This window comes from Cucumis sativus, chromosome 3 (genome assembly GCF_000004075.3).
Source record: "Cucumis sativus cultivar 9930 chromosome 3, Cucumber_9930_V3, whole genome shotgun sequence".
Classification (NCBI taxonomy): domain Eukaryota; kingdom Viridiplantae; phylum Streptophyta; class Magnoliopsida; order Cucurbitales; family Cucurbitaceae; genus Cucumis; species Cucumis sativus.
The window spans coordinates 39,301,860-39,568,918 of NC_026657.2; the positions used below are offsets into that span (position 1 = coordinate 39,301,860).

At 31.5% G+C, this 267,059-nt stretch overlaps 27 protein-coding genes, 1 long non-coding RNA gene and 1 other non-coding gene across 47 annotated transcripts; 13 read left to right on the top strand and 16 right to left on the bottom strand.

The window, feature by feature from the left end:
* Positions 1-9,663: 9,663 nt before the first annotated feature.
* LOC101203545 (MADS-box transcription factor 23) lies at positions 9,664-25,993 on the top strand. Of its 6 annotated transcripts, none has more exons than XM_004136368.3 (9): positions 9,664-9,817; positions 10,108-10,313; positions 23,025-23,103; positions 24,349-24,410; positions 24,779-24,878; positions 24,946-24,987; positions 25,060-25,143; positions 25,276-25,427; positions 25,518-25,993. In XM_004136368.3, exons 2-9 carry the CDS (start codon positions 10,132-10,134, stop codon positions 25,534-25,536), a joined length of 720 nt encoding a protein of 239 aa, XP_004136416.2. In that variant the 5' UTR covers positions 9,664-9,817; positions 10,108-10,131; the 3' UTR covers positions 25,537-25,993. The 6 variants fall into 6 exon arrangements, with proteins under 6 accessions (XP_004136416.2, XP_031738208.1, XP_011652594.1 ...); XM_031882348.1 differs by having other exon boundaries at positions 25,521-25,993; XM_011654292.2 differs by having other exon boundaries at positions 25,060-25,101.
* LOC105435035 lies at positions 17,202-32,624 on the bottom strand. The gene is made up of 5 exons (XR_969152.2): positions 32,475-32,624; positions 32,063-32,268; positions 25,986-26,028; positions 24,229-24,283; positions 17,202-23,588 (listed from the first exon to the last, which is right to left on the bottom strand). It is a non-coding gene; the product is annotated as an uncharacterized LOC105435035 (long non-coding RNA).
* A 4,102-nt stretch (positions 32,625-36,726) lies between these two features.
* On the bottom strand, positions 36,727-42,832 carry LOC101203300 (oligopeptide transporter 2). The gene is made up of 6 exons (XM_004136367.3): positions 42,217-42,832; positions 42,006-42,103; positions 39,787-40,350; positions 39,205-39,457; positions 38,159-38,341; positions 36,727-37,533 (listed from the first exon to the last, which is right to left on the bottom strand). Exons 1-6 carry the CDS (start codon positions 42,730-42,732, stop codon positions 36,919-36,921), a joined length of 2,229 nt encoding a protein of 742 aa, XP_004136415.1. The 5' UTR covers positions 42,733-42,832; the 3' UTR covers positions 36,727-36,918.
* A 1,891-nt stretch (positions 42,833-44,723) lies between these two features.
* On the bottom strand, positions 44,724-50,156 carry LOC101203063 (oligopeptide transporter 4). Its single transcript, XM_004136366.3, has 6 exons — positions 49,653-50,156; positions 49,452-49,549; positions 47,916-48,488; positions 46,428-46,680; positions 45,959-46,141; positions 44,724-45,547 (listed from the first exon to the last, which is right to left on the bottom strand). The coding sequence occupies exons 1-6, from the start codon at positions 50,154-50,156 to the stop codon at positions 44,927-44,929; spliced, it is 2,232 nt and encodes a 743-aa protein (XP_004136414.1). The 3' UTR covers positions 44,724-44,926.
* A 5,589-nt stretch (positions 50,157-55,745) lies between these two features.
* LOC101223098 (protein odr-4 homolog) lies at positions 55,746-60,693 on the top strand. The gene is made up of 11 exons (XM_004136196.3): positions 55,746-55,947; positions 56,024-56,239; positions 56,321-56,416; positions 56,900-56,982; positions 57,075-57,203; positions 57,988-58,102; positions 58,500-58,584; positions 58,670-58,779; positions 59,422-59,570; positions 59,967-60,063; positions 60,277-60,693. The coding sequence occupies exons 1-11, from the start codon at positions 55,867-55,869 to the stop codon at positions 60,574-60,576; spliced, it is 1,461 nt and encodes a 486-aa protein (XP_004136244.1). The 5' UTR covers positions 55,746-55,866; the 3' UTR covers positions 60,577-60,693.
* A 309-nt stretch (positions 60,694-61,002) lies between these two features.
* On the bottom strand, positions 61,003-65,866 carry LOC101203061 (phosphoglycerate mutase-like protein). 3 transcript variants are annotated; one of them, XM_011654296.2, is made up of 10 exons: positions 65,663-65,866; positions 65,307-65,370; positions 65,050-65,157; positions 64,728-64,807; positions 63,520-63,682; positions 62,893-62,967; positions 62,701-62,789; positions 61,803-61,922; positions 61,505-61,549; positions 61,003-61,392 (listed from the first exon to the last, which is right to left on the bottom strand). In XM_011654296.2, exons 2-10 carry the CDS (start codon positions 65,364-65,366, stop codon positions 61,263-61,265), a joined length of 870 nt encoding a protein of 289 aa, XP_011652598.1. In that variant the 5' UTR covers positions 65,367-65,370; positions 65,663-65,866; the 3' UTR covers positions 61,003-61,262. The 3 variants fall into 3 exon arrangements, with proteins under 3 accessions (XP_011652598.1, XP_031738749.1, XP_031738748.1); XM_031882889.1 differs by having other exon boundaries at positions 65,659-65,866; XM_031882888.1 differs by having other exon boundaries at positions 65,445-65,866.
* Positions 65,867-68,833: 2,967 nt separating this feature from the next.
* LOC101202826 (phosphoglycerate mutase-like protein 1) lies at positions 68,834-73,679 on the bottom strand. 2 transcript variants are annotated; one of them, XM_004136197.3, is made up of 10 exons: positions 73,287-73,679; positions 72,964-73,025; positions 72,585-72,692; positions 72,231-72,310; positions 71,420-71,582; positions 70,623-70,697; positions 70,418-70,506; positions 69,821-69,940; positions 69,667-69,711; positions 68,834-69,338 (listed from the first exon to the last, which is right to left on the bottom strand). In XM_004136197.3, exons 1-10 carry the CDS (start codon positions 73,456-73,458, stop codon positions 69,209-69,211), a joined length of 1,044 nt encoding a protein of 347 aa, XP_004136245.2. In that variant the 5' UTR covers positions 73,459-73,679; the 3' UTR covers positions 68,834-69,208. The 2 variants fall into 2 exon arrangements, with proteins under 2 accessions (XP_004136245.2, XP_031737631.1); XM_031881771.1 differs by having other exon boundaries at positions 73,453-73,666.
* Positions 73,680-75,037: 1,358 nt separating this feature from the next.
* Positions 75,038-79,379, bottom strand: LOC101203298 (phosphoglycerate mutase-like protein 1). Of its 4 annotated transcripts, none has more exons than XM_011654298.2 (10): positions 79,147-79,379; positions 78,732-78,793; positions 78,505-78,612; positions 78,352-78,431; positions 77,754-77,916; positions 76,971-77,045; positions 76,759-76,838; positions 76,078-76,197; positions 75,652-75,699; positions 75,038-75,560 (listed from the first exon to the last, which is right to left on the bottom strand). In XM_011654298.2, the coding sequence occupies exons 2-10, from the start codon at positions 78,789-78,791 to the stop codon at positions 75,335-75,337; spliced, it is 960 nt and encodes a 319-aa protein (XP_011652600.1). In that variant the 5' UTR covers positions 78,792-78,793; positions 79,147-79,379; the 3' UTR covers positions 75,038-75,334. The 4 variants fall into 4 exon arrangements, with proteins under 4 accessions (XP_011652600.1, XP_011652599.1, XP_004136247.1 ...); XM_011654297.2 differs by having other exon boundaries at positions 76,759-76,847; positions 79,147-79,376; XM_004136199.3 differs by having other exon boundaries at positions 75,652-75,696; positions 76,759-76,847; positions 79,147-79,370.
* Positions 79,380-92,695: 13,316 nt separating this feature from the next.
* On the top strand, positions 92,696-95,427 carry LOC101222621 (transcription factor bHLH93). The gene is made up of 4 exons (XM_004136194.3): positions 92,696-93,342; positions 93,910-94,074; positions 94,178-94,345; positions 95,041-95,427. The coding sequence occupies exons 1-4, from the start codon at positions 92,785-92,787 to the stop codon at positions 95,125-95,127; spliced, it is 978 nt and encodes a 325-aa protein (XP_004136242.1). The 5' UTR covers positions 92,696-92,784; the 3' UTR covers positions 95,128-95,427.
* A 4,942-nt stretch (positions 95,428-100,369) lies between these two features.
* LOC101222862 lies at positions 100,370-101,143 on the top strand. The gene is made up of 2 exons (XR_004215011.1): positions 100,370-100,718; positions 100,836-101,143. It is a non-coding gene; the product is annotated as an uncharacterized LOC101222862 (transcript).
* A 7,934-nt stretch (positions 101,144-109,077) lies between these two features.
* On the top strand, positions 109,078-114,970 carry LOC101222382 (phosphoenolpyruvate carboxykinase [ATP]). The gene is given in 13 exon segments (NM_001305788.1): positions 109,078-109,100; positions 109,219-109,520; positions 110,269-110,450; positions 110,566-110,719; positions 110,832-110,916; positions 112,626-112,726; positions 112,813-113,111; positions 113,204-113,377; positions 113,518-113,583; positions 113,675-113,853; positions 113,942-114,111; positions 114,215-114,383; positions 114,467-114,970. Coding segments are annotated over 12 exon segments (2,013 nt in total). The 5' UTR covers positions 109,078-109,100; positions 109,219-109,230; the 3' UTR covers positions 114,611-114,970.
* A 233-nt stretch (positions 114,971-115,203) lies between these two features.
* LOC101222144 (ubiquitin-fold modifier-conjugating enzyme 1) lies at positions 115,204-117,118 on the bottom strand. The gene is made up of 3 exons (XM_004136192.3): positions 116,658-117,118; positions 116,507-116,568; positions 115,204-115,667 (listed from the first exon to the last, which is right to left on the bottom strand). The coding sequence occupies exons 1-3, from the start codon at positions 116,988-116,990 to the stop codon at positions 115,538-115,540; spliced, it is 525 nt and encodes a 174-aa protein (XP_004136240.1). The 5' UTR covers positions 116,991-117,118; the 3' UTR covers positions 115,204-115,537.
* A 1,336-nt stretch (positions 117,119-118,454) lies between these two features.
* LOC101202828 lies at positions 118,455-143,757 on the top strand. 2 transcript variants are annotated; one of them, XM_011654303.2, is made up of 27 exons: positions 118,455-118,903; positions 120,337-120,496; positions 120,776-120,868; positions 121,268-121,370; positions 121,666-121,825; positions 129,976-130,150; positions 130,674-130,814; positions 130,902-131,486; positions 131,587-132,201; positions 133,805-133,873; positions 134,771-134,878; positions 134,975-135,220; positions 136,341-136,388; positions 136,521-136,670; positions 137,055-137,219; positions 137,306-137,368; positions 138,733-138,843; positions 138,930-139,013; positions 139,091-139,138; positions 139,810-139,884; positions 140,130-140,225; positions 141,157-141,237; positions 141,321-141,392; positions 141,759-141,803; positions 142,354-142,437; positions 142,528-142,631; positions 143,013-143,757. In XM_011654303.2, the coding sequence occupies exons 1-27, from the start codon at positions 118,701-118,703 to the stop codon at positions 143,056-143,058; spliced, it is 3,930 nt and encodes a 1,309-aa protein (XP_011652605.1). In that variant the 5' UTR covers positions 118,455-118,700; the 3' UTR covers positions 143,059-143,757. The 2 variants fall into 2 exon arrangements, with proteins under 2 accessions (XP_011652605.1, XP_011652606.1); XM_011654304.2 differs by having other exon boundaries at positions 130,686-130,814.
* Positions 143,758-144,480: 723 nt separating this feature from the next.
* On the bottom strand, positions 144,481-148,144 carry LOC101221677 (probable beta-1,4-xylosyltransferase IRX9H). Its single transcript, XM_004136190.3, has 4 exons — positions 147,072-148,144; positions 145,790-146,039; positions 145,467-145,680; positions 144,481-144,874 (listed from the first exon to the last, which is right to left on the bottom strand). The coding sequence occupies exons 1-3, from the start codon at positions 147,872-147,874 to the stop codon at positions 145,510-145,512; spliced, it is 1,224 nt and encodes a 407-aa protein (XP_004136238.2). The 5' UTR covers positions 147,875-148,144; the 3' UTR covers positions 144,481-144,874; positions 145,467-145,509.
* A 13,801-nt stretch (positions 148,145-161,945) lies between these two features.
* On the top strand, positions 161,946-165,339 carry LOC101223100 (receptor-like protein kinase 7). Its single transcript, XM_004136364.3, has 2 exons — positions 161,946-164,623; positions 164,720-165,339. The coding sequence occupies exons 1-2, from the start codon at positions 162,064-162,066 to the stop codon at positions 165,103-165,105; spliced, it is 2,946 nt and encodes a 981-aa protein (XP_004136412.1). The 5' UTR covers positions 161,946-162,063; the 3' UTR covers positions 165,106-165,339.
* A 5,688-nt stretch (positions 165,340-171,027) lies between these two features.
* LOC101222864 (receptor protein-tyrosine kinase CEPR1) lies at positions 171,028-174,828 on the top strand. Its single transcript, XM_004136363.3, has 2 exons — positions 171,028-173,770; positions 174,256-174,828. The coding sequence occupies exons 1-2, from the start codon at positions 171,310-171,312 to the stop codon at positions 174,636-174,638; spliced, it is 2,844 nt and encodes a 947-aa protein (XP_004136411.1). The 5' UTR covers positions 171,028-171,309; the 3' UTR covers positions 174,639-174,828.
* Positions 174,829-196,680: 21,852 nt separating this feature from the next.
* LOC101221436 (amino acid permease 6) lies at positions 196,681-202,084 on the top strand. Its single transcript, XM_004136189.3, has 7 exons — positions 196,681-196,854; positions 196,954-197,187; positions 197,273-197,366; positions 198,009-198,223; positions 198,343-198,485; positions 200,927-201,154; positions 201,479-202,084. Exons 1-7 carry the CDS (start codon positions 196,755-196,757, stop codon positions 201,896-201,898), a joined length of 1,434 nt encoding a protein of 477 aa, XP_004136237.1. The 5' UTR covers positions 196,681-196,754; the 3' UTR covers positions 201,899-202,084.
* Positions 202,067-207,299, bottom strand: LOC101221201 (KH domain-containing protein HEN4). Of its 3 annotated transcripts, none has more exons than XM_004136188.3 (9): positions 207,154-207,299; positions 206,027-206,760; positions 204,735-205,196; positions 204,362-204,616; positions 203,841-204,164; positions 203,490-203,563; positions 203,300-203,411; positions 202,549-202,706; positions 202,067-202,441 (listed from the first exon to the last, which is right to left on the bottom strand). In XM_004136188.3, exons 2-8 carry the CDS (start codon positions 206,735-206,737, stop codon positions 202,563-202,565), a joined length of 2,082 nt encoding a protein of 693 aa, XP_004136236.1. In that variant the 5' UTR covers positions 206,738-206,760; positions 207,154-207,299; the 3' UTR covers positions 202,067-202,441; positions 202,549-202,562. The 3 variants fall into 3 exon arrangements, with proteins under 3 accessions (XP_004136236.1, XP_011652608.1, XP_031737869.1); XM_011654306.2 differs by having other exon boundaries at positions 206,027-206,800; positions 207,154-207,279; XM_031882009.1 differs by having other exon boundaries at positions 206,027-206,745; positions 207,154-207,268.
* Positions 207,300-208,515: 1,216 nt separating this feature from the next.
* On the bottom strand, positions 208,516-208,836 carry LOC105435144 (50S ribosomal protein 6, chloroplastic). Its single transcript, XM_011654584.1, has one exon. The coding sequence runs from the start codon at positions 208,834-208,836 to the stop codon at positions 208,516-208,518; it is 321 nt and encodes a 106-aa protein (XP_011652886.1).
* Positions 208,837-212,118: 3,282 nt separating this feature from the next.
* On the top strand, positions 212,119-214,559 carry LOC101220969. Its single transcript, XM_004136187.3, has 2 exons — positions 212,119-213,110; positions 213,465-214,559. The coding sequence occupies exons 1-2, from the start codon at positions 212,491-212,493 to the stop codon at positions 214,177-214,179; spliced, it is 1,335 nt and encodes a 444-aa protein (XP_004136235.1). The 5' UTR covers positions 212,119-212,490; the 3' UTR covers positions 214,180-214,559.
* Positions 214,560-215,941: 1,382 nt separating this feature from the next.
* Positions 215,942-218,753, top strand: LOC101220572 (ergosterol biosynthetic protein 28). Its single transcript, XM_004136186.3, has 3 exons — positions 215,942-216,163; positions 217,537-217,743; positions 218,130-218,753. Exons 1-3 carry the CDS (start codon positions 216,049-216,051, stop codon positions 218,195-218,197), a joined length of 390 nt encoding a protein of 129 aa, XP_004136234.2. The 5' UTR covers positions 215,942-216,048; the 3' UTR covers positions 218,198-218,753.
* Positions 218,754-219,249: 496 nt separating this feature from the next.
* Positions 219,250-223,761, bottom strand: LOC101220342. Of its 2 annotated transcripts, none has more exons than XM_031883455.1 (10): positions 222,963-223,761; positions 222,368-222,435; positions 222,135-222,205; positions 221,561-221,821; positions 220,761-220,921; positions 220,558-220,667; positions 220,424-220,476; positions 220,217-220,346; positions 219,960-220,057; positions 219,250-219,876 (listed from the first exon to the last, which is right to left on the bottom strand). In XM_031883455.1, the coding sequence occupies exons 1-10, from the start codon at positions 223,250-223,252 to the stop codon at positions 219,805-219,807; spliced, it is 1,314 nt and encodes a 437-aa protein (XP_031739315.1). In that variant the 5' UTR covers positions 223,253-223,761; the 3' UTR covers positions 219,250-219,804. The 2 variants fall into 2 exon arrangements, with proteins under 2 accessions (XP_031739315.1, XP_004136232.1); XM_004136184.3 differs by having other exon boundaries at positions 220,612-220,667; positions 222,963-223,755.
* Positions 223,762-226,162: 2,401 nt separating this feature from the next.
* On the bottom strand, positions 226,163-229,920 carry LOC101220103 (glutamyl-tRNA(Gln) amidotransferase subunit C, chloroplastic/mitochondrial). The gene is made up of 6 exons (XM_004136183.3): positions 229,796-229,920; positions 229,328-229,651; positions 229,199-229,239; positions 227,178-227,233; positions 226,515-226,566; positions 226,163-226,420 (listed from the first exon to the last, which is right to left on the bottom strand). The coding sequence occupies exons 2-6, from the start codon at positions 229,538-229,540 to the stop codon at positions 226,345-226,347; spliced, it is 438 nt and encodes a 145-aa protein (XP_004136231.1). The 5' UTR covers positions 229,541-229,651; positions 229,796-229,920; the 3' UTR covers positions 226,163-226,344.
* Positions 229,921-230,731: 811 nt separating this feature from the next.
* Positions 230,732-242,730, bottom strand: LOC101222622 (calcineurin-binding protein 1). 2 transcript variants are annotated; one of them, XM_011654308.2, is made up of 19 exons: positions 242,519-242,730; positions 242,349-242,423; positions 241,842-241,961; positions 241,723-241,763; positions 240,973-241,184; positions 239,026-240,896; positions 237,530-237,730; positions 236,717-237,391; positions 236,243-236,478; positions 235,638-235,848; positions 235,356-235,511; positions 234,656-234,813; positions 234,355-234,547; positions 233,786-234,174; positions 232,957-233,137; positions 232,360-232,589; positions 231,549-232,209; positions 231,399-231,477; positions 230,732-231,187 (listed from the first exon to the last, which is right to left on the bottom strand). In XM_011654308.2, the coding sequence occupies exons 1-19, from the start codon at positions 242,519-242,521 to the stop codon at positions 230,946-230,948; spliced, it is 5,934 nt and encodes a 1,977-aa protein (XP_011652610.2). In that variant the 5' UTR covers positions 242,522-242,730; the 3' UTR covers positions 230,732-230,945. The 2 variants fall into 2 exon arrangements, with proteins under 2 accessions (XP_011652610.2, XP_031738352.1); XM_031882492.1 differs by lacking the exon at positions 242,519-242,730 and adding an exon at positions 241,505-241,598 and having other exon boundaries at positions 242,349-242,368.
* Positions 242,731-243,745: 1,015 nt separating this feature from the next.
* Positions 243,746-246,217, top strand: LOC101222383. Of its 2 annotated transcripts, XM_011654310.2 has the most exons (6): positions 243,746-243,860; positions 243,974-244,098; positions 244,198-244,336; positions 244,412-244,540; positions 244,631-244,721; positions 245,724-246,217. In XM_011654310.2, exons 2-6 carry the CDS (start codon positions 244,010-244,012, stop codon positions 245,891-245,893), a joined length of 618 nt encoding a protein of 205 aa, XP_011652612.1. In that variant the 5' UTR covers positions 243,746-243,860; positions 243,974-244,009; the 3' UTR covers positions 245,894-246,217. The 2 variants fall into 2 exon arrangements, with proteins under 2 accessions (XP_011652612.1, XP_031737616.1); XM_031881756.1 differs by lacking the exons at positions 243,746-243,860; positions 243,974-244,098 and having other exon boundaries at positions 244,192-244,305; positions 244,401-244,540.
* Positions 246,218-247,497: 1,280 nt separating this feature from the next.
* LOC101219866 (serine/threonine-protein kinase Aurora-1) lies at positions 247,498-250,067 on the top strand. The gene is made up of 9 exons (XM_004136182.3): positions 247,498-247,658; positions 248,077-248,196; positions 248,582-248,728; positions 248,835-248,930; positions 249,023-249,118; positions 249,214-249,310; positions 249,420-249,537; positions 249,632-249,704; positions 249,808-250,067. Exons 1-9 carry the CDS (start codon positions 247,623-247,625, stop codon positions 249,907-249,909), a joined length of 885 nt encoding a protein of 294 aa, XP_004136230.1. The 5' UTR covers positions 247,498-247,622; the 3' UTR covers positions 249,910-250,067.
* Positions 250,068-250,438: 371 nt separating this feature from the next.
* LOC101222145 (pentatricopeptide repeat-containing protein At3g62890) lies at positions 250,439-252,762 on the bottom strand. The gene has a single exon (XM_011654585.2). The coding sequence runs from the start codon at positions 252,711-252,713 to the stop codon at positions 250,722-250,724; it is 1,992 nt and encodes a 663-aa protein (XP_011652887.1). The 5' UTR covers positions 252,714-252,762; the 3' UTR covers positions 250,439-250,721.
* An 807-nt stretch (positions 252,763-253,569) lies between these two features.
* On the bottom strand, positions 253,570-261,196 carry LOC101219624 (endoribonuclease YBEY, chloroplastic). Its single transcript, XM_004136181.3, has 12 exons — positions 260,723-261,196; positions 259,167-259,418; positions 258,993-259,088; positions 258,107-258,284; positions 257,753-257,821; positions 257,580-257,680; positions 257,297-257,389; positions 256,395-256,466; positions 255,955-256,074; positions 255,002-255,052; positions 254,661-254,849; positions 253,570-254,009 (listed from the first exon to the last, which is right to left on the bottom strand). The coding sequence occupies exons 1-12, from the start codon at positions 261,107-261,109 to the stop codon at positions 253,842-253,844; spliced, it is 1,776 nt and encodes a 591-aa protein (XP_004136229.1). The 5' UTR covers positions 261,110-261,196; the 3' UTR covers positions 253,570-253,841.
* An 805-nt stretch (positions 261,197-262,001) lies between these two features.
* Positions 262,002-265,049, bottom strand: LOC101219386 (auxin-responsive protein IAA26). 2 transcript variants are annotated; one of them, XM_031882563.1, is made up of 5 exons: positions 264,389-265,049; positions 264,144-264,268; positions 262,950-263,227; positions 262,607-262,754; positions 262,002-262,400 (listed from the first exon to the last, which is right to left on the bottom strand). In XM_031882563.1, the coding sequence occupies exons 1-5, from the start codon at positions 264,722-264,724 to the stop codon at positions 262,331-262,333; spliced, it is 957 nt and encodes a 318-aa protein (XP_031738423.1). In that variant the 5' UTR covers positions 264,725-265,049; the 3' UTR covers positions 262,002-262,330. The 2 variants fall into 2 exon arrangements, with proteins under 2 accessions (XP_031738423.1, XP_004136228.1); XM_004136180.3 differs by having other exon boundaries at positions 264,144-265,049.
* Positions 265,050-267,059: the final 2,010 nt, after the last annotated feature.

Here is a 267,059-nt window from a genome sequence, read left to right on the forward strand (position 1 = left end):
ATTTTCGGTTTGTATTTTTTTTTCATATTGATACTAACCAAATGCATTCTTATCTACCATTGACTATGAATCCAATCATTTATGTTCCCCTACATTCATACTATTTATAGTTATATCAATTTAAATTATAAACTAATAACTATCTATTTTAACATATATATATAGAATTGAAATCTATAATTCTATCTTTTTGTTTTTTGGAAAAGACGTATAATTTAAACAATATATGACTCTCAAATCTATAGTATGATTTTACTTTTAAGTTATCTAGCACAAATTTTAATGGTCGATTTTATTGATCTAACATCTCGAGAAGTCTATACACATACATATAAGAATTGAGTACTAGTTTAAATCGATACAATTATTACTTCGAAATTTAAACCGAAACAATCTTAGAGATGTAGGATTGTGAATTGTTTAGTTTCAATTTTATGAGAAGCTACATGAAGCAACTAACTTTCTTTTTATTCCTAGGATGGAGTTACATATGTAGATTCATTAAAGATAAGTGAAAATAAAATTTTAATATCAATTAAAACGTGTGAGAAAATGAGCTAACTCAACTGATATAAAACACATATGATCAAAATTAGATGTAGTATGAAAAAAATATTGCTTAAAATAATGAAAAAATGTATAAACGTACGTACATAAAAAAAACGATGGTAGAGATTTTGCCTAATTATATAGTTTGAGATAAAATAGATATATATTAAAACACAAATGCTTGAATTGAGTTAAAATCAAATTGGGTTAAATCGAGTGTATAAGTATGAGAACTCTAGTTTTCTTTTTAAAATGTTTTTGTGTAAAATAAAGTTTGTTATATACTAAAAGTATTTTATGAATTTCAAGTTACTGTAAAACAATAATTTTCTCATAGAGATGATCGATGGTCATACAAAGATGGTAGTTGGAGGCGATTGACAAAGATGGTGCAACAAGAGTTGCACAACTGCAATCGTTGGAAGTGATGGTGAGAGTTAACCGACGACAATTGTTAAAGGTAGTGATAAAAGTTTCTCATGCAAATCAAATAGAGATCGATTAACTATTAAATACCTAAAAACCATTTTTCTAAAATTTGGTTTCTTATTTTATACTCTTTCTTTCAGTATTCATGCATTTTGAATGGTTGTCATATATATGGTTTTTTTTTCAAAATAATTTATCTGGTAATATGATCATTTGAAAAGGCATTCTAAATCAATTCAAAGATATTTACATTTTTTTTAGTACAATGAAAGTAGGAAGAGATTATTCCAACCACAAAAACTAGATATTATTAAAGCACTTTGTAATTCAATTGTGTAATGATTGATTTAGCATGTGTGCATTTTGTTAATGTCATCTCGAATAGATGGATCATGTGACAAAGTCATCATATTTATCATTTTGATCCATCCATGGTCAAAATAAGAATTGATAGTCCAAATTTTGGTTTTATATGTATTTTTCGCATCCACTTAAGAGAAGCAGTTAATAAAACTTTAAATACAAGGAAACTCTAGGATTAGGATAAAGAGTAAAAGAATAATAATTTTGAATTGAGATGTCAACCTATAATCAGAGTCGGTTCTTCAAAAAACCGATTCTAAGTCGACTATAGTCGATTTAGTAAATTGTATGCCAACTGACTTTGACATCAATGGGTAAGAGTCGGTCAATAGATTTTTTTCAGGTCAGTTTAATACTTAAAAATATTTTTTAAAAGTTCTCAATTTGAAACTTTTCGAAATTGATCCCTCATATTTCGACCAACCAACTTTGGTTTGATTAATCAACTCGGTTTTTCAATCTATCCATGCTCACCTCTAATACCAATTAACTCGAGAAAGAGTATAGTGTACACTTATCTCAACAAAATAACAAAGCTAAATAGAAAAAAAAAACTATCCCACTAAAAATAAAATTAAAACACATTTATTACCCATAGAGCTAGTTCCTCTCCACTGGATTTAAGAACGTATATGTAAAAAAACTAGACCTTGTAATATATTCCAAAAAAAGATATCGACTAACCAAAGTTAGCATATTCTTCTTCTGGTTCAACAACCATTGCATGACTATCCAATCCAACATACCAAACCAAAATAATTTCCAAATATAATTCATATATATATTTTATATTTAACAATGTGAAACGTAAGTATGTATATTTTTTTATTATTCGGAGTTGAATGAATTAAATAATAATAATAATAATAACAAGAATAAAATAGGGAAAGTAAACAGAGTAACAACAATAATAAACATTAGTGATTTTTTTAAAAAGAAATTTTATATCCTTCTTTTGTTGTTGTACTGAAAAAGAAATCCAATAATTAAAAAAGTAGTAGTCGGTGACCGGGGGATCCGGGGATGAGGAGCTGTAGAAATTGTTTGATGAGGTGACACGTGGGATTTTCCCAATTTAGAAACCTTAAAATGCCCAAATAGAAACCGGCTGTTTCCATTATTCTCCCTTTCCCATCCGCACAACACACATATAAAAAAATCAAGAAGTGGGGTGGTGACGTGGCCCACGTGACGTGACTGTCTTCATTCCGCACTTCCCAATTTCAATAATTTATATTTACTTAAGATAATTGAGGGAAGATTACCATTATGTCCCTTTGTTATTACGAGTCTTCTTTATATTTGCTTTCTCGTATTTGTTTAAATTAAATTAAGAAAAAAATATTTTTAAATGCAGTAATCTTACGAAATATTTACAACATATAACAAGTTATATTTCGATAGTCATTGATATCTTATAATGATAGAAAACTATTTATGATAAAATTTAAATTTTGTTATAGCTTATTTACAAAATATAGCAAATCTTATCATTAATAATCATTGATATGTTATACTGGTATAAAACTATTAATGATAAAATCTAAAATTTTGTTATAATTTGTAAATATTTTAATATATTTTGTTATTTTTAAAAATACTCATTCTAAAAAACTCATTTTTGTTTTAACTTTTAATAAGTTAAACACTTAAAAATGTAATCCAAACACATAATTTATTTAGTGTTTAAGGCAACGTTTGGAGCATTTAGTGAGTTATTATAGTATTTGATTATTGTAATAGAGCTATAATAGTATGTGTTTAATATGTAAACTATTTTAGTTTGAAAAAGAAATCGTAAACTCTGTAACAAATAATAGAAAGTGAGGAATATGAAATAGTTGTAACAAATATAAGGTTTTAAAGTAGTGTTTAGTTAGTTAATTAAGAATTTTTATATGATATTTACTTACTATATGTATTAGAATTTTAGACAATTATTGCTCCAAACGTCTCTAAAGAGGTGTTTGAGACACGTTGGTATAGAAGACTATTATAGGTTTTAAATAAAATAGTTAGTATTTTCAATTATATATCACATACGACTAACTATGACATCGTTATTTCAAATCTTTCTTTGCTAATTTACACTTATTTGTGATTGTATATACTATTTCTGACTAACAATTTTAATTAAGTTTTCCTAGTGATTGAGAAATTAGTTAAACTTTAAATTGTATTTTTTATTTTTTAAAAAGTTATTAATGTATATTAACACTAAATTATGAAAGTTAGTATTTGATTAAGAATGGAGGATAAGAGTAAAATTTTTAACCAAATCGAACCAAAAATTCAGATATCAGCAATAAAGTTATAGCATTAAAAAACTTAGAGAATAAATTAAGCTATAGCTCAAAATTTAAAATATTTTTTTCAATAATATAAGTTAAAGAACATTTTAAGTTCTATAATTCGAGTGGTAACTATAGTTTGTAGTCAATTTGGCTTAGTAATATTGACATAATTTGCATTTTTATAGGCCAAATAGTCAATTTCGTAATCATATATAGTTTATGTATTTTCAACAAACCTTAACTTTTTTTAGTACAATTTGGGGTGGGAGAATTTGAATCTGAAATCTTTCGTCCTTAAATACATACAGAGTAAATCTGAGTGATTAGAGTAATTTATAGAAATAGTAAAATAAATTAAAATATTTATAAATTATAGTAAAATTTTGAATTCAATCAATAATAAAAATAGATTTTTATCACTATCTATCAATGAAAAAGCATATCAACAATATCTATTATTAATAGAATATAAATATTTTGTTAATTTTGATAATTTTCCAATATGCTATTTTGATATTTTTTTATATAAAAATCTACACTCAGTTGACATTTTTTAAATAAATTATGAGACAATAATTACATTTGCATGATGTGTTTTTACATAAAAATATTTTTTATTTAACTAAATTGGATAAAAAAATGAATTTATTAAAAGTAGCCTTCTTCAAATTTCGTAATTAAATCAAAAAGTACATAAATTAAAATGACGTTTAGACCAATAATATATAATACTTATACGCGTTGGCATTGGCGTTGCCGTTGGCGGTCCCCCAACCTATGAAAGAAAGAAAGCCATTATAATTGTCTCGGTCTCTTCGCTTAAAGAAACCTACTTGGCTACTTCGTTGGACAAACCAGTGGTCCAACTCTACCAATACCATTAGTTTTTTTATAATCCATTTAATTAGACATATACACATACATACATATATATATTTATTTATTTATTTGGTCCTCCAATATTCTATATATATTTGGTTGTCAACCGTTATTAGAATGAACTAAAATATTTATAAAATATACTAAAATATCATCTTATATTTATTAGAGATTGTGACAGACCAATATATACTATTATTTATGTCTACTACATTTTTGTGATATGTTATAGATAAATGGTGAAAAATATAGTGTTAATATGAATGAATTAAGTTAGAATCAAAATGATTGACAAAGTAAGCAACGCTAGTTAACACAAGAAAATAAAGGACACAAACACGCTAGTAATCTAGTTCAATACATTCACACCTACTTCGGACCATATTCAATTTTTTTTAGCTTCCATACTTCAAATGTACTTTAGAAAATACTCTCGAACTTTGAAATTAATTTTATTCTTATATTTTTAATAATTATTCTAAATGTATGAAAAAAATAAATGATAAGATTAAGTTGATGTGAGAACTAATGTTTTAAACTATAAAGATTATTAATTGATATTAAAGATAATCTTCATTACCATTCATTTTATCTTAATAATCTATAGTTTAAATCACTTATATGATTCATTTTAGTTTATACATATTAGATATCACTGTGCCAATGTGTTTGAATAATTTTGTAAATGATGTCATATATCTCTTCTAATTCTTAAAATATAGGTTGTTTGTCTTGATTCTAATTATTTTATTTATATTTTTACATGGGTGTAAATTCAAAGACTAAATGAAACTAAAAAAGTAAAGGTATAATTAAACTCACCCAAAAGTTGGAGGGTGTTTCTTATAGTTAGTCAAGCAAGAGTGCATGGTTAATAGAATGTGTGACATAACTTTTATAAAATTAGTGATTAAAACAAAGTTGATTTATTAAGACGAGAGACATTAAAATTATATATTTTCATACAAGCATTTTAATATATAGTAAATTCTATGATTTTGAAAATCATTTGATTTTCAATGACTTAAGAGTATGTTTGGCTAAATTACTTCTTATAATGAGTTTGGTAAAAGTTCTCTAAGCCATGCTAATGTTTGTTTTTAATACTATTTGTACAAATTTAAATTTAATTAAAAGTATTTAAATGATTAATGTTTGTTTTAAAATGAGGTCTTAATTAAACATCAAATTACTAGACAAATATTTTACATTATTTGAGATGGCAAGAAAAAGTTAAGAGAGTGGTAAAAAAATTATATAAAATGGAATAAAATTTTAAGAGAGAAATTAAAGAAATAGAGAGACGGAAGAGTTGGAGAAAATCTTCCTAAAGAAAAAAAAAAAGAAATTTACTCCTAGAGGTTCAGAGAAAGAAATTGAAAAAAACGGTTGTTTTTAAAAATGAAACAAAATTACGAAATTATTATAGTTAATTTTTGTGAATGGTAAATATTTTATCAAAAATTAGTTCATTTCGCTATAATTTAAAAACTAGTAACAAAAAAAGGTTTTGTGGATATATTAATGGGATCTATTAAAAAAAATATAACAAACACTAAAATATTTTATAGTGTACAGAACAATTTTGAAGGGAGAAAATATACATATCCACAATGAAAAATACCAAAAATGCCTTATAATTATTTGATACCCAACATACTCAATATATTTGGTAAACCACTTTAAGGTTGACTATTCTTTCCTGATCAAATCTACGGTTTTTTTCACTACAAAATAAATATTTTATATTTGGTACACGATTTTAAACCAAATAATAATTTTAAAAAAATAAAAGAAAAATTACAAAGAAGAGAAAAAGATTATGAAAATTAAGACAACTCTGAAATATTTATAAAAAATGATCAGTTTAACAAGCTTTTTCATTTTGTTAGATGAATATAATTTCGTCCGTTAGTTATAATTATGAAAACTAACCTACATTTATTTATATTTTTATAATCTATATACAATTAATATAAATTGGATGGAGAATTTTTGCATTTCGTACCTTTATTCTATATTTTCTTTTGAGGGTCGTCTTTGGAATAACTTACCATTAAGGCAATGACTTTAGTTGTTTGTGAAATATTCTGATAGATAGCTATGCCGTAAATGGTGTTTTTTAATAAACAATTTATTAAAAAACTGTCTTTGTAACACTTCCTTTTTCCTATAAGTCGTTTCATATGTTTAGAAACTATAAAGCATAGAATAAAGTTTCTTAACTAATTTAATTCTGTTTAATTAAAAAGTAGTCTTTTTTCATTCTTAAGCAAAGAATTAGTTAATACAATAATAAATTAAATAGTACTAATTAAATTTAATTGATTTTTGCATTTAATTGAGTAGTTGTTTAATTTTGGTTTCTAGAAAAACATGAACACACATATTTATCTTCTATGGTCGTAAATTATTTGTCAATTCTTATATTTTTAAAAAATAAAATTATATTGAATGACAACAAAGTTTAGAAAAAAACAGTTCACAACATTTTTTTTTTCATATTGCAAATTTGATGAATATGACAGTAATCTATTTTTAAATTTGTTATTTTTACAATTTTGAAAATGTAAGTGATATGACCTCTATTAACATAATTTTTTTTTTTGTTATTTTTGCATAAATTCCTTTTTTTAAAAACTCCTCTATATTAATTATCTCATATATTTAATAAGACAAATATCAACTTAAATTTTAAACTTTAGAGTTTGCATCAATTTAAACCAAACTAATAGTTTTGTCAAATTAGTCCTTGAACTATCACGAGTATATCAATTTGAACCTTAAACTTTCACAAATGTATCTTTTTAAACTCTTTTAACTTTTACAAGTATATCTAAACAAAGCATAATGAAGAGTTTATTTAATATTTTTTCTATTTCATATATACATATTAGTGAAACAAATGTATTTACGCGACACAAACGAGTCCTAATTGCTAATATAAACATAGTGAACCATCCCATAGGTATAGGTAAATATTTTGTGCTATCAATTTCAAAAAAATAAATTCAATATTATTCCACCCTACTCTTAACAATGTCCATAAAAGAAAATAAGACACACATAGAAGTATTCTTAGACTCAATTAAAAAAAACTTAAACAGTTATAAAACAAGAGCATACTTAATTTAATAAAGTCTATTATGTTTTACCATATCTCTCCACTCTATTTATCAACATCTTTCTACTCTATCCAAATATCCAGATATTTAATTATAGGAAAAAAATATTCTTTTTCCTCACTTTCATGTCTAGGTTTTTTTTTTTTAATTTTATTTATAGGTTTTAAAATATTACAAATTTGTTCCTTAAATTAATTTGAGTTAATATAACACTTTGTACTATTTACATTTGAATTTTGATACGTAGCTGGACTCTATTACTTATATTTATAGCTTTATTATTGATATTTATTTTTCAGCTTTAATGTTCATGTAGGTAAATAAATTTAAAATAATTATATCAAAATTGCTAACTTTCCTACTTAGTATCTAATCATACCTTAATTTATAATCCATAAAAGAATAAGATGTTATAAACTACCAAAGAAGAAAATGGAAAAGGAAAAACATGTTTGTCCACACACACATATATTCCCCCTTAAATCATGCTCACCTTTTAATGGGTACATGGAAACCACAATATATCATTTTTGTCGACTACTTTTCCAAAAGAGGAAGCATGAAATATATATGGATTGGCATCTCTTTTTCCTTCCTCCATTGGACATTTTAACCAAAACATTTATATTAAAACTAAACTATTATATTTCAAAAATTGATGTTTCCCGTTCTTATTGAGAAACACTTTAAAAAATGACAAAACAAATTATTATTATAATAATTAAATATATAACACTTATAATTTACTATATTTGTAAAATCACAAATCTTAAAAACATTTTTCATTTTTGTAAAAGAGTTAAACTAATTTCTCATTCAATGTAATTTTCTTTTTATTTATTTATTTTATTTACTCTACAGCTATTGAACTAATTAAAATAAACTTTTACTTATACGAAAGAAACATTATTGATATATATTTCCGTCAATTAATATATATAAAAACTTAGCTCCAACCAATTGAAATACACTCTTTCTTTTACTTTGACGATGATCTATTTCTAGACAATAAACATACTAAATAACATTAATGGCAAATGTCGACTTGTCAGAAGAAAATTTAGTATTGACAATCTATACATATGAATATTTCTTGAAATTAAGTATGAAAAGAAGAGTGAAAAGCAAGTATATGCCAAATGATATGTTATCAAATTGCATATTTCTTTGAAAAATTATTATTTGCATATTTCTTTGAAAAATTATTATAAATAACAACAGTTGAAAATACAAATTTTAGTTTATATGAAATGATATATAATGATAAACTTCTATCATTTATAAAATAAATTTGTTTGTTATATTTTAATTTGTTTTAAATAACTCTCAGAGTCGAAATTAGAAGATTTAACCAAATATTTACACTTTATAAAAAATGATTTTTTAAAAAATAAAACATTTGACAAAATATTTAAACTTAATAAAAAATCTAAGTATAATTAATTTGTTTTCAGTAGTTTTGTTGAATATAAATAGTTTGTCAAATTTTTATATTTTTGAAAAAATTTATTGGGTAATTTACAAAGATAACAAATAGATTTATGATAATAGAACTAATGTCATCTATATTTTTTAAATTGTAAAAATGAAAATTTTAAAATAGATTATCGTCTAACTACAGTCAATTACTAGTCATATTTGCAAAATTTGCCATAAACAAAAAGTTAGATTTTTTATAATTTGTTTGTCATCTAATTTCTTTTTAAAATTTAAAATTATAAGTGAAATATTTCGTAAATATTAAAAAAAGGATGGAGGGCAATTTGGTAAAATGGGTGCACCCTTCTATTTAGTAATTCCACACACAAAAAGTATCTTTGAGAAGAAGCAGATTTCCAAAAGGAGAAAAAAATAACAGTGTCCGTATCCCACAGCCTACATCCCCACGCGTCGATGATCCATTTCACGGACCACTCGAACCTCGAGGAATAAAAATATGTTAAATACTGTAATATGATTGGGCAACGTGTCCTCGTAAGTAGTGGTTGTTGCCACACTGGAATAAAACCCCAGAGAAGCTTCAACATTTGGACGCAGCAGATCCCTTTCCATAAATGGCGCTGTGCAGCTGAATGATGTGAAATCCGCTTCAGTACAACGCTCCGTAAAAAAGCGCTGATTCTGTTTGATCTCTCACTTTGCCTTGACTCCAACAAGCACCGCACTCATCCAGAAACAGTGAGTTACAATTCCTTCGAAAATTCATCAGCATTTTCTTTTTCGTTTCTTCAATCATTGCTTCGTTTTTCTTTATGTTTGTTGATTTGTATATGTTTTTGGACTGTTTTCTACTGTTTTCTTTTGGATCGCATGTCTTAAATTTGTAAATATATCATTCGCGTGTGTTGTCGAGGAAGAACGAAGTGTATTTTGGATTTGGTTGCGATTTTCGTTGTATCGTTGTTTTCTTGTGAAATTTACTGGAGTTTCGTTTTTTTCTGTGGCTTTATCTCGGGAAAAATGGATAGAAGAATCGAGTTGCGGATCTAAGTATGGGGAGAGGCAAAATTGTAATTAGGAGGATCGATAATTCGACGAGCAGACAGGTGACTTTCTCGAAGCGTAGGAGCGGATTGTTAAAGAAGGCGAAAGAACTAGCGATTCTCTGCGATGCGGATGTCGGAGTTATCATCTTCTCCAGTACCAGCAAGCTCTATGAATACTCCAGCACCAGGTTCTATGATATTCATTTTCTGTTTCTTCTACTTTTGCCTTTGTTTTCTTCTACTTTTTCCATTTTCAGTTTGAATAATTGCTCCGTTTCCGTACTTAATTTATAATAGATTAATCTCTCGTGTGCGACAAGACATCGGTAACCTCGCTCTACTTAATTTATCTGATTTTTATTCATTCTATTGGCGAGCGTGCACCTTGAATCACGATTAAGGCTGTATGCTTTAATCGTATGGAATAAAATTTTGTGCACACTGAGAAGTAGGAATTTGTTTTATTTTGTGATTTTATGAGGATCGTCAGTTCTGTCAATTGCCGGACCTCGATCTTCGTCGCTGAAACTTCGTTTGTTTCAGTTTTCCACTATTCCGGTAATAAACTCGATTGACATATATCACGTGTCATTAGAGTTATTATTGGCTGTGAAGTGTTAGATGCTCCACTAGTTTATTCCTTTAGGATGAACGGATCGTACTTGAAATGAAGATGAGTTTGTGATGATGGAAATAGAAATGTTGCAACATTAATCGGATATGTAATTGATCAGAATAGAAAGTTGAGCAGTTCCGTCAGAGAAACATATAGTTAGATCATGCAAGAAAATAAGTACACATTCTCTTGGAAGTAGTGAGTGCATTATCTCGATCAATATAGATAAAGATCATGCACACGATAACTGGAAGCTGGATAACTAGATAACCAGATCAGTTATTTTCCTTTTCCTTATAAATCTAAAATTACCAATTGACCAAAAACTTAAACTATCAAGTAAAGATAAATTAAATATAATACATATCTAACATCCAACGACGTCAATTGACTGAACTTGCTTTGGAAAAAATGGTTGGAAGGGTGGATTTCTGTGCTGTTTTTGGTTGAGGTGGGATCTGTGCACAGACTTATTGGCCAATTGTTGCTAGTTAGCTCATTCTATGCTTCTTTGCATCTTGGATTGGATATATAGACTAATGTGGTGGTCAACAATAAATTTTCATTTATATCTGTTATAATTTGGCTCAAGATTCTTTCTCAACTCATCCATTTGAGTCTAAGGACTAGAGATCTTATATCAGTTAAGATTGTAAAAATAAAAAAGTGTAGTTTCAGATCTCAAAATTCATAATATGTATGATTACGTCATACAATCATACCTCCTTCTGTAGGTTCAATTTACTTATTCCATATTTCTAGTTTATATTCTGAAATAAGGAAGGAGCATGGTTCGAGCAAATAGCTAGCTATAGTCCCTACGGATGACCACTTTTATGAAATATTGAATATAGGCATGGACAGAAGTTGGTCGGTTTGGTTTGTGTGTACTTGTATCTTTTGGGGTGAAGGATTCAAGCCAAAATTTAGAACATCCGAGATAATTTTCTATGAGTTTTTCTAATACCAAAAATGTTAGAAGTGGGATACACAGGTTATCTCATGTCTTAATTATTGGATATTAAACAAAAAAAGAACTAATGTCCATAACAATAACCGATTTAATATATACGTAGAGTGGCCATTAAGTTGGATAGTTTAAATATCATTTTCATAAGCTATTCTTTCATATTATTGGCTTCTGAAAAATCTCCGTTTAGTGTATGTAGTCTGAAACTTCCCTAGAATAAAGCTTTCACATTCTTTTTTCCTTTTCTTTCCCTGAGTACAAGCTTTTTCCCGATAATGTTTATTTAGCTTTGATCTATTTCAATACGAAAATAAGTTAGATGACAATCATTCAGTAACTTACTTATCTCAAATGTTTTCATCTCTCCGCCACATAAAAATAATTTTAACTTTATTTTTATGTGGTAGAGAGAAAAAGAGTTTTTTTTTTTTAAAAAAATAAATATACATGAGTTAAAGGAATTGAAAAATTTCTTAAAATTTAATCGAGTTCTTCCTATAACATAGAAATCTCTTGCTAATCACTACATTCATGTTTTGCTTTGAATCCACTTGACCTCCTTGAAACTCGAACTCATCTGATCAAGAAGACATTAAGTTGGTTCAATTCTTTTACAAGTTGTGTTGGTCAGCCCAACTCTTTGTAACCATAATCTCTCTTGAAAACTATTTGAATCCTATCAATCCTTTATGAGCCACTTCCCACTAATTTAGTACGTCTAGTGTTGTTGAAAAAAGATAGTATAGGATTTAAATCTTAAGTAACTAAAGGGTACGTGATCCAAAGTTCATTAGTCATAAGTTTTTAATTATTTTATTCTTTATAATAATTACTTTAAGTCAACTTGGGATGTTTTTTTAGATCCATACAAAAATGTTAAATAATAAATTATCAATGTTTTCCTCGAACAAAGATGTTTGAACCCATAAGGTTCATATTCTTAATTATCAAATATTACTTATTCTTATTAAGCATCTTCAAAAGCTTAATGATATAGATGGGAGGGTGCATTCTGGGGTAGGTTTTTTTTCATTTTTTTTTCTTTTGATACCTTCCTATGGGAGGTTGTTGAGAAGGACCATTCTTCCAATTTGATTCCCCCAGAAAAAAGCAGATCTAATACGAGGTAGAGGAGAGAGAAAAGTTGAAGGAATAGTTGAAAAAAAAAACTTAGATGTTGACTAATGAGCTGCCAAACATACTTTCTTCCACTTCTTTTTTTTAACAAAGATTGTTTAAGATTATAAAAATCACCTTTTATTAGTTTTTATTATTTTTTTATCGAAAAAAAATAGTCTACACAAAAACACATATTATTATAATACAAATTGAAATAATCTACCCAAAATATAAATCATTCTAATCAAACTATAAGTTCCAAACCTAGTTAATGTGCAAATGCTTTTTTGTTTTTGTTTTTTTAAACAAATGAGAGGAATGGTTGGCATCTCCACCTCATTATTACTCTTTTTTGCTTGAGAAAAGGGTAATAATTGGATGTAGCTTGGGATGTTTCACCCATATTTATTTATCCGTTTTCTCACCCTCACATACAAAATATTAAATATATTTATTTTATTAAAATAAAATTTATCAGATATCAAATTATGATTAAATCATTTTGTTGAGACATTAAAAAAATATAGTTATCCGAAATGTATACAAGTATTTTTTATTTGAAAAATAGTCGAGAGTTGGTCAATTAAATTTTACCACATGATAGTTTTGTTTTTTATTATCCATTTAATATATATATATATATATATATATATATATATATATATATTTATTTATTTATAAGCTATAACAACATTTTAGATTCAATATCATTTAAATTTTGTTATATGTTATAAATATTTTGTCAAATTTGCTATCTTTTATAATTTCCTTGTTATTTTGTATATCCTAAATATAGTCATAAAGAATTCTACTATGTGCTATTTTTATTTTTTAAAAACATTTTTTTTATAATTCCTTTTATTGTGGTAAAAAAGTGGATAGCACAAGAGTTGAGTCCACCTGATCAATTATTATTCTTGATCGTCGGTATTAGACAACTCAATCTCAATACTAAATATTACTAGCATTACACATTCTCTTTTCATATATTTTGTATATTTAATGAGAAACTTTGTCTTAAAATCCTACATTCCAGATACAAACTAATTAGTAATGATAACCTATTGACTCCAAACTTCACAAAACTTCATCGTTTGGAACCCAAAACATTCTTCCAACATTTCCATAAGACTACTCATAATTTAGTTACATGTTATTAGATAAAACAGTAAACTTATCTCTGACACATAATTTTATGTGCTCTATATTATCAGATTTGAAAGATATACTATTATCTTAGTAAAAGTTCTAAAATGTAAAGAGTATATAGCACACATCACACTTAAAAGAATATTTATAAGTGGGGAAATGAATGTTATTTCTCATCAGAATGACACAAGAGAACGCACAATAAGTTGCAAGTCTAGATGTCAATATTTGTATATTGTACTTAACACGAAGAAACTTCCACCTCCACGATTGAAAGCTTAAATGTTTAGCCTTAAAACGAAATTTGTGGTCTAGTGAATTTTTAGTTTCATGTCCAATATATCTAACAAATTTAATTTAAAAAGTTTAAAATTCATGAATATATATAAGATATAAACTATAGAGATGATCAACCGTTTAATTAGTACTTAAATTTTTAAAAACTTCAAATAATTTAAGGTTCAGAGAGAATTAAAATTTTAGTGAATTATTAGATAAAAAATAAAAGTTTAAAAACTTAGTAGATACTTGTGAAAGCTTAACAATCAAACAGACAAAATCTAACCCAACTTGAAACCCGAACCAATAAAACTAAGTTATAATTGTTATAATAATACATTTTAAAATCTACAAGAAATACAAGAAGTAAAACAGCAGAAACTAATAGTTGCCTTTTTTGGATAAAATTATAAAGCCCATCCAAATTCTATTTTCTTCGGTGCATCGGCACTTTTACAACAATAATGAAGTCTTTACATGAGATTGGTAAAGATAATCATATTACAATGAATAGCAATAGCAATAACAATACTCTTAAAAATTTACAAATAGATTCTTATAATCTTATATATGATAAACCAGATAAATAAATAGACTATATTGTAAATATTAGTTAGTCAAGAATAAACTTTTATCATTAGGGTTTTATTTGAAATGTATTAATTTTATGTCCAAATACAAGGGGAAAGCATTCTAAAACATTTTGAATAAGCCAACCTAAATAATATAAAGTCCTTTACGTTAATCAATTAATCAATTTGAACATACATGTACGGAAATTGCAAAATTAATCATTTCAGTAGAGAACATAACTCTTGTCTTAGAAAAAGAAGTCTTTCTTTAATTTCAACTAGGCTTTCAGTATACTAAAAAAAAGTTGCCTAATTCTCAAAATTAGTTGCAGTGCTCTACGGTTCACACTGTAAATGCACCTTCACATATTTATTTTTAGGACAACTAGGATGCTCCTATCTCAAATCTTCGTTGTATTTTAAGAAATAGCGGTTGATTTTATTTTTGTATATGGGAGAGATGGACAACAATATGTGATAGGTGCATCCTAGAATGCACCCAAGTTTTATTTTTTTTATAGGTCTACAACATTTTTAGATTAAAAAAACTTAGGTGTACTCTAGAATGTGTTATCCTTTATACTCCTTATCTCTCCACCACTATAAAATAAAATAAAAAATTAATTAATTTTTGTATGATAAAAAGATGGAGAGTACGTGAAATAGAGTGCAATCATAGGATGCTACAATCTTTACCCATTTAGACATGACAACAAAAAATTATTAGTTTTAGAAGAAAACAATAGAAGCTATTTGGAAGGTCGTTGGAATGCAAGCAAGACTACTAAAAATATGAAGAACATTGAAATGTGTGTCAAACCAAGGAGAAGAGTAGGAGTGAGACCATAAAATTTCAAAATAGTATAAAAGTAGTTGAGTTGGAGAGAGTGAAAACATAATGAATCTAGTATTACAAACTGAATCCAAAATGCTTAATCTAAAAGTGAACTTGGATTAATATTACACTACAAGCTCATTTCATTATGGACTTCCATACAACCTCTCTTCGTCGTACGTGAAAGTTTTAAATAAATAACACACCACGATAAGATTAAAGAGAATAATTGAAATACATAAAAAAAACCAAATATCTAAATGTTTTACTTAATATGTATTTCATCCGTTCTATTAGTGACATTTTTTTATTTTGGAATGCTGTGAAATATTGTGTTTTGGCTTATATATATATATATATATATATATATATATATATATATATATATATATATATATATATATATATATATATTTTAGTTTTGTAAAAGTTGACAGAAAAATTAATAGAATGGGAGAATCTATATGTAAAAGAAATGAAGACTTATAATTTTTTTTGAAAGATGAATCTTTTCCAAACCTTTTTTTTCAATGTACAACATGATATTGACAATTTTTGTTCATTTGCTAGTAGTGAAAATTTTAGAGACAAGAATTGTTATCTAAAATTAATCGTAAATGTATTTTTTTAAACTCTTTTCGATAGTTTGCAAATATGATTAAAACTATTGAAAATATGAAAATATTTTTTATACTAGTAAAAACTTAGGAGTATATATATTTTTTTATTTGCAAGAAAGAAAATTCCTCTCTTTTCTTTCTTGCAATCAGAATTCCTTCCTATAAATCAATCTTCACTTCATTCACATTCAATGTCATTAGGGTCAGTAGACTTTAGAATTCTGTAGAGGGGATATAGTTGTGTGTGCATAGTGCATGGTGAAAGCCTCCCTCATCCACTATATAAACCCACATTCTCTTCTCATTTTGATACACCACCCGAAATTCCAAATTCCAAACTCTCTAATTTTTCTTTCAAGTTCTTTCTGTCTACTCTATTTCATTATGTTTTTTAGTTCCAAGCAACTAAGTTTGAGTTTCCAAACTCTCTAATTTCTATTTCAAGTTCTCTTCTGTCTGTCTACTCTATTTCATTATGTTTTTTAGTTCCAAGCAACTAAGTGTATCTGTGGCTAAGTGTATCTATGGAGTGTTGGTATACTGGTTGATTTTAGTATTTTCTACTAAAGAATTAGTAGCTAGTTTATCTTGAGAAATGAGAACGACAGAGCATGTGGTATATATTTGCATATTATAGCAGAGCTACAAAATGTTTAAGAAAGCACGTTAAGAAATAAGTCATCCCCCATTCGCGCAGTCTTCCAAACAACAAGTTGGGTTGTTAGCAATAACACTAATACGATGTTTGAAAGTTACTTGCAGTTAATGCTTTTCAATTGTGAGGGTTGAAAATGGATAGTCGGTAGATACTGTTTTCCGTGAGTGCACAAATCTCTAAATTATAGTACACTAGGTGCAAAACACTACAGAAAAACATAAGAAGAAAAAGGAAGAAATTTGAACACTAACAACAATATAGTTAACGATAGATTATTATATAGTTGGTTCTGTGGGTTGTAATAGCCCCACGGAAACCGGAAACCAGCTTGTCGAAATCACATAACACTTTGAACTTTTACCAATTCACAAAAGAAAAATATATACTTGAAGATAATTCTACAAAAAAATAAATATATATATAAACATACATAAAACAAACAAAACAAAACAACCCTTAGAAGTCCAAGTTAAAGTCATAAGTTACAAATTCTAAAAACGAAAGAGAAAACTAATCTATGAAGCAGACAATACAAACCGTGTAGCCAAAAATAGATTGTAGATAAAATAAAACATAAGGAATAACTTGAGGAGAAAAAACACACTAAGCCACTCCTTTTCAATACAGCTTCCTAAAACCATAGTTACTAGGAATACAAGGTTTCAATATTCTCCTTTGTAGCGATTATTACAAAAGCTCCTAATAATACGTGAAACTGCAATGGATCGGCTGATGGGGAATTGCTGAAGAGGTGTGGTGAACAAGTTCCAAAATTTATGATGTAAACGAACAAAAGCTTTTTCTATGTTCTACTTTTTTATATGTTTAGTGACTATTAACTCATTAATTAAAAACATTCGTGCTTTCATACGAATTATATGAAATGCAGTATGTCATCATGAATTGTTTCCTTTTCATTAACCACTAATCCTAAATACTCGCTCATCATTTTTTTTTATTTATTTATTTATTTATTTATTTATTTTGCATGGTTCTACGTTGAAAAACAAGAATTTCCTAGTTCGGCTCGATTATTTTAATAGGAGAAATTTGAATTCAATTAAATTAAAATTTAAAAATATAGAAAACTAGTTCTCTGAGCCCCGTTTGTTAAAAATTGTTTAAAAGTCTCACTCGATAACATTTGTAGGGTTTAGAAAATGTAATTGATTACCTTCTTTCTTAACTCCACGGTTAAAAAAAAGACAAATTTAAAACTACAATAAGAATAGTGAAAAATAATTCTAAATAAATGTTTTTAAAATATAGCAAAATGATAGAAAGACAATGAATTGTATTTTATTGTGCTTTTTCTACATTTGTAAGTAAAATGACATACAATATATAAATATATATATATATAGCAAAAAGATTCTTTTCTTAGACCAATTATTTCGATTTGACTTTTGGTGCTTGATTTTTGAAAATTTGTGTTGAAAAACAGAAAACCAAAATAACTATCAAATAGAAAGAAGCTTTTACAATTTGACTTAGGTTTTAAAAGCATCTTTTAAAAGTGGGCATCTGAAATAGAGAAATTCATTAATAGTAATGTGAGAACCATCAGTGATAGAAAAACTTATTTTTGTTAGAAGGGTGGAGAAAATGATATATAGTAAGAGGTAAATTAGAAGAAAGGAAGATACGTATAGAAACAAGAATATGAGAAAAGGAAAAAGGATAGAAAGGTATATATAAATTAATGGAAGAGAAAAAAGAAAAAACCAAAGTGAGTTAAATTCAACGTTGAAATTGGCACAAAAGATGATTCACTAGAACTACGTTTTTATTTTGTTTTGAAAACTAATCATGAATTTTAAAACAATTGGAAAATTGTAAACAGTGATTATCAAATAACTTATACTGAACTAAAAAAAACAAAACAAGTGAAAAAGACGGTTATAATGGCAGAAAATAAAAAATCAACAGGATAAAGCACAAATTATCACCTATTCTCAAATGCAGATGAAATGGAATAATAAAAAAAATGGATACACTGCAGAATTTTGACACTCCTTAACTATTTAATCTATCTACTTTGATCTTGAACTTTCAATTTTTTACTAAACACAAAAAGGATTCCACTAGATAAAATTTTAATTTAAACTGCTACCTCTCAAAAACACAAAATTTAGAAGTTTAGAAATCAATTAATTAAAAACCAATTAAATGCTTTTGAAAAGTTAAAAAGACCAAATAAACACAAATCCAAATGAACAAAAACTGATGTAGCCCCCCAAAAAAATTATGAAAATGGATGGAAAGGCCATTATTTGTGGCAACGAAATCTCAACAATGTTAAAAAAAAAAAGAAATAATAATAATAATAATAAAAACTCTCTAAGAGTCAATAAGCAAACATGCAAAACCACGAAAATAGTTATTTTTAGTGTTAAAAATAACTATGGTACCGTGAACAAATTAGTCAAACATTTGAAAAAATGGAATTCAAATCTTATTTGAAAGTAGACAACCAACCTTCGAAAATGAATCAAAATATTTACCAACATATCAAAATATCGCAATCCAATATTTACCAACATATCAAAATATCGCAATCCATCAATAGACCCCTCCACAAATAATAGTAAACTATAGACTTAAACTTTGATATTTTGTTATATCTATAAATTTTATCAACAGTTTTCTCATTTAAAATAATTTTCATCAGAAAGATAGAAAGATAGTTTAGAGTTTAAATTTTTCATTGAGAAAGATAGAGGTTGAACTTTTCTATCTATTGAAGATTTGTGCCACTTGTAATTGACCAATCCAACAAATTTCTGATATTTGGTGATGGAAAGAAGTTTACAACCTAAACAAATCAAATCATGCTTAGGAATGTGAATATCTACACACATATGTGAATATCTACACCAGTTTACATGCACCTCAACTAGTTTTATGGAACAACTCGTTTTCTCCTATAACATTTGAGTGTCAAAAAAAGTTGTAGAACATTTTCCTAGATGGTAACCCCATCGATTGAATCCATGACCTTTTAATTAGTTGAAATATAACTACTAGGCCAATCCGTAGTGGTTAAAAAATGTAGAGATAATATTAAAAACGTCTCTAAGGAAGAGCAAGATTTAGGGGTAGATCCCATCTAATTACCGAAAACGTCTTTTTACTGACTTTTCCATATCACCACTGGTTAAATAACCATGCAGATTTCCATCTAAGAGAAATTGTCCTTCGGCAAACAATTACAAATTACAACTTACAAGTTTTAATGTTATATACAGCTCCTCGTTGCTTGCCTTTGCCATTATGTGTGCTAAGTGACTTTTGTCATTTCATCCATTTTGACAAGAGCTTCTGTATTCCTTAATCTGTGTCAAAATCTTATTAATCTTTAATTCATAATCTAAAAGGAGCCTTAATACAAAGATGTCAAGGTGGGTGTGAATCGCTCTGAAGGGTATGTTTGATGTTTTATGCTAATTAACAAGCATAGCCCGGAGAGTTTGAAAGAAGTACACCTGGTTCCTTCCATAAAAATCACATCTAGAGAATTCTTACTATATCAGTTCCTCTATCTTTGACATCCTATTATGAAGCTTTGGAAGAGACATTTTTTACACTGGAAAGAAATGTGGCTTAATGCTGTTAGGAACAATTTTATGGTCATTGTAGTAAGAAGAGAAGGGGAAACTTCTTTTATTAGAAGAGAGGCAGGTCAATCGGTAGAACTGAATTTTTGCACCTCTACCACCAACTACATCACTCAAGTCATTTTATAAATAATATAGGCTTTGAATGCAGCTTGTGGTCTTGAGATGCGAGCAGTTCCTTGCATGAATTCACAAGGTAATCAATTTTTATGTTCGTTTGTTCTCTACAGGTTTGGGTTCAGTGGTTCTCTCTTGGTGTTTTTGGTTTCAGTTCTGCTCTTTACTTGATGGTTTTTCTATTTGGTTGGAACTTCTTTCATGCTTCCCTGTTCTGGGCCATCTGTTTCAGGGGTTTTATGGTTCTCAAGAGTTGTCTTTTGGCTTGGTCTTTCGTGTTGGGTTTGGTTATTCAGGCTGAATAATGAGTCTCATTCTTAGAAAGTTTTTCTTTGTTTTATTCACGAAGTGTTTTGTTGTTGTATGGGCTTTCCCCCTCTCTATTGAATCTCTTTGATGGTTCTTATTGTGTTCCATTAAGTTCTTTTTCCACTCACTTGAAGAGTTCGTATCTTAAAGTATTGATCACTTTTCAATTACACATTGAAAATCTCGTCTATAATTAAAAAATGAAATAGGTTCCAAGTGATTCGTGCTAATTGAAGAAAACTCCTCCCCAACTCCTTTAACTTTTGCCTCATAGTTCCATCTCGTTAATGAAATTTTGTTTCTCATATAAACCAGTAGATTCCCCACTTTAAAATAATCATAATATTGACCTACTGTAAACCAGAGGGTTTCCCCAGCTTAACCTCTAATCATGATTTTGACCTACCCGGGCATGTTTTCAGTTTAATGAATTTGGACAATTTCCTTTGTTTCACCTTGAAGACAGGATGAGTTTCAAGCTCGATTATTATGAAACCTCCAATTATTCACTTACGAGAGAAGGGGTAGAAAGATAAAGTCAATGGACCAATCCGTTGGGGATCATAGGAACCTATTATCTCTCTGATAGGAAACAGAGATATTCAATTGTTATGTTAAGTCATAGTTTCATAACCATTTAGTTTTAAATTTTTTATTTTTTAAATCTGACTTCGTTCCATTTTGTTGTTATCTAAGCCTAAGTGTAGAACTATTAGATGGGTTAAATGATAGCCAGTAGATGATAGATAAAATTTAGCACTTGGCAATTGAAACTGCTATCCCTCTTGAACACATCACTCCCGACCTAAGTTTTATCTCAATATCATTGGCTCTGCCATGTCAAACCACTATGCCTGGTCATTCATGGAACTACCAATATCTCCGTGCCATACCTGCCATGAGGTAATACAGAGTTCCATTTCATCTGAGGCCCAGAGATAGTTTTGGATTCTGCTATTCTCTTAAGGTATAGAAAATGTGAAATTTGTTTTTTGGCTGGTGAGGGTTGCCTTTGTTTTTCTCTGAGCGAGAATCCTGGAATATTTATCGAAGAAGAAACGTGACCAGACAGACAAATTGAGGATTGGGCCAACGTTATTGTTGATTTTGAGGTGATTTATTCTTTATTTTCAGACAAGAGCTTTTGAGGTGATTATTCTTTATGAGACCATAGATATTTGGTGCTGGAACTTGGGAAAATGTGGTGTCTTTTCTTCAAGATCGCTTAATAGAAGTCTATCATCAAGAGTAGATACTGGTCGTGAAGACCTCATCCTATCTGTTTGGAAAGGCAAAGGTCATTATCCACCAAGGTGGTGAAATACAGAAATTCTTCTTTTTAGAGTTGAGGCACATGTACAACATAATACATTTGACAAGCTTTGAAGTCGCACTCCTTGGATCTCTATCAGCCCAAATTGCTGCACTAATTGTTTTTTATCTTAGTGCAACCTGGTCGGGATTTTCTGGATTTTCCTAGTTGAAGTCTGATGTTGGGACCTGGTTTTTCTTTGTCCTATTCGAGATCTCCCCGTTATGTTTATTGGTGACCATATCTTCTTTTGAAGATGGTTCTCAATATTATTTCATTGTTATCTATATAATTGGTGAACTTTCTAAAATTTGTTTGTTGAATTGAACATTGAATATTCTAGGATAGATTGGTTTTCTTGTTTATTCTAGTTGAACTAAATAACAAGGAAGGTTCAATTATTAGGCTACCCTATTTACCATCCTTCAAATGTATCCTGCAATTACAAATTAAAATCCACCTACTAGCAAATTTGAATTTTATCCATAGAACTCTGAGGAGAATCTCGAAAAGGTAAATAAAGGTTTAACTGGGAAAACTAAATTAGAAAGAATCAAGGAGTAGCTAGGGTCATCTAATTGATAATGCTTATAAGGTAGTCGTTAAGTTTACTACTTTCCATGTCTTCTGAATAAATGTTTATTTCTTGGAAATTTCATTAATCCATTTCAGGAAAAAGGAAGAGAACTTCATCTCTAACTCATGAATTATTGACTGTCTTACCAGCATGAAAGCACTAATAGAACGATATAACAAAACAAAAGAGGAGAACCATCAGCTTGGAATCCCGACTTCTGAAGTCAAGGTATTCTTTAACATCTAAGACCATATTATTTTTTCTTCCCTTTCAGTCAGACATTAGGCAGTCGATCATGAATGATTTTTGAGACACAGAGATTTCCTATCTGTAAAGCTTCTGATACGATGATGAAGATTAATTTGTAGAATGTGGAGTGGGGAGGGGCGGGAGGGGTTTGGGACAGTGCAGTTGGGGTTTCGCAGCTGTTTGACTTGGGAACTGGCCAAATGAATTACTGGCTTTGTTTATTACATCCAGAATAATATTGAATTTGGACGTATTAGTACTACCCATCAATGCTACTATCTAGGTGATAGGAGCATGCATGTTTGTTCCTGGTCGGAGACAGAGAATGATAATTGTAGATGTAAATTATTTTGCTAAAAAGAGATGCACCACAAACCTTTCTATTTACCTGCCATGCTGAAAGAACAATGCCAAACAACAATCATGGAAAGAATGAATCTTGGACCCTTGAGATAGGGATGTCTCTGGACAAAATCAAACCAGATGATTCAACAACCAAAGCCAGAAAAACAAAACAAAGAGCAGAACCCATAAAAATAGCAAACATGGTAGACCTTGAACAAACATGCATTGAAGTTGTAACTTTATCAGTTAATATCTAATTTAGTTTTATGTTATTCAATAATTTAAAATAGAAAACTGATCAAGAAAGTTCTCTGAAATTCATTAAAAGGAATGGGTTGTAGGCCAGGGTGTCGAAAGAACAAGGGTTGTAGGCAAGGATTTTGAGAGGAAATGAGGTGTAGACATGAATTGAGATTCTATGCCCAATTCTATGCCCATCTAACATATCACTGTCATCAATAATGAAAACATAAAAAATTTTATGATTTCACAGTCAAATCTAAATATTCAAAGAATTCATAAACCTAAATATATGAACTTCAGGTTCAATAGTCAATTTAATATCAAGGTTAACTTTTCCACTTAAAGATCTATGATCATGAGCAGGCATGTACTCTTTGTACAGTGGGAAAAATAATGTTCTTGCTATTGTATTTGAATATCGATGCATTCAGTAACATTTTTTTACATACAATGATAGAAATGATGTCTGAACAATTACATCATTCTTAAACTTCGAAAATTAGCATGCTTACGTACCTTCTTTTCAAAAATGCTTCCCAATATGCTCTATACGCTTAATACATTTCTGCGCCTGTATATAGAAGGCACTCTTATATTTCTAAATAGTAAGGAAATCACATTCTGGTTTTTAATTAGTACTGGCAAAGGGAAGCAGCGACCTTACGGCAGCAACTGCAGAGCTTACATGAAAATCACCGGTACCAACATACGTATTCTATTATATATCATTACATGCTTACTTGATAAACACTATTACTAGAAGAAAAGGTAAAATAGGGTAAAATGCAAATATGAAACTTCCCTTCAACATCTTAATGGCCATGGGGTTGAGTGCATTGAGCCAAAAATCTACTTCCCAAACTCATAACCATGTATACTGGTTCAGACATAAAAATACCGTTTATTGATGACCAGGCATGATCAAAATGTATATTTCCTAACATACTTCCACGTGATTGCTCAAGTTAAAGCTGATACATCATTTGAAAGAAATAAAACTCTGAAAAGATCAAATGAAAACCATCAGTTCATTCTGATAGAACACCACTAATAGATATAGTTACAGACAGATGATGGGTGAAGAGCTGACTGGTCTGAGCGTCAAGGACCTACAGAACCTAGAAAATCAATTGGAGATAAGTCTACGTGGTGTCCGTATGAAAAAGGTATCAAACTGTATTATTTGTCAAACGTGTTTGGTGTTTTTACACAACTTTTCATTTCTTTGAGCAGGACCAAATCTTAATGGAAGAGATACAAGAACTAAACAGAAAGGTTAAGGAACTATGGTTCTGAATTTCTGTTCTCAATTATTTTGGTTACTAAAATTTGTTCTCTTTGTTACAGGGAAACCTAATTCATCATGACAATATGGAACTTTATAAGAAGGTAAACCTAATTCATCAAGAAAACCAGGAATTACACAAAAAGGTATAGATGTAGATAACTGAGACACACTTTAATTGGATCCCAAAAGAAAAAGAAAAAACTAAAGGATTTAATTGGTTGACCATTAAACTTCATCTTGCTTAGTCACCCTAAAGAAAATTTTCACCATCCTAGGTCTATGGAACAAAGGACGCCAATGGAGCCCACATAAGCAGTATTACAAATGGACTTAGTGTTGGAGAGGATGCAGGCATACCTATTAACCTTCAACTCAGCCAGCCACAACAACAAGACAATGAGGCACCAGAAAGAGCTACAAAACTGGGGTAAAATTATGAAAAGATCCGTAAACAATGAATTCAAACGAACTTTTTTCCGTAGCCACTATTTCAATCTTGTTCTTTTCATGGTTGCAGCAGACTACAACTACGCTAGCAAAAAGAGACCTTACACCAAGATCAACCAGGAAGATATTTCTTATTTTGCATCAAGAAACGGTGTAAGGTTGCAAATTATCTTTCAATCAACATTAGAGAGACGTCTATTCCATACCAAAAGAAACCAGCTTTGTCTAGTTTGTGGTGATTAAAACAAGGCTATTTATGTGAAGAGTAGGCTATGCAAAACAAAAAAGATAACAATAATTGAAATCGCATCACATGCATACTTCATGTTCTAGAAATCTTAAGGTCTGTTTGCCACCTTCATTATAATCAGTTAGGTTTAAACGTTCATACTTATTTTATGACTAATGCTTGCTTGAAAATTCTGGAGAATCATCCAGAAAAGGAAAAGAGTAGATTAAAGAGAACATTTATCTCACACTAATTTTCAACCAAACAGTTGTATATGATATTCATCATGAAAGGATGTATAGTATTTACCTTGAATCTCTCCTGCTCAGCTACAGCAAATTGTTCAAGCAGTCTGTTTAAAAAAAATTAAATTAGAGTAAGACACAATTCAGCAAAAAATTTAAACAAAAATAAATAAATAAAGCAAAATAAAATAAGATAAAGAACCATTTTTACTAAACAGGGTCATTATACATCCAAGAAAATAGTTAATCACTACATCACTGAAAAAAATGATAGTCCCGACAGCATAACATCATTTCATCAATCAATGATATACGGAAGGGAAGAATCCAACTACATAGATAGAAGTTACAAATGTGACGTTCCCATTGTCAGCAATACTGTGGAACTGGATGAAATTATGCTTGCTGGGTTGTTGATATTCACCTAGAGTTTGGGAACCACCTTATCACATAAACAAGAACTTCCCGAAAATGGTAGAAAATAATGGGAAAAAAAATTAGGAATGGTTCAGACATTGCATTGCACATCGCAGAAAAAAAATAATATTCATAGTACTTTGGTGAAAAATAATCCTAATACGTAACTATATGTATTCCGAAAATGGTAGAAAACAAGGTCTCTAGAGAATTAAAAGTAGTCCAGCTACTAACTTATATGTATTCCCCAGGTGGCATGAATTACTGAAGCTCAAAGGTCCAGAAACAGATCAAGGGCCTTCTAGTTTCAAAATGTAACCGCTCTAAAGATAGATATTTTAGAAATAAGCGAAACTCCAATGAGAAATTAAAAAACAAAGAAATCCCAACTTTAGACCATACTTGCACAACATAAAGGGTATAAGCAAATAAAATTAATTTTCAAAAGTAGTACTACTTGGACATAAGGTGTACAGTGTCAATCATAATAATTTATGCATCAACAAATGAAATTGATTTTCAAAAGTAAAGCTACTCGGGAATTATGTGCACAATGTCATTCATAATAATGATCCTATTATGTGCACATTAAGTAGATAAATCAAACAATAATGTGAACGATGCATAAAAAAGAATGAACTTTAGAAAGATCTACTTAAATTATTCCTATTTTCAGCACAAGAAATGTAAAATCACAATTCATGGCATCTAATGCATGAAACACTATTGTTATTGTATATAAAATGCCTATAAAAGGGGTTACTAACAGATGATAAAATTGAGGTAACTGCAGGGATTTGGCGGGTCCTCTTGGAATCGGTCCTGGAACATCTTTTCAGGAGGGAACCTTAGAGAAGCCGAAACTAAAGTGTGTGTTAATCTCCAACTTGCTTTCTTAGTTTACCTCCTCAAAGAATGCTGATTACCGGTTTTGGAACATTGAAAAAGGTGGAATTTTCTCTTCAAAATCCCCTCAAACATTGCCTTCTTCTTCATGCACTAGAGGTGATAACATTTGTTTCCATATATATCTTCTCCATACATCACTTATTTTCATATTAGAAAAGAGGCATCCTAGGAAGGTTAAATTATTTATACAGAAGCTTAACCGTTCTTGCATCAATCACAATCGCCTTCAAAAGAGGCTCCCTTGCCTCTCTCTCTCACCAAATTACTATTCTCTTTGTTGCAGGGATGCTGAAACACAGATACAATTTATCAAAAATTGACCCTGGCTGCCAACTCTTAGCATGCTGATTTGCATCCCTTGGTTGGTTAACCGTCTTCCCCTACAAAAATCACACTAATCTTTCCTACTTTCACGGGACATCTGTTCAAGAAATGGTAAGGAAAAAAAAACCCTTTGGCAAAACATCACCAGAGCTTTTCTTTGGAGTATTTAGAAAGTATAAAATGCTTGGTTTTCACAGAAAAACATTCCCTTTGTAATTCCACTATGTCTTCCCTCATTTCACAGTAGAAGAGTTTTTTGTAATTCCTCTTGATAGGACTCTTTTCGTAGTCATTTCAATTAACAAATCAAATGTTTGTTTTCTTATCTACAAATAAAATTAATAAATAACAATAATAATAAAAAACTTTCAAAATTGTAATAATTTAGTTCTTGAATTTTAAGATTAACAATTTAATCCATATACTTTCAAATTTGTGTCAATTTAGTCCGTGTCAATTTAGTCCTCGTACTTTCCAAATTACAACAATTTAATCTGTGTACTTCCAAGTTTGTAAAAATTTAGTCCCTACAAAAAATATCACTACATTTAATTATCAATTTTTATTAAGTACCTACTTAAACTTTATGATTTAGGACTAAATTAATACTTGTTAAAGTTTAGAAATTAAATTGTTACAAATTTGAAAGTACAAGAATAGATTGTTACAAATTAAAATTCAAGAAAATAAGTACTTCTCTCATGAAACGTAAGGGGACCAAAAGTGATTTTCAACTAAAAGAGAATACACAGTAGATAACAACACTATGATGATTCAAGAGTAGAATTACATCAATGAGACTATAAGGATGAAAAGCTGGCTTCAACATAAATAATAGTGAATGCAATCAATGCAAGAGGAGCGGTTCATCTTAGGTGTGGGATGCCGTACCTATTTTTTCAATTGAAAACTCCAAAGAACCTTCTTGGCAAGCTTAATCCAACGATGGAACATCACAAATAAATGTGTGGGCTACATCAACAAAATATTATCCAACCCAAACCCTCACTAAATTGGCGTTTGCTACTCTAATTCAATGTATGTTTACCATCTTCACTAAAAACCTTTATGGGCATACCTCTCAATGGTCCTCACATTCTAGCATTCCTATTCCACATCACAAGGAATAATTGACTGGAAAATATACTATAATCCATTTTTGTACATATACAAGAGAATGGATTCACAAATCTCCATTTTGATCACTCTAATACACAAGTGGTTTTTCTTGAAAGGTAAAAGAAAATCCACACCTCCTTAGCTACTAGCTACGTACTATTGAATTCAGATAATTCAATAATTTTGCTTTATTTTTCTTTTTGTTTTTGTTCTGATTTGTTTTAATGCAGGAGTTAGAAGCCATTGAAACTGCTTAGCTAAGAATACTATGTAACTATTCTCAATAGGGGAAAATAGATGGATCGAAAGTAGGGTTGTCAAAAGACTTACTCCAGGTTTTCTAACCATTAAGATCAATTTCAGTGGAAAATCCACTCAAAGGCTACACAAGAATATATAAAAAAAAATATTCACTCATAACACCTGAACATTAAAATATAAAACAAGATGGATGGTAATAAGGGTAAAATCCTCAACAAAAGGAGTAAATCTTGGAAAATGATAAATAAATTCTAGCACATTTCAAAAGAAAAAACGAGTTAATGGTTTGATGTGGCCATCGAGAGAAAGCAAGAATCACAGATTAATTTTGGAAAAATCAATTTATATAAAAGTAGAATACTGGTTCACTCGAAGATATCCATTAGTCATGGATTGAGATTATCACACCTCTAAAAAAAAGATTTTTTTTTTCATCTAAGTCCTTGAGATCATCGATAATAGAAACATCTTGAAAATCTAATTTGCTCAGTTCTCACCATTGCTACTTTTCATGGCCATAAAAAGAAACTAACACTCTGGTCCCCGATGCAACGTTTAAACTTTCAAATAATTATTAAGGAATCAGGGTATGAAAAGTTAATTGTTACCTATTCTTAAGGTTTTACTACCTGGTGGGTGATGGGCACAACTTTGCAAGAATTTCACTAAAATCCATACTAGACCTCTTTATTCAACCAACACCAACTTTTTGGTTCGAACAAACCACCAAATAATAATTGACCAAAATGTTTTACTTTATCATGGAAATGAAATTGCAAGGGGGATTGATTCATCAAGACATGAAAAATGGTAGTTATTATATTTTTGTTCATGGCAAGAGTTATCAGTGGAAGAGTTCAAGTAGCCTCTTCTAGAAGTTTGTTGTATATAATGCTGAAGACACGGGTTTAGACCAGTGTAAACCTTGAGGTGAATTCATTATCTGAGTGAGGATGATACCTAATTAAGGAAGCAAGTTGAAACTCCTATTGCTCTGAATTTCTGTTCAACTATAAGTTGACTTTCATAATGTTAACTTCGAATCTTTTTAATATATTGTAATGATTTCACTAAGAATAAACTATAGAGAACCGAATAAACAATCCAAACAAATAAGAAAAACCTAAATAAAACAATAACACCTTTCACGAATAATACAATACAAGAGTAAGGACCAAAAACTACGCATATGCCCAAATTTGTTGCAATCGCATATTTATAAGAGCTTAGTCATTACCTACATATGATAGAGGCACCACTTGAAATTTCTTAGAAAGCTACTAATCTCTAGATTAATGCATGCAAGAAATGCCTGAGCATTTAAAGATCCAACTCAAAGATTAATAAAGAAACGGTGAAACAATGCAGTCTGAATTCTAATCCCAAAACTCCAGCTATATATAAAAACAATATATTATTGTCAGCACACCAAGAAAGCATTCTACTTGGAACATACTGGTTGTGATGACTTTTCCCATACAACACCAGATGAATGTTGAATGTTGTTTGTTAAACGCAGGTAATCATCAAAAGAAATTCGCAAATACAACATCAAAAAAGAAAAAATGAGGGCAAAACTAAACTTACGTGTCTGAAGATTCAAACCCTTTTGCCAAAGCAATTAAAAGTAACTGAAATACAAACACAAACCATAATGAAAGAGGGAATAAAAAGTGTTTAACTATTGCTTATTCAAGATTGCTTCCATGCTTCAGGAGGTAAAGATTAGTAACAAATCGCCCAAATGGTTAGCTGCTTGCATACCCAAAACAGAAGTAATGAGTGCCAACTAGCTAACTGAAACTTACAGTAACCTACATCACAAAGGCTTCGAAGATGAACTTGTGTAACTAATTCTACTATAATCATGTGTAACTAAATCTACTAAAATCATGCTTCTAAGGAATGCGACAAATTAGGAGCCTGATTTTAGTAGACTTAGTTACACAAGATAAGTAGAATTATTTACACAAGTTCATCTTCGAAGCTGTGATGGAAGTCTTTGTGATGAAGGGTACTGTAAGTTTAGTACGTAGTTAGTTAGTTGGCACTCATTACTTCTGGTTTGGTATGCAAGCAGCTAACCACAATTAATATCTTATAAACAAGTATTATCCACAATTAATATCTTATAAACAAGTAAGTTCGATTTCGTTTCAACAAACAAAAGTATAAGGCATGTCTTGAAAGTACGTTCTCAGATAATTAACCTTGCTCGGTAAATATGAACTACTAGCTCCCAAAGCTCTAGGGTTTCAAACTATGTGATCAATCACCAATGTCCTACATCTATACATTTATATTCAACAAACAAAATGATCCAATATTTAGAAACCAAACCAAAATCACTAACAAGCAGAAAAATGTAGAAGAAAAGTGAAGGGAGGGTATACAGATAAATCGTAATGATCTCGTTAACACTCAAAACAATTTAGAGCAATAGATAGAAAAAGTGTTGTAACAGAAGTATTTCTAAGCAGTGATTAAGTAACTCGAATGTCAGTTACCTAGCTAGTTTTGGGTTAAAAAAAGTTATGGATGCGTAAATACAAAAACAGATAATCTTGACGACAGATCTCAATGCTATAAAAAAATCAAAACAAAACAAAACATAACGAAAAAACTAGTGGCCATCTCCAGAATACTTGGAGAGCTTAAATCCCGTACGGTATCTATCAAAAGAACCAAAGAAGCTATTAAACTTCTTGCTCTACGATTTCCTACTCTCTTTGGTTATAAAATAGTTAAATATCATATTACGCAAATACTACTAAATGCGTATTTAAAGATTACGTATACAACCACAAAAGCAAGCATCCTGGTCAATATCTCAATATAACAAATTATCGGCCGGACAGGTAAAGCGGAAAATGACAAACTAAAAATAAATAAACAAACGACGTATTATAATACCACACACATACACGCGCGCACACATAGAGATAGGTGAGATAAATGCCAGACCAGATCGGTTCTACACTCATAATTTTATGTTTGCTTCAGATTAATCAAACAGATACAGCAACGAAACAGAAAAAACGAACTATAAATATCGCGCACTAGATCAACCAGTAAGAAAACGAAGTACGTAAAAGCGTGTAGAAAACTTACAATGGAAAACGAATTCTGCAATAAACCGATTCTACATCGTAATGCTTCGTTCGGTTCATAAGAAGACGCTAGAAACAAGATGACCTAGCAATTCAAAGGCACATAGGAACAGTTGCGCTCGGACTCTAGCCTTTTCCAGTTTTCTTCTCCCCGCCGATTAAAGCCAACCAAACGGATCTGAGAAATAGCTTCCGAAATGACATTTCCTGACCATGAGAACAGTGATCGAACTATGAAGGCCATGAAAACACCAGAATCGAGTACTGAAGTAAAGTCAGAGCAGGAAATTATATCAAAGATGCGTAGTAAGTATGAATATAAGTTGAGAAGCACGAAGATGGAGGTCGATGAAGATTGAAGACGACGAAGAAACATCAGAGAAAGAGTTCTATGAGAAAGAATGGATCAAAACCTGAGGAGGAGAATGGATTGTATGTGATGCCTCACGCGAGGAGACCAAAAACGGTTGTACCAGGCTACGAAGAAGCAGAGCAATTTGATGTTTGATCTCTGTAGACGCTCGAAAAGAAAACGGAAAACGAGAATAAAGGGGATATTTATAGTCGTGATGTGACAGAAACAGACTGAGGATTTAGCACGCTTAGTACTTTCTAGTTGCCTATTATTTATATTTAATATCATAAACTATTTTCGATATTGTACATTTTCGAATTAATTAAAATATCTTCAATTACAAATTTCACTCTCCAACGTTTAATTTTAAAATTTTAGAAATACTAGTAAACGAAATACTTTATCAAAATATTATTTTTTATTTATACAGCGAAAATAAATTATTATTTGTATCTATTTGAATAATGTATTGTAAATATATTATGATATTTTAATATTTTCGTAATTGTTTATAAAATTATCATTTAAAATAATATTTTATTTTAATAAACTTTCCATTTTCAAACTAATTATTCTATTTAAAATTATCTAAAGGTGATTTTGTTTAAAATGTAATTCAAAAGAATAAAAAGGTTAAAATTGCTTTTATGTATTTTATAGCTGTCCTAATACAATTTAATTCCTCAAAATTAATTTTAGAATTTAAATATAACATCAAAATATAGTCAAATATGATGAATTTATTTTATGTTGCGTTATATTTTATAAATACTTCTAAAGATTGTCATTTAAAATACAGAAATGACAAATGTTATTTTAAATTTAAACCATTTCAAAATTCACTTTTCAAATAGTTATAAATATACTATTCCTAACAAAGAAAAATCTTCATACGTGTCTTTATTATTAGTGTTTTATTTAGAAAATTGTTTTATTCTAAAACATATATTTTTTATTTTTAGTGAGTTTTCTTCATAAAAGATGTGGTTCACTCCAACAAATAGAAGTGTAACTTTGCTAATAACCCATTACATTTCTAATTAAATATTCAAACAAAAAAATAATTGAGAACATTTTCACACGTGCCAAAAAAGACAAAATAGGAAGAATTATATATACTTACGTGGCAGACTGGTCCATACTGTATACCACGTGGCACAGTCTAGAGAAATCTCCGCGTGTGTAGAAAGAAATAAAATTTTCCTTTAAAGACGTGTCGTGAAAACAGGCAGGAAGTAAACAAAATTAGGTTTGTCTACGTGGCACAATGGGCGAATAAAAATAGAACACGTCGTCTATTCTAGACCAAGCAAATAGTTATTTTAAAATCTCATAGGATAATAAACAATTAAAATGACTACCGACAACGGGGAAACAAAAGTTCATTTTTGAATAATATTTTCTTAAAAGAAATGATAAAGTACGAATGTGAGTTGGGGAATCCTCTTTGTTGCTACGTGTCAGTGTCTTGGACTAATTTAAATAATATTGTTTTTTTTTTTGCATATGAGAGTTGAGAGGATGGAGATATTTTGGAGTTTAGGTGCCACTTGGACGAAGATATTTTCTAGGGTAAGCGGGTAAGAACTTTACCGAAATCTAGGATTCAATAAATAATTATTTGAATATTTAACTTTTAGATAAAAATATGGTGTAGACTAGAGTGAATGAGAATACAATACCTTTCACATGAAAAAGACATTTCTAGGTCCATTAAGAATTATTGTCCCTATATTAAAATAGAAGACAAGTAAACGGTGAAATAAAAAATGAAATGTGCCTTCCTTTTCTTTTCTTTTTTTATTTTGTTGGTGATCATTTGATCTAATGAATAATTCATGAAATTGAGCTTCTACCAACAATCATTTGTTTAGCTAGTAAACTTGTTATACTAAAATTATTAGAAGGGTTAAAAAAAATGATAATTCGACTAACCTGGATTATCCAACCTAAACTTTGGTTGAGATCAATTTTGTGTTAGATTGGGTTAGGTTAGAAAATTTGACCCAAAAAAATGGTTGTGTTAGTTTAAAAGTTGGATTGACCTAATCCAACCCGATTATGTATATATATATAAACTTAAATCCAAAGTAATGGACCCTATAGACTTAAATTTTGAATGTATAACACATGTATGTCACTTTGCATATTAAATGATAATTTGTTCATTTTGCATATCAATTCAACTTATTCAATAATTTTTAAATTGAAATGATACTTATATATTGGTTCATGTTTTGCCAACTTATATATTTTTTATCGGTCTATAATTTTTCTCCAACTCTTCCGGACTTGTGTACACGAATGAAAATTACAAACAGGCGAATAACTAAAGGCATTCGAGTTTATAACGTAGTGTCGATTAAAAAGATTTTGGCTAAAGACATTTGGTTCAAGTTCAAGCCCAGTTTTTAGGCCCAAAAACAACTTAGCTCAAGTAAAAGATCCATAGAAAGCTTTTGTAAATAGAGGCTTTGCCTCTCCATTTGTTGTGTTGGAAGAATTGAATATTCAATTATTAAAGATTAGAGAGTATACATACCATACTTAGATAAGAATTGAAACTATAATGCAAATTAAAACTCTATTCAACTATTTGAGATAAATCGTCAAATTATTAAAGATAGTATACATAATAATTAAACAAAAATATATAATTATAATTATAAAAAAAGTCAACAATATAATATTACTAAATGTTAGTTTTAAATGACGTTGTTTGAAAACGACTACTGTCTTTTGCTATTTATAAACTATATTTTGTTATATTTTTGTTCATTTGAATTATATTTGTTCCATTTACATAGATTTGACAACCACACAAGTAACATAACTTAGAGTGGTATAGAATTCAATAACACACATTCAATAGTTATCAATGAATGAGATTTTCAAATTTTGGCTCCCGTGTGAGATATAATAAATATATTTTCATTGTTTTTAAACACAAGTAAAAGAAAAAATCAAATTTGGTATATGTAATTTTAAAATATTGATTTCAATCTTTATAATAAAAATATAATTTTAAATACTATTGGTTTATTATGTAATTTGAAAATGCTCATTTCAATTCGTACGTTTTCAATTTTGTTCAACCGATGGTTTGGATAATTATATTTTCATTTTTGCTCATTTTCATCGTCGTTGAATTCACATTTCACACATGCAGTCAAACTGATACCCTCTCAAGCAAAATTAAATACAAATTGCATTATTTCTTTTTTAAAAATTAACTAATAAATATCAAATAATCATACAAATATTCAGAAATTAATGGAAAATCAAAATATTAAATGCTCATTAAATTTCTCATAATAATACAAGAAAAACATGAATGATGATTTAATTATATATAAATACTAATAGTACCATCACAATTAAACGAAAAACAATTCTTCCAAATGCCCGTAATTCGTTTATTCTTCCTATATATTGATTTTTTTTATTATTAATTCTTCCTTTACAAAAAGAAAATAAGATTTTCTTTACATAAATATTTTGGGAAAAAGAAATGAAGAAAGCAGAGAAACAAAAAAACAAAGAAGAAACAATGTCATGTTGGGAGCGTTTGAGGATGAAGATTTTGTCGAGAAAAAAAGAGGGAAATATCAACAACAAGAATGATACTAATATTACGTGCATGGGAGGTGAGACAAGTGGATTGAATAATCGGAGTGGGGGATTATTCAAGTATGACGCACTAAGCTACGCTAAAAATTTCGACGAGGGGTTGGCTAATGCTGACGGAGAAGGATCCTTTCGAAGTTTTTCTGCAAGATACGCTGTTCCTTCCAAACCCCCAGCTAAGAAGTTAGGATAAGAAATAAGGAGTATAGTTTTTCATAACTTCATATATGTATCTGTATAATATTATCTTTTGTTGTAAAATTTACCAATGTCATCTATTGTTAATAGTATTCGAATATGGTACATATATGATAGTATAGTGTACAGAAGGAATTAAGTCTTGTTTGTGTCCAACCCAATAAAAAAAGTACGAGCTAGAAGAAAAAGCTAATTTGCAATCGTCCAATCGGATAAAATCAAGTCGTTGACTTATGATATTAGAATTTGTTTTGGAGAGTTCTGTTTTCTTTGATGGATTGGAGATTCTTTATGATGTGTTAAAAATCAAAAGGTAGAGTCATTGCTAGCCACGAGCAAGAAACGAACCCACACTTCTGAATCAAAAGGATGGCCTAATTAAAAATTGAGTTGATTTGGAGATATTGGTGGGGTTGATCTTAATTTGAATCGCTAGGAATTTCATTCATATGTAATAATATAAAGAAGGAACTGCTACAAATTAATTTAAAAAACATGTGGCCTAATTAAAAGTTTAAAAGATATTTACATACATGTTGGACTTCACTTATTTTTTCAAGTCATTCAGCTACTCTCCAACCTTTTCCCTAATTGATGTTTCACAAATCATCTAACTTCTGACTAAACTGAAAAGTCGAATGTGGCCAAGAAAAAAGAAAAGGTAATGCAAACAAGTATCAGAAAACAGGGCAACCATCAACAACAATACCTTTAGCGGTGGGACAATTAGCCAATTCACAATGTTCACCATCGGATCCCCACCACGTCAAGCCTTTATCTTCCATAGTCAAAGTAAAATACAGAAGCACTCCCATGAAAGCCAATCCAGCATCCAACGCCGCCGACAAAACATAGTTATACCTCTGCCACCACTCTTTCCGGTACCTGAAAACGAAGAAGTTGAAGATTGTGCCAACGATAATCCAGCAGTTGAAATTGACGGCAGTAGCCGGCGGCATGATGGCGGTGGAGCCGAGGAGGACAGGGAGGTTAATGAGAGAAATCCACTTGTGTTTAGGGAAAGTCTTTTGAAGAAGCCAAACTAAGATAGGGCCAATTGCGCCGCCGATGAAGAACCAGTTGAGGGCGGCGTAGTTACCGAGAGAACCAAAGATTCGTTTAGGGCCGACGAGACCCCAAATTACCGAAGCGTCGAAGAAAACTCGGTCACCCGGACAGGTCCATGGGCTGTTGGGAGGAAGGAGTTGGTCTTGACAAATGTTTTCTATGGAGGTTAGTAGCCACCAGGCAACTGCCATATTTACTGTTCCAGCTATGAGTGTTCCTATACACTTGAAGGTTGAGAAACAAATTCTAAATCATATAACACAACAGTAAACATATGATCAAACTTTATATTAATTGATTAAAAGTATAGGTTAAATTTCAAATTTTGTATCTGATTTTATTGTTGAATTTGTTAGAGATTTGAAATTAAAGTATATGGTTTATACACATTTTTTTATAGTTTAGAGATCAAATTAACACGAAACATAAATATTTCTATTTTTTAAAATTTTAATATAACAAATGAAGTCTAGGTGAAATAGTAAGTACCAATTATCAAATCACTGTATCACAAGTTATATTATTTTAAAACTTTTTTTGTTTACTATTTTTCTTTGTTAAAGTCTCGAATACTTTTTATATCGGTATTAAATCTACACTACAAATACAACTATTATAATCCAAGTAGTATTATAATAACTATATATCCCACCACCCGGAATTGACCTAAAAGAACCCATTTTTATCCTAATGGAAAATTTTGAGATGAAAGTTTGGGTTGATGGAATACTTAGTGTTGTTCATTTCTCCCCTACACTACTCAAGACCAAAAACTGAAACCAGCCAAACATTCAAATAATATAAGAAATTGAGAAAAAATGGAAGGATTTGAAGATGGAAATGTGTTACCTGAACAATGAACATGGAAATTGGGGGTATCTTCATGTAATGGCCAAGCTTGAAATCATTGAGAAATGAGACTGCCTGAGTCATGCTTATATATCCGTAGGTCTTGAAGCACACATTGGCTATTGGTCTTCCTGGCAATATAATACCCATCAAGTACTCTGTTATAATGTTGAGCCCTGGGGACTGGCACATGAAGAAGATGAAAATTCCTGTTATATATGTAAAATGATAATGATTTCAAATTTTTTGCATGCTCTCTCCCTATTATACCTAGCTATAATTATCAGTACTTATGAAAAGAAATCTTTGAATTTTTAAGAGCCAACTTTTTCTTTTTATAAAGTTTTTAGACTTTAGGTTACAGCTCTTACAAGACTATACATGCCATGCAGGAGCAGTGCATGTCACCTAAGTAAAAAGGTAACATAACAATTGTACCGTTTTTACATTTTCTCGATATATACATTTCATCTATAATTATGTTATATTATTTATAAGTGAACCAACGAAAATTAACATGACCTTTCATTTAAGAGATCGTCAAATTCGATTCCTATCCTCTACCGAAAAACAATAATATAGAAAACACACTCATAAATAATTGAATTCCAAATCTCCAACTTATTGTCGTGGTCAAGGTTGTACTCAATAGTATTATTATTAGAGATAACATCATATAATTTCTATTTCAAAATCAAATAGCAACGGGAAAAGTAGTTCAATTATTTTATAAACATTATAATCATCCCTAAATTTTTGGATGTTTCTTTTGGATGATGTCTCCTTGAATTCACCATTTTTAAAATTGGATCTTGATCTCTTTTACTAATCCATGTGAAATCGCATCTTATACTCAGTTGAGGATGACACACAAAAAAAGAAAAAAGAAGTAGCAGTACTTTGTATCTTATATACATTATGAGGTGTCTTACCTTTGGCAATGTGTGATTTTCAAAACTCATATCATCAATTTCATTCGTGAGTTTTTAAGAGTAAAAAGTGTGGACAATGAGGATGAAAGGTGAAAGTTGATATATATTATATACCTGATTTGTAGTGGCAGTAATGATACTGATTGGAAGGGTAAAAGTCAAAGCAAGAAAAGCAGCAAATATGAGTCCCCACCATGGCATTTGAATCTCATCTTTCATGAAAATGCACAAAGCAAGAGACAAAATAATAGACAAAAGAAGAAGCAAATGGAACCACCAACTGGGTATATCCTTGTACTTCTTCATTAGTTTTGTATGAATATCTTCTTTCCCGCTGTAAGAAGCTCGGAACTGTTGATATATTTCCCTGCCAAAACCTCGTCCATTAGTACAATATATTTGTAAATTTCTTTTAGCAGTTTTGGATTTGAAATATTTTTTTTAATCATTTTCAACAATTTGTTTTTATATATAAAAAAAGTGCTTAATTTAAAATAGTCTTTTTGAACAAAATTGTTTTCCTTAGACAACCCAAGATCCCATTTTGTGAATCATGTGGTATATATGTAATAACCCATTTAAAAACAAAAGGTTCATTCTTATTTTCAAATAATAACTTTTAAACTCTTGAAAGATTGTCTTTGAAAACTAAAATAACATCACAGGGTCATTATTTTACCAACAATGAGGACTCACTTTCCGTTGAAGAGCGCAACATGAGAGAGTGTAGAAATAATAGCCGCAAAACCAATTCCATAAGAGAGTGAAAAGAACACACTGAGATTGATTCTCCCTTGCTTCTCATATGCATCCATATCAATCTCAAACTTGTCATTAACAATGGCGGAAACATTATAAATCTGACCATTTGCATCATAAAGATGAGAGGAGAAGATAGGGAAGTTTCTGGCATTGTACACATTGGCTTTCCAGTAAGCAACTGGTAGCATAATGTACATAATAACAATGTAGCCAACAGCAACATTGACAGTGGCGAAGAAGGGGCTGATAAGAGGACTGTAGAGATAGGACGCAACGACGGACCAGTCGAGAGAGAAGGAGCCGAGGCCGAGGCCTCGCATCCCCGACCCGAGTTGCTGGGCTGTGACTGACCGTGGATAAATCCAACAAACCCATGAAATGGTCGATAGAGTTGGGAATAGATAGCCGGGAAATACGTACCATGAGAAGCTGCATATTAAGGTTATCAAGAAAAACTTCCCCCTTGACATTCGACTTTCATCTTTTTCATGCATTGCTCTGTCAATCCACAGTACAATAATTTCTTTTAGTAAAAATTGAGTAAAAGTATTTAAACTTACAATCTCTTAATCTCAGTACACACTTGAGCTACACTCTTATTAACCATTACGACACAATAACCAGTATAACAAGAAATATGATATGATTCATACCTCTCTTATTCGCTAATAAATTCATATAAATAATGAAAAATTATTCCAAATAAAATTATTATAAATATAGCAAAAAAACAATCATAATATACCAATTAGATAATAGACTACTATTTATTTGTGTCTAACTACTATGATAGAAATAGATAATTTGGTTTCTGAGATTAGTGTGATATTTTAATTTATTTTGTCATATTTAAAAATAGTTTGAGAATAACTAATTTGTAATTTTAATGAATGAACGTTCAATAAATTGAATATATAATAATCTTTGTATTTCGTATACCAAACTAACAAAAATTGACTCAAGGACATAAAAATTAATAAGTATGTACTGGAATATACTACCAATTTGAATTTGCAGCGTAACGTTATTACTTTAAATGAAACATAATAAAAATTCAATTACTTTGTGTACATGCATCAATTTATTTATTATATACTATTTATTAAAAATTGATAAGGTATGTAACTTGGATTTCCGTTTCAAATAATGTAGGGTATATGATTTGGATTAATAAGCTCTTTTAGTGTTTCCTATTTTTGAGAATAAAATGGACATCCTTATTTATTATATCTTTTGTCCTGTACATAAATATATTAGGTAATTGGGTGCACATTGGACTCCATTCTTTTTACACTACATCCCCGATAGCATAAAAGCAGAAATTTCAACAAAATGTTTTTCTTTTCTCAAAAAAATAAAGTAAAAGGGAAAAAAAATAATAAAGCAATGTTACACAATTTGGTTGATCAAAGCTGAAGAATTGGTGAGTACTTTTTCAATTATACTCAAATAATTTTTGTTATAAAAAGGATGACTAAAATATTTAAAATGGATAATTTTTAGTAAATTTGGGTTAATGTGTGTGTGTGCATACAATGTGAGTTTTAAATTTTATAGGTATGTACTCACCTTCAATTGAAGGGGTCTTTTCCCTTCTAATGTTGAACTAAAAACAAACCTCTACCTCATAATATATAGTAAAATATTAAAACCATAAAAAAAAAAAAATCTATTACTATTTAACATTTTCTATGTTTTTAAAGGAAAGAAATATAAAATGAAAAATACCAATGTGGAAAATATAAAATAAAAACAAACCTAATAAACTCTATGCATCACCAATTTGAAGTTGTAATTTTCCAACTCCACATAATGTAAATATATATATAACAAAACCAGCTTTAAAAAAATCTCATTTTAATAAAATAGATATATAAAAGACATTTTCATAATACATCAAAATATTCAAACAATTTAGAAAATATAGCAAATATTATCCATTTCAAGTTTTTTTTGAATGCATATCTTATCTAGTAAGTCAAATCATGTATGTTTATACACATTTTTATGTGATTACAGTATAAAATGAAAAAAAAAAAAAAAAAAAAAAACTCTACTCTAGGGTGTATGTTCTTAAATTTAGTATTTATTTAACAAAAGATATAATATGCCATAACCACAATGAAATATATTTGGACAGTATTTCAAATTACCTGAACAAAGAGACCTGCACTAGACTACTCGGCCACCACATTTCCGCAGGATCCACAACGTATTTCCTTAATATACCTGCCCAACCATATCCCATAACCTACCCAGAAAAAAAATGCGTTATTCAAATTAATTGTCACAACGGATAATCACCCGAGAACTCATCACTTGTAGGGAACAAAAAAAAAATCCATCAAATTAGATAATACATACCTGCGTCGTAATAACAAGAATCCAACCAGTTAAGAAGGAGATTTTCCGATGATAAAACGCCATAACAATATCCACAATTCCAATTGCATAAGCAGCTCCATTACCAAAAGCAGAACCAGCATTAGCAAAAATGGAAATCAACACATGTTCTTTAATATTAAACGGCCCTGGATTAAGTGAGAAATTTCTATCTCCAAATCCAGGGATCCGAAACGTCTTCGTAGGAAGAACATTGGCCATGAACCGTCCGATCGGGAGTGTAGCGACTTGAACAGAGATCATTGAAATGACGAGAGGCTCTGTACGGTAACCGAAGAAGGTGTTGAGAAAGGAAAGGATTATACAGGAAAGTAAACCCAGAAACCACATTCGAAAGGTCCAGACGGGAATGGAAGGATCATCTTCATTTGAAACGGTGAGACGAACTTGTTCGATTGGAGAAATTTCGTCGTCGGGGATGGGTTTCTGAGTAGTAGTAGTACTGTCTTGTTCTAACTCTATTTCGAGTGAAGCCATGGCGGCCGGTGGAGGAGGAGGAGAGTGAAGAGGGGAATTATTGTTTGGAGAGAGAGAGAAGAGAAATGAAATGGTATGTTATGGAAGTGAGGGAAAGGAATCTGAATATGAATCTGCACGGTAAGGGGAGAGAGAGAGGAGGGAGAGATATAGAAGGAAACGGTTACGTTGATGGTTTGATTTGGTAAATTGATTTTTTGTTTTTGAGGGCATGGAAAGTATATGAAGAAAAATATTTTTTAAGTAATGGCTAATTTGAGAGCTTAACACCATTGAATAAGACTAAGAGATCTCCCATTCAAATTTCACACTCCAATGTATTATTGACGAAATATGTAAATATGTAAATGTATATTTGTTATATTAAAAAATATATAACAAATTTTATATTACAAATAAATTTAATTAGGTTTAAATTTTCCTACTATAAATTGTCAACGTTTCATAGATAAAAAAATCTAAGGTAATACGTACTCTAATATAAGATAAGGGTGTATTACAACCAAAACAATTGTTAGAATTTTTTTCTTTTTTACAAATAACATTTGGAGATCTATTAAATTGAAGCTAATGGTATAAGCATAAAATGACTGAGGAAGATCTTAAAACATACAAATGCAAATTAAATACAAAGAATAGTATTCTTTTTCTCCTCGATTTCTTGGAGGTCTAATTACTTATGGTAATTACACAGCTGGGGTGGCTAGAATTTCACTTCTTAATTTGCTTGTTTCGCGGCTTTTCTTTTTGCTAATTAATATATATATTCCTGAAATGGCTAAATTGCCAGCACAGATGATGACGGGGAGTCAAGGATTCCAAATTGTTTTTAATTTTAATTAACATTTTTATATTTTATTTCTTTTTATTAAATAAAAATCAAATTTCTTTTAAGGAAATTTAGTACGTTTTATGTTATTTGGTTGGCATAAACGATTTTCAAGTTGTGTGATTGTAAATTCTTTCTTTTAGTAAAATATTTTTGATGTCCTATCAAAACAAGCTGTCATAATTTTTTAAAATAGAGTATGGTATTTTATATCAATGTTAAATACTCTAATTTATTTTAAAAATTAAATACCTCAATTAACATTTGCATAAATAAATCTAAATAAATCTTTTAGATTGGGTAATAATAGCCTGTAACATATAAGAAATACAAAAGAAGTTATTCAAACTTTAATTTGAAATTTGAAATGTCATTTTAAAGTGATTAATATATTTTTAGTTATATTTATATATGACCTAAGCTGTGTTTAAAAAACTAAGCTTCATGACTTGTTATTATTTTATTTTTTATTTAAGTATTTTCCTTTAGTTGTTTATTTGAGGTCTTATTTATTCTAAACATTATGCACTTTGAATTATTCTAAATAATATTCAATATATTATATAAAGTTATCATAGTATCAAAATGAGGTTGTTAGAGTTCTCTATCGCAGTGTTGGTGCCCTTTATTGATCCAATCGACCATCCCTGAACGTAGATCTATCTTTGATGTCCACTTTCTTAAACTATGGTTGATCCAAAAATTTATGTTAGTAGACGAAGACATAATTAACAATATATTATTAACTAACAAGTTAAATGTATAAACTTTCTACTATTGAATTTCTTACAAAAAAAAACAAAAGAAACAAACAAACTAAAAAAAAACTACAGTTAATATTCAGTTTCTATGTTGATAACAAAGTGTTAGAAAATACACAATAATAATTGTCAAAGTAAACATGTGATTAAGGGAGTGATACTTTCATAATCTCTCATCGTTCAAACAAAATAATTTTTATTACAACTTGAATCTTATTTTAGATTTTTATTGATGGGATTATCCATTTTTTTATCTTTGCAAACAGTTTTTGTACTTCATTTTTTTAAAAAATTATCATATATATATATTCATTCGCCTAGTAATCAAACAAACAACCAAAATCATAATAATTTAACCCTAAAGAAATATGATTCACAAATGAAATACAACCATTTTGAACTTTTAATACAAATGAAACTTTGCGTTTCAACTTTCAAACGACACTTAAACGAAGAGGGGAAAAGAAAAGTTTTAACTTAGCTTACATTTTTCACACCCAAACGACATGTCGAAATCACTACAAACAATCAATTTACCAACAAAATCAAATCAAATCAAATACGTCACACACCGGAGAATTCAATTCAACAAAAGCACTTAAAGTTAAAACACGGGACAACCATCAGCCACAACGCCTTTAGCAGTGGGACAACTAGCAAGCAAACAATGATCCGTGTCAATGGGATTAGAACCCCACCAATTCATATGCACATCCCGAACACCAAATGCAAAATGAATAAGCAACGCCATGAACGCCACGCCGGCGTCCAACGCCGCCGACAAAATATAGTTATAACGTTGCCACCACTTCTTCCGGTACCGGAAGAGGAAGTAATTAAAGACCGTGCCGACTAAAATCCATGAGTTGTAATTAATCGGCGTGGCTGGGGGCATGCTTGCGGTGGCGCCGAAGAGAACGGGGAGGTTGATGAGTGGAATCCAGGATTGGTTGGGGAAAATTCGGTGGAGGAGATAGACGAGGGAAGGGCCGAGGAGACCAGCGAGGAAAAACCAATTGAGAGCTGGGTAGTTTCCTTGAGAGCCGAATATTCGTTTTGGACCGACTAAACCCCATATGACTGACGCGTCGAAGAAAACTCGGTCGCCTGGACATGTCCATGGGCTGTTTGAGGAAGGGCTTTGGTGGCATATTTGGTCTACGCTTGATAAAAGCCACCATGCAACGCTCACATTTATTGTCCCAGCTATTACTGTACCAATCAGCTGCGTAAACGTGCATTGTTAAAGGCTGTTAATTCTTTGATCCACAAGCAGATTTCTACTCCAAAAAATTTATAACACTGCTTTCCTTCGTTATCTAACCAGCCATTAACAATTGTGTATGTCCACACAAAAACATCTATAAAAATACCCTTTCCAAAATAGTGCACAAAACTAACGATATAGGAGTGGAAAGTGTGTATATTCCAAGAATGACGTTGACTCCAATTAAACATATCTCGATTATATGTCATGTCACATGTTTGATTGTCATATTATTTGATGTGTTAGAAAACCCATCGATGACAAAGGACCAAAAGTGTTATTTTTTTTTTTCAATTTAAGGAATAAAATTAGCATTTTTATATCAAAATAAACTGATTAATTTATAGGAAAAGAGGAGGAAGAGTGTACCTGAACAAGGAACATGGACCTAGGAGGGATCTTCATGTAATGTCCTAATTTGAAATCATTCAGAAAGCTAACTGCTTGGGCCATGCTTATATATCCATAAGTCTTGAAGCAAACATTGGCTATTGGCCTTCCAGGCAATATCACTCCCATCAAATACTCTGTTATAATATTCAGCCCTGGAGTCTGCACACACCATACATACAATTCTTACTATATCAATTTTAATGAAACTTAGTATAAGAAAACCGTCAACTATGGAAAAAAGAGACGTTTTAAATATATATATATATATATATATAAGTAATAAACTATTTATAAATATAACAAAACCTCATCATTTACACTTTTTTTTTTCTAAATAAGAAAATAGTTTTGATTTTTTTGCTTCCTAATATGTGAATATATTTTCAAATTTTATAAAAATGTTTTTTTAAAAAGAAAAGAAAAAGTTATTGGTTAATTTAATTACCTGATTAGTGGTGGCTGTGATGATGCTAATCGGGAGGGTGAAAATGAAAGCAAGGGCAGCTGCAAAAAGGAGACCCCACCAGGGCAACTGAACCTCCTTCTTCAAGAAAATGCAAAGCGCAAGGGAGGCGGCTATTGCCCCTAATAAAACTATATGAAACCACCAGGTTGGAATGTCTTTATAGTTCCTCATAAGCCTTGTGTGGATGTCTTCCCTCCCTTCTGATGAAGCTCTGAACTTTTTAACTATCTCCCTAACATATAATAATAATAATGATAACAACGTTATAATCACTCATTAGTTTTATAAATTAAGTAAAAACAGGAAGAATGTTTAAAATTAGCAAAATAAATTTACTAGATATAATAAAATTTTGAATTATATAGAAATTGGTAGACTTTTATCATTGTCTATCTACGTCCCCGTTACAAGCATATAAAAATGTTGTTATATGTTATATATATTTTGTCAAATTTTCTATTTTTAACAATTATTCTATAAATTTTTTTGATTATTTATTATGAATATTATTTTTCAATATAGCAAAATGAATCAAAATATCAAATTGTGTTGACCAACATAGATTATTATTTGTGTCCATATAGAATATGATAATAGTCTACCATGACTTATCACAATCTTGTCGTCATCTATAACAAGATTTTGATACCTCGCTATATTTGTAAGTATTTTATGTATGAAATTAGTTATTGCAGTTTTGATTGGGTATTCAATTTTTAGTGTAATTAAATAAATGTACCTATATTATATTATACTTATCCAATGTTTGAGTTGAAAATTTTAGCAAACATTTAATTGTTTCATTTTGTAATTAAAAATATTTCTAGTGGTTAAAGTTGCCTTAGTATGATCTTCTTGGTTTTGGGGCCAACGAAAAATCAAAACAAACTGATTGTTAATTTTGTGAAAGCAGAGAACCAAACCAATATTCAATAAATGATGACAAAGCCAATGACCTTTTTTTTTTTTTTTTTGTCCTTGATTCAGTATGGTTGTCAATTCTTTGTCTTTTCTCTTTACATTTTCTTTCAAATTTCCATTTTTGTTTTAGCTTTTGTTCAAATCAATATTGGATTAAAAAAAAAATATACATATATATCTAGTTTTAAAATAGATGTTTTTGTTTCTTATTCTTGTATTTGTCTAAATACCAACTAATATACATAGTATATATAATAACCAAAGGGTCAAGAATCATTTTTAATAATACATGTATATATCATTAGTTCAATTCAATTTCAATTGGTTTAACTAATTTCCATTTTAATAAAACAGCCACATGAACTAATCAATTTGTATTTTCTCCAAATACGCAACCAAACGCTGTAAATGGGTTTGGTTTCTAAAATATTGTTCTGTTGTTATATATTTCTTTCAAAGGATAGTTAAATTATTTTAAAAGCTACAACAGTGATTGCTAATGTGAACTTAATTCAAGAGAATAATATGAATAAATAAAAATCTGACCTGCCATGAAACAAAGCAACGTGAGTGAGAGTAGCGGCAATAGCAGCAAAACCAAAGCCATAAGTAATAGCAAAGAATGAGCTTAAATTGACCCTTCCAACTTGCGCGTACGCCTCCTGGTTGAGCTCAAAGTTATCATTAACAATGGAAGTTATATCATACACCTGCCCGCTCGAAGTGAACAAATACGATGAAAAGATGGGGAACGTTTTGGCATTGAACACGTTTAATCCCCAATAGGCAATAGGGATGACCACGTAGATGAGGGCCACGTAGCCAACGAAGATGTTGACGATGGCGAAGAACGGGGTGATCAGAGGGCTGCCCAAGAACGAAGCCACGGTGGACCAGTCAAGAGAAAATGAGCCGAACCCGAGACCTGAGAAGCCCGAGCCGAGTTGATGAGCCGTTACTGAATGGGGAAACGCCCAGCAGACCCATGATATGCTTTGAAGGGTTTGGAAGATGTAGCCTGGGAATATGTACCATGTGAAACTGGCTGCAAGAACTATTAGGAAGAATTTTATACGTGATATTCGCCTCTCGCCTTCTTCTTCTTCCTCGTGTAATGTTCTGTCATCGCCTCAATTTAATTTATATTTTTCTCCAATATAGCAATAAAACAATTTGAGAAATTACATACAATAACAAAAACATATAGAAAAACAACAATATTTTTCATACATACGCGAATATGACAAAATTAATAATATTATACTGAAATTATAAGGCTTTTAGGTGATAATCATAGTACTATTGAGATTATCACTTTTAAAAATTGGTTGCTTTTACAAATTTAAAAAATGTGTTCCATGCATTTTATTTTTATAATTTATTTGCTAATTTTACAAAACCCAAAAAAAAAATTATACTAATATGTTAAAAGATAATAAATTCTTTTAAGTTTCATTCCAAACCATTTCTATTTTCTTTTTATGTTTTATGATGAATCACATATTTCTTAAATAATTTCTCAACTAAATTTTAAAATCAAAAGCAATATTTTAAAAAATTATTTGTGAAATTTTATCCCCCATGGAAAGAAGGTTAGAAAGTTTTTTAAAAATAGATGGAAAAAAAGTTTTTTACCCTTCATGATTTTTTTTTTATTATACTCAAATTTTCTATTTTTTTTTTTACCATTTTGACCAATTTTCAAAATTTTATATTTTTGACAAATTTTCAATAATGACAAATTAAAGAGGGATTAAAACTATAAATGCCAGTTAAAAAGTAATAATTAGGTGGGTTCCAAGATGAATCTATGTAATAGTTAGGTGCGTTTCAAGATAAATTTATATCCTATACTAATTAATATTAACGGACATAATTAAGTGCATTCTTTTTTATGCTTTTCTTCTCACTTTTAAATTAAAATATTTCAAAATTTAAGAAAGATTTCGATAAAATTTGAAGAATTTTAAATATTGTGTCAAATTTATCATTTTTGAAAATTAAAAGAAAAAAAAGTAAAATTTGTTGAAAAAAAAGAAAAGATGCATGCAGATGCAACTAAATATTTTTGTCGATAATTACCGGAAAAGGGAAATCTGCACGAGGGTATTCGGCCACCACATATGCGCCGGCTCAACCACGTACTTCCTCATCAAACCCGCCCACCCGTAACCTAATACCTATAAACACCAATCCAACAAAATCTCACAAATTTTATTTCTCAGTTAAATCAAATATTTCGACCTTTAAAGTTCTTTCTTTCTTTTTTTTTTTAAAAATCACCTGGGTAGTGATAACGAGAAGCCACGAGGTAAAGAAAGCAATGCTCCTCCAATAGAAAACCTTGATAATGGTAACAATCGCCACCGCATACGCCGACCCACTGCCGAAAGCGCTTCCGGCGTTGGCAAATATTGAAATAAGCACGTGTTCTTTCATGTTAAACGGACCCGGGTTGAACGAGAACTCCTTTGACCCAAACCCGGGGATCCGAAACTTTCTGGTGGGAAGAGTGGCCGCCATGAACCTTCCGATTGGGAGCGATGCCACCTGGACGCTGATTTGAGTGATCACCAGTGGCTCTCTGCGGTAACTGAAGAACTGGTTCACAAACGACATAGCACAACATGATATCAAACCTAGCGTCCACATCCGGAAAGTCCATACCGGTTGCGACACGTCGTCGGTTGTTGATACCGTTAATCGGACTTCCTCTATTGGAGAAATATCTTCTTTTTCTAACAGTTCGTCCACCGTTAACGGCGTCTCTGTTACCTCCGTCCCCATGGCGCCGATTGTGATTAAGGAATCTGAAAATCTACCACTGCTCTGTTTAAGTAGTGGAGTATAGCTGATGGTTTGTTTGTAATTTATTTATCATTAACTATATAATTTTTAGACATTCTGCAAAGATTAATACGAAATGGGTAACCGCTAATAGCGGCTAGCTTCAATTGTATCATTGATGGTTGGGTGCGGGAATAAACTTAACCCATACTTTTGTTTTGGGTCAACCAAAATAATTTGAATTAATTTTTCAACTCAACCCAACACCTAAAATATAGATTGGATGTTGTCTGATTATATTGTTTTTTTTTTTTATTCTTAATGTTTGTAATTATGCATGGGAATAAAATGTGTGAGAATTAATCATAACTATGTTTGGTTGTACAAGTTATCAAAATCGTTTGTCCTACAAGCTCTATATGATCGTTTAGCTTTCTATACGAATCGTTTACGTTCTTACTCGATCGTTTACTTTCTACACAATCGTTTAATTTATATACTTATATATTATTAATTCAATTTGGGTTGAGTTGGGTTAAGCTAATTTTTTCAACCCAGCTCGAGACGTAACCCAACCCAAAAAAATCCAAAATTTTCAACTCAATTCAATTAAACTCATATAATATGAGTTGAGTAGTCTGGATTGTCAGATTGTTCGAGTTAGTCTTATCCTCCTTATAATAGTAGTTTTTAAGTTAAAAAATGTATTATTAATTACTATAATGGATAATCGGTACAAGTGATTGAAGTAACATGTACACTAAAAGGTAAATTTGAAATTTTAAAATATTCTACAAATTGATTGGTCAATATTTAATATTTACCGATTTGTGCAATGATTTTAAATTATTTTTCTGATTGTGCTATTTTCCATAATTTTCTATATTTAAATTAATAAAAATTGGAGGCTACAAAGAAGCTAAAGTGTTTTTATTTTGGTAAATTGTAGTCTAATTTATTACTGTATAATTTGAAATATTTTATACCAAATTGGAAAAGAGATTATAAAATTTTAATTTCCCCTTCAAAATGAAGATTGACGTTTATAATCCTTAATAAATGTTTTGGATGTTTGACATGTAATTTTTCAATTACATAAAAGTGTCAATAAAATGTTAATAAAACAACCGTTTCATAGTGTATGAAAAAGTTGTTTCAAATATAGTAAGATGTACTAAAATAATAAAAAAATATAGTAAAATTTTAGAATTTTATTCATATTTATCAATCAACAGAAATCTAATTATTCTATCAACCTATTCTGAAAATTTTAATATATTTATAAATACTTTTAAGTCGTTTTATCTTTTGAAATACTTTTCGTACCTACAATAATATTAACAAATAATCATTTAAAACTTCTTATCGTTAATATTTCATTTGATAATTGTCAATGTACCTTCTTATTCGTTAATGCGGATGTAAACGCATTGGAGCCTCCATGCAAACTATCTTAATTAACATATGTTCATGATAATCTAATACCCTTAGTCGTCATGTGTGTATATATATTTATTGATGTATTGGATTATGGCAAATAATCCAACTTTTGATGATAATATCAGACATCCACATCTAGAGAAGAATTAATTAATTTCAATAACATAAATCTGTCTATACTCTGTTTCCCTTAATATATTTTGAAAGAGGTATTTTTCATTATGATGATTTGTCAAAAGTTGAAAAATAATTGGTTGTTTGTCATTTTTATGCCCATTTATTTATTAATTCATTGAAGATGATTACATGGATGCATGGGACACAAAATGCCGGCCAACTTGGGAACTATCGGATCAAAAATTGAAACCCATGAGAGTTACGACAATAATAATGATTAAGTTCCAAAATATATGTTATTTTATATTCCATAAATTTTAATCTATATGTATCTTACAAAATAACAAAGTAAATTCAAAAAATTTAATCTAGATTCTATCAAGATAATCGTTAATTGATAGACTTCTATCACGGTCTATCAATGTTAGTTAATTTTGTTATATATTGTAAATATTTTGTCAAATTTGCTACTCTTTATAATTTTCCTTTTAAGGTATCTACTTTTATTATTATTTTTTAGTTTTTTAACGGTTGTTGAAGTTTGAACCTTTTGATGACTTTGCAGTTGATAACACATATATTGAGTTATGCTAAACTCGTGTTGGGTATGTAATTATTTCAAATATTGTATAGGTATGTTTAGTTATTAAGTAAATACTAAATTTAGTGATTTACTTTTTATTGACAATGTTTTTGTATGTATGACAAAGAACAATAACTACGAAGTTTGACGTCTGAATAATGAGTAACAATGTGATATAATATAGGGATTGGAAGTCAATTTTCAATTAATTTGAGTTACATACCACAAAATTGAATGTGGTGAACTAGAGTACTCGATCGTGGAGAGATTTTATTCTCCATAGCAATATAATACTTGTTGAAGATGACACAACTATAGTGGACAAGAGTAGGGTCAGGGCAACCTACATAAGAGTGTAGATCTTGAACTAAGATAGATACTGTAGATTCGTAGGAACGAGAAAATGGTGATATTGAACTTAGGATTTTATCAAATAGAAAACAAAACAGAATTCGTTAAATATGATTATGCAGAACAGCAGGGTTCCAAAACATGTGCGTTAACGATGAAAATAGATAAAACCCCAAAATTCTCTTCCCATGTTTTGTATTTTATTAAATAAATCACAATATACTTTGCCATGCAAGTCACAAAGGTAAGCATGCATAGCAAAGTGTAATAATGGAAAATACATTAAAAAATAGACTCTAATTTCCGAACTTACAGTATATAAGTTAACAATTGAATTGATTAAATAATTATAAGATTTGGATGAAATATGCTTTGAAAATTTATGGAGGGAAAAATATTAAGGATTGTTTTATCAAATAGACAAAAAAAAAAAGAAGAAGAAAACAAAATTCCTAAAAAAATAATTATAAAATATATGAAAATGTCACCTATATTTATCCGAGTCCATGAATATCTATTTTAATAAACAATAATATTTTGTTGTATTTATAAATATTTTATCGTATAATAATTGTAATGCGAACTTTCATACAATTTATCAACGGTAAAAACAACAATATTAATTAAGATTATTGCCTTTTTAAATATGTGGATTGATTTGGTCTTTAAGTTTCCATATTGTTGAACTTAACAAACATAATAAAACAAATAACAATAATTTGCATGGGAAATATCCTCCAAAGTATTTGTAACGTTGTGGTGTATTAAAATTGATTTCAAGCAGCTGTTATGTTTGTTTTAAGGCGAAGTTTGCACGTCATCTACGACTTCTGTTTGCATTTACACGCCGGTGTTGATGTGGCAAATTGTTTACATCATTTTCACTCATCCGTGTGTTGATAAAGATTTGTTAAACAAATTTTAACATTTGGTAAAGCAATTAACTAATGAGAAAAATGCTTAGTACGATGTTGTTTCATAGGTCAGAATTAAATATGTCAAAGAGATCCGACGTTGCTTTGTGAATACAAATTCATATGATAAATTACATCATATAACAAAAACATTTAAAAAATAACAGTCAATGATATCTCTATTTTGCATATTACGAGTATGACAAATTTGACAAGTAAATAGTGATATCAGACGGCTATCAAATAACTAATCAGATAATTATCGACTTTTAAATTTGTTACTTTTACCATTTAAAAAATATGCTTGCATGAACCTTATTATCATATATATATATATATATATTGCAAGCACCCCATTTGAACACACAATAATTTTTTCCTCTACTCTCTAGGAGAAAAATATTGAATCTTCCATCACGAGAAATGGAGATTACGTTGATATCACTAGTAAAGCTCACTTCGGGCATGTGAGTTTGATATATGTATTTGATTCACCAATTTCTTTTTTTATTTTATGTAACAATCAAAATTAAAATAATAATGCAATTAAATGCACGAGAATAAGTAACACAACTGTAAATTAAATTTAGTAAATGAGTGTAAATGACAAAAATACTAAAAATACTACAAAAAAAAAATGTAGCTAAATTCAAGATTCTATCAATTGTGGATATTGTCTATCAATGTTTATCTTTGACATATTACTATAATATGAAATTTTACTGTATTTTTGTAAATATTTTAATTTGTTATAGTTGAAAATGTTCCTACATATAAAAAAACAAGACTATAAAATCAAGATGGACGAAGAACACGTAAATATAACAAATAGAAAATTAGAGTTAATAAAAGAATACGACAACAAATATATTGTAGAGAGAGTTATGTATTTTGAGGGTTTTTTTTCTTTTCATGTATATGTGTGTGTATTTATTCACATGTAATTGAAAGTAAGTCTCTTAATTTATTTACTTTCTCATAAAGCCTTAAACCTATTTTTCAAAGTTAACCTTCATCCAAATTCATTCAATATTTAAAATAATTTCCAGGTAAGAAAATAGTGAAATGTTTACATAATAAAATTCAAAATGGTAATTAAAAATCAAATAAAACAATTGTGGAACAACCTGTTTAACTCTCATTTTTAGAGATAATTTGAAGTTTAACAATTATATTCAAAATAATTAAATATATAATAATATTGATAAAATTTGTTAAAAAATTTACAAATATAACAAATTTTATTCTATTTTATCAATGATACGAGTCTATCAATTAACCTATTTTTTAATACGGTAGAGTTTGACTAATTATCCTTGATTTGAAACAAACTTTATATTTATTCCTATAAATTGGATTGATGACAAGACAATTTAAATTTTGCAAAGAGTTGAGTGGTAGTCATTATGAATTACCATTTTAAAGATAGATGTGGATCCTTCATCCGACACTTCTGAAATAATCCATGGAAGAATAAAGATGAACTTTATTTCAAAATTGTTATTGTCATCAATTTACTTTAGTTTATTTTCAAAATTGTTATTGTCATCCATTTACTTTAGTTTATTATAATTTCAATCATTTTTTTATTACAATTAGAGTTAAGATAGTTAGATCAGGTATTTGGAAGACTAAAATTGATCTCAAACACAAATGTTCTAAATTTTAAAATTTAAAGATCAAATATAAATATTACGTTTGAATTATCCAGAAAAAAAAAAGATTTTCAATAATACATCTTATTTTAAACACGTTATTCAAGATAAATTTAAAATTTAAACACTTAACTCTTTTTATAAAAATATTTACATAATTTGATTTAAAAATCTATTTTTTCAATTTTTGGTTCTTATTATTTTTTCAAAATATATTTTTGTTAGTTTTTCATTAAAATAGATTATTCTTTAATCTCATTTTTTAAAATGCATTTTAAAAAGTTATCTAATACCTCAATTTTTTTTAAATAGTTTGTTTTTTAATTTAAACACTTTTAAAAACAATGGGAACATCCGAAATTTAAATTCTAAGCTAGAAAATGTTTTCAAACTATATGACTAATTTTCTTTTAAAATTGCATTATTTAACCATGGTTCGTCGAATACTTAGCTTGATACTTGTGTTTAGTGTATGGGTCGGTGTTAGTTCCATTGACATTAGCCACAGCCATACCCATAGCCCAACTGAAGACTGAGCCAGTCAACCATAAATACAATGGAAGAAACGAACCGAGCGATTACTGGCGGGAAGGGCTGAAGAAAGAAAACGCCATCCGAATTGCCGCGGTGAAGCACCGCCACAGTCCATCATGGTGAAAACTGTGGTCGGAGAAGAGTCTCGGCTGAAAATCGTCGAGGATCGCCTCGCTCAGTCCGCAATTCCATCGGAGGTTCTTTTATCTGCTTTTGCTTCAACCATTTCATTAGGTTTTTGTCACTGGCATTTATGGTTTTCTTTGTTCACAGATCGGCCTTGTGATCGGAAGACTTAGCTCTCCATTAGATAGAGGTTTCGTTTTCGATTTGGTCCCAACTCCTCTCAACGACGCCGGAGAGGCGGCTTGTTCCCTCGTCGGCGCCATTAAAGACGATAAGAAGAAGGGATCGAAAGGCAAATCTCCAGCTGTCGATTCATCGTCTTTGGTTATCGACAAGGATTGGGTTGCTGAACATGCTCGACAGGTCGACTTTAATATATCTTTTGTAATTATATTTTCGGGATCTCAATTTGTAAAAGAGGTCTGGATATCATTTTGATTATAGGTTCGGAGAATGCTACCGGGTGGTGTGAAGGTGATTGGCATTTATGTTTGGGCCAGTGAAATGGCGGTTAAGAATTCAACCCTAATGCTTTGCCAGGTATCCTTGTCAAACCTTTTTCAACATGTAGATTTTAATTGTTGAAGTTACTGTATCTTTACATTGGTTAGTTTAGTTCTGATGCTTGTGCATAATGTCCTTGGATTGGAATGTGTGACAATTGAGCTGATATTCAAACCTTTGCGGTGAGCGCATCATGGATTTGTGGTAAAAGTTACAAAGCTAATGTTAACCTAGTGATGTTTTGTGTTGGAGCGGCATTTCATAGGTTAATGAGTGGCCCTTTTACGAATTTTTCCCGAGTCTGTAACGTGGTTCTCTCTAGAAATTTCTACATTATTAGCTGCTGGGACAACTTGGGGAGAGGGTTGAAGTTGGAATCTTATAAGTGTTGAGCTAACTGAAATCAAAATCAGTGGTTATGGTGGATGGAGATTTTATCTTAACTTTTGCAGTTATCATTACCGTTGTTTCATTCTGCCTGGAGGTTTTCAAATGCTATTAATATATTGGTTCTTGCAGACTGTAAAGACTGTTGCGGAAGCAGCACCAGTCAATGACTTGGAGGAAAGACTCCTCGTCCATATCTGTTATAGTCCAAGGAGGTGTGTACATCGAAATCTACATATATTTAGCTCACTACCCCTCCCCCCAAAGAATAAAAATCGTTTGATGTGCTGATGAACAAGTTTGGCAGGTGGACATGTAAGAATTTCTTTTTGACTTCAAATATCACATCAAACAGTTTGCGTCCTTGTGATTTTAAAATGGGAAGAGTCTTAACATCACTTCAGACGTTTAAGTGTATGTTCAATTTTGATATGAGGTAACTTGCTTAACTGTATGTTTATATCATCCCCTCTTTTCTTTTCATATGAAGCTATATAGCTTATTTATTCTCATTCTTTGTTGCTAGTGGCCTAAAATAATGTATTCATGTGAACCTTTCTCCACCCTTGGGAAGCTTTTGTCCTGATGATATATGTGTTTGAATTGTTTCCACCTTGACGTCTCAACACAATCAAGTTCTAGGGATGTGTTCCATTATATCCCTAATTAGGCCATGGGCGCAAAAAGAAAAACCTTGCACTCCACCTATGAAGCACATATCCTGAACATGTTTGAATCTAAACTAGAGACAGGAAGTTTGCAGAAATTTGTTTTATCACTTATGGGCTTACAGAGGGAAAGGAAATAGATATGAGGTTTGTAGTGAATGGGTTTGGGGAGACAACCAAATAGTTGGAGGCTAGCTAATGGGTTCAGGGAGCGCAACTGATTAGGAAATTATGCTCAATTAAAACATGTAAAATTAATTATGCTACTTCAATATTAGAAATATTATAAAACTCATGAAAATAATATTTTGTTAGTTTTTGCTACTTTAACTAGCACAAAGCTAATTTAAGCCTATTTCTGAAGCCTTAGAAATCATAAAGTCTGAAAGCATAAAAGATGAAATGGACACAAAGATGAAAACTCTAGGACTTAAATTTAAATCTGATATTTAACTGTATGCTTGGTGTTGTTTCCTAAAACATTTGCAACAATCTCGAATCTACCTCTCAGTATGACTATTCCTTTATCTGTATCTTTCTACTTTTTACCAGGATACCTGTTTGGAGGGCATCAAATACCCAAAGATTAATAGATGTAATTCGTAATGAAATTTCCATTCAAGCTGATGTTCTAAAAGGTGCAAAGGCCGTGGTTGATGGAAATCTGGTTAGTAGAATAATTTGGCTGCTCAAACCTACAAGTAGGATATAGGACCTTCTTTTTGCAACCACAGAAAAAAAATATTTCTCAACGTATTTTTTGAAGATTATATCAAACTGTGCTTAAAGCTGGTAGAGTTGGTTCATGTTCATCCAATGGTGTTTAGGGAAAGAATGATGTACCCTTTCTGGGGGATATATTGGGTTTCATCCAGGAAGCGTTTGATGAATCTCATGCATGGTTCTTTCTTTTATATTTCTTGTGTGTAAGGGAAAGAAAAATACTTTCTTTACTTACTTTTCTTTGGCTTTGTAAATAATTATTTAATTTTTTTATAATTCTTTCATTTGCCTTGGTTTAACGATTATTTATGAGCACCATCACCTCTCCTCTTTCTTACCAGGTTGTCAGTGATGACCCTTCGATTGTAGGGGACTTGCATGAAATTGAACTACTCCTACCATTCCTGAAAAATACGTCTTTTGAAGGTTTACTGGTTGGCTTTATTATATTTAAATGTTCTTTAGGGTGCTTTTCTTTGTTTAAACTTCTTTTTTAAATTGTTTTATACAGTGTCCAGCCAAAAAGATGTTGATGGTATCATGGTCTTTAGAGGCTCTGTTTGTTCTTTTGCTTATTTGAATTCAAAAGAGCCTATTTCCGAAGCTGTAAGGGAAATAAAGGTAACGTTTACATGTTTAATATTACTTCCCTTGACATCATCTTGAAAATATTTTTTGCCTAGTACATTTAAGGCATAAAAGTCTTATATGCTCTATTCTGAAAGCTGCCCTATGCAATGAGCTGATATCTGATTGGTCGATTTCCAATTGAAATTTCTAGCTGTCTGCTACGACAATTGTACAATGGAAATGGATTATGAATCACTCTCTCCCATAAGATCTGAAAGTTACTTTAACTATCCTCCAATCTGATTTTCAAATGTCCAATCTTTCCTCCTTCTATCTACGAAACCTCTTAGAAATTTTTTTCTTGTTTTTTAGTAAATGAACCTAAGTTCCCTTACGTGGTTCACCTCACTACTGGTTTCTTATTCATTCCATAACTTCTAAGCCCACAATGTTTAGTGAAATGTGCTTGCTGGATTATACATTGACAGACTTCTTTATTCACAAAAGACATGAAAGACAATTTTCTTACTGATAATCACTTTCACATGGTGAACTGCTGTGACATAAAAACATTTGAACTGTGGGTCAACTTTTGGTTGACAATGTAAAAGATCAAGACAGTAGGGCTCTATCACTAATGGTTGTTGCATATTTTTCCCCGTGACAGTGACACATGCTTTTCTCTTCACACAGGGAGATATCATTACAAGTTTACAAAGTAGATTGGACATAATATGTGATGAGGTAGATGCAGATAAAGATGTATCTAACGACGTTCATAAGGATGCAAATGAAGTGGCATCAGAACAACACGTTTCTCAGCTCTTCCTTCACTCATTAAGGTATGTAGGTACAATGGTGCATAAAAGGATAGACACCATGATTAACCAAAAATGTTTTCATTAGTAAGTTTTTGGTCTAAATTTTTTTCAGTGGATCTTTCTTTTTTTAAGAAGAGTGATGATACGAAAGGATATAATAAACCATACAAACTAGCAGATTCTCTGAATTACCACAAAAAAACAAAGAACCCAAGAACCGTGCTACAATAGTGTTCCAATCATACAATGTGCAAAAGTGATTTGAACACCTGCTGGATGCTATTGGCATTTGGCAGTTCAGTCAATCAAATGTTCTACTTTTCTGGACTTATTAGTGGGTGTAAAACTCTCATTTTCTTGTGCTGAGTCTTGACTCTTGACTCTTGATGTCAGTTCCTGTATGCTTTCGATTTTCAGGAAAAAGTGTGATCTCTCATTTCCTCGAAGAGTATTTGTTCCTTGGTTGGCAGACATATACATTTGCGACTACTTGCAACCATCTGAGACAACTGAGGTCTTCACTTTTCCTCATCTCCTCTCCCTTGCAGCCACCGTTCTTGGTGCTTGCATTTGGTTAATTTGAAAATTTTGAACTTTTGATTTATTTGGATAGTTTGAGATTCATTTTTGCATCTGAAAATCGTGAGTTTAAATTGCGTTCTAGATCACATTTGTCTTCAAATTAAATTCTTTTTGCCAACTTCTGTATTATCAAACTTCAATGTAGGTTTTGAAAGAAAATTGCACTGAATTAATGTCCATGGAAGCACCAATGGACATGAAATCAGTTCTTGAACCAGAAAAAGAGGCTCTTTCCTTCTCTACAGAATTATTTTGGGACGTGGCCTCCCCATTCCAGTCGACTGAGACTTCTTTAGTGAAGAACAACATAAATGATGATACGAGAACGGGCAATGACGTAGTTTTGCGCAGCAAGTCAAGTGGTATTAATATTATGGTGGCTGTTTTCGTCCTTATCCTTGCGGTTATATTTGGCTTTGTGTTGCTTTTCATGATGGGGTCGTGATTCATTTACTTAACCTTTGTTACACAAATTTTGATAGCCAATGCCATTAGATGATTATTGTTTTGGTTCTCATAAATTAGAATTTAAGTGGAGAAAGATCTATTTTGGACTTCTTAATGCTCCATTTCCAAACATAGCTTTAGTCCACATTTCCAAACATAGCTTTAGTCCACATTTGGGGTTGATTACGACAATATGTTTTAGTAGGGTTATTTTTAAATATAACAAAATAAACTAAAATATTTATAAAATATAGTAAAATATTACATTGTCTACATTAGGGTGGTATAGACCATCAAAATAAACCACAATATTTGTGTCTATAATGATTACTTCTATTGTAAATATTTTTGAAATTATCCTTTAAGATCATTTTACTTTTCTATATATATATTTTTTAAAATAAATAATTTGAATTTTGTTATATTTGGTAAATATTTTTAATTTCTAATTTTATTTAACTCTGGTGTGGGCATGTAAATCGAATTAAGAGTACATATGTCCACAACTAATGAAAATATGGACAGAAACATGTGGTTTGGTGACAATAAGCCATGACCTAATTAATGCCTAACTGAATTTTGAAGTAAAAAAAAGCCTCCAAAATATGAAATGAACTGATATAATTGAATTAAAACTATCGAAGAAGAATACTACATTCCTTGTGTTCACCAGCCTCATCTTCTTCAAGCTTCAACATCATCAATTGTAACTCCCATCTCTGGTTGCTTCTCAAGGGCAATGTCATTGGGAAGATCGAGGCCTCGAGGAATTTTGCCTGGGTAATTAGTCCTTGAGATATCCGAACCTGTCATACTGAAAATAGCAAGTCTTATGAAATCTCGTGTTCCAAATAAAAATACTAAACTGTATGAAAAAGGTGATCTAGAGAGAACTGGACAAGAAACATGCTAACATCCTTACTTACCTCTTGTCAACAATAACCATGGATCGAAGCTCACAGTTTGTAAAACTGCATATTGGCATAAATACAAAAAACACATTTTTATTCCACACCTCAAGATGTCACCATTCAACTCAAAATAAATAGTTAAAGCAAGGATAGCTCAATTGACATATAACTATATAAGTATGTTAGTGACTATGAGGTTTAGATTTGAGTCTCCTAACTCATATTGCATAAAAAACTGACATTTTAAAAAAATGATTCTCTAGTCCTGCTGTGCTGCCTAAGAAATTATCATTCGGACCAATGAAATACTTACAATGTGCAGATTTCGCTCTTTATAGATGGATGGCAGTCATTTCCAAAGCATTTCATAAGCTCAAATAAGAACGCACTGTGGGTGACAATTGCAATCTCTTTCTCCTTCCGAGTCCACAGCCTGGCAAGGACCAAAAACAACGTATACGAGAATGAAGAGTTGAATTGTGAGTGGCAATACACAGAATAGATGCCTACAGATGTAGAATTTTATTTTATTTTCCCATAGAGATAATGCATAGAAAGGGCCTACAAAGAATTGGAAAATTCAACATATGACAGCCTAGATGTTACTGTAATGAACTAGTCTACATTCAAAGGCATCAACGAAGGTCGTAAAGTAGCTACCGAATCGAAACTATTTCTCAACTTATTCTTTCAACTGAAAAGGATTCAACAGTATGGAGATTACTGGCTGGAAGCAACTTTTCTTCTCCTTAATGAAAGGAAAAGGCAACACGGTAGAACTCCTTAACAGCAAGGACGAATGAGATTTATATTTCAACCTTTTTTTTTTTCTTTGGATAAGAAATAATTTAATTGATAAATGAAATATCCAAAGAGTACAGCAGAAAAACCCAAAAAGAGAAGTAACATGAACCAAAGAGACACTCGATCGAAAGAGATAGTTACAACAGAAACCAAGGGGAGGGGGCGACAAAATAGAGAGAAAAACCAGAAATATAATGACTGAATCGATAACAATGGGAGATATAATAACCACTAGGAAATATTACCAAGGTATGAAAACTGCATCATTGCCAACATTACTTAAACTGACTATTTCTTCTCTCACTTTCCAATTATTTGCACTTGGTTTTTTAATCTCCTAGTGTAGGACTTTAAAAAATATATAATCAAAAGTGTAGATATTTCAAATAAATAAAGTGCGCATTTACCAATTCAGAAACTCCAGTCCCCTTGCTACAATCTGGTCATTCGTTTCTCTGCTGTCTGGAGTCCACAGGACGTCATTATCATGTTCAATCTAGAGTAAATGAAGAAATGTTCTATCAAAAAATTGTTCTTAATAAAAAGAGACGAAAAATGCAAACTATAGCAACATAATCCAGCAGAGCATTTTAACTTACCATGGAGAAATCAATTGCAGGGAAAAGAGCCCGATACTCGCTAATGCTTCTCCTCTTATCACATGGATGAACACCCTGTACAATGAATTTAATCATTCGACATCACAAAATATGAAATACAGGGGAAAATCTTTACTTTTAACTTTTTAATTCATAGCAAACTAAACCAAGAACTTGAACACTTTTCAAGTTCTTGCTCAGCTTATATCCTCATGTATAATTAACACATTTATGTTGAGAATTTTCTTCAAATTCCCCCTATATTGGGAATTTATGGAGACTAAAGATAATGCAAGATACTTCCCACAACAGATGATTGTCACACGTGAAGTCAAATAACTCCGTTATTTATCTAGAAAGCATTTCAAGTTAACTGTTCGACTTATATATATCCTCTTCCCTCATCAAATTATTTCTACTTGAGAATTTGAGAGCTTAAATTTATGTATTGGTTCAAGACGAATATTTGATACTAACATTTTATCTGAAACTGCCACAGATACTCAATAGTTTCATGATGTTAACATTTTATATTAAATTTGTCACCCATCAACTTAAGCTTTTGGATCACTTGATGAAAATATCAAAATAAAATCTTGAATTTTGAATTCAATTTATGAAACATACCATACGTTCCCTACAAAGCTCTACTGCCAAAAATGGTGGGCAGTGAAGGCTTGAAATTCCAGGATGGTTGCTGCCCCCAACATTTGCTACCATTAATGGAGGAGCAATTATACCATCTTTGTACTCATCACCACCAAAGGTTCCAACTGCTGTTTGCATTGTCCTACAGTGCAACCATTGATGGTTGAAATAAGAAACATTTAATTAGTTTGTGCAAAAAAATGAACTCCTCGGACAAAAAGAATCAAATCGTGTAAGATGGAATTTCATTCCAGAGAGCAGGAGGAAAAGAAAAAGAGTTGCTCAATCATTCAGAGGGAAAGAAGCATAAAATTTATCCTTACCATAAGACAGAATTAAACATACAAGTTAAACAGAATTCAGCTCTTAATGAGAATCAAATATCTTTTCTTAATGATATTTCAATTTGTTTTTAATACACTTCAGTACATCAAGTTCGAGTGCCCTCACATAATTTACCAGTGAAACATCTTAATGAGACAGCACCCCAAGTTACTAATGCCTACGGAATTAACATTTATCATCTTATCCTTATTAATAATACAACGAGATTAAGGAAGTGAGCAATCTTTGCATTTATTGCCACTGCAATTTTTATTTAGCTGCCATTAACTTTTTGGTAGTAATATATATTAAAAACCAATCAAGGAAAGTGATTAATGAAAGGTGGGGACAAAACTGATCAAACTGGTGTATTGTATTAAATGAAAGGCTCGAGCTTGAACTTTGTGCCATAATTCTACTCCACGTCTATCTAGGTGATTGGATCTTCTGATAGGAATAGATATGTATATCCTCTCAGTTAGGCTATCTTTTATCGACCTTAAAGTAATGTTAATTTCATATGCATAGTGCAGTGGTTCAATTCAATATCCTTATTCAATAATTTATGTTTGATTCCATTGAATATAAAATTAAATAGTGGATCTCTTTTCTTAGAAGGGGTATCATGGAACTTGGCGGGTGAAAACTGAATGAACAAGATCTTGGAAAGTACCCAAAACATACCGCAAAAGAAAAAGAAAAAAAAAGTTTATGAAACAACTTGAAATAAACTTATAAAGTAAACAGAAAATTCTAACAAAGTAATGAGACTATAAATCCTTAAAATAATCCTAATTTTCAAGATAAGCAAATGACTATTTTAATAAATAACTAAAGTGTGCTGGCTTCTGCCCATTCCATACCTTAACAACGGGGAGACGATGACTAATTCGATTGTGTTTGAAATTCCACATGAATGCACATGCTTCCGCAAATTGTCAACCTGTTCGGATATCAAGGGAATATATTATTTCTGGATCTTAGAACAGAGTGTCGGTGCATGTTTTATGAAGAGGGTGGGTGAATGATTAAACTAGTCATACGAACGTTTTTAGTACATCGAATCGATTGCCGTTTTCCCCTATCTAAATGTATTATTTCAGTATGTAGTCTCTCTCATATGTCGAAAAAATATGGATAACATGACAGATTACAGAGGTAATGGAATAATTTATAAGTATATACTTGCTGCCATCCTAAAGGGGAAAGTTGAGCATCAAAATAATCATAAGATTGAAGCAAACTGCGATCCTTTTCCATTGCAACATTATGAGTTCCCTGCGCATGTCTCACCTGTAAAATTAATACAAAGTTCAAATGCTTGAGAATGGAAACAAACTGCTATGAACTCACATGTACAACTACGAATAATTCAAATCCAAGAGTAAAAGAAATCGCTGACTTCAAAAAGAGTGCGAGAGTGGAAACATTATGTTACAAACCAGATGAATAGTCTTACAACGGTGCGACGGGTACAAACTCAAACCTTCTGCAGAGTCCATATATCTACAAACAAAAACATCTCAGTAACAAAAAATCTCATTGAGCAGAGTAGAATAGAAATTCATTCGAGGTCTCACACTTATAAAACCAAAATCAGAATCGATCGAAACAACGAGAAATAAGAAAGAAGCTCCGAAGAAAAAGAAATCCACATCAATAATCGCAACAATTCCATTCCCGGCGGATTCAACCACATTTTATAGTCTCAATAAAAATCAGCATCAAAAGTAACGCCATAACGCACAAGAACAAAACCGTAAAAGATGTTTAAGAAACAGAACCAAATTCCACCTACAGAAAGCAGGAGGATGAGAAGACGGTGAAGGAAAAACGTAAGGGTGAAGCTTCAAGACCAATGGAATGAGGAGAATTGGCGCCACAACAATTGGTATAGAGCTTTCAGAAAATGGCGGATGCTGATAGATATATATATAGATATTGATATTAGATATAGATATAGGGACGGATGCAGTATCGTTGTTTCAAAGGCGCGCCATTTAAGCCATAAATAAATCCTCAACACAACGCTCGTGTGAGAAACATTGTATTTGATAGGTTTTCGTGATTATTCAACGCTATAACAATCTCTTTCTTTAATAAATATGATTTTAAAATCTCTAATTAATTTTGCTAAATATTATTTTTAAAAACTACAACATTGAAATTAAATATTTACCATTCATATAGAATAAAATATAATTTAAAAAGTTTTGGCTATGGAAGTTTAAATAGTTTGTAAATTTTTTATAATTTTATTAAAAAAAACTAATTAAAACCCTATTTTAGAGATCTATTTTTTACAAATTTTCTATTTATAATTAAATATTTATCATTGAAAAATTGGATAGACAAAAAAAAAAAAAGTCACTACCTTTTTCTTACCTATTGCAAATATGATAAATATAACAAGTAATTAGATATAAGACGGATTGGTTATTCGATTTTAAATTTATTATTTTTACAATTTAGAAAATGCAGTGACATATACCTATTATCATAATTTTTCTTTTGTTATTTTTGCAAACACTCATTTATCATTTATTATCGTTTTAACTTTTATAATTAAGTATTTTATCATTTGTTATCCTTTCGACTGCGGGCGTATTACAAAGTGTTTAATTTTGTCAAAAAAACTATTTTGAAAAAAATGATAGTGTTTGGAAATTTAATAATCTATTTTGAAGAAACTTTTAAAAACGAAATTCACATATAAACACTTACAAAAAAAATCTAACAAAACATTAAGTGTTTAAATTTTAAACTCATTTTCAAACAAATGTTCAAAAGTAAATTTATTATTGAAAAATATTTTTTTTCTTAATTCAATCCAAACGGATCCTATATTTATATTCTTTTTTTGTTACATGTTTACTATTTTTTATTAAACTAAAATACTTTACTACTACAACACATAATATTGTAACTAAAATTAAAATAATCTACACTTTAAAAGAAACTATGATAGACAATTTTAAATATAACAATTAGATTCAATATATATTAGCATTCTAGATTACAAATATGACACAATATGTAAGATTCTATCACTGATAGATTATATGCAAGTATTTATCTATTATTAATAGACTCGAAAATATGTATACTTTAATGTTGGTAGGCACTTAATTATTATTAATACAATTGTTAATTATTATAATTATCTAAATGTTTGATAAATAAAAATAAAATAATTACGAAAGACACGTGTAGGATGATGAAGACTTGGGAGTTCGTGGGGCCTATTAAACGGACGCGTGTCAGTTGGAAAGCGTTGTTGTTGATAAATATGATTATATAATTGCAACGATTCAACAACTCCCTGATGTGACCACTTATTTATTAGATATTTCCCTTTTAGGTTGAGATCTTTGATATGTCTTAAGATATGGTTATTAAATATTAGAATTTTATAATTAAAACTATAATGAAATAATGGTAGAATTTTAGAAGAGTAATTTGCAATTGATTGATTTAAAATGTAGGGTTACATCTTGATGCCGTGATTATCTTTTTATTTTCTTCCCATATGTGACATTTTAAATTTGAATTATTAAAATGGGTTAGTTATTTCATTCAAAAAAAATACATAGATAAATAGTTTTTATGATAAGATAGTTACAAATTTAGTATTTATATTTAAAATATTTCTATATATATAATCATAAATTTATTCAAAATAGAAATCTATCATTTATAGTTGAGGTTGTAAATATTAGTCTATTATTAATTAATTACGATAATTTATCAATTATTAAGTTTATTATTATCGACAGAAAATCTCACATATCAAAAACACCTTATATGGGTTGGGATTTTATTGAAAAATGAATAATAAAAAGGATATTTTTCAAATTCTATTTGGCCAAAATTTCTACCCATTGATGGAATCTAATTCTTTTAAAAAATATTTTCAAAAAATTTATCATTTAATATAATTTTGATAGTTTAAATTTGAGTAGTCAAATATCAAAAATAAATATTTTATATTTGGTACAAACCAAATAACCAAAGATGATAGAAAAGAAAATTATATAAAAAAAAGATAGAAACGGAGGGCAAACGAAAACTTTTTTAAAAAATTGCAGAAAAGAAAAAAAGTCGATGAAAAAAAAAACTCGTACAAAAGGAAGAGAAGAAAAAGAGAAAGAACACTCGGAAGACAAAAAAATGACAAACCTGAAATATTTTAAAAAACGGCTAGTTTATGTGACTTCTTCGAAAACATTTTGCCAATATTTATGAAAATTAATGTATATTATTTTAGGTTACTTTTTGTGGTTTTATCAAAAATAAAAAAAAAATGAAAAAACCAAACAAAAACTTTTTCATCGTTTTTAATGGACAAATTTCCTCACCTTTAACTATTTAAAAGAAATATATATTTATTTTTGTTACTATTTTTCCAATAAAATATGAAATTTTTCTTTACTTACGTGATATATTTAACGGTTCTATCGTACATTTGTGTGAGACAGGTAGACAATATTCTACAAGAATTTATCATGTTCCTCATAAAAGTGTATTGGATAAAAGATTATTCACGTCATTTCCAGAAACATTGGTTCTATTCCATTGCAAGACCTTTGCTTTCTCACTCATTATTCGTACAACCATTATTGACTTCATTTCCATTCATAACTTTGCCTTACTTTATTCATTTTATTCCATTCCAACGTGACAATAATGTAATAGATAACATTCCTCTAATCAAAGAAATAAAAAAAAAATTAAATTAATAACTCACTTTCCTTGCTTTCAAACTAAGTTGTAAATGTTAGTGATATGTATCATATATATTCATAATCAGATAATAGATTATTATATCCTTACAATATATATCAATCATAGACTACAATTTTACAATATTTAATATGTATTGCCTCTTTAAGATTCGAGGCTAGAATCTCCATTACCCTTTGATCAGTGTAGGCTAGAGCAAGTGCATCGGACTCTTAAAGTATGATGGTGATTACAATGAATCCAATTTTAACCATTAATTACGGCTATCACCATACTTCGATGTTATTTTACAATTTTTACTTGAATATTCGAATAGAAAAAGATCTTATTATTATCATGTAAGAATGGTATAAAAGGTGGGTGCAATCCAACTAATGGATGAGATACAGACAAAAACATGTACCTCTAAACCATTTTGTATGAAGAGGCCTTAACAATCTCCATAGACAAGTAATCTCCCAAATGATGTGAGTAAAAGAAATTCATGAATATTGAATTACGAGAAACTTTGTTATAGCAACAAAGCTCTCCTGAGGGAGAATGAAAAAAAATGATTAGAAGTCTTTGTTTCTAGAAATGATACCATGCGATATCTTCTTCTTCAAGCCATGTCTTGATCATTTGAAACTCCCTTCTCCGGATGCATGTCAGCTGCAACATCACTAGGAAGATCAACTCCTTTCGGTACTCCGCCTGGAAAATTGGTCGCTGAGGATTCTGACCCAATCATGCTACAAATGATGAACCAAATAGATGAAGTCTAGACATATTAGTACTCTAAGAAGCACTGATACGGATACAACACGAAACAGATATGATAACATGTCATTTTTAAAAAATTAACTTGATGTACTTCACCTTCAAAATTTATTATTATTGTAATATATGCATCGTTATTGTCTACCTAACAGTACATATCTAACATATTTGTTCTAACGAGTGTTTGGTATGGACATGTCCAATAGTATTCAATGCAAACACTGAGCAAATTAAAGTGCGTGTGCTTCTTATTTAATACTTGAAAGAAAGAAAGGCCATTTGAGGAATGTGCTTGCTTACCTCCTATCAACAAGAACGAAGGAACGTAGCTCACAATTGGCAAAACTGCGTAAAAAAGGTGAATCTCCTTCGATGAGAACAACAAAAAGACCAAATTTCAAGCATTAAAATCAAAAAAAGTTACCATTTATAGGAATAAGAGAGTAATGCTTACTGTTTGCAAATTTCATCCTTTATAGATGGATGACAATCACTTCCAAATGCACTCAATGCATGAAATAAGAATCCGCTGTGGCTAACAATTGCAATCTCCTTCTCCTTACGGGTCCAGAGCCTGGTCCGAGTAGACAACCAAAAGATCATACAGTGATGAAGAAGCTATAAATGTTGAATTACCCAACCAAAAGATCATACACAATAATCACTTTGTTTCATAGATTATAATGCATGTAATATGATATACAATAACCTAAGTGATGAAGTTGTAAAACACCTCACATAAGGTACTTGAATATATATTCTAGTTCATACCACTAAAATAGAAAACGGAAACAGAGAGATGATGAAAAAAATTGTATTCACTATTCAGTATCATGTTTACTATTGATTTCCATTTTTACATAAAACTGACTGGAAAAGGGAAATATCACAAACATCTGAAAATGTCCCATTGTGAGCAATACTTGACAGAAGTATAATCTTTATTTTTTCTATGATTGGTGATCTTAGTTTCAAAGTAACATTGGCTCCAATAGGAGAATTTTAAAAGAGCTAGCTCACAGACATAGAGATAAATGAAACAGACATTTACCATTTAAGAAATTCCATTCCCCTTTCTGCAACTTCAGCGTTGGTTTCTCTGATGTCTGGCTGCCACAGGATATCTTCATCGTTCTCAATCTAGAAAAAGTAGGGATGCTAGTTTAATAAATTTAAATTCAATTCTACAAATAGAGATGAAAAATAATGACAAGAGAAAGAAACATAATCCAGCAATATAGAGAAAGGCAACTTGCCAGTGAAAAATCAATAGCAGGGAAAAAAGACCGGTACTCGTTAATACTTCGCCTCTTGTCACATGGATGAACACCCTGTAAAATGGACATAATCCTTTGTTATGTATGTATGAAAATTAATGGGAAAACGTCCATAAAAATCAAAAGGCATCCATAATCAGCCCAAAACATGAGGTCAACCAAAAGAAAAAGATGCTCCAATCTAAAAGAATAAAATGAGACCTAAAGATGAACTAAAATTTTTTTTTTAGCATTATTAAAACTGAAAAAAGAACATGTGAAGAAAATTGCAAGAATATTTTATTCAATGGTAGTCAGTAAAACGAAAAATAACTCAAATAAGCAACCTTTCAAATTCTTAGTCAACTAACATTCCTCTCAAATTAATATAGCAATGTGATAAAATTTATCAACCAAATTCAAAGCAAAAATTTGAGTTCAATTCTTAGTCAACTAATTCCTCGCTAAAAATTAGATATTTACATGTCAAGAAAAATAATTCGAGAGAATTCTTAAGTTTAATCTTCAGCTCACGTCCTTCACTTTAATTATTATCCATATGTGAGAGTTTATAGAGTTTAAGGCATGTATAAAATCCAAGAAGTTTCACTCAATATGAATGCCTAATGTTACTTCACCACTTACATTTGACATTTCCATTAGAGAGGAAAAAGCATAGTACTTGTGAACATTTAAAACTCAAGAAGTTTCATTACAGGAAAGAAGTCGCAAACTATCACTCATAATGAAGACGAAGAAATCTTTTGAGAAGTTAAACTTGGTTTTATAGAATATACCAAATGTTCCCGACAAAGCTCTACTGCCAAAAATGGCGGGCAATTCAAACTTGAAATTGCAGGGCGGTTGCAATCTCCTGCATTTGCTATCATTAATGGAGGAACATTTATACCATCCGAGTAACCTTCACCACCGAATGTTCCAACTGCGGTTTCCATAGTCCTACGTGCAACCATAACAGATATTTGATTAGCAGGGTGAAATTCAAGCATTGTGGTGAAGAAAAGAAAGAAAATTTTAGAAAGACACAAGGAAAATCACCCAGAGGGATAAATAAGCATAAAACTACTATATTATAAGATTTATGCTAATTGACAACTTGCAATTTAAGAGGGAAAAAATATTAAACACAATCTGTCAAACTGCACATAAACATTCAAAATTAAGTTCTAAATATTTAAACAAACATATATAGAACATTAAAAGGATTGAGCTTGCCTAATAGCTGAACAACGACGGATAAAATCTGAGCAAATTATCTGAGGTTCACAACGAGAATAAGGGAAAAGATCTTTGGACATACTGATATCCGACAACCTCATAAAGAGGTCAGGCAAATAATAACAAGTCACTGTATCAATCCCAATTTGCATCATTTAGAATTGGCAAAGGCTTGTTATGCTTTGCCTCACACATTTTGGGTATGATTCAAATTCACACCATTTACTATGAGTTAGTTCTCATCCAGAAACTGTAATTCTAGACGTCCCAATCATTAGTTAAAATTTTACATGTAGGGAAAATCCGTCCACTCCATCTATATCTAAGCATGTTTCTTAAAAAATAACATCGGTTTCTAAGAAAAGATACCTGAACAATGGGGATGTGATGACTAACTCAATTCTCTTAGAAAGTCCACATGATTGTACATGTTTCCGCAAATTGTCAACCTGAAAAAAACTCATGATCAATCAGTTCACTGGATTTCAGAAAACCAATTACGACTTCGTTTTTGTTCAAGATGATAAGCAATGCAACTAGCCATACGTAACATTTTAGAATCTTAATCAATCATGCTAACAGAGTAAAATACGATCAGCTCGCTCACATTCCAACCTATTATTTCCTACGTAAAGATTCAATTTGAAACCGCAGGTTCACATTCTATAATCGAATAGTACTGGAGACTCAGAAAAAATGTAGTGTAGATAAATAAGGGCTTACCTGTTTCCATCCTAATGAAGTAAGTTGAGCATCAAAATAATCAAAAGATAGATATTCGTTCACGTCCTTTTCTCCTGCCACATTATGAAATCCCTGGGCATGCCTCACCTGTAAATTTAATTTTAACAAGGTTCAAATGCTTGAAAATTACAACTACTAGATTCTATATTCTCTTTTGGGTTCAACATCACATTTGGCTATGAGGCTTGACTAACATATTTAATGGTTTCATTTCAAAATAATTAGCAATAAGAGAAATAGTTTATCTGAGTGTGAGTCCCTTTAGTTTTATCAAACCAACAAAATACGACAATAATAATCATTGAACTTAAATTCACATCGAAAGAAGAATGCAAGAGAGAGAGAAATTGTTACGTACCAAATGAACAGTTTTAGTACGGTGCGATGGATACAAACCTAGACCCGCTGAACCGTCCATATCTGTAGATTAGAATAATTGCAAGTAAACAAACGAAGCTTCTAGACAACGAAAAACACTTGTAGATGCCAAAACTATCAAATTAAGCAAATCAAAATCGACCAGAACGACAACTAAATTCAACACAAAAAGTTTCGAACAGTCGCAACGATGAATCTCCGAAACAAACAAACACATTTCATTTCACAGTCCAAATAAATCAAAATACAACAGATCAATAACAAACAGGCACGGTCAATGAAAGAGAATGTGGATTGATGTACCAGAAGAGGGAGAAAAAGAGCAAAGAACAGAGGAAGAAGAAGATCGCGAAGAGGCTCTCGGAGAAGAAGGAAGCGAAGAGAGTCGTGTAGGGATAGCAAATTGGTTTGACACGTTACTAAAAAGGGAAAAACGAAATAAACAATGAGGAAATATAATAATATTCACCGCCATGGCAGAGGCAACCGAAACAGAGTCGTTAAAGGCCGCACGCGGAAAGGAGCGCGTGAATAGATAGAGAATCTAAATTTGGGATTGGAATATGAGAGCTTTGAAAAATGGCGAATGGACGCCATGGAATTGGCGGCGGCGGCTGCTGATTGCTCCATGCGAAGGGGCGGATATTGAACCATTGGTCGAGCGCCACGAGCCAGTCGTCTTAACCAAACTTGCTCACATGTACCATTTTTTTGTCTTCTTCGGTCACCGGAGGATTCGTATGCGAATATTCGAACATGAGAGTCAAAGACTGCGAACCGCTTTTGTGTTGACACCTGTTTGGAATATTTATAGTTTGGGCTTTGCTAGGCCCAATAATCATGTGGGCTAATTTACCACGTGTGCATTTTAGCCTCGGAATTGTCCAAATATTTTCTTTTCCAAATCATAATTAGGGATACTTGCAAATACAGCTATTAAATTTAAAATAATTTAGCATATAGCAATATTTAAGAAAATTGCAAATATACCAAAATTTGTCAAATTCCATCGATCATATGAGTTTATCAGCAATAGTTTTGCTATATTTGCAATTTTTTTTAATGTTGTTATATCCTTAATTATTATTCATCAAATGGTCAATCTATTACAATTATCCATAATAAAAATATGCAATTTTAGAAACATACAAAATATTTTTTAAAAATCGTAAATATAGCAAAATCTACTTCTATAGCTAATATATTTTCGTCTTACTAGATAAGTCAATATTTACAACATGTTTATACTTCTATCATTGATATACTTTCGACAGATTTTGCTATAGTTTTGAAAAAAATAATATCTAAAAAAATTACAAGTATAGTTTTGGTACAATTGCTATATTTATTAATCGATAAACTTTGAAAACTAAGTCTAAATTTTGTCATATCTATAAATTTTTTTGCATCATGTTGTATATAGTTTTGAGACAAATTGCTATATTTACAAAGTAACCGCTTATGTTAGTTCCAAAAATTTTGGTACAATTGCACCACGAGTTCAAATTTATGTGCTATTTTTCCTAAAACTGCTATTAAAGTTATGAGTAATAGTAATAAATGACCATTTTAGAAATAATAATTAAGGATATAGCAACATTTTTTAAAAATTGCAAATATAGCAAAATTATCACTAATAGACTTGTATCTCATATGATCTATAGACCAATTTTTATAACATGATCTATCAGTGATAGACTCTATCATTGATAGAATTTGACAAATTTTGCTATATTGTAATTTTTAAAAATATTGTTATATACTTAATTATTTTAAATTTAATTGTTAAATTTGCAACTATCCCTAAAGTCATTTCCACTAATTGCTTCAGCCCATTTTGATCAATTATTATATAGCAAAATGGTATCACAAAACCACAAGTCGAAAAAAAAATTATAGTACTACTGGAGTACCACACTCATTTATTGCTTAATACGTCATCAAAAAATTTATTGATTTAAGCATGATCTATAGAACTCATAATTCTTAAATATTTCTTTTGTGGCAATTAACCAACGATGGAATTCAGTAAAGTAGTAGAGAATGTGTTCGGGTGGAAAACTTCATGTATATTGAAAGACAAATTATACCGAACAAACGATGGAATGCAGTATAGTAGTAGAGAGTGTGCTCGGGTGGAAAACTTCATGTATATTGAAAGACAAATTATACCGAACATAAAGCGATGTTCGTACTATTATATCAAGTTAGGTGTAAAAGTTGCTTGCAAAGCAACTGATGGATGAGATACAGACACAAGCATTTACCTCAAAATCCAACTGCAGGAAGAGGCCTTTAACAATAGCAATGCTCCCAAATGAATTTGGTAAGAAATTCAATGGACGTTTCAGTTATGAGAAACATTGTTGGAGTATCAAAGCTCCCAGCGAGGAAAACACAAATATAATTAGAAGCCTTTGTTTCTCAATATGATGCCATGTAGTATCTTCCTCAAGCCACATCTTCATTTGTAACTCCCTTCTCGGATGCTTTTCAGCTGCAACATCACTGGGAAGATCGAGCCGGTTAGACACTTGTCTCGAGAAATTGGTCGTCGAGGATTCTGATCCCTTCGTGCTGCAAAAGATGAACCAGATAGATGTAGTCGAGACACATGGATATCGGAACGAAGGAAAGACATATATTTGTGGAATGTGCTTACCCTTACCTCCAATCAACAAGAACAAACGAACGAAGCTCACAGTTGGCGAACCTGCTTGGAAAAAAATGAATCTCCTTCAATGAGAATAATAAAAGAATCAAGAGATTAAATGCCCGTGATGTTGTTGTTAATCTCCAGTTAACATCAATTATTCTTTTTTGTCATTAAATTTTGTAAAAATATCTAATAGGGACATGAACTTTCAGTTTTGTATAGACATAATCTAGTCTTAAAAAGATGAATAGTCCAATAAAAAATCAAATTATGATTTTTTCAATTTTGTTTTCAGTAGCAAATGATGGATAGTCAATCCAATGAACTAAAGTTACAATTCAGCCTTTTTTCTCCTCCAGGTGCTGAAAACTGAAAACAATTGAAGTTCAGTATCCAAAGACAACAATCTTTTTTATCTACAGTCAAAGTAAAGCTTACTGTTTGCAGATTTCATCCTCTATAGAACGATGGCAGTCATCTCCAAATACGCTCAATACATGAAATAAGAATCCACAGTGGCTGACAACTGCAATCTCCTTCTCCTTCCGGGTCCAGAGCCTGGCCGGAGTAAAAACACCAAAAGATAGCGAAATGAAGAAGCTACTATCAATTATCAATATGCTAAATTACCCAAAAGATAGAAAGTGAAGAAACAGAATAATCGTTTTTGTCACAGATAATGCATGTAATAACAATACATTCAAGCAGCAAAAACCTACAGGAAGCAGAAACAAGCGCCACATAAGCTACTTGGGTCACAGCAGTTGTCGACGTTAGAAAATTGTAAAAAGACATTGCAAGTATTTCATGACTTATTCAAGGAAATCGAAAATTGAAGATTATTCATTGCTTTCATCTCAAAAAATAGGTGCAGTTGTGCAGATAACATGGTCAAGAGAACTTGACCGCGCGCACAAGAGAACCTGCAATGGTCATTGCAATCATCATGGCTTCCCCTGGATAGAACAGGAAGTTCGTATAGAATCTTGGAAGGGCGAGGGTGGTCACTCAAACGTGTTGAGAATAATCCCAGAAAGATTGAACAAAATCAAACAGACATCCAATGGCAGCGAAAAGTAAAACCAAAAGAACCTAGAGAAAAATGAAGTAGACATTTACCATTTAAGAAACATCAGTCCCCTATCTGCAACTTCGCCGTTGGTCTCTCCTATGTCTGATGTCCACAGGATATCTTCATCCTGTTCAATCTAGAAAAAGTAAACCATTTTTCTTTAATAAAAGTAAGTTCAATTCTAAAAATAGAGATAAAAAATAGCCACAAAGAAAGTCTAACATAATTCAGCAACATGGATAAAAAGAGTGCAACTTGCCATTGAAAAATCAATTGCAGGGAAAAGAGACCGACACTCGCTAATACTTCGCCTCTTGTCACAAGGATTTACTCCCTGTACAAAGAATATAATGATTTGTCATAATTCTTTCATTGTGAAAAGACATCAACCTTTCATTGATAAACGAAAAAATATCGGCCCAACAAACAGAATCAAATTAAAACAAAAAAAAGGAGCATATTTTTAAGTAACTAAAAAGTAATTACGAACATATTTTTAAGCTCCCAAAGCCAAAAAACCAAACATGGCAAGAAAATCTATTTTAGTGATAGTCAGTAAAACAAAAGGTTCTCAAATACGAAGCACAATTAAAATAACTAGCATCATCTCTTTTTGGTTTACATCCTTGTCCAATTAACGTACACCATGAGAAAATTTATAGAGCTTAACCATATGAGAACCAGCTACGGGGCAAAGATTAGTTACTCCATATTAAAGAAACGTTTGATTCCACACTAAAATTTGATATTTGCATGAAAAGGAAAATAATTCCAGAGCCTCCTCTAAGTTCATTCATCAGCTTCCGTCTTTTTCTCTAATTATTGGCAAAATGTAAGATTTATAGAGGTAAAGCGATTTATCAACTCCAAGAATTTTCACTCAATATAAATGGAAAATGTTGCTTCCCAACAAAACATTTGATTTTGCATCAGAGAGAAAACACTATGAAATTCGTGAACATTTAAAATACAAATCTACGTTTGACTGCAGCAAAAGAAGTCGCGTAACTAGAGAAGATGGAATTGAATTTGTAAAATATACCAAATGTTCCCGACAAAGCTCAACTGCCAAAAATGGTGGGCAATTCAAACTTGAAATTGCAGGGCAGTTGCTGTCTCCTGCATTCTGAACCATTAGTGGAGGAACATGCATATCATCCGAGTAAACTTCACCACCAAATGCTCCAACCGCTGTTTGCATAGTCCTACGTGCAACCAGACAGATCTTTGATCAGTAGGAGGGAAAACATGAGATTTTAGCATATAATATGAAAATGTCGTCCACAACGTAAAGAGACAGGGCTCAATTATCCAGAGGGAGAAATAAGCATAAAGAAAAAAATTATATATACAAAAGATTCATGCTAGTTGACAACTAGGAATTTAAGAAGAATTTTTTAACACATTCTCTCAAAATACGTAAAACACATATTAGCAAGGCTTGTTATGCTTTGCCTCATAGTCATACATTTTGGAAATTGTTCAACCATATGTCAAGAGTAAAATTTAACAAATAAAAAGTTTTGATAGACAATTCTCATGCGGAACCTCAAACTCCAGAACCATTAGTCCAAAGATTTTACATGTAGGAAAGGTGTATCCACATTCCAGCCCATAACTTCGTTTCTAAGAAGAGATACCTGAACAAGGGAGATGTAACGACTAACTCAATTCTCTTAGAAAGTCCACATGATCGTACATGTCTCCGCAGATTGCCAACCTGTTTCAATTCCCAGGAAAAGAAATAAATAAGTGATTCTGGAAAAATTAGAATAAAAACAAGAAGGGCTTACCTGCTTCCATCCTAAAGAAGTAAGTTGAGCGTCAAAACAATCAAAAGATTGATATTTGTTCGCCTCCTTGTCCCCTGCCGCATTATAAAGTCCCTGGGCATGCCTCACCTGTAAATTTAATTACAATAAGATTCAAATACAACCAGTAGATTCAAACCAATACAAAAATTATAATAATAACCATTCAACTTAAATTTACATCAAGAGAATAATATTTTGTTACACACCAGATGAACAGTTTTAGTACGATGCGATGAATACAAACTTCGACCCGCGGTAGCGTCCATATCTGAAGATCAGAATAATTGCAAATAAAAAAAGTGAAAACCAGCCAGCTTTGGACAAAACAACTGTAGAAGATAACAATAACGAATAAATATTTCCACGCTACGAGCTAAAGCATAATATTGATCATTCAAGGCCTCGCTCCTTGGAACGAAAAATCATAATCGACCAGAACAACAACAATAACGATAATGATAACGATAACGAATTAATACTTTACAATCGCAACGATCCATTTCAATAACTATCAAAAAAAAAAGAATCACGGATAAAAAAAAAAAAAAAAAGAATAGAACAATGTACATCCGATCAATGAAACCGAATAAAAATGGATGAGAGAAGGTTGGATTGATATACCTGAAAAGCGGGAAAAAGAGAAAACAATAGAGAAGGAGGTAGGTAGCGATGATGAGGCTGGAGGAGGAGGCGAAGAGAGCCGTGTTGTAATAGCAAATGGCTTTGAAACGTTTCTAAAAAGGGAGAAACAGAGCAAATGCTAATGATATATAACGATATACGTCGACGTAGGAGAGGCAACCGAAAGAGAGTCGTGAACGGTCGGACGCGGAAAAGAGCGCGTAGAATGAGCCCTTCCAATGGAACCCAAACGAGAAAGGTTCTAAAATTGGCATTGGGGTTTAGGGAAAGTTGGCTTTTATTTTATTACCAAATAGGTACACATTTATACAACAACCATAACAAATAAGAAATTTTCATACAATAAATAACCAAAGAACATTATTTTAAAGGATAACATAAAACCACGAGTATTTCTTCCACCTGAGTTTGGATTGTAAATGTTAAACTGAAAATATGTAAGGGATTTGATCAATAGAGAGAACATACTGAACATCCAAAGTACCTTTAAGAACATGATATCTAATAAAATGAACATCAATTTCAACGTGTTTAGTGTGCGCATGAAAAACTCGGTTCGTGGCTAGAGCACTTGCACTCTATTATCACATATAACAGGTTTTTGTGAACATCTAATTCAAAAAGTAATTGTCTCAACCATACGACTTTAGAGGCAACAAGAACAAAAGCCCGATAATCAGACTCTGTGTTGCAACGACTGTTTGTTTCTTGGAGGACCACGAGACCACATTATTACCAAGAAAAACTAAGTTGCACTCACAAACCTCTAAATTCAACCCTTTACAAAACTACTAGTTGAATGAGACACATTTTGCTAATCACAAACCTTTAAATTACTTCTTCGTTAATGTTGGAATTGTAAATTAAAAGAAAAAAACTTAGAGACAAACTTTTGGAGGCAAGGGCCAAAGTGAGCCAGACAAACTATGTTCGTACTGATAATAAAAAATACAAACTATTTATACTTTATAACCAAAAACCATAAATGGCAAAAACTCATTACACTTGTTTTACCATAAAGTGTAAATAGTTTATTCGTTTTGTTGTTTTTGTTCTATGGAACCTAAATAGTAAAATGTTTGTCAATTTTTTTTATTTTTGAAAAATCTCTATTTTCCTTCGTATAAATAATTTCAATTTTAATCTTTTTTAACAACGATTTTAGAGCCTGTTTGGATTATCTATGAAAAAAATATTTTTCAACAATACATTTTCTTGGGCTATATACATAACACTTCTTTTTATAATTAAATATATACATAATTTTTGTCAAATTTTGGTTTTAATTGTTTTCCTTAAAATCAATTACTTTTCAATCTAATTTTTCTTAAATGCATTTTGAAAAGTTATCAAACACGTTAAATGTTTTTAAATAGTTCTTTTTTAAAAAATTTAAACACTTTAAAATATAATTCAAATATAGCTTAATTTTTTAATTAAATTTAAATTTAGATTTTTATTTTAGTTTTTATTTTTCAGTTTTAAATTGGAATTTTTGTTTTTTTGTTATGGATAGCAAAATATTCAAACTATTTACAAAGTATAGCAAAATGCTTAAATAAACTATAGAAAGTTTGATGGATTTGGCTATTTTTAAATGTTGAAAATCAAGATTTTACAAGTATGTAAACAATAATTTTATTATTTTTATTAAAGATAATTACAATTAGAAACAACTTTACGAATAATAATTAAATATATAACGATATTTAAAAGAATTTGTAAATATAACAAAATCTATTGTTAACATACTCTTATGGTTTATTAGTGATAGACAAATATTTACATTATAATCTATCAGTGATAAATTCTCATCACGGATAGACTTTGACAAATTTTATTACATCTGCAATTTTTAAGAATTTGTAAATATAACAAAATCTATTGTTAACAGACTCTTATGGTTTATTAGTGATAGACAAATATTTACATTATAATCTATCAGTGATAAATTCTCATCACGGATAGACTTTGACAAATTTTATTACATCTGCAATTTTTTTAAATGTTATTATATACTTAATTATTTTGAATCTAATTTCTATATTTACCACTATATATTCAGTTTGTTATTATTATCTATTGAACTCATCTTTTTATTTTAAAATTTTATAATATTATTTATGAAAATGAGTATTATTTTACTTTTATTTTAAAATTCCCACCTTGAAAGACACAACTCAACCCACTAACTCTCACATTATTCACATTCATAAAAATAAACTTATAAACACATTTATATGAGTTTTAATCATATCTTCCATCTAATTTCCTCCAAAATTTATCTTGAGAGCCAATAAAATTTCACCACCTTACTCTAAGTCATACATTATTATTTAGCCACAATAATAGTAACAATAAATAACACCAAGTTGATGCAAAAAGTCTTAGATGCTATACAATTACAAAATCTCAGTGCCCAAATTGGATTTCATATATACAATATATGAAAATATTTAGAATAAAAGAAATAATTAAATTGTACTTTTGGCTAAAAAATATTTGTTAAATTTTATTCATGATCTCGTTCAATACTAGAGCAAGTTGAAAACCCAAATCTTCATTTACTAATATCAAAACACCCATTTCCGAAATGTATAAGTTAAATAATCTTCAAGGTATATATAAGTTTAAAGCCAATCATCCACAACCACCAATAAAACACTCGTCGAAACGTTAAGGATTAATAATCTTTTTTAGAAATTAAATGGATTTGGTGATTAAAAGAAATTTTACATTTGATGTTCGTCCGAAAATTTTTGAAAGAATGTATGATGTTCGTTTTGAAAGAAAAAAAGACAAACGTTAAAAGATATAATTTTTATTAGAATACATTAGTTTTAAAACTGACATTACATTGTATCTATATACATAATATTAGTGTTAAATATGAATATTTATTAAGCTATTAAAGAATACAAACTATTGAAAAAAATATGGAAGGTGTTATTAGTTCCTTTATTTAAAAAAGAATAGTAAAATGATAAAAAGTTTTTCGAGTGTTATTTTGTTATATTTAAAAATATTTACAACGATTTTGTTATTTTAAATCATTTTCTCTCTTAAAGATATTAAAAGTTATGAAAAAAGAAAATCAATGGTTGTCTTTAAAAATGAGTTTATGCGATCAAAATGAATATATATTATAAAACAATGTTTGTTATCGAGTTTAAAGTTAGAGACTTCCATTCTTTAATAGTTTTAATATTTTAGTTGTTTTCTTTTTTAAATTTCTAACTAAACTACAAATCCACTAAATTAGATTTATATAGAACTAATTAACATGTAGAATATCTATTTGTGATTAAAAAGTTGTATTAACATTAATTAAAGATCATTGCATTAACATAATCAACCAAATCCAACTATTAGGCATTTCCATTATTCATCATTTTATCGAAGCTTTAATTTAACTTAAAAATCAAAAACATTTTTGGAGAAAGACCAAAAGTTAGATTCACTTGCAATTAGACTCCCAAGTAACCATTGAATTTGACCCATCATTTTCCAAATATTAAAATTTACCAATTACATTATTATTCTTATTACAATCATTATTAATTTTAATGTTTTATTATTATTTATTATTATTTGAATCACACAAGACATTTTCAAAAGATTATGGACAGATTGTCAATTTATTGGATTACCATTTAATTAATCCATATTTTCTTTGGATTCAGAATACCAATCTCTCTGCTTGTTGGCCTTTTTCTCTCAATATTAATCATGAAAATATTTGTTATATTTTCAATCCATTTTCAATGATTTAATTTAATTTTAATTTTGTAGTTTATGTAAGTTGAGTTAAGGTTTTGTCTTATACGAGAGTTATGGTTATATTATAAATTGAACTATGATCATGGAGTAGTTGTCATATACAAATTTGAAGATCTAAGTATGAGATTTTATTGAATTTAGCATATTTGGTTTAAGGGTTGGAATAAAACAAAATTGACTTATTTTTTGTTGACTTGTATAGTCCACTTTCCAAACAATTTTGAATGAGACAAATTATTACTAATTTTATCATATATATATATAATTTAATCTATGTTTGATGGAGCTTTTCAATGATTGACAGAATTAGGTATAATCAGGCTTATGTATTTAAATTAAAGCAAAAAATAGTGTTTTGGTTACTAGATTTTAATTTAGATTTCATAAGTTATGTAATTATTTTTAGCTTTTAATTAATTTTGAGTTTTGTATTGATATTTTATGCTTTTATCTTAAGTTTTATGTTAATATTCACTTTGGTGTTTGGTGTTAACGCTAATTTAAGTTTATTGATTTAAAATAATTATAAAGTAAACTTTTTCTAAAATTAATTTTCATAACAACCATACTGAAAACAAACCATTAAATCAAAATGTGAATGTATTTAGACAAAAGATTAAGAAATTGGATTATAGTTTAAATCAATGTTTATAAATCATAAAACTTATGGTAGTTTTCAAAATATTAGTCAACCATAAATGTTTGTTAATTTATCTATGAATGTGTTTTATGTTAAATAAAAATGGTTCAATTCTTACTTTGCAATGCTACATTGTTTTTTTTTTTCTTTTAATAAAATAGTTGAGTTTGTAACCTTGTATTTATATATTTCTAAAAAAAACCATATCTATTTAGTATAATTTTGCATTTTAAGTTTTAAATTACAAATTTTGCCTACAATAATAATAACAACATAAAAATGTTGTAAAAAAAACTAAAAGTTGCCGAACTAAAAATTTAAGGGTAATTATTTTTAAAAGAATTGTTGAAAATATTTATAAACGCACTAAAATGTTATTATCTATTGTAAATATGGAGTAAATATTTTTTTTCTAAATTTGTAAATAATTTGACTCATCTTGCCATATTTGAAAACGTTTTAAATATTAACCTTACTTTCTCTTAATTTTTTACTATGTTTTGCTTTTTTTTTGTTTAAGTTGAAATTTTATCCAAATTTTAAAAACTACTCTAAAAAAAACTTAATGTGGTTTTGTTTTACAACATTGGTAAAAAAAATGCTTGCAAGCTTTTTCAAAAGTTAAAAAGATTATTAAATAGAGTGTGAAATATAAAAGTTTAATATATTTTATTGATATTTTAATTTGTTTTACTATAATCATCAAGTTTAAGGATTTAGTGTCACGGATGTATTTTTAGGTTTGATGACTTATATGGGGTTAGTAAATTGAATAATGTGTTTTTCCCACATTATATTTTGACTATAGAAAAAAAGAGAGATCATGGACATGAGTAATTATTATTATTTAATATGCATCATAGTTGGCCATAAACCCACAAGCATAAATTATTCATTCTTGAAAGAAAAAGAAAAAAAGAAGAAGAAAATTTTACAAAATATTTATATTTCATGTAAAAATGAACGGATTTTTATCTTTAAATAAGTCTTTAATTATGATAAAAACACAATGTAAGTATTGAATGTAAATAGGGTTAAAAGCTATAAATTTTGAAATCCAAAAAGATCAAAATTAATTAGAATCAAATTGTTTCCAAACAGTTTTCAATTAGACTATTCTCATTACTAATTAATACTACATTACGATCTCATTTGTACGTTGTATTGAAAGTTTTTTCAACTTTTTTTGAATGGTTAGTAGTGGGGATTAGATTTACATTGTAGGTTTCGAAAAAAGGCAATAATTAAAAATGAAAAGCATGTAGGTATGTATGTATGTTTGGGGAGGGGAACTAATAAGAAAGAGCATTGAATTTGGTCACGGGCGACACATCCCAAGATAGCCTTTCTCTTCCATATCCCCTCTCTCTCTCCTCCACAACAACCCTGACGAGATGGACTCACCAGTACTCTATAAATAAATTTGGTTTTGGCTTTGGGTGGGTGGGGGGGTCGGGGACTGTAGTGTAGGTGTGCGGGCGGTTGGAGTTTAGTGGTCGAAGTCATCGGGAGGGTGAGGGTGGTGGGAATAAGACAACAAAAGTCCCACTAAATAACGAAAATTGTAATAGCGGTTTTGGAGGTTGGGTGGAATTACCAGAAACCGGATTTTGGTGGATATTGATATTGTGTGCGGAGACGGGTAGCTGGTTTTTCCCCACGGGCAGACAACAGAATTAAATCGCTTTATGTCGGGTGGTGAGATCATAACAAACAAACAAAAACCAACCCCGGTTTTCTCCCTCACCGGGCTGCCCCCTCCCACCTCTTCTATTTTCCTACCACTTCCCTCCAACGCAATTTATTCATTTCTTTTTTATATTTTTACTCTTTAAATTTATAATAATACATCGATTTAATTTGTATTGGATTTTTAAATTTAGCTTAAAAATGTATTAGAAATATTCTTTTTGTTTCATTCTTAAAAAATAATTGTATGATATCTAAAATTATTTGAGAAATTTTCTAAACATATTTTTGAAAACTTTATGATCAACTTGGTCTAATCTTATGAATCTAGGAAGTAAAAATGTGCATCTTTAAAACTCGGATCAACACACTATTTTAAAAAATTTGAGATTAAAATGATAATTTGCTCTACATGATTTAAAAGTATTGTGTGTTAATTGGAGAAAATCATCTCAAATATAATGCAATAAATTTATTTTTTAGTAGTTTTGTTTTATAGGGTGTATCTATTCATATAACTTTGAATAAATTTTTAAGAAATATTTATTCCTTTTTCATCCATCAAATTCGAATATTTTTTTTTCACAACTTAAAATTATAAAAAGGAATAAAAAAAATTAGTAATTAATCTGTTTTTTTTAATGTACTATGAGTATTTTGACTCACTATGCCATAATTAAAAACAATAATTTTAAAAAAATCATTTTAATTTTTCATTATCTTTTTTAAAATGTGAAAAATAAATAAATGGTGTTAAATTTCCTTTAATATATTGTAGGCTAGCCAGGGTGTCAATACTATTAATAATTGACGTTTGTTTGTTTATTTTATACTTACAGCTCTCTAGTTTTCCAGATGTTAGTTTTAAATAAAAATAAAATCTTCCAGATGTTAAGAGTTTAATTTAAAAACAAATTATTAAATTGAATTGAATTGAATTTTGTTACTAAATTAATGAACTATTGTGTACTTTATATTAATTAATGTATATTAGAGAATAAGATTTTGCTACAATTGCGGTACCCTTCACATATTATTCCTCAATATTGCACATTATTTGAATATCCAACTTGCTTATTTGGTAACACCAACTTGCTTCTCTTAAAAAACAACAACAATAATAAAAACTCAACTTGCTTGAGCAAAACTACAAAACTTAGTTAAATTAAATTAAACAAGTAAAAAAAATAATAATATGAATTGTCCTTTAAAGTATTAATTAAGTTAATAATGCTTAAATGACATAGAATTTATATTATCGATTTTTGAGATTAATAATTAGGTTGATAACTCTTTGAAGTTAAATTTTATTTTCTTTAATCTATTGCTTAAATAATATGATTAAATTTGTAGCCAAATTCAAAAACCAAAATAACTTTTTGTCAAACCATTTATTGAAAATGTAGACAACAAATGAAAGTAATATCGTTAATTGCTTAATTTCAAAAACTGAAACAAACGACAAAATAATGAATATAGTATAAATGGTTTGTTTTTACGCACACATATATGCATGTACGTATATGTATGTATAGTGTTTTCTCTCTATATATTTTTTCAGTTTCCTCAATAATTTTATCCCATTGTTCAAGTAAGCTTTGTACTTTTCCTATCTTGAAAAGTCCACAAAAATTATTGAGATAGCCTTTCTAAAAGTGTGTATAATTTAAAATAGTCTTATCATAAAAAAGGTTGATATATTGAAATGCTTTAAATTCGATATGTGACGCTATGAGTAATTCAGTATAGGGAGATTCACTATTCTTTGACGTAACTAATATGTTGTTGGTAAACGTAACAATAGATACCGATTCAATTAAATAATTAAATTTGAGAGAAAATAAGCAACAACAACATGATTTATATATTATAATTACAATAAATTAAATCAATAGTTTTTTTAATTCATTGAGATTATATTTCAATAATGATTATATTTTATTGAGCAAATATATTTTTTTAAAAAAATTAAAATTTGACATTAAACAGAAAAATAAGTTTGATTTAGGATGTATGATTTAAAATACTGCTATTTTTATTTAAAAAAAATAGGAAAGTTGTTTTTCATAATTATTTAATACAATATGCAATTGAATAAATTGCAATAAACTATTTATTTGTTTATTCAACATGATAGATCTAGTATTCGAGTTTGAAAATTAAAAGGTTATTAGAATAATCACAATTCGTAAGCAATTTGGTTTGAATCATCATATTGTTTCTGTACTAGAAAAAATATTTATTAGAAACATTGACAACTTTTTATTATCATTATTATTTAGTTTTCGAAAATTACTATTTTCTCATAACATATATCCAATACTTGCTTCTCTCTTAAATTATTAGCCCTTTCAAATTTCAAAATTATATATTTAAAACAATTTTTTCTTTTAACTTTTTAAATTAAAGAAAAAAAAAATTAAACTCCAAGACAATTTAATTCCTATATTTTAGGTTATTATATTCGAGTTATAACAAATAGAGTTTAAGATTATTTTAGTTGAGTTTTAATGATCATGTCGGACTATAAGGAGTCGTTTGATCCTCATTACAAAGGACTGGAGTGAGCTATTTGTTTGCACCAAGACTTATCACAATCCTAAGATTATGATTATTCTATTTTTTTCCCTTATTTCTCTATTTACTTTTTCAAACATAGATTATAAAACTCAAACTATGATAATCTACATTCTAAATACATAATATAATAATTCATAAACTATTATAACTTTCGAACTATGATAATTCACTTCACGTCACAAGACTCAAACATTCCCGAAATAATAGAAAATATATGAGGATGAGAGGACTATTCTAGTAAAGTAATTAGTAACACAATCCCTACATAGTTGTTAGGTTCAAGTTTCAAGGCATTATTGACCTTATTTATTTATTTGTATGATTATAAATATTAAATCTAGTGGTGAGGTTTAAATGAATAAAAATAAGAAAGGAATAATGAAGAATTTGGGAAGAGGAATTTTGGGTGGATCTCAAGTGTGTTGGGGTGACGTGTGAGCTCCATGTTTTTCTTTTTATTATTTTAATTCACTTTATGTCTCCGCCCTTTGTTTTCTCTTTTTATTCCTTCAAATATCATTTCTCAATTCAATAGTTAGTTTCTATCACTTCACTATCAAGTTTTTTAATTTAATATTTACTATCCCTTTATTTGAATTTTTTAAATGATATCAAACTAATTTCCTAGATTAAATTTAAATTTTATTAATAGTAAAAAAACTAAAATTAGATAATACCTGAGTTAAGTTGATGTGTATATTATTTTAGTTTGAGGTTATACTGTTATGCATGCTTAAAGATAACAGTATCTACTGTAGTAAAAAAATAAAAAATCATGAATATAGAATAGTAAAAACGGTAGCAAATGAAGTTCTTAAAATATTGTTGACTATAGTTAATTTAAGATTACATAATAGTATTTATCGTGATAAGAAAATGATTATTATAGTGTGTTGGATGGTTTTTACTCAAAACAATCTCTTTCTCCAATTGCATTTATGCCCCGTCAATACTTTGATTGTTATTAAACATTTCGGTCTAAATAATTTCAAGATAATTAATTTGATTTTAGGTAAGTGAGCATTAACCATCAAACTAATCAATATAATGGTTAAAAAAATTTCATGCATGTTACTATTTGTATCTATCACGATATAATTTGAATCTATTTTAATATTACGATCAATTGTAGATAGATTGTGATGTTTATATTTATTATTTAATATATTAGTTATCGATTATTAAAAACAAAAGTGCTCACAAATCAAATATAAAGTTGTTGAATTCTAAAACTAAAAGTTTGAATGATCATCAATATTGTTAAACTTGAAGAAAGCAATAAAAATGTTTGAATCACTTTCGTTAGGTTTTTTTGTCAATATATAGCTATGATGATATTATGGTTACAACACACGTCAATATGTTAGTGTAATCTTTTAACCTAAAAGGGACTTAGAAAATATATAGAATAATAATTCATTATGCTTTATTGTAATAATCAACTCGATAAAATCAAATCAATATTTTCATTAATAATAATAATTATCATTATTCACTTCTATGAATATCTCAATCAATTGCCTTTTTAAGAAAAAATAAAAATAAAAAACCCATCAAATCTATTATATATCTAAAGTCATTTACGGATTTTTTTAAGGGACATTTTTATAAATATATAATTAATTATCAAACCCTTCTTACATGTAAACTTATTATACTTTTACTTTTAAATTATTTCTATATTAATCCTTAAATTTTATTTAAAGCATTTTATTTTATGAATGATATTTTTTTATTTGTTTAAAGAGCAATAAAAAATACAAACTATTTACGTTTGGAATAGTGGTAAATTTAGTCATTAAATTCAAAATAATTAAATATATAACAACATTTTTAAAAAATTACAAATATAACAAAATTTGTCAAATTCTATCGATGATAGAAGTCTATCAACGATAGACCATGTTGAAAATATTGATCTATTATACGATACAAGTCTTATGAGTGATAGTTTTGCTATATTTGCAATTTTTTTAAATGTTGTTATATTCTTAATTATTATTCATAAAATAGCGATCAATTACAATTACATTTTACATTTTATGGAAAAATACAACGTTGAAGACAAAAACTCATTAAACTTGATTTTACAATAAAATGTAAATAGTTTGTCGATTTTGTTATCTTTTACAATTCACCTTTTAAATACAGCAAAATTTACCAAAATATTAGCAAAATTTTCAGATAGATCGATAACTTTCACAAGTGTCTATTAGTGATATTGATACATTGATCATAACTAAATAGATATTAGTAGAAGTTTATTTGTATCTACCAATAACGATCGTTTTGATAAAATCTGCAATTTTGTTATATTTTATAATATTTATCAATACTTATGTTATTTACCGTAATTTTATAATCCTAAAACTTAAAAAATAGAGGAAAAGAGATGGATGTTCTTTAAAAAGAGATGATAATTTAAAATCAAGAAAATAAAGAACAAAAGTAAAATTATAATCTTAGAAAATTAAAGTTCAAAATTTATAGAATAAGGTTTTGATCATATGATATTAATTGATCCGTGTGCTATTTAACTCGTAGCCTTTTTAGGATGTGATGTAAGATAGAACAATTTTAATTAAATGGCCTACCTAATTATTAGATTTTTCTTAATAATTGAGATTGTAAAGGACGTGTATGAAATAATTATAATTATTTTCATTTTTAGTGATTGTGAAATTATTTTTGATATATTCATAATGATAATCATGATGTTATTTCTTATAAATTTCCCTATATGGCTATGCTCACATGAACTCTCCAAGCCCTCCATTAGTCAAATCATCTCACTATACAATATTCATTGTGTCTCTCAATCGAAATTTTGAATCCCTAACGACCTTTTTTACTTCTGAAAATCAAATATGCGTCGTGGAATTGAAATATATACATGTATATAAAAAGAAAGATAGAAAGAAATTCAAACAAAAAAGTTATATTGCGTTATTGTGTTTTAACAATTTCTTTATGATCTGAGGAAGTGGTGATATGCAAAATAAAAATAAAAGGAAGTCGATCTAACATCAAAGTCAAAGATATCTCACGTGAAGTTATAATATCGTATTTAAAAGAACAATAACCTAAATCCTTATTTTCTGATCTAGTTTAGCCCTAGACTTACTTAAGAGTTTAAAATGTTAACTTTTTCATCGTCTTTTACCTTGTTATGGACTATTTTGGACCAAATGACATAAACGATAATGGGAGAGAAGTTATTACAATAAGATCGACGTGGACTCAGCTCAAAAGAGAACGTTTTGTATAAGATATGACTTTGATGGAATAAAACAAAGGTCGAGTCGATGACATCCTACTTGGCCTTACACTCAAGTAATTGAGAGTGACTCGAATTCTTGAAAATTTAAATGTAGCTCGAGAATTCTAAAAAAAAAAAGAACATATGTGTGACAAGTACTATTAACGTAAACTTTCTCATCTTACAAACATAACAGAATCTACATACATCAATAATAAATTCTTATGACTTATCCGTAATAGATTAATATTTATAATATAAAATTAATATATATTAATAATTTAAATCTAATTGATATATTGATAACGATCACGTCCGGAAATAGTTAATATTATGGTGAAAAGAAAAGAAAAGAAAAAATCACATCCATTTTGATTGACGAGTGAGGTAATGAAAGAGCTTGCACCCAAAGGTAACATTAAAATTAAAATTTGAAAGCGCGTTATCATTTAATTTGGCTTCTTCCTAAAAGTTTAACACAACATGTATTGGTAGATATAATTATGACCCCACCATTTAATTAAAATTATTGCGTATTCAAATTAACTACTAACAATATTGGCTTAAGAAGAAACCTAGATTTTTAATTAATTAATAAGTAATGACAAACACCTAACCACTTTTTAATTTAATTTGGTCTCTTAATTAACTTATTTTAATTTAATAAACTATGTAATTAATTAGGGCATTATGGTAAGTGGGTTATATTATTATTATTGGTGTATACAAATAATAGATTCTACTGTTAGTTTCTTGACACGTGTATACATTTCCAAAATTACATAAAAAAAATGCTAATAAACTTCTATCTCTTTAAAACAAAAATGGTGAATGACTTGATCTAGTGTATTTTGCTTTCTGCCTTGTCCTTGGGACTCCGTTGAGTCTAAGTCGACTCTTGGTGTTGGTCTGTGTTTAGGGTTGTTTTCTTTAGGCGTTTTCTATGTATCTTGTTTTCTATAATTTAATCAACTGTAGAGTTCTTTTGCTGTTGTATAATATATATTGCATTTTTTAAAAAAATATTGGTCTCGAAACAATGAGAATAATTTTGTTAATTGTTTGGCATTGGATAACCTTCTAAAATTGAGAGGGTGTAGTATGGAATTACGTTTGTTAATGTAAACAACTTCAAACAGTAATTGATTGAGACCCACATTCTAAATTACGTTTCATATATATATATATATTTATACGGATGTAAGCATATCGTAAAAGTTTAAGAGGGTGTAGTATAACGATAACGTACATGGTCAAGTAGGAAAAAGAAAAGGGTAATTGTACAGTTGGCCTTTTGAGGGCATAGAAAAACAGAGAACCAATTCTGACATGGTCTTCTTTTGTGATGCAACCAAAGTAATTAATTTGGTCAATCTTTTCACCATTTTTATATAAAAATCCCCCACTTTCCTTCTACTCCTTTCCCTCTCTTTGATTGTACAGATTTCGGTGAAAATGACATCAATATCAAGATTCCTCATACTATATACTATATACTGAAAATTTTAATCCCCAATTTCATATAATTAATTTCATACAATCATACATACTGTATAATATAATCTAATTTCCCATCACTCCCCTCTCTGTCTATATATATTCTCCAACTTCACAACATTCATTAATCAAATTGAGAGGGAGAGATAAATTGTTTTCTTTATTGTTAAAAATGGAGCTGAATGAACACTATTTGTTAGAAGAAGTTTTGGGTTTGAGAAGATCAGAAGTAATGAATTGGGAATTAGCAATCGCTACGGAAATGAATGGGTGGAATTTTGATTGTTCTGATTCATTGCCAATGGATCAGCAGCACAATGATCTTGCTTATCTTCTGAATGGGGAAGATCAGTATTTGGGCACGGAGGCGGCGATGGCGGCGGCGGGGAGCACGGGGGATTCGATGTCGTATAGTACGATGGCGGAGACGCCGGGGGGGAGTAGTTTTGAGGTTTATAATATTAGGAGTATGGAAGAGGAGGAACTTGGGATTTTGGAGGATGAGATTCATAATCTTGAAGTTCAAGCTAACAATGATTCTTACTATTGTAAAGTTGAGCCTGTTGTTGTTGATCAATCTCCTGCAAAAATGCTACCTATTTTCAAAACGGGTGGTAGTAAGAAACTTCAGGGGCAGCCTTCCAAGAATCTCATGGCGGAGAGACGGCGGAGGAAGCGACTCAACGATCGCCTCTCTATGCTCAGATCCATTGTCCCCAAAATCAGCAAGGTTTCTTTTTTCTTCTTTTTTGTTATTTAAAACGTTTATTTTTCTATGATTTTTGTGTCAAAATTACCATTTTGTTGTTTTAAAAATACGTTTAAATTTAAGAAAATTCAAAATAACTCAAAATTCAAAATAAAATGATGTGTTGGTAATAATGTAGCTCATTCTTTCTTTAGATTCTTTTGTTTTGGGTTCAAGGACCTCTCCTTTCCAGGGATACCTTTTTTTCTCTTGGCTTTAATCTTTTTTCGCCCCCATTCTTGTATTTTTGTCCGAGAAATGGTTAAAAATGTCAAAATAGATAAATGATTTATATTTCTAAACTATAGCAAAATTTTGAATTCTATGTCACTTATAGAGACGAAAGTAACGTTTTTGTATTTTTAATAATAAAAAAAACAAAAAATTAAAATGATTACTAAAAATGAGGATATTTTAAACACAAAATACAAAATTTAATTAATTTAATTAGTATATTTTTTGGGGGTGTAGTTTAGCCTTTTAGTTTTTAAAATTTTGGTTAATGTTTGTGTTTTCACTGATGATGAATTGTTTTAAAAAACGAAATAGATGGATAGAACTGCGATTCTTGCGGATGCAATTGAGTACGTGAAGGAACTGATGGAGAGAATCCAAATTTTGGAAAAGGAAATTAGTAATTCAAATAAGTTGGGGATTTTGAGATCACATATTGTGAAACCAAATAATGAGTACTTGGTGAGAAATTCAGCTAAGGTAAGTCAAGAATTTAAATTAAATGAATAATTATGATAATGAATTAATAAGTGATTTGATTTGATTGAATGGAATTAGGGTTTTTGATATTTAATTTATACAGTTTAATGTGGAAAGAAGAGAAGAAGAAACAAAGATTGAGATATGTTGTGCAGCAAAGCCAGGGTTATTATTGTCAACAGTAAACACTCTTGAAGCAATGGGACTTGACATTCAACACTGTGTTATTAGCTGTTTCAATGACTTTGCAATTCAAGCTTCTTGTTCTCCGGTATCTTCATACATATATATTCTCACTTTCTTTAAGTTAACCTCGTTTTCTAATATAAATAACTAAAAATAGTAGCTTTCATAATTTAACGGTTGTATTTTAAAAAAATGAAGTTATCGTAAAACATAGCTAGAAAGAAAGTCGGTCAGAGTTGGTTTTTCTGCTCCAACCAACCACAAGTCAATATGAGAATGGTCGAACAGATTCGACGGTCGATTGATTTTGTTAGTTTTTTTTTAAAAAATTAGAATTACCTCACAACCTCCTACACGTCAATCGCGTAAGAGGTTAAATTATTGTTTAACTTTCTACACGACCTACAATTCAAAATGACGGACTTTAGTTCTTTTTAATTTTTAAAAATTAACCAACTTTGGTTCGGTCGTTACGATTTTTGGGGTCCACCAAGTTCATCCCTAAATAGAAGTACACTCGTTAAGAAAAGAAAAAAAACAAAATCTAATTTTTTTTGGCATGACAATTTAATGGATTCCCTAAATAGAGTTTTGGGTAATTAAGAAAAATCTTAAAGGTAGAACCATTTTTTATGTGTCAAAAGTTATTGTAAATAAACTTCACTTAAAAGTTTAGTTTAATCTTGATTACGAGCATAGTTAAATTGACGTATTCCAAAGAAGAAGAAAAAAATTTATGTTTAAACATTAACCTTTGTTTACATGTGTGTGATGAAATAGGGAAATGAGGTTGGAAGAATGGTGAGCACAGAAGAAGTTAAGCAAGCATTATTTGAAAATGCTGGATATGGAGGAAAGTGCTTGTAGAACCAAAATTCAATTTCAAATTGAGGAGGAAAAGAAAACAATCAAATCTCAATGTTTTCAATGAGATTTTGTTTGTTGAATTATTGTTCTTTTTCTTTTTCCAATAATGAATGAATGTGTATGTATTTAATTAAGTCCTTAAAATTAGCAAATTATTGCCTTATTAGGAAATAAATTAGAAGTGGATTTCCATTTGCAAGAATTATTGGTCTTTAGAAAGGAAAGCGGTGACATTGTTTACTATTGCATAAAATATTAGTAATGGATGAGAAATAAAAATGAGAGTTTTATTTATTTATTTATTTTGGCTATAATTTATTTTATTTTGTTTAACTTGGAGACGGGTAGTGTTTGGCTTTCGAATATATAAAAGATGAATGAAAATATAGCAAAATTTTATATAGATTAGACACGGATAGACTTTTATATTTGATAAAAATGTGAAATTTTATTATGTTTTATAAATTTTTTTTAATGGTTTTACTATTTTCTTTTTAAAAAATTATATAAAAAGTAAAATGGTTAAAAATTTATGTAAATAATAATAATCTATAAAACTATTCATACAAAAAATAAAAACAAAATATATTAAACAATTACATAATCCAACAAAAGTATTGTTTATTGGAGTATGAAAGAACTCATGCATGAGTCCACTTAGCATATTCAAGCCCACTAAATATCTTCAACCCATGAGCCTATACATTTTTCTTTCTTCTTTATTTCAATTATTTGTGTGTTTCAACTCTTAAGATTTATTATTATTATTAATTTTAAAAACAAATCAAATAAAATACTAAGAAAATAAACCTAATTCATGACCCTATCTATCGGTCACGACATGAAAGATCATCATACTCATAAAACATGAAGAAAAAAACATCCAGCGAAAGCATGATCATAAAGTCTCCATATGACAGGTCACATCTCCTTCTCGTAGCTCGTCAACTTGTCTTTGCCTTCACATTTTTCTAAAAAGTAAAACATGGAAAAAAATGGGTATAAAAATAAGGTGAACATATACTAGTCCATTAAGTGAACTATTAACTTTCTATTAGGAGATCTCTTAGTCGTATTAGTCATATTATCTCCTAGAAACACACGTCAATCATAAAGTGAACCTAAAGGTACACTTGGCAGTCAATCATCCATCAATAGTAGTCCAAAAGTAGTGATCCTAAGGAACCCTGTGCATGATACACTAGCCAAAATAACGTAATCATAAATTATTCAAGATAATTATATAACAAAATTATCTTAAAAATTTTAGGTGTTCCAATTATGATATGTTGTAAAGTTACTCCTTTGGAAAAGTCTCATGTAAAGTTTAGCGTTTCATTTGAAGGATATATAAAACTATGCAGTTGGTTTATATAAATAGGACATAAATTTGCCCGAGGTATTTGGTAATCTACTGTGGAATAAGTTTGCAATGTAATGTAATCTAAAACTCACGTTTGAACTGATCATTTTAGACCTAATTTGCAATACAAAACTCATCTTATTTCGATATTTGTTAATCTAACCCTATTTTTAACTGTTTTTATGCTTCACTCTCTCGTTTTCATTTTGTATTCCATCACTCACACTTTTCAACGCTCATCTATTTTTCAATAATCCAAATTTTGTCCCAACTCTTCAAATAACCACGTAATGCAAAGAGTGGTTGTGTTTTCTTTTTAACTTAAGGTTAAAGCAAAGTAAAGTTCTTTATCAATATTCTCAAGCTTTTAATTAAATAATTTACCTTTTAAAGATTGGTTTCAAACTAATCATTAGTGTTTAAGGTTGTGTTTAAAAAATTCTCAACCAAATGTAGGGTTTAATCCCAACATCATCGCATGATCAAGTTACCCACATTCGTATTAAAAGATATTTTTAAATAAACAGTAATGACGCATAGTATAAGTTACATCTAATCCATGCATTAATTTCTTAAAAAAAACCATTTCTTGAAAATTTATATATTTATCACATACTAATCTTTCTTCTTCTTTACCATTAAAATAAAAATAAAAAAACTTAATTATAATAAAATTATTTTCAAATTAAAAATAACTAAAATATTTACAAATATAACCAAATTTAAATAACGTTGTTATATATATACATAGTGTTGAAATATTTTTTTTGTTATAATATTTAATTGTGGGTTTTAATTAGTGAATGTAATTAAATAGTAAATGGGAATTAGCATCCAAAGATTAGGGTAAAGGTTATGATGGTGGCGTGTCTAATCTGACACGTCACTAGACATTCCAGCAAGGCAAACATGATTCCATTTCCCATTTTCATTACTTTCCCTTCCACTATTGGGTTAGGGTTACCAAATGCACCCCATTTATACTTTTAAACCATATCCACACATACACACATATATTATATATATCATAATCATATTCGGTCGGGTGATGTCTCGTGATATATTTTAGTAGTTATTTACTTTTCTAAATAGAATAATTTAATTATAAATGATGTGACAAAAAAAGTAAGATGCATAAAGATAGATACAACTTGAAATGCAATTACGTATTATGTTATATCATATATTGGAGACGTGTATTTTTTTTTTATGATTTTAAAATTATGTTAGTTTTAGAATTTTATTAGATATTTAACTCAACTTTTTCTTTTTCTTAAGAAATAAAGAAAAATATGTTTGCCCTCTATCTTTAATCACCTACTATGTAGTGGAATAAATTCATTTGAAAAAGACCCCAACCTAATTTTTGCTTTCAAATTCCACGAGGTTGCCACTAAAAATACCACTTTTTAACTTCCTATATTCATTAAGCATAACGTAAATATTATTTCAACCCTAACTTTTCGATCATATCAATTTAAATCTTAAACTAATAATTATTTTATCAATTTATAAATCTCAAACTTTTTAAGATGGTATCAATTTAAACTTCAAAATAATAGTTATATCAAATTAGACATTGAACTTTCGTAAGTTTATCACATTAAACCTTGAACATTACAAATATATCGATTTTGAACCCTCAACTCTATAAGTGCATTCGAATAAAATATAATTAAGAGTTTAAATCGATACAATTATTAGTTTTGAATTTACCTTAATTAGTTTTGAATTTACCTTGAAATTATTTAAATTAATATAAGTCGTAGTTATTTTAGGAAGAAATTGTTGTTTTTAATTTTTTTTTCTTTTTTCAAAAATAACATCTTTTTTAATAATTTATTTTTTCGAACTTTTCCTATTTATATTATGCTAATAATTTGGAAGTACCAATAATTTATTCTACAAATTTGTCAAATTTACCCAAATATTTTCATAGTATGCAATAATAACTTTATGTGATAAATTTAAGAATTTGTGACAATAAAAATTATTATAAAAAAAAAAACTTCTAAAAATATATCATTAAAAAACAAGTGTAAATGACTATTTATGTTTATCATGAAACATACGAGTGTAGATAATAATCTTGATCCATCGATTATAAATATTTTAGTTTGTTTTACTATATCTAATAGTAATCCAGAAAAGATTAAGATTTAATTAGAATAACAAACGCTATTAAATGTCACGTTTTGGGGAAGAATCCATCATTTGATGTTTATCATAACTATAAGCGAAATGACTAAAATACCCGTGCATAAAAGAATTATCCTATGGATCATAATTAGATGTCCTTTATGGGTTCATATCATATTTCTTTTTTGTTTGTAATAAGTGGGAGTGGGTGAGAAGTTTAGGAATTTGAACATTTAATTAAGTGACAAATTAATTAAAAGCATGCACCATCATTAAAGGGAAAGAATTGTGTCTCAAAAGATTGATTATTGATGTTAATAGGGTAATGTAATTAAACAAATTAATTCAAAACATTAGGATATAACTAAACTAATTTTACATGAAAGTTTTGACAAGAATTAAAGAGGCTTATCCTATAATTGATCGATGGGAATGATGATAATGTTTTGATTAAATATAGATAATTGATGTGATATACTTTGGCCAATTGTTTTTATTTTATTTAAACATTACACTTTTTACATAATTAATTCCACTAAAGTTTTCAATTTTATTACAAAGTTGACACAATTAATTTATTTATTATATGTTCTAACAAGACTCTTAGATATAACAAAACTTTTATATCCTATTTTAATACAAAAATTATTATTATATGCAATTCATTAAATAAATAAAAAAAATTCTAAGTTCCGTTGGTAAGTATTTGATTTTTCATTTTTTTTATATATTTTAAAAATTAAGATTGTAAATATTTTTATTATCTATAAATTTACTTATTCATTTGTTATAACTTTTTGCCGATTCTTTTCAAATCAAAACTAAATAAGAGATAGTTTTAAGAAAACTTATTTGGTTTTAGGTATTTGAACTAAATAAAGAAAAGAAATGGGTATAATTTTTAAATTAAAAAATCAAGTAGTTATCAAACAAAAGTAAATTTCATATAATAGTTTTCATATTTTTTTACTGCCTACTTTTTTAAACTTAACGTGAAATGTAGTATCGATAATTTTAATTTAAAAACAAAAAATCTAATAGTTTCTAAACATATTAAGTTATAAATATACATTTTTGGAGTTTATCCTTTATCTATCACTGTAAACTTTATCGCTTACAATTTATTTTAAAATTTTGACAAAATATTTTAAAATGTTATAGTAATTCAGGATGTTTCCAATCACATCCTTGCTGTCTTTTCACTTTCTATTCAATTGTTGCTTTAAAAATAGTTTAGAAACATTGAAAACATTTAAGAAATTGATTTTGTATTCCTCTAGATATTTTGCATGCAAGAAGAGAATCAACCATTGTTTTGTGTTTAGTTTTGGTGGGGCTCTTTTGAGTAGGAATGGCAAATATACATTCTGAAATGGAAGGTTATCAACATTCAATTTAAGAACCAAATTTTAAATTGTCACGTCCTCCTACATTTTTCTTATTTTTTTTGTTCATTATGATTTGAATGAATTTTCCAACATTTATAACATTCCTCTTTTAAATATTTAAAATGAAAACATATAGTAAAATGGTAATTAAGTTTAAACTCTAGGTAAAGATGAAAAATGACTTTACCAAAACAAGACAAGAGCATTTAAAATAAACAATAATCTCAAAAGTGGAAACTTAGCTTTAATTGAGTGGAAAGATATTTTAATATTATCATCTATATATATATAATGTATATAGAGTCCCGTTTAGATCCGTACTGTACGTAAAATTGAAAGAAAACCCATTTAGAATAATAATAAATAGAAAGAGAAGAAAAGAGGGTTTAATTTAATATAAATAAATTTGTGTGCATAAATAAAAATGGTTGGGAGTGGAAATGAAGAAAAGAAATTGAAATGAGAGATAGAGAAATGGAGTATGATAATCGCGAAGCACAGGATCCGGCCTCTCTAAGCTTTCCAGTTGGTTTAGTTCTTTTGTTAACGTTTTTGTTTTGTATGTGTTGTTTCTTTTGCTGTTGTCTTCACTGGGAGAAGCTCCGATCCTTTCTTGGCTGCCCCGATCATCTCCACCACCACCATCCTCCCATTCCCCAGCCCCAATCCCCGCCCCCGATAAAGTTTCGCCTATTCACTCGGTGCGTCCTTTTCTTCATTTCTTCATTATTTTAAATACCATAATCCAATTTGTTTTCTTATATATACGTTTAACTAATCTTTCCTTCTTCGTCTATTATTCTCTTAACAACCAGAAGATATGGAAGGAGAATCGGCCGCAAAGCGTATCCGTGTTGATGCCCGGCGACGAGGTTCCGAGGTTTATAGCAATGGCGTGTCCGGCGTTGGTGGAAATTGTAGTACAAAAACCTTCGCAAAGTATTTCAGATAATCCTTAATTATTCTCTGTAGCCTTCCCTCTTTAATTAATTAAATACTGCTTTTTTTTTTTCTTCTTTTTAATTATAAGGTTTTTGTGCATATATATTATATTACAATATATAGATGTGCATTTGAATATTCCTTTGGAATTTCTACCAATGTTCAAATGTTTCTTTTGATTTAATTTTAAATTATTAAGTGACCAAACACACTTCCATTTAATTATTTTTTTTTGGATGTCCTAAATGGTTCGATTAATATCATAGATAAAGGTATTAATCAATTTTAATCTATTGTTATAAATTTTGATATTTTATTCTATTTATTAAATATTTTTCGATGTTTTAAAGTTTTTTTTTTTTTTTTTTTGTTTAGACATATTCTTTAGTTTGGTTGGATGCACTAATGGCAGTGTTGTATTGTGTTTGCATTGAATGATTAAATAGAGCTTATCATGATTGATCCTTTTTTTCCTTTTGTCCTCTTCCTAAAGATATGTTGTGTATAAGCTTTGTTTTATATGCTATTTTGGAGGTTTTCATTCATCGAACTATATCCAATTATAATTCAAAATGATTACAAACTTTTATTATCTATTTTTTTAATATACAATATAAATAAATAAATAAATAAAATTAACATTAAACACAATAAAATTTATCTTTTAATGTTTATTTTATATAAAATGAGATGCAAAAGATGAATGATGTTTTTTTTTTTCCTCTTTAAATTTGACTCGACACATCCTCAACTTTCTTATATTGAGTGATCTATTTGTACACAAAAATAATATAAAAATATAGAATATATCTACAAATTGCAACTAATATTAAGTTGAAGAATAATTATAATTGATGATCATTTAAAAATAATAATTAAGAATGTAGTAATATTAAAAAAATTCCAAATATAGTAAAATTATGGATAATAAATGGGCTAGTGGCGGCCCATTTGGGATGAGGCCCATCGTGGAATGATTTTGATATAGGAGGCGTGGCGGCAAATGGCGTGAGTTGATTGGATATAAGGTAGAGTACACACGCGCCGTATTATGCGCATGCTTTAACTCCGGTTCTTCAGCAGGCTGTCTTGAGAATCATATTGTCTATGGCCCTCTCCTCTCACACCCATTTTTATAGAGACCATTTTGCAAAAGTCATTGATAAACAATAGGGTGGGAATTTAATCATTTTAGAAAGCAAAAATTATAATATTGTTTTTATTTAAAATAGGTATTTTTCACATGTTTGGGTGTATCGTGAAAATTCCTTTAAATATTTATATAAATTCACGTAAACATTTGGACTCAAGGACATCCAAGTTCTTCCACAACTTCACATGCCTGACCATTGGATGTTTTCTTTGACCGTCGTAATATTGGACAGTTACCATTGTTATTATATGACCGCTGGTAGCCTCCTCCATCCACAATATGCACCCACCTCTCTTCTTATTTGACACATAGCAAACATTCCAAGCTCTATCAACTTCTCCTTCTCTACCTATTTCACCAAATTCTATTTTTTTTTTTTTTTTGGGTTAGTTTTTCGAGCAAACAAATATCTATTAAGTATTGGTATATATATTAGTTGGTTTAAATGCAAGTTTTTAGTGACGAAATTAGAAGTTGTTTTATCCTTGGAACGATGAGACACCTGAAATTTGTTTGCACATGTGAGTAGAGTTGAGAAATGTTTTAAATAGAGCGAGATTCACGGCTTAACCAGTTTATAATGTGCTTTTGTTTTGTAAGTTTTCTAACAACAACGCATAGCTTCATCAAAATGCAACAACAACAATTACATTCTTGAAATTTTAATAATAACAATTGAATCTCTAAACTTTTAAAAGTATTAAAATTTGACCCTCAAACTTATAATAATGGTAGAAATTGAACTTACAAATCATGAAAACTTATATAATAAGTGTAATTTAATTTATATAAATACTTAAGTTGAAGGGGTTGAATTTTAATTTTAAAAGTTTGAAGATATAATTGCAAGTACCACGGTTAAAAGACACACTTTCTTTAAATAATAAAATCTCATCAACTTTAAAGTTATAAATTTGATTATCTCACCTTATATCGTAAATACTATAGTCATTATATAATCAAAACTTAGAATCAAGTTTTATGATATTAAATTGTTACAATATTAAAATTATAGAGATTAAATTATAACGAATTTAAAAGTACATATATTAAGTTGTTATATACTAAAAATAAGTTGTTATATACGAAATTGATTTAGTCGTATACAATAAGTTGATTTGAAGTTTGGTCTTAGATGGCACAAAATAAAGTTTCTTAAAGCCTTTGGCAATTTGCTTTGGGCTAGAGATTGTTTCCCTCATCCGCATGTTTGAATATTTTGGTCGAGTCTAATTGTTCGGAGATCATGAATATGTTGAACAAGACTACAATTAAATTTTATGTAGAGGCTATGGTTTCCATTGTGGTCAGAGTATGTTGATCCATTGTATTGCACAAAAAGCTTCAAAGGATCGAGTGTCTTCTCTACTCTTTCTTCTTCTTATCACGAGTTGTTCAACACGACTATAGTTCGTGTTATCCCTCTGTACTAATTGTTTGGGTTTGATAGTTGATCTTTTGACATAAAAGTGGTTTTAAACTAAAGTATAGTATTTGCTTTGGAAAAAAACGTTTTTGATAGGAAGGTGTTAGCTGTGTCGGCCACATCAGAGAATGAAATAGCAATTATAAAAAGTAAACAAATTGATAATTGGAGTGTGAAGGAGTTGAAGTAAAGTAAAGGAAGAGAGGTGGAGATTTTTCTTAAATATATTTAAGAAAACATTTTTCAATAGAAGTTTATTAATAATAAATATAAGGAGATAGGAATGTTTACGGATCAGTTCGGTTCGGTTTGAAGCGAAAATCGTACCGAACCAAAAAATACAAAAAAAAATCTCATCATAAATCGAACTGAACCACTCATTTGTCTCAAACTGAATCAAAATCGAACCGTTTATGCGTAGATATTATAATTGAAATCATTTATGAACATTGTACATAAATAAAAGACATAGACAAAGTTTGAAAGTACATCAAAATAATTCATACAAAATTACACTTTTATATATATATATAAAAATAAATAAATAAGTGATTGATTCGATTTTAGAATCAGTTTAATGTTTTAAATTAAACTGAACCAAATAATAATTTATTTCAATTTAACACAAACTGGATCGATTCGTACGCATTCGGTTCTAGTTCAGTTTTAGTTTCGTTTGTCAGTCGATTCGATTTTAAACTTTTTTTTTTTACATCCTTAACGGAAGATATCTTTTCAATAAAGTCTATTACAAATAGATTTGGTTACATATACCATTTGTCAAACAATAATAGATGTTTTACCGATAAAACCTTCTAAATTTGGTCAATGAAAACAGGATCAATATGCTAATTGGGCCACATTTTGTGGGCCATCAAATTTGACTGGGCTGATGTGTGGTGGTTGTTTAATATGGACCTCTTCCGTTTTCGTGGACCGTCATTTCTCTAAGCCATCACAAGGAAACCCAATAAGTATTGTCCATATTTGTTCTCTAACAATAGTGAGAAAATGGTCGAACCGATACGGTTCATATCAGTTGAGTTGGGTTCATTTTGAAAACTATCGTATATTTATTCGTGGAATAATGTGAAAAAGAATACATTTTTCGAACCCTAGTTATCATATCAGATCAATTAGATTGTTTTATTTTATGTATTTCATTTTCAATAAGAAACACTACAGTATGTAGTCAATAAAAATACGTTTGTTTGATTAATTGCATCATCATTTTATGATTCAATAAGAAACAACGAATAAACTATTTGTTTTTAATCAATGTACACAACCCAATACACACAGTATCCAAGGTAGATCGAAAGTATAATGGATAGATCCCATAACGAATAAACTATTTGTTTTTAATCAATGTACACAACCCAATACACACAGTATCCAAGGTGAAAGAATATTTGATAAAATGATAAAGACTTTTCTTGCACAACTTCAACCCTCCCCCAAGTAGTTTCATCATTATACAACAGAATCCAAAGATAAAATTCAAGTCATGCATAGGGAAGAGGAAAATGATGAAAGGGAAATTTCAATAAATAATATGTGTGTGTATATATATTATTTTATTATTGTTTTCTAAAAAATTAAATATATTTAATTATTTCTTATAGGCAAATTACAAAAATCGTCTATTAAATAAATTGACGTGTAACGAACTACTGCCTGAAAGCGGTTAACACAACTCCACCCTTTTCGCTCAAAACAAAAAGACAACAAGATTAGAGATAGAGATACAAAATGAAGAAGACAAGTAATAATAAATTACCCATTTTTGCACCAACACCATTGCTCAAATCCAACTTAGTCTAACACGGTGACGTGCTTATATGATGGTAAGATTTTGCTATCACTGTCAACGTACTTTAGTTTTCTACTTAACATTCTTTGTTATTTATACTCTCTTGCCTATTCTAAATCTTTCAATATAAAACAAAAATGACATATTTGTTATATATGTTTTGACATTTGCTTACGAATTTAAGCATCGTTAGTTTGAGAATACAATTTGTTTTTAGTTTGATAAATTGGTGTGAATTAATTTTTAATAAGGGCATGAGAAAGCTTACCAAATATGTTGGGTGAAGCAGTCAAACGTGGCTTTCCACTAATAGCCAACCATCTCTGAATTTACAAATTTGACCCTTCACTTCCTAATTTTGACATAATATATAAATATCCAAATCTGACGTGGCGCTATATAGCCGCCAGCTTGGATACAATATAAAAGCTTAAATCCCCAAGCTCCCCGCTATTGACTCCGTTGATAAACATTCATTATTTATTATTTTGAAAACCGCAAAAGAAGTAATTGTTTTTTTTAAAAAAAAACAAAACCAGTTACGGAATATTTGATCAACCTATCATGAATATGATTTCTATACATTAGACAAATATAAATAATGGTTTCTTCTTTCTTTTGTCATATGTTTAAATTCATCCCCTGGTTTATGGAAATTTGATGTATAGGTTAAGGTTTAGATCCATCTAATGTCAACATACTTTATTATGATAGTGGAAATTTCATCAACGTCAAGTACACACCTTAGGTTCAATGATTAGAAGGATTTCATCGATCAAGTGAGTATTTTAATTTGTCTTTTCTCACTGAAGATTTGAAATCATGTTAATGGATTTATTGCTGTTTGGGGAGAGGCGGAAAAATGTAAAGAGATTGGTATTATAATTTTTTTTTTTTGATTTGTTGTGTGTTTTGACACGTGGAATTGGGAGAAGTCCAATTAGACTCCACGTATGCATGTTTAGTTCTCCCACCCGTCCATTAGAAATAAATGTATTTTAGGGTTTTATTCAACGTCGGTGCCCAAATAGTTGAGATTCTAAAATACTCTAAAACAATAACAAACCATTGCTTTATTATTATTATTTAATTTCCCCCCTTACTTTAAATACACAAAAGTTTTTATTTTAATACCATTATTTTACTCAGTACACAATAAACAACCAAAGCAAACCAGTTAAACTCAATCTTTGAGACTCTTCATCATACATAATTTTTCACATTTTAACGTACTTCTTCAAAATATGCCTAATTTGAGTTTGCCAATTTTGACTAGATTTTAATTTATATCTCTTGGTTACTACTATATATTATAATATCGGTTCACCTATACTCACTTTTACCCAATACTTAAAAAAAATCTTCAATTCACCCTCTATTTTTTTTCTAACAGAAATTTAAATTAGTTTTATTTTAAAATTTTTGTAATGGTAAATATTCAACCTATCATCACCATTTGGAAAATTCAAATTAAAATTGTAATTTAATGAACCAGATCACTGTTTAATTTTAGATGGTAACTTTGTTAGATTGGATTATATTATATGATAGTTATTAAATTTGTAAAGTTTATATATGACGACCCTTCCAAATTATCCCATCTGTAATGATTTATACGAATCAATATGTTTTTATAACTTAATAAATAAGTCCATTTGTATTTCTTATTCCACGGCCGTACAGCGAAGTATCTCCATTTTTAAGCGCTGAGCTGCCATCCTCATCTTCTTATTCTTTATTCTCTCTATCTCTTTTTCTTTTTTAATTTCATCCTTAAAAAATAGTTATTGGTTTGAAATTTGTATAAGTTTTAATTTATTATAAAAAATTATTTATAAATTTGTTTTCTATATTTAAATTTGTAGTCATTTATTTTGGAAGAAATAATAATTTGGCTTGTATATATTTTTTGAATTTTGTAACAATACTTTAGTCTTTGTTATAAAAAAAAACTATTCAAAGTCAAGTATCAAATTTCACCAAATTTGAACAATATTTCGATAATAAAATTCAAATTGTTATCGATTGTAATGTACAATGACTTAATTGTTAATTAACGAGGTTCGAGAAGATTAAATTATTGCTTTCATAAACATTATATTCAATTTTGATTTCTAACAATGATTATGTGATTAGAAACCAATTCCAATTTTTTAAAATAAATAACAATTTAATTTATGTACTTTAAAAACCACAACTCCTTAGTTATTGTCATAAAAATTAACTTTAAGATTTAGAGAGATTTTTTATATAAACAAGTTAATGAACTAATTAGATATTCACTACAAGTACAATTCAACGTCTCTCTCAAATAATAAAAGTCAATGTTTTATTTTGAAATTTTCTACTCAATAAATCTCAAACTACTAATATTAAATTGTTCCGTTGTTATAAAATTGAGAATGCATATACCAAATCATTACACATCAAAATTTAGGGATTAAATGTAAATGATTTTTAAAGACAACAAAAAGTTTGAAAAAAAAAGTTAAAAAGTTGCAACGGTAACAACTTTTAAAACAAATATTGATCTTATCTAAATTAAATTTCCATAACGTCTAAAGGTTACAATATTGGAGGTAACTTTTTGTATTTTATTTTTTAAAATTAAGAGTTTTTAAAAATAAAACAAACTAACTATTTACCTTTTTTATTTTCCTATTTTTGACAAATTTCTTAAAATAAATATTATATATATATATATATATATTCCTAGTTATATTTGTTATAAAAAAGTTGAATCCCAAGTAAAATTATATAATAATAATATTATTATTATTAAATTTTATATTGTTTTTAAATGCTATTTTTGTGATAAATTATTAAAACAAATTAAGTTTAATTTAAAAAAGTTAGGGCTAATTTGTAAGTTTGAAAAGTTTATATGTATATATATATATTATTTATTTATCTTTCTCATACAAAAAACTCTTATTTTCAAACACTAATATAACTCAGTTGTCATAATGCTTATACTGTCGATAAGATTAGACATTGGATGGTCTCTCACTTCTTCTTAAACAATTATTATCAAATTAATTATAAGCTAAAAACAACATTTCATCCATCTATAAGTTTGTTTGGTTTTAGTATTTACATTTTTAATAAATCTTAAATTTAGTCCAATATTAATTTAATGTAGATATTTACAATTACTTTTATTTGTTATTAGCATTTTTAGTATCAATTTTATAAATATATTCAAATATAGTGTATTTTTAAAATACAATTATGGGTTTTTAATAAATTTCAATAAAAATTAGGGAGATTTAAAAAAACAGAAGAACGACAAATTATTTACCGTACGTAGCAAATTGGATGACTAAAATTTTAATACAAATAAAAAATATATATTTGTTTTTTCTACATAAGATAAATATTTTATGTTTTTTTATTTGGATAAATTATCCTGAAAATTAATTTTAATTGACTAAACTTAAAATGATAATTTTTAAAATATACTTAAACCTTTTAAAAATTAAGGGGAAGAAAAGGGGAATTTTAGTTTTACTTAACCATGGTCCAGGGTGGATTAAACCAGGGGTTAAGGAGCGTGGTTTAGTGGAGACTTTTTGGAGAAAAGGTTCGGTCCCGTCTCTAACTCTCATAGAGCCCTTCCGTTCTTCCACTTCCTCCAAGCCATTAACTCCAAACAATAAAACTTATAAATACCCATTACTCACCCATTTTCCAATTCATTCTTCTCTCATATTTCAACTTCTCTTCCTCTTATCCATCACAAATCTCCGGTACCCACCTACCCTTTCTCTCTATGTTTTCGTTTTTTTAATGCGATTTTCAGTTCTTTCATTTTTTCTTCTGTTAACTAAGTGTAATTGACGAATTCAATCTTCGACTGTGTTGCAGAGGATACAAAAAATGGAGAATGAGGGGAAAGATAACGGCGAATTTAGCTTTGTGAGTGATGGAGGAGCGGAGACAGGACGGAGAGGACTGCCGAAGATTCACACGGAGAAAAACGCGCCGACGACGGAGAGAGATATATGTCATGATGATAGTACGACACCGATGAGAGCTCGGACGTTGGAGCATCTTCATTCACTGCAGAAAAAGCGATCGACGCCGACCACTCCATTGACGGACAGTCAGGGAGTTTTTTCCCCTGTTTCTGAAGCCGAACGTCAAAAGCAGCAGCTTATCTCAATCAGGTATGTATATCCCATTCTTAATACGACGTCGCTACCATCGTCTCTTCCGATTTTCCGATCACTCGCTGTGAATTCTGATGATAGAAATGGTTAACTATAAAAGGGACTTTTTCTTGATTTTGCTATTTTCTGCAGAAGTAGTGCTTCAAAAAGAAAAGTTGCTTTTGTCTCGAGTTCGTGACGTGATAATGATAAAGATTCCTATCCATCAACATTTAGATTTTATTGAACTATTTTTCTATATTTGAAGATATCTAATTAAATTGAAACAATTCATATTTAAAAATGTTCAAAATAGCATATTAAAGGCAAAATTTAAAAGTTACAAAATTCAACAATTTATAAAAACACAAATTTAGGATCAGATTTGATGGGCTAAATAAAACAATACATTTTTTTTAAAAAAAAGGTTATCTTTTTTTTTTTCCTTTTCTTTCTTAGTGATAAAAACAATTTAAAATATACTTTCGAAATTATTTTCAAAAATAATATTGAGTTGCCATCAAATATTTTTGAAATAAGACAATAATTTTTACGTTTCATTTGTTATTTTTTTGTTTTACAAATCTCTCTCTTTGGGTAAAATTAGAACAAAATATTAAAATGATTACTTGAGAAATAAAAAGGTTAGAACAAAACTTTAATAAATAGGTTTGGATAAAAAAGTTTCCACCGATAGCATAGGAAAATTTATAGAGATAATGAGAATCGAATGTGACGTGTGTTTGTGAAATTTGAAACGTGGCAGTGCTTCATTGGCGTCGCTGACAAGAGAAACTGGGCCGAAGTTAGTGAAAGGCGATCCAGAGAAAAAGAAGGAGGCCCACAAAGCATCAGTATTGGACCATCTTCATTTTGGAGAGCCCATATTGAACTTGAGTGACAGCGCCCTCAAGTCCACCCACATCCTCTACAATCTCTCTCCCGCCGGTAAGAACTGTCAAAAAACCCTCGTTCTCGACCGTCCGTTTCCATTTCTTTAGATGAAGATGAACGGTATTGATTCTTTGTTTTGCTTTGTTTGGACGTTAATGGAAAACGACAGAGCTTTACGAGCAAGCGATCAAGTACGAGAAAGGGTCATTCATAACGTCGACAGGGGCTTTGGCCACTCTTTCAGGAGCCAAAACGGGAAGATCGCCTAGAGACAAAAGAGTTGTTAAAGATGACACCACTGAAAAGGAGCTTTGGTGGGGCAAGTAAGAACATCCCAATCCCCCCAAAAAAAGGATCAATCAAACGTAAATGTCAGTCGTTTTCGCATTAATTAATCATTTTTGACATTTTTTTTTATTGTTGTTTGTGTTGTAGGGGATCACCTAATATTGAGATGGATGAACATACTTTCTTAATCAATAGAGAGAGAGCTGTCGATTACCTGAACTCCCTTGATAAGGTAAAAAAATATACATCTTTTAACATAAACTTATACCAATATTTAAGAGAGTGTTCGACCCATATAAAATTATATCCGAAAGTCGTCAATTGAGCAACTCCACTCTTTGTTCGACTCAAAGTGTTTGTGAGTCTGCTACTAAAACGAATCAATTTTACTTGCTAACTTGTTGTAGTTTTTATAACTCCAAAAGTGAGCGTAGTTCCGGTAAGAGATATGATTTTTCTCTCCACTAATGGTAGGAAAAATACATACATAACTCCCCTACTTCCCTCCTGATGGTAATCGTGTTTTGAAGTAAAGTTTAAACAAATTTCACTAAAGAAAGGTTTAAATAAAAATGATCTTTTTTACCAATATATTTTTTTAAGTCAATCAAAATCAAGTGTTTAGATTTTAGTTATGGGTTAAATTATGACAATTAAGTTGTGAAGTGTAAGGATGTCCAATAAATTTATTATTCATTAATTTTATGTTTTTTAGGTTCATATGTGATACTTTTGATTTTTTTTTAAAAAATATCTAATATGTTTTAAAGCTTTAAATTTTGTATTTAATAAGTCTAAAATTTAATTTTTGTGTGTTATTATTTTCTATATATTTAATATAAGTTTTTAGCCTAATAAAGGGAGCATGGAGGTCAATAGTTTTGCATAAAACTCAAAATCCTTGACTTTGTTTTAATGATAAGACACCCTTTTAGACAGAAACAAAATATTTATTTTCAACGATTGGAAAAAAAAAAGTCAGAAATATTTATTTGGGTATCGTAAAAGTCTAAAGATATTTAAAAGGAATTGGGATTAGTTGACCTTTAAATGCCAGAGAGAGTGGGTTGCTTGAAAGTCCTTTCATGGAGAAGTGCAATGCCCAATTCCGAAGGATATGATTTGTTATTTAATGAGGTAGCAGTGACCATTTAAAAGAAGACATTTGTGGATAATTTGTAGTTCTAATTAATTGTTAGTGTATGAATATAAAACATCAAGGAATCACGTATGTGTTGGGTCCACGTCAACATCACCCCCATTTTCACAGATTTCATTTCATGGTGGATTCCTTTTCCATGATTTCAGCCATCTTGTTGGGATAATTATGGTGTTTTATTTTAATAATATACTTTCCTCCTTTTCTAATAATAATAACGATGATAATATATATATAAAAAATAATAGCTTTCCTCCCCTACCCATTACAAGAAACAAACAATATACAATTTACCTTTCCTTTTCAAGATTCTGTTGGAAATTTTCTTCCAAAGTATGAATAAAAAAATGATGATTTCGACCAAGCTGAACAGGTTTAAGCAACTTGAAGTTAGCATTGTGCTGGTCCGACTCTTAAAATCTTGGCTGAGACCCAAGTTCACTGAGATTTAGGCTAGCCTATGGGCTTTGAGCTCGTTATGGGGGAACGTATGGTTCCAATTTTCTTAAAATTTAAAATTGATAATCAATCTAATTACTTGGAGTTTTGAAGAAAATTGAGCTCAATATCGTGTTTAGGAATACTTGTTTAACTACCTTTGTCTTAGAGCTATAACTGCTAATGAGAGATTCCCACCGTTCAAATATGGAGAAACTTGTTTTTTTAACCATAACTAGTTAGATCTATATTGTATGGTTATTTACTTTTTAAAATGAGTTTGCAATAACTACTTTGGGTCCTAGATTCACTAGTAATGATAACTTATGTGACTTTTTTTCCAGGTATTTGTGAATGATCAGTTCTTGAACTGGGATCCCGAAAACCGAATCAAAGTCCGAATCGTTTCAGCCCGAGCCTATCATTCCTTGTTCATGCACAACATGTATGCAAGATATTAACAAAACACATTAGATATCTCTGCCAAACATGTGTTGTGCTTTCCCAAATTCATACTTGTTTTGATGGCAGGTGCATTCGACCAACTGCTGGAGAGCTGGAGGACTTTGGGACTCCGGATTTCACAATATACAATGCTGGGCAGTTTCCTTGTAATCGTTACACTCACTATATGACTTCTTCCACCAGTATAGATATGAATCTTGATAGGAAGGAAATGGTCATTCTTGGTACTCAATATGCTGGCGAAATGAAGAAAGGCCTCTTTAGTTTAATGCATTATCTCATGCCGATGCGCCAGATTTTGTCTCTTCATTCTGGTTGCAACATGGGCAAAAATGGAGACGTCGCCCTTTTCTTTGGATTATCAGGCATGTCCTATTATGACTTCTTTGAATTGGTGTTCTTAAAATCCATTGGCAAAGCCTTGAGGATCACTCTTTATTTGGTAATGTTTCTATAGGTACTGGGAAGACCACGTTGTCTACAGATCATAATAGGTACTTAATAGGGGATGATGAACACTGCTGGAGCGATAATGGTGTATCGAACATTGAAGGCGGTTGCTATGCCAAATGCATCGACTTGTCGAGGGAAAAGGAGCCTGACATTTGGAATGCTATCAAGTTCGGGACTGGTAACCTCCAAACTTACTCTCTTATGGTCAACAGTAACGTAAATTGTGGTTTCTGTTTTGCTTAGCAGCAACAGAAATTTAAAATGTTTGTGAGCTACCTGTTTATGTAGATTAACTGTTGTGCTTGTTTTTGGCTGCAGTTCTTGAGAATGTGGTGTTTGATGAGCACACTAGAGAAGTTGATTACTCTGAAAAATCCGTTACAGGTATTAATTAGACATGACTAGATGAATAGATTGCCCTGAACGTACAACTTTTGCTCATTGAGTTATTATCCTTCTGTTCCTGTCGATACAGAGAACACTCGAGCGGCGTATCCCATTGAATACATTCCTAATGCTAAAATCCCCTGCGTTGGCCCTCATCCAAAGAATGTAATTCTTCTTGCTTGTGATGCATTTGGAGTTCTCCCACCAGTGAGCAAGCTGAGCTTGCCTCAGACTATGTACCATTTTATCAGTGGCTACACTGCTTTGGTATTATTTACTACTTAACTCAGTCATTCTATCCATAATATTCAATGATGCAATCTTATTGAGCTTAAAATCCTTGTTGCAAAATCAGGTGGCTGGAACTGAGGAGGGTGTGAAAGAGCCACAGGCAACATTCTCTGCTTGTTTTGGAGCAGCATTCATAATGTTGCATCCATCCAGATATGCAGCAATGCTAGCTGAGAAGATGAAAAAACACGGTGCCACGGGATGGCTCGTAAACACCGGTTGGTCAGGAGGAAGGTACAACATAACATATCTATATTAAGCACCATATGGCCATAAATTCAGCTGAATTCGTTTTGGTCGTAAGCTAAAACTGATCTCTCTTTCCACTCTTCTGCAGCTATGGAAGTGGTAACAGGATCAAGTTAGCCTACACAAGGAAGATTATCGATGCAATCCACTCAGGAGCGCTTTTGGAAGCAAACTACAGCAAGACTCGGGTGTTTGGCCTTGAGATTCCTGATGCTATTGAGGGAGTTCCTTCACATATCTTGGATCCAATAAACACGGTTAGTTTGATTATGAATTCTCATCGTTTTCAATTTCAATTCTTTGTGTTAAACCTTATTCTTTGTGGTCCTTTGAACCACAGTGGTCAGACAAAGATGGCTATCATGAGACATTGCTGAAGTTGGGTGGTCTGTTTAAGAAGAACTATGAAGGAATTCATACTTACCAAGTGGAGAGGGACAGTGAATTGGCTGAGGAGATTCTTGCAGCTGGGCCTACCTTGTAATAAAATGGTTAATGGAGGAGCATTTCATGAATTTGGATGAAGAATGATATCATGAAATGGCTGGCGTTGGTTATATTTTACAGATGAATGTGTGAAAGCTTCGAAGTTGAGAGTTTTTGCGGATAAACAAGATATTGCATAGTCCATAGTTTTTTTCTCCTGTGATTTATGTTGTAAAATCATAACGTTTATATTTGTGATTTGGGCTTTCAAGGCCTGAACAAAGTATGGTCTTTTAAATTGTAATTTTATAGCAGAATCTGCTATTCACAATCTATACATGAATAATATGTCAAGTTGACCTTTAAGAGCATTATGTTTCTTCCAATCAATCAAATATTACTTCTTATTTTAGATTCTACTTGAGAATAATATCAATCAAGAATTTTGTTATCAAATGTTGATTTTGAAATTGAACAATCATGTTCAATTCATAAGGATCAATCAATGAATCTGATACATTGTGCCCAAAAATACAAAATTCTTAATTTTCATTATCCTTAATCTGCCAAAATTGAAATTCATCACTGATATAACAATCAAAACTTAATATAACAGAGTCAAAGTGAGATTTTAATTCAATGGACCCCGCAAGAGATTAACTAAAGTGCATCAAGCAGATGCTTCATTCCCAAGAACAATCTGCAGTCCACATTTTCATTAGAGCCAATCCAAGAGAGAATAATGGTAAACAAAAGGTGATTAGCTGGTGTATCAACATATACGACAGAATCCCAGTAAATATATAACTATGTATATAAGTAACTGAAGGGTTGTAACCTCAACAGTTAAATTTATGGGTTGGGGGGTCGAAGAACAACCTCTAAATTACAACTTTTGGTGCTTGATAAGTTTATTTTCCAATTACCCAGAAATGTACGAGGTCAAAAGTTTCAGTTTTATGGCCATGAGAAGTTCATATACTTTCTAAGATTCACTGGTTGATGTCGTGTCGTCTTTGTGCTTGATCATACCAGAGTCAACGAGAATTGGAACCTCAGCGGCAAGCCATGGTGCAAGTCCCAAACAAAGAGCGTGAGCAATTCCAAACCTAGGGCTGCAAAATAAATTCCAAATCAGGTTGACTGTTTCATCACGCAGTAGGTTCTAAGGCATATCAATGTACTTCTTTAACATGTAAGCTAGAAAAAACAACATTCAATGAGCTCCGAAACAGTCATGATCTTAAGGTTTTTAATCCTTTGCAAGAACAACGAATTTAATAAAGTCAATGAAACAAATGACATTTCCAAAAGTATGGTTGCTTCGATCTTTTAGATGTGATACCAAAGTGAGCATAGCTACACAATAATTAGCATGTATTTCTTTCAAGTCTGGCTCAAATCCCCCAACCCCACATGTTGTGCTCAAAAGATGAAAAACAATAATAATATGTGACTGTCTCACTTTATACTGTTGTCATGTGGATAAGAACGAAGCTGAATCTTGTGTGATTAACCATATTCTTAATAACAAAGTATATACACAAAATTGATGTCTGAAGTTCTAAACTATCATTATCGTACTGATTTAACTAAAAGAGATCACATGATTCCCATGAGATAAATTACGAACGAAACTGGCTCCAAAGTAGAACATCTGGAGATAAGAACTTATAGGTTTAAGGTTTTCATTCAGAATAAGACATTTACTGCCAATAATTTGAAAAAGCAGAGCATGTTGAGTCCATGCATATCATGGCGAGCATGCATCCTGGATATCCTGGAAGCATAAAGCCTAAAGAACCAATTTAGAGCTTTAATTACAAAATAGTTCAGCCTTCCCAGAAAGTGGACAGGTCGGAACACACACGTGAACTTCAAGATTTCTTTTTTTTCTTTCCCTTTTTGTTTTTTGAATAACAACCGTAATTTAAACGAAGATAAATGAAATTACCAATTTTTCGCCCACAGCGGCTTGAAATGAATGGTTAAGCAGATCTTTCCACCTCTATACATCTGAAATAATCCACAACATCAGTTAAATTAGGTTTCAATGTTGAACTGCGAAAATTTTCAAAACAGTCAAAATCGATCGAAACTCAAACCTTCTGGGTTTTTCCATCGAGCTCCGGCAGCTCAAGCTCCGGCGCTGTGGAGGGATACGTGACGGGAATATCGAATTGAAGATCGAATTCGTACTTGAGAAGGTTATGAATGTACCAGCACTTTCCGATCCAACGTGTTCCTTCTGGATTTGCAGCTGAGATCCTAAACCAGTCGTTGTCATTTGACTTGTTCATCTGGGTGTAGGCTATCAATGCCTTATACTCCTCCTTCAGCCTCTGCGTCCATGCGGCGCCATCTCTGGGCCCGGCTTTCGTCGTTAATAGAGGGATTTGGGTAAGCGTCGACTTGGTATTCGGATCCCAACCCTCCATTGTTCTTCTTTGCTAAAACCCTAAACCGGATTCCGATCTCCGTCGATTCCTCCAACTCCACCTGTTTATGTCTCGTGAGATGTGGCCGTCGATTGATTGTTCTGATTCCCAAATGGACCTTACGCTTCTTCTAAATGTTTAGGGGCATACTCGTAATTCTTGTTTTCTTCTTTTTCCTTTTATTTTTGTTTTTTTTTTTCAGTTTACAAAACTATTTAACTCTTTTTTCTTTTGTAATGTTTTGAAACATAGAAACGGTTGAAAATCACGAGAGTAGATGAAGACTACACCATCCTATACATATCATTATGAATCCTTTTAGTGTGTCAATTGTATGTATACTGGACAAATTTGTGGAGATCGTCCAATATAAAATTGCTAAAAGATAAACACGTTTGACTTTGAAGTTCATATGATTGAGCAATCGAAAATGAAATGTATTGTTGGCATAGATAGCAACTTTAATTTTTTGCATGTCATTGTTAACTATGCCTTTGCACCCTTGTGGTCTATGTTGTTTCGAGTGTGATGTTGATTCATTTACAATGCCCTCGTTAACTCGAGCATTACATGCCCTCTTAGCTTTCATCTAGTTTGTTCCTTAACCACATTTTATTAGATAATATTATCGTTTTTTTTAAGAACACATTATGCTAAAATGATGTGTTGGTTTGTGAATATATCATTTTTCACTCTTAGCAAACAATTCAAACACAAGTAAGACAATGTTGTCTTGTTGCAACGAATGGTGGAGAATGTCACAACCATTAGGTACTGTATCCATGTTTTGAAAGTCTCATTCGAATCCTAGATGTGAGATCATACAAATGGTACCGGAGAATAACCTTCCACAATAAGATATGGGATGCAGATGAGCCAAGCAAGAGCTGGTAGACATGTAACGTCCTGAATTTATAAGGAAGACATTAATGAACCTATATCATATTCGAATGAGAGATATCACGATAACGTAAAAGTGTGGTCAATAAAGGTTTTAAATGATTGAAAATCATGACCTATATCAATAATGTGCACATTTTATCTAGTGAATCAATCATAGACACTCCGAAGTTAAATATACTTAGGTTATAACAACTTTACATTGGATGAACCTCACGATCAAGACAACCTTGCTAGGTTGTACAACATACTAGGGTCATATTCCCTGAGAAATGATCCGCTATAGACTGAGTCGCTGTATTAGTCACATAAGGAGCGAGACTTTTTATAGAGAGAGTATGAAAGAAACTAGAATCAGAGTGCTTTATTAGGAGAACGTTATAATTAATGTGTAGAGCTAAATAGATTCGTAATTCTAACATATTAACTCAAAACTTCGAAATTCAATTGAAGTGTTCTACCTAAACACGATGCATATAAAATTGTGAAAAAAGAAAAAGAAACAAAAGAAAAAAAGGAACCCTAGAAAATAGAAAAACCAAGATTGGTATAAGAATGAGAGAGGGCCTACGTTCAATTTCCCATAGCCACAGCCACGTGATATTCATATGCCTGTCCTCGGCGCCAGGCCGTCGTCTCATCTGCTTCCTTAAATTTTCTCATAACCACACCGCTCCGGCTGTTTCTCCCCTGTTCCTTCCCTTCCCGGAAATAAAATTTCCCCTTCCTTCAAAGCCCTAACCACTTCCTCAATTCACACCCTCCTCCCCATTTCTTGTTTCACAGCCACTTTCTTCCTCTAGGTCTACTATGGCAGGAGTTCTCAGAGAAAGAGCACTCTCTCTCCTCGCCGCCGCTAACAACCACGGCGATTTAACGGTGAAAATTTCATCTTTGAACCAGGTTAAGGATATCATACTGGCCATCGAGCCTTCTTTCGCAGCAGAGCTTTACTCCTACCTGGTTGAGCTTCAGTCCTCCCCCGAGAGCTCACTACGTAAATTGTTAATTGAGTGAGTTCCAAACCCTAATTTTCCCCTCGGTGTGTGTATTTTGGATCGTTTCTGGCTATTATGGCATTTCTCATATTTCTACATGAAAGTGAGATCATAGTATGAGTCCCACGTTGGTGTATAGCTAAGGCAATACGATGTGTTTGGTGATAACTATTTCCCATTTTGCACTTTTGTATCGTATACACTGCATTTTCTGCATGAACATTGGTTTCCTTGATTTTTTTTTTTGTTTCTTACAAGTAGTGCTCGTTCGAATTACTTGGTAGGTGGTGTATCTATTTACGGCATCAATTTTGGATCAAAGATATTAAGCTATGGTCACTAGACTTAAAAGCTTAAACTTGTTTGGGATAAATTTATCACTGTCAATATACTCTCAACATTCCTCTTTTTGCATGTTTTTTAATATTAGCATTTGTTCCAACCTGTCTATGTTAATTTAAACTGGAGAGAATAATATTGGAGGTGTTTGAAATTAGGATTTCATATCATAGTACATTTTCAATTGTCACACTGTGAAACAAGTTGATTGGTCAGGATATTTTTTAATCTAAAACTTGTTTTTTGGTGCCGGAACAATTTGAACTTAAATTATGTGCTCCAGAGGGAGCTTCGTCCTTGTTCTGGTTCATTTATAGAGCTCCTCCCAAGAGACCTAGAAAATTTTCATCTATTTAAGAAATTTAGCTGGAGAGAAATGTTTGTCTTTTTGAGGCAAGGGCCGGTATGTGAACCCTAGGAAAATCTTAAAATTCTTCCTGTTTGGCACGTATTGACAGTTTTTGGCTGGTACTCTATCGGTTAGTGTTGATTGGGAGACTTACTGTCCTTCCCTCTTGTAGTTATCTATTTGAGAACCTGTGCACGTTGTTTTTTTTTTTTTAATACTAGAAATAGAATGGGATAGTTGGTTAGTTTCTCTTGGACTCATTTTGTTTCTTCTTGATGTGCAATCAATTTACCTCACATAGATTGTGGACTTTTAGCACATTTGAATTTGTTATTGTAGCTGTATCTTACTTTATTTCTGTTTGAAATTGATGTTGGTATAAGTTTCTTGTCTCTTTGGCTGGGGAGGAACACTAGAATTTTGGAGATTTGGAGTGTTCTTAGGAAGAAATTTGGTTGAATGCTAGGTCTAATGCATCTCTTTGGGCGTTGGTTTCTAAGTCCTATCTACACACACACACACAGACATTTATGTCTGCATATGTCTTTGATCGGTTAATGTACCTGGTGAAATAACTTCCATTTTACTCGTACAATTATGTACGCATTTTAGAGCATTAGAGCAATCACATATATTGTCCACTGGGCTGCTTTTTATACCTTAAATTCTTCCACTTTTCTTCTCAAGTATGCTAGCTGCTGGATAAAACTTTCTTTAGTTTATTTATACCTTATTTGCTTCTACTTTACACAATCCACAGGGTGATTGAAGACATTGGATTAAGAGCCATGGAACATTCTCCTCTGTTAATGTCGGTTTTGTTGGCATCTCTAAAGGATGGAGAATCAATCGTAGCAGGACAATCAATTATTAGTGGCCAAAAATTATTTTGTGGTACTTTAAGAGAGATGGCATTACAGGTTTCTCCTTTTGCTTTCATCGTGTAAAGTGGAAGAAAATTTTGAAATACTAGGCTTAATGAACATTTTGTGCTTGACCTTTTTTCTTCTGATTTATGTTTATTTTAACTTTACATTGCTTGCCTGACGGCTGACGTGGTTTGAGATGGTCAATCAACTGTTATATTATATTTATGTATTGTTTTTCTTGTCTATGATGAATGTCATCAGTCCAAAGATGTTTTATATATATTATTCTTGTATCATTATGAATTAGATGCTAACTCTAGAATTTCACAGTTGCATCGGCGAGGTAAAGTTGAAAGATGGCTGGAAGAACTGTGGATGAGAATGTTGAAGTTTAAAGATGAGGTTTTAGCAATTGCTTTAGAGGTATTTAAATGCGTAACCCTGGTCCTTGAAACTGTCTGCTATTGTTTTTATTTTTAAATGTGGACCTCTCTTACATTTTTCTGTTCTCTTGAACTTATTGTCTATTTATTTATTTTACTGGAAAAAGGATAACATGGTTGCCTTTTTTTAAATTATTAAATTATTATTATTATTGTTCTTTTTATATTTTTCTCTTCGCTTTCTTATTCTCTCTTTGTGTCAATGTATGTTTGTGTTGTGTATGCTCAAAATCTTAATGTATGTTTTAAGAAGAATTTTTAATACAAAATTTTATCATACGTTTGTTAATTTATTGCTTTCCTTATTTCTGAAATTAAAAAAACTTTTGGTGGATGTTGTGTGCTTTTGACTTGGTTCCCTTTGTATGTCATATTGTAGCCTGGATCTGTTGGGAAGAGGTTGCTGGCTCTGAAATTTTTGGAAACATATGTTCTACTATTTACATCTGATACAAATGATCCACAAAAAGCTATCTCAGAAGGTATTACATTTAGACAGCACAAACGCATGCCTGCTTTCAAGTTATATGTGCCATTATAAGAAATTTTTGGAAATGTGTATTCTACCTTTTACATTCAATACACATGATCCACTAAAAGCTATCTCAGAAGGTATTACATTTAGCCAGCACAAACATGGACCTGCTTTTATGTTTGTGCTTCACATTGTAACGTTTCCCTTTTTTTAGTTGTTTAGGTTAAAGGTGACTATATGTTTTCAACTGTTTTCTGGAAGTTTGTTTATTTGAAATTTAACCTGATCCTGCCTGTAAACAGGAAATAGGGATGTTTTTAACATTTCATGGCTAGCTGGTGGATTTCCTATTTTGGATCCAGTTGGGCTAATGTCGGAAGCTAATAGGATGCTTGGTATTCTGTTGAATTTGTTGCAAACCAGTTCTGTTCCTGGTACATACACAGTAACAGTTGTCAGTAGGTGATTATCTCCCTCTCCGTTTCTCTCATATTTGGTCATTTTATTAGTTGATGGCAGTTTTCTGTTTCAGTATTTCCTCTTGATTTTTTATAATCTATATATTGCAAGTTGCTGTGTTTCCTGTCATTTTGTTGTTAATGTACTGCCGTTGATAGTTATGTGAAAAAGGCAATGATAAGAAAATTTAGGACTGTTTAAGCTACCTTCTGATGCAATTCAATTAACTACTTTCTGCATATTTGAACTGGAGAATTAACTGATTTTATTTAATTATAACCCCCCCCCCAAAAAAAAAAAAAAAAAAAGAGATCACAATACGTTGTTGACATCTGTGTTGGAGTCTTTCCCGTTTCAATTTTGTTTTGTAGCATCAAGTTGTAACATTGTCAATTACAGTTTGTTCTGTTTGAGCGTTATCTAATCTTCATTTATTATTGTGTTTATCAGATATTAAACATGTTTATGTATTTTCTGTGTGCATTATTTAATGAAATTTCTAAATTAGTGTATTGTTTGAGTCATTTTCATGTGCTATCTGAAATGTTCCGCTCTTGCTGATATGTACCACTACATTCTTACTTTTAAGTATTTGATGTTAGTGCTATAGACTTCTTGTTATTTCTAGTTTGTCGCATTTTTGTTGGATCTTTGTATCCTTCTTTTCGGCACTGCCATGATGTTGATATGATACGGATACATAACAGTATATAAAGTATTAAGAAAGTTGCATATATTGCTTTTATTATTTTGTTTGCTTTGTGTATGCATCTTATTTTTTGTACTGTGAACAATATTATTCAATCTGTTTTCTTCTTGTTGGGCTATATTTTTTGTATATCTTAGAGAGATAATATTGGGACGTATAGGTTGAATTTTGAAACAAAGGTCAATTTTTTTATAACAATGTTTTTCAATAAAAATGAAAACATGTAATTTATTGATTTTTTTTAATAAAAAGTTATTATTAAACAAAATACACAAATTGTAATGGATGAAATGAAAAGAGACCAATACGCAAAAGTTACAAACTTCTCAGTTGAGTGAGTAATTTTTTTTTGATAAGAAACAAACATTTCATTGATAAAATGAACTAAGGGGAAACCCCAAGCACCTAAAGGGGATTACAAAAAGAGTGCCAATTGGCAACTAAGACCGATGAGCTACAGTTCTTAAAAGGGTGCCCAATTTTGCATCAATAAAAAGCCGTGGACAATACCATGTCAAAAAAGAACTAAAAGATGAAAAAGTCTTGAAAAAGATGCCTATTATGCTCGCCCCATAAAGTCCAAAAGAAAGCCCGAAAAACAGCCAGCCAAATAACCTTCTTGCAACCAATAAATGGGTGACCCACCCTAAGAGAGTTGAGGGTGTCTGACTATCATTGGACAAAGCAGGTGACCAACCAAAAGCCTCCAAAATGAGACCCCAAAATTTTCAAGCAAAAGGATAATGAATAAAAAGATGAGCAGGGGATTCAACATTGGCACAACACATAATACACCAAGAAGGAGAAAGAGACATATAAGGCATACGGCGCTGGAGACGATTGACGGTGTTTATAACTTTATGACTGAGCTCCCAAAGAAAAAATTTAATTTTCTTCAAGAAGTGATCCATCCAAATGATCGAATAAAAATCCCTTTTAGAAGGCTCGAGAGCACATGTCAAGTCATCAATCATAGATTTCACAGTAAACATGGATGAGGAGTCAACAGTCCATCTCCAAGAATCAGGTACCATAGGAAATCTGCTAGAAGACAAAATAGTAGACAAAGATACCCATTCCAAAATTTCACGAACAGTAAAATGATGTCTAAAGTGCAAGTCCCAAGTCTCAGAATTAGCAAGCTATGCTTCAGCAACAGAAATATCAAGAGTACAAGAGAGACGAAATGTACGAGGAAAAATCACAAAGAGAATGCCACAATCATGCCATTGATCTTTCCAAAAAGAGTGTCACTCGTACCAAGGCAATGTTGAGTCTTAGAAAATACAAGGTCAACAGTATGGCAGATGGAGCTCCATGGGGACTTTGATGACCATCTAACAATAGTCGGCCAAACAGAAGATGGATATTTGTACTTAGCTACAATGAGTTGACGCCACAAAGCATCTTGCTCATGTAAAAACCTCTAGATCCACTTCGCCAAAAGGGCAGAATTTCAATGAGGAAAATTGCCAATGCCAAGATCACCAAGAAGCATAGGCCGTTGAGTAGTAATCCAATTTACGTTATGCATACCATTTTCATCATATGAACCATCCTAAAAAAAATCACGAATCAGTTTCTCCAAACAATTAATCACGTCATTAGAGGCATGAAAAAGAGAAAGGTAGCTTGAAATGGTGGCTTGAATAAGTGTATGACGACCACCCTTGAGATGTAGGCATATTTCCAGTTATGGAGTTTTTGTTGGAACTTCTGAATAATTGGTTGCCAGAAAATCATCGATTTAGAGTGCCCACCAAGGGGAACAAGATAAGAAGCTGGCCATTGTCCCTTCTTACACCAAAAAACAGTCACCATCCAATCCAGAGATATGAATGCAAGGAACTCAACTGAGTGAGTTATAAGAAAACAAATTGGATTCCCTTGGTTACTACTTCTTGATGGCTCTCTTTGTATAACTCTCTTGTACTTTGAGTTCATATTAATAAAGAAGTTCTTGTCTCCGTTTCAAAAAAAAAAAAACAAAAGTATTATAGTGGAAAAATGAAAGCGTGATGAGACACAAATGTTGGATGTAGATTGTCCAAAAAAGATGTTGAGGATAGCACACAAAGAGAAGGGCTTCAAACTAGCTGAATCAAATCGATTTGATTGAGTAAGATTCTTGTTGTTGAAAATTCCTTGATTTCATTGACTATTACAATGATAATTGCAACAACTTGCAGAAGAGAGTCTGAAAACCACCAACCCCAAAAATGTCAAGAACCAATACAAGCCCTAAAACCCTTAGTTTGCTCTTTTAGTCTTATTGGCCCGATTCCTAAATACTCAGAGCTCTTTCATCTTTGGATATTTTGTTTTTCTCTAATCATGTTCCAAAATTTTGGACAATGTTACTGCTACTGATTGAACTTCATATTTTCTTCTCAAAAGTGTCACCTTCTAGAAGCTGCATGAGAGCTACCAATTTTAAATTCTGAACCCTTTCCATCTGAAAGGTGAATAATGGAGAAGGGAAACATTAAATTTTATTTGAACATTCATCAACTGTTTTTATGCAATTATGGTTGGAGATACCGAGAGGGTTTTTTATTTTGTGTTATTCTTCTTCTTTTTTACTTTTCGTATGACTGTGATTTAAAGAATTGAATACCTATATGCCATTGACTCAAAAAGATCAGGGATTAAAGAAAAACTTTGGAAACAAAAAGCTCCTTGTGGAACTGCTTGCATTGTTGCACATAGAATTCCAGTGAGGTTTAGAGGAATTCAGCATGTGTATGGGGAACAATATCGTGATCCAAACTTTTTTATGACGACTATTATTGATGTATTGTGTTGTGAATGTCATTTTGGCGTGCTCCTTAGGTTAGTTCGTTTATAATTTAGATGAATATAACCTGTCTACCTAATGGTAATTCAAATCACATAGTCGTGTCTATTTAAACTGCATTGGGCTTTTGCATTTAATTTTGGTTTAATGGTTGCCTGTACTCTCTTTTATTTACCTCTATTACCTGAATGTTTGGGGGTAAGATGTAATATAACTATACATAACTATGTTCTTAATCCACATGCCACATATTGTGTCTGACTCCTGGGGCCCTTAAAACTTTAGCACATGGCTGTAACCTTTGTTTTGTCCTTGTCATTACTGTCTTGAAAATTATGAAGGGACATATGAAGCCTGGGTCAGGTCATTGAACAAGTTCAGCTGCTTGTTTGTGACATTCAGTGCTGCACGTTGACAAGCTCAATTATGAGGATTTAGTGGCATAATGGCATTGGATAATACTTCATTGATGATTCAGAAAATGGAGTAGCAATGCTAGACGGTGTTAGACTGCAAAATTATTTGGGTACTTTGGAGCACCAGTGGCCAGGGATAGGAATGGATAACTGGTACAATGACTACCTTATGTGAATGGGATGGAATATGAATCAGTGCAGTTTATACATTGTAAACTGTTAAAGAAACTATCTACCGCAGTTTCTTATGCTCTATGTGCATTCAGCTAATTATAGCAATTACTTGGAAGTGTATACTTTGATATTGACAGCAACGCTCATTTTATTTGAGATAATAAAATATTTCATTTTAACCTGCGTTTTCTGATGTTTTAGCAATTTGTTGTTTTCCACTTTTGTTCTTTATCTTATTTATGCCTCTTTTTCTTGGGTCTATATGGTTTGAAGTTTTTCTTAACTTGCATTTGTTATGTACATCTGCTTACTCATACCTTATATGGTTCTCTTGTAATAATTAAGATTTGTTCTGTTCCGCTATTTTGCTTACCAAACCACTATATGGATGTTATTGAAAAACAATGCACTTCTTAGGTATTTAACTAGTTTGATGCAAAAATTTGATCGCTTTAAACTATTTAGCTATCGCGATATAGTATATCAAGGACTTAGCTTGCATAACTTACAATAGCAACAATCCAGTTTCTGAGGGCTTAACTTTTCATTTAACCACATTACTTTGACTTTTGTGGTTCAGCTTTTTAAGTAATCTCAAACAGCAGTTGCAACCATAATTTAGAGAATGTTAATGATCTTGCAGATGGTGACGGTGGGCTTGGGTCTGGTTTCATCCATTAAATGGGTGAAGTTGAGTCTTGATACTGGCTGGTTGTATAGCATTCAAGATTTTGGTTTTATGTGATGGGAAATTAATTTAATTAATCTACTTCTTTATCATAAATTTTATTAATATCTATAAGAGCTTGATCGTTACAGAAATTAATAGTTTTTCCTCTTGAAATTGCATGTCAGACCATAGTCTTTTACTGAATCACCAAATGCGTCGAGGCTCCAAAAATATAATATAAGTAGGTAACAATAAGTTGTATAGAAAGTAGATGTAACAATAAGTTGTATAGAAAGTAGATGTAACAATAAGTTGTATAGAAAGTAGATGTGAAGAGAGGATTAGTGGATAAATGGCTTCCTGGATGTGCACTTAAAGTCATTTGGAACTTCTGCTTATCATTTTACTTGAGATCCATACATGAAAATTAATTTTTTCTCGTTCTTGTTGGATATGGAAATAAAAAAAACTCGTTTGTAGGAAGGTTGGTGTTTTGATCCCAAAGGTGTTAGAAAAATCTTAACTGATTTTTGGAGAAACCTTACCGTATTTTGCACTGCTTTTGTAATGGTGAAAGTCTTTTCTGGTCTTTCCTTGTTATGCTTTTCCAACTATTTTTCAAGTGTAGAACCGGAGCTAACAAATTTTGATAATCTGATTTATGCCTTTTGTGTTCCTACGTAGTTATTTGATTATTTTTTGTAATTTGTCATCTCTTGGTTGAAAATTATTAGTTTCTATCATCTGAGAAGCAGGAATAGAATTATGTAGCATATATCGGTTAATTGATTTTTGGATTTATGATGCTTCACTGAATCCACAAGTTGAATATCAAGCATTTATTGATGCCACTTGTACTGTTGAGCAAAATCATTGTAGTCAACTTAGAAATCAAACATTTGTAATATGGGATTAACTTATCTTTCAAACAGTGTAACAAGCTCCATTTGAGAAAATGAATGAAGAAATTCGGCTGATCTTTCTAATACTTGAATGTTGAAGCTCTGTCTTTTAGGTCAGTTTAACCTGCAGTCATATTTGTTAGGATGGAAGTTTGTAGACGAGTGGCTTTATTGCAACTGACGTGGCTTATATAATTCAGCTTTTAAAGTTAAAATTAATGTTCTGGTGCTGTATTTTTATGGATTCTAAAACTGTATCAGTAGTTGCTGTGGAAAAGTGATGTGTTGTTTATGTTCAATGCTATGGTTCTGATGTTCATTTCATGGCGATCATGTTCTCGTTGAAGCTGCATTTTTATTAAAAGGCTTTTAGAAACCTGTTGATTGCCTCTGAATGTTCCTGGGTTCATATGTGAGCCTTTAGCAATACGCTTTTATGCTGCTTTTGTTTTCCCTTGGAACTTTATGCCTGTGATCTTCTGTTACTTAGAAGTGTTTTCAATACCATGGTTTAATCAAGCTGCTGATCTAATCTCACTGTGGTTGTTATTTGATCTGGAGTTATGTTGAAGTATGCAACGATTGAATGTGAAATTTCTTTAACCTGCTAATGCATTTCAGAACTGTGAAAGTCTTTTTCTCTGAAACACTTCATTCTTTCTGAGTCAAAATGAACTGTTATATGTGGAATATCACATAGGAAAGAGAGGATCATAGACAGTGTGCGTGTCTATATTATTTTAATTCAAAGCACAGTGAAAGAAAAGGGTTTAGCATGTTTTGAATCGTTTGAGGGCATGGATTTACTGCTAGGTCATGCAGATCATTTTTCTCACTAAAATCAGACAGGTGGTAATGCCTAAGAAAAACGATTCTATTTTGTCACAGGGAAGGTTTATTAGCAAATAATATGATAGCTTATTAATAATTGAATGATTTTGAGTACATGTTTTTGGCGTGAATATGAATACAAAATATTGTTTTCCTCCAAGTGTTAATTGATGAATACTGTTGCTTCCATCCTTCACGTTTTAATGAAAAATCCTCATTTCTATTAAGGGAAGTTTTCTTTCCTTCTTAAATAAACACAGTTTTTGTTAGTAATTATGGAATGAACCTCTTCTTGAAGGAGCTGTTTGGATGTATTACTTGGCATGTGACACATGGCTTTACTGTTCCAATTCATTTAAGAATTATGTAGCCACGAAATTACTGGCCTTTGGTAATTGGGATTGTGGATTTTGATTCTATTAGCTTGATGTCCTAAAGATTCAGTCATAGTGTTTGGAAACTTTACTTTTTGATCTGAATTCATTAGTTCCTTTATCTAATTTGTAGTTCAAGAATTCTGGAGGTGCTCTCATGCAATAGTTGATTTTGTGCTTGGTTTCTTGAGTGATTGGCACGAAACTGCTTTGCTGACTGGGCAAATCTGTGGATTATTTAATTGAAAATTATGTTTTTTTTTATCTGATAACTGTTTGTACATTGGATAGTTCAATTATAAATTGTTTTTGTTTAAATCTCAGAACTCAATGGCATATTGAATTCTAATTTTTTCTCTTGTTCTCTGTTATGACCTTCTTGATATTCTTTTTTTTTCATCTTTTCCCTTTCCAGGGTTATTGTCTTTTCTGGAAATAATGTTTGTGCAGTGCTTTTGCCTTTTGACATTATTTTGTAACAAGTTAAAGCTAAAATGATTATACTCTACGACATCATTGGAATGTTTGATAAGATCAAATGTTGTCCATTTAAGTTATTTACTGAATGCCCCAGAGCTTAGACAATCTATGGAAACACATTCCATTTGCTTGGCTTTGATAAAAAAATAAATGATGAAGGTGGGAGGCAGTTTGCTGAAATTAAGTTACAACAGGCAGATCCCAAATAACTCTCGCAAATCTATTAATCCACATATGCTTTTCAGAATATTGTATCTGAGTTGGAATATTGGTAGACATCCTTTGTCTGTTGTTTGACTGTTAGTTCGGTGGCATATGGATGGAACTCCTTTGTCTTATGCATAACGAAATAAGCTTTATTCAAACATTGTTGGGGTTCTACTTCACTGCTTACAGTTATTCTATGTTAGGAATTGTTTTGAAGACGTGGTCAATATTTTTATTCTTTTTTAATTTTATCTCGTTGCTGGTTGCATAGTTTAACTGTGCACTGGAGCTTTCTTGTATTTTTCAGAGTTATGTTAAGTTGTTTCACGTGTCATATTATTTTTATTTGATTAGAGTTGAATTCATGTGTCTGTTACCTTTTACCATCTCATTTCAGTTGGAAGGGTTTTGTATATGGATCCTTAAGATTTTTTCTACAGTTGATATTTACATACCAATTCTTGCATTTCACTTTGTTTCCTGTTTTTCTTTTCCATATTGAATTGTTTGTTTAAACTTCCTTTTATTGCCGCAACTTTTGATATATGCAATTTGTTTCCTCTTTCAAATCAATTGCTCTTCTGCTTTGACAGTTTAGCAACTATAGCAAGGAAAAGACCAGTTCATTATGGCAACATTCTATCGGCACTGCTGGACTTTGTTCCGAGTTTTGAGATGATAAAAGGGCGTCATGCTGCCAGCATTCAGTATTCTATAAGATCTGCCCTTTTGGGATTCCTAAGGTGCATGCATCCAGCTTTTGTAGAGGTGAGTTCATACTATCTTATTATCACGTATCATATGCACCCAAGTATGCATAGTCTTCTAGTTTCTTCATGTTGATTTTTACCTGGCTGTGCACTTGGGAATTACAACTTGAAGTCACCATATCATAATTATATGAGGATCTATTACACTTGCTTTGCTTTGAGCTAAGTTTGCGATGGAACTCGAACTTCATTCATGATTGTGGAACCTCTATAATTAGTGAAACTAACTCAAACCGTCTCATTTGTTTCTATCCTTCAGCTGAATTTATTAATTTTATATCAATCTGGTGGTACATTTTTTAGCTCCTTATTGGAATAGTTGGTTGGGTGTTTGGGGGGTGGAGGGGTTATGTTGGGAACCTCATAGAAAAAAGTTCGTGAGATTGACCTTTAACATAGGAAGTTGGAAGTTACAATGTTTTAATGTCATAATTTATCGGTGAGAATTGGAATGCCTGTACATGCTGAAATTTTTGGTAAATGTTTTAATGTTTGAATGCCCACATTCACTTTTCTGATAGCTTGGTTTTCAGTCAAGAGATAGATTGCTAAAGGCTTTAAGAGGTATAAATGCCGGAGATGCTGCGGATCAAGTGATCAGGCAAGTGGACAAGATGGTGAAAGCTGCTGATCGAGCTGCACGTGATGCTTGGCTGGGCAAGGTAATTATTGGCCGATTGTTGAAATGATCACCATTCTTTGTTGCGATATATTTCTCTTACTGTTTCCCTTTTTCTTGTCTCATCCAGGATGACCAATCATCAAATCAGCTTAATGCATCAGCGGATCTGACAAGAAAAAGATCCAGGGTTCTGGATGATGAAGAACTTTCCAATGGCCGTGAGGTTTCCAAGCAATTTCGGTTTGGTCCAGATGTTCACCCAATTTCCACAGCTCAAAAAGATGGTTCTCTTCAGAATGCCATCTCTAATGGAACATCCCATGATGTTTCTAAATTAGATGTTGAATTGACTCCTGCAGAGCAGATGATTGCAATGATTGGCGCCTTACTTGCTGAAGGGGAGCGAGGTGCAGAGTCACTTGGAATTCTGATTTCAAATATTCATCCTGACTTGTTGGCTGATATTGTCATAACTAACATGAAGAACTTGCCCAAAGCATCACCTCCTTTGACTTGGCCTGGAGACTTGCCTGTAACTCGTCAAGGAAGTAGTCATGTGCAAGTTCTGGCACCATCAGCCCCATTGAGTTCGGTGCAAACTTCAGTTACTCCTGCACAAGTTCCTTCTTCTTTGGCTACCTCAGCTGGTTCAACTTTTGCTGAGTCTACTGTCAATAGTCTCCCTATTGATTCTAAACGTGATCCCAGAAGGGTAAATCTAGCCAGCTATAGATGTGTATTAACTTATGTCTGTCATGTTAGGTCACCACTTTGCCTCTAAATACATTGGTTTGTTTTACTCACTCTTGCAGGATCCCCGCCGCCTTGATCCTCGTCGTGGAGGAGTATCTTCTGCTTCTAGTATGGACGAGGCAACTTCAAATACATCTGATGTTGATGGCTCCATATCCTTGGGAAAATCTGCTTCGGTTCCTGTTTCTGTGACAATTGAGAATTCTTCAGTATCTCTTATATCAAAAACGAAAGTTGAAGAAAAAATTATCGAGTCTCCCTTAGTGTTTGGAACAGATCAATCAACCCCCAAATCAAGATCTCCTGATAGAGCTGAGAAAATGGACACTATATTAGAGATTCATGCCCCTCTGGATCCCATGCCTACAGCTGTTGGAAAAGTGGACGATGGTTTAGTTGCAGTTAGTTTGCTCGATGACTTAGCAACTAAAGGGGACGATACATCGTCTTGTGTAGAATACAATCAGTATTCTCCATCAGTTACAAGTGCAGCTGCATCTGAAGATACCTGTGAGGAGCTGCCTTTGCTTCCCCCATATGTTGACTTAACTTCAGAACAGCAAACAACTGTAAGAAATTTGGCAGCTGAAAAGATATTTGATTCATGCAAGAATTTTAATGGGGCAGACTGCCATCAGATACGCTTGGCAATAATTGCTCGATTGGTTGCTCAGGTGGGGGCAATGTCTGATTGTTTATTTATTATTTTACGCCTTTTCTATTTAACTAGACAGATCTTTCATTACAGTCAAAATTTTACTGTACAAGGAAGTGTGCGGAATTGAAGTTCAGCCACGTTGTACAGGCAAATAACAGCTTTTCAATCATCTATAATTGTGAATATAAGTAACTAGTAAGGAAGATGTATTCTTCAAGTTTTTTTTCAAGGAAGCCAAAGAGGCTCAAAGTGTAATATACTCTATTGTTTATCTATAATCATACAAGTTCTGCTAGATTCTTCCTTTTGCTTTCTGTACTTCTAAAAGTAACCCTAACCATACACGAGCAACTTGGTTTTTCCTTTCAATATTTGCCTTTGTGTGTTTGCACTTCCATAATAAAGGTTGACAATTTGAGGTAGGGATCCGTATACCTGAGTTTGACAGATGTACTTCATTTTAAGGAAAAAGCAAGAACAAGGGGTCAATTCTGTGCCACATTTGTACAGTTTTACTTTATAATTTGTGTGCATGAGGGATCATGAAATCAAAGAATTTATTCGATGTTAACTTTTGTATCCATCTGCTATCTCTATGACTTTAGGCCTCAGTAGTTTTTGTCTAAGTGACTCTTAATCAACCAGGAGCCAAGCAATTTAATGGATTTAAACTTTAGTGATTAGACTTCAACGCATGTCTTGGAGTTACAAAAATATTACTTGAAAATTGAATGAAAGAAGATTTGTGTCACATGTGATATGAACATCGAAGCTGCTGTATAATTTTGTATATTTCTCTGAACTCTATGTATTAGTTCATGACGGTTTACATTATCTTTACATTTTTCATGCATTTTGCTCTCAGTGGAAAGAATATGTCACTTATGCTTCATGTTGTAATGATTATCTCTGCCAATTGCAATATTACTTTTGTACACTTCATTTCTCCATTCAATTATAGAAAGCAGTACTTTACTGTCTTGAATCTTTGGCTTTTACTATATGTTTGAAAGGCAATAGGAATGATTTGCAGATTCTTATATGACATTCCCATTCTTTTGGACTAGGGATTCATAGTTTTTCTCATTGAAACTACTATGTTTGACAGAATAAAAATATAGTGAATCTATTAGCTTATGTAGTTCTAGGTTAATAGATATCATAAACTTTGGTGATGTTTCATGAATGCACATGTGATAACTGATCTGTGTTTTGAGGATTGTTCTCTGGCTGCGTTGATATTTTTTGTTGATTGAATCTTGCATTTACTAAAAGTTACCACAGAAACAATCTGTCAAACTTTAATACTTCTTTGGCTTTTGATTGGAATTTCACGATCATGTTAGCTGAAATGCTTCACATGTGTTGCCAAGTCATACATATCACTATTGTTTTAATACATGATGATTTTTGTTCTTTTATTTCTTTGGCCCACTGGAGGTCCAAATAGCGTGTATGCTGTAACTGTACAAATGCATGGCTGTTAATTTCATTGGGGAAGACTGGATATAGATTAACCTATCTTATGTACTCGGACTTCTTTAGTTGGATCTACAAGTCTATTGTTTTTTGATATCTTGTGCAATTAAAAATCGTCTTCTTTTTCTCTCTCATCATAGGTTGATGCTGATGATGATATTGTTCGAATGTTGGAAAAGCAAGTTGCTATTGACTACCAACAACAAAAGGTATTTCCTGACTGTTGTGTTATTCAGCATGGAATGAGGCTTCATGAAATTTACTGAAGGAAGAGTTTAGTTTGATCGGTCAATCTCATGTTCATAGGCATATATGGCATTCAATCGTTGATAATATATATATATATATATATCTATATATTATTTTTCTGGTACTCTGTTATTTGAAAGTGCATGCATTACTTCTGAGAATTCCTTCTTCATAATGGTCACATAAGAGAAGATTGTTGATTAAGACGTGACTATGCAATGTATGTGTAAAATGTTCATTTATTGACTTTCTTGATTGGTTGTTAGCATCTTGTTGCAAGGAGCACAATCATTTTATTACACATATTCCTTTCTTTCATTGTTGATGGTTCTTTAATTGAAAATTTGGCCAATTAGAGTATTGTAAGTTGTTTTCCTCTCTTTCAAATTCCTTTTGCTTATATTGGCTTATGTGTCCACACTCTGAGTATTATAATGGTAGATTGTTCTTTGAAACCAACAAGATAATGTTGTTCATAGGACTTTTGAATCTATTTTTCTTGATAATATCCTTTTATGTTGTCTTTTCTTGGTGTAATTTGATTTCTCTTCTCCTTGTATTCTATTTCCCCCCTTATGTCCAATTGGAGATGCTTATTGTAACTCCTTTGGGGATCTCTCTTTCCTCTTCTTTTTGTATTTTCATACATTGATCTTTTTTTCTTATATATAAAAAAATCTTGTTGTTCATGTATTGATCACCTGGCAATTTTTTTAAAGAATATTTGAAAAGAGATTTTATGTTTACCCTCTGTTAAATATTTCTGCATCTGTTCTTAGTATTCTTAATAAATTTAATCGACATATGTACTGATGGCGGTCTTGAGCCTTCATTAGATTTTGACGTGTTCTTTTCAGGGGCATGAGCTTGCGTTGCATGTCTTATATCATCTGCATTCACTTAATATTCTGGATTCAGTGGAAAGTTCTTCTTTTGCTGTGTACGAGAAGTTTCTTCTAGTTGTGGTATGCCACTTTCCTCTTATTCAAATTTTTTATCCTTTTATCTGATTCAGTTTCGTTCTAATTTGTGAGTGATATAATTGCAATATTTAATTGTAGGCTAAATCGTTGCTAGATGCTTTTCCAGCTTCGGACAAATCTTTTAGTAGACTTCTTGGTGAAGTTCCAGTTTTGCCGGACTCTACCTTGGAACTATTACATAAACTTTGCTCTTGTGATATTACTGACAACCGAGGGAAGGATACTCCTGATATTGAGCGTGTCACACAAGGCCTTGGCACTGTTTGGAATTTGATTGTGAAGCGTCCATATAGTCGGCAAGCTTGCTTAGATATTGCTCTGAAGGTAGAAATTATTGCATTATTTATGTTTTCATTATGTGTTATCCTTCTCAATGATAAACGAGATATAGTGAGGAGAAAGGTACGGTGAGCCATTGAGGTGGGTATTGGTGAATTATTATGCAGGTGTTGTCTTTATAGGTAGGGTGGATATCACCATAACTCTTGGATTTTTGGCCTTCTGGGTTCGGGAAATATGATGAGTTGAATCTATTTCTTGGGATTAAACCAGATAAACTCCAGGCTAATAAATTTTTTTTTTTTTGAAAATTTTAGAATTTGAAGCAACTTGGAGACTTTAAACAATTTCTTCTTATGAGATTAGGACAAAAGGATCCTTAGTTTTTAATATGCTCAGTTGGTTAGGTATTGGATTAGTGCCGTTTTTCTAATAAAACCTTTGGTTGTCTTTGTACCACTACCTTATTTATCACCGTGTGATCATTAAAGCCTTCGTGGGCGATTCATGTTGCTCTCCTCTCATGAAGGTTATTTTCTGATGAAATTTGTGTAACCTCAAGGAGAAATCCTCCCAGAACCAAGATCATGGATTTTTTATTAGAATGAATAATGTATTTCATACCAGAGGAGAAGACTCTTATTTATAGAGGTCTATTACAAGTGGGGGTAAAAAGAGAATTAACCTAAAATATTACCTAATTACCCAACCAACCCTTAGCCTTCTTACATCATTATCCATCTTCTCATTGGCGGATCTTGACCCCATTTCCTTAGGTCCTGTATTGTATCCAAGTACAACCATTTTGATAATTTGTTTTCATGTACTTGCTTGCATTCAAATTAGGATGTTAGAATATTGAACTATTAACAAAGGGAGACTTGTAAGAAAAGCCCGCTCGCTAGTTTATATACTACCCCAAATCTTGACAGGAGGGAAAATCAAAAGCCTTTGCCTTTCCATTTGTGTCTCTTAATGCCAGGTCAACCCGTGGACCAACTTTAAAACAATCGATTGGTTAATTAGGGAAAAATGTTAGTGTGCCATGGGGATGGGGTACATTTGGTATAATCTGTAGATGTGTATGCTTGTGTTCATTGGAAGTATTTATGAGTTTTACTTTTATTTTATTCTTCTCATTCCTCACATTGTTATTTGATGGCAGTGTGCTATGCATTCGGAAGTTAAGGTTCGAGCAACAGCTATTAGATTGGTAAGGCATGCAACCTTTGTTCTGCCAATGAATGTTTTAATCTGTTTTCTGTGTTTCCAATTCTAATATCTGCTTATATTTATAATGTATATGCTCACTTTTCATGGTTCTGTTGTTTTCCCTGTTCATTAGGTGGCAAACAAACTCTACCGCTTAAGTTACATTTCAGATAGGATTGAGCAACATGCAACAAACATGTTCCTGTCTGCAGTAGACAACGTAGATCAGACAGATGTAGAGCCTTCACCATGTGCATCGATTGAACAAAGAACTGGAGTAGAGGTCTGTATTTGTTTCTTCCTGTTTCACTCCATTTCCGAAGATTAAAGACAATCCCTAGGAGACCAGAATCAAACAGGAAATACATTAGCGCTATTCAAACTTTGATCTTTAGACTGTCAGGCATTATTGATCCAGTTTGCTTTGAATTGACCCTCATGTTTGGGTATCTCCTATAAATATATCCTCTTTGATAATACCCCCATGAACTGGGGTATGGATGCAGAATTGTTTTTTGTTGGTCTCTTCTTTCCAGATTGCCTTCTTGAAATGATAATACAATGAAACGTTTTTTTAATTTTCTGAAAACAAAAGAGGATATATCGTTCAATTTTATGTATTAATTTATTGTTGTTATCTCTTGCCATGGAAAAATCTTTTTTGTAGGGTGAGAGTTTGGAAACGTCTGTTTGTGGTTCTCAAGTTTCAGATCCGGGAACCTCAGAAAATGATTCACTGAGGAGTTCACAACCTACAGTTCATGGCAATTCAACCTTGTCACTTTCAGAAGCTGAAAGACATATTTCTCTTCTTTTTGCTCTATGCGTGAAGGTTCTGAATCTTTTATGTTTGTTAGTTTTAGTGATCATAATTCTGACATTGCCTCTCCAGATTAAATTGTAGTCCTTTTCCTGCAGAATCCTTGTCTGCTTCGGTTTGTGTTCGATGCTTATGGACGGGCTCCCAGAGCAGTGAAAGAGGTCATTTCCTTTTCTTCTACTTGTTTTTTCCTGAGAGGAAACATCAAATTACAAGCTACATCTTTCTCAATATAACATAAAGCCCCCCAAAACTGGGAAATGCATACTTACGACATTCAAGAATAACAATATATAAGCCAAAACACACTATATATGCACATACATATACCTACTTATACACGTTAATACATATATATTTTTCTAGACATGAAACATGATTCAAGTGTTTTGTGCTTGTGAAGTTGGGTAAATGGAGCTAAGTGGTCGGTTAGAAGGTTTTCTCTCTATATATTGTGTATTAGCGCGAGCCTTTGGCCTTTAGGTCATAATCCTTGGTATGCATCTTTCTAGGATTGTTCGTTGGAAAAAAAATTAGAAGGAACTTTTTTTTTTCTTTTAGGTGATTAGTTAACTTGGACTAATTGTTGGAAGAATCATTGATCAAATTGAATCATTTATTTTGTTTGAGATGCCTTCTGCTATTAGGAAAAGGTAGGAGAAATATATTAGGCTCCTTGGTGTGTTTGTGTGTGTATTTATTATTATTATTTTTGGGGTGGGGGGTGGTTGGATGAAGGAGGTGGAAGTTATGTTTAGCAAAGCTTGTGAGGAGGGAGGCTGGGATAGGGATGCTTGTCAGTAAAAAACTCTTACTGCTTCTGGTGCTTTCACAATTTTGTAAGGTTTTCCTCTTAGTTCCAGTCATTTCTAATTATTATTTTGTTCTTTTCTAGTCGGAGGATCTGTTTGTTGATAGTTCTCATTGGTCTCACTTGCCTTGTCTATGGGGAAATAGATTGTATTGCCTCTGTTGTTGGGTCGATTGAGGGATCCTGTTCTTTCTATTTTTAATTTAGAAAAGCTTTGTGTTTCTGTTTCAAAAAACAAAAAAAATTTAGAAAAGATTTGACTGATAGAGACAGAAGACATGACTTCGGTGTTACCCCTTTTACAGTCTTCATTGTTATCTTGGGGTAGGACTTCTACTAACTATTGTGGTGGGAAGTTCTTCACTTGTTTTTGTTTTTTCCCCTCCTACTATGTTGAATATTTTGTTGAAGAGAAATAGAAGAATCCTTGAGGTGAAGAGATCCCTTTACAGGAGATAGGCGTTTCTAAACTCTTTTAACACCACTTTATGGGCTTCTTCTTTAAATTGACTTCTCTAAAGTATTAATTCTTAATGATTGAAACCTCGTCTGGTAATCTTTTCTGTTGTATGCTGCTTTTTAGATTTATTTTTATGTTTTGAAACTTGGTAATTCTATTAAAAAGCCAAATGAAAAGTATTTTTTGCATCAAAATTAAACTGTTACTGGGAGTGATACTGAATTATGTGTGGATCATTTTATTAATTGATGCAGGCTGTGCATGAACATATCCCTAATCTTATTACGGCCCTAGGGTCATCTGATTCTGAATTGCTAAGAATAATATCAGATCCACCTCCAGGAAGTGAACAGCTCTTAGCATTGGTACGTCTTTATGTATTTCTGTAAACTTTCTTTTGTTGTACGATCAGTAATTGCACCTTGAACAGTATGATTTTTTTTCTGGCCAGGTGCTACAGGTACTAACTCAAGAGACAGCACCTTCATCTGATCTGATTGCAACAGTCAAACATTTATACGAAACTAAGCTGAAGGTTAGAAAATATTTATTTTGCTATTGTACATCGTATAAATTTTCTTTTCTGATCCAAATTTCATTTATTTGCTCCAGGATGTGACAATTCTCATTCCAATGTTGTCCTCACTTTCCAAAAATGAGGTCTCTCTTTCTATGCTTTGTATTTTTTGTTTTTCTTTATTTTAGAGAAGAATGTATGGATAATGATGCTTAATGCTAGTCTCGTTTATAGTGGTCAACAAGAACCTTTTTCTAGATGAGTAGAATATAGTCGATTGTTTCAACATTGACATGGCTTTAGAAAATGTGCATTTGAATGAGCTTATGGGTTGTCTTTTAGGTTGATTCAGTACAATTATTGGGATGGATTTGACATGAAACATTTGTCATGTAAATTAACGTCCAGCTTGATATACAATTGGAACTTGTGTAATTCATCTTGTAAATACTGTCTTAATTTTGAAATTCTTCTAACCATTATACTGGGTTATATAAAATAGTTTTTTTAAATGGCCAGTATCACAGTTTTTTATATTCTATTCTTAAATCAGTGATAATAACTGTAGTGAAAGACATACATATCATTGATGAATTTTCTTGCAAAGTGTTATTTTTATCATTTTGTTCATTTACACGGTAATTGTCTTTGCCAAACAATGATATAATTTACGGATGTACAATCCTCAGGAACATGAGTTCTTGTCCACTTCCCATTTGGACACATGCCAAAATTCAAATAATAAAATAGGAAAAAAAATGTACAGTTTCAATCAATTTTTTGTTAAATCTCTTTTTTCATTCTGAGATACCAGGTTTTACCTGTTTTTCCTCGGCTGGTTGATCTTCCGTTGGAGAAATTTCAGAGAGCGTTGGCTTACATATTACAGGTACTGAGAATACTTCAATTATTAACTTATGTTATTGTTGCTTTGCTGCCATGAAAAAGAATTGAGTAGAACAGAAAAGCTTGTGATTTTTGCAGATTTGTGGCACTTGTTGGGGTAATCATAGAACTTGTTCTTTTGTACTTGGTTGAATTGGGGTCTTGTTGAGCGTATTTTTTTTTTATTATTTTAAAAAATATATATATATTAATAGAATATTGGTAATGGGTCTTTTTCATTCCTTTCAGGGTTCAGCACATACACGCCCAGCTTTAACACCTGTTGAAGTTCTGATTGCCATCCACAACATAATTCCTGAAAGGGATGGCCTTCCACTAAAGAAGGTATGCTTGGCATCTTTCGGAGTTATATGTTCATTAATTATGGAATTTCAGATGTTTTATCCTTCACATTTCAACCAACTTCTTAATATCCCTTCACTTATCGTGTTTTCCTCCAACTGCACTGAACTTCCTTCACTGGCCTGTAATTTCCTTCTCTTGCCTGCATTATGCATGGCGTTGTAAGATTCTATATCCTTGGAGACATCGTACTCACATAGTTAACAGAAAAAAATGTACTTTGGAGTTCGATTGAGATACAGTGAATTGATTAGCCAGGAGTTCAAGAACCTTCACTTCTCTCCTGCCAAATCAAAATTTTACAAATAACTTCTCAATATCCGTTCACTTATCATGCTTTCCTCAAACTGCACTGGACTTCCTCCACTGACGTGCAATTCCCTCCTCTCGCCTGCAATATGCAGGAAATGGTGGACTCCTAACCTCTATCTTGGTGTACAATACAGTTTTATCCTCTCTTGTGAGTCTAGATTTAAGGTTGCTACACTTGATTTTGGTGCTTACCGGATATCTCAAATTATACTCGGTGTATATTCTGTCACATGAGTGGCTTTATTTCACTGGATAGGAAACCGACCATGAGATTGGAATGTAAGCAGGATTGAACTTGTGTTACAATATCACATAGAATTATGGCGGTCACTAGGTATTTCAGAGGTTTAGCTCTCTTGCCTCTAAACCACTGTAACCTGTTGTATTTAAGTGTAGCTATTGAACAAGCTTTTTAGCTAACGTCAAGTATTTTTCTTGTATCTCCTTGTGGTTAGATATGTGCATAATGCATTTTTTAGATAATGCAATATGCAACCCAAAATCTAATTTCTAACCGTTCATAATAGGTTGCTTGATTCCACCTGTTTACTACATCTATAATTACTGATATAATTAGCTCGTGTTGTTTTTGTTTTTTTAGATAACAGATGCTTGTTCGGCTTGTTTTGAGCAACGTACAGTTTTCACTCAGCAGGTTTTAGCAAAAGCCTTGAGCCAGATGGTATGTTAAGGAGTCTAGTAAACTAATCACTTCTTTTAATTTGAAAATGTAATAACGTTTTTTTGTTCTTTTTCTTCCTTCAGGTTGAACAAACTCCACTCCCTCTTCTCTTCATGAGAACTGTGATTCAGGCAATTGATGCTTTCCCTACTCTGGTATGTTTATCATCTATTTTGCTGCTTTCTGATATTGGGAAATATTGTCATGGAGCTATTATGTACGTGCTTTTTGGATCGAGTTTTTTGTTAGTCACTGAATATAGGGTTTCCAGTAATTAGTGAGTTGGAAAGAGATTTGGAAATTCTTAGTCCATGTAAATTGAGGAAGTGACAATTGTTAATATTGATTATTTGGCTTTAGGTGGGACTGTTCATTTTATTTGTAGCTATTGAAGATTGTATCTATTCTTCGTGCTTTCCTGTTTGCTCCCCAAATATCTCGTACAGAGCTTTGCATTCGAAATAAAATTAATTATTGGCATCACGAGTTACTTATTTGGACAACACATGGTTTCTTTTCAGGTTGATTTTGTCATGGAGATACTTTCCAAGCTTGTAAACAGACAGGTACCTTCGGTAACAGCTTTTGTTTTCCAAATCTAATGAATGAGAAGTAAATAAAAAGTAAATGAAGCTCTGCCATCTGAAACTCTTTGTTCTTCCAAATCTAATTTACCGAACCCCAATGGTTAGAGCAAGTCCTGCCTTCTACCATTTACCTTGTCAAACTTTCCGTTGTTTTCTTTCAATTTTAGTTTTGTTCTACGCTGAAACATCACCATCTGCTTTCTAATTTCACTTAATCCTTGATTTTAATTGGTAATGAATGTATGAATCCTTGTGGAGTTTCCTTTCCAGTTGAAATTGAGTTTTCATTTCTCCAGAAGACTTTATCTTTGCTGGTTAAACTATTAAATGGGTAAATCATGTGCAGATGACTAATACCGGGATTATTATTGATTTATTATATTTATGAAGAATATTGTGTATAAATTGTAAATACTCGTAGAATGAGGCAATTTAACTAATGCAAGATTGAACCAAGCCTAACTTGTGAGTCATTCATATAGATATTATTGCTATTGGAAATAACCATGCTGCTTTTATTTGAATCCAGGTCTGGAGGATGCCAAAATTATGGTTTGGTTTTTTGAAATGTGCATTTCAAACACAGCCTCATTCCTTCCGAGTACTATTACAGGTACTTATGATGTCAACAGTTTGACATGGATATCTTTCTCTTAATACTTGTTAGTCTTTATGGACCTAAATAAAATCTTCCTTTTTGTAGTTACCACCGACACAACTTGAAAGTGCTTTGAATAAATATGTTAACCTTAAAGGTCCGCTTGCTGCTTATGCCAGCCAGCCCAGCACAAAATCTACTCTCTCTAGGTACACTTTCTTAATCACGTACATTATATTATCTGTTTTCTGCTTGTTTTGTCACTATACTGGCATATTGTTCTACAACTCTTTCCATGTGTCTACATTTTAATTAATTTTGCAAAGGCTTTCAGAAGCAGTGGGGTGTTATTATACATTAAGAATATAGCGAAAACTGCAATTTCAATCTTGAAATAGTACATCTGTTTCCATTTAGATCCTCTCAATACTGTGGTAATATCAAGTTTTCACTAATGAAATCCTTTAAACTAAGCACATAGTTCTTGCTTTAGACTTTGCTCCACCCTTGAAAGAGATATCTCAAGACATGCTTTTATTTGGAGAATCTTGTTTTAATAATAAATTTGGGAACACTTGGCATTTTGGCAGACCGACACTCATAGTTCTGGGTCTTGAAAACGAAAGGCATTTGTAGCGGCTGGTCACATCCTATTCATCTTGTAAAGTTAGGACGAAAATCATTTGTTCACATTTCAACTCCGGAGTGGTAAAACAGCAAGCCTTGAGAACCTGAGTATCGACTAATCAGCTCTTTAGAGTATGAGGCGATTTATCCTCCATCATGGTCCCGGTCATCTTTATCAATCATCCTGGGACAGTTTAACTATAGTTTGTTGCAGACATCATTCAGTACAACGGGTGGGTGAACCCAGTGATTGTGACCATAGATAACTCGAAAGAACACAAATTTCAACCTGACTAACAGCCATCCCCACAAAATGAGGGGAAGGAAATGCTGATTCTGAGTAGGTGTACATAATCTGCATTAAGGAGTTTGTAAGAAATGTTGTTGATGCCTTTTCTATTATTTTCCATTTTGGTTGATCCAATTCTTTAAAGATTTTTCACATTTTGTTTAGTAGATTCGTCTGTTCTAATCTGGGTGGCTTTGTATACGAACCTATTGTAATTTTGGTGAAGATGGTTCCTCCCCATGTAGTCATGTACCATACCCCTTCACTGTCCCAATTTTTTTCTCCCATTCCCACCCTTTTAGTTTGTATGATTTGCTTAGCCTTGAAAAATGTGTTAAATCGACTTGATCGATGGTTTGAATTGATATAAATGATTGATCACGGGAATGTTATCAAACGAGTTTCGAAATATTTTATTACGTTTATTTAGTTATTATTATTAGTATTGTTATAGCTATACCTTTTCTATTAGAAAAAGAAAAAGGAATTCAAACAACCATAGTTAAATTTTATCTGAGAGCTGGGAGTATGGTTGAATGGCAGTTTTGTAGTCTTATATTTAATTAAAATATGAAATTAATTTATTTTCATTATTTATTTAACGATATTAATTAGAAAAAAAACCGATATTGAATTATTTTGTTTTCAATCATGTACTTTTTCTCTAGCCAAAAGGGAACCATTTGAATTGAAAATGTAATCAATTTTTTTAAGTTTCCAAAGGGACGTAAAATCGAAGATGAAATTAAATCTTAATAAGACGTGCAAATGTTGTAATCTCAAAAACTATTAGACATTTTAAAGTCCATACATCTCTTTTGACCCGCACATATAACTATCTCTTTTTTACCTTTTAACACAAACCATAATTCCATTCCTCTTCTTATATAAGCTTCAAAGTCACATGAACCGTAACACATTATAAGTTTCGTAAGCAGAGTTAAATAATTTGGATAGTGATAATAGTGAACACAACTCAACAATATTTGATATGTACTCATTTCTTTAAAGTGTCGGCTCGAACCCCAATTGTCATTTAACGTATCAAAAAGCGGACTTTTAAGGACAATTTAGGCGATTAAGGAATAGCATTTTGGAATGGTGAGTGGAAAATAAGGAATGTGACAAAGGGAAAAGAAACGTAGCAAAATGTTTAAACTCTTAGAATAAATTGGCCTTTTACTTGATTAGGCCACATTGATTTGGTCACCAACCGTTTTACAACAAATAAAGAGTTTAGATATACAATAGTTCCCTGCCCTCATACTATTTTTGAAAGGTTTTGGTATAACAATTGAACATCGACAAATTAAAGGGGAAAAAGAACTCTCTAAAGTAAGTACTAAAAACTCTACAGCTAAACCAAACTCATCTCTGTTAAAGAATATGCAAGAAAAATCTTAGGAGTAAAAATGATAAACCTTTGTGTTGAAAGCCAAAGCTAAGGCATGAAACTCTTCATCATCAACGGCGCCAATTCAAGTAATGATCCAATCGGGGGAGTTAAAAGCCACCAAAATTCAGATTTGGATCGAACTGCCAACAAATAAATGAGGATTCTATGTCATTTGTTATTGCAATTTTCTTTTCTATTAGACAATCGTATAACTGAAATGTAATTCAAGAATCTAAAGGTAACAAAGAGCTATATGTAAAATTCAGATAACGTATAGTTTCTTTTCCTTCCACATTTCAAATTTCTTTTTATAGAGAGGAAGTCTCAGCCTGTAATCTGGGGAACTTCACATTCTTAGAATTCCTTAGGGCTTAGTTTGGAAACAGTTTTGTTTTTTGTTTTAAAAAATTAAGTCTATTCTCTCTCCACTTATTACCTTTTCTTAACTACAAGAGTCAAATTCTAACAAGTTTTTAGAAACTATATTTTTTTTAAGTTTTCTAATTTTGGCTTAGATTTTCTAAAATAGATAAATAACAATACATGAAATGTGGAGGTGAGATTAGGGATGAGTGTATATAGGCTTAATTTTCCAAAAAACAAAACAAAACAAAACAACAAAGCAACAAAAACAAAATGGTTATCAAAATCTTAGATATATCAACTTATTTAGCTAGAATCACGCCATAAATTCTATGAGCATATATTAAAAAAAATAGTAGAAGATGGTACCTGTCTAAAATTCTAAGCTTCAAACTGCAATGGAAAAGTTTAATCACTTGATTGGCAGGACGTAATCAAGATTCTTTTGAAACACCCAATCACTGGGATAAGCAAAATTGGGAACTTCCAAATGAAGATGCCAATTCATTACTTTTAAACAGCCAATAGGCACACCTTCCATTTGACTTTCATCTTCAACTACTTGCTCTATGAATGTAGTCTCCTGCCAAAGAGAAAAAGACAACAAGTGATGAAATTATAGCTCTGATAAATCATACATATGAATGACAACAAAAAGAAAAACTATGGAAACGGCACTGAATAAATAATACCTGAAAACCCTCTTTCACAGTGTCTAACTGTCTAATAGGTTTTGAAGTAGGGCGCCTCCATCTCTTTGGGTCCCACAGAATGGTACTATTGAAAGCAAATCCAGACATGTCAACATGAAATCTTCTAAGCCTCTTACTTTTCTCATTGGTGTGCCAGCCAATAACTTGACTTCCATTGCATACAGGACCTTCCAGAACCGCTTTGTTTTTGTTTTGTGCAAGCATAGCAACAGGCCAAGTGCCAAAGCGGCTGAAAGATGAGTATACACTAAAATAATGAGTCCTCAAAGTAAACAAAATTATAGGTTCGGACAATAAATCCCAGTCATGTAAAGAAAACATGAAACGGTGTTCTGATAAGATCAAAGGTTGTCTCTCAAGATAATCCAGCTCACTATCAAATGAAAGAAAGAAAAGTTGTATATCTCCGAATTCTAGCCATTGACATCTCCTCACGAGAAATGAACAATATTGGTTGCCTACTGAGAGGAGGGAAGCCGAAACAGTATTTCGAGAATTTAGCTTTTTCCTAACATTTTAAAAGCTTATGAGTTATGGTTGAGAAATAGAGAGTTAGATCTAAAACATTTCAAATGACGGTTGAAAAGAGCCCTATTATATTCACTTATATGATTTAACCATCGTAATGAGGGAACATAATATGAATTTCTAAGGAGGATGCATCATAGTAGTAACCGGGGGTATATATATATACACGCGAGTGATAGGAACAACTTTCATTCAGTAAAATGAAAAAAACAAGGGCATGCAAAAAGGAGTATATTGGTACAAAGTTCGATTTACAAAAAGAAAGACTGTGAGTTAAGCTCGTGAAAATTTTGTCATTGGTACAAGAATTAGCTTAAGAAAACATTCCCAAAAAAGAGATTGTTAATCTGGGTCACTTTTGCTCAATATTTCAGTTAACTTAAACGTAGACAGAAATGATTGGGATGTCACATAAATACACAAAAGTTAGTTATGCAAACAAAGGTGGGTGTAAGATCATATATTTGCGAAATTACATGCACCATTTTCTCAGCTAAAAAACTGCCATAATGACGAGAGCTATAAAAGTGCACAATCAACTAAGAATACACAAAAGTACAAAATTTACGAGGAAATGTAATAATGATCGAAACGGACGAATTAAGTAGTCCTCAATTTTAGAAGCAACAACAAATGTGCAAACAATAGATAGAAAATGTTCAAGCCTTCATACGATAGCCAGTTAATATTGAACTTATTAAAGAAAATACTCATCAGAATGGGTCTCAATTACCTAATATCTCTGAGGCTATCGAACAACTCCAACGAATATATATTGTCATCATCGGCAAAGTAAACGATCCCATCGAGCTTATGACGTTCAATGTGTTGCAAAGCCACGTTCCGTTGATGAACTCCTCTATCCTTGACATCAGTCATGTTTTTAGTACAAACCAAATGTCTATACATAACTCCCGTTTTCCGCAAAATCTCAGCAGTCTCCATCGAAGCTGAATTCATCTCAACCACAATCCACAACAATGGAGGATTCACAAGCTTCAGAGCCTGACCCAACCGATTCAAGAAATACGCTTGAAGTGCACGATTATACGTCGGTGTCACCACAATCAACTGCGTCTTCGGTACTGAAACAAAACTCAAATTCACTTCCGGAGACGACTTGACCGACAAATTAACCGAATCAACCACAGAATCCTCTCGCCAAACCTGACCATGACTATCTTTCTCAAACTGCACATTCACATGCGGCGGCTTGATCTCGAAGGAAAAATCATGACTACGAATGTCATCAGCATCATGACCAAACGGCATCATACCAAGCAAGAAACCAAGCAAGAAAAACACACAGCATCTAAAGAATGCCCTTCGCCAACTATTGCTACCTTTCCGTGGAGGTCTAATAAAGAAAGCTCCCGAGATAAATCTCCGCGCTCCAACGGCAAAAGACGAGAAAGGCGACGAGTATTTAGCATTAGAAAGAAGCTTTGAAGATGGAGAAGAAGTTGAAAACGGTATTCCGTTCGGATAAACCCGATCGTGATAGGCCGGCGACAGAGTCCTCCGAATCGACGCCATCAAACAACCAAATCTCAGTAACACTACATGAATCTATAACATTTTAATGGAAAATCAAAGCTCAAATCGAGAAGAAGCGAAACAGAGCAAATTTAATTAGTGATTAAAATTGATGAAATGAGAGAGAGAGAGAAAGAAAAAGTCCGCAATGAAAGGCAGTTGTCGGAGAGAGATTGGGGGTTTAGGTTTTTCTCAGAGAAATGTAGGAGACGACTAACCTTGACGGAGATGAAATTACGGGCAGGGGGCAGGGGGCAGCCGCCCAAGATCTAACGCCACTCTTTTCGGGCAGAGCTGGCGGGTAGACCTTCCAGATTGGCAATGGGTTTTTCTTCATTAAAAGTTTACGCGTTGTGGGCCATTGGATCATTAACACGTGGCCTCCTCTCCCGCGATCTTAACTAAATCTTTTTACTCAACAAATTATACGGAAATAAAAATATATTAAATGTCTAAAACATTACCATAATTCAACTATATCATAAACACTAAAATATTTAATATTAGGTAGGTACATCATTACAAATTCATGAGCTTATTCTTATTTTTTTTCGGTAACTAAATCTCTCGGCATAATTCGTGTGTTGATCATCTGAACTCGAGTTAAGTAACTTATCAACTTATCATTCACTTTTATCATACTGTCAGAGTTCATATTATGGTAGTTCCTTTTTTTCCTGTTCTCTCCTCGTCGAAGTGAGTAGAAAATTTGACTCTTTTGAATGTAGACACTACCTCGAATGACTAATAATCTATAATGTTAATTCTTCTCTCTATTTTTTTGTTTAGGTTTTTGCTGCTTATTGTTCTTCGTTTGTTTTTTTATTGAAGCCTAAGGGTTACTAAAATAGAGCACAACTCAACTAACATGTGAGAATGATATTGACGGTTCAAATCCTCCTGTTTTTACTATCATTAAAAAAAAAATTATCTTGTTCGAACTAACTTAGATTTATTTTAAAAAGTAGTCATAATTTAATTAATCTCGTTCCTATAAAAAAATTGTTCACATTCTTTTATATAAATAAAAAAAAGTAATGATATGATTTATTTAGAAAAACATAAATGACTTACGAATTTTCAATTGTTGTCAACTTACTAAAATCAATATAATTTTTCAATGATTGATTTAATATATATCTCAATAGCTTAATGATTATGTAATTTCATTTTTTTAGTAAAAATATATATTAATTTAATAACATGTCAACAAAAATAGTATTAATTAAATAATTAGTAAGTTCAATATTTAAATATATCTAATGTCATTTTCGAACTAAAAAATATATATATTTAGTGTCATTTTCACTCAAAATTTCAAAACTCATTCAATAAATTGAAGAGTACAACGGTGAGTTATTCGAAAGGTTTAGAAAAGTGATGAGCTCTAAATATGTTTTTAGAAGATATCTTTGGTTTTAAAACTTTCAACTTGCACGTCAAAAATAAATTCTTTAAACATAATATGATGGTCGTTTGAATAGTATGATCTTTTTCATTATATAAAATTGCTAGGAGCGAGGCAGAATATGCCAAGCTTTATGAGTCTAATAAAGTAGTTTCTAAGAAGTTATGGAGTGTTTGGTAGTCCACGAAAGTCCAACAATCATTCTAGCTAGTAAAGATTCTAAGAAGTCCAACATCAGCAATGAAAAATGAGAGAATAGATATGAGAGATGCACACTACAATAAAACTAAATCTGACTAAGAATGTTACTGTTAATGGGCATAGAATTTTGATAGCCAAGAACTTTTGGAGACGCTTGAAGTAATGTATCATACGAAGAACATCTCAACTTGATTGTGCTTAAAGAAGTAGTTTCACACGTTGTGGATGATAGAAGGTGAAAAAATCTCATATCATTAGGGTATTCTTGGTGCCATTTGTTTATGAGTTGGGGGTGATCCAAAGTGAAGATAGATCGTGGAGATAAGACATCCATACCCATCTTGTCAACGTCATAGAGAATGTGATGTTAGTGTTTCCATATATTTGCACATGGACATTGACCTAGTCGTTATGCAAGATGTGTGGTGAAAACTCTGTCAATCGTTGAAGAACTTCAAAGTGAGCCAAGTAGGTGGAAATTGCACTATAAATTTGAGTAGGAGTTATAATCCTTTGAGTTAATAATCATGATTATCAGTAAAGAAAATAGATGTAATAGGAGTTGTAGATTATTCAGATATATCTTTGTCAATTAGGTAGACTTTGTCGGGTTATGAAAAAATAATTGTCCCATGTATGAAGTAATGAACTTCGAGCACGATAAAAAAGAAACTATATATATTTAATTTTATTTAATTAAAACAATTTTATGACAATTTACTTGTAATTCAAAATGATTAAAATAACAAAAATTATGTATGAGATGAAAAATTCAAGACATTGAATTTAAACCCATCACTAATTGCCTTATATAAGTTTATCAATTAATAACTAAAATTAATTACCTATTGATGATTGCCTACTTTTCCATAATATGACATCTCTAAATCTTATTAATTATCAACAACTAACTCTTAATCATGATTCAATTATGATTCACCATTGATTAATTAACTTAATAGTAATCTAAATTCATCAATAATTATCTTATTTACACAAAACATCACCATATGATATTAATTATTACTTCCTTAGCACATGGGCACAAAAGAGAATTGATATCTTTTCAAAATAATTAAACATACGAACAACATGTCAAAAAAAGAATAGATGTTGATTTGAATAAATTAAAGTTTGTGTAATAATTGAGCATTAAAAAGGGAATGATAGTTTGGTATGTAATTACTATAACATGGTATTAATTATGTAATTAATTGAGGTAGGTGTTAATTTGTTGAAAATAGATTATTATTGAATGTGAAAATATTAAGAGAACTTGTTCTATACATCACCTAAAAGAATCTTTTATTAATGAATGTTAGAGTAGGTGTATCATTCCAAAGTTATGAGAGCTATGAAAAGGATTATTAAGATTACCAATCTATCTAGAAGGAATTTAATTATGTTGACTTCAAAATATTTATAAATATGTATACATCAACTTGAGTATAGCTCAACTGATCTAATTAATATAAACATTCAATGTCATATTTGCTAACCATTTTGTCTTTGAAAATTAAGTCTATACAGACATTACTGTACTACTTCCACCTTCAGGTTTTTTACTTTGTTATCTAAATTTTACTGACTGTTTAAAAAAGTCAAGTCAAAATTTGAAAACTAAAAGAAGAAAAAAAAACAATCGAGAAGTTATTGTTTTCGAAAATTGACTAAGAACTCAACCATTGTCTTTAAGAAAAATAGTGCAAATCCTTGTAAGATATGGAGAGAAAATACGTTTAATTTTCAGTAACAAAAGATGAAAAATAGAGGTAAGATGTTTGTGGTCCGAATTTCTCATACTTTGACATATCATTGGACTCTTAAAAAATATTGAATTAATTTGTCAATTGGTCGAACAAAACTAAGAGCATAACCTTTGAAGTTTTAGTTTTGTGTATGACTAGTCATAATATTTTCAATTTTTTGTCTAACATATACGTATGAACTATAAACTTTGGTTAAATTTATGAAACTAATAGATATGGAACTTGAAAGTTGATCGATGTTATTAGACACAAAATTCATTTTCATATTTAATATATCATTTAATTTTAATAAAATTTCGATTGGATCAAAGTACTTATTAGAAAATAAAATTAAAATTGAGAAACTATTATAAAGTTGAATTATCAAATAAACACAAACTTGGGCTTAAGCCCAAGAGTTGTAGGCCCATTCCAACCATTGATTTGAGTCATCTATCTATTTTATAAGCATTGTGAATATATATATATATATTAAAAAATACTTTGGATAAAAATTGTTTAAAATATTTTTGCAAAATACTGTCATTTTTCTTTTGAAAAAATAGTCCAACATAAACATTTTACAAATTGTGTTATACACAATTAATGCAAATAATTCATACCTCTAAATCACTTTAAATTATTTCAATGACTTTATTTATTTTCCAATTTCATATAATTCATTAACAAAAAAAAAAAAGAAAAAGAAAAAAAAAAAGAGTAAATAAAAAAAAACAAATTTATCATTATTAATATTAACATTTTTTTTGCTTCTGATATTATATAAATTAAAAGATCAAACTTTAAAGTCAAATAACACAATTATTATATTTATTTTTAAGATTTATGTATTCTTCCTCTTCTAATTTTATTTTATTTATCTCTTAATATCATATATCATAATATTAATTTAGCTCTTGAGGTCTGCATTTTTTTTTATAATTTGTGGAAATTCTTATTACAAATTGTTCATTGAATTTTCAATTATTTATTTATTTATTAAAAATTAAAAATTAAAAATGTAATCTTTCATATTTTTCTTCATACATCAACTAACTGTTAAAAGATTAAAATTTTTCAAAAACCCCATGTTAGTTTGGAAGTTGAAAATTTTATAAATGTATAAGATAGAAAATGTAAAATTTAAAATATAGTAATACACATTTTAAAAATTCAAGAACTAAATAAATAGAGTTGTCAAAGTTAAAAACCACCATTAGAGTTTGGCTTTATTTATTTCTTTATTTGAATTAAAATCAAATTAGATGTTATCTACTAATGTTTCTATTTTCGTGCAACCCAAACAGTTATCTAACGAAGAATTGTCGGGTTACAAATTTTCAATACTTTTCTTTCTTTTGTGTGTGTATAAAGGAGCGGAGAGCATCGACTTAAGCTACACTTAGTTATTGCTTTTTCTATTAAGTTGTGAACAATTTGAACTCAAAGAATTGAAAGGAAACGAATAGCGAAGCAACACATGTCCTCTTCCTCTACATATTAAAGCCTTAAGGCTATTCCAATTCTACGTTGAAATAAATATGATATTGAAAATGATTGATTTTCTTATTTTATTTTATATTTTTTGGGGTTTAAATCAGAAAATGATTGATTGTTACAAAGGGTTCCTATTAAAAAAGCAATGAAATGGATAGACTTTACAAGAAAAAGAAATTTAGATATGGAAAAGATAGGTTGATGAGTAATGCCAATATCTTTGCATGAATGAACTCATGATTGTTCTAAATCAGTCCTTGATTCGATGGTCGTAATTCTCTCTATTGGAACCTAATATGATCGCATGTTACTGAATAAGAGTAAAATTTTAATAGTAAATATGGATTTATTATCATCTATAAAAGGTAAGACTTTTACTTATACATTTATAAAAGACATTTATAAAAGACATTGTACTTACTTAAAGTTTTTATGTGAATTATAATTGTTGTATTTAAATATATAGCAAAATTTATGATTATATCAACCGTAGACTAAAGCTTTATAATATGTATCAATACAACTTAAACTAACAAATTTAAAATTAAAGATGAAATTGAACTATTAACGTAGACATAAAAAGTTTAAAGGAATCTAAAATCTAATGTTTGTGAAAACATACAAATTCTAAAAATGATTTATGAACATTAAGATTTAAGGATTTTTTTAAAATAAATTTTTTAGGTATTATGTTCCTTGATTATCTTATAAAAACTATTATTTTGATTTAATTATAAAGATTTTTTTCTTTTTGAATAATCAATCCTATTTTTATTTTCAATAATGTGAAATTTCCTATATGAAAATTATCCTTCTAATGTCTTTCTTTTTGTTTAATAATTAAATTATCCTTTTAAAATAATAATTAGTGTTTTATTTTGTATATGTGAAAATCTCTCTAATAACGATAATATTAAAATATCTTGTGAATATTATATATAAAACTTTAAATGATCGAACACGAACGAAGTTTGAAGAAGTGTGACTCTTTAATTTTGAAAAATGCTTTTGTAGTTTATCATCAAAATAAATATAAATACCTCATCCATGTCTCATCTATTTGTTTATTTCTTTTAAAATTAGTCTAAATTTTAAAATTAAAAAAACGAGATACAAATTCACAAAATATTATTACGGATGAATACTATGTTTATCAATTTAATTTCAATCTTAATTGTTAATTCTAACTAATTAAGATCGTTGAAGATAAGCAAACATCATAATCGACTTTATAAACTTTTGAGTTAAACAATGGTAGAGTACTTTGTGAGTGAAAACTATTCTCCAAACATCTTTACTGTTTACAGTGATATAACATAAACCATTGTGGATTTGCTTTTGACTTCCTTTATATACCCACGATCACTTCCTTTATTAACCAATAATATGAGATTTTGTTTACATTTTTAATAGGTTCAAGTGATCGAACCATCAACTTGCACTGTTGCACATAGCAATATATTGAACTAACCTTATCTATCGACAATAACTATCACACAATCAAGAGACCATCTTTATAGCCTTACGTTGCATTCAAACTCATCTTTACCCTAAAGTATTTATCTTTTTTGAACGAAAACAAAAAGGGTTCTTTTTTTTCTTTCATTTTTAGCAAAATGAAAGTGGAAGAACCACATCAAATGGTCTAGAGAGGGCTTTAAAACCCATTTGAGTTAAGTGAAAGAAAAAAGGCATTACAAAACAAAGTTCAATAATTTGAATAAAGACTATAACATATTTTTATATTTTATAAAGAAAAAGTGAAGGATAACATAAAGTTTACAAAAGGGGGAGACCATATTGATCAATTGGTGCAATATGCACTAAAGATTGTTATTATTTATTATTTTTTGGCTTCAAATTGTGGGATTCATTATGCCTTAGAAAATGAAACCTTTTTCCCCTAAGAGTTAAGCAAAATAATAATAATCTTTTTAGGTGAAACGTTAAAAATCCACTAATTCAAAAACCCTAAAAGAAGAATTCTTTTTAATGTGATCAATTGAGCATGTGTGTGGAAAATAAAAGGTTGTGTGCTTGCTTTTAAAGAGACTCCAAGTATTCACAAATCAGTGTGTTGTCTAAATAAAAAGAATTATTCTCTTCATTATCGTTACAATACTATATATATATATATATAATACCTTGTAAAGTAATTGAAGTTTTGAGTTTCGATTTCAAATTCTTTTTAGATTTTATCATATTATGCTATAATTTTATTGTTGAGATTTGATTTAATCAATTTAAAAACAATTAGTTAAGTTTTTTATTGTTTTTTTATGGGTAATTAATTTTAAAATCAAAATTAAAATTGATTAAGCAGTGAAAAGTCAAAATTAAAAGATTAAAAAGTGTATTAATTTATAAAAAGGAAGCCACAATAAATAAATAAATATATATATAGCTGAATTCATTGTTTTCTAGAACAGAGCATCTAAAAATAGTATAAAGTAAATAAAACAAAAACATTGTATTATATCACATAATTAAATTCAAAGGAATATATATCATAGTATAGTACACTAAAAATTATCTTCTAGATAATTAGTATACCATATTATTCCATGCATTTAAATTTATATATTTATTTGAAAAATAGTTAAGGAGATCTGGATACGACTTTTTTTATACATGTCATCAAATTGTTTAATCATAACTCAACACAAGTGGCAAATTTTGTCTTTTTTATTGAAATATTTTTAACTTCTATGTGAGTGGTGAGAAAAAATGCACAAATATAAGTAATGTTCGAGACGCACTCAAGTATTACTCTTTTCTAGGTATAAAATCTAAACAAAAAAAAAAAAAGTTAAAAACACTTTTCGCTCAATTTTAGTTTGTAACAATTTAACACATAAACTTTAGTATGTAACAATTTAGTCGTAATTTAGTCATGTACTTTCAAATTTGTAATAATTTAATCCTTAACGATGTCAATTTTTATTATTTTACAATGAGTCTCTGATTAATTTATTGGTTACTTTTGCAAAAAAGAAAAAGAAAAATCAATTAAATTTCAATACTAATTTCTACCCTACAAACTTCCAACTTAAAAACTAAATCTTATCGAACAAAATTAAAAATTTAGGTATTAAAAATAACAAGAATAGAAGCAATCCAATATTTGAATCTCAACTCCACATTCTTTTTTCCCTTTTTTTTCTTTACATCCAACGGTTGCCTTTCAATCCTTCATTGAACTATCTACAAATTAATAAAAGGCTTTAATTTGGTCAACAAAAGCTTTCAAATCATACATACCCAAATTAAATATATGCACATGGTTGAAAATATTGGACACATTAAAACAAGTTCATCCACTTGTGGAGCCACATAACATTTAATGCTCCAAATCATTGCTAACTTACCATATTAGTCTTCATTTTTATTTTCTTATGCTATTATTACATCTACACATTTGACTCCCCCATTCCATTCATTTACCAACATATTAAATTCATGTGCATTGAACTTGATATATATATATATATGACATCTACCCATATATATCATTTGATCTATATATTTATTTTGAAGTTCAAACAACGTAAATAAGTTAATACAAAATTATCAAATGAAAAAAAAAAAAAAAAGATATAAAACCCACCTCACAACAACAAAATATGAAGGTTTCAATCTTACAAAAATGTTAAGTAAATAAACCTTTCATATTGTTTAATTTTATATTCACATTAACAATATTTTTTAACGTAGATTCATCTATGCATAAATTTGAAAGGACGTTTATAAATATAGTCTTAATCTCTTATTTGTTTTTTTTTTCTCCATGAAGATTAAATCATACCTTCTTAAATTTTAGCTAGAAGTTAATATTTATCTTCTTCTTTTATTATGATGATGTGTACTTTAGTACTTCATTTAAAAATATTAAAAGTATAAATCAACCTTTAAATTAAAAATTAAACAACATATAGGTAACAAAAGAAAGTGAAGTGAGTGTTTTTCCATAAATTATAAGAATTAGCACATGGGAAAAGTATATATATATATATGTTGCCAACTAAATTATTAAGTGGCCCTTCTGGCAAACATCTTATATATATATATATTATGAGAATAATATTTTCAATTATTGAATTGAGAGTGCATGGTGAGTAGGACCTAATTTTGATTATTTGTTTTTTCTTTTCTCTCTAACTTTACTTTGGTCTTACTTTTATAAATATGAATATGGATTTGATTCCTTAAGCTCTTGTCTTATTCTTAGACTTTTCTTTTAATTCTCACTTTTTTTTCTTCCCTGTTTGAAAATTTAAACATGAAAATACAAAAATCTAATCCAACTTTTATTGCAACTGTGATTAGCATTATTCAATACTTTGTTGTAATTATTTTAACTTATGAAAGTTGAGTTGGTTAAAATATATATCTTAAATTACGTGTGTAGAAGATTTACTCCTTCAAAAGTTAGTTGAAGTAAACAAATAAAGAAGAGAGAAAGTTTGCAATCGTGTGCACCTTTTATTTGATAAAAAATTTGGTCTATTATGATCATTACCTTTTCTTTCATGCATCTTTTCCTTTTTCAATATCATCCTTCTTTTCCCTTCTTCTTTTCCTTTCTTTTTTTGAGTCATGTGGAGCAGTGAAATAACTTTTCTTTTCGAGATGTATATCTTCTTAACCGATTGAATTACATTGAGATTCACTTCTTGGTTAGTAATAAGAGCTTTCGAATTAGAGTACTCTTTAGTTTATATTATTACTCTTTTCCTAAGGAAATAATCAATATATGCCGAAATGAACATATATATATATATATATATCTCAATTGATATAGTGCTTGTACTATGAACTTCGAGATCAGAGGTTGGATTCTTCCATCCCACTTACTAATTTGATACATTTGGCCAAAGTAAAAAACCCTACTATATGACAATAAGAAACAAGTTCCTAGTAATTATATTTTCAATATCTTAAATTTAGTATGATGTATTGTCTAGTTTGTTGTAGATTTTTTTCTCGATTCCTTCGTTAACATTTTCACTATAAATGTTTAAGAACAATATATTATTGCATAAAAACTAGCGACATTTTTAAATACAGTAAAAATAATCAAAATATTTATAAAATATAATAAACATTTTTGCATGTCTATCGCTATTGATACCATCTGAATTAGTAGTTTTGTTATCTACAATAATTTTTCTAAAATTTATTATCATTGTTATTTAACCAAATTCGAAAAAAAAAAAAAGTAACTATCATTCAATTTAAGATTTATTGAAATAGAAACACTAAATTGATCTATGACTAAAATAGTATACTTTATTATATATGTGTGTGTAGGTCTCATAATTCCTAGACTTTAGCATTTTGCTTCTCCATTTGGCATCATTTGAAGTGGAGATGCCAACAAGAGATAAAGTAGTCAAAGCTAAGGGTTCAAATCATTAATACTTTGGAAAAGAAATAGCAATCGTCACTAAGATAATGTTTCCTCATAAATAATTATACATTAATATATTAATACTATGACTTTATTCATTTCAAGAGTAGTGTTGATCATATTATATCATATGATCTCTTATTGAATTAAATTCACCCTTCTAATCTCTAATGGGGTTTTTTCTTCTTCTTGAATTTTATGGCTGAAATTGAAAGAGAAAAATATTTGAAATGATATTGATAGAGATTAAATTAAACCCATATATACCTCAATAATAATTGTTGAAATATCAAATTTAATAACTATTGCATGTCATTTCTAAACGATAGTATTCAAAAGTACTTTTAAGTATATTCTTTTATATTTGATTTGATGATTTTTTTCCCCTTTTTTTTTAATTGTTGATAACTTTTAATCCATTTTTCTAACTTTAAACCTATTTTGCTAAAAAAAGAACTTTAAGCCTAACTTGAAAAAAAAAAACTTTAAATTATCTAAATTATATATCATAAACTTTAAACTTTACATTTGAAAAAAAGGCTCTAAAGTAAAGTTCAATGTCTAATTTGATAAAATTGATATTTTTTTCCTTATAAATTTGATAAAAAATTCTAAACAATGTGTTTGATATAATTATAGTTTTCTTTTAAAAAAGATAAATTATAAAATTGGTTGAACTAATACTAACTTATTTATTTCAAATTTTATGTATAGAAAATAGTATGTTAAATTTATAACATTAGTAAAATTTTAAAATATCTTTATATTCATTTAATAGAAATTTTCACATCGAATTTTAAAATGAAAACCTAAATACAAGAGAAATAGAAAAAAAATGTTGTTTTTTCGAATTTGTATTTTTAAAATTTTAAAAAAGTGAATTTTAAAAGATGTATATATAAAATAGAATATCACAAATAATGTTTAGGGTCTAATTTGTTTGTGGAATTAATAAGCATATAATTTCACACGAGGGGTCTTGGGATTGGAGATTAATAATTTTGTTCCTAAACTATAATTCCATGCATAGAATAAAATATAATCTTTTTTTTTTTTTTTACTTTTAGTACTCTTGTTTTTATTTTATCAACATAAAAATATTAAACTATAAATTCATTTAATTTCCTTTTTTTTTTTCATTTCAACTTCTCACCTTCTCTGCTCAATAACTCTAAATGAGAGAGTTCTAAGTCTAAGTGTGAATATTATATATATGTACATAATAAACTATTAATAGTCGTGGGGTTAATATTTTGGGGATATATGTAATATGGTATGAAATTTGGCATAATTAAATAATTGATGCACGTGGCAAAGGGAAGGAAGACACGTCATCAAAGAAGATACGATAGTCAATGATGGCGGCTTACAATTTGGCTTTGTGTTTCCACCGCTGCGGATCCCACCTTGTTTAATTTCCATTTGTCTCTTTCTTATTTTAATTCAAGTACATAATTAATATTTATTATATTCTTCTTTTGTCCTATGAATTCACCCCAAAATTCTAATAAATTAGACTTAAATCTGAGCAGTTCATTTTATTTTCTTTTTAACTTTTTTCTTTTATATAAATATACTACTAATATGATTTTAATAATTTTAAAACTACCCAACCTGATTTTTAACCATTTTCAAACTATTCCTACACATTCCATTCATTCATGTTCCCATCTTGTAAAACAAACAAAATTATTGGATCCATTTGACTTGGTTATTAATACAATACTTAATTTCATAAATTTGATTTATAAAGCGCTTCATAACTAACATGTAATTGAGATATGTGGGTTCCAATAAGAGAAGAAGTTTTCGCATTTCTTATCAATTTTCCTAACTAATCTCTCCTACAAATATTTTCAAATATAATTTTAACCAAACACCTCTGACAGTATATGGAAAAAATGCTATTGATTATTAGAAAATAAGTAATGTATAAAAGCTTAGAATATTTAATAAAGTTTGATAATAACACATAATGAATGGAGCATATTGATTTAAAAAATTAATTAATTACTTGACAAGATAGACCATGTGTATATTTTAATAGCAATTTTAATAAATTAGTAATAGTGTATGGTCGTGTTGAAAATCTTTTTACGTCTTAGATACTATAGATACCAAATATGTAAATCATATAAGTGAATATTTTTATTGTTGTTGATACTATGTATTATTTTATAATAAGGTTGAAGTTTGATATGTAGATCGTTAATTAAATGACCGTTTGAGAGATTAGTGATGTCTTAATAGTTTGACTAGAATTGTCATATATTTTAATATAAATAATTGTTAGTGACGAAAGATTTAAATCTCATTTTTATAATTGTCATGTCAATTTATTTTGTTTTTAAAAACAAAATTAAAATTAGGTTAATTGTATATTAGTAAGGAAGGTGGTGATAAAGAAAAGATTATTGAAAGATAAAGATAAGATTAAAGTTTAATAAACATAATAGTTAGTCCACCGAATAGAGGTTTGATAGTTGCCTTTGCCCTTCTCAATGGGATATTCTTAAAAAAACCACATCACTTTTTTTTTTCTAAATAAAATACATTATTTTTACTTGACCGTACAAGCTAAGTTTTGATTTATATCAAATAAAAATTAAACTTATGGAAACAAACAAATAATGTGATAAATATTAAAAAATAGCGACAAAATAAAATATCAATAAATTCTATTTATTTCTATTTAGCTTTTGAGGATGGTTAACCTAATTGCTCTTTCTCATTAATTTTAAATTATGGAATTGTTAGTGTATTTATTGAAAATTAATAAACTAAAATTAGTTTTTTATTAAAAAAAAAAAGAAAAATAAATTGTTTTAAAAATTATTTATAGTCACTAGATTGATTTGGATGAAAACAATGATTTAGTTCTTGATTTTGTTCTTTATGTACTAACAATTTAGTAGGTAGCATTTTAGTCCTACCAATTTCAAAATTTCAACTATTTAGTTTCTTAAAAATTATTTTCCAAATTTTATTGTTTTACAAGGTAGGTTTCATATTTGACGATTTTTCAAATAGAAAAATTAGATTATTTATAAAACAAACTATTAAAAGACAAGAAATTTTTATAATTTTTCTTTATATTTTATAAAGATATTGAAATATTTCTAATTTGTTGTTGATTTATTGATTAAATGGTTGCATATTTTTACATATAAAGATTATTTTATTACTTAATAAAATCTATATAGTTAAAAACTAATGTTTAAAATTTATGTTTTTAAGGTTAATAGAATATTTTAGGAAAAGTTACCATTTTTAATTTATAGATTTAAAAGGAGAATTCTTTTTTTTAAAAAAAAATACAAACTATTTAGTCTCCTTATTTTTGTATGAAGGGTAAATATTTTGTTGTTTTTTTTAAAAGACATTAAAAAGAACTTTTGTTTGATTTTTTAAAATTAATTATATGGTATTTTAAAATTAGTTAAAAAAAACAGTTGTACAAATGGTATGATTTTTAGAAATGACAATGTAATATAATTATCCATTATTAAATATATTTTATGTTCTTGAAGGGTAAGAAGAAGTAATTTTTTGAACAATTAAACTGGAATTTGGATGATGGGGCAATTCTCTTTCGAATTAACGAAGACTGTTGTGTTGTGTTCAGCTTCGTGGAAAGCAGAAATGGGTAATGAGACAAACTAAAATGTTCTTCAAAATACCAAAAAATATTAATAATAGTAATCACCTAAATTCATTTAACCTTTTTGGTTCTTTCCACCCCCCTTTTTTTTTCTTTTCGTTTCTTCTAATTTAATTCACCTCTTTTAAATAATTTCAAATTTTCCTTTTCTTTTTCGTGGATCCTTCTTCCCTTGTTCTCTTCTTCTTCTTCTTCTTCTTCTTCCATTTCCATTCCCATTCACACAATACATTTCTGTTCATCTTCTTCCGTGACTTTGACGACATGTCGTCTCTACATTTCCTCTCCTTTCTCACTCTCTTCTCCCTCTTCTTTCTCCCCGGAATCAAATCCATCGACGACCAACGTCAAATCCTCACCAAATTCAAATCCTCTCTCCATACTTCAAACTCCAATGTCTTTCATAACTGGACACTCCAAAACCCCATCTGCACTTTCTCTGGAATCGCTTGTAATTCACATGGTTTCGTTACTCAAATTGACCTTTCTCAACAGGCTTTATCTGGGGTTGTTCCTTTTGATTCCCTTTGTCAATTGCCAGCCTTGGAGAAGCTAGCTCTTCGCTCCAATTCCCTCTCCGGTGAAATCACCAACAGTTTGAACAATTGTGTGAAATTGAAGTATTTGGATCTCAGTGGCAATTCCTTCTCCACCTCTTTCCCCAGCATACATTCTTTGAGTGAATTGGAGTTTCTGTATTTGAATTTAAGTGGGATTTCAGGGAAGTTTCCATGGGAGTCAATAGGGAATTTGAAAGATTTGATTGTGTTGAGCGTAGGGGATAACAGTTTTGATAGCACTACTTTTCCATTGGAGGTTACTAATTTGAAGAAGCTTAATTGGCTTTACATGTCAAATTGTAGTTTAACAGGGGAAATTCCAAGGTCTATTGGTAATCTCACGGAGCTTCTTAATTTGGAATTTTCAGATAATTCTATAACAGGGACTATTCCGGTGGAGATTGGGAACTTGAACAAGCTACGGCAGTTGGAGTTATACAATAATCAATTAACGGGGACACTTCCAGTGGGGTTAAGAAATCTAACCGGCCTTAAGAATTTTGATGCTTCCTTGAATTATATTCATGGGGATTTGTCAGAGTTGAGGTATTTGACGAACTTGGTTTCTTTGCAAATGTTTGAAAATCAAATCTCCGGTCAAATTCCGGTAGAGTTTGGTGAATTTAAGTCGCTTGTGAATCTATCACTTTATAAGAACAAGCTTACAGGGCCTATTCCTCAATCGATCGGTTCTTGGACGGAGTTTGATTACATTGATGTATCTGAAAATTTTTTGACGGGGTCGATTCCTCCTGATATGTGTAAGAAGGGGACGATGAAGAAGCTTTTGGTTCTTCAGAATAATTTAACCGGTGAAATTCCGGCGACTTACGGTAGTTGCTCTACTTTGACCCGGTTTAGAGTTAGTCAGAACTTGCTCACCGGCGTTGTTCCGTCTGGAATTTGGGGATTACCGAACGTGAATATAATTGATCTCGACTCGAACAAGTTGGAAGGTTCGATCACTTCCGATATCGGAAAAGCTGTGGCTCTCTCGGAATTATACGTCGGAAATAACCGATTCTCAGGTCGATTGCCATTAGAGATTTCGCAAGCGAAATCTCTCGCTTCGGTTGATTTGAGCAACAACCAATTCTCCGATGAACTTCCGGCGACTATCGGTGATCTGAAAAAGCTCGATAGCTTCGAATTGCAGGGGAACAAATTATCTGGTTCGATTCCAGAGTCGATAGGCTTGTGTAAATCTTTGAGTATCATCAATCTGGCGCAAAATTACTTATCTGGACATATCCCTTCATCGCTAGGGCTTCTTCCAGTTTTAAACTCTTTGAATCTCTCCAATAACCACCTATCAGGTGAAATCCCCTCGACATTTTCGCATCTGAAATTGAGTTCACTCGATCTTTCGAACAATGAATTAACCGGTCCAGTACCCGAGACACTCTCGAACGGAGCCTACAAAGAAAGCTTCGCCGGAAACCCAGGCCTCTGCAGTGTGGCCGACAACTTCATACAGCGATGTGCACAAAGTTCCGGCCCGTCGAAGGACGTCAGAGTACTCGTCATCGCTTTCGCCATCGGATTAATTCTTCTCAGCTTCACGCTATGGTGCTTCATAAACTTAAGAAAAAGCGGAAACGATCGAGATCGATCTCTTAAAGAGGAATCGTGGGACCTAAAATCGTTCCACGTAATGACATTCACAGAAGAGGAGATTCTCGATTCCATTAAAGACGAGAATCTAATCGGAAAAGGAGGTTCCGGCAACGTTTACAAAGTAACAGTCGGAAACGGAAAAGAGTTCGCCGTGAAGCATATTTGGAACACAAATCCATACGAGGAGAAGAAGAATAAGAGTTACCGTAGTTCATCGCCGATGCTTGTGAAACAGAAAACAAAGTCATCGGAATTCGACTCAGAAGTCAAAACTCTGAGCTCAATCCGTCATGTGAACGTGGTGAAGCTGTACTGTAGCATAACAAGCGAAGTTTCAAGCTTGTTGGTATATGAATATATGGCAAATGGAAGCTTATGGGACAGACTTCACACGTCGAGAAAAATGGAGTTGGATTGGGAAACAAGATACGAAATCGCAGTCGGAGCAGCGAAGGGATTAGAATATCTTCATCACGGCTGTGACCGCCCGGTAATTCACCGGGATGTTAAATCAAGTAATATACTTTTGGATGAATTTTTGAAGCCCAGAATCGCTGATTTTGGGCTTGCTAAAATTCTACACACCACAGCATCCTCCAACGACACTAGCCATGTCATTGCAGGCACCCCGGGGTACATAGCCCCAGGTAAATCCAAACACGCCTTTAATCACTCGAAATCAGATTTATTACTATGGTTTAACTTTTACACTTTTAAATGACTTAATGTTTGTATATATGCAGAATATGGATACACGTACAAAGTGGATGAGAAGAGCGATGTGTATAGTTTTGGAGTTGTTTTGATGGAGTTAGTGAGTGGGAAAAAGGCTATAGAGGGAGAGTATGGAGAGAACAAGGAGATAGTTCAATGGGTATCAAAGAATTTGAAGACAAGAGAAAGTATATTAAGTATAATTGATTCAAGAATACCAGATGCATATAAAGAGGATGCAATAAAGGTACTAAGAATTGGCATTTTGTGTACTGCAAGGCTTCCAAATTTAAGACCAAATATGAGAAGTGTGGTTCAAATGCTTGAAGGAGCTCAACCATCTCCTTTGCTTGGGATTATTATTACCAAAGATGTTGGGAGTAATAATGATAATGTTAAAAAGGTTTTGTCTTAGGATTACTCTATAAGGTTTTAGGCTTTAATAAGCTATAAGCTGATCTACTAATTATGTTAAATGTAAGGTTTTTTTTTTTTTTTCGTTTTTGTTTTTATCTTTTCCTAGATTAGAGTTGAAGAGTTAAACGAACTCTTTAATATTGTATAAAAATGTTTTCAAGTAGTTTTTTGGAAAGATGGGATGTTGGCAATGGAATTCATCTCTATTCATCTATACGTTTGAATGAACTAATTTTTTTTGTATTTAAATTTATTTTGAATTAAAATAAAGAGATTGGAAGTTTAAAATTTTCTTACTAGAAAAAAGGAAAAAGAATAAAACATTGATATGTTAATCTTTGTTTTTAAAAAGTATAATTATTTCTAAACACGTAAATCTTATAACACAATCAAATTTTTAAAACTACATTTTGTTATGGATAAATCTTAAGTGGAGACCAAGAGTTTATGAAGGCTTACGGATAGAGGTGGCTTTGAAGATTTATGGAGCCTAAAATGAACTCAAATGACCCCACAAGAGAATCTAGTGTGAGTTTTTTTTCTTACGATCGCGAAAGAAGAATCTAAAATTTTGCAATAGCTTATAAATATTTTAATTTATTTTGTTATTTAAAAAAATCAATTAATAAGAAAGGTTGTTATCAACACATGTTTATTAATAAAATCTATAGAGTTAGATTTAGTGTACTTTAGTGTCTAAATTTAAAAAGAGTAAAATTACCTTTTTAGTCCATATGTGATTTTGATTACTGAGTTTTAAAAGTAGAAATTTTTAATCGTACAATTATAAAAATAGACCTATTTGATCCTCGAGTATTTAAAATATACTTTTTAGTCCTTAATTTTTTAAAACTAGATTTAAAAGGTCTTTTAAACATTCTTATACTTTAAAATAAGAGTATAAAATTATTTGAAAAACTTTTTAAACCTATTTTTAAAAACTTAAAAAAAAAAAAAAAGATATCTACATAATTTTACCTTAAAAAGTTTGCATTTTGTAAATGGAAGAGGGCGGATAAATATGGGCCTAGCCCAATTCAGAACTTGCAATTAGACGGAGCCCAGTTTTAAGCTTGGGAGCCTTAGATATATTGGGCCTGTGGGCTGAGTCCAAATACCATGGACCCATATTGTAATTAAGTTTAGGGCTCGATGGATTTCAACCCTGGTCCAGGCCCACTATCTCTTCAATTTAAAAACTATTATTATTACGAAGGGAAATTTGATTTTTTGTTCTTCAATTGATAAATATCATAGACCCATACAGAGCTAAACACTTTTTTTTTGGCACAATTGATATCATTATTATAAATAGTTTATATTCAATAATCAAACATTTTTAGTATGATTTTACATAATCATCCTCTTAAAATGTTTATTTATTTTGCTTCTTGTAAGCATCTTTCACATATATTTATAATTGTACGAGATATTAGCTTGTTTTAATATATATATATATAGGAACACTATGAATATGATATGTTATGTGTGCAACTAAATTAGGGTTTAGATAATTGTATTATATAAACCCTCTAAACTCAGTGACATTGTTAGTGAACAATATGTATATGCGTATCGATTCTCGTTCTTTGTATATATGTTCCAACAATGAATGAATAAGAGTTGTCTACCACTCCAACAATGGTAAGTATAGATGGATCCTTATCCTAAATGATTAATGGAGTAAGAAAAGAAAAGGGAGAGAATTTGACTTTTTGTAAAGCATATGTTGATATTATATACATAAATGTGTGTGGAGAAATAAATAAAGAGAAGATATTATGGTAATATATAGTAAGAATAATTATTGATTAAGTGCTTTTAGATAATGGGTTGAGACGAGGGCCTTTTAGTCGCCGCATCACTCACTTCTCTCCTCTTACTCTCTTCTTCTTCTTCTTCTTCTTCTTCTTCTAATTATTATTACTTTTTCTTTCCTCCAACTTCTTCCTTTCACAAATTTAATTGGTACCATTTTTATTATTATGATTTGACCTTCTTTTTCTTGTGGTGGATGAGTAAACGTGGGTTTAGTTCAATCTTTTGTATTTTATCGTGCTTCACTGCTTGATTAGAAAAGTTATATTTGACATCTTCGTGACGTCATTTACGTGACATCAAGATCAATTTTTAATTTCAGGAAGAAGGTGATTTGTAGGATAAAAAGATTTGAACGTTTAGGTCAAAAAGTGTATTAGCGAGTAAAGGTCTTTTTTTGGATGGATTCTTGGGGTTGACTTTGGCCAAAGGAGAGGCCACTTATATTATATGCCTAAGGACGATCCCTCTCTTGGATCCAAACACATGTGTGTGACATGCCTTATTAGTTATTTCATAAAGATCGATCTTGACCTTGGTTGGTTGAGAATGCTAACTTAGACCAAACCTCAAACCTAACTAGCTTGAGGCTCATTTTGGTCATAGAAAAAGGACGGTTTTAGTCCAAAATCGATCTTGCTCGTTCAAAGTCGGTTTAATAGATACTAATAAGTTGGATTGGTTTTTTAATTTTGTTTACTCATCCATACATTATCTTGTTTTACGATACGATGATAAATCAATATCTTGAAAACAAAATATAAAAAAGTCAAAAAGAAACAAAAGGAATCCACACTCCGTAATATCTCTATCCTTGTTAGTAATCAATACAACAATATAAAAAAACGTAACCCTAACTAATACATGAATTTGTCCAATCTTTAAGTCTCATTTAAAACGTTCCCATCTATCTTCATATATTTTTTTCCCTTTCAAGAACACTTTATAACTCACTCGTTTAAAGTTAAGAGTTCATAAATTATAACCCACAAAAATGACCTAAAAAAAGACCTTTAAACATTATTTTGGTGCCCCCAACATGAAAATCAACCTTTATAAAAAAAAATGTTAAAAGAGTATTTTCAATAATGGGTTAGAAGGAAAAACATACATAAATGAATATAAAAATAAAAAAGGTAGAAAGAAATCCAAGTGATGAGGATAAGAATAATTGTAGTGAAAAAAAAAAAAAAACACTTTATATTTTGTTGGAGATAATAATAGTGAATTCCACTAGAAAAATACCAAATTATTTTAAACACAAACCAATGAGAAATAGGCAAGTAGGAATTTCAAAATGATTGAAAAATAATAATAATAAGAATGATATATACATACATGCATATATATACATATATATAGATAGATATATATAGAGAAGATGGAATTTGAGAAATATTGAGTGGTAGCTACCAAATCAGATTCCCAAAATTGGGCTTTTAAAAGAAGTGGGCATATTTTGCTTTGCATTTTATGGACAACTCTTCCCCAACTCAGATTCTCAACTCTTTCTTTTTCTTTTGTAGGCCCCTTTTTCACGTCCTTTCTCGATTTAACATCGTATCGTTAACAACATATACACGATTAAGTAGCCTTTGTGTTTAAACGATCAAACTTGATTAACATGCATTTCAAGTTCACGTAACGACTCTTAATAACTAGTTTAACCAACTTTTAGGTCAAATGATGATTTAATCTGATATTAGAATATTAAGTTGAGGATATCAATATGCTAAGTGGTTAAATGAATACACACATGAAAAATATTTGGATTTAAATTGTGGGTATCTTTTCCATTGTCTTTCTCTCAATTATTTCTCACACTTCATCTCTTACTCTTATTTTCCAAATCATTTTTTATATTCTATATTTATTGCTTCGAAGTATGTAGAAATAAAAATACATTAGACTTTTCATTTTCTCTCTTATCTTACTTGAATTCGATATTAGATTCTAATCTTGTTTTTTCGACGGTCATTTCTAAGTAGTTAAAGAATTTTCGATCGATAAGAATTGTATTCTCGAACATCTATTTTTTATGTAAAATATTATTCTCAAATATCTATATGGTCGAGGAGATAGGAAGAAAGAAAAAAGATTAAAGTAAATATTGTACATTATTGTTATGTTATTATTTTATAGATTAATAAAAAGAAGAAAAAAAATTAATATTATTATTATTATTTACAAGCAATCTTTAAGCATCAAGTCATTATATAATAAATTTTACATTTAATTTTGATTCAATTTTTCTTTTGGGATAAAAGGTAAGTTGTTCGTAAATTTTGAAGTTTAAGGACTAAATTATTATAAGTTTGAGAGAATGTGAACTAAATCGTTATCGGATAAAATTTAAGTACTAAATTATTAGTTTTATGAAATGTTAGAGTTTAGAAGTGTTTTCTTTTATATATATATAAATAAATAAAAGTAGGTTTACTTGTTGTTTTGCTATTTTTTGAAATAGTATTCGAGTTTAAATGATTGCGTTGTTTTTTAATTGTATCTCATTCATTACATAGTCAAATTTTAAGATTGGTTTTTCGAAATCGTAATCCTTAGATACATGATTATTAATCATTAAAAATGATTTTTTTGGTATGAAATAAACATAATGTTTTTAAAAAATAAAATCTAGAGAAATTACTAATGGCAAATCAACGAAAAATATTTACAAAATACAGTAAACTTTTCGAATTTATCAATGATACACACACATAGACAATGACTTTTATAAGTGACATTGATAGTTATCGACTTTGAGAGAAGTGTATCAACGTCTATTATTGATAGATTCTAAAATGTTGCTATATTTTCTAAATATTTTGATTTAGAAAAGTGATATTAAATCATTAATAAATAGTGGCCTATATGACCTACAAAAATTTGGCTCTCACCATTGTGGTGAGAAAGATGAGCTTCGTCCTCCTTTTCAAAAGAGTGAACCCTTTAATAATATGGAATAATATCAAAGTTCCTCATCTAGAATACGATCCCATTTTTCATAATTATCTCACTAATTTTGAATCCAATAATGGGCATGAAAACGAAAAGAAAACATAACCAAACAAAGTTTGAAAATTTTGAAAATGAAGGTTAGTAAGATATCGTAGGTTTAACTTAGATGGATATTAATAAATATGTTTTCAACTAGACGATTGTAAGTTACGTTGATAATTTCATGTTATAAAGATGGAGAGTCAATAACGTTTATAACTTAGATGGTTAACATCTACGCTTTTAATCCATTTTCATTTTAAAATACTTTGTGTTTGACAACTCTTTTTCACAAGTGTTTTTCATACAACTTTGTTTGGTTTGTTGTACACTAAAAGTGTTTTTATTAACGTCAAATTACTGTGAAGTACCAAGAACAAATAATTAAAATAATGGTTTTCGCATTTGGTGGTAGGATTGGAGTCGTCGATAACGGTGATAGTAGCAGCTAAAATTGATCAGTTACCGTGATTGAAGTTAGCCATACACAATGGTAGCAGGAGAAGGTCGTTAATGAGAGTGAGATGTAAAACTTATGAAGAAATTAACACTAAAAATTGTTTTTCTAAAAGTTGATGCACAAAAGTGAGTTAAAGATGTGACCACAAATGTTTTTGTTTCCATTATAGAAACTAAGGGCTAACATTTGGACAATGACTATCTAAGACTATAATAACTACATTTTTCTATTTAAAAATTTTCAATTAGCTACCGTAGATACAACCCTCATTTGTTACCGTTTTTACTAGTTTACTTGGTTAGAGATGAGTATTAGAAGTGGTGATTTGTGTGGAAGAGTGATGGAGTGTGAGAAGTAGATGTGAATTAGTTCTAAAGTTGGTTAAAGTTGAGATATCTCAATAAATAATACAACAAATTAGGTATAGAAAAGAGAAAAGAGAATAGAAATGATATTAAGTATAAGAAATGAGTATAGGTATAAAGGAATAGCAGCAAGTGGCAATCAGTTCAAGAGGTACAAAAAACAGAGACTGATTAGATGTATGACACACAAACACAACACAACGCGTAATTTTGCTTCACAAATGGATTCCTTTTTATTTCTTTCTTTATAATATCAAATATTTGAAACGATTGAAATTATTCTTCCAAACATCACTTAGTGGAATTGCGTATAAATTGTAAAGCGATCATCTTTATTCAAACCCAAAACTTCCGAAAAAAAATTTATAACTCATTTCAACACTTCCCCCACCCCCTCCCTGTTTCTTCATTTCTTCTCTTTTAAATCTCTCACTATTTCCCACTCAATGATCTTTTCAATCTTCCCCATTTATATACTTCTCTTCTTCTTCCTAAAATTCTCAAATTCCCACTTCAAGATCTCCCTGTTTCTTTAGTTTTTTGCTTTTTGGTGTTTTTCGCTATGGCTCTCTGTTACTACTTCTTCCTTCTTCACTTTCTGGTTTCTCTTGCCTTTGGGACTGATCAATCTCTGTTTTTCTCTTTGATGCAAAAGGGCGTTGTTGGGAATTCTCTGCCTTCCGATTGGACTGGAAATTCCTTCTGTAATTTCACCGGTATTACTTGTAATGAAAAGGGGTTGGTGGTGGGGGTTGATCTTTCAGGCAGGGCGGTTTCTGGGAGGTTTCCGGCGGATGTTTGTTCTTATTTACCGGAGTTGAGAGTGCTGCGGCTTGGACGGAGTGGGTTACGTGGAACGTTTCCAGGTGGGGTAACGAACTGCTCTGTTTTGGAAGAATTGGATATGAGTTCTCTGTCTCTGATGGGGACGTTACCGGATTTCTCGTCGTTGAAAACCTTGAGGATACTCGACCTGTCGTACAATAACTTCACCGGTGACTTTCCATTGTCAGTTTTCAGTTTGACGAATCTCGAGAGTTTGAATTTCAACGAGGACAACAATTTCAAAACGTGGCAGTTGCCGGAGAATGTGTCTGGGTTGACGAAGTTGAAATCGATGGTGTTAACGACTTGTATGTTGGAGGGGAGAATTCCGGCGACGATTGGGAATATGACGGCGCTTGTTGACCTTGAACTAAGTGGGAATTTCCTCACCGGAAAAATCCCAAAGGAAATCGGGAATTTGAAGAATTTGAGAGCGTTGGAGCTTTATTACAATTCATTAGTCGGTGAAATTCCAGAAGAACTTGGGAACTTAACAGAGCTCGTGGACTTGGACATGTCAGTCAACAAGTTGACCGGAAAATTACCAGAATCCATTTGTCGTCTTCCGAAACTTGAAGTTCTTCAGCTTTACAACAATTCATTAACAGGAGAGATTCCAATTTCAATTTCAAATTCAACGACACTCACTATGTTATCACTTTACGACAACTACATGACGGGACAAGTTCCAAGTAATTTGGGTCAATTCTCACCTATGGTGGTTCTCGACTTATCGGAGAATTATTTCTCGGGTCCATTACCGACAGATGTCTGTGGACAAGGTAAACTAATGTATTTCCTTGTATTGGAGAATAAATTTTCCGGTCAAATCCCACCGTCGTACGGTACATGTCAATCCCTTTTACGGTTTCGTGTCAGTTCGAATAATTTAGAAGGTCCGGTGCCGGTGGGACTTTTGGGTCTTCCTCATGTTTCGATTATTGATTTTGGTAACAATAATTTAAGCGGTGAAATTCCCAATTCTTTTGTTAAAGCCAGGAATCTTTCTGAATTGTTTATGCAGAGTAATAAAATTTCCGGCGTGTTACCGCCGGAGATTTCAAAAGCTACCAATTTAGTTAAGATCGATCTTAGCAACAATCTCTTATCTGGTCCAATTCCTTCAGAAATTGGGAATCTCAGAAAGCTTAATCTGTTGCTTTTACAAGGAAATCATTTGAATTCTTCAATACCCACTTCACTTTCCGATCTTAAATCTTTGAATGTTCTTGATTTGTCTGATAATCGATTAACCGGCAACATACCGGAAAGTCTCTGTGAATTGTTACCAAATTCAATCAATTTCTCAAACAATCAACTCTCCGGTCCAATTCCTCTGTCTTTAATCAAAGGTGGATTAGTTGAAAGCTTTTCCGGCAACCCAGGATTATGCGTTTCAGTTTACTTGGATGCATCCGATCAGAAATTCCCAATTTGTTCTCAAAACAACAACAAAAAACGATTGAACTCCATTTGGGCAATTGGAATATCGGCTTTTATAATCTTGATCGGAGCTGCTCTGTATTTACGACGACGTTTGAGCAGAGAAAAATCCGTAATGGAACAAGACGAAACATTATCATCTTCGTTCTTCTCATACGATGTGAAAAGCTTCCACCGAATCAGCTTCGACCCAAGAGAGATAATCGAATCAATGGTGGATAAGAACATCGTGGGGCATGGTGGCTCCGGTACGGTGTACAAAATTGAACTAAGCAGTGGAGAAATGGTAGCCGTTAAAAGACTATGGAGTCGAAAGGGGAAAGACACGTCTTCGGATCAAGAACAGTTGTATTTGGATAAAGAATTGAAAACAGAAGTTGAAACATTGGGAAGTATAAGGCACAAAAACATAGTGAAATTATATTGCTATTTCTCAAGTTTGGATTGCAGTCTTTTGGTTTATGAGTATATGCCAAATGGGAATTTATGGGATGCTTTACATAAGGGTTGGATTCATTTGGATTGGCCAACTAGACATCAAATTGCTTTAGGCATAGCTCAAGGATTGGCTTATCTTCATCATGATTTGTTGCCTTCTATCATTCACAGAGACATTAAAACAACTAATATTCTGTTGGATGTTAATTATCATCCTAAGGTTGCAGATTTTGGCATTGCTAAGGTTTTGCAAGCTAGAACTGGCAAGGATTCCACCACCACCGTCATTGCCGGAACTTATGGCTATCTCGCTCCGGGTATACATCTCTTCTCTTTAATGAACTACTCATAATACTTTTGATGTATTCTACGTAGCGGCTATGCACTCATCGTTTTGAAGCTCACAAACTAGATAATGTATGTAGTTGACGATGCATCTAAGTATTTCTTCTTCTTTTCTTTTTAATGAATATGTTTAAACTACAAGTTTACTTAGTACACATCTCTTAGTACTATCACTTGAATGAGTAATACTTTGATGCATCTTAGAATGACACCTATTTTTGTGGTAAGTTTACACAAAAAATGACACACAATAAATTGTGGATAGGTGGACGACAACTAGGTCGAGTGTTTGTTTCAATGAATGTGTTAGATTACAAGTTCAAAAAGACTTTAAAAGTGCTTGATAAGTAGTCAACGACCCTCTTAAGTTATGTGGTTAGTATGTCTTTAAAATCTTTGTTTAATGATTGGGTGACTAATAATGTATGTTTGTTTGTTTTGTTTTGAATTTAAACAGAGTATGCATATTCATCGAAGGCTACAACAAAGTGTGACGTGTATAGCTTTGGGATCGTGTTGATGGAGTTGATAACGGGGAAGAAGCCGGTGGAGGCGGAGTTTGGAGAGAACAAGAACATCATATATTGGGTATCAAACAAAGTAGACACAAAGGAAGGAGCAATGGAAGTGTTAGACAAAAGGGTTTCATGTTCATTCAAAGATGAGATGATTGAAGTTCTAAGGATTGCAATTCGTTGTACATACAAGAATCCAGCCCTTAGACCCACCATGAAAGAAGTGGTTCAACTATTGATTGAAGCTGACCCTTGCAAATTCGATTCCCATAACAAATCCTCCAAACACACCACCACCAAAATCAACAACCCATTTGACCTATGAGAGATCTACACCCTCCTTTTTCCTTAACCAAACCCTACTAATTAATCTTCAACTCAATGCTATATACCATCTTTATATTTATACATACATATATATATATATGCCCCAAACTCGTGTAGATATTCTATGTCTTATGTTTGCTATCACTTTTAAGTTCATTTAATATGACTGTTATCAATATTATTCTTAACTCGTAAGTATATAGTTAAAGTGTAACCTAACATCTAATCTTAAAAGATAAAAAGGAAAAAAAGCATTGAATTTTGGAGATGAAAAAGTTTGAATGAGAGTGATTAATTGTCTCGTAGCTAGCTAGGTGATGGAAAGAATAGTCATGTGTATATAATGTTTAATATTATATTAACAATTTTGATAAACTTTTTGTCTTGTATTATACTTTTTGTGGTTAGAAAATATTAGTGAGAGTTACGTAGGACTAGAATAAATAGAATTAAGAAAGGGTTGATGTCAAAATTTGGACAGAAAAAACATACTCAATCTTTACATGCACGACAGTAAAACAGTTAAATATAAGGATTAAATCTTGGTTTAGATTATCACTAGGGTTTATAGACTAATTTGAGCTCGAGTCTACTTTATCTTCAACTTATTAACTTATTTGATCACAAGGTCGAAATTTATCGAGAAAGAGGTAAACCATTTGAAAATGGACTTTAGTATATATATATATGATCAATGTGTGTAGAGATGTAAGAGAAGTATATAGAGATTGTTTTGGTAAAATATGGAATGACAAATATTGCATTGATCCAAGTGGGTTCCTGATTCTGAATTAATATAATTGAAGGCATGATTCCAAATTCTATTGAAAGCCCCACACCCACTTCTAACCAAAAGAAAAACCCTTTACTTATCTAATGGAAACTATTGATTGATTTAGGCATCTTTATTCTTTTTTAATTTTCTCTCCATTAACTTAGCCCACATTCAAGAATAAAGCACTTTAATACACATTTATTTATAGGCTATATTATTGGTGTTTAGGATGGGAGAAAGAAAAATCCCAACATTATTGTATTCATCTTACTTCACCACATGTTCATATACACATGTGTTCATATAAATATATTACATTTAGGTGCATATAAACATTGTTACTATCGATTTTTTACTATAATAAAAGTTAGAGTATTCAATCTATATATAAATCTAATTAAGATTTAGGGTTTAGGGTTTAGGGTTTTAGTTGAATATTTATGTTTATGTTGAGAGATTTGTATATTGAATTAAACTATGTAAATATTATAGATATATTTATAAAAATAAAAAATCCTACTACCATACCAAAGTTGTTATGTTTAATTAAAATTATCTCAGTTTGAAGTGAGTTATAAATATGTTAAAATAAATGTATTAAACTAAAATGGAATAGCATGGATTATTTATTATAATAGTGTTTGAGTGTAATTTTGGATCTTGAAAACATAACGTTTAGCAAAAAAAAATCAAGAATTTTTTTGTATTAATATGAAATATTCGATATTTTTAGTATATGATTGCGACTAATTTCTTTATAAAAAAACGAACAATCGATAACTATTAGTTAAAATAATAAAAAAAAAACTTTTAAAAATTTCTTTTTCTTAGTTAATTTAACTCTCCTACCTTAAAAAGTATATAATAAAACAAAAAAAATTATATACGAAAAATTAAACCTAATGAGACATTTTCTTAGTTTTTTTTTTATATAAATTGTTTACACATTATCAAAAAGTAAACAACAAAACAACATTGAACGATTATCAAAGGATGTCTTAAAATATTATGATTTAAGGTGACACTAAAGATCGAAAGATAAAAAATGAGTGAATTACACGTGGGTTCTTTTTATTTCAATCTTTTTAACTATGCAAACACAACACAAACAGGAATGAGATTCAAAATGACCAACATCACTTCAATTTTGGTGGAGAAGCCATAAACCAAAGTGGTGGAACCCTAACCCTACTCTTTCCCCAATTGCCTATATCATAAGAAATTCATCTTTTTTTAGAAATAGGAATAATAATACTTCCTTTTTCCAAAGATAAGACAAGACCAAACCCAAAGAGCATCGAACTATTACATTACAATTCATCTTTCTTCCCTTTCTCATCTCTTTCCTTTTCTTACCTATGTTCGGATCATTTCGACTATAAACGTACCTAAAGATTAATAGAAATTTTGTTTACAAATAAAAACAAAATACAATCATTCGTATTAAAAGTTTTGTGGGATTACTTGAATGGGTATAAAAAGAAAACAATAACATCTTCCCTTTCATCTAGCTTTGTGAGAAAGTTATGGCAACGTCGTCCAAATGTACAAAACTATTCTATCTTTCTTTATCAATTTTGTTCTTATTCGTTTGTAAATCTTTCTACTCGTTTAAAAGAAAATGCAAAACTTAAAAAGAAAACAAAGAAAAGGCAGAAGCATATTCATTCTTTATTTTTATTTTGTAAAAGGATGAACAATTGGAAGAGCAACATTGGCAATAAAGAATGAATTAACCAATGAAAAGGAGAGTATCTAATCATAGCTTTCACTTTGAGGGATTAGAAATGATAGCAATTGGGTTTATGGCTATGGACGCTGGTTGGGATTTTACTGTTTTAGTGAATGGGGATTCCATTTTTTGTATTTGTTTACTTTTATAATCCCACTTTACTTACTACTTCAAATTGTATTTAATTTATTTTTTAAACGTTATTGTAAATGATAAAATTGTTTTAAAAAATATAAAAGAATTTTAGTTTCTATCCACGATCGATATTGGTATGAACTTCGATAGGTGTTTTTCAATGTACAAAAGATTGGGTAAGAAGAGAGAAATGGAAATTTTTCAATGTACAAAAGATCAAAGACAAAATTGATATTTTTAAATGTGTATTTTTTTTTTTTTTTTTTGATTAAGAAAAGAGAAAGAAAGTGTATATATGTTTACATAAATTAAATATGATAAAATGTATTGGATGATTAAGGAGAAAACAAAACAATAGTAAAACCATGCTCAACAAGCGCCCTATACTCGCTAGAAAACGAGCCGAAGAATTATTGTGGCTCCACCATGCATACATTAGGAGAAAGAAAATGCATTCAAATCATGCACAAGTGACACGATTTCCTTAATGAAAAAGGAAACCTTTAAGAGATCCAAAGAATACCCATTGATAAGATATCACCTCCAAAAATTTTGATCAACCTAAATGTACTTAGGCATGGGAGCAGTTTGAATACATAATAGCTTCTCCCAAATAGTCATAGCTTCAAAAACGTTGACCTTAGAGCACATCTAGGGATGAATTAAGTAAATGATCTTTGGATCAACATCCATCCACGATCCAATTACATCGCTAAACTGATTAACAAGACTTCATGCATTATCTGTATTCAATCTCCACCAGCCTAAGATTCTTACCTTTCAAAGCTATCTCACAATAATCACGATCTTAATTATACAACTCTTGGATAAAACCTCAGCCGAGGATCCCACCACCGTTATTTTAACTTTAATCCCATTAATATATACATGAGATGAGATTTAAACTTGCAACTACCTTATACCCTTCATAATAGCTTCACATGATTCATAGACTCATTTAAAGTAAAACTTAATGGAAGGTATGTTAAACTATCATGCTAAATAAATTCGGATGATATATGATCTATTTTAAATTATCGTATAAAATATACTATTAATATTACTTCTATTTGTGATATTTATTACTTGTCCGATTTTGTCAGTTCAAATAAGTTTATCAAATAATGTTATAGATATGGAGATTAAAAATGTTTATTTTTAGAATTCATAGACCAAAAAAACACATATTAAAAAATTTATAAATTAAAAAGACATTGATAAATGTGTATAATTAATAAAATCGTTACATTTGAAAATAATTAATTACATGAGATTAATTGAACTTAAGAAAACGCAGCCGTTTCAACTCCCAACAAGAACGTCGGTGCTCGAGCCATGAGCCCCACGTGCCCGAAACAAAGGTCATTGGGCCAACTACGCGGCCCAACATAATACGTAACAAAATAAAGTATATATCATGATTGCTTGAATTTTATTACCCATCTTTTTATTTACCAAAATAATATCATTACAATCATTTTATTTTTATTTTTAAAATTTGAGGTTACAAAAACTAATTATGATTTCTTTTATCTAATTTTTTTTTTTATGGTTTTCTATGGAAACTACGTTAGTTTTGAAAATTAACACCGCTGGCTTCTGAGTTTGAAATGTAAATAAAACAAATAAATATTTAATTAGAAAGAAAGAAAATATATTCTTTTTTAAGAACAAATTTGTATGAAGTTTATATTCTAGGTGATACATACATCAATCTTATATTAATGAGTAATAATTGCCAATAATTTATTTTAGTACAATTATTATTCTTTTTGTATAATATATATATATATTCTAATTTATTGTGACATTTATGATAATATTTTAATCCGTAAAATAACTTTTTTTTGGGGGGGGACTATTGTATTTAGTTCCAAACTTTTGAATGATGCATGCATTTCGTTATTGAATTAAAAAGTATACAATTTTAATCTTCAAATTTATAAAAACTTACTGTGGTTTCTAAATTTCTAAATTTTAACTTCTTAAATTTTTAAAAAGTAGATTTAAAAGATTTTGGAGTAGCTTTTGTTTGATTTTTAAAAAATGATTATAAGATGTTTCAAATTAAGAAAAATGTTATGCGATTGTTTAAAATAATATTATAAATTTATTTGAGAAACGTTTTAAAGAGTTCGTTAATTAAAAAATACATTTTAAAAATTCATGGTTCGAATAAATTTATTGTTATAAATTAAGTGTACATATTTAAAATTTAGGGATCAAAGGCCTACATTATTAAAAAACTAAGAGTAGTTTTCACTTTCTTTCTTTTAACCAATTTAGTCACTTATTTTAGTTTGTATTAATTTTGTCCTTGTGTTTGATATGTTTTTTAAACTTTCTAACGTAACGACTTAACGACTTAGTATCTACTCTTTAAAATGTGTCACGAATTAGTCTATGTAATATAAAATGGTAAGAATCAATGTAATTTATTGAATATACAAATTAATAAATTTATTATGAATCAAATATGTTTAAAATTTACAAAAACTACTTAAGTCCATAATAAAAATCGACACTTAGGATAGGTTTGATTTAACATTTTGAATGGTTGGTTTTTTAAATGGTAAGACTATAATATAGTAAAAGAAAGAAAGAAAAAAAGGTTTAATTATTATGAGTTGAAATAGACATTCTATAAATGGAAAAGTTTATGAAGAAAGAGGAAGAAGGCATGAAGTGGAAATTTAAATGTAAGTTAAAATAAACAATGGAGAGATGAATGAATGAAAAGACAAAATAGAGGAAGAAAGAGGGAAAAGTAGGTGAAGGATAATAATAACAAGTAAAAAGGAATTTTATTTTAAATATTTACTATTAAACTATTTATAACAAAACCATTTAATTTTTTTTTGTACCAACTCTAAATATTTTATTATAATAAAATATTTTACTTTTAAATTTTTATTTAGATCTTAAGATATCTAAACAATTTTTAAAAATAGAATCCAAATTATCTACCCATTACCAATGGAAACAAACTCTAAATTTGTAAGATGATCCCTACACTTTTAAAAGATGGTTGTGTAATACGTCTGCAAAATTTCAAATTGGGTGTGTATATATAATAAATTCATAAATTTAAATTCTATATGCAAAGGGGAAAAATGTATAAAAATAATTTTGGAGGCATTAAATAAAAGAGTTTGAAATGGAGATAGTTGAATAAAAAGAGAGTTAGAGGAAGTGGTTATGGGCATATAAATGCAAAAGAATAATGAAGGGAGGGGGTAATGTTGTAGTAAAGAACAAAGATTTTGCCTAAAAAGGGCCTATAAATCCTAAAAACCCAAACCAACCACACCTTTGTTATTATCATCACAATGCATAATATAGAATAACATTGCAAAAAGTAAAATAAACAAATAAAATTATGAAAATGAAAAGACAATTTAATGAAATTTATTTTGATGATTTCTTCCTAGTACTGTCTGCTTCTGTTTGTGATCCCAAAATTGAAATTGCCCCCACACACACTTATAGAGGTGTCAGCTTAGGGCATCATCTATACACAACCCTTCATTCTCTTATCACTTTCCTCCTTTTTCCACAACTTTCACTCCTTTCTCTTATCTTCCTTTCACCCTCCCTTCTACTAAATATTCTCAACCCTTTTCCTTTAGTTTGATTTACGTAAATGTATGTTTTGTTGCAAAATATATATATACATGGTTTAATTACTAACCGTCTTAGTTATGTCTACAAGACAAAGCGAAAACAATAATGTTATTATTAACTATAATAGAGAATGGTTCATAGTACAAATAGTGCACCTTAACCATTAGGGTTGTATAATTTTATAATTTTCACGAGTTGTTTACTTTTTTAAAAGAAAATTGTCAAAAACTAAAGTCGTGCGTAATTATAACTATTTAGATTTGTAATAATTTGGAGATTTTAGGTGTCAAACTTAATCGTTTATCCAACGAGCATTTAACTCATATGGTGTTTAAATGTACTAGCTAGTAATTACAAAGATTGTGATTCGAAACGGTATACTTCATTGAATTTTTATACGATGGTACGATAACATTTATTATTATAATTTTTATTTGTTAAAATTAAATTAACTTTCACATCTTAATTTTTCTTTAATTAATTTTAGACGGATGGTTTTGAAATTTTATTAATGTTTTTGAATAATAAAAAAGGGATTTAGAATTTGATTAATATATATATATATATATATATTATTTTATTTTATACATTTGAATCTTTTTTCTTGAAATAGTCAAATAAGTGACAAATTTTCATATATAAAAATTGATACTCCCAATGATAATTAAAAAATGTATATGTATTAAAGAACTAAATAAAACAAAAATGTAATACTTTGATACATCATCTATCTTCATTTTTATGCATCTATTTTCATCACTAACATTATAAAAAAATCAAACAAAAATTTACGACATGATAAATTATGATTAAACAATTTGATAAAATATGTTTGAAATATGGAGTACGAAAATTTAATCTTTGTGACCGGATGGCATCATTTCCATGTACCAACTAATTGGTCACCAACCCAACATCTTTCACTATCTTCCATGTATTTTACAATAAAATCCCCATCCCCAAAAACCATATCTTTTCATTTTTTTCCTCCCCAATATTAAATAAAATATCCTTTCCCCCCTCCCTCTCCTTTTTTAATTAGTAATTAGTGATTTAATTTCTTATACTTCAAAAAGTGGTTCATTAATAATATAACTTCTTTTTATTCGTTCCTAATAATAAAAAAAGGTTTAAAGTGTAATAAATAAGACATTAATAGGTTTGGGTAACAATAAATATATTGTTAGTTGAGAATTATAACAATTGCAAAAGAAAGTAACAAACCTTTTATTTAGACATTATTAATGAGTAAAAATGAAAAACATTTTGAAATATATAACAATAAACAGAAATACTAATAAAATATAACAAAAATATATGTGGATTGAAATATATGTGGATTGAAATATATGTTTATGATATATATATTTTTTAATTAAAGAAAATGAATGCAATATGAATTATTTTGTATTAATATGTACAAATTGTAGGGAAATCCTACATCATAGCAAAAGTCAAAATGCAAGCTGTGATGATGGGTGGGATGTGCTTATGGGTGCACCACTCTAAACTTTGATTTTTTGTTTTTTGTTTTTCTAATTTGTTTAGGAAATTTCTATGAAAACAAGAAATTGGTATTTTATTTTTGTAAAAAGATGTTAAATTATTAATGGGGTTGAATGGAATGGGCAGGGAAATTGAAAGCGATTAGCGAGAGAGCGAGAGAGAGAGAGAGAGAGAGAGAGGAGAGAAAGGGACAGAGACAAAAAGGGGGAGCTGTTATTGCAAAACAAGAACAGAGAGTGTTGAAAATGGCGTTTCACCGGCCAAAGAGCTGAAAAATCTCTCATTAAAACTACCCTTCTTTTTCTTTTTCTTTTTTCCTAAATAAGATGAACTTTTAGACAAAACCCACATTTCTTCTTCTTCTTAATCTTCGCTTCCTTCCTTGCTTCCCAGAAAACCAGGCAACTTCCTTCCTGTTTCATCTTTCACTCTGTTTTCTTCAATGGCTGCGATGGATTGCAGGTTTTTCTCTTCCACATTATGCAATCACCAAGCTAACCTTGGTCCCCAACAGGTAACTTCTCACTCCGCCTTTGTAAATCGAAGGTCGTTTTCGGGCATTTACAGATAGTTGCAGTACAATGTAGCTTCTCTCTGTTTAATCCTCTCATTGCGTCGAAAAAGGCAGACAGGATGGAGCCAGGCAAACAATACCGTATATATAAAAATAGTTTCTTCTTCGTCTCTCCCGAAAAGAACACAAAAACATTCGTACCCCTTTTGGACTTATTGTTCTTTTTTTGAGGGGGGGTTTTCTGGGGTTTCCCTTGAGTTTTAAACGAGGATGAACAGCATACCTTTCTTCATCCTTAATGGGTTTTTTTTCCGAATGCCCGATTTTCAGCTCAATGGGTGAGAAGCATTTTGATGATATTCCAAATGTATTTATCCAGATAATGATGAGGATGATGTATGCTTTTCCAAATTTTCATTTATTGGGTTCTTTTTTCTTTTCCCCCTTCATCAATTAATAGAAGCATATGTTCATTTCATTCTCTTCTTTTACCCTTCTCCTCTTCATTTATTCCTGTTTTGTGTTTTGTCTTCCCTTCTTTTGGTAACTTCTATGTTTGTTCTTTGTGTTTGTTTTGACCGTCCATAGTGTATTATTGGATGGCAATGTTCAATACTATTTGTTGCTAATAAGGGACTTTTGAATCCAAGATTTAGAAGAGGACAAAATATATTTCTCATTTTACAGTAGTTGTAGGTAGCATTGGAGTTGATGTTACTGTCACAATTTGTTTTGTAGAGAATATATTGGGAGAAAGGTTATCTTCAGTTGTTTTGACTTGCTTGCTCACATCGTTCATTTACAATGATTTTGTTTTTAGTCAACAGATGAACTAAATAGGTAAGAACAATGTGGAAATGAATTATGAACTTGTCGTTGCTGGCAAGGCTTTGGTATGTTGATTTCTAAAAGTTTGTTTACCCAGTATGCAGGGTATGACTACGATAATTCTGAGGCATTAATTGATATTAAATAGAGTAGACGTTACAATCTATGTATGATTTTGACACATAACTAGAGATTTACGAGTTTATATTTGCAGAATCACAAAGTAGAAATAAAGGTTTCTTGTCCTGTGATTTTAGTTGTTTGACAAATCTCTCCTAAAACCAATTTCACGACAGTTCAAATCCATCCATTTGTCTGTTAGAATATGTTCTAGCTTGATAGCTTTTGAAGGTTATGCTTTGGTGAATAGAATACTCTTGATTGACAACAACTGGATCCGGCTGATTTTTTTCTTCTTCTCATGTTCCAATTCCAATATGCAATGGATTAATGTCTTTGTCTCCATGTACCAGTCTGCTTCTTTGAACAAAATGCAATTCTCTCCGCTCTGCTTTCTTAAGCAATTTTGTTACTTGGAACTTGATCCTTGATACTCCTATTGTTCAGAGGACATATATTCCTTTTGAATTTCCCTTCCAAAACTAGAAAAATGAGTTTGAATTTCTATGTGTTTTATCCTTAGCATGATTTGTTATGTAGCTGTCTGTGCACGTTGTCCTAGCATCGTATACTCCATTGAGTAATTTCTGATGCTTATTATATGGTATTTGTTCTTATGGCTGGGAGCTCTTGATTTTATAGCTGAGCTCATCTTTAACTTTCTTCTGTTGAAACCTACCGTACAATTTTGTCTCGAGGAAATGGCCCCCCTCATGTTAGAGAAAGTTCTCAAATAAAATTCCGTCCACACGTACCCCATTCAGGCATATGAATATTGTCAAGCCTTCCTGAACAATACTGAAGCTTATCCTTTATGACACAGATACTTCGGTCAATTGTTGAACATGGCATTTTTTAAATTTCATTTACCTGATATTTGAATGTCAAGGTGAATTGAAGGAAGTAAAGATGTAGTAGGTAATTAATCTTACACGTCCCTATATGAAAACAGTTCTCTTCTCGTCCTTGTTAAATCAAATGTGTTAATCATGAATAATTTTTATTGTTGTTTTAGATTCCAGTCTCTGAGGCAGGCTGTAGGATGTGACAATTTACAATCAATGCATGAGACTGATTTTTAATAAACTCATGGTTTTGGAAATGGTGGGGCATTTGTGTGTTCTTTTGTTTGTTACCCAATTGCATTTGTAATAGTAATTCGAACAAGGAGAACATGTGTTGAGATAAAAGAAAATACATGAATTTAATCTCTTAATTTAGTTCATTTAGAAACCATCATGAATTGACCTAGTTATAAAAAGATAGACATAGTTTCAATAATTAACTAAAAAATCATAGGTTCAGTAGAAATTAATTTATTACAATTCTTCAATATAAAAAAGTCAGTTCATTAGGACACAGGCGTCTTCCTTGAAAATACATGGAAAACACTCCATTTCTAGATATGTTTCAATGGCCATTTTTGTGTAGATTGTAGAGTACCACATTGATCTCTGAGATTTAGCTCGGTTATTGCCTCTGATGGAACTATATATTTTTTTCTCTATCTAATCCTTTGTAATATACTCATACAATACATAAAAATAGGAATTTTCGTTAAAATACTGTGGGGGGGAAATGTATTGAATGGGATTTGATGTGCAGCATATGGTATAAACTTGGATTCCCTGTCATCTTGTATACAAACTTCTTTACCTGTTGGATCAGGATGGAAGGAGTAAGAGATGTGCAGAGGTGTAGGGTCCCATGCCTGTCATGTAGAGTGTTTTCAATGTGATTTGTGGTGAAGTAGCATGTAGAAGGAATGAAGGGTTACCTTACCAGTTAGCTGTTATAAAGAAGTAAGAAACAGAAGGCTGTGGTGAATGGAGCTGGAAAAACAAGTAAAATATTATATAAAGTGTATAAATCAGAATTATTTATAAGCGTAATGATGAGGATATCAAAGTTGATGGAGTAAATGTTTAGCAGGGCAATGAGTTGAGAGAGAAGAAGAAGAGGAAAAGAGAAATGTTGGTGGTTGGGATAGAAGTAGAATTGTGGTAAGAGTGTAATGTGATGGGGTCCAAAGAGAAAAGTATAGGACAGGGAGTTTAATAGAGTAAAAGTGAAGGGTCTATGTTTTTTTTTTTTTCCACACTTTTTCATTGAATGTGTTTATGTGTTTAGTGTTGTAAGAGAAGAAGAAGAAGAAGAAAGAGACAGAGGGGGGCAGGGAGAAACAGAGAAGCAGAGTCTCCTTTTGGGTTGGAAGTGTGAGTATGATTAGAAAAAAGCAGAGGTTGAGATTGGGTTTGTGTGTGAAACAAGCAAGTTGGTATTGCATTATTATTATTATATGATGAATGAATGTGTGTATGAATGTATGTATGTATGGTATCATTGAAAACCCCAACCAATGTTAATGGGTTGGTGGAATTGGGGATGCTGTTTTTTTTCATTCAAAACCACAACTGCAACTGCGCAACAGAGAAATGGGACACTGAGCAGATCAGTGGGATTTGATGGATGTCTGTTTAATACTTTACCATCTCCTCTTATCTCATCTCTTCCCTTCACTTTTCTCTGCCCTCTCACTGCTCCTACACTACACACTAGGCATCTTTTTCTCTCTTTTTGCTTCATCTTATCTCTTCTACCAAGCCTATGGGGGGTTTGGCCATTGAGTGTAGTTAATATTTAAAGTTCCCAAGGTTTGTCTATTTGTAGTGTAAAGTTGTAAGATTAAGTTCATCGATAATTGTGAAAAGATAGATTAAAAAAGTAAGACAAAGTTATTTTGTTAAGTGTGAAAAGTAGAGATAAAAGGGAAAACAAAGGTTTTCTTTGGTAAATACGAAAAGTAGAAAGAAAAAAAGATAGATGGAGTTGGGATTTAGGGTCATTGGAGGTGAGCTTGATAGATTAAAAAACCGAGCTCATCCATCAAACAGTAGTAGGACGGTCAAAAGAATAAGATGGGTCAATTGGTGTTGGTTTTGGAAGATCCTAAATTGTTAGATTTTAAAGATATTTTTAAAAAGTTACACCAACCAACCAACTTTTACTCCTTGAAGATCGGAAACAATTTAAACATTTACAGACTTAACCACAATCGATTAAGTGATGAGTTGGTTGAAAAATCAACTTCAATTGACTGATGTTTTTCCCTAATTTACACTAATTCAAGAAATTGTTTGGCCAAACCACATCTTAAATTTATGTTTTGGGCAATCCATCTACTGCCTAGGTGGGAAATTACACCTACTTCCACCTCTGATTCTTTTCTTTGTAACCTTTCTCTTTCATCCTTTGTAAACTACATCTTTCTGTACTCTCCACATAAACTATTGATTATAATAACTAACGTTGCGTCTAAAAGAACTACCTACCTCTATTGTCCATAAAATTTCAATTACATTTCTTTCTTATAATATGATTTTTAGTGATGAATGTTAAAGTAGGATGAAATAATTATTGGAATTCCTATTAGCTCTTAGAACAGTAAAACTAAAACAATTATTTTAGTTATAATCATTTTCAAGTATATCGCAATGTCAGTTTATCAGTAGCAAGTTTTACCTTTTACTAACAGAAAAAAAAAAAAAAAAACTTTGTGCTGAGAAATAATTGAAAATATCAAATTTGAATACCATTTTTTCATAATTTAAACAATTTAATGATAATAAGATTTATTTTTATATCATTTAACTTCCATTTTAAAAAAAAAAAACACAAATGAAATTATTTATAAAGGTAAACCAACGGGCCGCGTCGGTCTTCGATTATGGGCTCATCTTTAAAAACTTTGGGCCATGCGTCGATAAGTCCTAAAGACGTCTAGCCTCTAGGTGACGTATTAGATTTTTTTTTTTAATTAAAATTTTATTACTTATAATTTGAATAAAGTTAGAATTTAAGAAATTTTAAAAGAGTCGTGAAATTTGATTTGTATTGATTTTTGTTGGAGTGATGCAATACCTAATATTCATCCTCTCAATTTTAAATTGTTTCGATGGTCAACTCGAATCGTTATTTAATTAGTCATTGGCCTATTTTATTATGTTTTCAATATGACCTAAATTTGATCGAGCTAAGTAAATGGTCAACGTGCTATGATTTAAATTTTGGACACAAGATTTTAAAATATTGTGCATGAATCAAAGATTAAACCTAACCGACTAACCCTTAAGAAAATAATCTTAAAAAGCGAGATAAAGGATGTTGATTATAGATAAAAAGGCAATACTTTTAACAGTTAGCTCGTATTGTTTTGTGAGATTTTAGGAGATACTTAATATTCAGGTTTGTTTCACGTTACTTCACCTCTTAAAGTTTAGTATATTACATTTTAGAAAACTATAGAATTCATTTTATGTGAGCTTTTTAATACCTTGTATAAATGTGAGATTTTTATGTTTGAGATGTGAGCGTACGTTCTCGAAGACAAACATTAATTATCTTAGATATTTAAATTTCAAATATGTAATATTTATACCTATGATGAGACGATGTCGGATATCAAAACAACGTAAGTGTATAAAGATTTTATTGGTTTAAATCCTATTTTGATTCTTAAACTAAATCTGGTTATGTTTTGGTCCATAAACTTTTTAATTCTTTAACGAAATGATGAGGTGACTTCATCGATGTGCTTTTTTCTCTCCTGTTCTTCCAAAAAAAAAATTTGGGGACAGTTTGAAATTCATTTGAAAAATATTTATCTGCAATTTTGTAGAGTTTATTTTATACATGAGTTGTATAATTATTTTTATTTTACATTGTCATATGGATGTTAAAATCAAACGAATATGTCACTCTATTTTCTTTTATTTTTATCATATTCTAATTCTTCTAATTTATATAGAAATCTAATTTCTTTTCCGGAGACAAAGGATTATGAATCATATTTTCGAGAAGACGAGAAAATGCAATTCAAGTATCAAGCCTAGAACAGGGAAAATCAATGTCAAACGAGAACTTATAGTAGGTGGTCCGAGAAATCTAACGAAGTTTCTTATTTTTTTCTTAAAAGTAAATATTTTGTAATCTTTCATACTAGAAATATTGTCGAGAGTCTTCTATCCTGATTCCAATTTGAAAAGAACAAAAAGAGTAAAAGGTGAAAGAGTCGGGGAAGCAATGTAAGAAGAGATTTGAGTTTTGAAGAAAAAAATAAAATTAATTTTTGGGTTTATTTGATAAACATGTTGATTCTAATTTCGTGTTGACACAAGATATTTATAAAATAAGTTAGCAAAATTTTAGTTATTTATCAATTTATGTAATATGATCGATGAACCTAAAGTTTAACCATCCAAATTAAAAGTTAAAACGGATGTTTTTTAAAATTTAAGAACAAAAAAATATATATACCAAAATTGAATTTAAACCTATTTTAATTTATTATTTCCACTTCCACACCACAATTTTCCAATTAAAATTCCGCCCACCAAAGCATATGAATTGGAATTTGGAATTTGGAAACTTTGTTAAAAGCAAAAGAAAAAGAAGGATTCGGAAAAAAAAAAAAAAAAAAACACTTTTAATTGTGACCTAAATTTAATTTTGGGAATTGGATTTTGAAGAAATAATTTATCAACACAATAAAAATTATATATTAGAATAATTTATCATTTATTTCATAATTTAACATCATATATTAATTTATTTAGTGTTACTATCATAATTACAAGTAATGAATAATGGAGATTATGTACAAATAATTCTCTATAATATATATAATATATTGTAAGATTTGAATTTTGTTGGATGATGTAAATTTATTGCATCATAACAAAATTAAAAGTGTATAGTTTTGATAATGATTTTGAAATTAAAGAAGAAAAAGAAAAACTTTTAAAGGTTCTTAATTACTTTTAAGTAAGGAAACAAAAATATTTTTTATCTCTTGTTTTAGATCTCATGACTTTTTAAGATCTTACAACTAATGTAATATATTTGGAATAAAATGAGGTTAAGATTCTTTTCGTAATGAAATTATATTTAGATGGTTTTAAAATATCAAACTTATAATTGAAAAGTTCAAAAACTTATTCGATACTTGTTACTGTGTTTACCAGAATCAAATGAACACATAACGTAAAAGTTCATATACAAAAATTATTGGAATTGTTCGATGATAACGTGCCACTCGCATATTCGATCCCTATGTTATTGGAAGATATATATTAAGGTTTGATGATTATAATTTTTCCTTTCATTTTCTGCCTTTTAATTTCTATATTATTGTTATATACACGTGTTAGATTATTTGACAAATATTAAATTAGTTTTATTTTTTATTTAATGATAGATAAAAGATTTTTCTTAAATATCTCTTTAATGAAAAAGATAAAAGATATTTCTCATATTTGGGAATACTTTATTGTAAAAAGTTATTCTTTACTGGCTCTTTAAAAAGGAGAAGTTTATTCTTCACAGTTAAGTTTATATTTTTGGTGAAGAATCTGTACGAAGGTAAACTGGTTACTTTTTGCATTTTGACAAATTATTGAAGATCGATAAAGGATTTGACAAAGTATCGATTGATAAGAAATATCAATGAAGGCAATTCAGGGGAGCTTGAATTTGTCTTCGACGAGATTCAAGTTTACCGCCATGGAAGCCTGAGTTTATACATTTAAGTTATGGTGATAACTTGTTAATGTAACTTTAGGGTTTAAATTACAAACTTTTGAATCTTACTAATATTTCTTATATGAACAAAAAATATTTATGTATGTATGTCGTATTTGTCGAACTGGGTTATCAAAATCTTTTGTGTTATTTATTCATTTTGTTACGTTTGTTGAATTTTTACCTTAGCTAATTATGCGACAGATAACTTTAGATATAGCTGAAGATGATTTTTAATCATATTTCCTTTTCAATAAATATATATATATATATATATATATATATATATATATATATATATATATATATATATATATATATATTTTTTTTTTTAATTTTGATTTGGTTGTTTTTGTCTATAGTCCTTGTTTTTAATTTGAAAACAAAAAACCCATATTCCACTCTAATGCAACCCAACAACGGCTAAATGCCAATAAAAACGGTGATGTGGTGTTTGAAAGAGGGTGATATTTTTTTTTCTTATTATTATATATATTTTGTGTTTATGATTAAGAACGATGATCATATAACTCGTTTTGTAATATGAATAAGAACAATATTCCTATATTGTAAGTATGTAATGACCAACTACAATTCTATTCAAGGATATAAATATATGCAATTTGTTTTGGATTAATTCAAGAAACTTAAATAGTTTAGTTGATGGAAAGCTTAAATTCTTGCTTAAATAGCTAGCACCTCACAAAAGCATCGATTTTCTAAACTAAAAAAACTATAGAAATTTTTAGTTGCACTAAATATTGATTTTAATACAACGCAAAAGGTGCTTGGAATGGTCGCAAAATAACCTTTATTCAATAACATTATCTACCACTAAAACATCACATTTAGAGACGAGTATACTACATCACTATAAAAAATAAAAAGTGACAAAACATATGTTACTAAATGTAAAACATCTAGTAACGCACAAACGTCACTAAAATTAAAGTACCCACAAACTTTTAGTGGCGTTTTTTCTCAACGTTTTCTATGCGTCACTAAAAACTCAATTTCTTGTAATGTTAGTCTTAATCAAACTAAAAAACTTAGCTATTTTATTTAAAATATAATCCCGTTTAAAATTGATGAAGGACTAAGCAAATAAACACAAGAACATAGGCTAAAACGTCAAAGAAAAATACTTTAACAAAATAATAGCCACATGTAATAGTATACATATTGGTCTATGGCGATTAATCGTATTATATTTAAATAACTCAATCTTTTTATATTATAAACCGTTAAAGTTTGTCGTTAAAGTTGAATTAAATAATGGTTATATTAAATGAATAATAATATAGACATAAAAAGGAAAAAACTTTAGATTAGTGAAGTTGGAAAATTAGAGGCTAAGATAAGGCGGGTAAAAACGTGACATTGAAGTTTGTATTGTAAATGGAATATTATTTATTATGGTTTGTGATTTGTGAATTAATAAAGGAAAAGAAAAGAGAGATCAAAAGGAAATTAAATATTAAAGTTATGTGCATGGCATCTCTATTTTTATATAAAGCATCTTATTATTAATTAATATTACAAAAATGAGATAAATAGCTCAACTATTTATCCTATTGTTTTCTTATATATAAAATGTAATTCAATAATTGTAAAAAGTAAAGTTGGGAGTTGTAAATTAAAAGTAATTAATAAATGGCTCTCTATCTAATGAAATGGTTGACTCCAAATTTACCCTACTGATCTTCATCTCAAATAATATTCAAATTGAAACACATTAAATCAATCAATCAATAGAAATATATAATATTAGTACCAAAATAAGAAATGAAAAAGTTTGGCATACTTTACACGTATGAGATCAGGTTCTCATCAAAGATTCTCAATCCCAATATGGCCGAAACCGAAAGAACTATGGGTAAACCCTGCACTGCATGCCGTTCTCTCCTTTAAAGGACGCTTATTGTTATTATTATTATACATTCACAAATATTCCATCTCCCTTTTCATGGGATGGATGGATGATGGACTTTCCCAAAAGGAGTTCGATTAGGATGGAAATTTGTAATTAAACCATGGAAACCTGGGGGGGTTTACGGTATAGTTCTGCTCGAAGCACGTACAAGAGGGCAACTAGTTATATATATAACCACCCTACCTCTTCTGTTCTGATATGCTTTCTTCTCTTTCACCCATTTGTGTCTAAGATTCCCCCACTGCTGCCCCCCCGTGGGAATCATTAATCAAATCAAAGAAGAATAATTGGGAGAGCGTGTGATTATTTCATCCCTTATGTTAATTAAGCCTTGGGACTGAAAGAGCTGATTCATGAGGTGCAACAACGACATCAATCACTGGGACATCAGCTTTCATTAAAGCCGATGAACGTACGTCTGGCAGAGAGTACAAACTTCAAGATAAGCATACACAACACTGACTTCTCTACGGGGAGGAAAGGAAGGAGTTGAGTTGCCTTCATTCTATATATGCTTTTCTAATTAACTCTTATGTATATATTATTAATATTCTTCAAATAATTTTGCTATATTTTTGTAAATATTTGTATAGGTTTGCTTTAAAATTATTGATATTATTAATATGAGAAAGGTGATGTAATTATTTGGAAAATAGTGGAGAAAAGATGTAGCAAAGGGACATGGGAGTGTGCGTAGGCACGACACATGTTTTGTGTATAATATAAAAAACCATTATACATTATATTATTCTTTTCTTTCTCATTAATTCTTACTTTTCTTTTCTTTTCTTTTTGAAATAAAGGAAAATAAAATAGTTATATTATATCACTTTTTTTTTTATATATAATAATGATGAATTAAATAGGATTAAGATTCTTCGGAAATAAAACTATAGTTTGAATATTAATTATGTCTATTTAACAGTTTTTGACTATAGACCCATGCATGCATGTAACACACAATCTATATATATCTCATAACATATTAATTGAACTGAAGTTTATTTAATAAATGCGTGACGTCTTTTCCTCTACAAATAATATAGGGTAGGGATAACATGTTATTACTTATTAACATATATTAAATAAGAGCATATATATATATATATATGTACATGGTGGCATTATAAAAATTTGATACATAACCTAGATTTAGCAATTTCTTTTATATTTAACTTTTTCTCGTAATTCTAAATTTAGTCTATCGTTGAAAAACTTATATGATATCAATCTATCAATATTACACTTTAATTAGGTGAAAAATTAAAGTCTATTAATTAGACGTCGTCATTAACACCATTCTACTAGTAATAGACTTTGATCTTGGATTCTCGTTTATAATGGATTGATTTGTCATTAGATGTAACACTGAGAATTCTAAAACCAAATAATCGATTTGCCATGCCAATTTGTCAATGATAGATTATTGATTTGTCGTATATGATTGAGATTCTAGACATTTCATTTCTATCGAATTTCATAAATTATATTCTATCAATGATAAAATATATATATTAATAAATTTAGATTTTACTATATTATTAGGATCCATGGCACAAATTAGTAATCTTATACAAGTTAATATTTTATCAATTATATAGCATGATGATTAGCTCTCCTAATTCTTTTCTACCAATGATTTGAAACAATGGGTAGCTAAAACTTTCCATAGTCTTTTTTTTTTATATATACAATAGAATTATAATAAATATTGTAATGAACGAGTTGTCTACCCTTCATCTAATGTGTCATAGCAAAATATAAAGCATGTGCATGTAATCTATCGATTATAATAGACTTTAATAAACTACATGCATTCTAATTAAATATTTATTATTGATGAATGTCTATCATTAACCGTCTTCAATGAAAATAGATATATAGTCAATTACTAATGTATCTTAGTTTTAATCTCTATATTAAAAATATTCTTTTTATATTTTATAGATTTTAATAAAATGACAAAAAAATCTAGTCTCTAGCAAGAAAATAATTATTCAATTTACCATTTTTATATTAATTAAAAAGATTATCTGAGCCATATTTATCCAATTCATAAAATTAATAATTTCTTTTGGTGCACTTTGGGCACAAATCATTCGAAACATGACCTTATCTCTAGAGGGCCGAATTTTATTTTGTTGCTATCATCATATATATATATATATCTTCTTCATGCTTTACCACGTATCTATCGATAATATTTATATTGATTAATTAAATTCTTGTTTATCTAAATGAAGTATGTTTAAAAATAATAAAATAAATTAAAATATTTATAAAATATAGCAAAATTTTGGATTTGATCAATAATAGTCTTTTATTATTATAGTATATCATTAACTATTAATGGTAGAATGTACTGTAGATCGTAAATATTTTAAAATTTTTGTTATTTTTGAGAATTTTTCTATCGAAAAGATCATATTATCAAACTTTTTCTTCCTAATTATTAATAATTCAACTCATATTTTCTAACAATTAATTTGTCTCACATCCCCATCTCACTTTCTTTATTTTCCTGAGAAAGGTACAACATAGTGTATATATATCTTTGCTTATAATTCTCCACTTTTGTTGAAACATTTTTCACCTAAATTACATAATCAGTAAGAATATGTAGATTACAAAGCAAAGAACTTAATTAAGAGAATTAATCCTTTTGATTAATTAATTAATCTTTCTCTTTAAGTGTTTGTATTAAAAAAATGTAAAAATTAATGTAATAAAAGTATTCCAAATTTCATGGCAGAATCAGTGGGAGTCTTAGAGAAGAGGGTAATTACAAATATTATTCTTTGTAAACAAGTCGGCTTTTAGTCGGTCGGTGCTTTTCATAAAGTTAGATATATATATATAAGTTCAAAATCTACCTTTATTTAATAACCATTCAATATATGTAGGTTAACTTATTATAGATATATTCTTCAATTTAATTATAACTATAGATCATGATTCATCATATATGTTTTATTCGTGCATTCATTTTCTTCAACTATTACAAGTATTTATTTTAGGTTAGTTAATACGTAACTCGATTGATCTCACAAAGTCAATCGACTTAAAGGATTCGTTGAACTTTATGCTTTATGTTATACTATTTCCAACGTTTTTTTTGTGTATCGAAAGAACCTTGATTTCTTGTAGTGTTATAGCTGTCATAATATCAAAGTTTCTAATTCACTTATTAATAAATCTATCTCCATGTTCCCTTTAGTTTCAAGTTCAAGTCTTACTATTTTATCGTTCTTTGCAGTTTTCAGTCTTTTTTATTGTAATTTTCTCGTGACTTTGATTCTCATCGTTATTTTCCAATCTAAATACAAACTCTTTTTTGTTCATAAATTTAGAGGGAAAAGTATGTTATTTTAGGTTATTTAGACAAAAGAGAAATAAGTAAGGGATTAGAATGTAATTTTTTAAAAAAGGAAAAAATATTATTATTGAGAATTTAACTCAAATACTCAAACTTGAAAATACCCATTCAAAAAAGGAATTCCATGTATCTAATGATCATATGGAATCTTGTCACCAAATCAACCCATTAAAACAAAACATTGAAAAATAAGTGAAATTGATCATATATATATATATATATATAAAGAGAGAGAATGGAATTGGGAGAAAAATAAAAGTGAAATAATTAGAAATGGATGGAGGAAAACAAAAATGTCTTTTCAAAAGTGGGGAGTCCTCATTTGAGAAAATAAGTAAAATTGAAGGGGGTTTTCAGCAAATTCAAAAGAACAAACATATCCACCATTGATGGTGCACCACATTTTATATCTCCATCTCTCTCATAAATAATAATCAAACTGTTCCACTACACACAACACACTCAATTCTCAACCAACAACCTCTATAATCTATATATACATATATATATATAAACTCTTTTATTTTTTTATTTATTTATTGATCCTCCAAAAAAAATTAATTAAGTCTTAGTCTTTACTTTATTTTCCATTCTAGCTAATTATTACTAATGTGTGTACGTTATTTATTTTGAAATATATAAATACATATAAGTGCTTCACAATCCAAAACTATATTGTTATTATATTTTTAAACATAGATTCCACATTAATATTATTAACAGCCAAATAACTTAACACGTCTATGAAAATTAAAAGAGAAAGTAGGTCTCATTTATTCTTTCAATATCTTTTCTTACTTACCAGAATTCCCTTGTTTGACTTGGATTCTACTTTTTTTTTTTTTTCTCTCTAACCCTAAATTTATTTCTATAATAAAAAATAAAAAAACCTTTTTGCTTCCTATATTTATCATACTTCTCTCCCCCCTTCACTTCCAACACAAAATCCATCTTTTTCTCTATACCCAACCAACAAACAAAATCCCTCCAAAATGCCTGCACATCCCTTCCCTAAGAGCTCCATGTACCTTGATCAAAACCCCGAGGCTGCCCTCAAGAACTTTGACGACGATGGTCGACAGAAACGAACAGGTAAATTGAACACTAGGTAGCTTAGTTTGTTTGTTAATTAATTAATGTCTTATCTACTCAACTAATATGTGTTTGTTACGGAATAATAATAATATGAAGGGACATGGGTTACTGCGAGTGCGCATATAATAACAGCGGTCATAGGGTCAGGGGTTCTATCATTGGCGTGGGCGATAGCGCAGCTCGGTTGGGTGGCTGGACCAGCTGTTTTGGTGGCGTTCTCTATGATTACATATTTAACAGCCACTCTTTTGGCTGATTGTTATAGATCTCCAGACCCTGTTACTGGAAAACGAAACTATACTTATATGGATGTTGTCAAGGCTCACTTAGGTAATTTAACTCAAGCTAGTATTTTTTTTTTCTTTTCTTTTTGAAGTTTTGTTGGGTTTTTAATTACTTGATGCTACTGCTGCAGGAGGTAACAATGTTAAATTTTGTGGGTTGGCTCAATATGGTAATTTAGTTGGTGTTAGCATTGGTTACACCATTACTGCCTCCATTAGCATGGTGTAAGTCTTACCTTCTCTATCACTATTCACATATGATTTGGGTACATCTTGATCGAATTTGTTTATTTATTTGTTGTTATTATTATTATGGAGCTAGTCTAGTCAAAGTTATGTGAAAAAGGAAAAGGAATATGTTATGTTAAGATCTAATTTATTAATTTCTTTTGGTTATATTACAATTAGATGTGCTGTAAAGATACGTACAACTCATAATGTACACGTTTTATTTTCTTTTTTCATAATTTTTTTTACCATTTGACTAATGAAAAAACACTACCATTTGTTGTATATTTATGGCTGCTTTTTGGAAAAAAGCAGAAAAAAATCTCTCCTTTTAGAGATTTATTATTCTAAACTAACTTTTTTTTTTCTCTTTTTCATACTCTTTTTATTTTTTTTTTCTCGTATATCGAAAGTCAAACTACTTGGCTTTAAATTGGTATTAAAGCTTTGTTGGGTTTTGTTTCAAATATTAATTCTCATTTCTGACTTTTTCCTTTTTCCAATTATTCTATTTTCATGTTTTATTTAGTAAAACTGTAAATGTTTATGATTGTGTTTAACTTAAAAGAATGAAATTTTGTTTATTATAGATGGAATGTGTTATTGAAATAAGGAGTTTTTTTTAATATATGAAAACAGAGCAGTGAAAAGATCGAACTGTTTCCACAAATATGGACATGAGGCAGATTGCAACCCTTCCCAATATCCCTTCATGATAATATATGCAGCCATACAACTTATACTTAGCCAAATCCCTAACTTCCACAAGCTCTCGTTCCTCTCGATTATCGCTGCTGTCATGTCTTTCGCGTATGCTGCCATCGGCGTTGGACTTTCCATTGCAAGAGTTGTAGGTACATATATATATATATATTTATACATGCATGCATACATACATACATATATATATATATTAGTGTTATTTCGTCTTTTTAACATAACTTTTGTGTTGTATATTTTGGCGAATATGAAGGTGATGGACATGCACGGACGACCTTGACAGGGGCAACGATTGGTGTTGACGTCACGGGACAAGAGAAGATTTTTAAGGCATTCCAAGCTCTTGGAGATATTGCCTTTGCTTATTCGTACTCTATGGTTCTAGTCGAAATACAGGTACCTTCTATATATCAATCTAATCATATTCCTACTCCCATAAAAGTACTTCCATTTACTATCATTAAGAATCTTTCCTATCACTATTTAATTATACATACAATTTTACCTCTAAACAAAGATTTAGTATGATTTTGAAATATCAATTATCCACTTAGTTGTTAAATAACTTAATTACACCTTTTGATGAACTTTCGAAACACAAAATTTAAAATTTAAATTTATATCTAAACGAATCGATTGATTTTTAAGATTTTTTTAAATATATCATACACAAACATCGAATTTGAAGGATTGAGCTTGTAACTTATTTAGTAGAAATCTCTCTCTATATATATTTTGTATTCCTCAATATTGGTGGTGAATATTATAGCTCATGTCATTTTCTCATTGCTCCTTTGATTTATCTTTATTATTACTTTTTTCCCTTTTAACTTCCACTTTTTAAAAAGGATTAATTTACAAAGAAAAAAGAGTCCTTTTGTTTAGTTATAATAAGATAAAGAATTGAAACTTCAACCATAATCTAAAGAAGAATTTATAACATAAAAATAAAAAAAAGGAAAAAGGCAGATTCTCCTTTTGAATGGGAAGAAAAAAGGAAAAAAAAAATAGCACAAAAAGAGTGAACAAAAATGAAAGAAAGAAAAAGAACAATATAGTTGTGGGGACGATTAATGTTGAATTGAAAAATCAAAGAATAATGTCTAAAAAATACATGAAAGAGAGTGCATAAACAATAACAAAAAAACAAATAACACTCTTTTCTCTACTTTCTTCTTCTTCTTATTATCACTTTAAAATAAATAAAAAGTCCAAAAAACTTGAATAGTAAAGGCATAGGACAACGTCAAAGAGTTGTTAAGTAATTATCACTAGTTCATCTTCACCTTCGTCGTGATATTGACTTAACATCTTTTTGATACAATCATAAAACACTCAGCGTACATCACAAAGTTTAAACTTGATTTAAGATTATTGTATCTTTTAAAATAAAATTTTAAAACCGTCATACTTGGAAAAGTAGGGTTTTAATTTGGAACTACATACTTCTTAGATGAAGGAGAAAAATAGCTTTTCTAAAAAGTAATGATAAACATGGTATATAATTAAGATTTTGAAAGATTAAATATTAGTTAATAGAAGTTAATATGATACCCATTTCAAGATAGAAATGAGCATATTTATAAAAGCTAATTTTAACGGTTTATATTTGTTTTATTCACTTCAAAGTTCAAACCCTTTTAAAAGCAACTCCTCAAGATGATTTTTTAAATTAATGTTTTTGAGTCACGAGACCTATGTATTGATGATGGTGGACATAGCAATCCCTAAAGTTATTTGGGATTAAAATATATGTGTAGGCTCAAATAATGACATGACATTGGTTTGAAATTTAGTTCATAAATGGTATATGTGACCCAGGAATGGTGTAGCCCATAATTTATTGGCACTCACTTACCGACAAAACTAAGTTTTTTTTTCTTAGTTAGGTTTCCATCTTTCTTTGTTTTCACGGAGAAAGAAAATAATACTTACACATCGTTTATCTTTGTGCATCTCTTCTTATCAATTACATTAAAAAAAATTCTCAGTAATCAAATATTTCTAAAAGAAAAGAGAAAATAAAATCAATTGATAGTTGAACAACAATTTAGTGGAAGATACAAAGATGAGGAATACGAATACAATTCATTCTAAATATGTTTGTTTTAGAAGAAGAAAGAAACCTTTGAGGAGAAAGAAAAAGTTTGCAGTTTGCATTTATTTTTATTCTAAAAGGTTAAAATGCTGCTTTTTTCCAATAAAAACAAATAAATGATCAAAAGCTACCGATGAAAATCAGACACACACACACAAATATATACATATATTGGTAAAGTAGTGATATGTGTGAATGATTGAAAGGTAAAATAGGAAAATTGGAAGGGTGTTTGGATAAAGATTGTATTTGATAGAATTAGGGTTTGATTTGGATTCCTTATGGGCCATAGTTTAGAAATATTGTGAGGACCATATTCATTGTACTGTGAAGACCATCTTCACCACTCACAAAAATGGCTTCGATTCATCACAAAGTTTTTGTTTGTATTCGATTCGACGGTCCAACCAACTTCTTGCTGTGGAACCCTACATAACCCAATCTTTAAACTTTCAATTCAATACTTCCAATTCCCACCATTAAAATCTCCAGCTTTCCTCCTTGTAAACAAACACTGCTCAAACTGACACATGTTTACAATTTTGATGATGTTCCAACTCTTGTCTCTTTGTATCATTGGTGGGTAGGAGGGTTGTCCCCCATCCCACCATGCTTCCTGTCCTTTTCTTCATTTCTCAAACCTCCACACATTCACACAAACAAATACTCTATTTGAATTTACTAATGTAAGTAAGTAAACACACCAGCTCAAGGACTAATCTATATTGAAAAATTACAGGACACATTGAGATCAAGCCCAGCAGAAAACAAAGCAATGAAGAAGGCAAGTTTTGTAGGCATCACAACCACTAGTCTTTTTTACATACTATGTGGTTGTGTTGGATATGCAGCATTCGGAAACGATGCACCTGGAAATTTCCTTACTGGCTTCGGCTTCTACGAGCCCTTTTGGCTCATTGACTTTGCTAATGTCTGCATTGTTGTCCACCTAATTGGTGCTTACCAGGTGAAACCACTCGACCACATTCTCAATTATACAACGGGGTATTTTGTTTAACAACCAAATTCAGGGGGTCCCACTCGTAAAATAAGAAAACCCTGTTGCAAACGGTTATGGAAATGTATATATCATATGTAGGGATTTTCAATGCACCATCGATTTATGGATTTGTGCCTCTGGAATCTATGATCGACGATGGCATCGAAATTAACTACATTTTATACATTTTTGAACTCCCACACGAATGCCATCATTTAGGCTTGGCTTAATCTTGCTACTCCTATTAGCTTATGTTCTAAGTTTTCAAAATGAATACTATATAACATGCAGGTCTTCTGCCAACCATTTTATGGGTTTGTGGAAAAATGGTGCAACAAAAAGTGGCCAGAAAGCACATTCATAACAACAGAGCACACCATCAACTTACCTTTCAATGGAGAGTATCAGCTCAACTACTTCAGATTGATTTGGAGGACGATATATGTTATATTGACGGCTGTGGTAGCTATGATATTCCCATTCTTCAATGATTTCCTTGGATTGATTGGGGCAGCTTCATTTTGGCCATTGACTGTATACTTCCCCGTAGAGATGTACATAGCAAGGACTAAACTGCCAAGATTCTCTTCCACCTGGATCTGGTTGAAGACATTGAGCTGGGCCTGCTTGGTCATTTCACTCATCGCTGCTGTTGGATCCCTTCAAGGCTTGGCCCAAGATGTCAAGACATACAGACCCTTCAAAAGTTAGATTTGATTAGTAGAAAACTCTAGTACAATCTTAAAAACACCATCTGCAAGTAAATTATTGTCGAGTGAGTTTGAATTTATAAGTACTACTGAAATTTCAACAATGTTAGCAGACTCAACATCATGAAGAAATATATGTTTTAAAGGGAGGGGGGAAACAGCAATGCAATTTCACAATAAAAATCAATATCCTTGTGCAGCTACCATTATGATCCCCTTAAATACACATTTCTTTCTTTCTTTCTTTTTTGTTTGGGGAACACCTAAGTACATTTTTTGGAGTCGAGGAATCGGGATTTTCAAATGCTCACAAGTTTCACAAAAAATATGGCCATCATTAGGCTGTGTTTACATATATAGAGGTGAATATTGTCACAAGGCCGTAAACATTAAATATAATAAACTGCAGCTCCTGAGAGTATCAAATTTTCCAGATTATGGCAAAACTAACTGCCCCAAGTTGTATCAGCTGTTAATACTCGTCTGTGCAACATCCTTTCTCCAAAACAATCGGCCCAGAGATAAGAAAGTAGTCATCATATACCTACAATCAGAAATAGATTTCTACTAAGACCAAAGGAAACAGAACTTGCAAGTACATTGCCCTCGAGTTTAACGATATTTAGATAGCCAAATAAACTATATAGTTACCTGAATATAAAAAATCAACTTGACTCGGTCTCGCTGATTACAAAAGCTTGAATAAGACTTTGAGCAGCATGGGTCTGCTCTGGCGTTCCAGAAATTATAATCATAGTTTCGACGTCTCCCTGCTTTGGCTCGGTAATTGTAATTTTTGCATCAGAAATCTAGAAGACAAATGTGTCCTGTGAGATTGCTGTGGCTATGAAATAAATATCCAAGTTCCAATAGATTGCTAATTGGAGGGCTCCTTTCATACTTTTCATTTTAACACGACAAAATGTTTCTTCTTATTATAAAAATAGGTTACCAACTGGAACTTCATTTTAGAATGACCGCTTCTATATTCACCCTCATCTCCTTCAGAATCACTTTAAGGCAGTAATTCCATGTATAGAAAAGACTTAGAAAAGGCAACTAAAGCATACATGATATCCATCCCTGAATGGATGGGTACATTTTCAAGGTCCAAAAACATTAAAAAGAAAAAATGAATGAAGTCACGCTCGGCAAATAACTGATCTAGTGCACTTTTCCTTTTTTCTTTTCTTTTCTTTTCTCCTACCCTTTGTTTCTTATATTGATAGAAAAAATTCAAGTATGAAAGATACAACATCTACACAATGACATGAACTATTAATCATCAGTGTGTCCATTTCTCAAAATAATTCTGTAAGTAAATATGTAATATTCACAAAGCTTTTTGTTTCTTTTTCTTTTTTTCCTTTTAGATCTTAACTACAGTAATGAATGTTCATACCTGACGAATCTGTTTCAAACATTCCCCATTTTCTCCACAAATAACAGGGACAATGTTTCGAGGAACTACCACTTCAACAGTGGTGCTCGTAATAATAGCTGGACTATTTCCTCTGCATAATAAAATAAAATTAAACAATGATCTTCACAAGTGAGAAAAATTAATTAAAGTGAAAAAAAGAATAACAAACCCTCCAAATCCAGCAATTCTTCTATGGTGGGCTCCTGCAAAGTCTGACAAGCCAACACCACCTTCAACTAATCCCTGAAATACAATTCAGAGGAGAGTCTGAGATTATCCACATTAGAGAGCCATCTTATCAAAACAAACAAACAAAAATAATCAGAAAGCCGCATTCTTTACTTTGGATGATTTGTGAAGAAACTGTTGTGTACCTTATATTTCCAAGTATAAACCAAGAATACGAAGTACATTTGATAATATTAGACCAAGACAATAAGAAACGTAAAAGGAGACTTCTAAAAAATAATCACCGATATAAACACCCAAAACTAATTATTGAAAGACCAAAGTTAAATACCTGAGAGCTCCATGGTTTTCTATCAGATAACAGAGGAGCACCTGGCCTATGAAGAAAAGGAGGTCGATCGTCCCGCAAATCACTGAGTGAAGGAATGCCACTAAGAGCATCAAACTTGTGGAATGAGGGGCCTAAACTTGAATAGATTCCTGGAGGCGATAACTCTCTCCTTCCAAAATATGAAGGAAATGAAGGAAGTCTATCTATGAATGCAGGATTCGAATGACTATTAACTGATGGAAAAGCATCACGGAAAAAGTGATGCCTCAACCGAGTAGTAATCTGAAACATGGCATCTTGAACGGTTTCAGGCTCTCCATTTATCTGTCAGTAAAGTGACATGTAACTATGTCAGTAATATTTAAAGTTAGATGCAACAAAAACCAGATTATGAAGAACAGGTCAAATACCATACCTAAAATAAATGAAAACTACTTAGTATGAATCTGCAATGATTTAATCTTTATCAATTTATATCATCCTCTTACTATTAGTATGATATGTGAAACTGGTGAACAAACCTGAACCACTTCTTCATCCTCTCCAGCACACTTCGGAATCTGCTCCTTTCCTAAAATACGAATATATGCACCCGTCGACTTTCTCATTTCAGCTATGATGGAGCCACCTTTCCCAAGAAGACAGCCAATTTGATTGGAGGAAACAAGAAACCTAGCTACCAAGTTCTGCTCCTTGCTGTCTGCTGCAGCCTTGACAATCCTGGCCTGAACGCGAAAAACAGCATCTTGCACTGGTGATATTCTGTCATCTGGATGCTACAAAGTTCAATTGGTCTCAGAACATTAATGAAAAATAAGGATACTAACAGGTTTAATGAAGTGTTGGTAAAACAAAAAGCTCATCATTTGAATACTCAATGAACTATTACCCTACCGCAGGACCAGCTACAAGTATAATGCGATCTTCTGAGTCCAAGGCACCATCAACAACTTTGATGTCACAGCCCGTGTCTTGCTGAAGAGTCTTAACTATTGCTCCTCCTTTCCCAATCACATTTCCAACTCTCTCAGTTGGGCATAATAAACGGTAACTTAAAATTTCATGAGAAGGTTTGCTTCGACCAGGAATGCAGGCTTCATACTGTTTGGGAGCAAGAGACGGTGCACTGGAATGAAAATTCCCAACATCACGTGGCACAGAGTAAGGGCCTCCATGAGTATTAAAAGAACTACCCCGAGGAGATTCATGAGCCCTAGAGAGAGACTGTCCAGAAGAACGTGATGACTGTGCAGCATTGCTTGAGGCGACAGGATCTTTATCATTGGGTGGATTTTCAATTAGCTGCTGAAAAACAAGTTCAAGAGCTTTCTTCACCACATCAATTCCTCCACTAATCTGCATCCGTAGCATCAAAATAGAAGTGTAAATAAAAATAAGGCACGAGAAACTGAACAAATCTTTTGTGTTAGGTGTTGCCCAAGAAATCCAAGACACAGAATTATGGACCTTACAATAACCAAGGTATGTCACCTCCTTAAACCACTAATTTTCTCCAATGACAGACAATATGAGATCAATAATTGAACAGTTTCCAAACTCCAAAACTGTGGTTGTGGAAGGACCGAAAGTCAGACAATAGTATTCCAAAAAATGCTTTAGTTCTTGTTTCTTTTCAGGTCATCATTTTCTTGTTACATGCTAGGGGCGTGTATGAGGGATAAAAATTAAAATGCACAAACAGTAGATAGTATTCTCTAAACAAATCATGTCATTGGATCTAATGACTATTCAACTAATGATATGAGTTGCAGCTGCCAATTTTAACTACCAGAAATGTGTAGACTAAGTTACAGAAAAGAGTTGTCTCTTAATCACACTAATTACCAAACTAGTATTAGTAAGCAAAAAATATTAACAGAAGCGAAGAAAATTCACAGTAGATCCCTTGTTAATAAAGCCAAATAACCACTTGAGTACTGCAAAAACTTTCCCACGTACCTAAACTTAAGAAAACGAGTTGACTAGAACTAAAAAGATGAAGAATCTTTCCAAAAAAGGAAGTAATTCCATAGATGATATGAAATTCCAAGCAATAACTATAAATAACATAAAAGGAGGATATGTTCAAAATAAAGGGAAAGGGTTGGAAAATATTTTCTTACAAACTATCAATTTATAAATTTTACAATTGTGATACACACAATAATCGTCCTCTCCAAAGTTACCTGGACTAGCTCAACATTGGTCGCCACAAACGGAGGAAGTTTATCCCTGGGAAGAATTCTAATTTGCGCTCCACTATCAGATGACATTTGTTTGACTACACTGCCACCCTTTCCCAATAGGCACCCAACTTGACTAGAAAGAACAAGCAATCTTAAGATAAATGTTGGCAGCTTATCACCTTCAACATCTGTCCCATCTGCCTCCGGTTCTTCATCAAAGATCTTCTCAGAAACAAGAAAGAGTGCTTTCCGCAACTGCGAATGAGTAACCTCCTTCTGTTTAGCATCTTCCACCGGAGGAGAATCTTTATCTTCCTTCTTTTTCAACTTGGCAATATCACCATCATTCTCCTCGACTTCAGAATTCTTGTTGTCTTCCTTACTCTTCTTTTCAGGGTTCACTTCAGTTTCTTGATTAGAGCCTCCAATTACTGCTATTCTCTCATCACATCCAGGGATAGTGTCCTCTACTCTGATTTCTACACCTGTTTCTTCACGAATTTTAGATAAACCATCCCCATCTCTACCTACAAGGCTGTCAATTCTGGAAACAGGAAAGAGGACACGAAAAACAGCATAACCAGGAGACAATTTGAAGGATTGATTTCGCCGCGAACGAGAACCTGATGACTTTTGCCACTTTCCTTTCCCATTAGACTTGACAGAGCTTCGATCACGTGATCTCTTTGAGGGAGTCAATGGAGCAGACATTCTTGATACTGACCCAGAAAAAACTGTTCCAAATTAATAAACCGATTACAACTTTGAAGCGTCCTGTACAAGAAAACGAGCAAGAACACAAACCCCAGGTGCATGTACAAAACACATTCGTCAAAACGAGAAAAATTGGCACCAAAAAAACAAAAAATAATAATAACCTATGGCCAAAAAACGAAGAAAATGTATGGCTAAGCTTCTGTTAGGAGGTAAGGGAATGCGAAAACCCACACAGACACACATAATATCCTCTTCCTTCCATCGTAATGAATTAAAAATACAAAGTTTTGATGAACGATTGGTGTTTGAATCTTCAATCATAGCAAAGTCTAAAATGTAGAGAGCCGGCTTAAGAAAGATAATGAAAAAATTGAAGAAGAGTAAGAATGTGGAGTACTAAAAGAACTTACAGTTATGTGATTCTCGGTGGACGGCCGCCACCTTCAATGGAAATTCCGGCAAAATGCTGCCATGTTTTTTAGCTCCGAGGAGTGCAAGAGGGTTGCGAAATCCCTAAACCACAGGTTTTTGAGTTTTGATACTTCACCGGGTCAAGTCGGGTTATGAAATAAACCCGACTGACCATATGATGCCACGTCGCATCTTTTACCATAAGGGTAGTTCGACCCGACCCTGATTTCAATAGCGGGTACCCGTTTCTTTTCTTGCCCTTTTTACTTTACTTTTTAAAATGTGAATTTTGGAGTTAAGTTTGTCAATAATTTAATTAAGAACACTATTTATTTAAGTTACATTTCGAAATCTCTTGTTTGCATCAAACTTTATAATTTATCTATAGCATGTAACTTTTTAAAACAAGAAAAAAAAGAATAATCAAATTTGAGAGAGAATACTCATTTGTTTGAACTATTGATTGTAAATCAACCATTAATTCAAAACTCTCCCTCCACAATTTTCTATATTTTTCAAAAATTGTTATCCTGACAATCTTTTATATTTTTAAAAAATTGTTATCCTCAATTATTGTTGATAAATAATTGCATACAATGTGATCAATTCTTTATAAGGTGACCTCACTTTTTGGCATTTTGAAGTCCTCTCACGTTATCGATCGTATTTGAATATTAATTTTGAAATGTCAAATTATAATAATAATTTACTACACCGAATTGGGGTGTGATAGTATTCTCCAACTGCAAAAATAAGGGATTAAGAGTTTGATTTTCTCTGAAGAAGAAAGTTGGGAGTAGAAATAACGTCCAACCAAACATATCATAGATTTCAAAATGTGGTTTTTACTTTTCGAATGCTTGTAGGATTTAAGAAATGTGACTTGTGTTTACAAGAATGGGAAAGTTGTTTGACATTCAAATTTGCATGGTCCAATTACGGATAATTGTTCTAATGGAAACACTAAAACGAATTCGCACTAGGAAAAACCAACGATAGTTAACGTTGTAGTGAATAATTGAAGAAATTGGGTAAATTTCATCGAATTGTTTCATGAGTTCTTTTGATTGAGTAGAATTAGATAGATTTTCTATTAATTTTAAACATGATTATTCTTTTTTTCTCAAATGCAGAAAGAACTAGGGTTCTACTCCGGAGCAAGAAGCAACAACATCCAATTCTTGGTTCAAACAAATCATTCGATGTGCAATTCGTTAAAGAAAACAGTTCCAGATACCATAATTAACAAAAATAGAGATTGAAAAACCACACAATTGTCTCAATAAAAGTTCAATCAAAATGTCGATGATACAAATGATAATACAGGAAAAACAAAAGAAAAAAGAGAAGAATTACTAGTGTTACTCGCTAGTAACCGGTGCTTGAGCAGACGAAGAAATCGAAGCTATCTCGACGTTTTCATCGCCGGAGACGGATGAAACCAAGGTCCAGTCTGGTGGAAGAGGCGGCAGAGGAGGATACACAGTCGGCTTACGACGAATGTCCCATGGCTGGGATTTCCGTGGCCTTGTTTTCATGTGATGTGCTGTCGCCTTCTTGTTGGGCCTCGACGAGCATTCAATCAGCAAATTTCCGGCGGAGCATGGAGCTGCTTTGCTTGCAGATGAGTTCAACAATGGCGGAACCGAAATCTTACAGCCCAAAAATGTGGAAATCGACATTGTTCCTTCGGAGCGAGAGCGTCAGAAAGGCAAATACAAACCGATCAAATGGGATTACATTCGTTATCTTCGTTTTCCTTTTTTTTTTTTCCCATTTCAGAATAATGTAAAAAATAGTTGGACTTTATTGGGCCATTTCCCTTAACTAGGCCCATGGGCTTTGTGTTGTTAACCATCCAATTCATAATATGAAAAAATATATATAATTGATGGCAATTTTAAGATTAATAATTAAGAATGGGAGGGGTTATAAAAAAAATGGTAAATATAGTAAAATCTGTCGGGTTTATAGACTCTAAAAATAGTTCCAAATTTAGCAATATACCAACATTTTAAAAAATTTACAAATTTAGCAATTATATTCAAAATAATTAAGTATATAAAAACATTTTAAAAATTTACAAATATAACAAAATTTGTCAAATTCTATCAGTGATAGAAGTTTATCGTTAATATATCATGTTACGAATATTGGTCTATCACTGATAAACCATACGAGTCTATCGACGATAGTTTTGCTATATTTACAATTTTTTTAAATGTTATTATATCGTTAATTATTATTCCTAAAATGACCATCAATTATAATTACCCTAAACGTTATTTTCAACAAAATAAACCAAAATATATTATATACAGTTACAGATATAGCAATTATCTTCAAAATAATTAAGTATAAAGCAACTTTTTAAAAAATTTGTAAATACATCAAAATCTATTAAAGTTTATCAACAATAAGAGTCTATAACTAATAAACGTATACCAACGATAAAAGTCTACTACTAATAGATTTTTACAATTTTTTTTTAATGTTGATATATAATTAATTATTATTTATAAAACCGTCACAAATTATAATTAACTAATATATAAAAACACAATTAGACCCTATTTACGTCGAACTATTATGTGTCTTTGTGTGTACCATGGATTTGTGTCTATGTGTATTACGACAGACACGAACATATAATCTATATTAATCTATCGTGATATTTTATTATATTTATAAGTTATTTTAAAAGTGTTGTTAAATAAAAATAAAAACTTGGGAGTTTAATTGTAAATATGATGTAATTTAAGGTTAGTTTGTGGAATAATTTTGGAAAAATCATATGGTCTACAATTTAAAATGTAAAACTGATTCCACTAGCATCATCAACTTGACACATGGATGAATTCTTTTGTCTCCTTTGCCAATTGCTTGGTTTGGTTTACAATAAATCTCAAGGAAGATATTTAGTCTTGTCACTACCAATGCTCAACGCTTTGCCAACACTCCCATAAATATATATTCTCTCATTTATTTTAAGTATTAACTTTCGATATAGTATGAAGTTGACAGTTTGAATCCTCGTGTCTCGTAAATGCCATACAAAAAAAGTTATATAGTGTTTAAACTATTTACGATACGATTATCATGTAATACGTGTTAGTAGTCAATAATTTATAGCTTTGGTTGTTGTTCTTTCGTTGCACTGCTTTCTTTGTATATCGATATTTAAAATTGAAATAATAGTACTTTAGTATAGTTTTCTAATTGGTTGTTACATTTGAATATGGTACACATTTATTATTACTTTTAAGTCTTCCGTCCGAAAGCATAAATATAAAAAATAAAGTATCTCTTTTATTTCATTTAATTTGGAAGGTCCTTTTCTTTTTATTTTTAGATCCATGACTTGTTCAATACCAAGTCGTCCTTTGTTTTTTGTTCCAATTAATCATGTATTATAATCAACAATGATTAAATATATAACAACATTTTAAAAATAATTATAATATTATTTTTTAAGTTTAGTAGCGATAGAAAAGTGGAAAACTTTAATAATTATAATGATTTAAAATTAGGGATTGTTTGGTATTTGGTATTTAAAGAATAAGTCTAAAAACATCAATTTACATATTTATATATCTTGATTTGTTAACTATTTGCTTTTTTCACATTTCGATATACCAAATTAAAATTTGAAAACTAAAAACCTACACATTCTAAATCTTGTTTTGATTGATTTTTTTATATGATATTAATTCACTTACATCAACCTAAATAAAAACTCGTCATAAATTCAATAACCAAAATTATAATTTTCTCTAAACTATTATTTCCACTCATGATATCATAGTGTTACCATGTAGGTTGAATTTTGGTTATTAATTTTATGACGAGTTTTTGTTTAATTCAAACAACTCTACGTTATCGTGGAACATTATTTATAAACTTAATTCAAATAGTTAGACTATTAAAAGTCTATACATTAATTTATAGTATCTAAAAATATTTGTTAGGAAAACTTTGAATATAATGTAAAGAATACAGTAGCAAACTGATTACAACTCAATTGGAAACACATACACTAAAGGAATAGTTATAACAAGATTTAGATATAGAAACAATAAAAATAAACTTAAAATAACCTAAAAGCTTTTCTATACTCAACCTATAATCGAGACACGCTTTTGATAAGTGTGGTCATGAAGACAATTATTCGCTCTATACGGCTTGCAACCAGACAACAATGATTATCTTAACATGATACATTAACTAACTTCAGTAGATTTTCAACCTCGAACTACTGGAATTTGTCAATACTCTTAGATACTTGCTCTAACAAAACAACAAACGAGAAAAAGGAATAAACAAGAGAACTCTTTAATTTTCGAATGAGATATAGCAAATGAAGAACAAAGTTATTACGTTAAATTTAGCTAAATTTAGTTTATTATTTGACTAAAATCAAATATATCTCATTCAAAAGAAAGAAACAAACAACACAAACTCATAAACCCATCATGGAGAAACAATAGTATATAGTACAAATAATTAACCTAACACAAGAAGAAGCAAAGAAATTTGGGATTTGTATTTAGTTAGAATGTGTGACGTCAGGAGCTCCAACTGGGCATCTGAGCTGTCAAATATAAATGAGGTGTAGGGTGTGATTGGATAAAAATTATATACAAATCCTACGGCCATCAACAAATCATCTCAATCCAACCATCAAAGGTTCAAAGCACGTGACCTCCACACGTGCGACTCCACGCCTGTATAATATTCACTTCTTTTATTTTGTTGGTTGATTTTAAATTTGAAAAGAGGAGAAGAGAAAAAGAGAGATTCTACGTTGGTGGACAGGGTGGCGTGCGAATGACGTGGCGTCGCGTGTATTTGGAAATGTAAGAGAGAAACGAAACCTGTGAGGGGCCCCAGGAGAATATAGGGATTAGGGTAAAGGGAGTTAGGAGCTGAGGGACGTGGCGTTATTAGAAATTAAATTGAGGCGGGGAAAAGCAAAATTAGAGGGACTCAATTGGCTTTTCCTTGACAGCCTGTTTACAGCTGTAAACCAATTCTTCTCTCTAAAAACTCTTTCTTCCTTCGCTTCTTCTTCTTCTTCTACTTCTTCTTCTACTTCTTCTCCATCCCTAACGTCTGTACTTTCTTCTACGAACAGTAATTGATTTTGCACTGTGATTAATTTCAGTTGATGTTAATGGGGTTTCTGAGTCTATGTAACGCGCCATTTTGCAGTTACTTCCAGGTTTTGTTTTCATGATTAAGACTTGTTGTTCAGGCGGATTTTACTCTTCGTTTCTTTTTGAGTTGGGGTTTTTTTTTTTTTTTTTTTTTTTAAGTGAAGTGTAGAGGGATTGTCCATGGATCCGTGTCCTTTTGTGCGTTTAACTGTTGGGAATCTTGCTCTTAAGGTTCCGGTAGCGTCTAAACCTGCTCGTTCGGTTGTTCATCCTTCTTCGTCTCCTTGTTTTTGTAAAATCAAGTTTAAGAAACTGCCGGTTCAAACGGTGGTTGTACCGTTTATTCAGGCGGGGAATCAGTTTCCGGATGGTCAAGTTCAGTCGACGGCGGCTACTTTTCATCTCAGTAAGGTTGATCTTGACAAGCTCGCCGGGAAATCTTTATTTGCTTCGAAACCATGCCTCAAAATTTCTATATACAGTGGGAGGAGAGGTACGACCTGCGGCATCGATTCTGGGAGGCTCTTGGGTAGAGTGTCTGTACCTTTGGATCTGACGGGAACTGAATCAAAGGCAACTGTGTTTCACAATGGATGGATTTCGGTGGGTAAAGACTCCAAGGATTCTTGTGCGCAGTTCCATTTGAACGTGAAGGCCGAACCCGACCCGAGGTTCGTATTTCAGTTCGACGGCGAGCCAGAATGTAGCCCACAAGTGTTTCAGATTCAGGGTAACATCAGGCAACCCGTTTTCACCTGCAAGTTCAGCTTTAGAACCGGCGACCGGACTCAAAGATGCAGGTTAGCTCAAAATTCTCTGTTAACCTTTGTTAGCTTTTCTTTTTCTTTATTTGTCGACTTGTTTTTTCAACTAGATTTTAGTTGCATTGTTCTTCAAGCTTGGTTCGTATCTATTATATTTTTTTGCTTGTATTCTTCGAATTTGAATGTTGGAAACGGGGATTCTGCTTTACTCTTTCCTTAATGAAAGATTAAAAGCTGAAAAGGGCAAGAAAAAGACAGATAATCACGGCTGTAAATGGGTATTATTCCATTTTTTGTTCTCTCAATGCTTCATTTACACTCAAATCCTCAACTTAATGTTGCTAATTTATGTAATTTTTACCAATTCTAACCGGGTTGAGTTCATTCCAGATCATTACCTACAGAATCTTCAAGGGGGTGGCTTAGTTCGTTTGGAAGCGAAAGGGAGAGACCAGGAAAGGAGCGAAAGGGTTGGTCAATCACCATCCACGACCTTTCCGGCTCACCCGTTGCCGCCGCTTCAATGGTCACACCCTTTGTTGCATCCCCAGGTTCCGACCGAGTCAGCCGGTCCAACCCTGGTTCATGGTTGATCCTTCGACCCGGAGACGACACATGGAAACCATGGGGCCGGTTGGAGGCGTGGCGGGAGCGCGGAGGATCAGACGGTTTAGGATACCGGTTCGAGCTAATTCCAGACACGAACGGCGGGATGAGCGCGGCAGGGATTGTACTGGCGGAGTCAGCTCTGAACATAAACAAAGGCGGAAAATTCTTGATCGACTTAGGTGGAAGCTCGAACGGGAGGTCGACGCCGGTGAACCCAATGTCGCCAGCGTGCAGCCCGAGAAGCAGTGGGGATTATGGGTACGGACTGTGGCCATATTGCGTGTATAGAGGGTTTGTAATGGGAGCTAGCGTTGAAGGGGAAGGGAAATGCAGCAAACCAAGAGTGGAGGTTGGAGTGCAGCACGTGAACTGCACGGAAGACGTGGCTGCATTTGTGGCATTAGCAGCGGCCATTGATCTTAGCATTGACGCTTGCAGGCTTTTCTCACACAAACTCAGGAAGGAACTTTGTCAGCCATTGGATCTTCTCGCTTGAGATTATTCCCTTTAATTTCTTCTTCGTTTTTTAATGCGTTTGGGTATTTGAGTGGCGCAATTTGTCGATGAATTTTTTATTCCATCGTCTTTGAGGGATTTGGGTTTATGCTAACTAAAGTATTGTACAGTTTGCTAGAGAGAAGAAAGAGAGTAGTAGAGACAGAGACAGAGCACTTTTTTTTTTTTTTGGGTTCTTCTTTTCTTTTTCTAAATAGTTGGTGTGACATTTGTCTGATTTCCATCTTTTTATTAAATGGGTTTGGTGAAGAACAGATAAAGGTTGGTTTTTGAAGATGAATTTTCAATATCTCTAACTTGACCTTCACATTTTTATGTAACTTTTGTTGTGATGAATGGAAGAATTATTATATACTTCAATTTTTTTTCTATCTCCTTTCAAATCGTTGAGCCATCAATAGATTTCGATTTCAAATTTGATTCTCTTTTAATAATCTTAGTAATTAGAATTTAGAGGTGGTATATTAAGAATTTTATAATGGTTTTGTTTGACAAATATTATTTCCATTATTACTTTTAATTTCTTTGGCTAGGCTATGACTTAGGTTTTTAATTACATCATGCACTCTCCTAAATTTCAATATTCTTCCTTTTACTTTTGCTTTTCTTTGAACCCCTCAAAATTCCTTTTGAAAATCTCCCTTTTTTAGCGGCTTTAATAGGAAACTAACGAAAAACACATTTGAATTTGTAGAACAGTGTACAGATTTAAACATGACATGAAAGAAGAGATGCTGTGTGAATGTCAGGTGCATGCAGGACAAGTCGAAGAGGTAGTACCACTGCATAGATTGTTCAAAACAACATAGCCACCAATATTCCAACTGGTGCCATAAACACACAGTAAATCGGTCACAATATCAAAGTGAAATATATTCAGTAAAGCTACTATAGTCTGGTTGCTCGTAACAAATCATGAAATGTAATTATAAAACTTGTATAGCTTCTAATAGCCTAAAGGATATAGATTTGAGAATGGTGTTTAAATCTTTTTTAAGACAATTGTTAATGAAAGAAATAAACAATAAACAAAAAAAAAAGTTACACCAATTTACATGCTTGACTAACAACTCTATTAACTACATTTATTGATAAAGTACACTAGAAATAGCATGAAAATACATGTCCTAAGAAGAGAAAGCTAAAGTTTCAGGTTATGGACTAATTAGCAGACTAGACAAACATATACCCATTGGAAAATAATAAAGTTGCACTTAGTTAGGCACCCTGAAGTTAGGCTTGAGTATCGTAAACTAAACTAACATCTCCAAGGTTGTATGTAATGATATGAATGAATACATTATAAATGTAATAGTCTCCATCAAGAGGACTAGTGGAAGGAGAATAACAATGATTAAAGATGATAATGTGGGGGCATTAAGTTTGTTTTGATGTGTTTGTGTATATGGAGGAATGGATGTTAGGTAGTGATTTTTGTGAAGATGAAGCTAAAAAGATGTAAAAAGTGAAGAGAAGATAGGCTAAGTGGCAATAATGATGAATTGAAAATGTAGTAAAGTGGGTGTATATGATATGATGACGTAAGTTTTTATGTTGAGGTTTGGAGTTATATTGTTTGTCTTTACATTTAAAGCACAAAGTGTGTTCCAAACGTGGGCCTGAGGTGGAAACATATGGGCTCCGGTTCTGTTTAACGTGGGCCTGTACGGACACCACGCCACACACGTGCTCTCTGAATTCATTATTATTTTTTATTATTTCTTTTGCTTTTTAATATTGTAAAAAAGGAAAAAAATGTAAATGTAAAATTTGGTAATATTTTCCATACAAATTATTTTCTTTGCTTTGTGAGATAGAGAGAGTTGGAATTCCTGTAGATCTCGGCGAAATGAAGGTGCTAGGATGGTGGTTGATGCTGGTGGGTTCGCTCCGATTAGCCTCCGTTTGGTTTGGGTTCTTTGACATATGGGCATTGAGGCTCGCCGTCTTCTCGAACGCCACTAGTAATTTCTTTCTTTCTCTCTCTCTCGAAAATCTCATTCATCTATTAATTTTGGGTTCAGGAGCTTATGCTCAAAATGTTCATTCTCCTTCTCTTGCATCTAGATGAATGAATGTAATACTGTTATCTCTCTGCTACTCCCGTGACTAATTCAATTCCACCGATATCAAAATTCGTGGTACGTCTTTTAATGTGCTATCACGGACTGGAGTTGTTGCTCTGTGTTTCCATCCGTGACCTAATGGTTGAATTTTTGTTGTCAGATTTCTTGATTTTTGTAATGCTTGACTCTGTTTTATCGTGTTTTTACATTGATGGTGAAATTCATAAATTGGAAGCTAATTAAGCATCTGCATTATCTACGAAGTTAATCCATTATCGACGCAATCAGTTTCTAAGTAAGCCTGAGAAGTGAGCTCAATCAGTTTCTTAGGATGGGGCTTTTGAACTCGACATCACTTGGTTAATTTAATGCGTGTTGGAGAGTGATTTTGAAATGGTTGTCAATGAAGGAGAGGATTCACACTTAGTGGACAGTATACAGTATCTCGTAATTGGAAATCTGTAAATTTTTCTCCTTTGCGGACTTCTATTTCATAGTTGATGTTCTTTTTAGGAGGAAGTACATAGACTATCAAGATGGCAGATTTAAATTATTTTTTTGCTTGGAAAATTGTGTTATATGGAATAAGCAAGCATGGTTAGGAATTAGGATACTTCTTGGTGCAATAGTTTTAATCGTCTGTCATATAAACTTGAAGAAGGTGAATGGATTAGGGTGTTAATTTGTTTTGATAACCATGCCGTAATCAATTCACACCATGGCTTCTCACAGCATAGTTCATTATCGGAATTTTATCGAAGTAGATATTAAATGGAATGTTTTCCCCTCTGTAAATTACTCAGTTTTCCTATTCTGTTTCAATCAACTATAGTGATCTCGTACTTAATGTCATGCTAAATTGTTATTAACTATTATCTTAGAGAAAGTTTGTTTATTTAAAAGTTTTCTTAATCTTCTTGTTATTTATGGACTCTAAAACATTTGTGATGATTATTATTAGTTCTAGACGCATAGACTTATGTTGAAGAAGACATATATCTTCTTCATACATGTGTGGGTTTAGGAAGACTTACTCTGATTATTAAATTTAACAAGCGGGCTGATATTATTGTAAGTAGGAAAATTACTATACATGGATTTCAATTTGGGGTCCCCTATTATAGTGTTTAAATAATTTTTAAATTCTAATTTACTTTTCATTCGAACATTAATATAACTATTTAGATAATTTCTGGTACCGATTCATGTCATTATCTTATGTCATGCTTAATCCTGAATATTCTTCTCTCTCTTGCTGTATTGTGTGATAGTGACTGAAGTTCATGGAAGGACATTTGGAGTGTGGACTCTCCTAACTTGTACCCTTTGCATTCTCTGTGCATTCAACCTTGAGAATAAGCCCATTTATTTGGCGACATTTTTGTCATTCATCTATGCCTTGGGGCATTTCTTAACTGAATACTTGATATATCATACCATGTCCATTGCAAATCTTACGACGGTTGGCATCTTTGCAGGTATGATCGCTAGAATTAAATCCATCCCCATCACATATTTGGACTTTCACATATTTTGCTCTATGGTCTATTCTCCTTTGTTATTTTTAAATCTTGAACCAAAAGAATTTTTTTTTACAAGAATTTATCTGGCTGATTCTATATACTGCATCATATTAGATGAATAATTAGTATAGATCCGTCTACTCTCTCATGACACAATAATATTAATTAGTAGGACATTTCAGTCAATAGAACAGTGATTTTGTTCCCGTTCATAGTATTGCGTCTATTGTGAAACTGATATTTGCTACTCAACCAGAGAAGAAATAATGCTTGTTGTTTAGCCTCTTGTTTTTGACATCAAACATAAAGATCACTCATTCATGTTGAACTTTTGTTAACAGGCACATCAATAATATGGATGCTGCTCCAGTGGAATTCACACCAAAGAGTTCACCCCAAACATTCTTAATATGAGTAGATGCTCAAATTTAATCTGTAAACTTATTTTCTTCGATCCAGGGCACTGAATAAACAAAGAACACTAGACTAGCCTCGAAACACCTTCATCATCATTAGACTCTACCCAATATGATTTAACCTGATTTTGTTGGTTCGGTATAATACCATGCTGATGATGACGCTCTTGCAGCTTGTGCTGAAAATGGAACTAATTGAGCTGCCATCACAAAGAAACAAGCCATTTGCTTTATGAGGTTTCTTCATTGTAATTTTTAGTTTTAATAGATTCATGCCCTCACAATTTCATTCCTGTGAAATCTCTGCCATGTTCTATCCCCATTGCTGCTGCTATCTTGATGTCAATCCCCCTAAACATCCGTTTATTTTAACATCTAAGAGAGAATTTAACCCTTGTATTTCTAATTTGTATCGGGTAGTGTTATTAAGAGAAACAGTTTTTGAATATGTTGATATGGACGGCGATCAGAGAGTATCCATGATGAACGAATGATTTCTCTAAATATTGGCTTAAAAGCAAGGATATTCCTTCAGTTGTTGTCCTTTAATCAGTTTCTCTCTCTTCAATTCAGTATGAGTACATGCATTGCTTTTTGTGGGGCAACAGGAAGGGATTGGCTTGCGGAATTGACAGGCCCTGACCTCCTCCCACAGCAGCATGGTGGATCGATCATATCATGTGTAAGTCTTCATTTCCTCCATCTCTTCCAAAATTATTTTGTAAGTCATTTCAATGTTTTAACGCTATGATGGATGTGATATTCAAGTAAAGCTATCCACACATTCAAAGAAAAGAAACATGCACTTGATTTGAGATCACCACTTTTGTTGCTTCCCATATAATAAGTTAAAGTTGTTTGGAATTTACTAGTCTCTTTTCTATTCCGTTCCCTTGAATTTCAGCCATGCAACTCTAGCGACCGATCAAATGGAAACAAACACGTTTCTGTTCCAAAAGAATCAATCATGTGGTCTATTACTTAGAGAGGCTGTATGGAAATTAAAACTGATTTCTGAAAAGGATCAAGAGGGATGGGTATTGAGTAAAAACACTAACTCCATAAAAGCAAAATTCATTTTATAACACTTGCTGCTGATACTGTTCTCACTATATAGATTCCCACATGCTTCTCAAGTACAAGAAGAGAAGTAGGACTTTTTTTTTTATCAATTCTATGGGGGATATGAATCTTCATTGGCGGCAAATGCCAAGAGAGAGGTTGCAACTTGCAACAGAAGAGCAGAATTTTCTTTTGAACTAATAATTCTATTTTACATCACAAACTCATGAAAAGCTTTCTGACACATATTGATCTCCTTCACTTGGAATAGTAGGAAGTATCAGTCAGATATTACTGATTTGCTTTCTTAATCCACAGAACATACAGCAGCCACCCGATATCTGATCGTGAGTCGATTTGCTTCATTATCCCCAAGAATACTTTTTGAGCTAACAACACAATTCTGTAGCTGATGTTCAAGCTAGTGGTCTTAGATTCTTAATCATGGATGCTATTTGGAAGGATCGACTAGGCGTTCATTCCTTCCAGGCTGTTTGATAACTCAAAATCAATTGTCGATAATTCAATTCATCACATGCTACAGGAGAAAATTGTCTATCATATGTTGGACCACACACGCTCCATCAGAATTGACTCTGTACCTATTAACCTGAAAGAAGCATATAATAAACTTGAACTTACTACATCAAAACAAGAAGCTCCCAATCCAATTGGTGAATGATGAAAACTTGCCTGAATGGTAAGATGCGCATCATTTCTTTGTTTACTTCTGTGAAAATCAACGTCAACCCGCTCCCAACCAACGCTCGATAAACCTTTGATCATTTCTTCTACAATGGTTTCAATACAACAACATACTACATTGTCAAAAAGTGACCAAATCATAACAGACAAACGTATGATATTTAATAAAGAACAGTTAATCTCAAAGTGAGTGAAGTTAAAACAGTTCAAACTTCCAAAGAGGGAACTATTAATAGAGCACTTACCTTCCAATTCACTTTTCTTGAATCTTTTGACTTCAGCCTCTGATGGCACATACAATTGAGGATTCTGAATTTTTGCCATCTCTACATTTACAATGTATGGATATTTGCTATCTCCTGATAAACCTTTACGCTAATAGATAAAAACCAACCAGTGAAAAAGTAGTTCAAGGTCTACATAGCAAACCTTTTAACGATGTTCAAATTTACCTTAGGCAACTCAGTACGACGCCTGATAGAAGATGTACTCCATCCAACAACGTCTGTATTTAGTGTTAAGATTTATATATAAATAGAGTGAACAATGTCTTTTAAGTTCCATATCTATTTGATAATTGGGATACATTTGAAGAGTTCTTGTAGAAATATTATCAAGTAGAGAAACAATAATAGGATACTATCATAACGCACGTTTGCATAGGTAACACGACGCCTAAACGACTGCAAAGCAGATCTGCAAGAACAAACCATAAAATTAAGGGTGAAGATGAGTTTCTCTAGAAACAGGCAAGAATGTTTTGCAAACTTGATCTAAGAGTGGACTCACAAAAATTTGAGATCCTCACGATCGCCAGCCATATGAAAAAGAAGAGGGCAGTTTCCACTGTCGTTGTCAATTAAAAATAAATGTCTCCCAGTTCTACCAAAGAAATATGATGTACAAACAGCTACTTTTTCCAACACATAAAAGCCACAACACATAGGGACCTAAAACGTGAAAAATTCCTCATGAATTCAAGAACCCACATACATGACTATGAAATTATGAACTATAGTCTTGAGCAAATATAGAAAATGATGTATGTTAACTAAAATGTTATTTTGTTAAACATGGAAACTAACTTCAAATTCTGAGATTAGATATATTCGACCAAAACAATCAATTCGTTTATAAATCTTCCTTGAAAAAAGAGTTAGTTGTCACAAGAGAATAGTAAAACGAAGTTGAGCACAAACAAATAAAACATGGTGAATAGTAGTATCGTAATCTGTATTTGGCCATGCTATTTCAAGACACAATAGGAGTGTTTAAATTTTTTTCATTCTGAATGTAGCCTGAAAGATAAAAGAAAATCGAGAATAAAAGTCAAAGTCTTTATTAGTGATTAAAAGTCAAAGATAATTTCTCTATTCGTAGAGAATTGTAAAACGAACTACTCCTAAAACTAGTAAACAAATCCTAATCCTAGCTAACCAAGAAAATTAATCCTAATTCTATTCAAACAAGGATTTGACCAAGAGACCTCTATTTACTCTAATCCTACTACATCAATTATGACTATGATGTCAGCTTGTGATAACAGTAGCATAAGTGCCATTTAAGCATATAAAACAATGATTGTTTACCTGATTATGCCCTCTTGAACCAAGATGTGGGGTTGCACAAGTTATAAAATTAATTGGTTCCAGCCCTGCAATTCTCCCTCTAAATTCATCTTCATAGCTTTCATCTCTAAACTCATGTTTGTTATACTCTCCATTTACTTGGACATCTTCTTTTAGCTCATAAAGCTTTGCAATGGCGTACCTTGCTATCAGTCCACCTAATGAATGACATAAGAAGGAGATCTTTCGAACATTTGGATGTCTCTTGATAACTAACAAAATCTGATTAGAAAACAGATCCAAAGTTTATATATGAACAATAAATAAAAGGAGCAGTTAAAATTCTAGCAATTTGACTTAGAAGTATTAATAGATACAGAAAAATGCAAAATAACTTGTAAATGTAACAACAGAGACTTTATGGCTAATAAAAAAAAGCCTACCAGCAACAAAGTTTATTACCGAAACAATTTGCTATATTTGCAATTGCTCCATTTAATTATTGACCCTAAAGATGCTACCCATTGCAATGGCGGTAATAAATTTTTTACGACAACGTGGAAATACTGATTTAGGTTTGAAGGTGATGGGATACCTCTTCTGCTAGTCTTCCTCCCATCACATCAACACCATCAAGAGTCAATGTTGAGTAATTACGTTTACTACCTGCAAAATAACAATGGCAAGCTTTAAGACATTGTATTCATAAAGAAGGTATTCAGACAAAAACAGGACAACCAAATGAGAATATGCAAAGGGTAAAACTTCATTCGCCTTGTGTTTACCTAAATAGTTGAAAGTATAAGAAAACCACATTGAAAAACTCACAATGAACAATAATATCTTCTGGGTACGTCTTCAAAAACTCCTGTGCTGCATATTTCCAATCTTTAGCACTGCAAATGCATTACCCAAAAAAAGGAAAGAAAAAGAAACTGTCAATATAAACACCCAGAATTGCTTGGAGAGCTAATCAAGATTATTGGAAATCCGAGAAATATTGGAAAGTGCGAGGACAATGAAAAAGAAAGTTAGATTGAAAACTGTTCCAATCAAATGAGTTTTAAATTACAAATTGGATCTAAAACGCTTATGATTGAACATGAGTTTTTATAACACTGTTCCATTACGTTCTATCAAACACCCCAAATGAATGAATTTGTCTGCAGCAACTAGCAAGCCAATATTCTGATAACTAATTGAAGTAGAACAATACGACCCACCATTGATTATAAGATCATTCATCGGTTAACGGATTCATTATGGTAATTTCAGAGATACAAACGACTAATATTAAAACAGATACCCAGATAAATGCAAGTGAAAATACTGATGGGGAAGGAATCATAGCCTGATGAACTTTGACTTAAACTGCTTGGATCGTAACAACAAACGAAAAATTCTGATAAGAAAATGGAGTGACCTGCCAACGAGACCATTAACCATTATAAGAAGGTGGGTGGGCTTCTGACGCTCCCCAGAGCCATTGACGACCTCCATATCAACATTCCCTTCCTCATCACGCTGTACTCTGAAACATCCGAATCCGATCTTTGGTAGATAAAACGATACCGAACGATTTCCATTTTTCTTCTTCTTCTTCTTCCCATTTCTCGTCTCATTCAAATCTAGTTCTCCTCCTTTCTCATTCTCCAGTTTTCCTCTGTTTCCCTCTTCACTTAAAGTCTGAGAAGCCGGATTTTCCAACTCCATAGAAGTCACAAACAAACGCTAAAATCCAAAGAAAACGAGGAGAATCAGGAAAAAAAAGAGGAACAGAACTCCGCTAAAGTGGTATCGTCAATGTTTGAAAACAGAGAAGAGCGGGATGAAGACTAGGAAATTCTTCGTTGAAGCGGTTGAAGTAGTTATATGGGTAAATGGTACAAATGGGGCAAGACCGTCTACTCGCAACCTCACCGGCTTACAGTGAACACCCATTACCATAGTAGAGAGAATCTGCAGGAAGAAGAAGAAGAAGAAGAAGAAGATACAGAGACCCCCATTTGCTCAATCGCCTTTGATTCTGAGTTTTCCCGATTTCCACAACCGTAACCACTCTCAAACACATTCATCAACCCATTACCACACTTTTCCATACAGAAACTTCAAAGGATTTTGAAGGGTGGAAGTCAAGGAAAGGTAAAAACTTGGCAAAAGTTTTGGTAATGGTGGAGGATCTGTCGGCTTCTTTGTTGTTTGTTTTGGATTCAAATCAAAAAGAAGAAAAAGAGCATCGCCCACTAATCTCCACTTTTCTCCAACAATTAGGCGCCACGTGTTAGTTTCACTGAATTTAACGGTGAACTCGAAACACCTGATTGCCAACCCATTAATATAAATGATTCAATTGTATTTAATATTAATATTTCCTATGTCATATGCAAATTGCCAAAACATTATTTCTTTATTTGATAAATTTGTTTTTGGGCTTTTCAACATTGTGGTATTTGCCTAATTGGTTATATGAAAAAAGAGAATCTCATGTGTACTTTGCTTGTTTGTTAATATTATTAATATGTTTAAACCCAACTTAGGTTAAGTTAGTTGCTTGTTTGATCGGTAATTCTTGCACGTGTGAGAAGGCAGAGATGCCTTCCAATTTCATTGCACAAACTTATGGGTTTGGTTGAAATTTGAATCAGATCTTTTTAAACCGATGTTTGATTGGTGGCATTCTTGAATTTAGAAAAAAAAGAAAAAAAAAATGAAAAGTGATATTTTTAGTTCTTGAATTTAAAAAAAGCACATTTTTAATTTACGTAGAAGTATATCCGATCCTTCAATTTTCAAAAAGATAATTGTAGTGAACAATTTAGAGATAATAATAAAGAGTAGGGTAATATTTTAAAAAACTATATATACATACATATATATATATATATAATTTTTTAAATTGGTTACTGTATACACTAATTCTTTAAATCTAGTTGCTATGTTTACGAGTAAAGTTAAAATAGCTTTAAAAACCCCGGCAATATTCTTTTTTTAATTGTTAATTTAAGTCAGAAAAATGTATTAATTTTTAGAAATCTGACTCTCTAAAACTTCTTTTTGTTATTCAAATGTTATATAATTATATAAATAAAAAAAACTACTAACCTTTTAAACCTATTATTAGTCTTTGGAATCACATTTGAAAATACAAAGAGTAGTGCTTTCATTCTATAAAAATTGGGAACTAAAAAGATAGATTTTGAAACATACTCCAAAGTTAAGAAACTAAGAAAGGGCAATTTTCTATGAAGAGAAGATAAATTAGAACTTTCAAAGGATAAACTATAAGAAACAAGGGGAAAAGGTAAATTTAGAATATTCTCCTAATTAGTTTAGACCTTTTTTTGAAAAAAAAAAAATGATACATTTTGAAGAATAGGATCTTCTCTTTAATAAACTAAAAAAATGGGAGTAAAAAGTATAATTTATATGTTTGAATGCGTTTTTTCATCCATTAGAAAAAACCATTAGATAAACACGACTTTATTATTCTAATTTTAGGAGACCCAATTTCCTTTGGTAAAAAGACAGTTTGCTGACTTTCTATAAAATAAAAAATCATATATTAGTTATCATCAAAAGAAAACATAATAATAAATCATATGTAATGGAAGATTTGGTAAGTTTTTGACCTGACTATTAACTTCTAGAACTCCTACAGAAGGACCCATACCAGCCCATTAAGGGTAGTATACTTAGTAACCACAATTTAAAACATAATCTACGAGATCGAGATGCTAAGTTGATTATTATAGCGAAAGCACGGTGGAAGATTGTAATATTAAGGAGTTGTAATCCCAAATCCATGCTCACTTAGAAGAAATCTCCGTTGGATTTCCAAGAATCTTGATATTTATTGGGCCAAGAGATTTTAATCTAAGGTAGTTAACCTAAGTAACCAATAATCCTAAAAGGGTCAAATAAAAAGAACAATCCTAACAATTAATTACAACAATAATAATAATAATCCTAACAGCCATTTACATTAAACTTTTTCACTGATCATGAACAGTAAATAAATTATAGGTTTGAATTTCAAATTTAGATGTTTAAGCCATGGCCTTGCTTAATAAAATTTCCCTTCCAGTATATGTAAAAGGAACTTGGAGTGCACGACATTCGAACTAAGAGGAAATTGTTGATTATTTTATGGGAGGCCATATAGATAGATGGAAATTTCTTAATTTAATAAGATGCAATCAATCTAGATATTTATAAGTATTATTCTGAATCTTCTTATTGGGAATTTGCACCTCATAAGATAGGGTAACCAATGGACCCAGTCAGAACATGCCTTTTAAAAACTTCTACATGACATTTATTGAACTAAAAATACGAAAGTATAATTAAAATAAATTAGGAGGGGTCTGCGTTTGTAAAGTGTCAGAATTTTCTGGGATCCATTCAGATTTTTATTTATGAAAAGGAGAAGGAAAGGGGAAGATTCATCTAACCTTAGATTATGATGATGAGGCTAAATTAAATTAACCTGAATATGTCACCATCATCTCTTCAAGGAGAGTTGATAAGATAAATATAGAGGGCAGGTCCCTTTCGCAACAGAGAATTTTGTTGGATAAATATCTCATGTGACAAGAAGAATGTGTGGTAATCCGCCCCCTTAACTAGATGTGAATTAAATATTTGAACTAAGGTTAAGATTAATGGATGATTAGTTAAAATTTTAATTCAAATATCATGTAGTAACAACCTGTAGCAGAATTAATCATTTCGATGACATAAGGTGTTGAAGAATATGCTAATAATGAATGATGAGACAGATGAAACAGCCAACCTAACCTTAGCACCTACTCCTTATTCAGAACTTTGGGAACTTTGATATACGGCTCATCGAAGACTGGAACTGCGCCAATCATGGCCTCTCTGAGGTCAAGAAAAAAAAAAGAGGGTTATGAACAAGTTTCCTGCCAAAGTTTGGGATAGCCCAAGTTGCAAAGTAACCAAGTTGGTTACTTACCTATTTTCAAATGTTTCAGGAATGTCGTTCCGCTGACTGCCACCTTCAGTATCTGTACATATGAGTAGGAAAATTAGTGCTAATTTTGTTACACTATGCTAAAGTGAGTTTGACTAAGTGGTATTGGTATGATAGAGGTTGGAAGATCAATCTTCCATCCCGCAGTTTTATTTTTAAAATAAAAAAAATTGCTTGAACTAGTTTGCCTATTCTGTCGGCCAAAAGATCTTGTGATTTTAGCATTTTGATCACTTAAAGATAATTCATGCTCAAAATGTTCTCTTCCAGAAACATTTACAAATGTCTGTGGGTGGGGGGGTGGGGTTCTGAAATCATAATCAGTTATATAGCAATTGATAGCACAAGGTTCTGTGGCAAGAAAAGACAAATCATAATCATTCCTACTGCTGCTGTCCCCTCCTTGATGCGCTTCATTATTTCACTAGTTTCTGTGGCAAGTTACAATACCTCCATGTCTTATGATTATTACTTTCCAATGAAAAAAATAATGATTGTGTGATATAAAATTTCCATTTTGAGAGGATTTGTGTGATTTTAAGTCAACAATAACAGTGAAACAAGCAAAGACATTCTAGAAGAAAAACAACAAACAAGTTGCAAAATGATTGACAACAAGGAACTTCTACGAGTGATTGCATGCACCTGCTCTAATGGATGGTTCAATACTTTGAAGATCAACTGTCTGGAGCTGCCCAAACCTGAAACGTAATGTTATCATATTAAAGTTATCAAAAACTAAAGGGTAAAACAGCCCGAGTGCTAGAGGTAGACAGAGGATGAAGGTGATTATGAATGTTAGGTGGATATTTGTGTCAATTTTTTTTTGGTCAGACCAATGGACACCTCACAACCTCTAAAGAAAAAGTTCTCCAAAATTTCCTACTCATTAATATCGACTCCATCCGGGTCAGGAATGTGGCTCAAATGGAACCTAAAGTTCAGAAGGACTATAGAGATCTTGAGGGAATGGATCTGCTATTTCTTCTGGAAAATGTTTGAACTCCTGAATAAATGGCTATTTTATTGTTGGAGTTTGGATTCTAACAACTTTCAATAAAAAATAATAAAAGAATATAGGGGCCGTTTCCCTCCAGAGCCATTAATTAAGATTAGTTGGAGGAAGAAAGTGTCCAAAAAGGTGAGATTTTTGGATTGACCCCGGCTCATGGGGGCTCAAATTTTGCAAAGGTTCAAAAAAGAAACCCCACGCTCTCTCCTCTCAAGCTGGTGCGTTCTTTGGCAGGAAGATGTATGAAATTGTTGTCATCTCTTCCTACATTGTCCTTTCTCCAAAAAAAAATAAAAAAATCTGGAATTCTCATTTACTCTTTTGATTTGTCTGGGTGCTATCTAATGAAGCCTTCCCACTGCATTGAACAGCTTTTGTGCGACGTACCTCACTCCCGAATCTCCAGTCATTTGATCTTATGCTGTCACAGGAGTCATATAAGAAGTTTGGGATCTAATTCATTCAATTTGGTTTACCTTGGTGCACTCTTATTCGTGCTAACAATGGTTATATACTGCTTATTAAAACTAATTGGATCTGTTTTCAATAATCCCCTTGAACATACCTTTTGTAACTTTTCACTATTTGAATGTTTGAAGAAGAAATTATGGATATTGATTATTGTTGTCAACTGAATAAGGCAGTTGACGAACATACGTGACAAAATTTTGTATGGTGCTCTATGCCCAGAAAAGCACCAGTAATAAGTTTGCTGACTGTTATCCCCTTTAGCCAACCTGAATACTTAATATTATCAAAGCCTTGAGATGATTTTCCCTTCGAATAAAGAGTTGTAGCCGTTTCTTTTTTGATAGGAAACAGTTTCATTGACTGAAGAGCTATAACTTGAAAGAGAGTAAGAAGCTAGTAGAATGTTTGTACCACAAAACAAGGGTATCTTGGATTTCCAATGTAACAAGACTGGCAATCCAATTTGTAGGTACTCTAGGTCCATGAACTTCATGCTTACAGATTGTTAAAAAGATCAACATTGAACATTATGCGGAAGTTTCAACGTTTGAGCATTTTTAACTTCAAAGAGGGGGAAAAAAAGAACTACCAGAACGGCATTCCAATGATCCAATTCGCCAATAAGATTATCTTATACCCCCAAGTTAATGTAATAAAGGTTGCAAAGATGACAAATAATTTAACTACTGTCTCCTAAGAAGTTGCCCTGCCCGCCTTTTTCTTGTTCTTTTATATATCCCTAAAAGTTACAGTCGATCAAGTAAACCAGACAAATTATGCAATCTCGCATGAAACTCAATCTCTTTTCTCAGTTGAGAGAAGTAAACGCCAATTCATAGAATCTCACTATACAACCTCTTGGTGAAGATTCCTTCAATTTTTCGGCCATCACAGGCCATTGTCTCATCATAATTTACAACCATCAAAGACAATAATGGAGGACAAAATCTACCTCCTACGTCCAACACAAACCATCTTCTCAATCTCACCTAAGAAAACAAGATAAGATTTCCAATAACTAACTCTAAACCATGCCTATAGAAGCCACAGACTTCTAATCTTAACCTTAATATTAATCTTGGTTTCAGCATTATCATACACTAACGTGTTTCAAGGCTTACTACTTTTAAGAGTCTGTGTATATGCGCGTGCGAGCAAGAGAGAAAGAGAGAGAGGAACTCACCAGTCAACAACTTGAGTAATTTTAGGCGCAAATTCTTCAGCCTGAATAATAAAGAATAACCAGATGTTAGTGGATAAAAGATTGAAGAAAAAAAGAAGTAAAGATGGAGGAGGTGAGGGCGTTGCATACCTGAGTGGGAGTGAGAGAAATTCGAGCTGTTTGAGCTAAACGAGGAACATCGGGAGGTTGAAGAGAAGCTGAAATTCCTGAAGCAGTCGAAGAATTTCGGATTGAGATGTTGGAAACAGGAAGGGAGTGGAAGGCGGTAGAGATGAAGATTTGGCGCTTTAACGATGGGAATGATGAAGCTCCTTTGAGCAGAGGAAGAGCTTTACTTCCCATTTCAATCCAACTGCTAATGGCGGAAACCAAAATGGAAAAGGCTATTCGCCAAAATTTGATATTCAGCCTTTTCTCCAATCTCTATCACAATCTTCACGAGTTGCGCCACACCTACAAGTTGAAGGGTATTGTCTAAAACACCCATTTTAAGAGCTCAAGATGATAAATGATTCAAATTTTTTTCTTTTTAAGAAAAATGTCAAATCGCGGTTTAATGATGTCATTCTCGCGTAAAATTATAGTATTAACCTCAACCTTGATTTAAGCTTTTTTTTCGTCTTCCACGCAGTCACATGTTTTCCCTCATCTCCTCATGCGGATTCTTCTTCTTCGACTTCTTTTCCAACAACGAGTGACACCAACAATGTGAGAGAGATCGAGACGAGACGAGTCAGCTTTTTCGGATGGATGCAAGTGTATTTTTGTAATTCAACTCAAATTTAACTCAACATTTTATTTTTTAAAAAAACAAGCCATTCACAAACTCCACTTTCACCTATTAATATAGATAAATGTGATATTTTAATTTATTTTTCTATATTTAAAAAAAAATTATGTATTTTAAAATTAATTGTTATCAAACTTAGCTATGAAAATGTTAGTAAATATGGTTTTTTTTTAAAAAATGTATAGCTTCATGATTTATTTCACTGAGGAAGTATTAATAAAGACTATTTTTTTTTAGAAAAACTCATCCATAAACTATCAAACATTTATTAGAAGCATAGGAACAAAAATTGAACATTTTAAAATTATACTAAGTCAACAATACAAAAGAAAAAGAACAAGAGATCTCGATTCAAATTCCATCATTACTAATTTGTACCAGAAAAATCACACATTTTTATTAATTAATATTCTAAATTAGAAATTCATCATTTTACTATATTAAATAAAATTATATTTTGTTATGAAGTATAAATATTTTATAAATTTTTAAAATTTCTACAATTATATATTTTTAATAACTTGCAAAATTGATCTCTATATAAACACATTTCCAGTTTAAATTAAATTTAAATCAAAATTATTCATTGCTAATTGATATCAAGACACTTGACTACGTGTGTTCATTTAATTTAAGGTTTGAGTAAATTTTAAATAACAAATTTCTCTCACAGCTCACGAGAAAGTTAACTGTTTGGGTTGACTATGTAAGTGTTTTAAAACACTTAAAATAAAAAGTCAATCCAAACACAAATGTGAAAATTTTGGTTAATATTTCAAGCAATGTTTCCCGTTGGGTGCATGACACATAACAAATGCATATATTTGGTAATTAAAATAGATATATACAAGTACAACCTATGCTTTGCAAATTTTTCCATAAATTACACATGATATAAAAGAAAAGCTTTGTCAATAGACTCTAACACTACAACTAAGAGCAAGCACACCTTGGTTGTCATACTTTGTCCGAATCTCCTCCATTAGGATTTCTCTCAGCAATGGCATTGCTACATTGTTGAAATTGAAGGCCATGAAACGAACTTCTGCGAGTGTCGGCACTCGAAAGAATCGGAATCGAACTGGTCGTGGTCTGATGATTCTCTGGCAACGAAGTAGATGCAACTGGGGTGGCTGGAGATGCCTCTGCATCTGTTTCCCCACTGTGGTTTGAACAACCATCTCTTCCAATGCCTAGAACTGCATACATGGTGGAGCAGAGGAGTAAGGGGAGATACGAGTTTCAAATCATTAACTGATCATGGTGATCAAACAAGCAAATTAAGAGGAAATACAGGTTAAAAGAGGTATACAAAATCGTTTCTACTTTTTCATATGTAGTAAATTCTTGAGAGATATACAAATGGATAAACTAACGAAAGAAAAGAAAAAGAAAAGGAAAATAAGTGACCTGTTGGTGAAGATATCATTGCAGGCAAGTTTGTATGAGTTTGTGTGGGAGGTATTACAGCTCCCTTTTTTAACTTTGACTGAAAAGGTTAACCGATCATTAGTTACTTGACAACTATCATATAACAATAATAGATTTTTCAGTTCATACCTTCAGATGTTCTTCACAATGCTTCACCACTGATGAAATATTAGCAAAATGACCATGCACTAGAGTGTATGCCCACAAGAGAAGCTTCCTTGGCATGCTGAAATCTAACATTTCAATCCCATCCATACGCTGTTGGAAGTTTACTCCTGTTGCTAGACGATATGGAACTAGATGCAGGTTCAAGCCAGATGGAAGGATACAAGAGCTCTCACGAAAAAAATTGTAAGAAGATCGAAGCAAAGAGTTAGCAGTTTCCAAATTCACTTCTGCAGCTCTTTTAACGAATATGGTATTGATTTTGGACAAGATCGGGCACCATTTTGGTTCAAGACTTTTCAGATGTGTTGAGTCCTCAAACGTTGAACTCCATAATTCATTGATTTGCAAATCCACACAAAGAAGCTGGTTATTTTCTAAACTACCAGGTAAGGAACTTGACGTTTGACTTTCGGTAGAGGATTCGGAAGGTATGGGAGTGATCAGTGCCAAGCTGATTATAAGGGATCTACACCATGCAGTAGAAGCGTGCCTGCAAACTTTTCCGATGTTAATATTGGACAACTTTGGATTCTTAAAACGTTTACGAATCCTCTCGTTTATTGCTTCAAGATTCTCCACCTTGACATTTCTCTCCAACGTGATGATATAATCGTGAAGATACCTGCGGAAACCAGATTCCATAAGTTATCTAAGTATAGCAACATCAGTATTAGAGAAGCTACAAGAATGCTAACTTGACAATGACAATTTGCAACACTTGAAAAAAGGGATAAAAACTTCGATATATCAGATAATTCTCTAATATGATTACCCAAACAAATTGCTTTCTGATATACCCGGGCCTTGTATTTCAGGCAAACTGCACAATTCCGGCCATAAGTTACCCTGCTCCATGAACAGAGCAAACATCTTCTCTAGTATATGTTCGTAACTGCTTGCATCACCAGTGCTAGAACTCCCGACTTGACGAACGGATGTAATCAAAACCTTCACATACCTCCCTAGAGCAACTGGAACAAGATCTTCAATGCACAATGCGAACTGGATTGATGATAGGTATTACATGCCACATGGGGAATAATCAACCATAAGCAAGGCGAAATTCAACAAGATCATCAACACAAAATGAAAATTGAACAAAACTGAAAGCATGTCACCGTCAATAAATGAAATTTACAAAAATAAACACATGCAGCCTTGTATATAGGTATATTGAAAAAAGTTACATGTTGGTTTTTCCATTAAATAAGTAAAGATGATCTTTCAACTCAATTACATATATTTCATTATATGCATACAGGTTCAAATCCACGGCATTGCAAAATTACGTGTATGGGTTGACAATTTAAATTATGTGGCTGATGAAGTACTGAATTGAATAGAAAAGTCCAAAGCACGTAGTTGTTACCCTTTTATCTGCTCGAAGCGATATATAAGCACGCTCAAGGGTGCAGATATCGCCAGTCTCCTCCAGAAGTTGCAAATAAAACAACAAGTACTTCCTAATACACGTAATAAACTTCCGAGAACTTTCTGGTAAATTAACTTCAAGTGCCTTCTTATTCCCCGACAGACCAGGTGTTTTGCGCCTGTAATACAGATATGTCAAAAGAGGTAGCTTCCTTTTTAATTACACGTGTTGAAAACATTACAATAGGTTAGAATTCCAATGCAAGTGATGAAGTTTCAAGAAATTTCTGATAAATTAACGTCAAGCGCCTTTTTGTTCAATGAAGACCAGAAGTTTCACTCCCAACCTCCTGTAATAAGAAGTACTTATGCTTGCATTGGGAGACGACTTTTTAGTAAATTAGCTTCAATGTGTGTAATCAAGAATAAAGGTGCGTTGTCACGAATGCCGCAAACAACTGAAAACATAGATTAGAAAATGGATGTTGCAACAAAAATGGTATGAATAATTCTTTTTGCAAGAAACACCAACGAATAAGATGATATAATATACATTTTCAAATCTTTTATGTTATACCACTTGGAGCACTAGTAATTACATATTGAAACATGACTGCTTTCTATTAATAAGATAGACTCTACCACTGAAAAAAAGAGAAAGTAAAAACATCAATCATTTTCGAGCTTATCCTGACATAGTCAAATATAAAATTAATATGCTACTACATAATGCAAACACATTGTGAAGACTTCTTTTCCAGTAACATTGACTTAACCTGAATAAATTATCTATAAAATAAAGATTTTGGACAAGCGTTGAAGCTTACCTTCCCTTTTTTACCATGCTATCAATCTCCCACATATTTATTGTAAAGGATGAACGAGATGATTTAAAACAAAATGAGAGCTCATCCTTTGCTTTGTCAACATCACCGTCTTCACCCCTTCTATAAAGACCCCGAGCAAGTGTATATCTGGCTTTATGATAATGTTTAAGATCCCCTTCAACACAAGTTTCAAGACCAGAAAGACAATCATTATACAGCATGTGCCACGCCTTTTCCACTTCGAGGAATTCATCATGCTTTATATCCTCAGAATATGCTTCATGGCCTTCCATGTCTGTAGATAAATCCGAAGTCTTGGGACCAAACTTACTTGATATTTCCATCACAGCCTCTCTAGTTGGTTGATTGAAGGCATAAGTTGAAAGGTCCTGGAGAATGCCGACAAAACGACATATATATAATATACAAAAGTAGATAAATTATCAAAACCCAAAAGGAGTATCTGAATTTTTGTCGAAGATTAATAATTTAATTAGAAAGGCTCATATAAATATACTAAATTTAAAACAAGCAACAAATAAAGTTCAATAGGATTTTATGGTATAAACCTTCCAAGCCTGCAGATCTTGTTTTGCACATTTACCAAGAAACTTTAAGCGTGATGCATGCATTCTGTAAATAGAATCAACGGCTGATGGATTTAAGGCAATAGCTTTATCATAATATGATAGAGCTTTATCATGTGAGAGCCCGAGCTTTTCACTAAGTTTGCCCATATAGAATGCATGAGACCAGTCTTGCCTGAATGAAAATAGAGCACAAAATAAAAAAAACATGGTTGAAACACAAAATAGCCAAGGTAGAGTTGAGAAGTATATTATGAGATGTCAAAAGTGGAGAGAGATATACTGATGTGCAAAAGCTTTTTTGAAATGTTTCAACGAGTTCTCACAAAATCTGACCCATGCTTCGTCCTTTGGTGGCACCACAGACCGCTGATCATAGAAAGGAACCACATTTTGAAGGCTGTCGTAGTACACCAGTGCTAATAGTTCATGTATCTCACGCTGGAGCCACAAAAGGTTCAAACATGAGTTCACATATGTTAATTCTTTAACTCCCACAAATCCTTAGACTTTAACTTGCGGGACAAGAATAAAAATAACTGAAACCATTGTGAGTATACCCAGAAAAGACCAACCATTACATGAGATAAGATTCCACATTACAGATTCAAGCACGAAATTATCCTTGAAAGCATATTATGCATTTATTTACATATAATTTAGTATTAAAATAAAGGAGACCTGTATCAAATATAGGCTCAAAACCCTGATTAGTATGAATAATATTTATCCTTATTTCATTATACCAAAGTATGCTAGAGTTCACCAACCCTACCCCATCTTAAAATACAATTAAAAGAAGAGAAAAAGTTAATAATGTTGAAAATCCCACGTCGGAAATATGAAAAGACCTCACAATCTTTATAAAACACATGAATTACTCATCTTATTTCCAATTGATTTTGAAATGAAATATCATATTTCTCTAATATATAAGCATCTCCGAAAATGACATACTTGTAGAAAAAATTTGGAGGTCAAACCTGCTGAGTTGGTGACTTTGCTAAAGCTAAACTCATTAGTAGACAACGACGGCTCCTCCTCCGGCTTATCTCCACTCTATGGGGTAAAGAATCATTTTTCCTCCATCCTGCAACGTTGATGTGCTTACTACCATCATTGAGCAACAGGTCTACCTCCTGTTTTGATGTAAACATAGAATTTAAGGAGTGGAACTTTCTAGAATGACTTGAAAATTATATACCTACGAAAAAGAATACAAACAATACAGACACATAAAATTATGCAAGATGACCGTATATTACCTCATCATAAATATGAGCAAGTTTTTGCCAGCTCTCGAATCGCAGAGGATTATACAGTAGATCATATTTGAAGAGGTTTGCATTATGTTGTACAAATTCCTCTCCTTCCTTGGTGAGTACAAAACCTGGCCATTTGTCAGTTGCACTCATTTCCTCTGATTGAGCAAGGAAATAATACAAGCTGCTATAAACTTCCAAATATGGTTCAGAACTGCAATCAGACAAATAGAGATACTATCATTTTCAAGAGCAACATTCAATAATTAATTCAAAGGTAAGTGGGCACCATGGATTGAACCCATGACCTATTAGCCATTTATCGAGACTTTGTCTCCTTTCTTATTTTTTTAAAGGGTGGTCATCCAACTTAGTACTACTCTCTCCCAAGTACGCTTAACTACGAAGTTCTAATGAGATCTGATGCATTAATACCGGTATGAATTTTGATTGCACCCATGGTAATTAAGTCTTAAAATAAATTATTAACCGTTTAACACTTTCAGCTTGAATTTCCTTGTATCTAATTGGAAATCTACTTTGTTACTTCCTATTATGGGCCTCTATTTTACCATTTAGATATTTCATACATATAAAAAATGTCTTACCTTCCTGCAACTGATGCTCGATACTGTTTAATGCTTCCTACATCATTAAGTAATATCTTTGTCATTGTTACAAGAAACTCATCTGAACCAGCTTCCTCAGAGAGTTTTTCTTCACATAAATTGAGATCATCTAGGAACTTGTCTACCACATTTCCATCCAATACATCCTCTGGTGGTTTTAAAAAGTGTTTGCGGATGGCTCTTAGAACTCTTCGCAGCTTGACTAATCCAGTTCTCTAAAAGACCAAAAGAAAAAGAAAAAAAAGGAAACACACACACACACAATGCACCAGATAAAAGGTCAGTCAAACAAAACTCAATTAATGCCAACTCGGAGATCGAGAATGCATAACTCTTGACAGTCCCACCAAAACATGAGAGTGCTAGTTTCTGCTTTCTCCAAGTAAACACAAATTCTATCAAAGGGGAGGGGGCCACAATTAGACAAGTGGAGACACTGCATAAAATACTCACAGATGAAGCCTTTGCATAAGGGAGTATATACTGGAAAACATCAGCACACTGTTCTTTGGTCTGATAATCCCCGCGGCTAGTATTTTTATGTACAGATAGATCATCATCATAAGATGAGTCACATCTGAGGTTTAACCCATACAAGCAGAAAAAGCACTGATCCAACGTATTTTCAATTTTTAATTCTAGTTCCTCCTTTTCATCTTCATTTTGCTCATTCTCACATTCAACTAGTTGGTCACTATTATTGTCACCGGTACTGAACTTGCCAACAGACTCCTCATCTCCTTCCTTCATAAATTCTCCTTCCTTCATAAATTCTCCTTCTGTAGCATCTTTCAATATTGATTTATGAGTTGAAAAGCCCTCCCGTGTTATATCCTCCCTAGCATCCTCCATCATGGATCTGGCTTCATCATTTTGACTCAGCCCCAAATCTTGATCATTCAATTTTGATCGATCTGGAGATGCCTTTACCTGACAATTCTCCCATTCCATGTCATCACATTCAATTATTTTCTCATTTACCGAACTGTTCAATTTAAGTTTCATATCCAAGGCTAAGAGATGCTTGATGGAAAATTTAAGAAATTTTCCTTCCTCCCCTTCACCCTCGCCCCAACAGCAGAGACCATATTCTGCAAGTAGGTCATGCGTTGCACCAATTAACTCAACCTAATATGAGAAGATGGAAATTGATCAGAGAATGGAAGTAATAACTGCCAAGGAAATCTTTACAGAAAAGGATGGCTGAGAAGCCCAATAGCAAGCTCCACAATTAACTAATTATCCTTAAAAAATCATCCTACTGACGTGAGATTTCACAGGCACAGAAAGATCAAGATGTTGGAGTTTGCAGAATGCAATGGCTGCATCTACGAGGCAGCATCTTTCAACTTGATCATCAACTGCCGTCCCAGAAGACTTCTTGGAGAGAAATAGGTTTATAACATTACACATGACTGATAAAAGCAAGAACTGCATATCACAAATTCTCCTTGTCTGAATGTCATTCTGCAAGCATAACAAAGTTAATATGTGGTATTGAGACTGCACTACATTTTAAACGAGAAGAGAGCAGCAAACAAAGCCATTAAACAAAATGTTCTGTATTTTATTATTAACTTCACCTTTGATAAGCAACTTGAACTCATATGTTAGCAAAAAAAGTCCAAAAGTCATAAAATCCAAGAGCAATGTGCATAAGTTCACTTATGCAGTAAAAGAAATTAATGTATTACTAAAAATACAATCTAATCCCATTGCCACAATAAGGAATGACGTCACTAATGATTTTAGGAGCAAGTGGAGTTTAAAATACCACTTCCAAGTGAGATAAAATTTTCATCAAAGTCATACAGAGATCTTAGCCTGCTCACAGAAATTCCTATATCCAGACAAACAAACAACCATGCTCAAATAATTATGCATGTATAGAGTGAAACAGAGCCATGAACGAAATTATCCAATTTGTCCACGTTATATCCATCTATTTGAGTTATGAACACCAACAACACAATTGAATATCTATCTTTTCTTCCAAAAGCCCACTGATATTTATTTGAGAAGTGACAATATCTATGATATTTTATCTAACTGACATTATATATCCATGAACATTGGTTGGCATATGCACGAAAAAAAGATCAATATCTTAATTCTGAGATAAACATAATAAGTTATTCATACGTTATAAGCTTCTTCATATTATTTATTAAACCAAATTTCTTGGTTATGTAATATGATTTCATATTATTTCCTAACAATCGATCATTTTAATAAAAAACTATAATTATAGATGAAGAATGCACTCTGGTAAGTCAAAAACAAACAAGAACTAAATGATTTTTATGTAAAGTTCAAGGTCTAGGATAGAATAGTAGAAAGTTAAGAGACTAAAAGATTCAAACCTCAACAAAACTGCAAAATGAAATATCTTAAGCTCCAATATACTACCAGGGGCGAAAGTTTACAAAGTATGCTTTAAATTATTCTTATTACCCATTTCACTTATGTTTGAACTTTGACCACTCCTCTATTAAAGCAGGACTTGAAAAGACGCGAGGAACAGAAAAGTTTTCCTACGAAGTCAGACATCTACGACTACAGCAGATACTTGTGCTTGATTCTGTTATAATATCTTTGTTACTGTATGATTAATTGGATAAACTTGAGAAAATTGGTTGTACATTAGTTATACAAAAATCATCAAGAGGCTTGATCAAATTTTCAATTTTAAATAAAGAATTCACTTGGTACATGAAAAGATAACAAAGAAGTACAAGCACAGATAACAAGTATTGGATTACCGAGTCTAGAGAATGTTCAATGGAGTTCTTTACTTCAGATATACATTGAGATATTGCTTTTACTTCTTCTGCGACTAGATGGTTCAAGTGACTGAAAGGACCGTCCTTCATTTCAATGTCAGAGAGTGCTTTTGCTTCTGACTTCTCACGAAATGATTTATTTGATGTAAAGTATTCATGCAATCCAGCAGCTGCCATGAGTATTTGCAGCTTCCGTTGGTGAGAATTCAAAAGTATCTCGATATCCAAATGATTTTCCTTCTCACACGATTTGATTAAAACATCAATTGCTGCAAGTTCCACTGAAGTAATCCCTGCATCTTTTCTTCCTAAAAAATGTAAGGATAAGGCATCAAGGTCAACTTCCTGTACACTAAATAGAAGCGGAGAAAGTAAAGTGATGCACTCCTCATACATTTCTTTCTCAAACATTTCAGGTACAGCATTCTTCATCACGAGGTCAACCTTTAGAACGTTAATTTCATAAAGTATTCTATCCAAGGTTAGCATTTTCAAAACCCGACAGTGAGGGAGGCAGACACTGGACAGAGAACCATTCACATCTTTCAACTTTTCCAGAAGCGATAAAGAAATACAGAACTCTTCACAGGCCTTTGCCTTGTTTCCATCCCGCAAAGACAATTGCCCACTAAGCCAAAAGAATCGTACCCAAAATGATCTGTTATTGGTTAATAGTGAATTTTCTACAAATAAGTGCTGATTATTAGAACTTTCAGATGATATTCTGCTGGAACCTTGAGGATTGCTAGAGCAATTATCACTCTGTTCCAGGGCTACTAATTCAATGATCTTACAGAGATGATATGAAGCCTCTGACATGAATTCAGATTGCTTGGTATTATCAGAAGAGGATGATCCAAAGTCGAAATAGAGTTCAGCAAGAAAAAGATTGCATTCAGGAGATCTGTCCTTTCCCCAGTGCCTTGTCAACTTTTCCAAGTCCAGAAATTTGAAAAATGCAACCTGATGTGGAGGATATGTGCTTGAAAGCTTTTCTAAAAGCATATGACTCACATGATAAGCACCATAGTTACAGGAAGTTTCTACCAAAAAAGTATGAACATCATTGCAGTCTAAACCCTGTGAATTCTCCCCATCACCGTAGGAAACAGAATTCCTGGTCTCACGGTCAGTATCTTTGGTTCCCAATCCACTGGAAATAAAGGGTTCTAGATACTGAGTTACAACCCTTGCCAAGTCTTTACTTGTCGAATAATCTAATTCTTCTTTTCCAGGCTTACGACTTCTTAGCCTTTCAAGACGAGTACTACGCCGCTCTTGTGGATGTTCATCTAAACCACTTGTCTCTTTTTCCTTAAAAGAAGATGAACTTTCTGTGTTAGAATCTGCAAGTGATGTATTATCACAAATGGAGGTCGAAGCAAGCTCTTTCCTCTCCATAAATGCACTGCTACGATCTGAATTGGGAGTTGAGCATATTCTTAATCTAACATCACCAGATCTAAGAGCTTTTTCAACCTCCACCTCAGACCCGCATCCGCTCAATGGAAGTAAGATATCTAGGAGTGCATCAACAAGACCAACCCAGGAAACTTCTGCAAGGTGGAGATCTATATTCTGGTTTGACCTTTTAACTTTCATGTCTTCATCAAGATCCTCTTCACCAGCCTTCCTCTTATCAATAAATTTGAGTCGGACATGTTTTGGTTCTAGCTTATCAATACCTTTGGGTGCATATGGAATAGATTCTGACTCTTCAATAGTAAGTTTCACATGCAAAGCACGAGCATGTGATGGCCAGTGCCTCAAAATCAATTCTGCCACAGAAAGACAGGCAACCTCATCACGTATTGCAATTAGAACTTCCAATAGCTTCTCCATGCAGTTCCCTAAACAACAATCACCAAAAAAACACTTACTACCATGTCTGAAATAAATATGTTAACAGACCATATAAGTACTCACAATTATTGGGGCTGCACACAAGTCCTTGCTCAAATGCCCAACGTGAAATATTAAGTAAGCCCATTGAGCAAGATAAAGTACCCAGCTGGTTCCAAACAACAGAATCCTTAGAATCAATTTCAACGGCTTGAAGATAACAACGCAGAGCACCCTCATAATGAGCAGATCCCTGTTGTAGACATACAGTAGCTAGATTCTTAAGTGCTAAGAATCTGCAAAGGACCATCCACGAAAAAATACAAAGTGAATTGGTATAAATATCTGTCCAATAACCAAAAGATTACAACACCCACTACACTGTAGGAAATAATCAAACAAAATACCCTTTCCCTTGCATGTCTAAGCAATGGTCTAATTTGATTAATATATATTGAACCCTTAAGAGGAAACTTCAAGCAACATTTACAGGCATGGAAGCAACTCGAAAGCATTATCATAGACCCACAGCTCCCATAACCAACAAAAGTGGAGGCCAAAGGATCGAAGTATGAATTAATGAATAAAACTTTAATCCACCTTAATAGTAACTTACTCGAAAATTAAAGCTGAAAAAAAGAAGAAGAAGAAGAGAATCCTTTGAAGCACGATATACTGATTAAAAGAGCTGCTATGCTCATCAGTTGCCACTGATCATGAAATGAAGATAGCTCTAGTCACAGTGGAGAAGACTACCACGTGAAGTTTCAGAACCGTTCCAATGGAACCTAAAAATTTTGGAAACAAGTAAAAAAGAAAGCATAAATCAGTAACCTGAGCTGCAGTAGATGATTATCACCAGCTTCACCATCAACCTGCATAACCAAGAGAAATCAGGAATACCATACACGATTCTCTATCTAGCACTGTGATCCTTAAAAAAAAAGCCATACCTGTGCAGATTCTATCAAATGATCTTTGAGAACAGATTCTAACAATTCACGAGCCTTTTCATATTCTTTTGCTTGTAATTTAAGAAGTCCATCATGGTAAGTTTTCGTCAAATGGAATTCCTGCATAGAGCATATAAAATAAAGATAATAATTGAATCTTAAATTCAACTATTATTATAGCATCTAACCACATTTCTTTCTAAACAAATCAAAAACAAAAACCATCGCCATTCTTCAAAAGATAGGCGATAAACAAAAGCAGATTCATAAAATCAAAATATAAAGCTTCAAAAACCATAAACTTGCATAGTTGCTTGCATTGACAATGTAAATAATCCCCCCCCCCCCCCCCCCCCCTCCCCCCCCCCCAAAAAAAAAAAAAACACATAAAATCATATATAGAAACGCATTTTTCTTTCTCCTCTTGTGAACTACAAATGTAAATGACATTAAAACTAAATAATAAACAATAATCTATAAAGAGATAAAGAGAGGGCATATGCATACCTGAGCTTCTTTAGTAGGAGCTAAGGGTTCCCATTGATTTCTGGAGTCGGTATCATTAATTGCAGAGATTGAAAACTGAAACAATGAATCTCCAATAATTCAAACTTGTATTGTTCGTGTACAATCAATAAAGTATATTACGAAATTCAGAATCGTGAAATTAACTTTACCATTATTGAAAATGCTGGAACCGGAATTGAGCCACCGTGATTAGGGCGCGAAGTTTGGGATTTAATTGTGTTCTTGAAGTTGTGTTCGCCGTTCAGTTCTTCGTTTCGGCTTTTCGTTCTTTCTTCACTCTATGAATCCTGGCCGTTAATTGTTTGAAGTGTTACCGGAAAAAAAAAAAGAAAACAAAACTCAACGACAGTAGCTCAAAACAATATGAATTTTAGGATTGTTTAGTGTAAGAGTTATATAGTTAATTAAAAAGTGAGAATATGTGAAAAACTTTTTCTCTAGCAATTATTAATAATTTTAAAGTTTTATTATTTATTTATTGTAAATTCCATTAAATATTTTAAAATATAATTTGATGATATCAAATTATTGATCTCATAGTTACATATTAAGACTGTGTCTTCACTTTTACGAATCATAATAGTTATTGTTACTGTAATTAACATATAGTAATAGTTCGATAGATCTATTAGTATAATTTTTCTTAATTTGACTAGTTATTGTTTTAGCATGTTTTAAAAAGCTTTTTTTTCAATTTCGTCGTATTTCTGTGGAATTTTATGTTTTAAGTAATGGTTACAATATCAACGATGATTGAAATTTCGATATCGATAGATATTGTTAGAAAATTATAAAAACAACCAATTAAAAAAATAATTTTAAGTTAGTAAATAAATATTTGATTATTTTCAAATAAGTAAACATGTCTACTGTTTATACTAGTGTCATTTTTATGTTTATGTTTCATGATTCGTCAATTTTTTTTCGATTCAATAGAAATATGATTCTTTCCTTCTATCGATATTTAACTCCTTGAAATTGTGAAAAGTATTAATAGAAACATTAACCTGTTGATGGAAATTTAAAACTATAGTTTTAACTTAAAATTTTCGTTTTTAGTTTGAGGGCTAAAAAATTTGATGTAGAAATTGGATTAATAAAAGTATACTTTTTAATTTTGCATAATTTAGTCTATTTTTTTTCTTTATAAGGAATGTTTAAATATATATTACTTTTTTTTATGAGAAATCCAAACACACTATTTTCTAAATTCAATGTATACGGATAGAAAATATTTCACACTTTGTTTCTTGAAACACAATTAAAAAGAGAGTTAAAAGGGGTTTAGGGTTTAGGGTTTGTCTTCTACCTTCGTAGTCAGCTCTCGTACGCCTGCTGGTTTCCCCCCCCCCCCCCCCCCCCCCCCCCCCCCCCCCCCCTCTCCAAATTCGTAAGATTGATGTTTTGTGATCTTTCAATTTTTCATTTCTTCAAGTTCATTGCCTTGGGCCAGTTTGATTTTGGATTGATGTTGGGAAGGATTGATATTGGGTAGTGTCTTGAGAGTTTCCAATTATGTTTTGTTTGTGGCTTTAACTGTAAATGATTTGATTCAACTTCTCCACCGACGTGTGTAAACAAAATTCAAATTTTTACTGTGGCAGGCTAGTTAAGTGGAAGTTAGTGGTGTATTGAACGAAATGCCTCATTCACTCGAGGGGTTTATATTTGTTCTTATTCACGTTCTCGTCATCATTATGAAATGGCCGACTTTCTGCCTGAGTAGTATGTGAGCATTTCGGAAACTCTCTTCCTCTCCTACTTGCATGTTCAAACATACATTTCATTTCATTTTAGTTATTGTATTGGCTTGAATGTGACTTTCTAGGGTTGAGAGTAAAATTTTAAATGTTGGAGAGGAGCTATGGAGGGAAACATTACCATTACAGATGGGTTCTCGCTTGTATCATCTTCAAGGACTCAAACCTGATATGTGGTATGAAGTGAAGATATCATACCCGGGATCTGTATGTGTTTTCTGTCCTTCGAAAGTTGAATTTTTAAAGCTCTTCTGAGTTTGTCTCATTCAAGGGAAACAACAGATACCTGCTAGCTTCTCGTTAGAACTAAAGAGAGACTTGACAAGCCCTGTTGAGAAGCAGAGCAGAAAGTTGCTTGATACTGAAAAGCTTATTTTTAAGACAGAGGGCATGAAGTTGAAGGGAGATCAGGTTGTCTTTTCCCCTAATTATTTTATTGAAATGATTGTAGACTTTAATTGATGAAATTGTTAAACTTTCGAACTTATAGTTTTGATACAGGTTGATGCGCATGTATTGGTTACTGTGAAATCCGAGGGAGTTGTTGCCATACCATCTGTACGGGAAATGGAGTCGATCGTCTACAATATAGGTATCTCATGTTTTTTCCCTATGTCATGTGGCATGGTTTCACAGACGTTCTGGCTTCAATTGATTGTTATCCCAACTGACTTGTTTTTTGGATAAGAAATCATTTCATTGACAAATAAAACATCCAAAGAATGCAATAGAGATAACAGGAAAAAACCCAAAAAAAGGATGAAACATTGGATTGGCCCCAACAATAGAAGATTACAATGAAATTAGAGGGGAAGGGGATGAAAAGAGGTTTTAGAAACAGAAAATGTAAAATGGATTGTAATGTGAGAAAGCCACAAAAACGAGGAGTCGAAACAAAACATCAGTGCGGTCCTTGACTTGTTAAATAATTGCAATCTTTTTTTCCTTATTCTAATTGCAATCTTGTTAAATATTTGTTCCATTTTAAATTGTGAAGAATGCACGGGGAGGATGAAAATTTTTGACCAACTAAAATTTTCTAGTCGAATTATCTTTGCTGGTTTGCAGTTCAAATGGGTTTATAATCTCATTTATTAGAATAGCTAGTAATGATTCTAATTTTTTAAAAAAAGGTATGATGAATTGTCCTGACACTAGATTGGAAAGAAAGAATAGCTTAAATTATGCAAATGAAACGAATTTTTTTTTATTCCATACATGATCTAAGAAGCAAACATTTATTTCTCGTTACTTGATCAGCAAACATCTAATTTCCCGACTCCTGAAGAGAGCTCCTGGTTAAACCAGCTTGAGAAAAAGAAGTCTGTAGTTATTTTTACCTAAGTAACACATGTACTAAAACGAACAGCAGAAGACATGCAATTCCATTCGTTGGTGTCCTTGTTTATGAAGGAATACCTTGCTCTATAATGATAATGACAGGTGTATGTACTTAAATGTTGTTTCACTGTTAATGTCGAAACCACTTACCTCTTGCTCCTTTGATATGCCAAAGTCATCATGTCGTTTGCTTGCTTGACAACAATGTCTAACATCTCATTCAAAAGTATGATACTTTCTGGCTTTATGGCAGTTTGTGACGAACTACTTATCGGCATCCCACACAAAGCTTGGGGGGTTGGAGGCTTGGTTATATTCTGCTTGATATTGGCATTCATCATCCCATCTCTTTTACCGCCATGGCTGTTACAGACCAACCAGACCCAAGGGCCAGGAAATCAACACGCATCCAAGAATTCTTAAATTGGCTAGTCTATCAAAGAACTTGTGCAACAGCTCGAAGGCTGTAAGGATGGAGAAGTTATTGTAGAGTGTTAAGCTGTCTGCCTGGTCGAACTAACTGCCATTTATCTCACACGGATATCCTTCTAATGGACCTTGAGAAGGAAAAACATGTAAGCTTTTGGTCCATTATCAATATTTTGGTTCTTTGTTCATTTGTCAATAAAGCAATTTACTACTGTCGATCATTTTTTTTTTGTTGAGTTCAATGATGTGTAGGGTGAAGGTTTCAAACCTTACTTATATCAAAATGTTGAGGTTGAATTTAGCTTCTCTTAGATAATATCCAAAAAAGATGTCGAAGATACAAGATTATGAGCAACTTTTTCTTCGCGTTAGGAGTCTAATTACGAGACTTATAGATGTTTATAAACTCAGTTACTGAGAATCTCTTCCACACAAAAGAATCAACTTCCATCAAATTAGTGTTGTGAAGGTTGGACCGCGGAACTACCTCCAAATAATCAAATTCTACCACTATCAAAAGATGTTGTCCCATCAAATTTCTAGTAACCTCGATCAAACCTTCCACCACCACCACTTTTATCTCCAACTAGACTAATATGTTATAAACCCACGTTGCATTGTCTTTAAGTTGTTGGTTTACTAAATACTTTACATTTTGAGTTTTACATTGACCATTCACCCCTTTTGGAATGAGTGAGTTAGAAGGGAGGATCGTAGTGGTAAAGTTATGTGATAACCTCATGATTTTTTCTAATAACAAAAATTTTACCTTTGTTTTATTTATTACTTGTAATCATTGAATTTAAGAAATCTTTTCAATGGTGATAAAGTTGACATTAAACAAAATGTAATATAAATGGAGAAGTACAAAAGATTGACTAGAACTTATCTATTATAAAAGTAGTTATTATAATCTGTTTTTTTAGTACGATTTGAACTAGAATCTTAACTAAACTAAACACTTGTACGTGCGTCATAATAGATTAGTCTTTTTTTTTTTTTTACCAAGATTTGTAGTTCAGTTAGACTTGAATTGTCAAATATTTAAATGACATCTTTTAAACAAAGTTTTCTAACAACATAATTCAATTTTTTTTTCTTTTGATATGGCATATATTGAATCTTTAATTCACCAATATTATATATTATATATGAGAAAGTTACCAATACAACAATTAAATTCAAATTACTAACACACAGAGCACATTTAAAAAGTTTAAAATGTAGCAACTATGTTAAAGTCCGTAAGAATCTAACAAAGATATAATGCTTATTTGTTTATAAATTTTAAAATTGTTGCTATATACTCGATTATTACTTCTAAAATTACTATCCTAATATATATATACACACACCTACACGTACTTATTTATTTGCACCAACTAAAATAATTCAAGAAATGGGATGTAGATAATGTGATGTGATCTAACCTTTTTTATCCTAAAAATTGGACCGTTACATAAAGGGTATCTTCGGGTGGGGACACTAAGACGACTTTATATAGTTAGGTTTCATTAATTTCTAAATTTTTTGAATTTTTTAACCGAGCGGCACATGCCACGTGTCAGCACATTAGAATTCGACCGTTGCTGGGGTTCAATACCTTTTTCTTACACCCCCAATTCGCATTTCCCTCTCGTCTTCCTCGTCTCTCTTTCTCTGTCTCTTCTCGCCATTCCCTCTGCTTCTTTTAACTCTTCTTCTCTCTTTCCTTCTCTCTCACATGGCGATTGCTGCAGAGAACCAACCCCAGGAGAAGGTAAATCGATGAAAATGTGTTATAGCATGGTTTCCGATTGTGGTTTTTGTGGTTTCGCGTTCGTTTGTTCCAAGATTACGATTGAATCGTTCAATTCCTTTCTCTTTCTCTCTTCTTAACCACGATTCTTTTAGATTTTACAATGATTTTTGAGGTTTCTGTTGTCCTTCTAAACACGATTAATAAACCTTCGCTTCTCAATTCTTGTACTCTCTTTGATATCGTGGTAGAAATGGAATATTTAAGATGTCTTCTGGTTTTAGTTTCGTTTTGACGGAATTTCTCGGTTTTTTTTTTTTTACAAACACGGACCGTTGATTTTTAATCGTTTGAGTTTGTAAATTGAATAATTAGGGTTTCAAATTAATTTCTGGTAGTTGATTGTTTTTTAATGTTTTTTTTTTTTTTTTTTTTGTAGATTACCACTACGGAGGCCTCTGCTGTCGAGAAGAGAAGATGGACGCTTAATGACTTTGATATCGGGAAGCCTCTCGGAAGAGGGAAGTTTGGTCATGTCTATCTGGCTAGAGAAAAGAAGGTTCGTTTTATTCTCTTAACTTTACTTCTCCTGTTAAAAATTTGGAATCGAAAGATATTAAGATTCAGAATAATTATTGTTTTATCCGTTTTGTGTTCTTATTTTTTAGATCTGAGAAGATTATAGAATTGTTTAAAAGTTCTCATTAGTTCTCTAGCATTTTAGGGTTTTTAAAAAGTAGCTTTCAACTTTTCAGCAAGTCATGTTCCATCAGCAAACTAAACTCTAAATAAGTTTGTAAAATCATATTGGCTTCGAAATTTATTCTCCTGAGAAGACCATTTGTCTTGGTTGGCTAGTGTTACAGAATTTTATGTCGGTTGCACCATTCTTTTACTTCTCATAATTTGATAGTGTTTACTTGATTTCCGTGGATATCAAACAGAGTAATCACATTGTGGCTCTAAAAGTTCTATTCAAGAGCCAGTTACAACAGTCGCAGGTTGAACACCAGCTTCGTCGGGAAGTTGAAATACAGAGTCATCTTAGACACTCCAACATTCTGCGCCTTTATGGATATTTCTACGATCAAGTATTTTATATTTTCCCTGAAAGTTTATGAAATAAATCAAGTAATTAAAATGTAAACTGAAGCATACAGCCACTGACCTTCCCCTTCTTAAATGTTGTTGTTGCAGAAACGGATTTATTTGGTATTGGAATATGCACCCAGAGGTGAGCTTTACAAGGAACTACAGAAGTGCAAATACTTCAGTGAGAGACGTGCTGCTACTGTAAGTCCCCCCTCTATGCCCTGGTTTTGTGATGTGTTAATATTGATATTACATTCTATAATGACGTTTTAAATTTATGATGCATGAGGCAGTACGTCGCGTCATTGGCTCGAGCACTCATATACTGTCATGGAAAACATGTGATCCACAGAGACATCAAACCAGAAAATCTTTTAATTGGTGCCCAGGTAATAAACTGGCTTCATTAAATATCAGGTTCTCAGTCCTTGATGTTAGATTCTCACTTTGTTGGGGCTAAGTAAATGAGGCTTTTCTGTCACAGGGTGAACTCAAGATAGCTGACTTTGGATGGTCAGTGCACACGTTCAACCGTAGGCGGACTATGTGTGGAACACTGGATTATCTGCCTCCGGAAATGGGTATGTATATCGAAACCGGACATTACAATTCCTTTCTATGAGTAGAGCGAGTAAAATTTTAAAATGGAAGCTAAAGAGAATTAGTAATTCCAAATTTTACTTTTGACAGTGGAGAGCGTGGAACACGATGCAAGTGTGGATATCTGGAGCCTTGGTGTATTATGCTATGAGTTTCTCTATGGAGTACCTCCATTTGAGGCTAAGGAACACTCTGACACATACAGGAGGTAGATTCAATTGAACCTTTGCAATGTATATGGTCACTTAAAATTTCATCTCTTCATTGTTTGATATATTTTAAATGGAACACCATACTTTCAGAATCGTGCAAGTAGATTTGAAGTTTCCTCAAAGACCAATTATATCTTCAACTGCAAAGGATCTTATCAGTCAGGTATGGTTGTGTTAATCCTTGCATATAACCGATTTCACTATACTTGATATCTTTGTCGTACTGAATGAACAAACGTTTTTGCTTTTATTCGTTTTCGGTGTAGATGCTTGTCAAGGATTGTTCTCAACGGTTGCCGCTACACAAAGTTCTCGAACACCCTTGGATTGTTCAAAATGCAGAGCCCTCTGGTGTATATAAGAGTTGATCTGCGTTGAATAATAATATATATCTTTTGGTACAAAGCTTCAAAAATGATCTCCATTACTTTGTAGCGTGTCAGTGTCATCTAAACTTTTCTCTGAGAGCATTGTAAACAATTACTAATCGACATTCGATAAATATATCCATTCAATTTTCATTCCATTTCTTTTCCCAATTCTTCCTATTTTCTTTGCTCTTCAACATAATAAATATATCCATTCAATTTTCATTCCATTTCTTTTCCCAATTCTTCCTATTTTCTTTGCTCTTCAACATAATATTTAATGTTGTTATGTACAAAACAAACTGAGAAGCAAATTTTTACATTTCTTCCTATCGCTGCTGTGTTCTTCAACACAATTGCTTTTCATCTATTATTGTATTTTTCTTGAAGAGAGAGAGAGGGAGAAAAGGGAGTCTGGCTCTGTCTAAATGGTAAACTATGCATAAAATTCTTTCAAGTCTTGCACGGGAGAACCTATTTTAGCATCAAAGTGCTGTATATGCCTATAGATTTTCTTGACATCTAAATATTGAAGAGTTTGAAGAGTTGTCTTGTAAAATTAGTCAAACAAACACGTAAGTTAATCTAAACCTTGTTCGGATTAAGAATGAAAAAAAAAAGTGAACTAAAACGAGTTTGTCATGAATAGGCTGCACAAAGATGATTTCGTGTGCGGGGGTGTATACTAACGGGAAATTCTGTCCTGCCTAGTCTTTGGCTTTCTTTTCTTCTCTTTTCCAACTTCGAGAATGAATTGAAGAGGACATCAATTTTGCAATATGGTGATTACACTCGTTTACTGGAACTCCACACTACCAGTAATCATTACAAGAACATTTCCCATCTTTGAAATGATGAAAACGACTCCTATCTCGCACTACAATCTCTCGCTCAACGATCTTCGAGATTATTTTTATGGCATCGTGACAGTCGTTGCAAACTCTCAAGTTTTTAACTATTCTGATTGTAGTTCCTTCACTTGTATTGATAAGCCCAAATGCAAGGGCGAGCTTCTCGCTATGAGTAGAAAGAGCATCCTCCTTCTCTTCTTCATCTATATTATGAATCACAAGATCCGTCTTTGGTTTATATCCTGCCACTTTCATCTTCCACTTCAATTCTCTAATCATTGAATATATTCTTAGAGATTGAGGATGAGACGAATCCCCCATGAAAAATTCATATACCGAGTTGTTGATCTCAATCCAACTGCACCCCGGTGTCTTCATCGACTTGTTGTCTCGCATTCGCAACCTACAACTAGCCGCATCGTCCAGCCTGCCCATGGAAGCATAAACATTAGCTAGATAAACAAGACTTCCAGAATGGTTGGAGTCTAGTTCAAGTATACGCCAAACAACGCGTTCTCCTCGTTCTGCATCTTTGTATATCCGACAACCACCGAGCAGGGCACCCCAAACTATTACATTAGGTTGCATAGGCATGGAGTTAATCAATGATTCTGCTTGATCAAGACGCCCTGCACGGCTAAGAAGATCAACGACGCACCCATAGTGCTCGATCTTGGGAGTTATACCATAGACTTGAGGCATCATGTCAAAATACTCCAGCCCCTTGTCAACCAATCCAGCATGAGTGCAGGCTGTTAATAAGCCCATAAAGGAAATGTCATTTGGCTCTAAACCATCTTCAATCATTTCAGCAAAGAAGTTGAATGCTTCATTTGCATATCCATACATGGCCAACCCCATGATTATTATACTCCATGAGATAACATCTCTCTCATGCATTTCATGAAACACTCCCTTAGCCTCCAATACGCATCCACACTTTGCATACATGTCTGCCAATGCATTCCCTAAAAACAGACCAACTTCTATCTTGTTTCGTCTTATAAACCTATGAATCCACTTTCCTAGATCAAGTGCACCAAGATGCGCACAAGCTGAAAGCACGCTAACAAGCGTAACATCGTTCGGCGCTAAACCACCTTCATGCTGCATTTGCCTGAACAACTCAATAGCATCTGCATACTTCTCATTCTGAGCATATCCAGCAATCATCGCATTCCAAGAAACCACATTCCTCATTGGCATATTCTCAAACAACTGGCGTGCTTCTTCTAAATTCCCCACCCTTGCATACCCACTGATCATTGTCGACCAGGACACCAAGTTTTTCTCCATCATCCCATCAAATACCATCCGAGCTTTGTCCACCATCCCACTAAAACAATATCCTGAAATCAAAGTATTCCACGAAACGACATCTCTCACAACCATTTCATCAAACAGCTTCTGGGCAATACAATTACAACCCACCTTAAAATACAAATCCACAAGTGAATTCCTAACAAACAAGTTTGATTCACAGCCATATTTGGTTACAAAACAATGAACTTTTTGGCCTTCGAGCACTTGGGCAAGGCCAGCGCAGGCCTTGAGCACAGAAGTGAAGGTATACTCGTCTGGGTTAGGAGCATTAGGCAAAACCAACTGGTTATTGAAGTAAGAAATAGTAGTGTGCCAAGCGTTGTGTTGAGAAAAGGCTTTGAGAAGAGCATTGTAGGCAAAGATATTTGGAAAAGAGAGAAAGTGATTGAAGATAAGAACAGAATGGCGGAGGTTGCCATGGGAGGAAGAAACGCCGATGAACTTGACAGCAATGATATTAGGATCGATGGAGGGAATTGGGGAAGCAATGATTTGAGCTTGGATTTCGAAAAGCTGACGCATTGAAAGCTGGGTGGCGCATCGTAGAAGAAGGTGGATGGTTTTGCGGTGGTTGTAATCGTGAAGAACAGCCAGGGTGATTACAAGAAGTGGCGAACTACGTTGACACATCTCCTAAATTCCTAAATACCGACTCTCCATTTTCCTCGAGAAATTTGATCTTTGACCCCATTTTTTACGATATCAGAAATCTAACCTTTTGCTTTATATCCCATCATTCAAATTTACAAAGTTATTCTCTTCCTTTGACATGTTTCTCTCACTTCTTCACTTGTGACCTCTCCCTTTGTTCGGTTTACGGGTTAACCGATCTAACTTGAGGTTGGCTGGTCGAAAAGTGTGGATGGTCGATTGAGGTCGGTTTCAAAAAAATTTAAATTGAGAATTTTCAAAAAATGTATTTTTAAGTGTTAAATTGATACGATTAACCTCATAAAAACTAACCAGCTGACTCTAATTTCGTTTTTTTACGTCCAAGACTTAATACTCTTATGTTTGTATTGAACTTTTTAAATGTTTATAGAATAAATAAAAATAAATTAGATAGATATGCTAGAATTAAATAAATCAAAGTCATTTTTCATAACCATGAGTACATCTTCATCTTCTTCCTCTTACCCTAATATTTTCTTTTTCTATTTATTTAGAATGAACGGATAGGTTTTCTTGCTTTTATTTTAGTAATTTTAAATGAAATTCTATTGAAAATTAAGTATAAAACAAGTTTAATTCTGATTCATTAAATTCATTTATTGAAAAATCTAAAATTTAAATGAATACAATTACAAATTTTGAGTCTTAATTTTAAAAAAATTATACATTGAATTCATCTAACAAAAATTTATATTTTAAATTGATATAAATATGAGCTAAATTTTGGGAAGGGATATCTTAAACTCATCTACTAATTAAAAATTAATCCTAAATCAATTTCCACATACTATTATCTCCAAACAAGAGGATGAAATATTTAGCCAACTCTCGAGTCTTGATTGACCTTTAAAAGGTGTGGGATTATTAACAATTCAACACATTGACATTCTGTGTATAAATATGTAAACCTTTTTTTAAAAAAAAACTATGCTAATAACATCAATAGTTCCTACAAAGTGGCAAAAATCTTCTCACTTATTTTTGCTTCATCAAGAAAGAGAGAATAAGAATGTATTTGACGTCAAAATTTGCATCTTTCCATAAATAATTGACTGCACCAAAAGCTTCTTTAAGTAACAATTGTCTTCAGAATGCATATCGGTATATGACCTCTGCAACACCATCTTCATCATTACTAGGACCAATTAAGTTAGCAACAGCTTTTGTTTTCTCTGATCCATTACTCAAAGCAATCCCAAGAGATGCCAACTCCAGCATTTCAATGTCGTTTTCCCCATCTCCAATAGCCATTACCTACATAATTAAATCAGGTTAAGGTGTAACGCACTTTGAATCAGTATTGTAAAATATGCATCATATAACTCATTTTAAGCATAGCAACATGGATCATGACTTAGTGAGACGAATATACACACAAAAAAATCCATGGAAAGGGGGCAAACTATACAAAAGGTCTTCGAAGCAGTGGACTATTTGGTTGAAGTAAACTATGAGTAGGGATTTCGCAAGTGTGTAGAAATTAATTTGTTAAAAGAGAGATTCAAAGCTATCCAATAGTCTAAGACTTGCATTTTCTTTTCCTGATTATCTATTATAAAGCACAACTCTTTGACTATACCAATGGTCCATACCATAGAATCAGAGACCTATCACCTAAACGGCTAAACCTATATTATAGGGCTGGACTTCAAGACTCTTAGGGTTCATCTGTTTCATAGGTCTATGAAGCTTGGATTGGTGTAGAATAGGGTCGGAACACTTAAATATACATAACACTTCGTTTGGATTTTAGTTTGTGTTTGTGTGATTTATAAATGTTCAACGTTTTAGAGCCTTTTAAGTTTAAACAATGTGTTTATGTAAAGCACATGATTAGCCAATTTTTAGTATATCATATCAAATATAAGCACGAATTGCCTAGCTCGGGGTACAGCTTTGGCCTACCTCCTCAGCGGAGACTCCCAAATGATTGAGCAGCATTCTTACTCCACTACCTTTTGAGGTTCCACGGGGGACAATCTCAAGCATATCTGGTACAGCTTGAACAACCGAAGCGTGTTCCCCTGCAGCTTCTGACCAGTGTGGTCGCAGGATGTGTGAAACTCCCTCGGCAGTGTCCAAGAAAAGAAGTTTCTGTATGAGTAACGGGTGTTAAAATAAATCACACAAAAGCTCTCAATCCTATGTGATTGGTATGGGAAACCAAATCCTCCCTAATTATATTTTGATAGAAAACATTATTTCATGCTGAACCAAGAGGAAGGCATTGTCAGTCGATAGCTTACCTGTATTTCAGCTGCAGCCAAAAGATTCTCAACCGAAGGCATGACCTCTGCCTGTAAATTTTTAATCAATGAAGTTACACACATGAATAGGACAATTGCAAGGGAAATATTCCGATGATATTTAAAACGAGCTTGAAATTGAGGGAGGGGTCAAGCATTGCACTCTTTATAATAACAAAACAGTTCAGGCAGTTGTTACACATTGACAGCCATCACAGCTGTTGACCTATGAAAGCAGGTTTAACATGGACTAGGTCTTCGCTAACTATGCTCATAACTGAAAAGTCTAGCTTTTCAACACTAAAATCCAGTTGGCTAAGACCCTGTTTGGTAATCAATTTGTTTTTCGTTTTTCTCTTTTGAAAATTAAGTCTATTTTATCTTAATTTCTCACAATAATCTGCATCTTTCTTTTAAGAGTTGAATTCTTAACCAAATTAAGTAATAATAATAACAATAGCAATAACAAAAAAATTGCGTTTTTAGAAACTACTGTATTTAGTTTTCAGAACTTAGCATGGTTTTTTAAAACGTTAGTAATATATAACAAAGCAAAAAAAATTTAAAGTTGAAAGGGGTGTCTATAAGCTTAATCTTTAAAAAACAAAAACAAAAACCAAACCAAGCCTAATATTTCTAGTTCATGGTAGTTAGCTATGTGAACTCACCTTAACAAATACAAATTCTTAAATCATTGATTGCCCAAAAGCTTAAGTTGATGGGTGAAGGAGACTTTAATACTATATCATTGAACACTCTACCTCACTTATGGTTTGATATATGAATAAGACCCAACAAGTAAAAGTTGATTTTAATTGGGGAGGAAATAATATTGCAGAGGCTTGAACATAATAAGTTGATAGGTGAAGACAAGTTTAATACTGTATTCAACACAAATGCTACATTTACTGCATAAAAAGACTCCGAACCACGACAAAAATATGTTAAACTACCTTGGGCTCATGGTATACAGTGTGCAATGCATCAGTAAGTGGATGATCAAATAAAGTTAAGCAACGACCTTCACCAAATGCAATCAGAGGAACTTTCTTCTCTAAGGAATAAAGGCATGCCTGCACTTCAAAGAACAGGAAATTAGATCCGTAACAAGCTTCTTGAGTTAAGAATCCATTACTTTATAAGTCTGTTGGAAAATTGTTCATAAATTATCATTATTTTATGTGATTCTTACAGTTTTTAATTTCAAACCACATTTAGAAAAAAGATTTGATGGCTGAATCATTTTCTTTGTCAAGCATCGTTGGATGGATACAACTGTAGAATGTTTTGAACTTGCACGGCTTTAATCCCCAAGACTTATCTTAGAAAAAATCTACTTAATCATCACTCAAAACTGCAGAGAAGTACATATAGCAAACAGAAAGAGACATACCTCTTTGCAGACATCTTGGTCTAAGTTCCGCCTATAAATTTCTTTGCCTTGTCTACCATAAACGAGTAGTCCCTAGAACCAAGGAAGGAAACATGACATATAATGGATTAAAATAACATTGAACAGCAAATAAAAATAAACTGAAAGGTAGAGATATAAGCGAAACGTCTGAAGTCATGTTTGCAAGAGGTATAAAATCAAGGAAATTGTGGTTTCTTATCAGGAGTGCATGAATGCATATTTGTATATTTTATCAGGGATATAAAATTAAGGTTTGTATAACATAAATCGATAAGAAGTTCGTAAGCTCCTCTAAATTGGGATTCATCCTCACTCTTCTTGAACTTTCAAATCTCGCTTATTATTATACATGTTATTTGGTTGAAAAACCAAGCCTTCATCAAGAAAAATGAAAGAATTTACAAGGGCATAGAAAAAACACCTCCATCGAAAAGAGGAGAATGGAAAGCCCACAACATGGCATTAAATCTAGCAATATCCCACACCACAACCGTGGATATCTTCATACTCCTAAAGACCCTTTTATTCCTCTCAAGGCCTGCAACCCAGTGCACAACAAAAATACAAGCATAAGGACTCTTCCTTTATCCCACAAGGGAAGACTCAAGAGAACCTCCTCGAATCACCACCTTTGTTACAAACCCACTAATCCTGAAGCATACTCAGAAACAATCCCAGATAGGACAAGCTGCCAATCTCCCAACATATAATCTAGATCCTCCATAGCTCGATAACATATACATTGCTAATTACAAGACATAAAAGCACCTCAGGCAATTAGTTATTTCAAACATATGATTATAATTTATAAGGAGCTCTGTATCCTCAACTTTAAAAAGCTACACGAAGAAGGATGAAAAAGAAAGAGCGAAAATCGAAACCTGTAAGAAGACTCCAGGAGAAAATTCAGACACGGCACCATCTTTTCCAGCTAAACCTGCCTTCTCCAAAATGCTAATTACTGCTGGGCGAGCCTACTCCATGTATTAAATCTAACCATTATTCCTTAAAAAATTTGTGAAGATAAAGCAATAGCAGACGAAAGCTACAAGAAATGTAAATACAAAAACACCCAAACATTCAGTGAAGAGTTACAGAAATGGGAAAACCAGTTGGAAAACAAGCTTAAGGTCAATATCCTGACAATGAAGCAGAATCCCCTACCTTTCCAGTGGCTATAACAACTTTCACACCCCTTGACAAGACCTCCTTCAGAGCCTTGACAGTTGTTGGAGTAATTTGACTTTTACTGTTGAGCAATGTACCTACACAAATAATAAAATTAATACAAGTTGAAAGCACGAGTCGTGGAAAATACACCTCAAGAGGGCTCTTACCATCCATATCACAAAAAATGTAGCTGAACCTTGGGCGATAAAATCGAAGACTGCCTTCTTTTTTCCTGTCTTTAACATGTCAATAGTAAGAATATACAGAAAGAGAACATGGTCTTACAATATGAAACAGTTACGGAACATATAAAGCTTTATTATGAACAAACGAATTTTGATATTGGTCTAAAGGAATTTTGATATTGGTCTTGTTCTTTTGGATTGGAATCTTTTCTGTAGCTCCTACTTCTTGGGGGGATTTTTTGGTTTGCTCTGTATTCTTGATTTTTTTAAAACAATAATCACACAGGAATTTATACGCCGTCATTAGTAGAACAATAATGACTACTACATATTTACCATCTGAAACAACTGCAGCTGAGTCCGAATTGGTTTGAGCATCAATTGCACTCTGAATTAGCCCTTTCCCTCTCCATTCTAAACTCGTCAACAGTAGTTCCTCCTCCTTCTCCATTTCTACTTCAGCCTCTTCACTAATCTCATGATCAAATCCCAGCAGATGCAACAATCCATGCACCTATAGAAAACCCCACACAATAATGAATTTCCTTTGCTTAGTTGAAGTTTTTGGAGTAAATATTTCTCAGCTAAAGAAGAAAATAGATAGTTGCTTCAGTTTGGTTGCCTTTCACTTAGTCTATGGTGTTTTTCTTTCAACTCAGTTATAGACATAATTTTGTACCGACTGTTTTTCTTATCTTTCACATATTTTTGCATTCCTAAATCAAACAAAAAGCAAACAAGTAAATCATTCAAGTTTCCATTTCTAGGAAATAGATCCTTGACATTCTAATTCCCATTGCCTTGAAAAACAGTACTTAAAAATGGAAAGCCTAGTGTTGGTTAGCATGAGATACCTAGATTTCGAATACACATTATAATGAGTTTCAAATGCTTGAAAGTGAAGGATGTAGTTTTGGAAATGTGCTAATAAATTGTGATATTGTAGCTATTAATATAGGTTGCATTGAAATGTGAAGCTTGGGAATGAAATGTTTGTGTATAGGTCATGCAAGAAATTTCAATTGTGATACCAAATCCCATGAACCCGTTATGCCTGGATACTAAACTCCCTCATAATTTTACAGTCCCATAAAGGCAGGCATGCTTTAAAGGTAGGTAGGCTACGTGAGAAGTAGCAATGATACTAGTTCTCAAACATAAGATGTAGGGGCAAAATTATTAGGCCTTTTCTTTTAATAAATAAGTCAATCAAGTAACAAACCAGAAGTATCCGAATTTCATCAAGGAGTGTGTGTCCCCTTTCCTCCGCCTGCCTTGCAGCAGTCTCAACAGAAATGACAATATCACCTAACATAAGCTGAAGATACAAAAATCGGTCAATCATTTATCATTCTCAAATACATTTTTCTATCCTAATTTCTACTCAAATGCTTACAATTGGAAGCTTCAATTCCGGGACATGCTGTGACATGGACAGGACATCAGTGGCATGATCCTCATCCCTCCATTCTTTGTTAAGTTTACAAATAAAATCGTCATTACAAAGTAGTACGGACAACTCGACACTATCAAATAAACCAACATCATCTATTGAGTTATCTCGAGTTTTGTATTCTGAATCCTTTAAATTGTTGAGAGCAAACTTCAGAGCCTTAGGAACATTCAAACGAAGCATTTCTGCAATACTCTGTAGCATTAAGAAAAGGAAAACTGTAAGCATTGAATAATCAATAAAAAAAATGAACCTCCATGAATGCAGAAGAGATAAAACATGAAAATGCATTTTATTCCTAATTCTTGAAATAATTTACTAGTTCCAAGTTGTTAAAGCATAAATGTCTCAAATATGATCCTAACGTCCAAGCATCCATAGTCAAGAACTAGAAATTTTTTAATCACGTGTGTGACAGATGAAGTTCTAGTCGTCCTACATTCATTTGGGGCATTGCGTATTAGGGAGGTGCGATAAGCTGTCTTCTGCTTTAAGTGTTGGGAGAAGATGATGACACAAAACTAGATTCCATAGCTTAAGTGCTCTCTCTATGTCATTTCTCAAGATTTCTCATCCACCCCATCCCACCGAAAATCTCTCATATACATCTCAATACTCTTGCAAACCAAGCTAGGGGCCCTAAAAAGGAAGGATAAAATACAGGGATGCCACTCAGCATAGACCTAATCAGGGCTAGTCTACCAGCTTTTGAGAAGAACCCCTTCTTCCACACCGCCAGTCTCTTACGGATCTTTTCACAAATAGGATCCCAAAAACTCAAAGCTCTCGAGTTTCCACCCAAAGGAAGCCCAAGGAAAACTCCAATATTATTACCAGATTATTGCATACACAAAATTAAGTATAGGAGTATAAGGAAGGCGTCAACTAGCAAGTCCTCTTAGTAGTAATGTGCTGCTCGTTTTCTCGAGTCTAAACAAAAGGAAAGTGGACATTCAAACTCGAAACATTTATAAAAAGGATTTGACATCTTCATCAATTGAACTATACTCGGTTTGGCTTATGTTGGTGCTACCATTATTAAGTAACTTAGCTTAAAGACCACATCCAATGCTCATAGATCATATGGCAATAATGTTATTGGAAATTAGTTCCCCTATAGACTCCTAGGCAAATAATAGAAAAAAATACACTTTTTTTATATATATAATTTTTATGATTTTATATATGGCATTAATGAGGAAATGATGATTATTTTGTCTGTGAGTACAACTATTGGGGTATGGGAATTTGAACCTCTAACCCTCAAGAAAAAAGCACATGCCCATTCCAGTTGAGTCATACTTAACATACCATGCACAATCACAAAATAAAATGCAACAGGATTGTCCAAAACACACACATTCTTGATCTCTCATTAATTCTCTTCCCACTGTCTTCATGAAAGAAATTCTTTAACACACATATACTACAACCAACAACCAAAAAGAAAAGAAGAAAAAAAGGACAAATGTGCAAAATGAAAGTGAAGAAAGGGATACCAAAACTTCTGGGTCATCCGGCAACTCTTCTTCAATACAGATACTAACATTGAGCTCTAATTCCTTAATCTTCCTCTTTGGGACTCGTCTCCTCACCTTTCGATACTCTCTTTGTCCACAAAAAATCCTTCCACAAGGCGCCCGTACCTTATTGTATGAACCCGATAAAGCGTAGAAATTTCGAACAAATTGTGAAAAATTTATTTTGCCCGAAATACGGTCGTAACAATTCGTTTGACAAACAGAAACCAAGTGCGAAGAAGATCGAGATGAAGTGGAAGTTTTATAGTTGGGATATAAAGGAAGATGGAGAGCTAGCGCCATGTGAATCCCAGAGAGGAATGGAAGGTGGGAGGCGCGAAGAAGAGGGGAAGCTCGGAGAAGCATGAAAGCCTCCTCTATTGCTTGCTTGCTTTCTTTGTGAGAATGGTTGGTTGAATGATTTGATTGCGCCCAAAGCCTTGGAACCTTGAAGACAGGAAGTTATAAATCAGGTTTTTCCTTTTCTATTGACTTTTAGCCCTATTTTGTCTTTTTTGGATTTTTGTCTCTTACGCTGGTAAATTGACACTACTACCCTTCTTTCATGTTTGTGTTCTTTAGATTCCAACCTTCACCTTCAAAATGCTTATTTACAAGAGATTGTCAATGATCATTCCTTGCATGAATTGCTAATGATGCAACAAGTCCAACATCAATCTCCTTAGAAGTGTCGATTTTAGGCTAATGTGTCCATAATGATCATTCCTTGCATGAATTGCTAATGATGCAACAAGTCCAACATCAATTTCCTTCGATGTGTTGGTTAGGCTACCGTATCCATAATGACTAGAATGTATATCTCGTAACTAAAAACTAGTCATTGTCCTTGGGTCTTCATCGTTGAAAAGCTGATGTGCAGGAGGAGCACACTTCTTTTTTTCCCTTTCCTAGACTAGTAGAGGTCATGTGGTTGCTCCTAGTCCTTTTCATTGTGCTTTGAGCTGGAACAATAAAAGCTAGGAACTTCTGTTTGCTTGAAGCTACGACATTCCACCAAGCCTATCCGAAAGGTGAGTTATGAGTAACTCCTCAACTAGGAGGCTCCACTTCAGAAAGCAATGGCTTGGAGATGTATGATGGTGAAAGCGTGCATGAACTGATAAACTTTGATATAATGCTTTTGCTTGAAAAAGTTGATAAATGAAAGTTGTCTAAGATTCAAAAATATATATGCCCATAGACTCGAATTTGAAATATTTCGTACATTGGTAAAGGAATTTCTGTGACCCAAGTTGTCTGAAACGTAAGTTTAGAATAAAAATTTATATTGGATGCAGTAAATTCCCTAGAAGAATTCAAAATCAAAACTCATATTTCTGAAGAAACAGAATATATATATACACACAACAGCAGTTGCCTCAACCTTGAAAGCCAAGGCTGCGCTTACACCTTGCAGCTTGATATCACTGCCAACATCTATAGAAGTGTGGGAAAACAAAAAATCTACATGGGAAAATCGTAGCTGACATTCACTCTTTGACATAAACTGTTGCCATTGCTACTCAAAATTGCTTTTTGACAAGAACATTTCTTGTACCTTTCAGATGTTTGTGCTTGAAAGGAGTTTCATTTCATTTCAGTGGCAACAACAGAACTCTTCAATACACGTAGCCTCTTCACAGTGGAAACAAACATCCTGCATGAAAATGAAGCAAATAAATCTACTATATCAAGAAAGTTCTTATTTCATATACTGAACAGCGAGGAAGGAAGCATTTTAACAAACTGTTAAGATTGATGCAAAATAAGGCTAAAAAAGACCCTTATTCTACGTCTGTGTAGGATTTGATCAAGAAATGCTAGATGGCGTAAGCTACAACACCAGTAGAGGGAAATGCTTACTTCCACGGGACATCACCAACAAGCATCCTGTCCCCTTCATTATCATAGTAAACTAGAGTATACAGCCCATTTTTGTGTTTGGAATCAGATACCGACGTTGTTTCCTCCATCTTTCTCCCATCTTCAGCTGCTAGATAGTTTCTCTGTGCTGTAGTTAATTAGGAAGAATTAAATAAGAACAAGGAGGTAGAGATTTCAAACTTGGGCGGGTTTGATTACTATTTGGTTTTTTGGTTTTAGTTTTTGAAAATTAGGCTTATAAAGTCTACTTTCCCATATAAGTTTATTTGTTTGTAGTGTTGGACAAAATATCAATGAAATGCAGGGCATTGAGGGATTATACCTGCAAGAAGACTGTGGAAGAGTTCGTCTATGCCAGCAGACAGTTGATCATAACTATTATAGGCTTGGAGATTTAGTTTTCTTCCAATGGGAACCCCATCCATACAAACTTTTACAAACATTTGTCCATTATAGCAGTCAGATAATTTTGAGCCATTCTCATCCTGCACAGTTTCTTTTGACGATTCCAGAGAGTTAGGCTTTGAAGATCGGGGAACAGCGAAGTTTTTCCTGAAAGAACGGATGGGAGGCCAACCAACGGCTGCTGAAACTGAAGCCCTATTGACAAGACGTTGAATTCCTTGCAATTAGCAACTTAGCATTACTTGTTTTCTTGAAAAACTTGTAAGCCATATGCATTTTGAAGTTAAAACTAATTCTGAAATGAGAAAATGTCTAATTATCAGCAAAAGAAATTTATTTCCAATATTTAGTTGGTTATCAACTAGATCACTTTTAGAATCTTCCACTGCAAGTTCCCGAGCTACATGAAACCAACTCGTTGTAGCTCAAACTTGTGTATTTGAAGTGATCTTAAGCCAGTTACATAGAGGCTTGGATATCAGTAAAGAAGCACAAATACTTAAGTTTGGCTGGGCGTGTTTCTGTTGGACACTTTTCGGATACTTGACACTTCCACACTTGTTTGACACAAATAGGACACTTGTCAGTGTAACAAATGTGTTAGACATGCATAGAACCGTCGTTGAGTAGATAAAAATACATGGAGCAAAGTTTTTCTAACTTAGAAATGTATCAACCCATTGACTTTGAATTTTCTTTTAGAGTACAAACAATATATATTTTTAGAAGTATTTGTGTTATGTCCTAGATTATTAAAATAGGATGTCGCCGTGTCCGTTTCGTGATATCATGTTATCCATGCTTCTTAGGATATCAGAACCTGTTTTTCCCTTGTAATATAATCCATACAAAACTTCAGCTGCAATTGAATTCGACCTTCCAAGATTTCAAGAAACAGTTTAAACAGAAAAGGCACTAAAAACGTCTAGCCTTCATTTCAACTTAACAAAAACCAATTTAAGAAAGTTGGTGGATTGTTTAGATTGATGAAACACGTAATAATAGTTTGGAGATACAAATTATAACTGACATGTGATATCATCGCTTAAAAAGTAGAGTTTGATATGAATGATTAGAAAAGAAGATATAAAAGAAGATAAAGCTGACTAACCTTTTGTCATGGTGTTTAGTTTCAGATGATTCTGCAGGAACTGAACCATCGTTGAGACATGAGTTCAACTCAGTTGCTTTTAAACTGCATGGCTTTGATGACTCCTCTGACACCAAATCCAAGTTCTGAGGCATCAATACATGTTTCAAATATGAAGATTGAGATGGTTGAGATAACTTCTGAGCTTCCCTATGAAAAGCTGAAGATGGTAAGGAAGCACTAAGACAGGGAGTGAAAGGAGAGACCTTCTCAGCTGTTTTCTCATGGAAAATCAGCTTGTGGGGTTGGAATTCATCATTTCTATCCAACCGATTTCCATCTCCAGCTATTCCTTCAGTTTTCGCATAAAGAGCCCTTTTATTGCTTCTTATGTTGAAACAAGAAGAAAATGGCTTAGCAGAAGAAAGAGAGATTTCACCATTTTCATGGTTACCATTCAAACAACTACTTGCTTCTCCTGGCAATCCAAGTCTCAATTCAAGTTTATTATTCTCAATAACAGAACTTCCAACACCATTTCTAGTCAAATCCCATTCCCTGTCTCTGGAGATCAGGTCAAGAAGCTCAGGACATCTGACCATTTTTCTCTTCTAAGAAAATGTTATAAATTGAGCTTGAATGCAAAAAAAAAAAAAAATGCTTTTGTTATGCTTCAAACAATCTTCTCAAAAATCATACATATATATATAAATATAATATAATACATATATATGTCAAGAAGCAAAACAGAGAGAAATTTTGGATGAGAACAAATAACCAACAGGTGGTGTGCATTAGTTAAAGCAAATAGAAAAGGTTCTGACTTCAACCACAAAACGACAGATGAAACTATGGGGGGTCCGGGTAAAAGGGGATAAACTAGATTAGATCACTCTTGCTTTCCACTACCTCAACTTAAAATTCCCAGCTAAAAAAAAAAAAAAAAAACCCCATAAACCACTAAGAAAATGCTTCAGCCACATACCCCACCATCTTTAGGAGCAAAAGATCAAAGTAAAAGGGGGAAAAGATCCCAAAAAATATTGAGAATGCTTTATCATATTGAAATGATGGTGATAAGCAAGAGGTTTGTAAGTGGAAGTCGTGGTGGAGTGTGTTTGAGTCGGTAGACGAATAGGAGAAACTCAAGAAAGATGACTTATTTTGGATGAATAAGCATTAAAGATAGAAACTGCTGAGCTTTCATATGGCAGATTCGTTCAAATGCAGAGAACTAGTTGAATTGAACATTTACATAACTCAAACCCAAACCCATGTTTTGACCTTCATCAAAACGTGTCAAAATCTTTTCTTTTTTTTCCTTTTAAAAACACCAAGTGAGGTTGTAAGCTTTTATGTGTATCAAAGACAAGTTTTCTGAGTATTTACTCTCCCATTTAGTTAAAGGCGTCCAATGTTGTTAAGGGTAACACTTTTTCTCGCTCCCGAGTAAATGTTCTAAGCTTTTCTTTTTATAATAGAGATTGCAATAAAGTTGTTCATGCTCTTGCAAGTCTAGCTTCACCGCAACTTTTTTTTTTGTAGTATCATTTCCTTAAACGAGGAGTCAAAAGCGCTCTTTCGATTGGAAATTTTGTTAGAAAATGTATTTTTCCCTTCCTTGTATTTTAATATGTTTTTTGAAAAAATATTGGAATGATAAACACATCATATAACTATACATAAAATGAGTAATTCTAATAGAGATTAATCTATCTTAATTATATGCATGGAAGTTTTGTAACTAAAGTTTAAATCAATTAATTCCTTTGAACTATTCATATACCGCAAAACTTGAATGCCTTCCAAGGGCAGTTGATTCTTAATTTTATTGTTAGTTCATCACAAAACTCCAATATCACTTCAGTTAGTACTGCTAACCTCAAAGCTTCTTGCTATAGCAATTCACTAAATCAAACATAAGAACATATATTGATCAATTTAATCAATATAATTTAGCATAGCAACCTACCATTTAATTAATTGGTACTTTTTTCTTTCATTTTTTACATGGCAATAGATTAATGGTTTGTATTGCCTAATTATGTGTTGCTAAACAATGTTACCAACCTGAGTTTAAGACAATTTAGAGATGATTAACAAAATTTAGCCAAATTATTTATAAAGACCATAAAGCTTGGAGAATTGTCACGAATAACATTAAAAAATGGAATTATTTATAGCAAAAATTTCAAATCAACGGTGAAAAGTTGGATGAATTTTGCTATATTTTGTAAATAGGTTTAATATTTTAGTAAATATTTGAAATAGAATTATAAGAAAAGGAAAAATAGATAGTTGACTTGGTTCCATAATTGCTTTTATACTATTCTCTGTACTAGATTTATGAAATTCTTCCTCTTTACACTGTTTGTCCCATGTTCATCATTTAATATATAGATAGATAGATATGTATATAATATGTCAAACTTTTTTTAAAACTTTGTAGCATAATTTACCTAGTTGAGGATTTTGTCCCAATTTTTTTTTATTAATAACAAAATAAAAGCATGCTTTCATTGATAAATGCAAGAATAGCAAATGTTTAAAAATATAATCGTACTTAGACATTATATTATATATATATATTATACACAATGCATTGATTTAAATAATTTTTCGTATCAACTTTTAATGTATTGAGATGAAATGATTTAGATGTAAATCATTAATTAATCAAAAGATATTTGAATCAATCATATCTTACCCAAGATATCATAAAACTTAAGAAAAAGTTTGGAAGCCACTCCTACGAGAATAAATTCCTTATACACTCTCTTATGGCATATTGTCTAAATATTCAACACAACACTTTGTTGTACAATTGATAGTTTTGATTGTGTAATCAAATTACTATTCTATTGATTGTATAGAATATATAATTGATTTAATAAAATATAAGAAAGTAATTAATACAGATTTTAGTTCTAAGTATAT

Bases quoted from the DNA above. Each gene is read 5' to 3' on its own strand.
- LOC101203545 (XM_004136368.3), top strand. From the start codon at position 10,132: ATGGGGAGAGGCAAAATTGTAATTAGGAGGATCGATAATTCGACGAGC. The intron at 23,104-24,348 runs GTATTCTTTAAC...GTTTTTAATTAG, and splicing joins TCCCGACTTCTGAAGTCAAG to TACTGGCAAAGGGAAGCAGC. The intron at 24,879-24,945 runs GTATCAAACTGT...TTCTTTGAGCAG, and splicing joins GTGGTGTCCGTATGAAAAAG to GACCAAATCTTAATGGAAGA.
- LOC101203300 (XM_004136367.3), bottom strand. From the start codon at position 42,732: ATGGCTTCACTCGAAATAGAGTTAGAACAAGACAGTACTACTACTACT. The intron at 42,104-42,216 runs GTATGTATTATC...TTTTCTGGGTAG, and splicing joins TTCTTGTTATTACGACGCAG to GTTATGGGATATGGTTGGGC. The intron at 38,342-39,204 runs GTATATAATATA...TTCATGTGCCAG, and splicing joins TTACTGCCACTACAAATCAG to TCCCCAGGGCTCAACATTAT.
- LOC101203063 (XM_004136366.3), bottom strand. From the start codon at position 50,156: ATGGGGACGGAGGTAACAGAGACGCCGTTAACGGTGGACGAACTGTTA. The intron at 48,489-49,451 runs GTAATTATCGAC...AGGCGATGACAG, and splicing joins GTGCAGATTTCCCTTTTCCG to AACATTACACGAGGAAGAAG. The intron at 45,548-45,958 runs GTACACTCTTCC...ACGTTTACGCAG, and splicing joins GGTCCATGTTCCTTGTTCAG to CTGATTGGTACAGTAATAGC.
- LOC101223098 (XM_004136196.3), top strand. From the start codon at position 55,867: ATGGTGAAAACTGTGGTCGGAGAAGAGTCTCGGCTGAAAATCGTCGAG. The intron at 55,948-56,023 runs GTTCTTTTATCT...CTTTGTTCACAG, and splicing joins AGTCCGCAATTCCATCGGAG to ATCGGCCTTGTGATCGGAAG. The intron at 59,571-59,966 runs GTATGTAGGTAC...TTCGATTTTCAG, and splicing joins CTCTTCCTTCACTCATTAAG to GAAAAAGTGTGATCTCTCAT.
- LOC101203061 (XM_011654296.2), bottom strand. From the start codon at position 65,366: ATGGACTCTGCAGAAGGTTTGAGTTTGTACCCGTCGCACCGTTGTAAG. The intron at 61,923-62,700 runs GTAAATGCGCAC...GGTCCTTGCCAG, and splicing joins GGACTGGAGTTTCTGAATTG to GCTGTGGACTCGGAAGGAGA. The intron at 61,550-61,802 runs GTAAGTATTTCA...GCCAATATGCAG, and splicing joins AAGAGCGAAATCTGCACATT to TTTTACAAACTGTGAGCTTC.
- LOC101202826 (XM_004136197.3), bottom strand. From the start codon at position 73,458: ATGGCGGTGAATATTATTATATTTCCTCATTGTTTATTTCGTTTTTCC. The intron at 72,311-72,584 runs GTAAGCCCTTAT...AGTTTTTTTCAG, and splicing joins CTTCATTAGGATGGAAACAG to GTTGACAATTTGCGGAAACA. The intron at 69,712-69,820 runs GTAAGCATTACT...TTTTTTACGCAG, and splicing joins AAGGATGAAATTTGCAAACA to TTTTGCCAATTGTGAGCTAC.
- LOC101203298 (XM_011654297.2), bottom strand. From the start codon at position 78,791: ATGGACGCTACCGCGGGTCGAAGTTTGTATTCATCGCATCGTACTAAA. The intron at 77,917-78,351 runs GTATCTCTTCTT...GGTTGCACGTAG, and splicing joins GTTACATCTCCCTTGTTCAG to GACTATGCAAACAGCGGTTG. The intron at 76,198-76,758 runs GTAAATGTCTAC...TACTCCGGCCAG, and splicing joins GGACTGATGTTTCTTAAATG to GCTCTGGACCCGGAAGGAGA.
- LOC101222621 (XM_004136194.3), top strand. From the start codon at position 92,785: ATGGAGCTGAATGAACACTATTTGTTAGAAGAAGTTTTGGGTTTGAGA. The intron at 93,343-93,909 runs GTTTCTTTTTTC...AAAACGAAATAG, and splicing joins TTGTCCCCAAAATCAGCAAG to ATGGATAGAACTGCGATTCT. The intron at 94,075-94,177 runs GTAAGTCAAGAA...TAATTTATACAG, and splicing joins TGGTGAGAAATTCAGCTAAG to TTTAATGTGGAAAGAAGAGA.
- LOC101222144 (XM_004136192.3), bottom strand. From the start codon at position 116,990: ATGGAGGGTTGGGATCCGAATACCAAGTCGACGCTTACCCAAATCCCT. The intron at 116,569-116,657 runs GTTTGAGTTTCG...GGATTATTTCAG, and splicing joins TCGATGGAAAAACCCAGAAG to ATGTATAGAGGTGGAAAGAT. The intron at 115,668-116,506 runs GTAATTTCATTT...TTTATTTTGCAG, and splicing joins CCGCTGTGGGCGAAAAATTG to CCCTAGGTTTGGAATTGCTC.
- LOC101202828 (XM_011654303.2), top strand. From the start codon at position 118,701: ATGGCAGGAGTTCTCAGAGAAAGAGCACTCTCTCTCCTCGCCGCCGCT. The intron at 121,371-121,665 runs GTATTACATTTA...GCCTGTAAACAG, and splicing joins ACAAAAAGCTATCTCAGAAG to GAAATAGGGATGTTTTTAAC. The intron at 142,438-142,527 runs GTACTTATGATG...TCCTTTTTGTAG, and splicing joins CCTTCCGAGTACTATTACAG to TTACCACCGACACAACTTGA.
- LOC101221677 (XM_004136190.3), bottom strand. From the start codon at position 147,874: ATGGCGTCGATTCGGAGGACTCTGTCGCCGGCCTATCACGATCGGGTT. The intron at 146,040-147,071 runs GTAATTGAGACC...CTCATCTTTCAG, and splicing joins GATAGCCTCAGAGATATTAG to CCGCTTTGGCACTTGGCCTG. The intron at 145,681-145,789 runs GTATTATTTATT...TCTCTTTGGCAG, and splicing joins CTGTGAAAGAGGGTTTTCAG to GAGACTACATTCATAGAGCA.
- LOC101223100 (XM_004136364.3), top strand. From the start codon at position 162,064: ATGTCGTCTCTACATTTCCTCTCCTTTCTCACTCTCTTCTCCCTCTTC. The intron at 164,624-164,719 runs GTAAATCCAAAC...GTATATATGCAG, and splicing joins CCCGGGGTACATAGCCCCAG to AATATGGATACACGTACAAA.
- LOC101222864 (XM_004136363.3), top strand. From the start codon at position 171,310: ATGGCTCTCTGTTACTACTTCTTCCTTCTTCACTTTCTGGTTTCTCTT. The intron at 173,771-174,255 runs GTATACATCTCT...GAATTTAAACAG, and splicing joins TTATGGCTATCTCGCTCCGG to AGTATGCATATTCATCGAAG.
- LOC101221436 (XM_004136189.3), top strand. From the start codon at position 196,755: ATGCCTGCACATCCCTTCCCTAAGAGCTCCATGTACCTTGATCAAAAC. The intron at 198,224-198,342 runs GTACATATATAT...GCGAATATGAAG, and splicing joins TTCCATTGCAAGAGTTGTAG to GTGATGGACATGCACGGACG. The intron at 201,155-201,478 runs GTGAAACCACTC...TATAACATGCAG, and splicing joins ACCTAATTGGTGCTTACCAG to GTCTTCTGCCAACCATTTTA.
- LOC101221201 (XM_004136188.3), bottom strand. From the start codon at position 206,737: ATGTCTGCTCCATTGACTCCCTCAAAGAGATCACGTGATCGAAGCTCT. The intron at 204,617-204,734 runs GTAGGGTAATAG...TGAACTTTGTAG, and splicing joins TACTTGTAGCTGGTCCTGCG to CATCCAGATGACAGAATATC. The intron at 203,412-203,489 runs GTTTGTTATTCT...TTTATTATGCAG, and splicing joins AGAATTGCTGGATTTGGAGG to AGGAAATAGTCCAGCTATTA.
- LOC105435144 (XM_011654584.1), bottom strand. From the start codon at position 208,836: ATGTCGATTTCCACATTTTTGGGCTGTAAGATTTCGGTTCCGCCATTG.
- LOC101220969 (XM_004136187.3), top strand. From the start codon at position 212,491: ATGGATCCGTGTCCTTTTGTGCGTTTAACTGTTGGGAATCTTGCTCTT. The intron at 213,111-213,464 runs GTTAGCTCAAAA...AGTTCATTCCAG, and splicing joins GACCGGACTCAAAGATGCAG to ATCATTACCTACAGAATCTT.
- LOC101220572 (XM_004136186.3), top strand. From the start codon at position 216,049: ATGAAGGTGCTAGGATGGTGGTTGATGCTGGTGGGTTCGCTCCGATTA. The intron at 216,164-217,536 runs GTAATTTCTTTC...ATTGTGTGATAG, and splicing joins CGTCTTCTCGAACGCCACTA to TGACTGAAGTTCATGGAAGG. The intron at 217,744-218,129 runs GTATGATCGCTA...TTTTGTTAACAG, and splicing joins GACGGTTGGCATCTTTGCAG to GCACATCAATAATATGGATG.
- LOC101220342 (XM_031883455.1), bottom strand. From the start codon at position 223,252: ATGGAGTTGGAAAATCCGGCTTCTCAGACTTTAAGTGAAGAGGGAAAC. The intron at 222,436-222,962 runs GTCACTCCATTT...ATGCATTTGCAG, and splicing joins GTTAATGGTCTCGTTGGCAG to TGCTAAAGATTGGAAATATG. The intron at 220,058-220,216 runs GTAAGTGCTCTA...AAACCATTGTAG, and splicing joins CAAGAAAAGTGAATTGGAAG to AAGAAATGATCAAAGGTTTA.
- LOC101220103 (XM_004136183.3), bottom strand. From the start codon at position 229,540: ATGGGAAGTAAAGCTCTTCCTCTGCTCAAAGGAGCTTCATCATTCCCA. The intron at 229,240-229,327 runs GTATGCAACGCC...TTTATTATTCAG, and splicing joins TTTCTCTCACTCCCACTCAG to GCTGAAGAATTTGCGCCTAA. The intron at 227,234-229,198 runs GTGAGTTCCTCT...ATTACGTTTCAG, and splicing joins ATTACTCAAGTTGTTGACTG to GTTTGGGCAGCTCCAGACAG.
- LOC101222622 (XM_011654308.2), bottom strand. The intron at 234,814-235,355 runs GTTTGACCTCCA...TTGTGGCTCCAG, and splicing joins CAAAGTCACCAACTCAGCAG to CGTGAGATACATGAACTATT. The intron at 231,478-231,548 runs GTATGAACTGAA...TAACCTTTTCAG, and splicing joins ATTGTGAAGAACATCTGAAG to TCAAAGTTAAAAAAGGGAGC.
- LOC101222383 (XM_011654310.2), top strand. From the start codon at position 244,010: ATGCCTCATTCACTCGAGGGGTTTATATTTGTTCTTATTCACGTTCTC. The intron at 244,099-244,197 runs GTGAGCATTTCG...GTGACTTTCTAG, and splicing joins ACTTTCTGCCTGAGTAGTAT to GGTTGAGAGTAAAATTTTAA. The intron at 244,541-244,630 runs GTTGTCTTTTCC...GTTTTGATACAG, and splicing joins TGAAGTTGAAGGGAGATCAG to GTTGATGCGCATGTATTGGT.
- LOC101219866 (XM_004136182.3), top strand. From the start codon at position 247,623: ATGGCGATTGCTGCAGAGAACCAACCCCAGGAGAAG. The intron at 248,197-248,581 runs GTTCGTTTTATT...GATATCAAACAG, and splicing joins ATCTGGCTAGAGAAAAGAAG to AGTAATCACATTGTGGCTCT. The intron at 249,705-249,807 runs GTATGGTTGTGT...TTTTCGGTGTAG, and splicing joins CAAAGGATCTTATCAGTCAG to ATGCTTGTCAAGGATTGTTC.
- LOC101222145 (XM_011654585.2), bottom strand. From the start codon at position 252,713: ATGTGTCAACGTAGTTCGCCACTTCTTGTAATCACCCTGGCTGTTCTT.
- LOC101219624 (XM_004136181.3), bottom strand. From the start codon at position 261,109: ATGCTTCTCCGAGCTTCCCCTCTTCTTCGCGCCTCCCACCTTCCATTC. The intron at 258,285-258,992 runs GTTTGTTACTTG...GGTTTTCTATAG, and splicing joins ATGAAATTCGGATACTTCTG to GTGCATGGATTGTTGCATCT. The intron at 255,053-255,954 runs GTAGTTTAACAT...AAAAATTTACAG, and splicing joins CTGTATACCATGAGCCCAAG to GCAGAGGTCATGCCTTCGGT.
- LOC101219386 (XM_004136180.3), bottom strand. From the start codon at position 264,724: ATGGTCAGATGTCCTGAGCTTCTTGACCTGATCTCCAGAGACAGGGAA. The intron at 263,228-264,143 runs GTTAGTCAGCTT...TCTTGTCAATAG, and splicing joins ACTAAACACCATGACAAAAG to GGCTTCAGTTTCAGCAGCCG. The intron at 262,755-262,949 runs GTATAATCCCTC...AATTAACTACAG, and splicing joins CTTCCACAGTCTTCTTGCAG to CACAGAGAAACTATCTAGCA.